Source organism: Chiroxiphia lanceolata, chromosome 19 (assembly GCF_009829145.1).
Source record: "Chiroxiphia lanceolata isolate bChiLan1 chromosome 19, bChiLan1.pri, whole genome shotgun sequence".
NCBI lineage: Eukaryota > Metazoa > Chordata > Aves > Passeriformes > Pipridae > Chiroxiphia > Chiroxiphia lanceolata.
This window is the reverse complement of record NC_045655.1, coordinates 7,975,576-8,263,933: the sequence shown is the minus strand read 5'-3', so window position 1 is coordinate 8,263,933 and position 288,358 is coordinate 7,975,576. Positions and strand designations below refer to the sequence as shown.

Genomic DNA, 288,358 nt, shown 5'->3' with positions numbered 1-288,358 from the left:
TGCTCAGAAGAATAAATGACTAACCAGATTTTATCAGTACACAAGCTAAATTCAATGATTTATGAAGAAATCTTGGTCCCGTCTAATGGAATTTTCCCAAAATAAATTCATGTAAACAACTTGCCACAAAGAGGCAGTCAGTGCTGGTTGGTATGTGTAAACAGCTTTAACAGTTGAGAATATAATCTCCTTGACTGCTGGGCAGTCTGGGGAGATTCAGGCAGAGTCTCCGTTCAGAAAACCACCTTTGGCTCTGATCCTCCTGACATCATAATGCCACCCATTTCATTAGTTTTTAGTAGATGTTAATATCATCACAGATGGGTAGAATCGTTTTGCCTCTCAAAGCCAACACATGAATTTTTACAGTCCTCATCAGAGTGCCAGGATGAGAGTCACAGGTAGGACGAGTGGGAGGAGGTAAGAGAGACAGAAATGAAAAAAATCCAGCTCCTGAGTAAATGTATCACAGTGTATTCAGTTCCAGCAGTGGATTTTCCAACACCTTTTTACATGTTCCTAGAATCCATCTGAAAGTACAGTGGGGCTGTAATAACGTGTGCCACAGTCGTTCTTAATGTTTCCACGGTAACTCTTATTTACGTGGTCTCTAACTGCAAAGTGGAGTCAAATGTTTAATAAATTATCTCTCTGATGTTAATTAGTCCTGTTAGGAGGTGACACTGGGAGCAATGTGTGTAAACTGATCCGTGCGAGTGGCTCGAGCCCATTTGGGTTGGTTCCCAACCAACCTAGAGTACAGTTCTAAAGCGAACCAAGCCCTTTTCAGTTTGCATCATTATCAGAAATATTTCCCCTCTCTGCCTTAATTCATCCTCAAGAGCAGCACAGCACAGTCAGCAGCAGTTCTAGTAGAATAAGGGCAAGTGGGCTGGCTGGCTGAGTACCAAAGCTGCAAAGACAGTTCTCTTTCTCTAATGACTATTCATAAATACAGCATAGGAGCAGTTTCGTGGGGATGAGGGCTAAGTACAGCATGTTCTACTGCTTGGTGGAAGAAGAAATCCTGCACTATGCACACAGATTTTACAGGCACTAATAAGTACCTTTTTTAGATCTGTAGAACTTTCAAGGCTTTTCACAGTTAATATTTCTACATTAGCCTGATTTTCCAATCTGCCTGCTGGGCAGATGAAGACTGATGTTTTTTAAAAGGGACTAGTGATTTTGCATGCCTGTTCTGGGGTGCCTAACTTGAGCCAGCCCTGAGAACAGCCTGATAGTTTGAGGATTTCCAAAAATCAGTTCCTTTAGGTGTCTCAGCATAACACCTCATCAGTCTCTGCTCAACTCTAGTCAGTGACAAAAAAAAAATTCCCCAACACTCCTTGCTCCTGAAGTCCCTGCTGCAGTTGGACAGGGTGCTTCTCACAGAGATGTGAGATTTCATTTGCAGCCGTGGCCAAATGCTGCTGTTCCACAGCTGATTATGATCTCACTCTGGAGCTGAGCTTCCTATGGCTTTTATCATGTAACTCAGTTTAGATCAGTGTGAATAAGATCAGTATTTACTTCCACTGTCTCAGACATCTGTCTGATTAGCTCTCTGTAACCTGTGAGCTGTTCTGGACTACAGTTTCTCGACTGTCCAACTTTCGTTTCAATTTTTAGGTTGATTTGTTTAAAACAAAAGGAAGTGTCTTTGGATGGTTGAATTAAAGGATATGATCCGTCCATGGCTTTCACATTAGAATGGTTTCATTTTGAAATAAGAACAGAACAGTTTAATTCAATCATTGGCACAAAAATAATACCAGTATCCGATAATAGAGACTTCCTAGGAAAGATATACCTGATGTCAGACAGCCTCATAAGCAGGCTGGCAGCCAGTTCTAATGGAAAAACAGTCTGTGAAGAATTCCCAGCATATTATATTCCCAGGCTTTTTAGAAGCTATTTTCTGGCTAATCAAAAACCAGAAGCTATGTCTTCAGCAGATATAGAATAACATCCTTGCTGAAATACAGCAGCTCAAGATCTATCCCCCAGCATGAATTTAAGATGTTTAGCTGCACTTGAACCCAAATGGTTTTTTCCCCACCTAGTTGTAATTGGGTGTGACAGCATTCCAAGTTAGGGTGTCCAGGGCAGAGTGGATGAAATGGGAAATCAAGCCAGAGCAGAATGATGGTGACTTACAATGACTTTGCAGAAATGGAGCTCTCAGAAATGAGGCATCAGAGAAGTCACACCACTGTCCCTTGCTCAGACCCACGTGAATGTACCCACTGGCCAGAGCACATCCTATGCCTCCCAGAACAGCTAGAGAAGTGAGATCATCCAGCCCTCACCTGCAAGGCACGTGGTGAATCCAAGGGATCAGTGCAGACAGGCTTAAGGCATTCTGTGCAAACATGGATTAATCTACAAAAGAAGTTAACGAAGCGTGAGATGTGAGTGGTGTTTGTGCAGCATCTGGGCTATATTGAGCTACAGCTGTGATACCTTGGCACCCCTTCTCAGAAAGCTCCTTTCCAGTCTCCTCTTCATAAAACATTAGTTGAGCTCATCTACCTGGAGGCACTGGGTGCTGTTGAGAGCTGCTGCTGGTGTGCAGTGGATTACTTTACCAATACAGCCATTTCAGGCCTCTTATGGCCTATCTGGTTTACCAGTCTTAATACAATCCTGGAAGATGAAAATTATAACTAACTTTATGCACAAGGTATACACAGAAATAGCATCAGTCTGTCAATCATATGGGATGCTGCTTCCACAAGTAATGGATTTTCAGTGTTTGGCAGTACTGTGGTCACTGCATTCCTGCAAAGGAAAGCAGGATGTATTCCTGCTTTTCCTTCTGCTTTCACTCACGCTGTCAATCCAGACAAATTGTTTAATCTCCTTACACCTCATTCTGGTAATCTGTAAAGTGGCTATTCTGAAGCTTAATTACTATTTGTGAAGCATACAAGAACTTCAAATGAAGACTGACATGGAAACAAAGTATTGTTGCCTGTTCCTTTGAAACTTTGGGGCTCTTCATCACTCATCAAGCAGGTCCAATTCTCCTTTTAATTACCTCCACTTTATATCACTACAAGTCTCTAAAGTAATTATTTACATTGTTGTAATAGAACAGATTTAAGATGAACTTTCCTCATTTCAGAACCAACTGAAGATCTTTATGAAGGTAGTGCAATTTTAGCTCAAACATCCAGGGTGTTTCCCCAGCTGGTTATTCCACACACCCACCCCACTTCCCTTCCTTCCCATATTTTTGCTCTGCTCCCTTTTCCATCCAGCAGCAGCTTATTGCAACAGTTCACCTTCCCATAGTGTATGTCAGGCTTTTACACTCTGAGTTTATACCACTTTCAAAAAAAGCAGTAACATTTCTCACATCTGGAAATGGTCAGTAGCAGGGGATACAATTCTTAGCAAAGTATAAACTTAAATTTTGTATAGCATAGTTTATAGCATATAGCATAAAAGTTTGAAACCTAGTTCCAACATTCATCTGTGAATTGGATCCTTGCAATCTACATTCCATGGTGGTAGAGGACTTCATGATATTTAACACCTCTATGGGGCAAGTTCAGATTTTTGTATTTTCCACTCAACTACCATTCAGATGTGCCTGGAATTTAGGTGCCCAGCTCCCTGAGATTTTTTGACATCTCCAGCATAAGCACAAGTGGCATCTCCACATCCTACAGTGCAGTCAGCTTGAAAACCTGACAGCCTTTGGCCACTGGTGTCCCTTGCCACAGTGCAGGAATAACTTTCAGAGTGAAACCTCTCTAGACACAAATCCCTTTATTCTTGCTCTTTCCATCAGAACTTAGCCTGCAGCTATATTAGTAAATATCGTCAATATTTACTGATCATCAATATCCTCCTACGGAATTTTTTTGGGAGAAATCCTCCTGTGCTCACTTCCAAGGGGCCACTCCTGCCTCAGGAGTCCTGCTGGCTGGTGAACAGGCTGCAGAACTGCACCCTTTTTGGATGTGGTGCTGGTTTTGGAATAAGCTGACAGCTCTGTGCAGCTCAGTGCTTGGTGTGTTAACCCGATTATGTTTGACATCTGAGGTCAACAAGATCACTGGACATGTCCCATTGCTGATCTTCTGAGGAGCCCCAGAATCTTCTCCCTGACAGCTGCTGAACTGCCCATCCCAGATGCACCAGAGAGGAGAGAAATATCTTCCTGAAAATGTGATCCCTGGGGCTGCTACTTTGTGTAATTGCTCCTTACATGCACACATGAAATGTTTTGGTTGTCTAATTATTGGGATGGCACCAAAAACTATCAATAGCTATAAATTCACAGACCTGGACTCTCTCTGAGCTAATGAGACCAAAGCTGCTGTGTTTTACATAATTAGTTGGATATATTAACATCACTGAGAAGGGGGAAAATGGTCTGAAAAGGGAAGATTAGTAGGATAGCACATGCAGCTTTTAGTACCATGTCCTTCTCTAATAAGAAAGAAGAATTTATTGCCACACCCATACTATTATATTAAGGAAATTTAGGTCAAATCCTAAGACACTGCAAATTGTTTAATTTCATTTCAATCCAGCAGAGGAGCCACGAGGCTCTCCAGAATAATGAGGCTATTTTGAAAGTTTGAAAGTGTAGCAGAGAACTCATGCTGGATTCCCCCCCCCCTTTTTATTATTTTTAAAATTTTTTTTATTTATTTTCCATTTGCCTCCAGATATTTAAGTCCTTACAGAGTACTTGGGTCACATTATCAAACTTTCCCTCCCCACAGTACAAGACCTTTTGAAAATGAAAGCTGAGATTCTTATGCATCCATGTGAGATAGGACTTGGGACTCTAAGCAATGCACTGAACACTGCCAGACTTCCAGGAGCATGACAAGATTTACCAACACTGTATTGATTTCATCTGGGTGATGGTGATTTACACCAGGCCAGACAGTGGTCCCTGCTTTGTCCGTGAAGCCTTAAATTCGATTTTGCTCTGCACCTCTGCAGGGCAGACACTGTTCACAGCTGCACTATATAAACATGCTCACAGCATCACAGAATATGTTGAGTTGGAAGGGACCCACAAAGATCATTGATTCCAACTGAGCCCTGCACAGGACCATCCCCAAGAGTCACATCCTGTGCCTGAAAGTATCACCCTCCTGGAGCTCTGGCAGCCTTGGTGCTGTGCCCACTGCCCTGGGGAGCCTGGTCAGTGCCCGACCATGCTCTGGGGGAAGAAGTTTTTCTAATATCCAACCTAAACCTCCCCTGACACAGCTCCAGTCCATTCCCTGGGGTCCTGTCCCTGTCCCCACAGAGCAGAGCTCAGTGCCTGCCCCTCCTCTTCCCTCATGAGGAAGTTATAACTGCAGTGAGGTCTCCCCTTGGTCTCTGTTGTGGCACAGTGCTTGAGACTCACTCTCCTGACCTCCTCAGGCCCTCACTGCCCACCTGAGCCTTGGGCATCCCACCTGTGCCAGCTTGGTGATCCCCCACATCACACACAGCCCTGTACTCCGAGGTGCAAGGCTGCAGTGTAACTGAGACACACTGGCACTTCACAATAACTTGGGAATCCTCTGTCCCAGGCACAGCAGGAGCTCTTGGGGATGCCATGAATCAGAGGTTGGTGTGAGCAACACACAGGACCACACCGGTGCTCCTCGGAGCGCAGGCTGGCCCGGCACATCTCTACATCTCAAATAGGTACAAGCCAGAGAACTGTCACCTATCCCCTACAAAAGCCACCGGGGCCAAGGGCAGCCAGGCAGCCATAGCTGGCCACAGAGTGTCGCTGTTACCCCAAATTTTGGAGCTGGTCACTCGCCTTCAGTTACAGCACGATGCTGATGAGAACACAAAACAACTGCCTCTTTAAATAGCAAAAGAAAAAAAAAAAAGTAGTTATCTGGTATCATCTCTTTCTCTCTCATTTAAAATGCCCAGCTTCTTCTCCCCTGTCCTCCCCTCCTCTTTTCTCCTGGGAACAGGGATTCCTAAGCTCTGCTTGGAACCAAAGTTCAGATTTTTTGGCAGCGCAAAGGGACTCAAATGAGAGCTAAATTAAACCTTTTCAAAACCTCCCAAGCCAGCCGGGTAGCAGACAAGAGGCACATTCCAGGACCGTGTGGGAGATCTGAGAGCAGAGGCAGACGGCAAAGGCAAAGGTGATGCTTTTGCAGAGGTGCCAACCCGTCTGCACTGGCCCCGGCGCCGCCCGCACCAGGGTCACGGCTACTGTCCTCACAAAAATAAAAACCCCTCCCAGATGCTCTCCTGGCCAGGCTAAACACTTGTTCTCGGTCCCAAAGAGGACGGGACAGCAGTGGAGCAGCAGGCTGGGATTATGGTGTGGATTTACAGTAGTTTGGGACAGAGGATGATGCGTGGAGGCAGCAGTGCCTCTGGCTCAGGCTGCAGTCTGTGTTTGGGGATAACAAGGCCACACAGGAGAACCCAGGAGAATTAGGCAGCCCTAATCCTTCTCAGGTTTTCTGTTGAGGTCTGCTACAGAGCCAACAGAAGGCAAAGGGAAAGTTTCCTGATGGCTTCACAGACAATGACACTCACTCATTGTTTCTTTCCTTGTCCTTCTAAAGTAGCTCTGAAGCATGAAAGAGAAGCACATCCAACAGGACAGGGTTGGGCAGGGAAAAAGTATAAAATTCCATTTCTAGCACCGTGCTGACCTTCTGCTAGGAATGCTTGGAAAACTTCAGTTTTGAGGAATTTCACATTTTGTCACAATTTCATAACAGTGGGACATTTCTTTGGAAAAACAAGAAAGCACTGATTTTTCTAAGGTTTAAATCAAGATTTTTCCCAAGATAAAGGAAATGGGCTCATTGCAATCATTTTTCACCCCCATCGTTTTGCATAAACCGTGTCACTGAAGTGTTTTTGAACAGTGAAATGGAAACATTTAACACAAGAAAGATCCGGTTTCACTGTGCATGGGCCACGTAACTCTGATTGCCACTGAGATATACCTGGGTGTACCAAAGGAGCTGGCCTGTGGAATTTTAATTTTGGGTGTTTTTCTATGAACATCTAGGGAGAATCATCATTACTGGTCTCTAAAACAGGCCAGAGAAGTATCTGATCAGAAGGCATTTAGGTGGGGTTCATTCTGTATAGAGCAGGCACAGGGACTGAACTAGACTCTTTAGGTCTATGATTCTATGGCAACACCACAATCTCTGCAAAACTGTATGGTTTGTTCCCAGAACCATAAATCTAGCCTGGCATCACTGGAAACTCAGTGTTGGAAAGCTCGGTTTAATTTCAGATTTATTGCAGTAATCAAAACTGAACGAAATCAGCCCAAGACCAAGCCTCCTACCTGAACCTGTGACTTGTGGAATGAAAGTTGCTTGAATTTTCTGGTACTTACAAATTCCTACTGGATCAGAAATGTCACAATCATTTTATGTCTTGGCTTTTGGTAGAACTGCAGTCAGAGTGGTTGCCCTAGACAAACAAAATAAACTCCTGCGTCTCAGTCTGTTGGCTGCTGATGAAGGCAGAGTGGAGTATACTTAATTTTTGTTGAATTATCTAATGTCCCCATGCAAATGAAAAATTGCAATGGCAGGCAGTGACTGAGCCATCCCCTCTGTCAACATTAATTTCTGCTCTATGGGTCAGTGTTTTCCTTGATGGTCCCTACTGAAGCCAGGGAGGGGAAAACCAGATGGAATTTAGTGATTGACCTCCAACACCATGGAACTGCTGTCCTTCATTTGTAAGGACAGCCATTCTGTTGACTAGCAGGGGCCTCAAGTGAATAAAAATAGATTTACTTATTTTACTCAAATTCATTGATCTCTCTGTAGCTCACATCACAATCAAGTCCACACACGATCACTGAAATTTTTACTGGTGGGGCACCCAAACACTAAAAAGATACTGGATCCCTGATCAGTAATTCCAAACTAAGGAATGCTAGAACACTGGCTAGTCAAAACTAACATATCACTGTTTTGTCTTAAGGCCATTTAAATTTTTAAATTACATTTTAAAATCTAGATGTTTGAATTTTACTGCACTTAAAGCAGACAATTGAACCATTCGCTGTAAAATACACCCAAAGAGTTTATACCTTTCACTGAAAAACTACTGGCCAACCTCTTAGCAAGATAAGAATCTAATTATATACTTTTTAAAGTGACATTTAGAGGCCTCAGTACTTTTCATATTTCATCTCAGATCTTAGAACTGGCATCTGTTTCTCCTTTTAGTTAAGAAACGGAAAGACTATTTACATATTCTTAGGAGTATATCTCCAATTAAATCTTTTTCAGAACTGCACTCTCAACATTTCATATTAGGTTTCTTGGCAGACAACTATCTTTTTCTTTAAGAGATTTATTTATTCAGTTGGATACTTTTTTTCATCCTTTGCCTGGGCACTGGAGTCTTCAGCCTCACCATCCTATAATTAGAAAAATGACCCTACTTAGAAGTTTTACAGCTCTGCTCCAAAACATCATCTTCCCTGTTCATTTATTTATCCACTTTTTACTGATGCAGCTTCATCTAGTAACCGCCTTTCCAATGCAATGTGCAGCAGTAGAGTGGAGTAAATTTAATCAGGCACTTGGAAACTTGTTAACAAAAAACAACATCCAAAACAAGAAAGCATTGAATGATAAAATATTTCTACATTCAATGAGAAGAGATGGGTGAGGAAGAGAAACACAGGGAAAACAAACCGTGATGGTCCTTTTATAAACAATTCCTCTTTCCCAAGTGTAAGAATTGTTCCTACCCCGAACTGCAGGTAGAATTCCCTATTGCCTAGTTTCCCTAATCAAATCTGTATATATTTGCTATTTAGCTTTCAGGTAATGAAGTTGCTGGTGTTTCAGCATAAATATATATAAAATAACCAGACATCAGCACTTCAACCCCCCTCCCAGGGCAGAGGAGCAGAGCCACGTCCTCGTTTTCTCCACATATCTGACAATGGATGTCTTTTGCAACATGCCTGGAAAGTCACCAAATCTGGGCTCCTTTGGACTAGGGTAGGGAGGAGATTCCAGAATATTTCAAACTCCTCATAAAAGATACCCTGTCAGCACCCTGTGAGTAATGGAGCAGGGTGGTTCCTCCCCCCGGCACTGCTGTTGACACCAGGACCTGTCCCTTCGTGGCACCACTGTGAATCTCACTGACCTCTCAGTTATTCTTCTTCTGCTCCACACTGGAATTCAGTTTACCAGAAATAGATATTCAGGATTTAGTATCCAAATATAAGAATAGTAAACAGAAGGAGCTTTGGCCTGTTAGATCTAAACGGTGTTTCCTTACTAGTTATAGTAAAACATTAGATCTAAGGCTAGTATGATAAAGCTTAACTGGTACCTAGCCCAGTTATCTACAGAACACACAAGTGATATCACCTGCACTGTCTGGTACAGAAATAGGTGGGCTGTATGATTTTTCAGAAGCATTTTGTGGGACCATGTTCAGGTGTGCATCCTACACAGCTATACCCCTGATGGGGCCACCAGAGCTGCAGAGAAACCTCTCCAAGCCTGCACCAGGGACACAGGAGTCAGTGGTGTCTACCTGTTCAACCTGCAACTGTACAGCCTGAGTATCTCATCTGTATTTTACTCAACTTTTGCTCTGAATCCTTCTCTTCAGGAGCCTCTCTCTGCTCACAGTACAGTAAAATAACCATTTAAACCCTAGAATTAGACAAAGTGGTTACTTCCAGCCACTCCCCAGCTCCCACTCCACGCAAGCAATGCAATCCTTGTGGTGATCAGGGACAATCCTGACCCACAAAATCAGCATAAGCAAGACCTTTATCTGTAAAAATCAGATGGAGACCTTAAAAACGAAGTGTTAATTTGCTACAGTTTATAATTTGTTTGAAATAATCTCTGATCCACGGAAAGGACTTGGAAACTCTTGCTGTGATAAAGCACAAAAGCAGGAGGCCTGGAAATTGGGAATTGTGAGCCCTCAGTGCTGTAACTCTTCACCAGTGTCAGTCCAGACCAACTCCACTGACTTCAGGGCAGTTCCCTCTGCATGAAGAACCAGATGAGACTCTGGTCTCCAGCGTAAGATGGAAAGATGGAGGCTGTAATTCCATCCAGGGGATGGGGTGTGGTTTGCAGACATCAATAAGCCACGGCACGTCCCCTCTTGTGGTTCCTGATGTCATTGGAATGACTCAATAGAATTACAGCCTTCTGTCGAGCTGGGTGTATATTATTCTACTGAAATTAAAGCTTTTGAAATAGGAGCTTATTGTTTTTAATAACTTCAGTTGTATAATTCCTTTCTCATGTCAGTGCTTCAATAAACATTTCTTATGTTAAATTTTACTCCAGATCCATCCTTGCCAGTTTTAGGCTCAGAACTGATATATTGGAATAATCCTCTTCGTTTTAAGTCCCACAGACACTGTGCTGTTCACATGATGTCATTCTGTGTGTATTCCTTCATTTACTACTGGTGAGTCATTATTATCGTAGCTAATAGAAAGAGGATTATCTCTTTATTAAATCAAAGGCATGGCATTTTGTTGGTGGTGCTTTGCCTCCTTGATTTTTAACCCTTTAGATTACATGAGTCAGGATTTTTCAGCACAGGCTGTCACTGGTGGGAGGCACAGAGCTGCTGCAAGAAAGTCTCAAACCATGACAACCACAAAGTGCTCAGGGAAATTAGGACTGTTAATTCCTCACCTAAGATCATAGATCATATGATGGAACGAGTCATTCAGAGCCAAAGCAGTATCAGAACCTGAATATTAGTGTCTCTGTCACCTTTTTTAATTCATAAAATAAAACTAATTATAATATGTTGCAAAGACAGCAGTAGCAGCCATGAGGTATTAATATAAGTGAAATAATCAGTATTGTGAGAAAAGACCAGTAGGAAACAGGGCTACCTTTCTGAGAAGATGAAGAAATGCTACTCCATAGTTTAGAAAGGCAAATATTTATCACAACCTTTTCTAGGGAACTTCTCTCATGCAATACATGTTTTTTTCAGAAGGCTGCAGAGCTATGAAGAACTACAAGATCACAGTCACGTAGAAATAATGAAATGTACTGATGCAATTATATGGTATCCAGTATCTATCTTTGTAACATCAGTATAAAATTAAAATCTAAACATTAATTAAAATTATGGAGTCAAACCAAAATACTTCAACTTCATAAAATTCCTCTCCACAAAGCCAAGATGCTTTTTAATTTTCCCCACGGAAAATGTTGCCAAAGTTGATACCCTCCCTGAAGAAGCATTTCAATTTTAGTGAAATTGCATTTATCAATAGAAAACTGCTCTGTCCAAAAAAAAAAAAAAATCAAAGAGCTCTATTTAATTTAAACAGTGATCATTGCTGTGATAGAAACAAAAGCTGCCCATTTGCACTACTGCAAGAAGAATGATTCCAGAAAGGGGCTCCCAGACCTGTGATATCTCTGCAGGAATGTTAAAGTCTCCAGGAGAGAGGCACTAAAGAGCCTGCCATCAATCCCGGTCTCCTCTGCTTCAAAGCAGAAGATGCCAAGTCAGGCATCACCTCAGAGGAAACAGCAGCTGTGGGCAGAGTGCACAAGACTGAATGAAACCTTCCTGGCACGTTTCCTTCCCTTATCTCCCCTGTCACCCATTATCAGACAGCGGATTATAATAAAGAACACAAGGTTGAAACACAATTATCCATGGACGTGTTTGAGGACTCACAAATCTGCTAATGTTACTAACAAGCCAAGTTCCCTGGTGCAGAACACATCAGCACTCCAGACGAAGGCTTAACTCTTAATGAAACCTAAATCTCAGCGCCAGAGATAAATTTCAAGCTTCTTGTGGCTTAACCCTGGAAGGCAACACAGCACGGAAACTTTTCAGAATTATCTAGAGAACAAGCAATGTTGGGAAGTTGCCATAATTAAATCTCTGCTGATTTCACATCTGAGGGATGTGAGCAGCAAGACGTTGTCATTGAAATGATGTTGTACGTTTCTGTTACAGCACGTCAAGATACACCATTAAAATACTAAAACAACAGGATGAGAACCAGGGAATTAAGGCCTTTAACAGGATGGAAAAAGCTTCTGGATTCACCATCCTAACAGTACCTCAACACAGTGTCAGTCTGGTGCTAAGAAAGTCAACAGCTTTACAGACACGGGTCCTTAATATAATGCCACTTACGTAACCAGGAGCACAGAAATCCAGATTTACTGCTCACTTTGGTAACAGATTTCCTTTCTGACTACGGAAAGACCTTTTCTTTTAAATAAATCTTACCTCTGATAAGTACATTGCAAAGTTATGCTGTTACAGTATTCTTTACTGTTAATGACGCTATTTGGAAAGCGATGCTTATCTTGGATTAAGAATGCCCTTTTCCTTCAAGTAGGTACCTACCATTTTCAGAGGAGCATAAGCTAAACAGGGAAAGAGTGGGGGAAATAAGGCATTCTTATTCCAAAATAATTATCCAGGCACAGATCTGAAACAGGATAACAGTGGTACAGACAAGCTTTAAGACAATCACAGACGAGCTTTACGAGACACCTTGGGCCCAGGCCACAAAATACCTCAAGGATTAGGGTCCAGACCTTGAACTTGACTTGATACTCTTAGAAAAGACAATTTGGAATTCTCATTGTAGCAATTACTGAGGAAGTACATTACAGACAATGCAGTCAACAACCAAACCTCTGTCCTTCAGCACTCCAGCTGTACAACAGGATCCACAATGGGGATAATACACATTTTACATATCCCCACGTTATAAAAGCTTCTTGTCAGTCATTTCTATTTAGGTTGGAAATACAGAAAGATTAATAGGAATCTCTTTGTATTGCAGAACCACTTACAAAGAGATCTTGATAGAAATATAGTGATAGTAAACTAATAGATGCTTTGTTTTCATCAACAAATCAACTGCACTGAAAGAAATCACAAACCCACCATGCTTGCATTAATTAATCATTAGGAGCTATTTTTCCCAATCTCCTTATTTTATATATAAACGTAAAGATTTGTAAGGATGTCTACAAAATGTACAGGTAGACACTACTTCCACAGACCCAAGCTGCTCCCCACTAGAGGGGGGAGAAGAGCAGTTGCTTTGGCTAAATGCATGAAACATAACAAAATCAAAACCACAGTCAGGAGAGTAACATACAATTCTAAATGGAACTTGAAAACTTGAGAAGTCATTTAAGGGAACCACATTAAATGCTAAAATGTTTAATGGGACCCATGTGTCCCAGGCAGAGAAAGAGAGTGAGAGAAATGTAACAGAGGAAATCAAGGAGACAATATGTCTGTGCGACTTGTTCTAATTAGGGGCACAGTGCTGGTGAGGATCATTCATTATAATTTAGTTAAATCTTTAGCATGGCAAAGGCACCTCTGTATGGTGGTATAAAACAAAAGACCCCTAGTCGTAAACCAAGTTAAGGTCCATAGAAGAGGGGTTAATTCCAGTCATTTGTGCCTGCTAAAGGCAGTACATCCCGGGGAATACCAGCCCTTCTTTACTGCCGCAGCGCTGGGCTCCAGCTCGCAGATGTCTGCAAATTTGGCACGTGGGGGGTGGTACCGGGAGGGCAGTGGCGCGTTGTCTCCAACTTGTCTGTCGCTGAACTGAGTGGATCTGTCTGTTTCTTTTAGCAGGGGTGGGAAAGGAGTTCAAAGAAAGAATCAAAACAATCCATCCATCCAAGCTTTGGAATATCTGAGCTGAGCCCAAATATCACCAGGCACTTCCCAATCTCTGCTTTGAAACAAGAGAGCGGGCGATGACTTGCAGCAGTTTGGGATGATTTACACACATGCAGCATGTGTAACGCTGCAGTGTTAGTTTAAAACTTACAAAGCATCAGGAGAGCGAATGGGGGTCAGGTTCAGGTTTGTGACACCAGTTTGGGTTGTTGTACAGCAGAGCTGCAGAACCAGCTTCAGCTGTGCTTCCCCTGAGCAAATCAGGGGCACAGTGGACCTAATTCACATTGCATTTGCTATTGTGTGTTTTAGGAGTAATTCTATTTAAATATGGGTCAGATTCTTAGCTGGTGTAAAGCAGCTGAGCTGCCTGCATTCCAGTGCAGATAAACTAATTCACACCAGCTGAAGGCTGGGCCAGTGGAATTACATTGCTGTAAATCCAGTGCGAGATCAGAACGGTGTTAACCTGTGTTAGCACTGGTGGAACTGAGAACAGAATTTAACCCACAACATTTTGACACCATTCCAAATATTTGTAAAACCCGTAATAATTTTGAGTGTAAATGTGCCAAATTCACCCTGGTGTCATTCAGAGTCCAAAAAAACTACACCCTAGGGATAAATTTGGCTCTGCATATTTAATCTAAGTAAACTGCATCATCCCAGCAAGGAAAGCAAATGAGCAATAAACATAAGTTTGCTGTTAGATGTTGTCTCCTTGCTCCTCAACTTTCTAGCACATTTTGTTTTTGGAGCTTATTTAAACGAGCAGTTTATGGTTTGATCAAGTCCTAAACAGGAAACCTAAAGGATTTATAAAACATTGAGTGTTCTCATTACAACTGACCTAAAAGAACTGCAGCATGGCAACCCTAATTTCTATTATACCTGCTGTTCCTGTGATGGGAATGCTTTCTAGTGGTTAACACAGACATCAGGGAGTTGGGAATCTCAAGGTCCAGCTCTCAGCTTTGCCACTGACTTGTTGTGTGGGCTTGGGGGAATCATTTAAGTTCTCTGTGCTTGAGTTTTACTTATATGGTGTGGGACAATTAATGATCACCAAAGGGCTTTGGGTTCCTCAGATGAAAACAGAAGGGGTAGTGTTCAGAAGTATGACAGGAATGCCCTCCCCTTTTCTATGTGATATTAGGGTAACACACTAATCAAATTACACTATAAAATAGCCATAATAAACATTACAGTACCATAAAAATAACAATACCAGCACTAAGACATAAAGATAATAATGCAGAGTTATTTATAAAGCTACTCATTACCATGTTGCCAGGCACCTCAAACACAAATCAGAGTGCATCTCCAACCAACACTGCTTTTGATGCGAGTGGAGCTCCACTGAATTCCAGAGAGACCATGCCTAGGCTGTGCCAATCAATGTGACACTGCTCAAGTTACACGGAATTTCAGCAGTTTTAACCAGAAAAAAGTTCTGGCCACCTCTGTAGCTCCCTTTTAGACCTCAGCAATAATAAATTATGATAAAGCATGCTTGAAAAAAAGGACATTGAAAACCTGGATGAACATCCTTTTCCCGACTCCGGAGCTCCAACACTCACAAAACTTTCAAAGCAATGTTTTGGGGCAGTGCTCCTCATTGCCCTCTCCCTCAAATACACCAAATATCATTTTCCTTCCATTTGTGGTGGTGTGAGATGGCAAGACCCATTTTTTCAGGGATTGAAGAAATCATATGTCAAAAATGGAAACAATCTAGGTCATCAGTTCACAAGTTAGGTCTTTTTCCCAGTTCCCCCCAGTATGGAGGCTCCCAGCTCAAGCTGGCAGCACAGGACAGAGTCATTGTGCCAGAGGGGGAACTGGGTGCATAGTAACAAGACTGAAGAGCCTGGGTTCACGTTGCATCTGCCACTGACTTAATACAGGCTCTTGGACACGGCACAGCATAGGCTATTTTAAACTAATTCTGTCTCTGTGTGTCTTTGAAACAGGGATTATGAGGGCTAATATTTGTGGAGTATTTCAGTGATGGACACCAGTACATGACATGCTCTTTTCCCCTAAGAGCCACCAACTCACCACTTCACGCTGCTGTGACTCCAAGTGCCTCTGTTTCCTTAGTTTGAGGCCAGTCCCAGGTTCATCTACAGGTGTATCCAGACCAAAATGTTCACCTGCTGTCTGAGTAGCAAAAGAGATAAATTTTAACTGGAGATAAATAATAAAAGTAATAATTGATAATAAAAATATTGATAATAAAAGTAATTTCAGTAGAATCACACTAACCTCTCACATGAAGGGCGAAGGGTCACCAACATGAGTTCTCTGATTCAAAACAGCAGAAATACCAAGGGCTAAGAGGAGCCAATTTATCTGGCTACTCCTCAACAGAGTAGAGGAGGGCCACAAAAACTGAATTACTCAAAGCTCCCTCTTCCAAGTGAGGCAAATGTGCATTAAAAAAGGGAAAACAGCCTTCAAGGCAAGCCCAGATTTCTGGGAGCCACAGTCAAACAGAGCCAAGATAGAGCTGCAAAAAGGTGCTTCAACAGCCTTGAGTACAAAAGAGCTCACAGCCCAGAGCTGAGCTTAAATAGGGCTCCTGGAGCCATGGGTGGAGTGTGGGGAGGCCACAGGTGAGGGAAGTTAAGGCTCTTTAGTGCCCACAGGGCCCCAAAACAAGGAACACTCCTCATTTTTTGCCGGGGAAGAAACAGAAATTTGAGTTAAAAGAAAAGCAAGATTGGAAGTTTTGTGAGGGGGGAAAAAAGATATGGGTTTTTTTCCCTCCTAAAATTTAGAATATTCAGTGATATTATCAACTCCACAACTGGCCAAGGAACAGCAAAAAAAAAAATCTGAAGGTACTCATAAAAAAACTGCTGGTGTTTAGGTTGTAAGGGCTCCTTAATCAATTATTCTGCATTAAAAATAAATCACTAACATTTCTGGAACTGGATTTTTAAAACAATCATTTCTGAAGTGGAAAAGGAGAAGAATCATACTGGATCCTGTGATAAAAGGAATTCTCTGGTCAGTGGTCTCTGAACTGGATATGAGGCTTCTTGAGCAGCTCCTGCAAGATTGTGAATTCTCCTGAACTTATAGTCAAATTCCTTGACCTGGTTCATCATGACATTGGTTCAGAATAAAAGAAAAATGCCAAGGGAAAAAGTAACAAGACCTAAAAGAGAGAAATTGTGAATGAAGGTAATAAAACTTCAATGTAAAAATATTAACACACACACACACACAGCTGCTTGAGTGAGAAGATCTGAACCGCCCAGGAACAAATGTTGTGCTTTCCAGTGTACAAAAGAATCTAAGTAAGATTTTCCATCCTGGCTCTTCTCAGTGAAACACTCAGTCAATATACAAAGTGATTCAGTTTTCAAAATATCTGAGAAGAGACACATGTTAGTGGAAATCACTAAAAACTAAGCCACTTCAGATTATGATGCCTCACCACAGTGGGAACCTCACTTTAGGTGTCAGGCTCTGCAGCTACATGTGCACACTTTGAGCACAGGTGGGAGGCAATCTCACCTCTCCTAATTATGGAGAACACACATAACCCCCAGCATGGTTGACCTAAGCTTCTGCCCAGCTAAATACCATTCCTTTTAGCAAGATCTTGCTCCCTTGTAAGGTTTGGAAACACCGTATAAGCACATACGAAAACTGAGGTATAAGGAAAACATAGATGGTTTTGGGTTGGAATGCTATGATTTAACCGTTTTTATGAAAGTACCAAAACTGGAAATACAGCTTAGGCACTTTAGCTCATGGGCTCTAACCAAGAGAAGACTGACATGACACCTTCAATCACCTTGTCAGCCTACTTAAGTCTTTAATTTCCTCCCAGTGGCTGACCATCACATTTTGGGGCTGTGGTATCATCACTCAGTGAGACTCAGCAGTTCCAGTTTTCAATTCTGGATATCAACTAGATTTCAGATCCAGGACAAACACCACTGTCCATGGAACAGCCACACTGTTCCATCTTAGGACATAAGATTCATCCAGGTGGGTCAGAGGAAAATGTCAGTTTTCCGTTCGATGAGCCACGTTGTGTGATGTGTCGTGCACAGGACCAGGAGTCAACAGGCCTCACTCAGTTCTGCTGAGGACACGCTGTGTGAGCTGAGGCAAGGCCACTCCATCACTCTTTTTGTTCTCCATAGACTGGCTGATTCTCCCGCTGAAATCCAAGGGAGTCTGAAAGCATTTAACTGCCTCACAAAGATATGTCATGCGATCTAACATTCTGAGCACAGAACTGGGAGCCAGGAGCTTTTAATGGTGCCTGTAGGGACTGGAGCCAAATCACTTAACCTCTTTGCTTCTCGGCTTCTCATCCATAAAAAGAAAACTATGCTCGAGCTGCTGGCTGGGGTTTTATGAGAGTTAATTCATAGACCTGTATGGAAAATGACTCCTCCTCTGCTGCAGAAGTGCAAACTTCGTATTTAAAAAAAAGTTAAAATATTAATAATTTCAACACAAACTAAGAGTAGAGAGAAGTTTAAAATTTTGATTGAATTGTGCTCAAGGGAAACACATTTTTCCTGCAAAACCACATCTCCACTGTGAAAAGGATGGGGGGCTTTCAGCAATTCAGTTTCCTACTGAAAAACAGTTTTGGCAAAACATTTGTGACCAGCCCTACCAATAACGAGCCATTCTGCCCTTCCAAAGAGCTGCGCTCGCACATTGCCCAGCGATCCCCGCGGACAGCCCCGGCACTCGGGGCCGCTGTGTGAACAGCCGGGGCCACTTTGTGAACAAACAGGGCCACTGAATGAACAGCCGGGGCCACTGTGTGAACAGCCGGGGCCACAGCGTGTGCAGATCCTCGGCCGGAGGCACCGGGAGCGGCTCCGCTCCAGCCGGGAGCGGGTGCGCGGGGCCGGCACCGCTAGAGGGCACCGGCGGCCCGGCCCATGGCAGCGGCTCGGCTCGGCTCAGCTAAGCTCGGCTTAGCTAAGCTCGGCTCAGTTCGGCTCGACCCAGCTGGGCTCGGCCCGGCCCGTCTCGGACCCGGGGCCGCCGCCGCCGCCCCATCCCCTCCCTCCCGCGGAGCCTGGACACCCCCGTCAGAGGGTTTCCCGATGCTCCGGGGATTGGAGCCCACGGAGCTGCGGGAACACCGCGCGTCCTTCTCCCGCCCCGCTCCCGGCTCAGCTCCCGCTGCGGTCGGGACGCCGGCACGGTCCCAGCTCCTCCTTCCAAGCCTGTGAGCTCCGCTGATGAAAGCGCAGTGCTTGGGTCGCTGCTGAGCTCCGAAGGAATCGCGGCACACTCGGGCTGGCTCGCCCTGGTTACTCACACACGCCGATTCCCACCGAAGTTAACAGGGAGAGCATTAGCCCGGCACCAACGTAAGTGGGATGACTGAGGTCATGAGCCGCTGATGTGAATAAGGCATTCACGATCCAGCTTTGAATTATAAGATGCTTGGCTACTTGGGAAGAAAAGGAACAAGATCTGTCAGGTCAGGAAAGAAAGTCTGCTTAGTTCCAGGGTGTTTTCTGCGATTCTTCACGGAGTAGCTACGAAGATAAAGATTTTGCTGAAGGCTTCCCTAAGTAGGGACATTGACTCAGCTGATAGCCATGGGAAAAGAAAAACAAACCCCAAACTGTCTGATACTAAATGCAGTGTTTTAGATACATATATTCACAAATGCATATTCAAGTTCAGGGAAGCCAACCAGAGCATGGTGGGGTGTTCCAAACTTGGCTGCCCAGCTGAATGGCAAACTGGAGCCTGGGCTGTGCACTTCAGGCAAGCAGAACCTGAGCCCTCAGCCCAAGCACAAGGCCCACAGACTTTACCTGATGGCCATTCACCTTCAGTGCCACAACCTCCCAGGCACTGCCCAGGGAGCTGGACTGTATCTCTGCAGTGGCCCATGTTCTGTCCTAGTGCTGATCCACCAAATTCAATTTATAACAGCATTGATTTGCTTCACTGGAAGTAACACAGTGAAAGCTCCAGCATGGGCTTCAGTTGGCCAGGAAGTGCCTGTTTCCCCCTAGGCTGGATGAGGGGCTCAATAGTTGTAAGAATGGATGTGACTGACCTCCCCTTGCCTGGCAAATGGCATATTGCTCCGGTAGCTCAACATTATCCTGCCAAACTCAACCCAGCAACAACATCCCTTGCCTCCCTCCCTCCCACAGATGGGGCACTGTGAAGCACTGAGATCCTGGGATAGACGAGTCCATACACATGCAAAATATACTTGACATGAAATAGGTGGAGTTTCGTTCCACCAGGCCTGTTGGCCACCACTGGCAAACCCAGCGAGAAGAAGATGACTGGAATGTGGATGTGGTGCACAAGACTGTGGCATGTACACAGGGTGGTGGCTGTCACTCCTCCTTACCACTTCAGGAGCCTGGCACAAGGCAACTACCACTAAGGCTCATTTGAATAATTCCCACATACATTCCAGATGTTGACCACATGGCCTGCCTTTGTAAGGTTTCAAAATAAGGGGGGGTTGGAGGAAAAAGGGTGAAGTGTTTTTTTCCTTCAGTGTCCATATTTATTTTCTACACAGATGTTTGTAGTTGTACAGAATAAATAAGCATAAATCAGCCCTCCTTTTTTTTTTTTTTAAGTGCACTATATGATTCATATTTATGGAACGTGCACAGAACTCAGTGGAGCTGACAGAGTTAAGCTGCAGGCTGTTGACATAAAATAAAGGTCTATGTACTGATTTTAGGGACATGAAAATCTTAAAATAACCCCATTGATCAAAAGCACAAAGATCAGTGTTGCTGCTCTACTCACCCCCTTTTCACACAGTGGGCCTGAGCTCTCCTCCAGCACTCCAGGCAAGGCGTCTGTCCTTCCCGGGGTGGGACTGTGCTTTGTGTCGGGTGTTGGGGCACCAGGAGCAGCCCTGCAGGGACAGGGGGTAGAGGTGTGAGGGCTGGAACCCCTCCCTGTGCACAGCTCCTGCTCCAGGAGCTGGGCCCAGGCTGGATGTGGTGCTGCAGGACCGTGCAGCAAGTGCTGGAGATGAGGTGGGTGTGGGTGGGCGAGTTCCTGTTCTCCCCAGGAGCTGGACAGGTCTTTAGTGCTGCTGGGAAAGATTGGCTGTTAACAGAGTAATTAAGATTAGCTCAAAGAGTTTCTTTTCTCCTATGAGCTCCCTTTATTCCGAGTTCTCTCTTTTCCTGCCTAATTCAGGATTTTTTTAAAGTCAAACATGCAAGCCCAGATGAAAAGTTTAAGACTGTGGAGGGGAAATAATTTCCTTCCAGACTGCAATTCTGCATCTTAACCTGGAGAGGGTGGAGTGGAATATGACAATATCACCGAATGTCACCTCCCCAGAAGTACTGGCCCTTCAACATTTATAGTACAGGAACCCCTACATGGTCTTCTCAGCAATGTTCAAATACTATTTGCTGTGTGTCTGTCTTTCACATACCAGCAGTGTCACAAAAACGTTTTGGCTTTGGGAGAAGCTGCTTTCAGGGAAATCCTTTTTCTCTGCAGCAGTGACTGAGCCAGTGGCAGCTGACAGAGGAAGGGACAGGGACCTACATGAACACAACACTGGAGCTGGTATCTGGCTTCCTCCTGACGTTGCTAATGCAACTTTTATGCTGAGCTGTAGCTGCTGAGGTCAGAGAATGGATTAGGTAACTGTACCATGAAGGTGAAAGCTGGAGGCAAGCAGTTCCAGCTACACCATTTCAGCCCCTACACCATGGGCAAATCAGCTATGTTACCACAGTCCATGGCCAGATTGCCACTTCCATTCCTTTAGGGATCCCTGAGGCTCCAACACTAAGAGCTAGAACACAATACTATCAGCAAGAACACAGTATTTTGACTAAAAAAATCTCTCTCTTTTTTTTTAAGTACAACATGATGTTGATCAGCTAGAGAAGACTTTAAGCTCTCACCCCATTACTCTCTGATACTTAATTAATTTGCTTTGCAAGCACTAAAAAAGGTTGAGGAGATACTACTGAGACTTGGATTGCTTGTCCTAAGTAGCCTTAGAAAAGCCAATGCTTGTGTTGCTAATGCAGCCCATCGGTCCTGCTGAGTCCAGCAAATTAACTACACTCTTCATCATTCTAACTCTGAGAGTCCTTTTTTACATAACAACACCAACCACAACTTTCTCTCAAGACATTTTAATAGGGGAAAACTACAAAGCACAACCAAGACCACAACTTCTGTCAGCACATTAGGAAATAAAGGTCATAACACTGGTGATTTTTAAAATACGTGAATCACAGACTCGAGGTCTTTCCATGAATCATAACAGAAATGTGAAGAGTGGTATAGCATAGTGAAAAAAAAAGAAGAGGTATATAAAAGAAGAGGTATATTCTTAGTTACTGCTGGTTTATATGATGAGCAAGCTGTAGAAGGTCCCAGATGTCTCAAGTCAGGACTAACACCTAAAGGCAAAAGGGGTCAGAAAGAGCTCCCGAGGTGCTCAGTGTGGTGCATGGAGCAGTAGGACCAAGGGGAGGGATGGCCAGACAGGCCTTTCTCTAGACTACAACTGTTCTCTCCCATTTTCCATACATACAGGCTGGAGAGATGCACTCAGACCAGGAAAACACTTCAGTGTCCATGTAAGGCTGATACACTGAACAAACCACTGCTGATAAATGGATGGCACTAAACATAGTTCTTCATTCACACATTGGGTGTTTCTGCTATAACTAACAGCTGTATCCAGATCAGCCTATTCCAAGCTCCTCAGCCTGGGTTTGAAGTGTGTCTGACAAGAGTTAAAAAAAATATGAGTTAAGCCTCTTCCACAGAAAGTTTCAGGTATTCTCATTTCTCGAAAGCATCCTCTGCTAGAGGCTGACTTGTACAACTTCCAGACTTTGGGATTAGCATTTACATTACTCAATACAACAGCAGTCCCAACTCAGATCAATGTTCATCACATATTTCACCTTCAGGCACAGCCTCTAATAAGAGGATGTCTTGAAGATAATCCCCAGGGTGTCTGTGACTCACAGACACTCTGTGACTCTGAGTCACTCTTCTTTCATTACTTTCTCTTGGTCCTCTGGGGTAGAAACTTACTGTTGCTTTACACCAGCAGCAAATTACAGCATCTTCCTGCTATGCTGACCTTGCTTTTTGGCTACTGACTCTGAATGTGGAGCCAACATTCCTTCTTCACTTTACCTACTGGAATAAGGAAATCACTTGATGAGTGAATCCTCTTCACTCCATCACACCCAGATCTGAAGCTGAAGGGTAAATTTTCTGAGTAGCCCAATTCATTGCAATGGAATTATCTGCTGAGTGATGCAATACTCGGTCTGAGGCAGGATGGTGAAACACAGTTTATAGCTTGAGATCGTAGGATGAGATGACAGGAAAAGCACTTTAGTGTTGTGAGACAGAATGAAGACCTATCATAGAAAAAGTCCTAGGAAAAGTTGGGGAATAAAACATTGAACTCCTTGGTTTGCAACTCACATTGGCTATAGGAAGAACTATCAAGCATTACATCAACTGAAACTAAGCTGCTTGCTGTCATTCCCTCCTGAAACAGCTGAAATCCAGAGTAGCTCCAAATTACATGAATTCTCACTATACCTGAGATCAGATCTCCATCATGTACCAGTCTCTTGGTACCCAGGGTTTAGTCTTATTTAGCCAGGACTAAGAATGAAAAAATATCTTTCTGTGTCACAGAATATCACCACTCAAGCAGATGCCACTGAATCTACTTCCTTCAAAGTAATGAAGTGAGATTGTTTATGTGAATGTTTTCAAAGAGCTGAACCTGCAAGGTCCTGCTCACAGCTCAGGAAATAGCAGAATATAAATCTGTCCAAATCAGCCAAGCTCCTACAAAATTCAATACTGAAACCCAGAGACACCAGCAACATCTTGTTCTTCTGGTGTAATGACTGTTGATGCTGGGATTTAGGAGGATTATGTCGATCTAGGAAAAAGTGGGGAATATTAATATACAAAATTGTTAAATGTCAAATCAAATCCTTTAATAACGTGTGTGTCTGGTTGAGGATGGGAGTGCTTTCAAAACTAGCTACAAATATTCAAGAAATCCATTTGGCAAGTTCAAACAAATAGCCCAAATCAATTACACACACAATATTCTGAAGGGGGGACATTTTCAGCATAGTATGTGGAGAATTAAGCTCTCTGCTCCCATTATTGTTAATGGGATTGGCACACCCAATTCCTCATGCACATGGTTGTGAGTTTAAAGCCAACAGATAAAAATATGACTTTGAAAGAATAAGAATGTTTATATATTGTCTAGTCTTTCCTGTACAGCGTAACGTCTCTGTTTGCTGAGAAATCTCAGTGCATAGGGGTTCCCTGGTCTTACGTGTACTCAAAGCTGAAACTGGAATGGAAGAAGGCAGCAGCTCTTCCTGACAGCTATGTGACAGCTTCAGAGAGAAATCCAGGCTAGGAAATAAGAACTGGACTTTGTAGGAGTTGCTAAATATTAGCACTTGCTCTCAAGCCTTTCTTTGAAGAACAAAAATCAGTCCGTCTGAATTTTCATCCACAAAAATCAGAGAAGAAACCAAAAAGGTAACAATTCCAGAGTAACAATTAGTGTAAAGCTGCTGGATAGGCTTTAAATCTCTGAATCGGAGGGATTAGAAGCCAGTTATCTCATGTTCCAAGTAACTGTCTCAGTTACCACCTTACTGACTATTTTGAAATGGGTGGAGGGAACAGTTTCTTTCACTCTTTTTTTTTTTCTCTGATTTTGACCCAAAGTTCCTTCCTAAGCATCAGAATATTGAATTAAAATTCAAAATGGCATTTTTCTATGACAAAATAACAGCACAGTTGCAGTTAGTGCTGGTCATTGCCTTTTCTCAAAGCACCTGAGTCACATGCTGAGTCAGGAACCCCTGAAATCTTTCACTGACTGCAGATCACTCTGTGATGTGTCCTTTTTTAAACCCACACAGTGCAAACTGATGGCCTTAGATGCAGCTAGAGATTCTTATCATAGCAATATGGGCAAAATTAAGAGTGGAAGTCTTGAAATTTGGTTCCATTTTTAAAATGAGTAGATTTGGAATGCTCTCTACTGTGATTACTTGTAAGAAAACACATTACATTCTCCTGACCTGAATCTGATGACTTTCTGCAACAAGGTCAGCAACGCAGTGCTCTCTGGCACTTCCAGTTGCTGTGTGTTGGACAGCTGCAGTTCTTTGCACTAATATCCATGTATTTCTCCAGAGTTTTCCCCTGTAGGTAGGTGTAGGATTGCTCAAGGGATGAAAGGGAATTGTCTGTTAGTGTCTAGAGGTTGGAGCCAGCCTCACAGTCAAGTGCTCTACACGCAGAGTACTCCAGAAGTGCTCTGTGAACTTGGCAAAAGAGCCCTTCAAATTCCAACAACCAAGTTTTGTTCCTGATATTCTGGCTGGCTCTTCTCTGCTGAGTTCCCATGGATTTAGTTTACAACTTAATTCAGCCCCCTAATCACACTTGTGTAGTCCAGTGGGCAGGGTACTCAGAGAATGTCAGAAAACATAAGTGCTATTTCTGGCTTTATAGTTTACTTGCTCTGTGCTGATGTATTCCTCATTCCCTCCTCTTTCTTCCTTAGGTGAGGTCTTTAGAAAAGACTCATTTTTTTCCAGCCAGGTGTGTGACACTCCTGATTTTCACCTGTGTTAACCAGCAGCAGAGTAGGCCTTGACAAAAAATGCTGTGTGTAGACAGGAATTACTGCAACAGCAATGACTGCCTTTCTGAGGCACGAACTGTTGTGCTGAAGACATCTTCTGATGCTCATAGAGCAGGGAAGGGGACAAGCTAACTTGAATATGGATGCAAAAGCGCACCCAGAAATCATTTAAATTCTGTGAATCCTCGTACTTTTGGTTTTGACTCGGAATGTTTAAGAACAGGGTGTAAAACTAAGGGGAGGTTCCACAGCTGGTGTAAATTGGCATATATCCATTTACTTCAATCTGAAATATGCTTCTTAAAGGTCACAATACTTGGAGAGTGTAAATAATTAGGTCTGCGGGTCAACAAAAGCTGCCGACTTGAATCAGGTGTTGGGCCACTTGAGTTTAAGCCAAACATTGACTATTCATTGGAAAATGCTCTTCACAGTTACTGAGACATCAGTGCTGGTGCAGGTAAATATTTTCTCTGCCAAGTCCTATCTGATGATCACTCTTTACGCTTTCCCAAGGAGTGAATGTTAAATCCTTTTGTGAAGATCCTTCTTCATTTATCAGGTTTTAGAGTGGATTTACAGCAGTGAAAGCCAGGAGGAGAAGGGAGGGACTTCTTTATGGAGTTCTGCAACAAGTGTACTTGCAATTCAGTGCAGACAGCACGATTTTCACCAGGAAACAAACCCTATTACCTTATCAATCAGGTTTTTTTACTTAATCAGTTTTCCATAACACAGTCAATTGTCATTTCATCTGCCTAGTGGAACATTGTTCATAAGCAATTTCCATTATGACAGTCTTGCAGAACATGGTATAAATAAATTATAGACAATGTGTGATAAAGTGGGTTATACTTTCATTGGTATGAGAGAGATATATTTCAAGCAGTACGGGAAAGTAATTTATGTAAGACCCTAGAAATAAAAATCCTATCTGGTAACATGGATAGGATGTTACCAGATTATAAGGCTAAATTTTTAAAAGGGAGAAGAAAATGTGGGTGCAATATTTATTTATTTATTTATTTATTTATTTACTTACTTATTTGTAAAGTATGCACTTATGGCAGCCACTTTGCTAGTTTTTGTAGATGTCTACTTTGCCTAATATTAAATATTCCTTGGAAATCCTGTTTGTGGTCAGGAAGACATTGCTGCATTTTCCACATGGAAGTAGCCACTTTCCTATGAAGTGGCCTAAAATCTGTGGTGAAAATAATGCAGTAAATACATCCCAGAATGTACCAGGGGTCCAATGATGTCCTGCAAGGGTCTCTGTTCAGTTTTAGCAGTGCAGGTGTGGTCCATACTTCAAATCCCATTGCAGACTATCACCCTGCAGAAGCTGATTCCATGGTACAACCTACAGCTGTACCAGCGCTGACTCTGGTGTCCAGGAACACCTTATCCATTATTCCAGTGTTATTGGATCAGCTACTGTTTGCTAAAAACCTCTCAGCAACCATCCGTGGTCTCACCCCACAGTATTAACCAGCCTTACATTAAATAATCTATTGACTGTCATTAGTCTTCACATTAGACTTTTCATTAGACTCTTCTGGAGCACCAGAACTCTCTCTGGGAGAAAAATTAAACCCACAAATAGCATTATCAGATGAGTTGTGTGAGGCTTGGCTAATTCTGGTCAAGCAGCACAGGCATTATTTACACACTGCAGTTAATTACTCTTCATATAACTGTAGCATCATTTCATTCTGTCCAGAGCCCTTTTTGCCTCCTGATGGTAATTTATATCTATTACAACATTACAAAGTGTTTGAAGAAATGATGTAGCAGACTCAGAATTACGTTTTTTTAGAAAACAAATAAAGTCTTATGACAGTTTGTAAATATTTGTTGACCTCTGTTTGCCTTCTTGTTCTGAGAAACTTGTCCAAACTTCATAACCACAGTACTGAGAAATGTATTTTTAGATACAAAACTTGAAAATTACTATTCTAATGTCTTCATGCAGATCCCAAAGCCCAGCCTTTGTGTATAAACAGTGAGTAGTAAGAGGGCTGGAAACACTGTTAATAGAAAGTATGTGGTGAAGAGAGGGCCTATTCTATAAAAATGTAACAGGCATGTAAAGGAAATAAGCTAAAGATTGTCACAGTTTAAGGTGTATTTGAAAAACATGTTTAAAGTGCTGGGGCTAAGCTCTTGCTGCTGAAAATTTACCTTTACTAACAGTGCTACTTGTGATTGTATCAGCTGAGGGATGTGCCCACTGTCTAAATATAGGAAGGAAGAGAAGGACTGGAACAGCTGTCACAGGGAATTCTGCTTTCTAGAAATGCTCTATTGTGAAAGTCATTGTAAAGATAAGATTCCTTTCCAGATAAATAAAAGGATTGCTGTGAGACAGAAAATGTCAAAGTGATACTCAAGATTATATTTTCAAAAATCACCCTGAGTAAAGCTCAGAACTGTATCTTTCAGAGCTGGTATAACTTCATATATTTGGTATCAAAAAGATTTCTGAAGATGCTGAAGTGTCAACTCAGAATCGTATTACAGCCTTGAAAATCAATGCACATTTCAGGACTGGGAAGGATTCACTGGGAGACACACTGGGCATTATAAACTTTTGGAAATGGAGCTATTCCTACAGTTACTTCAGGTCCCATTGTCATAAATGGCCCAGTGTTTGCCATGAGTTGCAAAAAATAAGGAATTCTCAAGGAACAGCAGGAAAGTACTAACAAGGGGATCTTGTTTATTACTTGCCTTTCTAAGGTATGCTTTGATACAGATAGATCAGTGATACGCTGATTTCTAGTTTGTAATTACTTATTTCAAGCCTTTGTCTTTCTCACCTCCCCTGTCTCACTGCTCCTGCTGGTTTTGGATTTTCACAGGCAAGAAATGACTTCAGCACATACTTGACTTGAAGAAGATGACTCTCCTCTTAAAGGCAGTAAGATTATTTACATCCTTGAAGTCATTCAGGTACTGAAGTTTCAGCCCCTCTCCAAGGGACAGGAATGTTAGTCCTCCTCTTTGCTTCCATGGGAGCCAAGTGCAAAGCTCCCAGTCAGGTTTCCCTGCTGTTACTGGTGCCAGCACCACGGATGTCAGCAGCAGAAACAACAGAACCAAGCCAGCCACTGATATCCCAAGGGAAAATTCTTCCTTGGTGGCATGTGATGCAAAAGTCACGCCATGTGCCACGACTGTCACACGACTGGGCAGCCCTCTCTCCAGGGTAAAATTGGTCAAGACTGAGATGCTCTGGCAGAGCCACACAGGGAAGTTTGCACAATGCCCACCCCACCACTTCTGACCCCAGCCAGTGTTATTAATCATTCGCTTTCATGAGCAGTAAATTCACCCGTAAAATTTAATTAGAAAGAAATCTGTAAATGCATTTTTAAAAATAAAGCATAAAATAGAAATGCCCATTAAAGGAGTGACAGAAACACCCACTTGGAGCTTTACTGGGGAGCCAAGGAGGGTTTCTCTGTTGTTGTTCTGTAGGACGTTTTAAAATACTATAAAAAAATAAGCATCAAGAAGCATTGTTTTGAAGGGGTAAATTATACACCCTCTGAAAGAGATCTCTGTCAGCTCAGTACCCAAAACTGCACATGCTATTAGCAGACTAAACAGCAGCACAACACAACTCTGTATCACTGGAGACCTCCCATATATTTGCCTGTTGACAAAGCCTTTTTCCTTCTGTGTTAAACAATAATTATACTTCTAGAAGAATTCAGCCTCAAATATTAAGCATTCCAGCCAGTCTTTCCAAAGGCAGAGGGAGCAGTTGTTATTCTATAATATAACCTATAAATGCTGCATCCAGGGGAGAGGTGAGTGTTGCAGGAGTGACTCTGCATTGACACCGACCCTCTGCACATCCCTGCTGGGCAGAAAGGAGGGAATTTGGGATTGTGTCTGCGTGGTGTAATGGACTGTTGGTGTGACAAGGATGAAGCACGTCAAGAGACCTTTTTGGCCAACTTGCCCCCCACCCCCAAATCACTGAACTTTGTGTTGCTTGTCTGTGCTGCTCAAGACGTTTGCAAAATAAACTTTTTCATAGATGATTTATATGCAGAGAAGTTAAAAAACAAACTGACCTTTCTCACCCACCAAATAGTCCAAGCTTGTCCTTGTATCCGATTGCCTACTTGAACCATCTGAGAGTGCTCTTTGCAACGCATGGCTATGCTTTTGTGTGTGTCCCCTTGCAGGAGTTCTGGGAGGGAAGGCAGTGAGGGGGTTTTGCAAGATGTGAGTCCATTTAGCAGATGGAACTGCGGAGAAAAATCACCACCTATTTTTTTCTGGAAAAAACCAACGTTACATAAGTGCTTCTGTAACTTTTTCTGTTTCATAAGTAACCTGGCATGTTGAGTAATTCGCATTCTGGGTATCATTCTAAAGAAATATTTCTAATAATCCTCTCTGTGTACAAAGCGGTATTGCCTCATCCCGGTTTGGCATTTAATCTACTAGTTACTATTTTCAGAAAGGCTATTTCCAAATTCAAATAAAAACAACAATCTCACACTTACACAGCGCCTTTCATCCTAGAAGATTCCAAAGAGCTCTGCAGAATTAAAACAAAACAGACATGTTGGACACAGGGTGGCTTCATTCATCACTGAAATGCAGCCAGCCCTGGGGTGAAGTGTGTTCAGAGGCAGCAGCCCAGAGCAATATGATAGAGCAGCTTCCAGTAGGGAGCATGCAGTGCCTGAATCTCTTCTTCCATATCTTACTGCAGCTACACGGAATTCTGTGCTGTTATTTGTGATTTACACATGATGTTAAACATGCCAGGCTGTAGCTCCACAGGGAAAGGAAGGAAAACTCAGCCACCTCCACTGCAGTGTCCTGCTCCCTTTGCCAACCAGAGAGCCACCAGGGTTGTGACTGTGTTCAAAAACTAAAAGGTGGAAGAGAGGGAGAGCAGCAGAGACTCAAAGAGCTCCCAAAGAAAAGGATGAAATGTGGATATCATTCCCATAAAAGTCCCATGCAAAATAAAAATTCACCCAGCCTGCATTCGCCTTTTTCACACACAGCTTTGCCCAAACATCTGAAGGCCAGAACTGGGAAAGGTCTGCTGAGCCCAGAGCCAATATAACAACTGCACAGCCACATCTTCAGCTGAATCGGAAATCTCTGGGATAGTCCTTGAAAGCATTCCAGCAGGGACAAACTCTGCTGCTACGGGAGCAGTGTGGGAGTGTTTGGGAGGCAGCCACCTCCATTTCTCATGGCAGGTTTAGTGCAGCCTGCTATTATTTACCTTCAGCACCTGCACAGACAGCTGCCAGCACCAGGAATCCCAGCTCTGGGGCAGCAGGAAAAAGTCCATTTTCTCTCCTGCCCCTCCCCACACACACACTCTCTCTCTCACCAACTTGATATGAAATATTTTGTGAACTTTTTTGCCAGGCTATTTTTCTGCTGCCTCCAAGTGTCACAGCATAACTCAGTCAGCCTGTACCAGGATCCAGAGCTGGCCATATTATAATCTCATTTAAAGATACGAAGCCATAATTAGTGAACTCTGAATAAGCATTCTGTATTATGATGTCTAATACTTGTCTTGGCTAATGCAAATACATGAGAAAGGGTATAATCTTATTTATATGTATCAATGTACTGAATATATGTCTTTACAAAACCCTTGTAGTACTTTTGCCTGCACAATTTAATCTGTGGCACCAAAACTGCACATTAACTGCTTATACTAAGTTGTGCCTTGATTTAAAAAAAAAGAAAGGAAGGGAAGCAAAGCACCAACCTTGTTAACCCTCTTACCAGGCTAATACTTCATTGAAAATCCCCTTGGTTGTAATGGGTTTTTCTTTTTATATGTACTTTATACAGCACTGTATTAAAGTGGCTTTTTATAAACACAACACATGAGGTTAATAGCTGCAGCCTCAGTTAGGGGGTTTTTGTACCCTAAATCTCTACCAAGACTGTTATATAAATGCTACTATTCTAAAAATAAAAAACCAAACAATCAGGGAAATGTTACATTATCACTCCCCATCTTAGGCTACTACTGAAGGCAAACCAGGGCGTGCTACTCGTGGGTGAAATAAAACTCCTTACAGAAAGAATCCATCTTCACCTGGTCAGAACTACCTTACCACAGCTTCCAGCCCTAGGAACCATGAATACCTTTGAAGGGCATCTTTAATGGTAGCATCAACAGGTCTTAAAGGTTATGCATTTAAAGAAATTCAGTGACTAAATGGGTTATCTGCTGATTGGATGATGCTTACAATAATGCCTGCACTAAACTGTTTCCAACAAAGGAAGCAAAGAGAGATCAGTATTTTTTTTTCCAGATTTTTAGGCCAGAGGAGTTTTTAAAATCTCATCTACTTTAAACCACAGCCCAAATAACTCAAAAGGCATTCGCAGCAGCTTGCAGCAGCTTCAAGGATATTTTACTGTTTCTGATGCAAAACTTCAGGTGTATCCTTCAACAGAAGCTGCTGACCCCCCCTCATTCTGTGGAAATTCACTTGGGCACTGTTTTGTCAAGGAGGGAAAAAAAAGGTATAATTAATCTAGAACTATAAAATCAAACCATAAATTAGCACACCTTGATCAGCTACTGCACTTCATTACTTGAAATGACTGCATTTTCCCCAGGCTTTGACCTTCAGGGAGTGCAAAGGAGCAGCCAACAGCTCCTTTTCTCTCTTCTCTTCCTTTTCTGTCTTCTCTTTATTGATGGAGGGTGGAGTGAGCTGATCTGGGCCAGGATGCTTTGCTGTCCTCTGACCTGGCACTGCTTTGCAGACTCTGTGCAACTGCAGTGATGCTTGTGCAGTCATGGGCATGAGGTGTGACATGGTGACAACGGCACAGGAACCACGACGGTCCCCACCTCCACCCTGGTGGGCACTGCTCTGACACCAGGGTGTGAGTGCACCCCTATAAACTGTGTCCTGGTTGCTTTCGAGTAAAACAAGGACATGATTTCAATCCTTATGCATGATTTAATCTTTAGCACTTCTGGACTGGCACCTCACTCAGAGCACTTGTAAATAAAGACTACAGCAGTACACAAGCTCGTCTGAGTTTTGGAGACTGTGAAGAGTTCTGGTTTGTGTTGTTGGTATCTGTCACAAGCTACTTCACAATCCCCTTCAGCACAGTGAGGGGATGTTTTCACTCCAGAGTGAGATGTGTCTCAATGGGAAGAGCTTCTATTCTGGCTTCTATTCCGGCTTCTATTCCGGCTTCTATTCCTTGCTCTGTGACCACTGACTAACAATGGCCTTTGGTACCTTAGTGGATCCTCTGCAAATGTCTAGAACCATGTCTGGTTTATAAGGAGTTTAAAAAGTACTTCAAAACCTCCACGCAGCTTCAACCAAAGATTTTCGGAGCTTTTCCCTACTACTTGATTTTGCAACTCTACCACTCAACAGGCAAAAAGCATTGAGAACACTGCATTCCATGGACATCATTTAATCCTATCAGTTTGAGATCATCAGGATTTGTGTTCAGCCCCACCAAAGACTTGACAGTCCCATTTGACCGGGCACTTTATGAAAACACAGCACCAGGCCTGACCATTTCATGCTGTCAGATGAAAGGAGAAGCTTGTGGCAGAGATGAAAATTTAACTGAGCCCTCCCCAAAGCCCAGTCTACTATTTCTGATGGAAAACCACGTGCCTTCCCATCAGTGCCGACTCTGATGGCACAGACCCATCTGCAGTGAGACCTGAGTGTCAGCTCCTAACTGCTCTGGGAACTGATAGACCACAGCTGGTGACTTTCTAATTTATGGGAAATAAGAAATATTTTCAGTGCTTGTGGATCTTTCCACAGGCTGAGATATTCTAACTAGACAGTTTTTATCCTAGCAGAAAATACTCTAGGCATTTTCTTAATAATTTTAGCATTGCTCACTCATTTTTCTTTTTTTCTCCCTTCAACTCCTCTCTGTCATGAGAATAAAAAAAAAAATTCCATTTGAAATGGAACGTTTTCCTTAATCCTATAAAGAAAGAGTATAATTGATTCAACTATAAAATTTATAGGCATGGAATCAATGCTTATTATAGTCAAAACATGCCAGGTCACTCCTTTGCGGCTGGTTTAAAGCTGTTCCGCTAAGTGTAACGTTAAATGAAAATGCTTTAGTCTAAACATGAAAAGGTTAGATTGTGTTACATCTGCACCACTCTGCGTGCCTGTTAGGATCTGATTTCAGGGTTTCACACAGAAGACCTTCCATTGTTTCCTTTGTACCTTCTCCCTGGGGTAAAACTAACTTTTGACAGTCACAGTAAGTAGCTGCTGTAACGTAGATATTAATTTAATCTGGAGTTGCATCAGTCCTTAACCAGCTCAGACGTTGCCTGTATGTTCTGGTGGTCTGGAAAACGCTGAAAAATTGAGTATGAATGGGGCTTAATCATGGCAATGATGGCAAATCTTTTCAGTCTCTCAATTTTTCTGTTCTCAGACGTCTTCCTTCAGGGCTAATTGAACAGACTTGAGTGCTACACAGACACAGTCACTCCTACTCTTCCATTAAACATTTCTACACACTTTGCAATTAAGCTACTAAACTTTTCAGCAGATGTTTTTTCTAAGCAGCAAAGTGTTTATAACTTCTCTGTTGGCACAGAGCAATGCCATCACATAGATCTAATGGTGGAACGTTTAGTGGGTATATTTATTAGAGCTGGATCCAGGCAAACTGATGGGAGAACCTCAGATTGAGCACATTGCCCATTTTTTTACTACTCTGTTATTTCATCCTCATGCTGTGCCTGGTGTAGGTGTAGCACTTCTGGGACAAGAGGCTGTGATTGCTCGGTGTGACTGTGCTCTGATGCAGCAGCATCTTTAGATTTCAATCCCTGGGCCAAAGTTTGCCTTTGGCTGAACAGGTGTAATTCCTGTCGAACCAAGCGGGAATTCCAGAGTTTTAAATAAAAACAGCTCTTGGCCCATTATCCACTTACATGCACTGTGCCCAGGGGCCAAGATACACAGAATTGACAAGTGATTGGGGGTTCCTCAAGAGCTTGAAGCTTTACTGCACAGGGCTCAAATAAAGCAGTGTTTCAGACAGCAGGGAGCACACGCCAGTTTCATTTGTCTGACTTTCGTCACTCAGAATAAAGGCCCTTAAAATCACCAGCCGCTTTCCAAAAAAACCAACCCACTCCAAATTATGAATCCTAGCAGTGTCAAAGCCTAAATAAATACATACGTCAGCTGCCGGGATCCTGGATGTCAGTTTTGAAGGCAGATATTGCCCCAGACTAGTCTGTAAATAATTTTTATTTTTATTCATGACTTTAAAACCACATCACTAGTGGGCTGGACTTGTGGTTCTTCATTTGCATATTATGTTTTGACCTAAACTGAGTTAGATGCAGAGGGAGAAGAAATGAGGGTCAGATTTCATTAACAAAATAAAGCAGCTTGTGTGAAATCAACGCCTAGTGATGGAAAAATATGCAACTGAACTGAGCCCTTCACTGGTTATTTAACTAAAACAAGGTCTCTGTAATGACAAACACTCCCATCTTCAACTGCATCACAGACACTAACAGAAAAACTTGGCATCTCTCATTGTATGGGAATATGAGGCAGAACTGGTGAGGACTTTTTCCTGCCATCCCCTTGCCAACTGTACATTCCATCTGACTGAGGATTACTGATAATTTTTGGCAACTTCGTGGCTACAGAGGACTCTTCTGTACAACTATTTATTTATCCAGGGCTTCAGGAATTTATTTTTAACAGAACTTTTAAAAATGCTGTAAACACAGAATATGTTAATTGTATTAACAAAAGGATTCCTACACCAAGCTTGCTTTTCCCCCCCCCAAGCACACTTTGAGTCCAAGCTCTTCAGTTGGTGGAAGTTGGTAGAGCTGCTCTCACTCTGGTGGATGCCTGCCAAATTTACAATAGTTGAGGATCTTTCCCAGTAAAGCAAAATGCTCATAAAAATCTGAATAAAAGGGAGTATTTAGACATATATTCTTTCCTCAGCAGTAGTACCAGGAACCTTTAACAGCCATGTCTCTGCAGCTACAAACGGGACCTCATTTGCCAAGAGACACAGACCCTGTCAGAGAGCACCGACAAGCTGAAGAGAGAAAACAGGTCAAGGATATTATTCCAGTTTTAAAGAAGAAAAACTGAGACAGAAAAGCATTAACTGACTATTTTCTACCAAACCAGACAGAACTGACTCCAGCAGAGCCCTGGGCCACCTCTATCAAGGCATGAAGACATACCCAATGAAATTATGTATCTTGTCAAAAAACTCTAACAAAGTGAGAACTGGCGTCCTGTGTCCCCATCCAGAGCACAGCCTATTCCCTAAATGTCCTGGAAAATCTCAGAACTAGATTAGAAACTATTACTTCCACCACAAAAAATTCAATGACAACTTTTTGGTTTTCAGCGACAGAAAGCTGAAATGTTTTAGTTTTGAACAAAGTTCTTCCCCTCCGCTTTTGGGGACTGAAATCCAAAGAATTTTTACAAGCAAACCTGATTTTTCCTTCGTTTTAACAGAAACTTTGCTACCCAATCAAAGCCTCACATTTTTTTCAGAACCTGAACTTGGACATTTTCAGACGCATTCGTAAAAGAAAAAAAAAGCAATTTTTTTGACAAGATCGACTTTCCCTTAAAAATCACAGCTCAAAGGGCAATTTTCTCCATTTTCTTCCTCTTCTTCATCAAAATTGTGAGTGGTGGGAAGGAAGGAAGTAAAGGGCTGTCTCCCAGCAGCACCACTCTAGGGCCAGCTGTAGGAGGCAGTCCTGTAGATCAGCACTAGTCACAGCCCCTTCCCAGTCCTCTCCTTGTACAGAGCAGGGAGCAGAAACTGCTCTTGATCTACATCTGCACTAAAATGTCCTGCACTCCAGGACCTCACCAGCCATGGCTTTCCCATCCTTAGCACTTCCCCACCACTTGTCCCACAGGGACAGTGCCCATGCACTGGAGATGGAGAGTCTGCTTCAGGCAGGATCCAGGCCCTTACTCCCTGCACCTCAGAAGGGTTAGGGGTGGGTTTAGTGGGCAGGTGGCACTCCTTTGTCTTTCATGGAGTCCTGAACTGCTTTTGCTGTTATTATAATGTCTGTGTGAAAATTCTGATCACGATTTAGAGCAATAAGGCAGTAAAGAGGCTGAGAACTGTGCTCTGCCTCTCCGAACGCTCCACTGGAACCAGGGACACTAAGCTCCCAACTTAGGAATCCAATGTGTGTACCTGACACAACTAAAGCTGGGCAGTGCAGCTGGCTTTGGATTAAACCTCCTGTGTTTGGTTTTCTGGCTAGTCAGCATTACCTTGCCTTGAATGAAGTGTCTGCACAGATCCTGCACAAAGCCGTGCACAGTAACTGGCTGCACGAGCTCAGGCCTCAGGGCTGAGCAGCACCAAGGATGGCTCACATGGGGCTGTGGAGCTCTGAAGCAGGAAAGGCATTATTTGATCAAAAAAAAAAAAATTAAAAAGAGAAAATTTCTGCTTTAAAAGATTTAATTATTTCTAAATGTAAAATAAAATATCCATAAAGTAACGCAAAGAAGTTAAACGTTCCCTTCGAGGGAAATTCTCTCTTTTTAAAATTATCCCTTTTTCTAATAAACTAGTAATTTATGTAATCCATATAAAACCACTAACACTCATTCTTCTATTTTTAAATAACACTGGAGAGCTTTCCCAAGGCTTATTTTATTTTTATGAGAAGGATTAAAAATTGTGATGGTCCAGATTCTTCCACACTTCTTCTATCTGCTGACAAGTAACATATTCCTGCCATAACCCCAGTGAGCAGCAGCTGGGGATGTGTCCTGTGGAATTTGCAGCACTCCACTGGCTGCAGTGGAGTAATGCCAGGCTGACAGATTCACTGCTCTGAATGCAACACCATCTGATTTGGAGCTTGCTGAACAAGTCATAAATCAAGAGATCTTTATGTTTCTAGACAAACATTTCAAGAAAAACAAGGATAAAGGATCTCTATATAGAGCTATTTGTTCTATCCAGCCTCTTACCCAGCTTAGTATTTTTATTGCTTCACAATGAGCATATTGTGATTTGTCTAGACTGCATGGGAGGATGCTTTACCCTTTCAAAGTAACTCAAGGCTGTATCCCTGTTTTCCCCCCAGAAGAGGATCAGGGGAAGAAACTACAGCTGAGACACCACCCTTCCTTGGGCTCGCTCTGCCAGGGATGCTGCTGTGCTCCAAACCATACCTAAAACATGCAGAAAGAATCATCTACTTTGAAATAACTCACAGTGCTCTAGTTTTGGATCCAGTTTTGTGCTCAAGTGAGGCAAGACTGAGAGACTGAACCACGGCACAGTGTCTCAGATGGCACTGCAGACACACACTGAGGGGACACACACCACCTTCACCACTCAAAGGAACAGGGGGCCAAGTCTGCTCAGAGAAGAAAATCCCTCCTGCTCCCTCACACCTCCCCTCTGCCCCTTATTTCTCTCTCAAATAATTCAGATGTTTTAGCCCTTCCAGACAAAAACTGGAGCTTTAAATTAAAATGTCATCTGTTAGTAAAGAAACTAAGCTATGTTTTTCATTCCTGAGAAAGGACTCACTTATGCTTATAACTATAAGTTGCTAGTGATTAAGCAACTGGTATATTTTCACACTCATTAAAAGAAACACGGTGTGTTCGCCTTTCTAAGAAAAGGCATCTTGTTTGTAATACTGTAATACATTGGGAACACCTTCTAATTGGCTTCTAGTGCCCCTTGCCAAAATTCAGACACAAGTTTGTTTATTTACACAAGGAAAAAAATAAAACATTGTATAATTAGTCGAGTAATGGACTCCTAAATTCAGCAACTCAGAGGTATGCAAAACTGACAAACTTTTTAAGATTCCATTTTGGTTTATGAAATATCTCAATAGGTAGCCCAGACTGCATCATGGCTATTGTAGCAATGTGCTGCTCAATGTGGTGTTTGTGTCGAGATGGAAAACTTTGACATGTTTGATTTTTATGCAAGTCAATTAACTTGTTTTTTAAAACTGTAAGGGCATGCTTTGCAAATAAGATTACTTACTATAAATTATGAGAACATAGGGCTCCATTCAGACAAAAATGTTACACACCCCTTACACATGCATAAGTCTGCAGAATATAGTTCTGCACCCTGACAACTTATTCAGCTAGGGGTAGGAGCTTATTTTGGTCTATTCCATGGGGGCTTTCCTAAAAAGATATGAACAAAAGGGGATAGAGACTTAATTAGAATGTCTCTCTACACCCCACCTTCCTTTGCACCACCCAGGCAATTCCAACAGGCCAAAACCTCTCCTTATGTGGTGAGGGAAGAATTTCTTTTTTCAGTTAAGTCAGCCCAGAGCAGAATTAGCAATGGTATGTCCCCCTAACCACAGCACAGACAGACATTTGGCCATTCCCACCTGTGAGTTCTGCTCTCAGCACTCACACTCAGGCACGGTCTGTTGACTGCAGGCATGTCCATCTGTTAACACAACCTTCATTGTGCTTGGCCCCAGCTCAGGTGGGACCCTCACACCAAGACTTCAGGGGGAAGCTGTCCCTGGAAGAGAGACACTGAAAAGCAGAAATGACACAACACCACCAGCAGCACAAATGAACACGGCAAGGGTGTTGCAGTCAGCACAGATAATTTTCATTTCATGTGATAGACATTTGGAGAAGGTTTCTTGCTTCCAAAAACGCAGATTCTTCGATGGGTGCATGAGAAATGCAGGATGACTGTTTGGCACTCAAAACACAACCTAAAGAACTGCAGAGATGTACTTGGGGCTTGGACGCAACGACAGTGCCAATACATACACAAAGCAAATCCAGAGACAAGTATGAGTCACAGAAAGAAAAACTCTGGAATTTTGTCCAGGTCCTTTCCACTTTTACACATGCAGAGAAACTCTACCTAAGCAAACCATCCCATTGATTACATATGTAGGCAAGAATTGCTCGCATGAAGAAAGGTCACTGGATCTGGTCCCTGCTTTATGCACGTTGTGATAGAAAGCCAACTCTTACTAAGTCCAAGACTTGTTCCCATTAGTTGTGAATAGTAGGTTAAGGCACAGGAGAGCACTTTGTCTTCCTTGCCAGCTTCAGTCTAGGTAATGAAGTCATTCTTATTTGAGCTTGATGTTAAATTGTTGGTTCTGATCTAAAGTCTGCAGCAGAGAGAGTCCATGCAGATTACTCATTTCTTGAGACGTCTTTTACCTAGACAAAAGCTTAAAGCAGGCATGCTGATTGAGAAGATTAAGGGACAAGTGGCTTCCCTTGTCCTCTGGCTACATTCTGGACAATCTCTTCCACACACTCTTTGCTATCAGAACTAACTTTCAGCTTAGAGCAGCAAACTGGTAGAAACAGTCACACACAAGCAGAGGAACACGTGTGCACAGACACATTCAGGAAAGGCATTTCAGGCAAAAGACCTTCCAGAGTTAGATTCCCAACACTACACATATGTTCAGAATAAGGAGGAGGCTGCTCTGATCAGAAATCAGCCATGGCATTTACAAGAACTGACCTGCCACATATGGAAAGACACCTCTCGTTCCCGAGGAGAACCAGCTACGTGCCTCCCAGCAGCCTCCCAATGTCGGGTCAACTGTTGTTACTGGCAGGACACTGCTGTGGAAAGGCTGCAACAGAATCAGGGACTCATCACCACCAGCATGTGTTGCTATGGACACCATTGAAGAAAAGCAAAATCATTTGAGAAGGAAATAAAAGACTCTTTTCCACCAATAGTGACAGACACTCTAATAGGTTAGTGATCCTGGTGGAATGCTAATCAACAGCACATAGAAAGACTTGGAAGTCATGCAACTTTTAATATTCCTAAAGAAGGAGTGGAGAAGTGAATTCATGTAGTAGTGGCCACGCACACAGGCTTTACACTAACACTTAGCACTCAAACACAGGCATCGCACCTTAATGCCATGGATAAGTCAGGTAATACTTTTGTCTTACAAATCCTTCCTCTCAAGGATCTCAGCTCCAAGCCACAGTCACCTGGAGGGCCCATCCACACCTTCCCACTGTACCAAACACCGAAATGCAGTTGGATTCCTTGCTGGCATAAAACTGAACAGCTCATCTGACACCAGCAGAGCTGTGCTGATTTACTGCAGCCGTGGATCTGGTGGCTGATTTGAGCTCAGAGACAATCTAATTTTTCCATTCCTCACAGCTCTGGTGAATAATTTAAATATATGCTCTGAGCTCACCAAAAATAACACATTTTCAAAATTTTTGGTGAGCTGAAAAATAAGAAATGCTGGCTCAGAATTACACGAAATGCTCTGTTCAATCTTACGGAGTGTAATTTTGATTGAAATGGGATTTTGGCTTACACAGGTTAAAAAGGAATGAATTTTTGTCCCAGAATTGAGTGAGGACTTTCAAAAGGAAAAAACCCCACTGTTTTAAGTTAAAAAATCAACAGAAGTTAAAAAAACATCAGAACAAAATACTTTATTTAAAAAAAATTATTTAACGTTTTCAAAGCTGGAAATTGGCCACATTTTTTCAGCTGATGTGAATCTGTAAAATGTTACACTGCCACTGAGTCACCATTTTTGCCCCAGAAAAGCTGCTAAAATATTTTTCTCAGCTGTACCAGTAGACAAATCTATTGACCTTAGGAAGACAATTTGCACAAGTAGAGCCAGGGGCATTAAATTTACTGTTTTAACAGAAACCATTCTGAGCAATTTACACCAGAAATATAGAAACAGGGACTCAAAGAAACTTTCAATCTTGTTTCACTTATTGTACTATGAAATTAATCCAAAATACAAGGTCAATACAGAACAAATTATAGAATTGCTCAGTAAGGCTGGAAGGCAGCAAAATACTCTGAAATAAATAACATATTTCAGTTGATGTCACCTGAGCTGCAGTGCAGAGGCACAACGAAGCTCTCCAGAAATGGGAGGGTCACTGGAGGTGACAGCAGTAGCTGTCCCCAACTTGAACACAGAATATACCTGCACTCTTGTGAAACACAGAGATTGTGTTCTTTTCTGAAGGTAAGTCTGCACAGACACCAAAGATCCTGCAATACATTGACAGGGATTATTATACCAGATATTCTGCCTAAAAGGGAAATAATATTTTTGCTCAGCCCCTCAACAGTACTTCTTCACACTATAAAGTGACCAAAGTCACTTTAATTGCAGATTTTCACCTTAACTGTAGCAAAATGGCAAAGGCTACACTGGAAGTTACTCATGAGCTCCTCAAGATTTGGCAGCACAGCTCTAGAATCCATATATTTTACAGAATAGAAAAGAGGTGATAAAGAAGTCCAGGGTTTGTTTTGTTTTTATGGAATGCTAAGGAAATTTCACAAAGCTAAACTTGCAAGACAAAGTGTGTAATTTCACCGAACATCTACTGTTTGGTCAAAAAATATTTTAATGAAAATATTATGACCACCTTCAGGGAAAATGTAACAGGCAAAGAGAAACTTTGGTGACAGGTAATTACTGTGCCAAAGGCAGGAAGATTTTAGGCAACAGGAAACAGAAAAAGAGGCTTCTGAAAATACTTCATACTTTTAAAAGCAGATTAAGATCTTCGAGTGGCATAAAATAACTGTATTGACGTCAACATGTTCCTCCATCACATCTGCAGGGGCTGATGTAGAACTGAAAGGAAGGAGGGAGGGGACTCCTTCAGCATGTGACAACAACAACCATCCTGATGGGAGGCAGGAGGAGGGAAAAGAGTGAAGAGAGGGTAACCTTTCCACAGCTCTTGCTCCCCCATTCTCCCTTTTCCCCTACAAATCCAGTCTGGCAGGAGATACGGCTTAGAATCCAATTGTTTTGCTTTAGGATTTCTCTGCTCTGTGAGAAACTTTAAGTCTTTTCTTTTTCTCATTATTTCAGAGTGAGATTTGGAAATGGGATTTTTTGTAGCTCATAGGAAAGTTATATACCTAAATCCCAGATTTTTTTTTAAATGTACATCTATTAGCTCTTCTTGGAAAAAAACCCCCAAACCTTACTATAATCAGTTACAAAATGCACCATATCAGACAGAACTTGTATGTAGCAGTAAAGCTACATCTGCTGTTTTCACAGTGTTGTGTATTATCATTGTCTCCTACTGAGAGCTGTGAATTTCTGCATCCAAAAACTCAAACCATAGGTTTTGTTCCCCCACAGGTGTCTGCTTGTTGAACAAGATGCCTAATCTCAGGCACCCAGGACTGAAAATGTTAACCTTAAAATCTGTTGGCATCTCTCAGAAGCTTAGGAGTAAGAGGAACCTAGTCTGGCTGTCTGAAAAGTTTCATTCAGATTGCTTTAAATATTTGGTGGATGATTACAGTCTGAACATTTGACTACATGCCACTTCATTAGATTTACTCATTTTTTTTGTTCGTACCATGGATGGGAAATTAAAAATGATCTCTGATATTTGATTTCCCATAAGATATGAGAGATATTCAAGGCAGTGTCTGGAAAAAAATTAGGATAATAAGGTGTATAAATCTCTGCTTCATTTGAAACAACGCATAAAAGCCAACCCCACATTAATTTTTTTGCTGAAAGAACTTCAATAAGTTTTAAAGTAAGTGTTTCATTTACTGCCACATGCCACACATACATGGCAAACAGTTTATACAAACCACAACACTCAGCTGTTCCTGGTTAGGTAGAACAGCCCTCCCCTGAACACCCAAGCTGCTCTTGGTTCCCTCGGGACTCTGGGACAGGGTGCTGAGCGTTTTGGTCCAAGGGAGAACCTACAGGCACGTGGGATGAGCAGTCAGTCCTTCTGGGGAGCTGCTTGTGAAGCCTGGGTTGAGTGTGTGCTTGAAACTTTGTTGGCTCAGCCCAGAATGCTCTGCACTTTTGGAGGCAGCTTAAGTGCAGTGTAACTACCCCTGACCTGGTGGTCCAGCCTTAATGCCTTCTTCATGTAGTGCTCAGGGAACTTTATTAGACTTTCCAGTTAACTGGAATACTCCACTGTGTATACACACAATGGTGCTGGGGGTGTGTGGTGAGGTTTGGGGACTGGGGGGGCTACGGGGTGGCTTCTGTGGGAAGCTTCCCCCATGTCCAACAGGGCCAATTCCAGCCAGCTCCAAGATGGACCTGCCACTGGCCAAGGCTGAGCCCATCAGTGATAACAGAGCACCTCTGGGATAAGAATGGGAAACAAAAACCCCCAGCTACTTCAGCCAGAGAGAAGAGTGAGAACATGTGAGAGGAACAGCTCTGCAGACATCCAGGTCAGGGCAGAAGGAGGGGAGAAGGTGCTCTGGGCACCTCTGGGAGCAGAGATTGCCCTGCAGCCCATGGTGAGGTGGCTGTCCCAGGGAACACGGTGGGGCAGAGATCCACCTGCAGCCCCTGGAGGAACCCACACCAGGGCAGGTGTGTCCAAAGGAGGCTGTGACCCCATGGGAAGCCCATGCTGGAGCAGGGTCCTGGCAGTACCTGTGGTCCCACGGAGAGAGGAACCCACACTAGAGCAGAGTGTGAGAATGCTGTGGCTGAGGTGGAAGGAGCAGCAGAGACAGTGTGTGATGAACTGAGTCCAGTCCCCACTCCCACCCACCCCCCTGTGCTGCTGCTGGGGAGGAGGTAGAGAAAATCAGGAGTGCATTTATGCCTGGAAAGAAGGGAGGGGTGGGAGGGAGGTGTTTTAAGATTTGATTTTATTTCTCAGTACCCTACTCTGACTTGATTGGTAATAAATGAATTTCCCCAGGTTGAGTCTGTTTTGCTTGTTATGGTAATTGGTGAGTGATCCCTCCCTGCCCAAGAGCCTCTTATCGTATTTTCTCTCCCGCTCCAGCTGAGGAGAGGAGTGATGGAGCAGCTCTGGTGGGCACTGGCGTCCAGCCAAGGTCAACCCACCACAACAACATAAGATCCAGACCCAGCAAACTGCTTGGTGAAAAGGGGCTCTTCACACCCTCCTGGAGCCAAGAGCAGACACAACGAGACAGAGACACCTGAGTGTTTCTAAGGCCATGAGAAAGACTTCTAATGTAGCACTGAGACTTAATTTGGGAAGTGATTCTAACTGAGGCTTATTTACAAGAGCTTCAAGGTTCAAGTCAATGACCTCATTTATTGTGCAAGTATTACCTACAAAACAAAATTTTATCCACCTATTCCAAAAGGACATGATGAACCCTGAAGTTCACTCAGTTTTAAAAGACAGTATTTCAGCTTGTCTCACCAGGTTATAAAGTCCCTCTGCTAATTTATGTACATTTACAATAATATTTATGCAGTATTTCTCAACATTCTGTTGCTGCATGAAAGAAATAGCGTGCTCTTGGAGGAACAATTCATGCAAAGGGCAAATTAAACCTGCCTAGATATGCAGTATCTCTAAATGGCCAAGCAAACTAGGAGATGGTGTGAGGAAAAACTATTTTCTGTCCATTCTTTACTCACAGACAGTATTATGAAGTGCTTGGAACACCAGAAGGTTCATTTTGAAACAGAGGAGTGATGTTTACACTTGTCCTTATATAAATATGTATTGGTTTTATGTACTTCTTTTTCCTCAGTTCAACTCAGCTTATTTATAGCTCAGAAAAAGGGATGGATTTTTTATTGCACAGGTACAATGCAGCAGCTTGGCAAGAATATTCTGAATCACAGCCTGTTCATCCTTTGTTCAGAGAAATGTGTGTTCAGAGCTGCCTGACTGGGGATCCCATGGAAGGGTAACCTCTAATCTGAGCTCTGGAAAGTTGCACTGCTGTAACCAAGGTATTTGTACTGGTAGGCATAAGATGCATTTACTGTGTAGTTATTTGCACCATCCAGTGCAGCAGGAACTTCAATTAATATGGCAGAGCCTGGCTCTTGTGTTTGCTGCATCTTCCTCTGGACCATGGTTGTGCATCCAAGCCAGTAGTAAGTTGTCAGCTGTACGCCAAAAATAAAGATATTGCTATGCCAGAAGGAAAATAGCATAAGGGTTGTATCAATACAAGGCACTATGCTGGTTATATTCTCCTATATTAATCGCTCCCCCACAAAACAAACAAAAAAACCCCAACCTTATTGCTCCTAAATCCCAAACACAGATCAAACATCCCCATTCCTGTTTCATTCTGCACTTTGGATTGAGAATCCTTGCAAGCATGTCAGTTCTGGTGGTGGCTTTGTGATCTGGATCCTGCTTGGTAGGATCTATGCAGAGACCAACAACTCATTCTACAGAGCCCACTCTGCAGGCATCAGATGACTGTGGCTTTCAGTTACTACCTCTGGATCAGAGCCAGAAGCCTAGTGGTGAAAAGCTCTTTATACCATTACCAATCCCTCGAGCCACCCAGTCCTTCTCCATTGCATACAGGTTTTTAGTGTTGTGCCTTAAGATCTGTTCTGGTTCTGAGTAACGTTCTTTGTGATGGCAGTCTTGCCACTCCCCCTCTCATGAGGGAAAAAAAACAACGAGGAGGGAGTGTGAAACTTATTTTCAAACTGTGTTATGATTATCTGATGCAGTGACTACTCTGGGATTCTCCAAGGGAGAGACCTGAGTCCTGGGGAATGTCTGCCTTATGTGAAGGGAAGGCTCCAGGCTGGTCAGTGCTAGGATGTGTGTGCTGCTGCCTTCACTTGGGCGGCAGCTCTTGGACAGCAGCACCCACCCACTGCCAGAGCTCCTCACAGGGATGGCTCCAAAGCATTCCAGGACATCCCCAGGCTGACCAGGCCTGAGTGCACATGCAGGTTGGTCTGGCCTTGAGTGCTGACACAGAAAGATGCTCGATGGCAGCATAAATACACCCCTGGAGAGGGCAGAACGTACAACCAGTGAACCCCCAGAGCATCTGTTCTCAGCTGGTCCCCATCTGAGCTATCCCCTAACAGAGCCAGAGGCTAAACTGTGCCATCTCTGCACTCCTGTCCTCCAGTTCAGCAGGGAGAAGTGTCTCACTGTGATGTTATACCCGTGCAGATTTCTCTTCCAGACTTCTCTTCCAGCAGCTTTTCTCCCAGACTCTTCAAAAGCACATCACACACAGCAGCTGCTTTCCCCACAGGGAACAAGCTGCAGGGGACTTAACAGTAATACACTGGTACCCAGCCTTCACGAAGAGGGTTGTAAGCTGCTGATCCTGCAATAACACCTCCGAGGATTTAGAGTCTTTAATGTTGATTGCTGAATATTTCTGTTCCCCTCTGAACCATTCCAACAGTTGTTTCAAGCGAATGTATTCATTCCCTTCCTTTTAACCATTGGAGCTTCTCGCTTGGTCTGGGAGCAGGGAAGAGGGAATGAAAGGGTCTCTTCAAATTTGCTGTAGCTGCTCTCTTAAAAGAGAGCATTGACACAGGTTCTGCAGCTCTCTGGTGCAGCGAGGCTCCCGCAGGACCTGCAGGCACAGAGAGACTGCACGATCCGTGTGGGCACTCCAGGAAGAGCGTGGCTGGTTCTCCTCCCCTCTGGATGGGAGTATCATATCTATTCCTAGCATGGATCTACCAGGTGGCAGCACTCCCCTGCCAACATACCTTTGGTTTGGCTTACCTTGAAGGCTGTGATGTTATAATATAGGATGACGCCATTATATTTATTTCAACTTTCATTGAAGATTCCTGGCAAATCTCCGAGCTGGAATATCTTCTTTTTAATGGGTCCAAGATCCAGCCAACGTGGTGTGCAGATTACATTTACACAACACAGCCCAAGCAAGGTGAAGTGTTGATGTTACTAAATTAAGATTACTTCTCTGTTAAAACTATGAGAGAGCAAAAACTCGTCCAGTATTTATACAAATATTATTGCTGTAATTTCTGGCTGTGGTTGTTTTGGTGATGACTCCATCGTGCACTCATGCAATCTTAAGAATTCATCTTTGTGGCAGTATTTTGAAAATGATAAAATGAATCAAGTATATTTTTTTCAGTTAAGTACATATGTGAGAACACAGCGCTCTAATGGTGTGTCTAATGTTTTCTAGATGGTTCATTTTCATCACACTACCTGCACTAATTTTGAATGAGCTTATTACAAACCTCTGGCCAACTTCTTCTAGTCTACTCTTTTATGCTTTTATCAACTGTGTTACTCTTAGGCCTTAACTTTAGTGAATTTTGAATAAACACATGGTGTGAGAGAACGAATTATTCTGGATAAAGACTAACTACAGTGATGAAGATGATGACATCCTGCACTCCTCATCAGGAACTACAGCACATAGGTTAAATACCCAAGTGAGGTTGCACAGTCTATGGCTGAAGCAGAAATTAATTTAAATTCCCAGTATTACGCTTTAAGACCCTAAAATTGCAAAAGAAGAAACTGAAGATTAACTAAAAGGAAACTTTCAACCTTTCCCTTCTTATTTCTTCCCCACAGTGATCTCTGTGAGGTCTTACGATGCCACTACAAAGATCAGCAAACAGAAATTGTCTGTGTTATGAATTGATTTCTATTTAAAAGAGCTATAATTCAATTTTGCTTTAAAAACATATTACAAAATCCAATATTAAACAGATTTGCATAGAAACATTCATCAGAAAGATATTTTATTTGTTTGGCTTGAAACACTTCCACTACAAGCCAAACATTTCAACACCAGGGCAAGAGGACCAGAAAGTGGACCTGACCAGAAACAACAGTGAAAACTACTAGTTTATTTTTGCTCTACCAGCTGACAAAATTTAGCTATTTATTTAAATGAAAAAATCATGGGCCTTGTGGATGGTGAAACTTGACTTTTTTAAAACCCAAAATATTCTTGTAAATTTATTATTAACGGGGTGTTATTGGTTGAGAAAGCACACATGTACACATGACTCTCTGATTACAATGACTCTTGGATTAAAAATAAGGCAGATCCGGTGATAGATACTTAGACTACATTACCAGCACACTTCTCTTGCACTCACACAACACTCACCAACGCACACCCAGCTCTGCACACAGGAACATTTTAAATCTTGAAGCAAGCAGTCAGAGGTGGTTTCCAGATGAAGTCTCTCTTTGCCCCATTGCTGGGATCACCGACAGATAAATCACTGCGTGAGCCCCCTCACTAAGTAGTGGGAATATTACTTTAGTAAAGTTTGCTAATGGGGCAAAGGACCTTGTATTGTAATCCAGTGACATTTTCAACCTTCGGAGAACTTTTGTTGACATTCCCGAGTCCCTGGCTGCCATCCCAGCATGAAATAGTTTCTGTTCACATAATTCTCGTGTTTACCAGTCATGAAAAACTCTTGCTTTTTTTTTTTAAATAAACTTTTTTTTTTTTTGCAAGTGAAACTCTGTCTAAAAAAATATTGGCCCCAGGCATACAAGGTTTTGCATAAATTCATATGTGATGAATGGCTGATTTTAATGTTATTTGGGTATTTGTCAGAACCTAACAAATATACATGGTAATGGTGGTTCATAAACTTAAACATCTCAATATACCCTTTCTTCTGGAAATAAATTACGTTTGTTTGCCCTGCCTGGAGTCCTAAGGTAGCCGACATTAGGAATATTTTAAATGTGATCATCCATCCAGCATGTCTTTCAGGCGCCACGAAGATTAAATGAAAGAATCATAAGATGAAGGTCTTTAACTTTTAATCCTTTTACAATGAACCCTTAGATAGACATGGGGGCAGGGTGCCTTCTATGTGAGTAATAATGCCTCTGTTCCTCTTCACTAGGTTAATGAATACCCTAAATGTCCCAAGATCTGATTTTTCCCCCCTCCCCTCAAACTATTGAAATTAGAAGCAAAGAGACGGGCGGTAAAACGCACCGAAAGAGGGAGAGAGGGAATGAATATGCATTCGGAGATACCGAACTAAGCGTCACAGAAAAGCAGGGCTGGGTTGTCTCAATGAAAGACCCACGGGTTTAAAATGATTAGCATTGATTCCCTCCGAGTTTTGGGGAAAGGAAAAAAAAAAGTTTTTTGATTCCAAGATAAATAAGGAAAAGGCTTTTTGCACTGTCAGGGAGCCTTTGAAGAGCACGTGGAGAGTTTGTTTTCGCAGTTGGTATCTATGAGATACGAACCGTCGGGTCTCCGGGCACGTACAAGTCAAGCACTGGGGGGACTGGGCCGGGTCCCCGCGGAGCCCCGCGGGCCGGGCCGGTCCCAGCGCTGCGGGGGCGGGCGGGGGCGGCCCCGGGAGGCGGGACGGGAGCGGGGCACCCGCACCCCGCGGCGGCACAGCCCGGCGCTCCCCGGGGAAGGGGGGCCAGCCCGGCAGGGGAGCGATCGCCCGGCGCTGGCGGGAGCCCAAAGAGTTAAAAGCGGGCCGGGCCGGGCGGTGTGCGGGGCTGTCACAGGATCAGCCTAATAACGTGTCTGCGCTGAAAACCCCCAAAGCCCAGGGGTCAAGTTTCAGCAGTGTCCCACCACAATGGTAGGTGTGAAAGACACGTGTCCCGTTGTAAATGAAATGTCAAGCAGTTAAAAAAAAAAAAAAAAAGGAGAGAGAGGAAAAAAAAAAAAAAAATCCCCGAGCAGCTGCCGCCGAGCGCGCCGGGGCTGCGCGGCCGCGGGAGCGGCTCCGCGGGGGGACAGCGCAGCGCCGGGACCCCCCCCCCCGGGGCCGGACCCCCCGGCACCCCGGCCGGGTAGGTGCCGCACAGTCCCTCCTAACAGAGTCGTGAGCAGGTTCCCACCTCCCCCTGCCACCACGAAACGTCCTGCTGAGCGTGGAGAACGAGGAGGAGAGAGAAGAAAGCCCCCCCGACGGCGGCCAAACCAAAAAGCAAACAGAATCCAAACGGCTCGTGTTTTAGTGGTTGACTTTAATTCTGCACTGCACTTTTACTACAAGGATATAAAGAATAAATAGCAGATACTCTTCATTTACATAGGATTAAGTCATTCAAACTGTTCTCTCTATTTACAATAACATTGTGCTCTAGGCGTTTATTCACTTTTATTTTAAATCTAAAGTCCGTAAGGAAATAAAAACAACAAAAAAACTCACACACGCGCTTTCCGAATAATGGAAAATAGCTTTAACCGTTTTCTTATCAAAAAGTTTGGTTTGTATTTTTTAATCCTTTTATTAAAAAAAACACACACCCAACAAAAAACCTACTTCGCCAAAGCGAAGCAACTTCTCTCTGGAATATAAATACCAAAAAAAAAAAAAAAAAAAGATACATTAGCAACGATCAGGGTAATAGTCTTAGAAATACAGTAGACGCTGATTATTTCACGTATAATACTGACCTTTTAATAGTATATTAAACCGGTGCCATATATACACACAATATACATTCTCCTACACGTTACAGTGCATTACAACGTTAACCAGAAAGCAAATGTCTTTTATTTCTGTTGCAGCAAAGGTCCACGTGAGTCCGCTGGAGAAGGGGCGAGAAGGTAAGTGCCAGCCCTAGCAGGAGCACTTGCACTCCGAAATGATGGGGTACTGGATGGGTATCCATGTGCACCTCTGCCCTCCCCGGCGCTGGCACCTCCACCTCAGGATCGTTAAATGCACGGACTTGGCAGGTTTGCAAACCATGCCTTCGGGGACTGAACAAGACCTTTTACTGTAGCAGCTGCCCACTTTGACATACCGGGGCCAAAAGCGGCTGCCGAGATCGTTCCACGTGTATAGGACCGGGCAGAAGGTCTGGGACCAAAGCCACATCTGCAGCTTCCTGCGCAGCTTCTTGCTCAGCCTGTGCTTCTTGCCCGGCTGCAGCCCGTCGTAGAACTCCAGCCCTTTGATTTCGCTGGGCATCGCTCCCGAGGGTCTCTGCCTGAGCAGCAAGTCCAGCTCAGCTAGATCGTCCACTCCGAGCCGGTCCTCGGGCAAGGAAATAGCCATAAAGTTAGGGTCGAAGTGACCGCCCATGAGGTTCCTTAGCAAGGTCTCGTTAAGATCCTTCTCCTTGGGGTCAAAGATAGGGTCCGGGTGCTCGATTAGATCCACCAAGGGCAAGTTGTCGCTGGGAGCCGGTCGGATGTGCAGATAGTGCTGGCAGGCGCCCTGCTCTAGCCGGAGACCCAGCAGAACCACCAAGGCGTATATAGTCACAAGGCACTGGGAATGATCCATCCTTGGGAGACCGGTGGGGGGGGGAAAGGGGGGCTGGGTTCACCAAAGAGCAGGGGAAGAAGGTGCAAGCAAAGACATCAGAAAACTTGTACGGGGATATCCAAAATAACTCGTCTTTGAGGGGGATCACCTCCACTCGCCGCACCACCAGCAAAGACAGCCCCCTGATAAGCCCGGAAAACAAGCCCCCTGCAAACACTCTCTTGTAGCCTTCTCTATAAAAATTTCTCCTGGTGGAGCCGCTCCAAAATTCTGCTGCTGTTGCTGCTTCTTCTCGCCCTTCCCGGGAACGGGAGATGCCTCTTTTTGTTGCGAATTCTGCTTGCTGCTGCCGCTCCTCGTTGTCTGCCCGTGCGTGTGGAAGAAGTTGCTGCCGATTCTTCCTCCCCGCTCCTCTCCGCCGTTTGCAAAGCAGCCTCCTCAGCAGCAACAGCAGCCACGCACGTTGGCACCAGTTTGTCTGCTTTGCAAGGACCCAAAGCCTTTAAATTTCCTGCACTTTCAGCTTCATCTCCATGGAAACCACAGACTCTCTCCTAACCCACCCCACCCCCCTTAAAAAAAAAAAAAACACCACACCACCACACACACAACACAACCCCCACTCCCACAAAAGTCCAGGAGAGCGCGGCTTCCCCCTTCCCACCGGCAGGCACCCTCTGCTGGGGAAGGCTGAGGCGGGAGCCGCCGCCTCCCCCCGCCCTCCGCACGCCGCCGCTCACGCGAGCGGCCGCCGCGCCCCGGGAGGGAGATGCTGCTCTGCCCGGGGCACCGCCCGGCCCGGCGCCCGCTCCGCCGGCGGCTCCGGGCGCGGCCCCGCCGCTCTCACCCCGCGGGCGCGGAGCGGGGAGCGCGGCCCCTCCCGCCCGCCCGGCGCGGCCCGGCCCGGCCCGCGGAGGGGGATCCGCGCCGGGGGCCCCGCGGACCCCCCGCGCCCTCCCCGCGCTGCGCGGCCGCGGGGGCCGCCCGGCCGGCCCCGCACATGGCGCGGGGTGCGCTGCCCGCCCGCGGCGCCGCTGCGGACGCGGTGCCCGCGGTGCCCGGGCCGAGCGGGCCCTCTGCTGGCGGCGCCGCGCCGGGCCGGGGGTGCCCGCGGGGCAGCGCGGAGCGAGGGACCCCCGCGGCAGCGCAGGGACCCCGGGGAGCGCGGGCGGGGGCGGCGGCGGGCACGGCCCCCGCGCTGCTGCGGGAGGGGGACGGGGCTGGCACCGCCGGGACCCCGGTACGGACCCGCGGTCCCACGGCGGATGCTCCGGCAGCCTGCGCGGCCCCGCTCGGAGCCCTCCTCGGAGCACTTGCTCTGCGATTTTCTAGGGAGTTCTCCAAGACTTCTCCATCAGAAACGCAATTTCCAGTTATGCCCCCAGTCCATACAGGAAAAGATGGAAAATACCTCAATGGCAAATACATAAAACAATTTAAAAATTGATAGTAAATGCTGTTCCGTGGCACAGTTACTGTCTCGCAGAGAGCACTTACTGGGCACTGCGGGCAGTTTGCTGTAAGGGTCTATTACCGTTTGAGTAAAATTTCCTCAAGTGCTTGAATCCCATTCCTGCAGGCTATTTAGGCACTTAGGAGCCTAACTTTAATGGGACTGAAGTTCAGCCATTTCACCTAAATTATTTATGCATTTGTTTCAATCTTAACCTTCATATTTAGGTTCATTATAAAAGTAATAAACAGATTGTATTACCAAGGTTGTATGTTTTTTATAAAATTTTTTTCAACTATTTTCACTCCTAATTTTCAATTTAAAATAACTCTTATTTTGCTTTATTCCTGAGCATATAGGGTATTTTATAAATAATACATAAAAAAATTACATGAAAAAGATGGAAAACTGACCCTAACTCGACACTGTGAAAGAGCCTCACAGTGACACTTGCTGCTACAATGTCAGTCAAAGATCTGCTGGAGCATTATTAGAGTTTTTTACATCTGGAAGTTGAGGTCTCTATGTTCATCAAGAACCTCATAAACTTTCATTGAAAGTTTGGTATAAAAGTTGTCCTTGGATACAAGTGAGAAGCCACACCTCAGAAACAGAACAGAAAGCAAAAATTTGGAAGTTACACCTAATGGCTTGTATTTTTCCTTTAATAATAAATTCAGTTTTTCTCAGCTGGTATTTGAAACCAATTCTTCAACTACCAGTCTCTAAGTCTGAAAAGCAAAGCCTGTAAGGACTGAGTTCCACTGTTTCAAGCCAAATGTGTGTTACAGATTCTACGTTCAAGACTGTGACCATAAGCAAGGATTGGAAGACCTTTCCCTCCCGAACTGAGTTACCTGTAGGAGGAAGTTTCTGGAATGAGGCTCTTCAAGCCTCATTAAGGTACAGATCTGTTGTGAGCAGAGCAGGCTCAGAAGGTCAACAGTTCCTCAAACACGTGTGTGTGTCCACCTGACCTCGGGTGCACTGGGCTCCTGGCGAGGCCGGGAAAGCTCGAGGGATGCAGAAGTGACAGAAGTCACTTGTGGCCCAAGAATTTCTCGGTGGAATGGCTTGATAGCAGGACTGGGAAGAGCTGCCAGTGACCCTGCCAGAGGCCTCCGGATCAGACGGAAAAGAAACTGGTTTATTTCAGGGTTTGCTGAAAACAGCAGTAAATGAAACCTGGAGGTAAAAGGGTGTGATCCAGGCACTGTGTATGATGCCAGCCCTTCCTGGGATAGGGAGAGAGGCCAGTAGCTCACAGAGGCCTTAGCTGGTCATTCTACTGGCAATGGTGCATGAAGCAGAGTAGAAAACAACTCCCTTCGCCTCAGCTTTATTGGTTCTGGAGTGCTGTCAGTAGTAAAAATGTGTTTTTTCAGTAGACAAAGCAAATACAACCTTCAAGGCACACAGGAAGCCAATGTGGGCAAGAGTAAGATGCCACTTGTGCAGGGTCACATCGCTGATGAGGAGAGAAGAGGTATGCAGCCTGCACGGCCCTGCTGACGCTCCGCAGGCACAGCGCTGAAAACACATTATGTAAGCAGCTGACTTCAGGCCACAGCAGCGAGGATGCACAGCAAGAACTCAGGAGAGATTTGTTTCCCATTAAATCTACTAAGAGAAAATGGCCTGGCCTACTTCACCCAAACCAGTGCTTGGGGACATCCCTCTGAACTCAGCCCATGGTGTGGAATCAGTCTGCTCCAGGAGCAATGGTCTCAGGCACGATGCACGAACCGCTGAAACACGGAGGGAATCTCCCAGAAAGTAATAAACCACTGTAGAACTGGGAGGAAGAACTATGCCAGGTGTGCTTGGAAAAGATGTGCCTTCCTTAGGAGTAGAGGCTTCCTTGAAACTATTCTTGCTTCCCTTACACTTACGGATTATTTAAATCATGACCTCATTGCCTTTTGCTTCTTGTTTTTAAAAATACATTGGTACTAAACAATGATAGTTTGTTAAGGAAAGAAAACCAAAACCATAACCAAATGAGTCCTCTGCCCAACTCTCATGCAAATTTCTCATATGGCTTTAGGCAACACATTTCACAGCTCTGCCTTTCCTTATTTGTAGAGCAGGAATACTAATCCTTGCCTCTTCCATGGAGATGATGGAGAGTTTGATTAGATGCTACCAGTATCAATGGATCAATGCAGAGGGAAGAGTCAAGTGTTTTACCAAAATTATAGAGGAAACCTGTACTTGATAGAGCAGACAACTGAATTAAAATCACTTAAATTTTAGTCTTAGGTCCTAGCAAGCTGCTAGAGCAGTTCCCTCTGCTAGACTCGTTCCCTCTTCCTTGGTCATAGTGTTATAAATTTTGTAAAGAACTCCTTACAGATTAATTTTCTACCTTTTTTTTTAAACTGTGAATCCCTAAAAAAATTCTAAAGGACATGCACAGCTGTCAGCCATTTTACATCACTCAAATGTACCAGATGACAATCTGCATTATGAGCTATCACGGGTCATGTATGACCTTGACCAGGAATTCACACACCACCGGTAGAAAATCACTTTTCTACAACTTTCAAGCTATATTCTTTAGTCTGGAAAGACTCAGGGAGATCTTGCTGGACCTTTGAAATGCGGTGCTGAGTCTCAAGGTAGCTCATCCATTTCCCTGCCCCGTTCCTGATGCACAGAAGGGGCCACAGAATGAAGACTTGTGTTAAGGATGACCCAGTGTCAGCAGGTGATCAGCTGCTCTGAAGGAGAACAGTTATGAATCACATACTTTGGAAGGTAAAACATGTTTTGACAGGGAAAAGTTCTACCTTGAAATCCCAACAGAATGGAGACAGGGCAGGATACATTTGGCCAAGAATCTTTATCTGCAATGATAAATGATGTATAAATAATATATTTTGAAACTCAGCTATGGGATGAATGTTTTATAGTGGAGTAAATCCTAAAATGACTAATGCATTAAAGCAATGAAGAATAAAACCACAAAAAAAAGAAGACCCCAGAAATAAAACAAGTTATTTCTTAGTCTTTAAGTACAGCTATACATGGAGATGTATCCATTGCCTTAAAAGACTCCTTACAGAATTGCTCTATTTTTCTCATTTCATGTCATTCTTCCTCCTGAAATACTGTGCTTGATTCTCAGCCCACTCTCCTCTTGCCTCTGCATTTTTCCTAAGGTATAGACTTTTGTCTTTAGAACAGAGCTTGTGCATTCATCTGCTGATAAACTGTTTATCTTAGCTTTTATGAGGGCGCCTTGCTGCAAGGCAGCCAGAGACAGGATCCTGGGTGTTTGTCTTTTTTTTTAAAAGAGGGTCCGGGAAGTGACGGGTATTTATACCTCCCTTGGCTCTATATATCATGGGAGGTGGAACTCCACTGTCTCTGTTTCTCGCTCTTTCTCTCAGCAGTGTCTTCTGCCGTAAATCTGAACCTCTCAGAACAGTTTTCTTGGCTGCAGCCCCACTTGGAGGAATTAGTTTTATTTATTTATTTACGGAAAAGGCTTGCAACAGAGGAAACCCAAAGTTCTTCTAAATCCTTCCCCTCCTCTACCCCACCTAACCATCCCACTTTTTGTGCCAAATATTAACATCCCGGCAGATGAGAGAAGATTCCAGCGTCTCACGGTGCGCAGACCAATTCATTATGGAGAGAGAGGCCAGTGGGAGAATTGGCAAAGATGAAACAGAAACCAAGGCATTTTTTATGTTAAAAAATGACACTTATATTTACAAGCAGTGGCTCCTGATGGGGATTTGAATTTCCACACAGGCAACATTGTTTATCCAAACAAACTCCCCGTGGCAGCATATATTACATATATACACACATGACAAGTAGGAATGTATTTATCCTTTTTAGCCAGCCTGGTGATTAAGATAAACATCTTTTGAGATAAACCAAGTTTTTACTATTCCTTTTTTATAAAACACTAAAGACAACTGAGTGACAGAGATTCAATGAAGCGAAAAATACAGCAACCCCCCCAATCAAGCCCTGTGTGCCTGGGAGTGATTCATTGGTGCCAGCTACTGAATAACCCTGATACATAACATTTCTCACCTCTGATATTTAAAAGGACCCCCTCGCCCTTTTAGCACCAATGGAGCCCTTCAAATGTTTTATTGCTAATTGTCTAATGCTCCGTGATGAATGGCTGCCTCACTGAAAATGACAACCCCTTTTCTCTCAACTACTTCATTTTCCTGGCTCCAGTGGGGGTGAAGAGGAAAAAATAAATCCGATTACATCATACTTAGCCTGTTGGTTATGAATGAAGGAAAATGCAACTTTATTTTAAAAGTACTTCTATCAGCTAAGTCCTGAGCCCCCAGGTCCCCTGCACTCAGTAAATGCGGCCTCAGATCCTCGTGTAAAATGTTCCAAGAGACTCACGGGTTTTGTGGAAGTACAAAGTCCCAGAGGCAGCTTCTAATCCTGATCAGAGAGCCAGGAACTGGATCACAAATATATACAACTCAGAAATCCTGAACTAAATCTAGAAGGGGTGCACTTTATGCTCAGAAGAAATATCTTGCCTACAGTATAATAAAAGAGCAGAATTTAGCCCGTTATATAAAACAATTCCCGGCTATAATTTTGCCTCAAGAATTAGAGCAGCAGAGGAAGGTCCCACAAATTCAGAACTGCTGCTTTATTTGACATTCTTTAAATTTGGTCTGGCTAGAAAATGTGCAAGGATGAAGGAGCTTTAATACCTAGAAAAAGATTAAAGTATGCATCGTTCCCCTGCATTTTGAATTATCACTTCTTTCCAGCTTCTTATGCTTTATCCCTTTAGGGAATTTGATCTCTTCAAAAAGAAGTGGATCACAATGATCAGCCAGAGTTGTGTGCATAGCATTATCTCTGCAGCCACTATGAACTGTCACGAGATACACACTCCCAGTGACTGGGCTGGCTGTGAAAAGCTGGATGTTCAATAGGACACTTTTCAAAGAAACTTGTACCTTTAGTGGCACATGGAATGATTTCCCCTTTCTCTCACAAATGATGAAACAGGCACACTCATGGGGGTATGGGATTAATTCAGATATAGAAACAGACACAAAGGAGACTGATTCCAAACCTGCTCATGTTCAGTAGGAATCTCTGGGATGTGTTTCTTTGACTTGGGAGTTTCAAGTCTTTGCCTCTGAAGGCAAAGGGACCCAGGCGAGTAAAATAATGAATCTAGGCTTCCCAGACACAGATCTGACATTTGCTCTCTCCCTCTGACTCAGGCTTTGACTGGGTTCAGGGATTAATTAGGCCATGCAAACGAGTTAGGTTCTCTCTTCTGGCAACCTGGTCACGTAGGGAACCCCCACCCCTCCCCTTCCCCACACTCTCCTTCCCCATAATGAAGCATGACTGTAGTAAAACAAGTCTTTTGATGGTGCCTCTTCTCATCACTTTCAAGACAAACAATGTCTCAGAAGCCCCCCAGCTGCTTTTATTTTTCTTATATCTACAGTTACATCTTGGGTGTGTTTACTCATCCTCATTAAATATGTTGTTCCCCCCACCTCCTTTTTTATTTTTTTTTCAAATATCCTTCCTTTACTGCAGTTTACACTAAACATCAATTACAGGATAGAGTTAAAAGCTTTTGGAGCCATTCTTGGGTATAGAGCAAGATCCCACAACGCCACGGTCTCTAAAAGAGAATTGACACAGGGTACAGGGGGCTACAGCAGGAATATGAGATAAACAGCACTGAAAGAAGTGGTCACAAATTACTACTTTGCTCTCAGCACAGCATTGCTTATGTGCAGTCCACTTCCTCTGATAAGTAAGGACTTTGAGGTTTTCTTTTACATAATAACAAGTGACTGTTCTCCTCCTTTTAACAGAGATATTTGGAAAGTCTAAGATGGAATGGTAAGAAGAAACAAGCCATCACAGGACTAACAGTCAGCTAGACTTTCCAGCACAGACCTTGGTCAGCATCATTTTCTTTGAAGCGACACTTCAGCTGAGTGTCCTTGCTGCCTAGCAAGGCTTCCCCTGAAGCCTCATCACCTTTTGAAGTACTTATTGTCATAACAACAGCAGTTCAATCAGATGCCAGCCACAATGGCATATATGTCAATTATTATTTGGATTTGTTCTCTCTCTCTCTCTCTGTGTATGCATTTACAATTGTTCCTATGTAGGAACAGCCTTTCCATTACTCTCATTCTTGATGAAATAGTGTTCCAAAGACACATGATCCTGTTCTGATTTAAAGAAAGATCAAAACCAAACATAAAAGAGCACTGCCCTGGCCACTCTGGAAGTGCCACAAGAGTTCTCTATACTTTGAACATGAAGTTTAACTTTTGTAAGCAAACTGAGCATTTCAACTCAAATATGAGGTATTGGAACAAGCTCAGACAAGGGATTCAAAGAAAAGAGATGCCTTTGTAACAGAAAAAGAAACAAGAGGAAGAGTGCTGCATTTAAAGTGTCTCATGGCAGGGATGGCTTTTTATGCCACTTTCATTTAAAATCTCCCCAGTTTTCTTATCAAAAAAGAAGACAGGAGTAACCTCGCTCTGCAGACCCTCACCTAAGCTCTCCCTGGGGGGACAGTTCAGATCCAGACCCCAGAGCCTGCCTGTCACTATTCTTGTGTGAGTTGTCTTAAATAAATGAACAAATAAATAAATAAATAGCAGCCTTCCCCCACGAGCTGAAGAGGGCCCTGGTGTCCCTAGGCTTGGTTCTTGCCCGGTGCTCACTGCTGCAGGATCTGAAGGGAGCAGGGGGGGCCGAGGTGGGGGCAATCACCCTCCAACACTGGGAACTGTTTGGAAATTACCCTAAGCTTCCCTTAGTCATTATTCCATTAACTGCCTCTTGGTAGATCTGTCAGTAACTAAGCTGGGACTTATTTGTAGAGAATCAGAGGCTATTTGCTGTACTAAGTGAGCCATGAGAGCGAAAGGGTTTGGGATTTATTTGTAATTACAGTCGGGATTTTTTTCTTCTCCTTCTTGCCTGGACCCCACTGGTACTTTCATTCACATTCCCTAAGCTGAAGCTGGCGCCAGGATCACAGGCTGGCCCTGTGTTTATGTCATTGAGACTAGGACAATATTTCAGTGTGGAGCCAGACCGCAGGGATCCACTCTATAAAACCCTCACTAAAAATAGACAGCCGCCCTGCCCCCAGGCCCGCGGGCCGCCGGCACCCTGCGTGGAGCTCAGCCCTGAGCCGAGCCCAGCTCAGCCCCCGGCCCACCCTGCGTGGAGCTCAGCCCTGAGCCGAGCCCAGCTCAGCCCCCGGCCCACCCTGCGTGGAGCTCAGCCCTGAGCCGAGCCCAGCTCAGCCCCCGGCCCACCCTGCGTGGAGCTCAGCCCTGAGCCGAGCCCAGCTCAGCCCCCGGCCCACCCTGCGTGGAGCTCAGCCGTGAGCCGAGCCCAGCTCAGCCCCCGGCCCACCCGCTGTTCCCCCAGCGAGGGTCCCTGAGAGCTGCCCCTGGAGCTGATGGAGTTGCTCAGGCAGCAGCATCCTGAGGGTCCTCTGCCCCCTGACTGCTCCTTGTAAGTGGATTTGGCTCCCCTTGCCCCAAGCCCTGCTCTGCAGCAATCCCTGACCAGCCCTGCAGCACCTCAGCTCAGCCTGCAGCACAGACCCACGAGTTACCCTAAAACCCCACTGGCTGTAGCTGGGAGAGTAAGAGATACCTGAAAATATCAGTGCTTGGGACCCTTCCTTTCCCTCTGCAGCTTGTACAGAGAGACCCCAGCAGGACAAAACTGGGTCAAAGACTTCACCTCTGCCTGATAAATCTTTTCTGCAGCAAATTAAAACATGAGCTGAACATTTCCATCTCATAGCTGTCAATTTTATTCAGAAGCATTAACTGGGGCAAATCATTCAGCCTTTTCAATGCCAGTGGTGCGTGATCCCTCAGCTTGGGAGGATAAATGTAGCTAGTAGAGGGTTTATTGATTAGTTCAATAGCTATATAGATAAGATACAAGGCACTTAATGCATAGATTTTCAAGGTAAGAGCCTGATCCCACAGCTTAGATCCTGCCATTGGAGAGGCTTTAATTCAAGAAGCCCGTGGAGTGACAGAAAAACCTCACATGCATTTTAATGGGCAACAGAGCCTTCCAAAAGACAGCAACAAAGAGCAATCGAGTCTCTTGATGCCCTTAGATCCCTGCTGGCTTAGCTGCTGAATAAGCCATGTTTATTGAGTCAGTAGGACCTGGACTTGCTCAAACCAGTGGTGAAACTACGGTGGGAAGAGCCAGGTTTGGTTTGCTAGAGGACCCCATCTCACCCTCTCTCCCAAGGCCCAGGGCAGCCTGACTGTTCCCCATGTGGGCTGCATGGCTCATTCCTCCTACAGGTACAGCCAGTCACCACCACCAGAACAGAGATGGTTGCACAAATCTGTGACACAACTGAAAACTGAGCTCTGAAACCCCAGTTAGTGCTTTAAAATCCTGCTGTGCCACTTGACGCTGCTTATAATGAAAATTGACTTTGATTTGATTGGCTTAAATTACATCATTCACTGGGCAAAGAAGCCATTTCATACAAGGAGATTCGTACAAGACTGTTGTATCATGGACTGAGAATGTTGGAAAATAATGGCTCCTTGTTGAAAGGCTGCTTTGAAAATTTTCAAACCATCAAGCACACGTATGCAGTAGCACACAAGGACAGCCGTGGGGTTGTAAAGAGATTTATCAGAGACATTGCTAAGAGAATCCAACAGATTTCATACAGACCAGTGTGTTTTCTGCACCATGCTGTGGGTACTCAGTGCTTGCTCAGTGATTATCCTATTGAGTTCATGTCCTTCAGGTCCCTGTGTCACTTTGGTTTTTCAGTGAAGTGTATCAGGTAGATATCAGGGCACTGTACTCAGGATCCCTTTGCAGTAGGCATTGGGCATGTGTTGAATGGCAGGTCAGGGTCTGAATTCTTGATCATCTCAACAGATAATCAAAGACAAAAGTTGCGAAGATAAAAGCACATGAAGTGCAGACCAGCTTGCCCAAGCTCACAAACCAGCAAAACTGAGAAAAGGTTTCCATTTTCCTTGCTTAGGACTGGTTCCTATCTTTATTATAGAGTATCTTGTTGGCAAGGATAGATCAGAGAGCCTCATGGATTTTATAGCATGTTCTGATTTCATTACAGAATTCATGTACAGATTTCATTACTCATCAGCTTATCTGAATAGTCACTGTTTTGCAAATACCCACCCTGGGGACAGAGGATCTTCTACCACCTTCAGTCAAGAGTGTGATATATTAAGGAATGAAGCTGAAGTGCCTTGGTGTGTAGGAAGCACATTTTTGATAATGCACCATGTTCTGTCATGTGCCACCAGTGTCTGAGAAACAGCCCTGAATTGCTCTCACACTTTATATTTGAGCAAATGCCATTTGTTCCCTGTACTTCTTTCTACAGTCAGCATGTGGACTTCCTTTTTGACCTCTGAGCTGGCTGCTGGTGCACCTGACAATGGATATACAGTGAAAGGAAAATGCTGCAGAAACAGGTCTGCCTGATTTGTTACAGTAATTCCTGACCCAAGCAGAAGATTGCAGGAAGACAAGGCAACGCCTGCAGGAACTGAACATCATCCCAGAAAAATGAATTCTCTCCCATGGGTTCTGCCAGGAATCCCAGTGCAGTAGCACGTAAGCAACTGAAAACTTTTCACAGGTGGCCACTTAAAGTCTATGTCTCATTTTCAACAACACTCAAGCTATGCAGCCTCACTTGGGCTCCTTTCATAGCAGGGCTTGCATTCACAACAGCTGCAATTCAAGCCAACTGGAACTGGGCTTTGAACACATAAAGTCCTGGTATGAAATAGCAGCTCTTAGGTGGTTTGAATAAGCACAGCCACAATTAGGGGATACTCGATAACTTTGACTGTAGACCATCCATGTCTTGGTTTTCCAGCCACAAAATGACATCACACCCATGATGATAATAGAAATATATAAAAAAAAATATATCCTTTCAAAGATTTATTGTTTATTTTATCACAGTACCTAAAAGCTTGGATGTGGACCGACTATTTTTGGTATTGTATAAATGTGTAAAAAAAAAAAAAAAAAAAGGCATCTTTGCTCCCTCAAAAGTTTATAGCCTAAGTTAAACCCAGGAGGTAACAGATGGTAGGACAGAAGACAGAGAATGAAACAGAACTGTCTGCTGGTTTGCCTCAGCACACTTGTGCTCATTTTTTAAAAAATCAGATAAAACAGAAAAAAAGGCTTTTAAAAAAGGCTTAGAAAACTTAAGATACTGTGGTATGACCCAGAAAAAAAACTTCTGCACAGCCTCTGCATGAGGTTATACAGCCTGTGCTCCCTACATTTTGATGAACACAGTCTCTTTCAAAAAGTCAGTGCTCTGAACTGCCAGGGAATCTAAAAGTTTTAAATAAAGCTGAGTGCTGGAGAGGTTGTCTCCACGCAGAAATGATCACACAGTAAGAGCTAAAAAACCTGTCTACATATATTAGAGAAAGGCACAGTGATTTGAGTTTTCCACATAAACCAAAACAAAGTCACTATTATAGTTATTTGTTTATTCTTTGTACTGCTGCCTGGCCACCCCAGTCAGATGTTAGAGCCCACTATCTCTCTGGCCCAAGGCACAGGGATTCCTCTCACCACAAGTACTTTATTATGTGATGGCTTTCCCAGCTAATTTGAAAGGCAATCATTTATCTTAGTCTTAAAAGAAAGGTTGTTCTGAATCTGCAGATCTCTGCAAAGGGAACAGGCAGACCTGAGAATCTGGCAATCAGCTGGATTTTATACATATTTTCAAAGTACTGCAGGTATCTGTTGTGGAAGCAATCTGTGGATTCCCTTGGAAAGTTTATGGAAATGTATTCTTTCAAATCACTACCTAGCCTTTCTCCCTACCCTCTACCATTTCAGGACAGGAGTACATATACAGTTCTCTCTTTTCCTTGGCATCTGGACAACTCTTCTACTGTCACTGCCCTGTAGTCCTCTGCTGGCATAAGAATTCCAAAATAAATGAGCGTGTTGTAATCAGGAGAAAAATATTGTGTCCTTGTGGTGTTGATGTTTTTGCAGCTCAGCTTCTCAATGGCCACCACAAGTTGAGCTGCATATTTCTTTACAAAAATATGCCTGCACTGGTAACTTGGCAGACCAGTCTTTGAATAGACATTTAGCTACTTAAATGCTCACTGTTGCCAACAAGGTTCAGTTGATGAACCAGGGGGGGAAGAAGAGGCACCTTGACAAGCAGCTCACGGTTAGAGAGCAGAAGGTTGGGCTTTACTGTAGATCTGCTGGTCAAGAGGCTTTAAGAGTGTCTGTGAAGCCAAAAAACTAATATAAGAGCAACGTATTATAGCAGAATGTCTTGAAAGAGGCAAAGGTACTGACTAAGTATCTCCTAAGTTTAAGCATGTTTCAAGAAACCACATAAGCAAAATGAGCCTCAGCAGATAATTTATAAACCTGCCCACAGGCAAGTGGAGAAGAGCAGGAGCCAATACTCCAGCCCAGCAAGGAAGTACTTAAAGGTGTGTTGCTGTGTACAGTCACACAGCCCGAGGGGATGGATTACCCAGGGAACTAAAAGGGCAAGGATGGGATTTTTAAAGGACTCGCTGTTGGCTCAGCTCTGCCAACGTTCACTCCTGCCAAACTGCATCCAAAAATGCAGGTCTTACCTGTGCTCATCTCCCAGAACCAACACTCTTATTGGGCCCATTCGACTTTCAGTATCCTTCACTTCTTTCAGAAAGTGAAGTTCTGTCTCAACCCAGTAAAACTGGGTGCACAAAGTCCAACTTTATTTATTCTGTAGCCTCAGTGTTCCTACCGTGTGTTTTTACCTGCCCCCCATCACTTCACACCAAAACAATCTGCAAAGTGTGCTAATTTGCACTTTCAGTCTGTGCCTTCCTGCCAGCCTAGAGGGCACAGGGTAGAACCAGAGCTGTTTATGTGCCAGGCTGGAAGATTTAAGTCAAGATCACTCACACTGCCAACAGCTTTCCAATGTCCTTTCCAGAGGTCTCGGTGCATTGATAAATCCTCTGGCTGTGGACTGGGGCAGTCAGCACTGAGGGCTGGGGGAGATGCTCCCACACTTGGGTGGGCACTGCACAGACAACATTTCCTGCTGAGACACGACAATCCCCCCCATCCAACAACCTGCTCCTGCCCCAAACTGGGGAAGCAGCACAAAGGTACTGGTGCAGCACAGCTCTGGGCTCTCTGCATCCTCCAGCAGGGCTCAGGGGTCAGCACAGGGACAGAAAGGCCACAGAGGAAGAGGTACAGCCCGACTGCACCATGTTTTTCCATAGCTGTTGATTTTTATTACAAAAGGGCAGTGACTGTGTGTTATGAAAGTCCACAAAATACAAAGCTAAGCATCACATGGAGGCTGAAGCTATGCCTCACTTCAGTCGTTGCTAACATGCAGGATGTTTAGGCTAGTTAACAACGTAGACCGAAATAATTCCTGTATGAATTAAAGCACAGGAGACATTAACTGTTACACCAGCAGGACCAGCTAAATTATGCTGAAAATACCTTCACCAAATGCATTTGGTGGTGAAGTTTTGCAGGGAATAGGGACAGTTGGTTCTTTTCACACAAATTTTACATTAAAGAGGGGAATTGCTATCTTGTATGAAAACTATTGCTATCTTGTATGCCATCCAGTATGAAAAACTATTCAACAGATTATTTTAAAAATTAGAGAATGCCCCAATACAAGAAATACGTTCCAGAAGCAAAGTTCAACTTCTTCTTCATTTTTGTCTTACAACTTTGCAAATAGCCTTAAAAAACCTCGAAGCCAAAACAGACCTTAAGCACACAAATTGGGATGAAGTGTGACCACCTGAATTGATTTTACTTTTAAAGTCTTCATTTATTTCCTTCACCTCTCACAGAAATTATGTGTGTCCATGAATAACGCATACACAGGGCCAGAGACAAACTCTTTTGGGAGCACAGCTCCTCCTAATATTGTTCATGGGAATACATGCTGTGGTATAGTATTTTTCTTTTCACATCCAATAAGAAATATGAATTTAGAGAAGCACTTCAATGCAAAGGGCAAATCAATCTCCAGCAAGTTTCTCCAAAAGTTAATTGTACTCCTTATTCTTACCCCAAACTGCTCCAGTGCCCTGACACTGGGTCTCACAAGGCAGTTTCTTGCCCATGTTAGGACACCTTTATGATCCAAAACCTCCTTCTCATGAACACACAAACTGAACAGGATGTGAACTAATAGCTCTTAGTCACCTCTTGGTTAAGTGAAGTAGAAAGAGTTGCCTTGGTATCTTGCTCTAAGGTATGTTTTCCAATCCCTGAATCATTCTTATAAATCTCTACTGATCCTTCTGAACCTTTCTGAAGTCTGACTTCCAGAACAGGATGAAATACTTTACTGCTTGCATTAATGTGCATTAATATGGATCTGTATGTGGTAAATCTGGTCATTTGGCAAAGAATTAAAGTTAAAATAATTGGTTAAACCACAAATAGAGGAGACATTTAGCAAGAATACCAGCAAAAGACATTAGTTTCTCACTTCAAATGAAATTTTTAACATGAAAGCTGAAAACTAGACTATTGTCTACTTGGACTGTGATCAGGTAGCTGAGGCCCAGTACAGCTGCACACTCTCACTGAAATGAAGCTTCAGTTTGCTTTTAAAATTAATTGCTGAAACTAAAATATTTTTTTCTCAGCCTTGGTTGAAGTGATTTTTCTGTAAATTGATTTAGCACATAATGTAGAACATGTGGAAAATGGAATAATCAAGCTATCTGTGACAGAAACAGTGGCTCTCTCCCCAGCCTGCACATTAATGGGCCCAGCGGCACAGATGTCATTTACTGCACACCTCCGAAGTGAAGGCTATCATCATGTGTGTAAGGGATATTCTATTCATAAATGGGAACTGTGGTCCCTTAAATACTATTGCATTCAATGGGTTTTAACAATGCAATAGTGGACACTGGATGCAATCTCTGCAGAATGTACGAGACCAGTGCATGAGATAATTTCCTCCTGAGTTGCCCCTTTTTCTGACATTATGGGAGTTTGCGGATTTACTTTTAGGAAAAATATTACCATAAAAACTCCCGCTGAGTAACTGTGCTTTTAAAAGCTTGTTGCATTAAGCCTTTTATTCTACCTCCATTGTTACCCAAATCCTACCTTGACAGATGCAGATCTAAGAACTGTGGTCTTTGAGTAAGTCCAGAACTGTATATATTGATCCCATATTTATATTTGAACAAGCAATACAGTTTCAGTAGCCTCATCCTTTGAAAACCTTGGGACCCAAAGCCAGCACGAAGCTCAAAGAGAAATCGTTACCATCTGAGCTTAAATAGGAGAGAAAGTCCCGTCTCTTTTCAAGCACCATGGATTAATGCTGGGGGCAAGTCAGTAGCACTAAATTCACCCTGAATGTTAAAACCATGGATTGCAATGGCACTAAGGGCCAGAGATGAGCTTGGCTTGCTGTGGCCGTGGCTATCTAATTCAATTAACATTTACGTTCTAAAAATCTCCCCCCCCCCCTTTTGCAAGTCCTAAGTAATATGGTAAATATGGAACAAATTATCAGCAACAGCAGGGGAGATTTAAAATATGCATCTCAAGTTTGGAGTCACTCAGAAACCTGCGGTGATGCAATCACTCAAACAGAGTGATCTTTATGAGTTTAGCTTTGCCAAGAATCCCTGTGCAAACTGTCTTCCCAAGGCTCCTCAGCCCCGGGTGACACAGCTGCCGAAATACCTCCTCCATGGAGACCAAGGCCTGGAAGTTTTCCCACATCAGGTGTTTCCCAGTGACTTAGCACGGCGCTTTCCAACCTCTTTCGATTGAAAAGCTGTAAAGGTTTTCCAAAGGCACGACACAGAGCCCTGCACGGTGAGTTAAAGGCTGGCGGTGGTGGCTGCAGGTTCTGGAAGGTTCGGGTCGTGTTTGACGCCATGTGGAGCCAAAGGCTGCCCGCCCCACCCCAGAATGTAGGGGACCAGTGCATGAGAGAATTCCCTTCTGAGCTGCCCCTTTTTCTCATATTGTGTGAGTTCACAGATTTATCTTAAGGAAAAGTATTACCTGTGTCATCTGCGTCACCTCAGAGCTCTGAGCACGTTCATCATTCGGGTGGTGTCGGTCGCCATCGACGGGCATGATCCACGTGGGATGAGCTTCAGCAACGCGGATGCCATACCTGCCATACCTCGTCCAGGGCTGCGGGAAGCACCCACGGAACTCACTTTTTTATGGTTTTTGGATGGCTTCGCCGAAGCCCGGGCGCACACGAGGGCGTTACATCGTCCCGCCCGGCGGCCGCCATTGCCGCGGGCTGCCAGGAGGGGGCGCGGCGGCGCCCGCGGGACGCCATGTTGGGCGTGAGGGGCACCGGGGGGCAGCGAGCCCGCGGCACTGGGGACAGCCGGGCAGCGACCCACGGGCTGTCCCCGCACCGAGTATGGGACAGGCAGCGACCCCCGGGCTGTCCTCACGCCGGTCGCAGAGCACACCCCGGGCTGTCCCCGCACCGGGCACAGTCACCGACCCCCGCGCTGTCCCACACTGGGCACGGGCAGCCTTAGCCCGTGTCTGGTGCCGAGCTCAACGTGAGCCTCCTCAGGACGAAGCTCTATCCCGCTGTCCCGGGCTCGGTCACCGCTGCAGCATCAGAGGCTCCGCGCTGCCGAGGTGTAAATCTGGTGTAAAGCTGTGTGTAACTCTGGCACTGACCCGACGGGCGTCAGGGAAGTTAATAGGGACAGACTGACATGGGCTGGCAAAAATACATTTCCCTTTCAGTGAAAAAGAACAGCGTTGCAAGGGGTGTCAGGATGGCGTGGAGTGTAGCATGTAGTGGTTTAGGTAATGCCCGGATGGGCTCGCACTGCTGTCCCAGGGCTTTGAGCAAACTTACAGATGAGTCGGGAGGACACTGAGCAAACCAGGAGTAAGTCAGGAGGACACTGCTGTGCTTGCTGCCTGTGTTGGAGGAGAGCTCTGCAGAGCTGAGCAGCAAAACCGGGCATGACTGAGCTGAACTGCTCACCTCTGTGAGGGCTTTGTGTAAAATTCACCTCTCTGAGTACCCAGGAGAGGGTAAGACATGCTCTGCTTCACTGTTGTGTTCGGGTTTCTCCCCGAGGCCTGTGGCACAGCCAGGTCTCACTTACTCATTACTGCCCATGGGGACGGGCTGTGGAGCCGATGCCACTCAGGACAGGAGCGTGGATCTGAAGCTGAGCTGCAGGGCACACATTCAGGCCAGAACCACAAACACACCTGAAATGCTGGTTAAACACACTTCCCCAAATTAAAAAGATAAGAAGCGGCTAAAAACCTTGGGGAGGGATGCGTCCAGCTCTGTAAGACTGGACGAGGAGTCGGTGTCGCTTCATGGCTGCTTAACAACGTACCTGAAACAGCCTCTCCAGCTGAGCCTGCGGCGCGAGAATTTACACTGGGAGCATCTTACATCTGGAGACAGGCAGCGTGCGGCTCGTGTGCTGGACCCGTGCCAGGGTTAAGCCCCCAGTAGTCGGAGCTGGATCCCTGGTAGCACTCGTGATGGGAGGTCAGGCGCAATGAAAGAGCCCTAGTAGTTAGAGAAGGAACACACCAGCACCTCTCCTGATGGGAGGTCAGGCGCAGTGAGCAGGAGGGCCCCCCTCGTGCTGGCAGCTCCGTTCCAGTGTTTGGCCGGGCTCCAGAAGATTAAAATAGAGCCTTAGACTGTCCCCTCGGCAGCACTGCCAGCCAGAGCCCTGACAATCCTGGGGTTGTACTCAAACGTGAGTCCCCCGGGAGCGTGGGCTTTACCCTAACAGCTGAGGCACTGAGTAGGTCGGAGCAGGCAGGGTTGTTGCTCTTGTGACTCAGACTCGAGGAAAAGAGGGATCAGGATGGAGCCACGAGAGAGCAGGGGATCAGGATGAACCCACAAGGCACAGAAGGGGAAAGGAGCAAGTGTGCCCCAGAAGAAAGCCTGAAAAAATCCCTGTTCTGCTGGGATGGGGCTCAAAGCACGTGTAGCCATGAGAATGGGGCGTTACACTGTCCGAGCCCGAGTTCTGATTTAGCTCCTTTCTGTGACCATTTCAGGAGAAGAGGAGACAAACAAAAAAAAAAGCAACACTTTCCTTTCTCAAAAATTTTGCAAAGCAATATGGGAAAAGGCAAAGGCCATGCAGGTTCTTGTGAAGAACCCCCATGTAGGTGGAAGCATCTTACTGTGCTCAGAAATGCTCACAGCTGAGGGGAACCAGAGCCACGTTCTCATACCTGTGTGACAAAGGGCTTCAGCAAAACAAGGCCCGATTTTCAGAAGTGAGGAGCACTCCCAGTACCACTAAAATCAGCAGCAGTGGCAGATGTTGGTGTTTCTTTCTGAAGGCGTTTCAACTCTTACAGAATTGTTTATCATCACTTAATGAAAGTATCCACACTTGTAGTGTTTTGCTTCAGGATTTTCACAAAGTGATTACAAATAGTTCCAGACAAAATATTTTGGCATTGGCTTTTCCCTCCTGAAAAATCAAATGTAGTTGAAATTTCAAAATTATCTATTTTGAAAATATCACATTGATTCAGTAAAAAAAAAAAAAAAAATGACATCACCAAATACGGTGATTTTATTTTTCTATTTCCAAAAGAAAGCATTGATATTTATTGGTATAAAAGGCTCTTTTATCTTTAAATTGACTTTAATATTAGTTTGTAAGGTTTAAAAGTTGCTGCTCAGTTTATTATTTTGTTTTTGTAACTGTGTTTGTGAGCAGAGAGCAGAGGATTCTACCTGTTTTTTTTTTTGTATAATAAAGATGAATGAGACAATCAGAATAATTAGATGTTATTCACACAGGTAAGGAGCAGAAGTCCTACTGATTAATTAGGACCAATTAATTAATATTTATGAATTGCAAACTTGAAGAAAATAGAAACATTTTAATAATTCTTTTCTAAATGAACATATATTTGTTTGAAAAGAGAGACTGAAAACAGCAGCTTGGGGAAGAGAGCAGCAAAGCTTATTAATAGAGATTTTTTGTGTGTTTGCAAAAACAAACAAAAAACCCAACTCAAACCCAAAGCTTTTATTTAAAGACATAATTAAAAAATAAGTTAATAGTTTTCTCAGAGAGATGAGAGTTTATATAGGTGAATATATTGGAGAGGAACAGTGAAATGGGTATCTTTTACTGTCAGAAGAGCAAGTCAGAAACATGCCTAGAAGAGTTTGTAACTTTTTTCCAATTGGTTTAAAAGCATTTCAGTAAAACAGCAGAGAACACAGAGGCAGGCAGAGAACAGCACTGTCCTTCATGGCAGATGTGTGAGAAAGGTCTGTAAGAATTGCACTGCTCTCTTACTGCTCTTCCTAGAGAGAGAAGAAATCTCAGCTTGGGGCAAGCAAAACATACAGACAAGCAGGCTCTAAAAATGCATGGGACATGCAAAATGCACCAGAGTGACTGAAGTACATGCACACAAAAATCCTGCTTTGTCTTGGCCTGTTTTTCCCGGGTAATTTCTTAGGTTGCTGTCCATGACTAATTATTTGCATTTGGTTTCTTTTTTTTCTTGTACTAACTTAGTAAATGTCATGACAGTTTTCATGTCCTGAAATTAAAAATCGAGGAAGCAGAAATGACAGTCACGTTTTATCCTGTATTTTAAGACTTGTTTTGCTCTGCTGATTAACTCCACTTTGGCTGTGTTTTGGCTAAAACATTTTCCATGTGTGAAAATATCCACAGATACTCCAGTAAGATGCTGTTGTTCTGAAGCTTGCATTGAGTTGGCACATCCTGCCTGGAATACAGACACTGGTCAGGGTGTACTTTACCATGTGAGCCCATGCACAAGCCATGGATAATCACCTGATAATGGGTGCTGACCAGGGAATTATGTCCCTGCTCTGCCACAAGCTCTCTGTGACCTTGGAATGTCACTCATTCCAGTTATGGCATCATCTCATTGCTAAAATACATTTAGCAACCTGTCTGTCTTTGAAACCAGGTAAACAGTGACCCAGAGCAGAACCCTTCCAGTTCACTTCAGCATTCAAAATGAGTTGTTCTTATTTCTCTTGCTTACACACAGTAGCCCAATCCCATACTCCATGAGAGGTGTTACCTTGCTTTGCTTTTCTTTGTACAAGAATATGTGAAAAAATTTAAATTTCTGTTGCCTTTGGTGGGAGGGTATCTTCACCCACAAACATTGGAAGCCATGCCTATTTCATTCAGGTGTCTGAATTAAAATCAAAATTTAGAGACCAGATTTGAAAGCTTGGCCTTAGAAAAAGTCACTTTCTAATAAAATAAAGGGAATTCAGGGAAAAACACAAACCATGGTCAGATTTGCATGGATTGTAAAGCTCACATACAGGGGAACTCGATGATGGTCGAATAAAACATGTTTCAAAAAACACCATTTAAGGATTGTGCACGAGTACACGTGGTATTTGGGATCATGTGAGTGTACACACCAGTATTTTTGTGTTAATGAAGGAGGAGACTTGAAGTCCGTAATTTTAGAAGATCACAGGAGTTGTAAGAATGCAAGAGCAATTCAACTCTTCTAAATCTTAAAAGAGCTGAGTTTCTACGATATTAGATCAAACAAAAAAAAATCTATGTTAAGAACGTTTTTATGACAATGATTCACTCGAATAAACTTAAGATTTCTTTTACCAACCAACCTTTTTTTTTTCTAAAATAGTATTTAATATCTGAAGTTATAAAAAATATTTGTAGTCTTGAAAATTATTTTTATTGTCTATTTTATGTACTATACATGCCTCTTTCAGGAATTATTAAAGAAGCATGAGTCATACGGCACTCATTTACTCTTGGCTCGTGGCCATCCTCAATATATATTTTGCTATTTTCAAACCATTTGCAGGTACATACGCATGAAAATATTGTTGTGTCAAGTCCCAGGCTCACAGTTAGCACAGCAGACATCGTTCATCGAGATGTTTACAAAGTTTTAAAGCACATAAAATTGTGCATTATTGTGTGGCAAAGTTTAAACTTTAGCATACGCTTGGTTGCATATATAGCAACAAGTTACAATAAAAATCTGAACAAAGACAACCAATAAACAGCCAAATTGCTATGTACAAACAAGGCAGGAAGCAATTAAACACCGCCTCGCACATTTCACTTAAATTACTTTTTCTCTGAGGGGGAAAAACAAACAACTCCTCTTCCCCTCCCCCAAGTCCCCAATAACCCTATTAAGTCTTCGTTTTTATCAGCAAAATAACTGGGACTCCCATTGCATTCAGTCGGGGTTCATTTGCATAACACGGGAGAGGGGTTTGGTCCCTGTCCTGAGCAGGAGCAGCGTTTCAGTTTGGTCCCTGTCCTAAGGAGGAGCAGCGTTTCATGCAGGGTGGGCTTCCCCCACTGGGAACGCAGCAGCTGCTGGGCTCGTTCTCCCAGTCTGGATCCAGCGGTCCCTGGAATATCCAGGGTGATATTCCATGAGATAAGCCCCTTCTATCTTCCTGACACGTATCATTTTTTACACCAGCATAAATGTGCTGTTCTCATGGTGACTCCACTGGTGCAGGGCCTCAGCTGACCCCGAGCCAGCCCTGCGAGCGAGTCAGGGTGTGCTGACCTGTACAGGGGAACACCTGACTCAGCTCGGGTGGAGCTACTCTGGATCTACACTGGTGCAAAAGAACCTGGAGTGAGGTCCAAGGACAGCAGGATTGGGCCCAAACAGACCTTTATAGAACACATAAAGTCTGTGCTTTTAGCTTAAAGTCTGCTTAATAAATTACTACAATTCACAGTAATAAGGTAGATTAGTGCTACACCAATCCTTTCCTCCGACGTCAGCTCAGTTTCACGTAGCTTTTCCAAGAAAGAAAATTAAATAACAATAAACATAAAAAATCTGTTGTTATTATTTGACAAGCCAAATAGAGGGGTTTCCGTTGCCTGGTGACAGCCAAGCTTAGTAACACATTGCCTGTTATGGGATGACTGATTTAAAGGCTGAATCTTGCCCGAGGTGCTGTGGTATGAAACGATTGAGGAAGGTGTTCCAGTCTGGCTCTTACTCACCCCAAAATTCCAGACTGAGAACCAGCTGGCAGGGTCAGAGCTCACAGACACCGGGAGCGAGGAGAGGTGATCTCTGAGCTGGTGGGATCTGTAGGGTGTCCAACAATGATGGGGCTGCTCCAGAGCCCAATCAGATCAACCAAACAACTCCCGATGGCTTTGCAGACTCTTCCTCAGCCCGAGGGAGGCTGTGGGGGTGCCTGCACTGAGGAGGGTGCCTGGGTGGGTGACCAGTCTGTGCTGCCACCTCAGGGAACGCTGCCCTTGCTTTTTGCAAAGAATATACAGGGCCAAAAGCTCTACCTCTCACTTCTGGGTGTGATTTAGCCTTGTGAATTCTACTTCGTGGAGTCAGAGGATAAATTATACTTACAAATAAAGTATTCTAGTTATTTAATGTGTTTCTGTAGTGGAAAAATGAGAGACCCAACCTGATGAAATCTCTGTTGTCTGAAAATTAGAGGCCTGTTTCCTAAAAACACTTTTTGCTGATGGCAAAGTTCAACACCTCAGAGAAATTCAGAGTAAGTTTCCAAGCTGTATATCTTATTTTCAGATACACTATACCCTTGTTGTTTGTAAGGCTGTATTGAAGTTTTACATAACAGTCATGAGCCATGCATTTAATCACCTTGGAGGAGTTGACCAGCAACTTAATGCATTTCTTTATACCATAGAGAATTTGAAGATGCACCATCTCTTTCCAAAACACTTTAAATTCTCAGGATAAAATATTTTGTCTCCCCTTTCCCCCTTTAAAGTCTATTTTTAAAAACATTATTTTGTAGAATTCTCTGTGTCTTACAGCGTAGAAAATCCAGTTGTTAATTAGTATTTAAAGGGAAAAAAAAAACACAAACAAGAAGCATGGGAAATAAATGCTTGAGCCACAGGTGTCTTGAGGCAAACTGTCCATGGGCAGACAGCCTTCTTTTGAGTGCAAGAAGTTTTGAGTGTAAACCTTTGCAGTTTGTCTCACTTCCTAGCAGCAGAAGCAGGAAAGTTTTAGACCACGAAATGGGGAGATTTGGTCCACATTTTTTTTCCTTTCTGCGGAGTCATAATATTAAAGCATCATACGCTTTTCTAGCCAGTCAATGTCATGTCTAGAAATAGGAGGGACTGAGTTCAGCCCAGGAGAAAAATACACTCCCTGGAAAATGCAGGACAAAGGTTTTGTGGCAAGATAGATGAGTAAGAGAGAGAGATCCAGAAGTTACAAGCCCAAGTACCCTCTTGAGAGCAGAGCTTCAGCTGATACCAAGTGGGCACAGGCTGAATGAACTGTCTGCTGGCTGAGGAAACTCTGGTGTGCTGTGGGCTCTGAGCCACAGCACTGCCCAGCTCTGGGCAAGAGTCCTTGGAGGGGCACTCGAGCTCACGTGGAGAAAGGGTTCCCAGTAATTGAAGCAAAGGTCTGAGTTCCTAATTTTAATTTGATTCCTTACCTTGAGGTGAGACAGATTAGGGGAGCCTGGACAAGAGGCTGGGCACTAGAAAACCGTGTAAATTATTTTGGCTCTGCATATGAGCATCACATTGTTTGTCTCCCCGGTGCAAAGCCTTCTGCTAATGAACAGAATCTAAAGCAACCAGCTGGGAGTGCCTTCAGTGACAGTCAGACATCTCTGCTTGGCTCTGGAGGGTGAGTGGGGCCTTCCCCAGTCCCAGCTCCACACAATGTGTGTCCTTCTAACTGCAAATGGGCACTGACACTTCTGCTCCCCCCCCGCCTGCTCTCACCCACAGGAATTTTCAGTGTGGGTCTCATCCAAACCCTGTGGGAGTGAATGGAAGTCTTTCCATCCTCACTGGGCTTTGGATCAGGTAATGAATGAATATTTTTGGTGCAAAAAGGTTAACTTCCCGCTCCCAAAAAGAGAAGTTACAAATGTAAATCCCTTGTGAGAAAGTTTTTGCCTTTCCTATCACACTGCAAAGACTCTTCTTGGCTTCCACATACTGACCAAGCATAAAATAGTGAATAACATTTATTTTTGAATTTATGGATTGAGTTCACAGGGATTTTAATAGCACTGGGGTTATGGAAGTGCTATTTTAATAAGGACCACAGATCATGGGCCCAAATCCTTACCTTTACCTCAAGGACTTGTAAACTCAACTATTTAACTCAAATCTCTTTATTGGGGGCCTTAGAATGTATCCACCTGGAGGCTGGAAAACCGAAAGGTAGAAGGCTGCGCAAACATGGAGTGAGGGAATTTAACCAGCAGGAATGTGGCCTATAAAATTAAACTTCAAGAACTGTTTAAGAAAAATTAAAGCTTGTGCAACAGCTGGGGTTTCTCTCCACATTAGTTCGTTTCTTAGTGACTCCAGTGTTATGGTTCTCATTAATACAGATTTCATTTTTGAGATCATCTTCTGTAGTTCTCTTAAGTCTTACTGTGGTTGCAAAGGACAAAATCCTGACTCAGTGTGATCTGCCTTTAAACAATACAAGATGATAACTCACCACCTCCCACCCTCCTTATGATATGAGTATTTATTGGGGGCCCAAAGATAAAATCTTAGATTCAAACTGCACCCCAGAGTTCCCTAATCTGAATTGCCAGAATATCCCAATTACAGTGAATATTCAGGAACGAGAATAGGGGCATTTCTTTCCAAGGGATGTATAAAAGTTATTCCAACATAATGAAATGTGCTCTTGTGTGGTGGCAGAAGACAGATCAAACTTTGCTTCCATCTCATGCAGACCCTGCCTATTTTTCCTCTAGAACCTGGCCTCACTCTGCCTGCTCTTGACCTCAAAGGTTCACCTCCTAAGGTCTTAAAATAACTTGCTACATAAATAATTTGAAATCTAAGCTCCTGAAAAAACCCCATTGTGCTAATTATGTCAGGCTCTGACGGCAGTCAGAGATGGTGTTGACTGCATTTTGTAGATACTGAAAGAATTTTCATTTCTTTAAATGCCCAGAAACTCTGGGTTATTTGTGTTACTAGACCAGTTAGCACTCCAGTTATATCCAACCTAAATCCACTCGAGAAGGCTGAGAAGTAGAAAAATTTACAGGAAACAGCGGAAAACAGGTAAATAGAAGTTTAGGACACAGCCCTAAGATGAGGACACCAAGTTGCTGCTAACTTGCAGGCAGAACCACTCATGCTTAAAATTTTGCATGCTCAGAGAAACATGGACATCAAGAGACCTGCTGTTACTGGATTTGCAGCCACAGATTGTTCTGTTATGTGGTGATTGTTGGGACTCTACCTGCAAACCTGCAGATGCCAATAATAACAATAATGCTCACACCCTGACAGATGATACCTCTGTGAGACCAGAAACCTGATGAGGAAGTCAAAAGATCAGGATTCTTCTGGGTGGCGTGAGCTGCCGTTTCAGGAGCTGGAATTTTACAAGTGGTTTTGAAAGTATGGCCTTATGTGCATAATGCTCATATCTCATGGGAAGCCGTGCAGGATTCTGGGGCTAAAGGGTGCTGCTGAAGACTTCTGGGACAGCAGAACCCAGCTGCTCATCTGGACCCGTGGTCTGTTGCATAGCACTGTGCACATCTGTGTGTCCTGCAGACTGCGTGCTCATTGCCCAGGGCTTGCCCTCCTCATCCCCAAATGTCGTTTCATAAGGCTCCACGTGTATCCTGTGGACATTCTGCCTCGGTTCCTCATACTTGCCTTGCTCATCTTCTGGGAGGCTGGATGCGTGAGGTACGAAAGTGCTCCGGGACCCATCGCTGGGGCTCTTTAACTGCTCGCTGGAGGGAGGCTCTTGGGACAGATCTGGAGATCTCATGAGATGCTGGGTGTAGACCCCCTCGGACAGGGAGCCCGCCTGTGTCTCGCTGTGCACGCGCAGCCAGCGGTGCTGCCGGCCGAAATAGTTGTAGTGTTGGTGCTTCCCGAGCTTCCTTTTCCCTAAAAAGCCCAGTGGCTGCTTGGAGCTGGAGGACTTGTCCGTGCTTTTCGATGTGAGCCCCGACAGGGTCAGATTGCTCATGGACTCTGTGCAACATTCAGCGTGAGGATCGAAGGCACCACACTCTGTTGGGCCTTCTTGGAGAGTCAGGCAGGGCTTCATGTCGTGGGCTTGGAGGACATCAGGAGCACTCCCTCCCAGACCACTGCTGGCCTGCTGGGAGATGTCCTGGGACGAGGAGTAAATCAGGTCCAGTTCCCTGGGGCTCAGCGCGTCGCTGGAGTCGTAGTCGCTGTCAGTGGGCAGGAACACTTCAGAGCAGCCTTCCTCGTCTGAGCAGGGCTGGGAGTCTGCAGGGAGAACTGGTTAACACTGAGGACAAGCATGGGAGAGAAGCTGCTGAGCTGTCGTTTATGGGGTTTTTTTTGTCTTAATTTAGAATCAAATCTACAATTCTGAAAATGTGCACGTGGTGCCTCTGTGGAATTGCCATGGGCTGAGGTCACAGCAAAGACAGGAGTTGGGGAGGATTTATCAGGGAGGATTTACGGATGTGTTATAGTGGTGCTGTAGAATTAGGAAAGGCAGAAAGGATTAATTTATATTAAGTACAGGGAAAAAATTTGAATTTGAATTGGAACTAAGTTCTGAAAGGATCTGTTTTCTTTTTTCTTGCTTTCACTAAATTTCATAGAGATGGAGATTTGGGGGAGTGAAAATCTCTAATCCGGGTTCTGTTTTTATTAAAGATATCAGTTGAGTTATCTGGATTTATACCTCTGTAACTGTGAGCAGGGTGTGACTGCATGTGTGCTGAGAGGCTCGAGGCACATCGTGGAGGCTGCTGAACAAAACCCACACTTTTGCCCATCAGGTGCATGATGTGTGTTCAAATCCAAAGCAGACACAAATAGTTCAAATGTGAATTTGTGGAGCAAATCTCACACTGGCACTGAAATCACTGCTGTCTTTTGGCTTCAGAAGGATCAGTAATGTAATAAGTAGTGGCACGTGTGATAGAATGGATTGATGTTCCATTGCTCTGGATAGTTTATGTTAGATCCAAGGAATAAACGTAGATTTTATATTGACTGTTCCCTTGGAGCTGGTGTAAGTTGCCACACAGCCCAGCAATAATGAATCCAGCACATGCAGGACAAGATAAATGCTCCAGTTTGCACAATGCCAGACCTGAGGATTATTCTGCATTCATGGTCTGTAATACAGGGGAAAAATAGCTCAGGGAGGGGTGGTGAGAATGAACACCACTGTGTAATGGAGCAGATCAAAGCAACAGCCTCTTCAGGTTTCTTTTCTTTTAACCTAATGAAATCTAATCAGAATAGATTGATTCATTTTTCTTAACTGTATAAAACTGCCAAATGAAAAAAACCAAACCCCAAATTATAATTACCAAAATGGTTATGGCAGTTGTTTAATGCAGTTTCTGTTGCTTTTGTTTCTGTTTCATTTACTTGTTGCTCAGGAGAATGATGGTTTATTTTTCTTCTCCAAAGTCCTAATTCTGTTAGCAAAATGGGTGTTACTGTTTCATTTGCTTCATCTTTATTTGCTGTGATCCCTTTCTTTCATCAGTTTAATTTTCTGGCTATACAGAAAAGCAATAATTGTCAGTGAGGTGGGTACTTATTTGTGTAATTCTGTGCTTTAAAATGCTTGTCTAAACCACTGAGAACACTGAGGTATGTGAAAACAGGTGTTAAATTGGACTATTGGCACTAAAATTTGCTCTTTCAGAACAAAACAAGGGCATAAGAAACAGTCAAAGTCTGGAAAGAAAATGGCTGTAATATCAGAGAAACAGAAGGTGGCAAATGGGAACTATGGAAAAATCTGAGATTCTGTCAAATTAATAGAAACTGTGGGGAAGAATAATAGATACATGAGTGATGAGAAAGGGTCAGTAGCTTTTGCTTAGCAACTCATGCCTCATCAGTGTACTAAAACTCTGGACATGTGCTCAGTTAATGCACAGCCATCCTCAGAGCTCTGAAGAGCTTTTGACAAGGTTCTTCACCACAGGTTCTGCAGCAAGGAGGCTGTAATTAGGATGAAGAGAAAGCTCCCTCCATATAATAATAGCAGATTTTTGGTGTAGGCAACAAATGAAGCAGTCAGCTTTCACCATGGATGGATTTTGCTGGAATTCTGAGGAGTTGAAAGCAAAAAATGATTGTAAAGCTTGTATGAGGATCTCAGGATATTGAGTGGCAAATGATTGTTAAAATACCTTGGCAGGTATGGGAAAAAATTTACTCCTTTTATCAAAAGACGTGCAAGAACTGTTATAATTGAGTGAGTTCAAAGATTGCACTTGGTGAACACAGGAAAATTCTCTTACCACTCACAGCTTTTCTCCTCTGGATTCTGGCCTCAGGGGAAGGGGGAGGTGAAGGAAGACAGTCTAGGTGTGAAGAGGTGGAGCTCATTTTCTTTTGAGGGTGTTCTTCTGAAAGATCCACAAACTTCTTTATGGGCAGGCCAGCTGCTGGCTGCTTGTACCTTGCATACTGCAGTGCTTCTGTGATCCATCTCATTTCCCTCCAGATCTCATCGATTTGCTGTGGGGAAAAAAATGGTGAAAAAATACAGTTGAGTATTAATTCTGCCTAAGAGTGTGCTTTCTTCAAGTGCCCGAGTAGGTGTGTGGTCACTGCCAACAGAGAGCAGCAGAATCCCCTGACAGGACTCTTCAGGTTGAGGTGGTCTGAAGTGATTTTGATTAAGTGCTTGTTCTCTTCCACCACTGCAGGGGCCACCAGACTCTCAAGTTATGTACCTCAGGCCTAAAATCGGACATGGAAAGAAAATGAAAATTGTCTTTTGATCGATTTGTAGCACACTTGAAACTTGCTTTCATTCTGTACTGGAGTGAAAGTGAGACTTTCACCATTGCAAACCCGGGGTGTCAAAACCAGCTCAGTTTAAATGTAGTTTTTAACAGATAAAGAACACACACAGGTGTGGAAGAATATACCTGTGTGAAGGGCTGAGGCACAGCTGAGTCAAACTGCAGGTTTCTCCCTTATCATTTTGGTCTGCATACATTTTAAAAGTATAAAGCTACACAAAACCAGTTCTAACACATGCCTGAGAGAGAAAAAGACACAAGTGCCTAAATCAATAGCAGGATGTAGCTTTAAGCATCTCTGCAGAGAGGAAAGATGCTGTTTAATGTGGGTCTGAAGTCTTTTGATAATGGAACACTTTTAACATCTTCAGGCCATTCAGGATCATTGATGACTGGGCAAATGTTGTTGCAACCATGAAATGACAGTAGCTGTGGGTTATAATATCCTCCTGCTGCAGTGTCCTTCTAGAACATCCCTTGTACTTCTACAGAAGATTCTGCATTTAAAGTGAGCCTTCATATTAATATTGCAGCGTTTGAGGGAAACTGCTTTGTAGTTACACAAGAAACATTCTGCAAGAATGCAGAGAGCCCTGGGTCAGTAAATGGAGAGGCAAAAGTGAGGGGTACTTTGTGCAGTGGGAATTGTCAGATAGGGGAGTGACAGAGGGATCAGTGAGAAGGAGACTGAGACTGATGTTCTGAGTTCTCCAGCAGTTACTCTTAGCAGGAGATACTTCACAAAATGCATATTCAAAGTGTGGAATTTATTCCCAGGGGATACTGTAGATGCCAGATTAGCCGTGTTGGAGACAGGATAGCTGGCGAGATGGATCTTTGCTTTGACCTAGTATGGCCATTTTTATGTAAAGGTGAAATCCCGACTCCAATGATGTCAGTGCAAGCCTTGCCACTGAGTTAATTTGAGCTAAGAATATACACTGATAAGAATAGCAAATGGTTCAGGGATTAATTCATAATCCTGCATCATTTCAAGACTCCAGTGCAGCTCCATGAAGAGAATGCCAGTTAGCAAACATCTCACCTATTCGATTGTAGAGATTTTATACTTCCTTTCTGTGATCCTCCCTCAACCCCAATCAAGAATCATACTGCATGCAGTTTAATAAAATGCAAATCCTGTTGGTTTTCCCCCTGATGCCATTCTGCAGGTCATTTTAATGAACTGTGGTTCTTTTAAAATTTAGTAACATTAGAAGCATTACAGGATATAAATTACAGCTTAATTTCAGTTTTAGTCTCAGTGTCTGTAGATTTCTTTCCTCGCTGTGTAACATTCCGGTAAAGACTTCAAGCACCTTATCTGCTGGTTGGTTTTGGGTTTTCTTTTTTCTTTTTAATAATTTTTACTTTTCAGTTGCCCTCTGACTCCTTTTCAGACCTGCATTTATATAGACTCCCTTGCTCTTTACAATGTTTGGTTTGTGTAGTGACTTCAACACTGTCTTAGATCTCAGATCACACAAATGCTCTTGCGGTTTCGTGGTCACCACTGAAGATTGTGGTATGTGGTGGGCTGAGAGATTTTTGCCAATAGGTGGAATACAGCTGGTTTTCATTTTTTGAGAGGAAACCTGACAAGCCCAATACACTGTCACAATAATTCAGCACGAAGCACTGAAGTTTAAAATGTTCTCCCACGTTTTTCCCAGCCTATAGATGTGACTCAGACACTTTGGAGAAGAGGGACACAGAGCCGTCTATGCAGTACATGCATATTAATGTACATATGCTTATTTTTGATGTGAAGGATAAAAATCTTCCAAGTTCTCCTGCATACTGGGGAAAAGCTAGATTTTCTGAGTGTGAGAATGGAAAGGTGAAAAGGAGGGAGATGATTGAGAGGTGAAAGTACAATGGAACATTCCTCTCTGCCCCTCTGGAGGTTGCCAAAAGCTCCAAGTGAATAAGGCAAAGGGGGTCTGAATGCAGAACAAAGGAATAGGAATATTATCATCTTGTTCATAATTATGGAGGGCCAAACATATTGTCAATGGGACAAATGGTTGTCTCAGCCCCCGTTCCAGCAGAAGATTCCTTGAATATTAAGAATAGAGAGCTGAAAACTTATCTGCATCTCTCTTGTAGAAAGGCAGCTCATCCATGTCCACAAACACACTCTGCAAAGGTTATGAGCTTTGTCTAGAAATGGTTTACAGAAGGACAGGCTTTGCTATGCTGGACAGTGGGGTGGAGTTCAAAGAGCCCTGAGTTGAGTTGGTAAAGTCTTGATTTGGGAACAGTCCAGGAAAATCAGTGTGAGAGACAGAGAATAAGCAAATTAGATGAGGATGGTAACATTAGTGGTCCTTCTGCACTGGAGGACTGAAGCAGTGCCACTGCATGGTGCTGGCCAGACTCACAGACCTTTCTGGGGCCAGCTTGCCATCTGAAATGCAGAGCTGCATTCTTGAGTGTGATACTGTTGATGCAGATTGTCTCCACAACCCAGTCTGAATATTCATTTTAATCTTTTTAATTGCCACCTTATCGTGGTGGAAAATGTCCTCAATTCATCCAGACAAAGAAAAACTCTTACACAACTGAATGCCCAGACATGGTGCTAACTTACCTCACGTTAGATGGGAGGGAGTTTTACAAGCAGACTGACACATTTCTTTATAACAGTCTAGTATAACTGTCATTTGATTTTGCCCATAAAAATCCTTCTATAAAAGCAACAACTAAGGAAAGCATGTTCTGGGTTTGAATTTCATAAAAACAGAATTGCACTTTTGATACAACTGCTCTTTTTATGATGTCTGTGAATAATTCTCCATTTAGATTTCAAGTTACAGCCCTATGCAATTTTTAAGAAAGCCACCTTAAAATCTCCTTGGAATAGTCAGAAACAGACTGTTACCTGTATGTAGTCTATAACTTGCTGGTGTCTTTGTTTGGCTGCAGCGACTTCACTGTCTGAAATTGCTTCCCTCAGGGATTGCTGGGTTTTCAGAGAGTCCAGCTCTATGACAGCAGAAAGGCGGCAATACAGGCTTATAAATTTTTCCTTGTAACAGCAAAAATGAACTGTGAAAAGACCAAGCGCAAAGGAAAATTGTTATATTCTGGTTATGAAATATGAAATCCTTAGGTTTCAGAACACAAATTTTATTAAATATAGTAACCAGCTCTGGATGGGTTACTTTAAGCTGGAAATAAATAATACAGGCTCTAATTCTCTTCTCGTTTACACTGGATTTACTCTGTAACTTCACTGATTTCAAAAGAGTCATTTCTAATTTATATCTAAGTGCAGGGATAATCAGGCCCTTAGTATGCAGCTCCAGAGGCTGTCTTGCCCTTGATAGCTTCAATCAGAAAGGCTGTTTCTGAGGCTTTTATAGCTCATCATTTCTTTTATCAAGAAAGTAGTGACATGACTGGAAAATTAAACTCATCTTTTATTTCTTTTAATTGAGTGTTTCAGAATGAAAGGATCATTTTGAAGGCCAGTAACTTTCTGTTGGGCTGTGCTGCCTTAAATCAGGAACTTCGGGGTAAATGACTCAGCAGGAAAAGCATTGCAGTGATAGCAGAGTTTGGGGGAAACAAAGCCCTTTTAGGTGTTGCCACACACCATCCTCCAAACTCTCTTGCAGAAGGGTGACACAGAAAGTTCAGACGTGACCCTTTGCTTTGTGTAATTTGACTTAGGAGCAGCCCAGAGCTCTTGGAGCTCCATCAGAGGTAGCAGAGACAGAACAGCTTCAGTGCCACAGAGCTTCTCAAATGCTGATTTACCTGCTTTCTTAAAGCTTATTGTTCCAGAACCTGTAACTGCTCAGGCAAAACTTAGCAGTTACCTCTACAAATGGCAGTGCAGACTTACTGGAACTTCTGAGGGAGAACAAGTTTTCAGAAATACTTCCCCATTCATTGGTGCTTCAGTAAATGCAAATATACAGCATAATCTTGTTAGAGCAGCAAATGCCTGTCCGTTTACTGGGTTCTGGATTGGGGCATGGTATTTTTCAGGGTGTTTCAAGTGTAAATTGCATACATTCTTATCATAAATATTAAAAAGAGAAACGAACACAGTGTCACGTGTCTGCTTGTCCCTTGCAAACAACATGATAAGAATCATTGAGAAGAATTTCTCAAACGAAGGAATCCAGTCACAAACACTGTGACAATAAAGGCCTAATCTGAACATAGAAATCTCACAAAAAAAGAGTGAAAGGAAGAATTCTACCTTCTGGTTTCAGCCATGCCTAGATATAGCAGGGATCAGTGTGAATAGTGTGTGGTCTTACAGTACATGTGCCATATGTGGTGGACTCTTGAGTGAATTACAGCCGCGGTTTCGGCTCCAGTGCTGAAGTTTCGAGCCTTTGTGGTTTTAAGTCAGACCCTTTAATGTTACTTTAACAAATGTTACTTCAACATAGTCTTTTGTGGTTATGCAATTATATAGTTGGTAGCCACCAGCTAATGGGGAATGGAAGCTTCTAATATTTGAGATGTGAATCACAGTCACTTTATAGAACATCAGGGATACATATATAATAAGTCATATAGAAATGTCGTCTGCCTTTGGCCAGAGGATTGCTTACTGAAAAAAAACACTCAAAAGTAAAATTTGGATTTCCATACTGTTTTCTCCACCATGAACTACTTTCCCACTGTAGCAACACTGCTGAACAGAGAGGGCTGCACCTGGAATTCCTTTTGAGAGGTGATGTCTCTGTTGAGTGTTTACCTGCACCACATCACCCCAGGCAGTGCCTGTTGCTTTGCCAGCCCGATGCAGACTGTGCTCCAGAATTGAGAGTGGCTCCTGCCTGTGGCCTCTGTGCCACATAACGAGAGTTAAATAGTCTGCACAACCTCTAGAGTGGAGATTAATTTCATCAGAGATTAATATGCTTCATGCATTAATTTGCACAGTGACACAGACATCCCCTCTCACCAGGAGAAATGATGTGCTCCCAACACAGAGGCCAACAGGCCTCAGGGTGGCAGGGCAGGAGACAAAAGTCTGGCTTTAGGGCACTGCAGCCATGGGATGTGACCCAAAGCACTGAACTAATGCTTCATGTTCAATTACATTAGTTTTCCTTTGAAGGGGTAACTTTTCCTTGGCAGACTACACCATGTATTGTGTGGCTGTACCCCTCAGAATTTTGTGGCAGCTCAGCTGGCATCTGTCCTCCCACAGCCACCACAAAAACCCCAGGGTTGTCACAGGCACCACTTTGTGTGCTGTGGCTGATGTGGCATGAATACAGTCGTGTATTCCTGCCTGATCCAAGTGAAATTTGTGTTGCTGGGTGATGGTGGGTCATGGATCTGTTGTGACTGCAGAAACATAGGCATGGTAAGACCCTCCATTAATATCTAAATATAGCACTGATATATAGAGACAGGAAGATAATGGTGTCACATAACATCTGAGAGAGACATCACTGAGGACACAGTTGCTGCAAGAGGCCTGTTCTATAGTGGCTCCTGGTGTACCAACTCCATCACTTTTGGTTCATATCTTTCTTCTCGAAGGCAAATGAAGGAAAGATACCCAGTTTTACAGGCCAGAAGGAAACAGAGCAGACTGATGTGAAAGGCTCAGCAGTCCCCATACTTAAATATAATATTCTTTCTAAAAAGAACTATTAAGTCTTTATGAGCTGCTTTTATGTGGAACCTTTCTTTTCTCTGTGGACCAAAGAAGAAGAAATGAGAAATAGAGGACCTTGTAGCTAAAGCATCTTATGCCTTCTGTGAAACAGCTGGAAAACTCTGTTTTGGGGAATTCTTACCCAGTCAGCAAAGCAGTGGAACAAGAGGGCTGAATCTGCTACAGTGCAGGATGTGCTCCCTAAGGAAAGAGATTCAAATCCAGTGCTTTGGCATTTTTCACAACGGGCTTTTCTTTCACCACAGCAATAGGACAGTCTCCTGCATTTTTCCAGGAATCAAAAGGAGAAAGATGACCCTCACATGGGCAAATCTATTAAGACCTTTCACGGTGTTGTGAGGGAGCCAGACCTTGAGTGGGACCATCTGCAATCAGGAACTGCAAATATTCTCATTACAGAACCGGTGGTTATCCTCTTGACAACTCAGAGGGATGTTTTTTTGTCCTTTCAGACTCCAACCTTGCTGTGTTGTGTGCAATTTTTTTCTGGTTCTGTTTTTTTTTAAAGAACATCATCTTCCAAATAAGCTTATAGACACATACTGGATAACTGTGGGCTTTGCTCTCTGCTTTGCATTTCAATAACGATGGCTACAGTATATGCTTTAACCGCTCTGCTCCCTCTGTAACTTGTACACAGTTATAGGTAGTGTTGTTGCCAAAGCCATCATGTGATTTATTGACTCTCCACTGGGACAAGGGGGAAAACAGATACAACTTTGTGATTTTATTATAAGGAGACTGGGTTAATATTTCTGGGTGAAGCAAGCTACTATACCGAGTTCAAACATCTGAAGAGGGAGGTTAAGAAATCCTGAGTGTGGGGTGTAAGGATTATTCTGTCCTGGGGCAGTGCAGACGTCGTCTGAGGCGGGGAGCAGGAGAAGAAAGGAGACATTGTGACCCAGTTCCAACACCTCCTGTGTGTACAGACGGAAGTGCTTTGCCTGTACAGGGACACGCGCGGGGGAAGAAATAGGAGAGAATTACAACATGGCACTTATATAAACAACACCCCAAATGATATAAAACATTAAAGAAAATTTGCACAACATCAAGCTCGGAATTTTTATAAAACATAAATATTTGGGGCGGGGGGGGGGGAGTCGGGTCTAAATGTGGGTTCATGTCACTACATAAAATAAAGATTTAAAGCTGCAATGTTCCACATTAAAACAACACACGCAGGCACAACCCCCCTGAAAACAACATTTATGTTTCTTATTAGGCAGAAAATGATCACATGCCATGTGCTTTTCAAGATTATGATTGCATAATTATGTGAAAACATGAAAATGGATTCAATTAAAAACCTTTAAGATTCAATTTAGGGTTGGTTAAGAGAAATATGCAGCTCTCCCTCAACACAGCACTGAAAAGGTTTAACAAGTGCTGCAGCAGGAGAAAATGGCACAGGCAGGAGCTGGGCTGAGGCTGCTCAGAGCCACTGTGTGCAGCACTGCTTTGCACCCTGGGTGTGCACCAGTGTCACTGCCCCTGCTCCTGTTCACCACAAAAATAATAAAAACACATCAACAAATCTGTTGAATTTAAAAATTCAATTCATTAACATAAAAGTTTGGTCCTGAGCCATCAAACCATTTGCAACTGTGTTGAACTGCAAGGTCATGTTGATGTCTGTCTCTCATGCACGATAGATGAGCTCAAAAGCTTGGCTGAGCTGCAGCCTCAGGAACATATTGCACAGTGATTTAAATGTTTTAGTCCCTAACTCTGAAAGAAAAAGAAAAAAGATGCACAAAAGCTATAACCTCCCAGCAAATACAGTAACATAGCGACCTGTACAGAGCCCTATTGAATTAGAGTGACTGACCACAAGGCAGCACACCATCTGTCTTAATTTTGGATTTACTTGAGTCTTACTTGGCTCTTCCCAGGCTAGAAGGTACAGCACTGATGGATTCCTTTTTAAAAGTAAAGCCTAAACCTTTCAAAATCAAGAAATGTAGAACCAGATTAATTTATTTTAAGGCCACATCTTTCTAGCTGCACAGACTGACCTCGAAGTGAATATAAAGATGATTGACTTCTACTTTAAGACCTCTTTACCCTTGTAGACCAAAATAAAATGGACTTCATGTAAACAAGAAACAAACTTCTTATCTTATTTTTTCACAGATCTTTCACATCATAGATTCTCCTCCCTGATTTTATTTATTCACATATGCATTTCTTGTACCTAAATGTAAAGCCAGAAGCCAGATACCTCTCCTCACCCACAGCAATCTGGAGGTCTGGAGATATGTGTTTTAAAAGTGCTACATTTATCTGGGTGTAAAAGAACAGCAAAATGCTGTGTCATTAGCAGGCCTTTCATACAGCCTCACTCTGAAGCTCCCAAACAACAGTCAGTTGCCCTGCTTGCCTGGAAAAATAACTATATTTTTCTTTGTCAGCTGGGTAAAGATGCTCAGAACTACCAATTTCATGCAGGAGTGCTTATTTGCACCTGCCTGAAGTGTCACAAATATGCTAAAAGATGCAAAAATAGGAGCTAGTTGAAGTTTGTCTCTTAATCCCTATATGTTCAAATATCCAGGAAGCTGTTTGTCAGAGATGTCCCCCCCTCCACACACATAAAATAACAGAATACAAAACTGCTCTGCTTTACTTGCCTTGTAACCCTGACACTGAATCCCTAATTGCAAGTTACAGGTTTTGTAGCTCTTAGTTGTGTTCTTAAGAATCAGTTTTTTAAAAAGGTGATAAATACCACAAAGGCAAATACCTGATGCAGAGGTAGATTGATCTGTTTGAGGAGAGCTTTCACTGCTGTCTGGAGCTCATACAAGAACAATTGAGTAGGGCAGTCTGAAGTATGATCCATACTTTCCACAGATTCTGAGCCAGAAAGTGTTTGGATCCATTCCCACTCATCTCTGTATGTTGAGTCAAGTTAAAATTAGAAATATAACAAAAGTTCAGTGCCCAAGTAGGAATTCAGTGTATGTGCATTTGGGATCTGTTGATCATTTAATCCTCATATACCCAAACGTTCTAAACCTGTGCAATCTCAACTGTTTGGGGCTAAAAATCTAACTTTGAAAAGTTTAATTTTTCTAGCACATGTACACCAGGCTGAACATGCCTTGCAAGCCTCTGAAAGTCCGACTGCCTTTGAAATATTTCACTGAGGCTTCTCACTCTAGGTTTTCTCTTTCATATTCTTTGTTCCCTATTTACCACAGTGCTTTTAAAAAACATGCCTTGAAAATGACAACAATTAGTGGACAGTTTAATCTTTGTGATGCACTCTCTTCTACTCACTGCAGCCAAAGAACTTCCTGCTTTGCTCAATATATATCCATTTGAGACCTGATAAACATTGGAATCATCTCTCTGGATCAAATCCTTAATTCACCCTGCCCAGTATTCAGTCTTGAAAAGCAGCCAGAATCAGACATTCAAGGAAAAAAAAACTGTACAGGAAATCCCACTACAAGACAAGTAATAGATGTGGTACAGTCTGCTCCTAAATAAAGATCTGGTCTTAAACTTCAAGAGTCAGGGATTGTTATAAACTCTGAAGCATTAGGCTTTATATTCCTTCCAACATTGTTGTTAGTATTAACTATTACATTCTGGATATCCTTGTTATCCATGTAGATATCCAGTTCCTTTTTCCTCATGCAAAATTCTCAGCTGGTTTCTGAAATTACATGGGATTAAAAAGCTCCAGAAAAAAAAGCCACTTAAATATGTTGCCCACTAGGCAAGGACCAGGCAGTACAAACAGTGCACTTGCCAGTGGATAAGGGAAGGAGTGGACAAAGGGAAAATGGCTTTCCCAGAGCACAGCAGTTCATTGGGTGGTCACATTTGTAAATATGGTTTTCAATTGCTGTGTGTTTGCTGTGGTTTAGAGTGACAAATCAGGTATGACACAAGAGAATAAACAGGAAAATCACCCACACCAGCAGCCTGTGGTCAGTGAAAATCCACAGGAAGGGTGGCACTGAATCCACTGGAGGCCAAATCAGGGCTGCAGGCTGTGATCTTATGAACAGGTCAATACCACTGTGCAGAATTTGAATGACCATGGAATACCGTCCTTAGAAACCAGTAGGATCGTGTGCACATGTTCTGGGCTGGCCTTCAGACTGCTGGGAAAACACAGGTGCAGCTGTTTAGCTCAGAGCCAGTCTCTGGGATGGCCCACACCTGAGCCAAGCCTTCGTGCCACACACCTGAGCCAAACCTTGGTGCCACCTGCAACTCTGCAATGGCAGAATTGCCTTGGTGTTTACATTTCATCAGTTGTTTCAAACCCAAATTTTCTCTCTCTCTCTTCTGTATGTGTGTGTGTGTAAATACATATATCTATTTACTTACTTGGAGACATTGCTGTTGTCCCGGATTTTAACATGACACAGGACATTGGGCAACTTCTGCAGCACCAGCACTTTGATTTGATCCACAGAACTGCAGAGTTTAAGGTAACCCAGATACAGGCCGGGAGGGAGGCGTTGCTGACTTCGTTTGTGATAGGAAAGTATGTCCTGTTTTAAGGGAAACAGTCCTACATAAAAATCTCATATATTTTTTTCCACATAAGCAGAAGAGTTTGAGATCAAAAAGCAACAAATGTTTTTACAGCCGTCTTTTTGTTTCAAGTGTGTTCCCAATTCGCAAAGCATTTAAGCACATGCTTAAGCATAAGAATAATCCCTGGTAGCTTGGATGCACTTGGACAACTTCTTACTTAAAGCCATACACAGGGTCCCTAAGCTCTCCATGTTATGCAGGAATTGGCTCTAACAACCTGGGCTTTCAATCTTCTACAACTGTGGTGTTTAAACTGGCTTAAATAACCCCCACCTCCGCCTCCTGTCTGATCATTTCAGCAGTGAGCTGGGTCAGGGAACTGTCTCCTCTGAAAAACAACTTGGGAAGAGGAGCAGTTGTTTTTCAGGCAGAACAGTTCCCTGGTTCAGCTTTGGTGCAAGGCTGCACAGACAGAGCACCTGGGGCAGGTGGGAGAGAGCAGCTGCTTGAGCCAGGATTGCCCCCAAAGAAATGCCAGCCTACAGCTCTCCAAAACCTGTTCTGTATCACCTGCTGTCACCAAGAAGTTCCCTGCGAGCCTAGGGCTTGGTTTTTCTACAGAATTTAATTAGTGGCAACGTTTTCTGAGCAAATATCCTTACCAACAAATGGAGCATAGGAGAAACGAGTATTGATGTTGTATTTGCTGAGGCCAGGAGACATTTTTAAGGCTATGTATAGCAGTCCCCCAGAACTACCCAAAAAGTGATGTCTGCTGCCATCCTGAGAAATGTGTGCTTCTGCAGTGGGTGAGGATTAAGACACCTGGCCTTATGCCTTTGCTCTTGGAACCATCAAATTATCTGCCAGTGCTATGCTTGGCTCTGACCAGTGCAATTAGACCCTCATTTTCACAAGCACTTCATGAACAAAATACCCATTCGATGATTAAACAAGTAATAGAAGAAAGGGTGGGCATTAGATAGGAATGTGTAAACCATTAGGGGAACATTTTTTCCACTAGGATCTCTGTGGAAATCTGATCGGGCCTGTATTTTGCTTTTCCTAATATAAAACTTTTGCCCAGATTGACGTTTTTCTACACCTTTAACGCACTTGAATACATTAAATCTAACATAGATCAGGTAAGTTTTATTGTCTTTTGGAAATTTTTTAATGTTCCTAAAACCTGGTAACATATATTTTGATTGCCTGTCACTTCCCGGTATGAAAAGCAGAGTCTCTGCCTGAGAAAGTGCCTCTAATTCAAAAATTAACCACAGCAAGTCATCATCTTGTTGAGGGTGCTAAAGAAGGGACTAAGATGACAATTTGTCTTGTGTTTTGGGTAACTGTGCAACTGATTTTTAGAGAGATTGGCTACTGATATATTATGAGAAGTAGGTCACTGTTACCTACAGAAAACATGTATTAATCTTAACATAAACTGTTTAATTTGAATTTACAGATACCCCAGTTCTTGAAGGGCTGAACCCCCCTGTCTCTCAGTCTTGGTAACTGAACTGACTTTGCCAAATAACTTCCAAGGTCAATCCTTACCTTGGTATTTTCCTAATTGTAAGTCTAGGAGCACGTTATGCAGAAATTAAAGGTGGGTTATGGTTAGTAAAGAATTCTTTAGCAACTATACCAGGCTCCAAGGAACCCTGAACCCCACAGAACAAGTTTATTAAGTAGAACAGTAAAGTTTAAAACGTTGATTTGGTTTTCAAGGTTGGATGGAAAAATCTTATGGAGTGTAGAAATTCTAAGTGTCTGTATAGGTGCTTAAGAACATCCCAGAGAATTTTATAAGCTTTTTATATCCCTTGCTACAGAATTCCATAGCGTGGTTTCCCGGAACTGATAGAAACTGCTATTCTCTGCGAGGACTTTGAAATAATTTCTTTCGAATCTCTTGGATATTTTGCATATTAAGGATCTGATTCCAGACCCACTGGAAGTAATATAAGTCTTTGCTTTCAGTGGGAGCCTTGCCATTAATTTTATTGGGCACTGGACTTTGGCCTAAAATTCTACAAGACGCTTCCAAAAGTCAGGGCTCTGGCACAGGCTTTACAAAAGCAAATAACACACAGTAAGAGAAGCAAAGCACTACCTGGATTGTTATAAGCAAGATGTCTAATGCTGTTGGCTCCTCTGGAGTTGAAAGGGATTTCCTCTGGCTTTGTAGTTTGGATACCTGCATCCATTTGCCATTAAAAAATGAATACAGACTCTCCACTTCTCTTACAGTAACTATCAGCATATTGCCATGTCGGTCCTTGATTGGTTCATAAAAAACTCTGCCTAAGTTGTGAGTTCCCAGCAAATTCTAGAAAACAAGCAAATTATAAAATAGAAGTTATTTATCACATAGCAGGCGAGTATTTTTTTAAACTTAGCTTTGTGCTCGCTGACATCAGTCCTGTTGACTTCAATAAAAACTGGACACACAGTGTTTCTCAAACCCTTGCCCTGAAGTCGGATCAATTACTGGCAAAAGGAAAAGTTTTTCCCTAGGTTGTGTTTGTGGATTGAGCTGTGGGTCCTCCAGTGTATTTGGTCCAGCAGGGTTTAGTCCAATGTTTAATGGAGAACAGCAGAAAGACTATTGCGACCCAATGCCTTTGTAAAGGAAATGCTGCAAAGTAATTCACTTATTTGGGCTGAACTTCCTATTTTTGGTCAGTCATGTAAAGATGAAGGATGCAATTTTCAGAAGCACTCAATGTTAGTCCAATTGTGACTCCTTTAATTTGAACTTACTGAAGAGCTTGGTGTTTATCTGAACCTCCCCAGAACCAAATGTCAGAGATTATGCAAAATTCTTCCTCTTTCCCCAAATCACTCATAACGGACACTTCAAATGTTTTCTCCATTAACTGTAATCTCAATCTTCTGTTCCCTGTTTTAAAATTATTCAGACTATTTTCAGGAACAAAAGCAAGAGATATTTGTGTTGAATGTAAATAATTCTGTAGCTTAACTGTGGAGTGTGTTTGTGAAGAAACACAGGATTCAAAAAGACACGGACCCTTTTGCTTTTACTTCAGATACCAAGAATGTGCTAGACAAAACAGGCAGAAACTAACAAAACTACCAGGGCAAAGCTCTCCAGGAAAATATGTGAGGATTAAAGAAAAGTAATTTTAAAAGGCTCCACATAAAATACATATTTTGGTCAAAATCCCTTTCCTCACACAGTAAGGCATCTGCTTATAGGTGCAAACACACTCAATCCAGTGACCAGCCACTGAAGAGATTCCCAGATGTCTTAAAGAAAAATGCCTAACATTTAAAATATGCTCATTACTTTGTGATTTTTCAAGAGATCTACAGTGAGCTGGATAAGGGAGAGGGATAGTTTAAAATGAGAACTCGAATTCACAATGAAGCACTTTGTATGTTTAGGGAAGTGCTGTACATTAACCTAATGACATTGTACACTGGGAGATTACCCTGAAATTATTTATCTGTACTTAGCAGGCAATATGTATTTATAAGCTGTATTATTAAATTGTTTATAAGCTCTAGGTAGTCAGCACAGTGACTGCCCTTTATGTGGCATAATAATTTTAGCTTTATTCATCCCTCTCCAGGGCAGACTGTTGGTGTCTATACAGCACCTCCCCTCTGCCTTTTTTAACTGTTGTGCCTTTTGAGGTTTGCCTCCATCTCTGATTAACACTGGCTGTCTTGAGTGTACATTTTGTATTAATCCATGTGTCTCCAGCTGGGATAAGTCACTGCAGCAGACGTAGCCATCTAGTTGTCATATTAATCACTGCAACACGTGAATGTGCCGAGATGAAAACAAACAGCTCTTTACTGTCACTGAGTGTGTGTTGTGAATGGATTCCAGCATAGAGAACAGGGGACCTACTAATATCAATGTGGGACTGATTAATATACTAAAAAAGTTTTGTGTCTGCTCAGCTTGGCACCCCATCACTTGTGTTTTGTTTGCTTTAGCTGTCTGGTGGTAACAACAGGCAAAGTTGCAGTCCCTGTTGTCTCTGAATCTCCTGATCTAGTCCCTTAGCAGCTGTGTTGTCACTGATCTTTTCCATTCTGTCCTAAATTCCTGTGGAGTCAGTCTATTAACTTCCTCAATAAAATGTATTCAACCATATAAACTTTATTGAGATCCTTCCGCTGGTGGATCCCATTAGGCCACACACCGTTCGAGGTTGGCAGATTGGTGACAATCCCTGTGTTCATCAGGGGACCAAGCTAAAAGAACAGACATTAAGGGCAATAGATTTCCCAGAAATTCAGCAGAGCAATACACCACATGGGCACATTTGCTGTATCTCAGGGCTTTGCATCCCTGGTAACAAATAATAACATGATGTACTGGGAATGCTGGTTATCCCTGAGTGCAGTCCATGCAGGCTGGCAGTGCTCTGCTGAAGGGAATCTGCACAGGGGGAATGGAGCTGAGCTAACCCCAGGAATATGTGCTACCTGAGCTGAGCCAACCACACCAGAGGGAATATTCGGCAGATATAGTTAAAACTTTCTCTGGTGACAGCTCCAGGGACTGACAGGCAGCTGCTGCTTCACACAGGTGGTCCTCCAATAAAGGTGCAGCAGGCTGGCATTCCATATATTTCGGGGCACTTTGGGGAAATCAGTCAAGACAGGTGGTTGCCCAGGAAGGCTGCTCTCCTGTGCAGCGTGCCTTGCCAAAAGATGTAAAACAAAACCCCACATGGATATTCCTAATACTGGCCCCAAAGTGTGTGGCTCTCAGAGCTGCTGTAAAGCAGGTTATTGCGGGATGACGTGTGGCCAACACGTGCCCAGCGATGAGGATCTTCATTAACTCCATGGCTGTGCCACAGACTTCTGGGAAGCTTTGGTGCCTCCACTTGAGCAAAAGGTAGCAGAAAGTGAGGCCTGGATATACTTTTTTCCTGTAAGGGTTGTGCACGCAGTTTTTTGAAAATGTATTTTCCCATAAAAGCAAATATTTTAATGAAAATATCTGCCTTCCAGCTAGAGATTTTATGGTATCGTGAAAGCACCTTCAAAGCTTTGCAATAAATGTCAGAATGTTCTTCTGGAGATAATTTCTATTTGCATAACGAGTAGTGGACACAGACAGAAGGTTTAAGTGACTCAGGTTGTATCTGTAGCAGAGGCTGGAATAGAACAATCCTGAGAGTCACTGCTATGCCTTTAGCACATGGCATGAATTGTGCACGTAGTGTCCTTACCACTGGCAAGATCTGTGCACCACTTAATCTCTCTTAGGCTCTGTTTTTAAGGGTCTAAATAGGTATCTGACTTGTTCTGTGCACAAAGGTACATTTGAACCTAAAAATTTTGGCAGCTCCATGGAGAACTTAATGAAAGATTTGATTTTATTTCCCCACTGACAATCCACACCACCAGGGCCATCCTGTTTGTCAGGCAGTGTAACTCTGCCCTAGAAGCTGTACTTGAGTAGTTTGTGAGCCATGGGTGAATAAAGAGCATGTTTTGGCAACTTCAGCAGTGTGTTTGTCCTTCCTGTCAGGGACAGAAGCTGCCTACTGCTGCAAGTTCCCATACAGCACAAGGGAGTGCTGAATCTTACCCAGAGTTTAAATGCTTCATTAATAGATTAATAATTAATAACAAATAGGCCTATAAGAGGCTTAAGCGCAGCAGATATTAGGATTATAACTCTTGAATTCCCAACCTGCAAACTCACAGGCTTGCCTGTGATCATTATTTACTGGTTCATATCTGTTTGTTTCTTCATCTGCCACTGTTGTTTCTTTTCTTTGTATTTCCTCCTCCTCACTTTTAATGTAACTCTTTGCTCCCAGGTGGCAGGAGGGGCTCAGTGCTTCAGTTCTCTATAGATGATAATGCTGCTCCAAAAAACAGGCTGGAGGGACAGCTGGCAGCACTGTCCCTTGGAGATCAGAAAGTCACTGAGTTAGTAGCCAAGTATATGCCACGGAACCCACCTGTAGCTGTGCTGCTGCTGAAAGCATCTTCTGCCTGGCCTGAAGGGCTGTGGATGAGGACACGGACACAGCCATGTTCTGCCTCAGCCACCTGATGTCATCCCACATGCAAGACAACTGCAAAAACATATCCAGTTCAATCAGGTTTTGTTCTCAGCACTTACAAAAGCAGAAATGAAGCTAAACAGCATTTTGGACTTGGAAAAATCAGTGGGTATTGCTCGTTTTGAGTTTCTGTGGCTGGCAAAGAGCTGCTTGGATAAACGAGACACAGATACGGACTCAGACAGAGAAGGTGTTCTGTAAACATCAGGCACCTGTTTCAATTGATTTTGGACTATTGCACAAAATTGATTTACTGTTTTTGGGGTATAGAAAGAATAGCATGAAGACAACTTGAGTGATGGCACAGCCACAATAGCAAATTTAAACCTTCTAGTTATTTCTTTAGGCTCTTTCTCTAAACGTTCATAAAACCTCTATGTACCCACATAGCAATCACTCGGGTAGGATTGTACATTGGAGAGTTAATTGTGCTGCTGTCAGTGACCCAGTCAGAATTTAGTCCACATAAATGGTTTGTGAAAATTGCATTTAACATGAGTGATAAAGCACTTCATCATTTCGCTCATTAATTATATCATTTCATGTATTCAGAATGATGAGCTGAGGCCTAGGCACTGCTAGCAACAGATTTGCAGAAGCAATATATGAAATTAGACTCGCGTTACCTTTGTGAACCACAGGAAATCCTGCATAACTGAACTACTGTGAGAGTCATCGATTTCCACAATTGGGATTTGATCTTCGTTGGTTACTAACAAATTGTCTTTGTAAAAAAGTATAACACATAAGTAGAGTCCCCTAAAGAGAGAAGGAAACACTATCAAACACCTTTCATGTCTATTCACATCCATGCCAAATTTAGTCAAAGAATCATAGATGTTAAATTCTGAGGAGAGAGATTGAATCATCTGGTCTTAAATTCTGTGTTCTATAGATCATGCAGCTTCAGCCAGTGAATTCTAAATAATATTTAGGAAGCTTATCACTTTAGATGATGTGAGACTATGTGAATCTAAGAAATTATGAATCTGTGCAAGCCATTGATATTTAGTTTCAGTGAGAATTTTGCCAGAGTACACAGTACATAATGGGGGCTTTATGCCCTTTGGAAATCAGAAATTTTACTAAAACTTACCATTAATGTGCTTAGTTCTGCCCTTGTTTACTTCAGAGCAAATCTGAGGTAACTCAATTGAAATCAGGTGGGTTATTATGGATTTACATTAGTGTAATTGAGTGTAATTTGGCCAACATATCTTCAAAACTGTTTATAGAGATCATTCCCCTCAATATTTACCCTTGCAATTAGTTACATAGGTTAAGTAGTGGCCGTAGGGAATTTAAAGACTCTGGAGAGCTCTTCTGAAAGAATCAAACTCTTTTCAAAATACAAAAGGAGAAAAAGCAAACTGAACACTCCTGGCAATGAAAGAAGAAATAATTCCAGCATAAGCAACTTCCAATTGCTAAATTATCACGGCTGAGGGTTGGGTCACACTGGACTGCAAACCTGTTAGAGAATTCCGCATGTGTAGCTTGTTGCCAGTGGAGTATTCAAACGTGTTATCTGAGCTCTGCACTTTATGTTATGAATGAAATAAATGTCACAATTTCATTACTGAGCAGCAGCAGAGGCAGTGCTTCCCAAGTACCTCAGCAGCTGCACTTTGCACAGAATATTTCACTCTGTTACAGTTTGACTCCATTTCCAAGAGTAACAGTGAACAGATTCTATTGATTTCAGTTGGGGCTGGAGCTTTATTTCCCTGTCAGCCTCACACGGGTGTGCTTTTAGCAGGTTCATTCTGTCTGATTGCTCTTGCACTGGTAGTGGCATCTTCATACAGATTTCTAAGGTGCTTTTTGCTATTACAATAACAACAGCTAAAACTCAGAATGTCTGGGAGATGAAATGAATGACAAACCGTTTCAGGGTCTTCACAAACTTGTTTGATGAATGGAAAAGGTGCTTCAGGCTCCTGGAAACCGATTGCTTGCGACCAGCATTTTGTAATTTAGAACTTTCTGAAATGGAAAAAAGAAGTAAACCAAGCCCAGCTCTTAAATTTCAGTTAGTGCCTCATAAAGAACCTTTGTTTCTCGAACCACAATACTATATTTCAGTTCAGTGTCCTCTTTATTCCTTTCAAAAACCAACATTTAGAAATTGCTCAAACGCAACCCTTTGTGTTTCCATTAACTTAGTGATACACACCAGCAAACAATTTCCTTACTTGCAGCAAACTCAGACTAGATAAAAATGTTTTGCTCCTAGGCAAAGCATAGCTTGAACCAGCACTATGTACTAGTCTTAATGGTATAGATTTTGCAAGGGAGCTCAAAAACCCCAGAAGAGATTTGAACCATCAGTCAACATTTTAGATGTTGTAATTCTTCAGTTTCTCTCCACTTATAGCTTAAGCTTCTAAGAACTGACCTGGCATCACCAGTCTAACCTAAGGAAGAGCTTTAAGGAGACAATGAGGTCGACCTTCATCTTTCTCTGTATCACATTAAATCCATCTGCTTTTGCTTGGGTTTTTTTTCCCCATCACAACTTCCACTCACCTGAATTGCCTCAGAGCTTTCACAGTTACCTTTGCTCCCTACTAATCTGGAATCCAAGGAAGATGAGACCTGCTCTGTGCCTGCCAGGACCTCTGGACCAGCTTTCTCAATTAGAAGGATTTTATAATTCATATATTGTCCCAGTATTCTAAAAAAAAAAATGCTGTTAAATTTTTATAACACTGTGTTCTTTTTCACTTCGGTGAATTTGACCCAATGTCTTTCCTTCTCTCGTGCATGGCCTTGTAAGGCAAAGAAGTACATTCTCATGGGAGTGGAACCTCACAAGCTGAGAACACCTGTGTACCTGAGAGCAGGGTTGGAGGGGATGCCAATAGATGGCAGTCAGGGACATGCAGGATTGTATAATGCACTGTCAGTTGTCCACACATGGCATTTTAAAGGCACTTAACACTGTTTGATTTTTTTTTTTCATTGTTTTTTTGCAATGCCTTTCCTGTTTAATGCTGCTGTAAGAGAAACAGCAGAAATATTTAATATTAAAAAAAAATAGAGTTCATTCTTCAGCTATTTACTGTGACGGGAAAAGAAAGGCAAAAAGAAAAACACAGCTGTGGAAGTGCATCTCAGTTTTCCAGGATCTGACTTGTTTATTTGGATGAATCACGGATCCCCATCCAGATGGAAGCGTGAAACATTTTGAGGGACACCCTTCTCCAGTGGGAAAAAAACATGACTCATGAAGAAGCATTTGCTGAGAGCTGCTGATCATCTGCTTAGGTGTTCTCGGAGGAGCTTATTTGCCACTTACCTCCAGAATGGGAGGTGTCTGTCTGTGTCTCCCTGCTGAGTTCTAAGTTTGAACATTTAAAGAACATCTAAATTTGCTGCTGTCACAACCCCATCTGTGGGAGCGCTCAGCGTATTTTTAAATGCTGAATAAATTTGCACCATAATTCGCACGTTGAAAACCCCAGAAAGCAGACACACTGTTAGCAATAATTACTGCTCTGTGGAACAGCGAGTACAAAGAGAGCAAGGTTCTGTTGGGGGTGAAATCATATAATTCAGATGTATGAGACTTATTAGATCATCAAATCCCTTGTCTTTCCAGTGCAAACTTGTTCTCCGTGGCATATTCTCCAGTGCACTCTTCAGCTTAGTTTTAACAGACTCATCCAAATCCATGACTGCTCCTTTGAAGCAACTGACCTTTGTTTTCCTTTCCTTTTAAAAATACTGATTTGCATTTCTACCCATAGCTCCTCAGATAACTGTTATTTTACTGAGAACATTTGCAGTGTATTGCAGTAATGTAAACCAAATGCTACATGAAAACTCCTGTCTTCCTGTTTCCTTCTTCCAAGGTTAAGACCAATTTAGGAATATAAATTTCATTTTAATTATTTTCTTCTATATTCCCTCCATCTATAAGGAGGGAGTGGAGGAGGAAATTGCTGAAGGCAAAGCAACATAATTCTGTATAAAACTCCCAGAGGCTGCAGCATTAAAATAAGAGGGCACATTACAAGTGAAATATATGTTATTGGGCTATTCAGTGGTTTGGGTTTAGTCCACAGCTTTGCAGAAGCCAACAGCAAAAGAAATAATGTAAAACTAGATGGAGACTGTAAACTCTCCTACGTTGCTGTTTGCTTTTGTTTTACAGTAACATGTGTGTAGGAGCCAGAAAACATGGAGCTGAGATTAGAGGATAATTTGGATCTGCAGGAAATGGAACCTTGGCCGTTACTTAATTAACTAATAAATAACATAGAGTAACTTCATAGAAAAGCACCAGTAGCAACACAGTAAGTTTATATCAATAAATGATACAGCAATAGAGCCGTGAGCTCTTTTAATAGAAGCCTAGGAATGAACACACAGATGAGATGAGAGAATTCCCAGTGATTTGATTTAGATCAGAACCATTCAAACCTGGATTGAAATGGGCAATTAAATAAAAGATGCATTTATGACATTGGCAGCCTTTCTCTTCAAAGGTAGGGTGTACAAATGTTTCTTTGCAGTTTTTTATGTAAATACAACTAATACTTAAGAGCAACCTCATGGAAGAACAGGAACAATGCCCACTCATGCTTGTTTGTATCTGGGGTCTCTATGGAATGTGTGTTGTGCTGTGCCATGTCCCTGAGGAGGAAGATCATCTGGAATTCTTTGTCCTGTCACTAGACAAGTGGGTGCCTCTTCTCAAGTGGGGCAGATGTGAAGTAAATGGAATTACTTCAGTGCAAAATTATCTGAGATCTTGGCCCCACAAGCCAGGCAGTCTGTGGAACAGCTAAATATCTGTTGGAGTCACCCTGGATAGGGAAGCAAAGTAGCACAAGATGAGCTAGATCCCACTGAAATCCTAGTGGAGGGCATAAAAGGGGGTTTAGAGTTTTCACTTACTGTGTAACCTTATGAAAAAGCATTGAATGGCTGGAAACTTCCAGATGAATTCAAACTCAATTTAAAGCTGCACATTTTTAGCAGTGCAGACAGCTGACACTGGGATAATGTGCATGGAGACATCATTCCACGCTGAAATTAAAGTGGCCAGACACCTCAATAGCTTGAGACCATGGCAGATTCTGTATTAACTCACTTCAAGGTGGGATGTCTTTCAAAAGAAAATTCTGTATCTCATGAAGAAGCCTGACAGTCTCCTACCACTGTGTGGTATGTTTTGGATGACAAAGTCAGGCTCAAAAGCTAAAATTGTAACTTCTTAAATTCCCTACCTAAACTCAGTTTATGGCTTGGTTCTCAAGTCTGCTTGTATATATTCTCACAAACAATTATAATCTAAACATTTTAAATGTCCTGGGGAATCAGAGATCCTTCTCTTTGTTAAAGGCAATTAAAACTATGTGCTCTGCTTGTGAATCAAGTTACAATTAGAACATATTTATTTCACTTGTCCGGTAAAATACATTTCAATTAAACTTCAAAAAGAAAATATCTGGTAAGAATTTTACTGAAGAGTTGGGTTCCTTTCTTAATGAAGCATCACACAATTGCTTAATCCACTCAGAATTGTTTAGAAAAAATGAGCTACAAGAAAAAAAAATACTTAAAAATATATTTGAAGTGTTGCCAGGACATACAATTGTAGTAACTCAGTTATGATAGTCTGTAGCATGGTATTATGAAGACAAATGGATGACTGTTGTTTGTAATCATCAGGGTTTTCCAGAAGATTAAACATATGAAAGCAAAGCTTCCTAAGTAATTCCCTAGGAGATTTCATCATATCACAGAGCAGGTTCAAAAGCAACAGCTGATCTAATTCCAAAAGCTCTTAAACTCACTGTACATTCCAATGTATTCTTCCTGGTATTTTTGTAAGCTTGTTTTCCCCAGCCCCTGCAATGCAAAGCACAGGGCAAAAGGCAGAGCCTGAATGAACAGACCTGGGCAAAGGATCTGCCTGGAATCTGGGCAATGTCCCCTCCCAGATCCCACTGGAGCACCAGCACACAGCCTGGCCCTTCCAGCTCCTCTGTCTTCTGAGGCTTTTGCCCGTGCTATCCAAGCAATCTCAGACCTTCTAGATTGATTACCTTCAGTTTTTCCACCTCCCTTGCACTCATCCTCCACTCTCCTTCAGCCAACCTGAGCAGCATGAATGGGATATCCCAACAGGAGTCACCCTGGGAACAGCCAAGGTGCCTGGACACCAGGTTGGAGTTCCATCCGTCCTCACAGAGCTTTAATTCACTCAGAGTTTTATTCTGCTCTCATTAATAAACCACAGACAAATCAGTGGCTGTTGGCAGATCCAGGGATACTCCTCAAACAATGTCCAGCTGTTCACTGACAGCTTTAAACCAAATGGGGCAAACAGAGATCACAGTATTGATATCCAACCAGAGTCAGATGAAGGAGTTAGTAGAGGGAAGCAGGGTAAAGATAAAGGATAAATGCCTGGGCAGGTCCTCAGTCTGTGTATAACAGCATGGCCATGCTGATTTCTATCCCTGTCAGTTGAACTATGCAAATTTTACATTAATTAAGAATATAGATCAGGCCTTTGTATTATATGAAATGAAAGCCATTATTTGGGCTTATCAGTCTTACACAGCAGCTTATCTCAGATCCTTGACCAAACTCCTCAGATTCCACCAAGGCTGATAAATACCAGAATCAAATTTCAGAGTCAAAGTGATGGCATAATTCTTACTTTTCCTGCAAACTTTGTCTTGATGCCTTACCAAATCAGTGAAATACAAGGGATTGACGTCAGTCATACATTTAAAGCAAGTTCCAGAGGTTCTCCTATGATGTTGCCATCCTGATTTATCCAAAATACACTACTGTGTAATGCTAGCACTAGAAGCAATTATGAGATTTTTATTTGGTTGTAGGCATGGGTGTTGCTCAGGCTGACTCCACATGTGGTGCTGTCCCGTGGGAGCTCCCGCAGCCTTTCAGGCACAGAAGGAACTGTTTGGAGCTAAACGGATTTTTTGTATTGTTGTTATTTATTATTTAAGGAAAAGGAGTTAGGAAATCAACAACAGAGTTGTCTGTGCTGTGCTTCGAGGCTGGGGTTAATTTCTGGAGTGGTGGAATTTTATAAGAACCAGGCCCTGGTGTCAGATTCTCAAAAGGAGGGATTTTCTGCATGTTGTTTATACCTGCTCCTGTTCTGGGCTGGTATGTCAGTAAAACAATCTATACTGAGAATAGTTTCAGATGGTCCATCACTTACTCCCTGTTCACCAGGAAGGTGGCAGGAAAGACCTGAGATAGGCACTAACTCCAGAAAGGAAAAACTGTACTGTGGAAAAATGGTACATGCATTATATTCTTTAATAGCCTGAAAAAGCTATGCAAGAGATAGAATACATCATCTGTATTTTCAGTACCAAGACCACCTGCAAGTGATAATGCTTGCATGAATTTTAATTAGGGAAACAACATTTTCTTGCAATATCTTCTTTCCCTTTCCAAGCACCATAGATGAATAGGTTAAGTTGCTATGGTTACAATGGGTTGTGGCAGACTGTGGATCACCGTGATGGTGACATATTTGCACGTAAAGAACAAAGGCTGCATCTTTTCATTTCAGCCAGATGATTTTAGCCCTAAGTATTTCTGTGATTTTAAATCAATTGATGCAGCTTGACATAGCAGTCGTACTAGGTGAAGAAAAATGAAAACTTCATGGTAGTTTAACTTTTCAGTTTGAAATAAGTTCCCTTTGCAATGAAGCATTATTCCAGTTAGAAGTTTATTTTAAGAAAATAAATAGTACTTTTCAACAACCCGTATAGAACAGGAGTTTTTATATATGCTTTAAAAAGAATGCCAAGCTGTTGCCTTGGCTCTTGAGCTATTAAAGGCACAGTCTGTTTCTCATGAATGAAGTTTGGCTGAGGTTCGAACTCTCCCCTAGTTTTGATCCATTCTATTTTGAAATGTAGCAATCTTATCTTCCCACTGCATTGTGCAAGTATTTTTCATTATGGATTGGCAATGGCATCCACTGGAGTACTTAGTGTCTTCCATTTGGAGTCAGCCAATTCCCCTCTTTTGATCCAAACCAGTTGTTAACTTTCTAAAGTATTTCCTTATAGAAAAAAATAAAAGAGACATCCTTGAAACATTTTAGTGGAATCCTGTGCGAAACTAATTTGTAGGAAAAACCAAATCCATAGGTGTGTAGGGTACAGGGGGGGAAAGGGTGTGCCTGTGTGTGTGCATTCGAGCTTTCACATGTTTTCATCCAACTAATTTCAAGGGTTAAGAGCAAGATAGTGTGCTAAAGTGATTCCAGATGGGCCAATATTAATATCTTTCTTTTCCTGATGAATGAGAAGGTATGACCTAGTTAGAAAACTGCTAAAATTACAGGCGCCACAGAGGCTTCAGCTGGTGCCCTACCACAGAGATATTTATCCTTACCTCTGCAATTATAGTGCTGATGAGCTGCTCGAACCTGCTGAAGGAGGCGTTCCAGGGCCTCAGTGTGTCCCCTGTGCCGAGGTTCTCTTCCACTGCAGTCTTTCCAGTCTATTGAACAAAGGAAATAAACAGAAATGAAACACAAAGGTGCGGGAGAAGGTCTAAAAATATTTTCTTGCCTCTGGTCCTCCTTGGCTTCAGAGGAGTTTTACATCTCGGCAGGCAGGAGGAGTTGTTTTCAACTCTGCTGTTGTTACTCATACACCGAGTTTTCTTTGCCTTGTGCCAGCTGGGTAATGAATCATAATGATTATTAACAAAGAGCTCCCAACCAGCTCTGAGAAGCTCCTGTAGAGCCTGACTAGACAATGACTATTTCTCTTCAGTACATGAATGGGCTCTGTTGCTGCAGCCAGAGCTGCTCCCAGCCTGTCCCAACACTCAGCCCCTCACTAAGATCACACTTCTGCTGCTTCTGCCTCTTTTTCAGATACTGGGAGGCTTCAGACACTCAACTCCAGTTTATAGGAAACTGCAAAGCAGGGAATGAACATTCTCCCACACCCAGGGCTTGCTCTGTAGCCAGAGACACATGTTCCATGTAAAATCAGTTCAGGAGATCTGCTCCCGGCAGCGGCCTGAAGGAACGCTGGCAATTCCTGCCCTGGAGCCCTCGGGCTGCTCAGCACTGCACTCCTGAGGCAAAAAGCTGCGGTTTCTGTCCCACAAACCTCCACCTCCAACAGACTTTGTTTTCACTCCTTTGCTCCTAGTGACAGTCTCAATCTTGATTTTAAAAACCGAACTTATCACAAATAAGAGGAAAAAATTGTGTGTGTCAGAGAGGAGCTTTTTAATTCCAGACTTGACTGTTTTCATACTTTGATTGTAAAGAGATAAGAGTATTGCACTCATTTCCTGACCCAAAGTAATGGTGAATCAGGGTATTAAGAGATCTGTCTGCACAGGAGACACGCTTCCATCTTGCTGGCACAGAGGCCACGTACGTACTCGCAGCCACCAACAGTTTGCTCACTCACTAAATATACAGATCTAGTTTCTAGTGCAAGTTTGGAGTCAAACATTCCTTCCAATGGGCTCACTATGCCAGGGATATAAATACCTATTTATTTACATTTAGTAGCAGCTAGAGTAAGCCCCTGAAAGGCTGGAAAGAGAAGACATTTGGTATCCCGATAGCCTGTGGGCAGTGTGACAGCTGCAGGGGGGCTGTCCCCTGTGTTGGGGGCTATTGCAGAGATCCAGGGCCAGCTGCATTTGTTGCTCTGTGTGGGGATAATGTCCTTGGATCTCCTGTGAGCAGCCAAGAGGGACCAACTGGAACTCACCAATCTCAAAGTGCTTTGGTGTCACCAAACTGGGATTTCTTATGATTTCTCTATCCCAGTGCTTTTTGAACCTCCAGATTGCTGACTACCTTAAAAATGACTTGGAAACCAGTTTCCCTCGTTGTCCATCTCTCACCTGCTAATGAATAAGCCTAGAAATCTGCTATCATTTCATAGAGCAGCTGCACAACATTGGCCACCACCTTCCAGGCTGCTCCTGTGTGTGGGGGAACCAGGAGGACAGTGGCAAGTGTTCACTGATACTCAGACAATCTCCAAGGATGTCACAAACCTTTGATGCTCTGGGATGGATCAGCATTAGGCCCTGAAGCTTTCATTTCCCTTGCACAAACTTCTGGCTGCTGTTACAGATAACTCTGCAGAGTATTAATGTATTCACATTTCAATTTTAGCTTAGGGTCATATTTTGTTATTCAACAGTGGCATAATGTCAGATTACTGCCTTCTTGCCAAGCACAAATCTGCTGGTTTTCAAAACCAGTGGTGGAGGCAGTCACATGGGTAAGGAAGTTCTGAAGTTACTCCAGTGACTGCAGTGGTAAATAACATCTTGTCTCTCTGATGCAAAATTCACATCATACAAAGCTGCAGTCCTAAATGCAGCCTGTTTTGCCAGGAGTGTCCCTTCTTTGGGGATATTTAGCTGGATAACTTGCAGCTACTGTAAGAGAGTCTGTCCCCCAGCTGATGTAAACCTGTGGGTTTTGGGGCCAGTCCTGTGTGGTTATACCTGGCTATAGTCAAGGTAATTGCACATCCCTGAGCTGTTCAGTTGTTCCCATGATTGCAGCACATTTTTGTTCTCCAACAGAGTATTTCTTTAGCCTAATTCTGGTATTATTCTGCAGCAAACAAGAGCAAACTTGAAGCAAAATGGGCCAATGGTACTGCAAGAGCCTTGTTTATCCAACCCTCTCCATTAGGACGACTGAGAGTAGGTACAGCTTGCTGTGTTTTCTCACATTAGCATGCAAGGTTATTAAATTGCTACATTAGCCTAATAAACACTAGTGTTAATGCAATAAAAGGAAAAGTCTCACTTTACTGCATTAATCAATACAAGGGGAGCTGTAATACACTGAGCCAGTTTGGCAGGAAACACCAAGTCTGCAAAAGCAACTAACAATACAATGGGATTATAATAGATTAAAAAATTACAAATGACAAATCACAGTCCTAATGGAGTCTGAGAAAACCTGTCAGAGGTTGGAAGGGGAAAAAAGGCTTTTGGACATTTCTGGAACATTTCAGTGCTTACAGGCTAGATCCTGTCAACGTGTGTGTCCACACTAGAGTATTTGACATACAGGATGCTGTAAGAATGGTCCAGTGAATGGGATCTGTAATGCTACAAGGCAGAATACAAAATTACATGAGATACATGTAAGTGTTTTGCTTTCAGCAGCTCAGATTCAGTTTTTGATCCATTCCTGTACTGAAAAATGAACTTCCATATATCAGAACTCTGTTAAGAGAAGTAAAGGTCAAAATATTTCTCATTTTTTTAAAGTGTTAATGACTAGACAACAATGTTCTGTCAAAGGACTGGAGAAGAATACAAGCTAAGACATAAATATCAATATCACATAAATATATTATTATTTTGCTCATTTTTGGGGGAGTTTTTATTTATTTATTTCACTCCTAGAGGACATGACAATTACATCATGAACTCCAGGATATTTTTCTTTTTCTGTTCTTTGAAGAGGAAGGAATTCTTGCAAAGCAACATCACCAATCAAACTAGGAGGGCAGACAAACTCAACCTACTTGAAGGAGAAGCATATTCAGGAGTAGATTTCCTTGGAGGTCCCCATCCTCTCATGTTGTACGCTGAAACATGGACATAATACCTCTGGCCCTGCAAATGGAAACAGCTGGAGTCAAAACTACCACTGCATTCAAAATCTTGGCTGTAATAAGTGCAGAGAAGCTCATCACAAAGGTGTTTTCTTTGAGAGGCTTAAATAGCTTTAATAACTTAAATGCACCGTGACAGATCGAAACAGCGAAGATCTGAGGGCAGATGAGCTCCTCAGGGTTATCAGAACACACCGATTCCAGCTGACAAACCACAGCCTCTTCTGCCAAATCTGACAGTTTGGGAACTCTGACAATCAGACTGCAGAGCAGGAACTCCCCTTTTCCCTCTTGTATTTGACAGAGCCTCTCTACCAGCACAACAATGGGAGAAGCTTCATTTGGGTGCCACTAAAATCGGTCAGACTTTCATCACTGATTTTGATGCATAAATCTAGGCATAAATCTAGGAGAGCACTCCTGGAGGCTTAACTTTCAATTTAATTGTGTTACATACTTTGGAGAGTATAGACAAGCACATGGTAAGCACTGATCTTAACATGTACCTATGGAAGTGGCTGTGCAGACTGGCTTCATTTTAAGTACAATTACTCCTTTTTTTGCTAGAAAATGAGAAACAGAGAGTAAATGCATATTGTGACTCAGCTCCCTGGAAGACTGTGCTTCAAATCACAGATTTCTTCAGATAAAAGGCTAGAAAAAAATATCAATAAAGGGTTTTTTTCTATTGTATTGTATTGTATTGTATTGTATTGTATTGTATTGTATTGTATTCTATTCTATTCTATTCTATTCTATTCTATTCTATTCTATTCTATTCTATTCTATTCTATTCTCTTCTCTCATTTTGAGAGCCTCTGTTTTGGGACACTGCCCAAGGGCCACATCCACACCTGCCCCTACTCTGACTTTGTAGGCCTGATTCAGTGTGCAGTGGATTCAGTGGAAAGGCTCCAGCTCAGTGGCTGCTGGGTTGGCCCCTCTGATGCTGTTTCTGATGGGAATATTTGTATTTTGAGAGGCTTTGTTTTCATCAAATATTTTGTGAATCAAAATTCATTTGTACAAATGGCACTGAATGTAGGAAAAAGACTTTCAGACACATGGTGAAAATGATTCTGCTTAAGAATCCGTATCAATATTCATCAATTTTCTCCATTGCTGACCCAGTTCTGATCAGTGTAAAACAGATAGACAAAGATAAATAACAAAAATTAAAATTATTTCCACCAACATGTATGTTCCCTGAAAGGGAGAAGAGAAAGAGTTGTTATTTTAGGTATTGGTTATCAGAGTCAGGACTAGATCTCTTGAGAGCTTTTGATCTGCACTCAGGTTATCCCATGATCCACAAAACAGCACCTTTCACTCCGGTCTTTTCCAATCTCCCCTCTGAATGATAACTCATGGAATGGTTCGTGCTGAATTGTCTATTCCTTTGTCACTTTTGGATTATGGATACCAGACATATTGTGCTCAATCATTGGAACATGTTGCTCCAAGAAAGGCACTGCAGTGATTACCAACGGGCAGGGGTGCAAATTATCCATCTTTGTATCACTGGGGTCATCAAGGTCTAAAGAGTCCTCTGGCACTTACTGTTCTGAGACCCGTGATGGAGCACCTCAAAGACTGAAGATTATCCATAATTATTTCACCAGCCAAAGGAGAAAAGTCTTCTGAAGAGCTCCATTCCACTAGGAAACAAATGGCAGGAGAAAATCAAATCAGATACCAGTCCAAGCAAAGAAGTCAAAGGACTTGAGTCACTCCCAGGTTAGCTTTTCTCCTAGCACTTTCCCAGTCTGTGTGGATACTAAAAGTCATGTTAAACAGTAATGTTTAGCAAAGCTTTACACAGTAATTAAATTATATCTCTGTGTATAGGAGACAAAAGCAAAATATTCTTCAAAAGCTTTTCAGGAAAGAATTCTTAGAAATAGACTGCAATACAAATTACCTTCAGCCAACATTTGCCCTCATTTAAACAATTTCCTTTTAAAGAAAGAGAAGTAGTGGAAAAGAGAAGGTAGAGGAATTGGGCCTGTTAATGCCATTTGGCAGTTTTTACACCCAAACCAACAAAAAGCACTGTTTTGCATTGGATCTGCATGGGCAGAGAATTCTTTTTGCTCCACAGGTCCACAAAACTTTCACCACCTGCCCTTGGCTAATTTGGGTAGAAATATCCTCCTTGGACTAGACCTGACACTCACTGGAGCCTCAGCATTGGTTTCAGTGGGTTCTGGCTCTGCTGTCCAGGCCTGATGTTCCTGTGGTCACTGAAATGACACAGCTCCACAAGGACCTATTAAGCTGTGTCCACTTTTGGAGGGAATGAAGAGGTGCTGGGCTGACAGATCCCTCCCATCTGCCCTGCAGCCTGAAGTACAATGGGCACCTTCACCAAAGTGCTCCTGTCACTCATATTCCTGCTTCAGGGCTAGTGGAATTAGTGGTCCTGCTGTCTGGGCTCTTCCTCAGTACTTGCAAAAATTAATGTGCACATAAAACAGTATCAGACCATGAGAAACTACTGGGTGATTTGAATAAAGAAAGAATATATGCAAGTGGGGAACTGATGGCTGCAGGTAGAAAACCAGCCTTTTTTCTTAAATTATTCTTTATTAATGGCAGACGCCATGATTAGAGGAAAGGCTGATCCTGGAGTGATACCTCTGGGATTTAGTGACTTGTACCTTCAGACCCAAACTTCCAGGAAAACCTATCAAAACCATTATGAAATGAATCTTTTAAATTATTCTACAGTGGAAATTGGGAGAGCTCATTAATATCCTGGATTTACACCAAAGCAGAGATTTCAACACAAAGCTTTCCTTTTAAATTTACAGAATAGTTCTTAGATACTCTATTTGCATATTCATTAGTACTGGAGTCAATAATTTAGAATAGATCAGAGCATATAGGTGTTCTAATTTCAGCATGGGGAATTTTCATCTTCTGGCAGTGTCATACTGGTATTTTCATATTAAAAGAAAACTGCTTCAGAGAATTTTCTGCTCAGCATATACAACATTTAACTGCCAACACATTCTTTCCAAAATAGCCAAGTATCAATAGCACAACTCATTTTCCCCTTCTCCCCTAGTAGCTCCTTGTCTATGATTGCAGTTTGTGAATGCCCAGCATGATCTGCAACATTTTTGTGTTTGCTGCAATGAAAAGAATATTGGTTTTGTCTATTAACTTTTTTCACTGCGTATTTCTTTAGTTTTCCACGGGTTTTAAATAGCTAATTGCTGCCACCTTTAATGGCAGCTATCTCTGTACATTAGAATGAAAATATAGAGACTGCTATGGTACCATACTGTAGGGTTTTGTTGACAACCTAATTATAGGAATACTTGTAAGTAACATTGAACTTGATGGCCTGTCAGAGTTTCCATTGTAAACCGTGATTTTCGAGGTTTCTAACTCCACTTGCATTAAATCATTGCAGACACTCTACACATGCTGCAAACTTAGACATGTTTTCTGTTTTCCAGAAGGAGAAACCAGAAGGAGAAATCCTGTTCAGACTGCTGAACAGGTTGTCAACAGCTTGGAGTCACTTCCCTCACCATTTTTCTTAACAAAGATTCATGTTCAGCAAGACAGAGTCACTTGAGACAGATTCTGCCAGCAAATCCTGCCTTCATTGGAATCTCCAGGCACACCTGAGTGTCCCACTCCATGTGAGGGGCAGTGGGAGGGTCACACCTCAGGCAGCACAAAACAAAAGCCAAGGGTGGAAGAAGTGGCTTTAAGCAGCTTCTGAGCTTCCCAGGTTTTTAACTGTTCTCTGGACTGGAGACTGCTGGTAGTTCAAGAGGCATATTTAAATTTGGGTGGCTTTCACAGATAAACATTGCAGCCCTGTTCTTGATGTGGGGCTCCTTCTCAACCCTTCCTCTTGTATTAGGCATTTAACAGAGGGCTCCAGTGTTTGAGATCCTGACACTGCCTGAAGAGGAGTTAACTTATCTAGGATAAGTTATCTTCTCTAAGTTACATCACAGGATTGCAGGCATGTGACCAGCAGGAACACCAGGATACTGGTGTTGGGACTACCAACAGCGTGGCAGCTTGTTCTCAGAAATAATCAAGGACCACTGAGTTCAGAGGGAGAAGCTGAGTTTCCAAGGGGAGAACAGGCAGACTCGGCCTTTAAAGCCCTCTCAGGAACAGCAGGGAATGGGTTTTGTGACGGTAAATCCCAGCTCTGCTCTCATGTTCTAGGCCAAACTCCTGTTGTTAGTGAACCCCCACGTGCAGGGCCCTCGTCCCCTTGCTGGGTGCCACCGATCTCCCGGTCCCTTGAAGGAAAACTACCCCCTGCTTGTCCTGTCCCGGGTGCTGAGGTGCCACCCCTGTGGGTGCCCCCCGACCCCCTCACCCAGCCCAGCCTTCCCTGGCTGCCCAGCTGTGCTTTTCATTACACAGCCAGGATTGCCAGCATTTTGCACTCACTTTATTTTAGCTTGCCCTGTGGTGGCTGAGACCCATGGAATTGAAAACATAGGAATATTAGCCTGTGGATCAGGTTATGGTTATCATTATGACTGAGAAACCTCCCCCCCTTTTAAAGGATATTTACCCAACAAGATGGTGTATCCAAAGTTACTCAAAACTTAATTTTTAAATATATTTATTTAAAAACCTCACTTTTGGAAAAAAACCCGTCCCCCAGTTTCAATAAAAATTTCCATAACTGAAAAATAAATATTTTTTCAACAGCTGTGTTGGAATAGTGCCTTCTTTTTCCCCTCGTTTCAAAGTATATCTGTTGTAAAGAAACTCATAACAAATTCTGGAATTTTTTTGCTTACTTTTGATTTTAACAAACTTTTTTCCCCCCTGTGATTTTTAATGATTCAAGTGAGAAGAAGATGACATGCTTTAGCTTTAAAGAAATGCAAATCAACTGAAGTAATTTATCACTTAAGTTTATATCTCCTGCTATACATTGACAGATTTCAGCTTTCTGCCATAATGGCCACCTAAAAATAATGCATAATATTCTGCTGTACTCGTTCACTGGGTTATAAACCTCTTAGAAGGATGTGGATACCAGTGTTCCTATTTCCTAGATGGGAAAATGAAGGAAGGAGAGGTAGAGCATCTTGTAGGCCCCAAAACAAGGGACAAAATCCCATGAGCTCTGTTACACTTTTTAGGCCAGTGTTGCCCCTACTCCCACTCTGGCTCTGTACAGATCTTCCTGGTGCCAATACACAGCTACACATAAATGGTCTTATCCTTGTGATTAACCTACATCTAAAAATTGGGTAATTTGTGCACAGCAACCCATCAGGAAGATTTAGCTGCTTCTTTGCCCTCTTTGTGGGAGTGCTGGGAGACAGCTCTGGCAGTAAACAGAAATTACCAACCATTTGTGTCACGCTGAAGTACTTGGGACTTTAAGAGAGAACAAAAGGCTGCCTCACCTCAGCACGTAAATGCTGAATATAAACACGCTGGAGTATAGAAACCCGAGGATGAAGAGGGTCCTTTATAAGAGCCCAGGAACAGGAGCTGGTCTTGTAGACTGCACCGACTGTGCTGTAAAGGCCCTGAAAGCTGTTGGGTGAATTAAGGATGGAGCATGTTCCAGTCCTGTTCTGAACACCCCAAAGGGCTGCTTTGTTGTGAACGCTGAATGTCTTTGCTGTTGCGGCTTTCCATCTGACACTTCATGTTATGTCAGAGCAGGGGTTTTTTGTGTGTTTAATATATTGGTGACTATGTGTTTTAATGAAGGTGCCCTGTATTCCAGAGCTAGCGAATGCACGATGTGTTGCTGCGGTCGCCAAGATAAGTAGTAATTTTTAAATAAACAGCAGTATAAACAGTTACATAAAACTCATGTAAATTGCTGGCACATAATTTTAGACTGGCTTAAGTTATGTAACTTACTTGTGGCCAAGTTTTTTTTTTTCCTCTTTTTTTTTTTTTTTTTTAATACTCAATTCAAGCTCTTTAAAATAAAGGGAGAAGTTTATTTTCACCTGTTTCTTTCCCACTCACTACCTTTCTGCTGTGCTGAGCACGTCATAAACAGCTTAACAGAGGGATGGATGGACAGACAAAAGGCAAAGGGAAGGCACAAAACACCTCCTGACCCTATTGTAGATTTATTCAGGAAAGCACCTTCTCCTGAGTCAAGTAAATAGCCTGAGCCACAGTAGAATTTGTCACTTCTCTTGATGTTTGTTTTTGCTTGCACTTAAATCACTCATTGAATTGCTGAGTAGATTAATTAGACCAGGGGACAAGAGCTCTGTTGCTGCTTGTTGGGGGTGTACAGAACACTGTATCGACCTGGGATTCTGGTTTTTATTCTTGCATTCTGACTTGCTGTGTGACCTTGAGCAAAGAATTATGCCACTGTGGCTTTTAACAGAGGTTAAAACAGTAAAGATTCTGGCTCCTTCCTCTCCTCCCCATACCCAGGACCTGGGCTGAAGGATGAGGTGATCTTGGCTTGTGTTTCCAAGGGCCTCCAAACATAATCCTGTTGTTCATTAGCTGCCTTTGAAATGTAAAACTGAAAGAAGGCACCACCAGAAACCACTTCACACCAACTTTTTCTGCCTGCTGATCTTTAAGAAATAATTTTAGTAGTTTACACCCATGATGTCTTAGCATCTGGATTTAAGGACATTAAACACTGGCATTTGTGTGAATAAAATGAGGGTGAAGGAACCTCAACAAATATTTAGAAGTGTAAAACAAGTGAAGAGAATTGAACACCAGTGAAGAGCAGGAACTTGGTGTAGAGCATCAGCAGCTCAGATGGAGAACATTGCAGTATTTGGTCAGCTCCTCCCTGGTGCCTTCAACTGTTCTTTCCAGCCTGATTTCAGAAAGAAGTCCAGTTTTTTCAGACTTGAGTTCAGGCTCTGTTCATGCCTCTCTCATGTTTGGAAATCCTCCAAAGAATGACAGGAGAAAGACAAGTCATACCAGGGAGTAGTGACAAGGATCCCAGCACAATGCTTCCATTAGGAAAAAACAAATGTTTGGCACTGAGGAGTTTGTGCAAACACAGAAGTTAAAAGAGAGTAGTCATGGCCTGGGACTCGGATTTCTAGGTACTGTTTAAATTAAAACCTGAGCTTCTAACTGCTTTCAATACTAGTGTTCATTATTTTGGATTTTATCTATTATTTCAGTTATTCCCGTACACTTATTCAAGGCTCTTTTTACTGGGTCAGTAGCAGCATCAGTAAGGCTGAAGAGGAGTGAAAAAAGATGCAAACAAACAGATCTGTGCCCACCTGAGGTAAACAAATCACTGCTGGGGTGTAGTGGGAAAGAGCTACGGGCAGGTTTAAGGGCATCTCATCAGAACAACAGTCAGAGCAGTGCCAGGCAGAGCACCAAGAAAAGCATTCCTAGACTATTCCTAGAGAGCACATCTTCATTTGAAACTTCCATGGCTATAAATCTTCGTGAGACTTGTTTCAGAGATTTTTATTTTTTTTTTTAATAATCAAATACTTTATTTGCAGTAAATCTTCTTCCCAACAGCTGTGGGCTCCTTTAGGTTTTACGCCCGCTAATAATAATCCCTGATGTAAAATAACCTTTCTTGTGGCCCTGTTTCTGGATGTTCCTTTGACCTGGGCCAGAACACTCTATTTTATGTCTTGACGTTTATGGGAACCATTCTGACAGCAGGCTGGGTGCCAAAGACACATCTTTGCTTGATCACAGTTCCACTAGTTCATCTTAGAGCAAATCTACATTATATAAATGATTTATAAGATACTATTTTTATTGCTTTTTAATAAAATTCTCACCAAGGGAAAATTAAAAAGAATTATTGACCTTTTTTTCTCAAGTATTTGATCAGTGTTTTCTAAATCCTAGCAATTCTTTATCTGTTTGCAATAAGGTCAGCTATTCCAGTACAAAAAGAAGGAACTTTTTTTCCCTCTCTGCTAGTGAAAATGACATTTCTTCCTAGCATTTTATAAATAACTAAGAAAATGTGCCATGTGGGTGCACATTGCCTTCCAGTGTGGGCCAGTGGTTAAAAAGCTACAATGGATTATCGTAACAGCCAAGATTTGTTTCTCAGCCCTGCAATGACAAACATATCCCACTCTGGCTGTGGAGAGGAAAGTGGGAGAAAATATGTTTTAGAAGAGGGATTGGAGAATAAATGAGGTTCTTATGCAAAGGCTTCACATCCTAGAAAAGCTTGGCTTGGATTCTGCAAATTTCCCCTCCCAGCGGGTGCATTTGACTCCCGTAATCTGGGCAGCCAAAGCCAGTGGGGAAGTTTATGGACCTGAGGGCTACTTGTTTGTGAGAGGCTCGCATGGGTTAGGCCCAGCTTCTTCCCAAAACATAACATTAAAATCTAATTAATAGTGAGCAGTTGGGAAAATGCAAACAAAAAGAGTAATCGATCACAATGTAGGAGGCAAACCAGAGCAGTGCACAGCACGGTGAGCAGAGGAAGGAAACACAGACACTAATTCAAGTAATCGGTGTAATGGGATTCCACTCCTTTTCCTCTAGTTCTCCTGTGATAGAAAGAGGGACTTTGCTGCATGGATGTTAATTAATCATATTTAAGGCTTTTATTTCTTTATAAACTAATCCCTGCAGTAACTTACAGAGCTTTCACCTTTCCCTAGCAATGCAGCCAGTTGTTGCAGGCAAAACAGTCCTGATTTGGGGATATTTTACTTAATTTAATTTAGTGCCAATTAACACAAACTTCTAATCATTCATTCAGAATGAGAAGAAAGAAAACATAATTAAACAAACATTCAAGTGAACACCTTTCCACCACCTTTCCCAGGCTAAACTGAAGCCAAACACCTCTCCTCCTCCTTTTCTGCCGTCAGCCTCCCTTGTCTCCACACTGGGGTTACACTCAGTGATGGAGTTTTCCATCACATTTAAACGTAGCCAGGCCAGTTGTGACCAGCACCTGGCATCTCCTGACCTCCTCCCAGCCCTGTGGCCCCTGCCTACTGGAATCTGCCATATATGCCCAGAGCTCAGGAGTGAGCCAAGGGGGTGCTCAGGCGTGAACTCCTCGTGTGCTCAGACATGAGCTGAGAGGGACCTCGTGTGTGAACCAGCTGGGTGTTCATTAGTCAATTAAATGGGTGCTCATGCAGGGGCTGATTGGGTGCTCATGCATGAACTCACTGGGCACTCGTGCAGGAAAGCAAGAAACCCTGCAATTTATGCTCAATACACAAGGTAAGAGCTTGAAGCAGATCCAAAGGCCTGATTCCAAATTTACATTCATGTATCAGTTCTGTGGGTCAGATCTAATTACTAGAACAGTATCAGGTTTTGGAGGCAAGCTGACTAAGATTTAGACATTTTATGCTTTTAAATGGTCCAGAAAAGCCCATGATGGACCAGAGAAGACTTAAGACAAAGCAGTGAGCAGGGAAACTGCCTCAAACCCTTTGAAGAGATTCTGGTTTTGTTTAAGCCTTCAGTGAGGAAACATTCCCAAATCCACGAATCAAAAGACCTGCTGTATCAGGAACCTCCTTCAAGACAGAAGCTGAAGGTCTTGAGTCCCAGTGCTGCCATAAGGAATTCCCCTCTCCTGTGCTGTACCTATGGACTGGGAGCTGTAACACTCAGCCACATGCAAACAATTTTAAAAAATACTTATTAATTTTGGTAAGTCGAAGCAAATGTAAAAGGCAAAGCAATGTCTACAATTTAAAAACATTATGATATGAGCCTTTTTCCTTAGACACCAAGGCAGACAAAAGCAGAGCCTGTATGTCTGGGTTTTCTCAGGGTCATTTATCCTGAGCTGCTGTTCAAAATCCTTATAAAACACAAAGCAGGAGGAAAGAATGATTCAACCGAGTAACCAGAGTCTGATTAAGTACATTAGTTAATTACACCATCATTTAATATGTGATCTGTGTCCAAAGGTGATTTTAAATATGTAGCAAACATAAAAAATGGGAGTTTTTAAGTTTTATGTTAAATCCAGCACATACTACAGACATTGAGAGGAGCTAGAAATAGAAAGGTTTGTTTTAACTTTTATACATTTCTGTACTTGCTAGGCATAAAAATAGAAGTCAAATTGCACAGTCCTGTTAGCTACCAAAATGTAACGTGCAAATAAAGTGCCCAGGAGACCTAATAAAATGCCATAAATGAACTACTGTAAAAAATATCAGACCACACCTATTCAGCAGGATAAATTCAAATGTCTTACAAAGAAATGTATTCTCTTCTCTTTTTATGGAGCAAGAACTGTTTTGAGGAAAGAAAGAATGAGTTTCAAAATATAGAAAGGAACTTTGAATAATAAGTGAAAAGGGTTTGAAGACTAAGTTGAGTGCAGAATGATGCTCAGTTCCACCACAGACTGGAACAGGATCAGGCAGTGACACAGCATCTGCTTAGAGAGACACAGAAAAAAACCCACCATGTTTTCCAAACATGAAATGTCAGCTTTTGATGGATAAATCAAATGCATAATTACAAAACACGTGGTATGTGCTGTTTTTAGGTGCTCACAGGAACAAGCAGAAGCCCATGGGAAATGATTGGTTGGGAAAGGATTACCCCTGAGAACAAAACACGCAGAATCACACAAAATTTGTAGATAGGTTTTGTAAAATCTTTGAGGTTTTTCAATGGAAATTTTCCATTTACAGGGTGAGAAGTCAACTGAGAATCTCAAATACAGGTTTGTTTGGAGCTGCAGAGCAGATCTCAAACAGGCCCAGCCTGGTCAGGCTCCCTCACCCCTGGTCCCAGGTGCTGATCCTGAGTGCAAAGGCAGCTCCTTTAGCTGAGAATTCCACTGACAACACCAAACTGCACCAGCCTGTTCTGCACTATAACCAACCCATTTCATGCATCCACGTGAGAGCAACATCCTTTGGCTACTGCACATCTAGCCAGGACTGAACTAGTAATTTAAAGACAATCTAAATTATTCTCCTGCAAAAAAAAAATCTGAAGTGAACCAGAAATTGTCCTGGAAGAATGGAGGCAGGGAATGACCTTTTCTCAAAATTTAAGCAAGACATAACTCCTTCTTTCCTGATCTAAGCCAGTGTCATTTTTTTTCTAGGAGCTACATTGACTGAAAATAAAAACTCTTCATCCAAAAGCAATCCTAGAGGGAAGCTGGGCAGTCTTGACAAACATGAAATATTCTGCTAAAATACCAAACTAAACAAAAAGGTAACATGGGCTAAATTGGCCTAGACAGCTTAGCATCATTATCTGGAAAAAACCTTGGCATCCAAGTCCGCAGCTACATCCAAACAGAGAGAAGATTAGCTCTGTTTGCTACATCAAACATGTGTCTCTTCCTCTCTCTTCAAACATAAATAGTTCCAGGCTCTTAAATAAATTAGCTCAACTTGGGTTATACAAGCTGTTTCATTTTTTTCTCCAAAGGGGAATATAGATGTTTGTTTAAAAATTGTAAATAAAATATAAACAGAGATTTTTCCATTTCATAGTGATCCTTTCCAGTAGGTAATGATCAGCACTATGTCTGTTTTTCTCCCTTATCTTATACTTTGGGATCACAGCATTATTATGACTACTTCTGATGGGAAGTGGATGAAAAAAATTTATGCAATAAGGGGAGGTTTATCTGTGCTTATTCACCATAAAAGCAAAATAATAACCTTGTTTAAAATGCACAGAAAATAAGTGCAACAAAATTGCTTAAAATTATTTATAATTTTGCTCTCTAAAAAGAGGTGCTGCTTTGTGTGGAACATGTGAACCCTAGAAAGGCTGATTAGTGAAAGACAAGAGTTCTCAAAAGCCCTACAAGCACTTGCCACTGGGCTCGAGTGGGACTGTTCCCAGGAGTCGAGTGGTGTCTGTCTGGATTATGTTGCTGTGGGATTGTTTTTTCATGGAGCTGGTTCCAGTGGTGTAGCTCTGGGATAACAACAGCTCCTGCAGTAACCATATGATGATGTAAACAGAAAGCTCACAGAAAGCTTCAAACTGTGGCAAAGTTCTTTTGTATGTTGGCCTGGGACGTTTTGATTGTGTTTTCAAAGATGTAAAACCAAAGCCGGCCGTAAGTACCTCCAGGATGGGATGTGAAGTTTGGCTCCAGGGCACCATTAGCCAAGGGCAGGGGTTTTTCTTCTCAGTGTTACAGTGATGCTTCACATCCTCTCTAAAACTGGCTGGGCTGAGGTGTCCCTGGCTTTGAGTCTTTCTCCAGCATGGAGCAGATTATTACTGTTATTATTGATTTATGTCGGGCCTGTCTGCTTCCAGCCTCAAAACACTTTACTAAGTTACAATATACTTAGGAATCATTTCACATCAGCCACCACCACGCTGGAGCTTTCTCCTGAGGGAAGCTGAAGGGAGCCATTAGGATGGTGCCTGCAACATTAAACAACAATCCAGGAGAGGAAGTAAAGAATATTCTGGCTCCTTAAAGCAATGGCTGAGCAGAATGCAGTCACTGAGCTGCCATCCAGCTGGGACACCAAAGTCAATACCCATTCACCGTGTGTGGTTAAAATTAAATCTCCTAATGAAGTGAGATGGTTTTAGTGGTTAGAGAGTGAGTGCAAAGTATTATTCTCCTGTATTATTATTTGTAAGTTATACAGCTAACAAGGGAAAAGATCACACACAGGAAAACAGCAGACAGTTAGATAACGTTCCAAGCCCAGTTTCTAAATGACATTTGGGCAAATACAGCTTTGGAAAAAATATATTAAAAAAAAAAAAAAAGATGACACAGAAAAAAACAAAATTGGCAGTTTCTCACTGTTTTCAGGGAACTAAACTAAACTGAATTGATGTCAGTTTTTATCCCCTATAGTTCAGGTCCAGAGAAAAGAACATTATTAGCTTCTGTTAATGAGCAGGTATTCCCTAAACGCTGCTGCAAATGCTCCTGAATGTTAATTTGCTTAGAAGAAGAAATGGTAAAGTATTGAGAGGAAAAAACCCTTAAAAGCCTTTTTTTTTATTTTTTTTCCCCTGAACTAGCAAAATGCTTCGATGGTTTTCTGGACAGGAGGTTTATATATCTGACTAAAAAGATCCTCCTAAAAAGATGTTATCAAGCTCTCCTTTCAGGGCTAGTAATTGCTAACTGGTTCTAATCATTCTTGCAAATGATCATTTGAAAGGTTCATTTTATGACCCCTCAAACTAAGCACAAAGAATCTCACTCCATAATGTAATAAACAATTCCACAACCAGTGCTTAATTAATTCCCGAAAGTCACCAAAAGGAGCTATTAATGATCTTTCCTTTTTATCTAACCATAAATATGCGAGTCTCCTGGGATAATGGATTTAAAAAGAACATTCTGGCAAGACTAACTGTCAACCTGATAAAGCATAAAATGATCACCAGTGAGGGTAATTCAAAATACAGGGCAGTGCTACCTGGTCTGATTAGAAAGTTAGGTCAAGTTGGATTAAATTTCTCTGAATGTGGTGCTGACCAAAAAGAGGTCAGCACTGACATGGTACAAACCAGACTCAACTCAAATGAATAACGGAGAGAAAAATACTACAGCCCTTAGACAGTTATTTTAAAAATTAGCTCTATTTGGAAATTTGCTTTCCTGTGACAATATCAACAACCACTATAAATGGAGGGTGGGCAGTATTTCAAGGTTGTTTACAATACATGTATTACAAAAAGCAGACTGATATTTTCAAGAGAACTTTGGTGTTTCAGGAGCCCAAGTATTGTTTTCACAAGTAAATCAGGCAGTAGGAAGCCCTTAAATGAAATTTAGTTTCCTGGCAACCCAAGCCATTGCTGAAAATTAGATTTAGGCTTCTAAAGGGCTTTGATGTTTTTGAAAATCACACTTCCTGCAGCATTGCCCAGCTGACTAGGTGTAATACAGTAATTTACCTTCTACTGAAGAATAGAATCACTTTGATGGCTTCAGTGGTGTCTGGGTGGTTGGGTTTGTTTCATAGAATGTAGAAAATTATTTTGCTGGGCATAGGCAGGGATGACTGGAATTGCTGACCAGAAACAGGAGGAGGAAAGAAAGAGAATATGCCTTTTCCAAGATAAGTCCTTTGGGTGCTTTGTGCTTGATGCCAGTGGAGCCTGTGCACTGGCATGTCCCACCTTTGGAAGAGCTCCAGGAGCTTTTGGACCTCGATGCACTGGGTCTTTCTGAATTTCTCCTGCTGAAACAATCCCTGGGACATCCCCCCATGGAAACATGGAACAAACTCCCCAATCACACCCACCACACAGCCAAGGAGGGTTCTTGCTGTGGCTGTGGAAATCTGAGGTTCAAGTACCTCTGAAATGAGTTTTTCATTATTAATATGAAGAAACAAACACAAGAGGAAACATTAAGAGAGAAACTGGGGGGGAAATAACTAAGAGGACTTTTAGGGGCCTCATTCCTGACTCCCCTGGGCAGAGCAAAGAAGGCCTCAGATCCTCAGCCTCTTGACTCAGGCTCCCACTTGGAGGATAGAGGCTGTGGGTTGCTGTGCTTAGCACTGAAGAACTCACTGTTCCAAACATTTGAGAAAACCTGGAAGTTCCTTTAAACAGGAAATTTTAAAATTTCTCATTTTTGTTCTAATCTTCAATGAGACTTTTTTTCTTTTTCCTTAATGTTGGAATTTCCTGTGGAACAGAAATTCTGTTTGAAAACCATTTCTATTCAACAGGGCTATTCAGATGGAAGCATTTTCTTATTCATTCCACTTTGCAACTAACTGGTGCCACCCCAAATGTATTGCTCTTCCAAGAATGATGTGGCAGCCCTGGAATAGCTAATTAGTTGGGCTGTATGAAGCCTCTGCCAAAAGTTTCAGCTTCCAGAGGCATTCCTTTAAGGAATGGTGGTGTGGGTTTGGCTTTTGCAAGGATACACATGATTTCAGGAGCCCACAGGCACCAAAAGTTAGTTTGTGTTTTGTAACTGCTCATCTCAACCCAGTCGTTGAGCTGATGTCCTAACCACAGTGAGTCAAGCAAACTCCTTCAAAGCACTCCTGGAGAAAGCTTTTGGTTAATTTATTTTTCTTTTTTTTTTTTTCCTTAATAAAAAATCTTGTCTTTGGGGAATCTTGTAAGAAAATTCCACTTCTATGGCTATTTACTGGGAAAATAAATTCAAGCACTACTTGCATTGTAATATAATCCCTTGTAGATAAATACTTAACCCTCCAATTTTTGTACATTGTTAAGGGAAATGAAAGATGTCTAAATCCAGTACCTTTATACTTGGTCACCACAGCTGAGTTGACACTCAGAGGTTCTTGGAAGGTGACAGTGAGTGATGTACTGCTTGTTACCATGAGACAGACATTGGTTGGCGCCTCAGGGGCTCCTGGGAGAGAAGAGAAAACATCAGCTCTTCAGCACAACAAATCCTATTCAAACAATGTTTCTGGGTCTTCAAAGAACCCACTGAAAATCACCCTGCAATTGTGAGCTTCGGGTTGTAGGTGTTTGTGCTCTCTGCCTTTTGAGCATTTTAATTAGTGCCCCTGCTAACAATATCCTGCAGACACCATTTGTTTCTATCATGGTTTTTTTGGCTCCTTTCAGTTAAAAATATCTTCCTGCATATATGTAACCCAATAAAACAGATTCATGCTAATTATGTCAATGAAAAGCCCCTATAAATCTCTTGGGGTGGATAGGAGGAGAGAGAAAGGACAAAACCACAAAGAGCTAATTAAACCTTTATGGTTTCACTAGCAAACACAAATTTATCAAATAGCAGAAAACATTTTTACATTATTGTGATTCAAAAATTGCAAATTCCACAAGTGTTTCTGTGTAATAGTTCCAAAATACTGTTGTCAATTGAGGCCTAACATTTTGATTTAAAAAAAGAAAAAAAAAGCTTAATTCACAGAATATCAATCAGACTCAATTCAGAAATCAAATACATAATGTCATGACTTACTGCTGGGATTGATTTAAAAAATCAGTATATTACCTTTCACTACTGCTGCATTTCCTGTATTTAGTATCTAATAGAGGGAGCACTACATCTGTCTTGAGGAAGTAACCTTAGAATACAATAAATTTGGGGAAATTATTTGTAAGTACATTTATATAAAGATGGTTGTAAAAATGTTAATGGCAATGATTGTATTTCATCAAATAGGATACAGCTAAAAGATCTGCATGTGAAACAATTCAGTCCTGTTTAGTCCTTCCCATGGGCCCAAATTTCCATTTACTTTGGGTACACACTCGTACGAGTGTTTAAAGTGACTCAGTTTGTGACTGTGCTGATGAAGTGGATACCAAGTGGTTTTCAAAATTAAGACTAAATTTTTGCAATATTTATATGCAAAATGAAATTTCATTGTTTGACCAAATGTTTAGAACAATTCTGTTACAAAACAGGAAAAGTGTTTGTGAAAATAATGAAATTATAGCTGAGAAAAGGACAACATCCTCATCCCTCTTCCTGCCTATTCATGTGTCCTTTTATAGTCATCTGGTTTTAAACTCTGAAGATGTTAAATGAGATCCAGGAGTAAATGTGAAGTAAGGACAGCATCATTACACCCCAAACCAGGAGTCTGGAGGTCTCATCAGTTTATGCAGCCCACTCTTGAGGAGATAAGTGCTTGTTGCCCTCAGATATTTGGTCCTTTACTGTTCTAACATCAATTCCCTTCCCAGTCTTGGAAAGGCCTCAGTTTTCCCTCCCTGACATTTTCAGTGCTGTGAGGATCAGTCAGTGAGAGCACCTTTGGGGGGGTCAGTCAGTGAGAGAACCTTTGGGGGGTCAATCAGTGAGAGCACCTTTGGAAGGGTCAGTCAATGAAGCACCTTTGGGGGGGTCAGTCAGTGAGGACACCTTTGGGGGGGTCAGTCAGTGAAAGCACCTTTGGAAGGGTCAGTCAATGAAGCACCTTTGGGGGGGTCAGTCAGTGAGAGCACCTTTGGGAGGGTCAGTCAGTGAGAGCACCTTTGCAGGATGTTCTCAGCTGTAGGGTTTAGGTGGAGAATTTTGGCCCCCTCTCTCACTCACGGGCGTGTTCGTAGCCGGCCTTCATGCGCTGGTAGAGCCTGGACCTCCACTCCCAGGCCTTCAGCTGCTTCTCCCTCTCCGAGGTGTCGGTGCCCAGCCCTTCGCTCCCCACCTGTGCAGACAGTTCAGTCACTCTCTGCTGGGCCTCCTGGACCAACGTGCTCAGATGCACCGACCTGCTTTCCATGTCAACAACTGCCAAGAAAAGGGGGGGGGGGGAAAGTATTTTCTTGGTGGCGACAAAATTCTGCAAAGCACATATAAGGGCAAATCCTTGAACGCTCTGCTTTCCAGTAGTTATCTTGTCATCAAGTGGATTAGAGCCAATTTATACCACTTAAAGATCTGGCCCCTTAAGTGGAATTAGCAACATGAATAAATTTAGCACATTTTTTTTCTGCTGGTATTTCTCATATGCTTAAAAATGTCTTAATTAGACTGAAATTGCATATGTGTTTTAACTTGGTGGGATATGAAAACCAAACTAAAGTAATAACCTCTCTCTCTCCAACCCCTGCTTTGCCATAATATCATAAGCTTTCACAAAATAAAAAAAAAAAAAATTGTACTGGTTATAGACACATACAATATACAAACCTCTACAAGCAGAGAGCTAATTGACAAAATTAAGAATGAGAGTTTTGTGCCTGAGGGCCACAGCTGGCCGAGAATGGATCCCTTTCCAGGATTTCGTTGTGCCAGTTTTGCCCAGGTAATACCTAATTAGTCCTCTGAACAGGCAGTGAGCAGCATGAGACACGGAGATTTTTTTTTCTCCAGTGCTCAGGGTAATTTTAATTTAATGTTTAGCAGTTCAGATTGCCTGTATGAACTGCTGTGGGCTACATAAAGGTGAAAATGAAGATCACATAGGTTACAAAATAAAATAGGATTGATTTTATCCCAAGTCCACAAGACTGCCCTAAACCAGATTATAAAACCTCCCTGATTATACAGTGAAGTGTGGTGAATCAAGTCATATTTTCGGAGCCGCTCTTTGCCTAAAATTGTTCAAACAATTTGCAGTTTGGAAAATAGGACTTGCAACATTGTTTAATCTCAAAAGAAATGCAAGTACTGATCAGATGTTCAATATGCAGGAAATTGTGTACAGGAGAAGAAATACTGAAATCACAGGAAGTAATTGGTGTCTGGTGTTTTTGCAGAAGAGCTCTGAGACAGTCTTAATTTAAAAGGCCTCTGTTTACCAAAACCAGTGCCCTACCACATGCAGCTTCTCTTAGCAGTGGTGGGGGCTTGCTGTGTAGGGACAGCTCTTGTTTCCCCAAGGATTTCACAGGAACAGCAGGAATCTTGCACAGGCTGCACTGAGCACTCGCACAAGTCAGACATTTCTGAAAACATCAAATTGTACCAGATAAAGCACCGAGGCTCTGACAGGTTTTTGACATCAAAACACCACAGGAGCAAATATGTCTGCAGATATGAATGTGCTATTTCCAAACTGGGATCATATGGGACAAATCAGATTGGAAAGGACCTCCTCTAGTCCAACCATCTTGTTCAAAATAGGCTCAGCCAAGAGGTCAGACCAAGTTACTGAAGGCATTATCCAGTCTGGTCTTGAAAACTTTCCAGGATGGATGAAAGCTTTACATCAACTCTAGGCAACCTGTTCTAGTGCTTCCCCATCCTTATGGTGAAAAGAGTGTTTGTTTTATCCAATCTGAACTTCTTATTTTAACTTTTCCCTCTGTCTCTCATAATTGACAGTCAAAGTTTAGCAGAGTCTGAGAAAAACCCTATGGACTGCTGTGAAAACTGCTCCGGGATCTCTAAAGCCACAGGAGGAGAGCAAAGAATTACTGACACCTCTGACATCCAAAGGGTTGTTTTTGAAGAATGTTTGTCTCTAAGACTTTGCTTTCAGAAGCTGGCTTGCAGCCATCCTTCTTAAGTTGGATCATTCTTCATCTGGACATCAGGGACATATGGGCAGGCTCCCTGGAATCTGCTGCTATCCTCAGAACTGCTGGTTTACTGGGAGGCCAAAGGTGATAGGATTTCCTGGATCCATGCCTACAATAAGTGTGCAACACATCTGACAGCACAACAGGACTGGGGAAGGAGATTTTATGTGCCAGAACTTCAGGTGATTGAGAATTGGCAGTGGCTCAAGTTCTCACCAAGGATCTGGCTCTATCTGTTTAATCAAGATTCACATTTGTCAGGTCTTGGAAACGTGTCCAATCAGCCAGTGGGAATTTTAATCTTATTTTTCATTTGGGTTCACATGAACAAGCGAAACCATGAGTATATGATGAATAAGAGTAACTGAAAAGGTAACACAGTGGACTTTGCCTCCTCTCCAGCTAAATTAGTGTTTTAAATGCTGTACTCTCTGACTTCAGTGACTTTGTGTTTAAAAGATGTTGGGTTCCTGTTAAGATTTGTACAATCTGAGATCCATGTGGAGATGAAGATCACAGTTTTACTTTCTGTTGCTTTATCTGCTGCTGTTCCTGTTCCAGGCAGAAATCCAGGGGATACAGATGGAATTTATCTGTCCTCCAGATCCTCTTTTCTACAGCATTAGGTTGGGGGCTATAATGAGATTTCAGCTGGATCACTACACCTAACATAGTGGCAGAGCAAGAGTTTTCTCTGTAGGAAGCATTTGGAATGGGGAGTTCCTCTGTCTTGCAGCCTCCCAGCTCTGTGCATCTGTCCTGTACAGTTCTAATCAGATCAAGAGATGCTTGTGTGCAGTCCCAAAATTGGGTGAGTCAGGATTTTACCCTCCCATTGAGCTCAACTGCCCACCACAGAGAAATGGAAATGCTCCTGCTGGGTGCTGGGTCATGTTCTTGCAGCCCTGAGATGAGACAAACAGAACAGATTTCATTTGAGCAGGGTTGGTTAAGTACAGAAAGCAGATACAAAGTGACTGGGATCAGTTCCACAAGAATGAAGCCACGTACAAAGGTGCTGTGACCCCTTGTTTTGAGGGCTGAAAATAACTTTGTGCATTTTGCTCTCAAGTAGCAACTGCAAACCCTTCAGGTAAGAAACCCAAACCAAACAATCGTTTGCTTTTTATTGAGAATGCTTCATCCATTATTTCAATCAGAAAAACTAAAAATCAAGATAAGTGAAGTGGAAATTTGGTGGGTATATTTTGAAATGGAAATGAGGTGGTTATATATTCATATTCTCTGTGTTCATAGGCATGTTTGCATTAATTACAGGAAATGAATACTAATTTATGATTGCCCCTGCTCGCCATCAGACTGCATTTATTTACAGATGAGGTCAATGAAAAATTAGTTTAGTCTTTTTTACTGCTGTTTAGAACACTCAAGACTGTGTTTTCCTCTAGATTTGTCATGGTTAATGAATGTTGCTTCAGCAGTCAATCATGTACTCTAAATGCTGTCACACTTTTTTTTAAAGCCTCAGTCATGAACCATGACAGAAAAATAAACAAATAAATATAAAACTAAAAAACTCTTTTCACTGAGCAGCTACACTATGCAAAAATCTCCAGGGAAGGTTAAAGGAGGCCAGAATAAATGATAATATAAGTGCTGTGGATATAGAAAAGCAATAAAGGTGTACCAACACTGAGGGTCTGGCAAAAAAACTCAACATGCACATGCACACACACTCTGCAGTGAAAAAACTGGCAATGTTAGTAGCCTCAAGGTGCAATTTCCTGGAGCACTGAGATTGACATGCCAGCACTAAATGTTGTTAATTTAACTAACTTCAAATTAATGGCAGAGTCTGCAGTGGCCGAACCCCTCAAACACAGTCTCATTATAGCCTTGCTGGGAATGTCCTAAATATAGGCATTGACAGTTTAAACAAATTCTCATACATCGGGGTATTTTTAGACCCAAGTAAGGCGTCAGAGTTTGTGTCATGGTATAGGGTTGATTAATTGGGTTGGTAAGTCACCCTCCAACCCGCAAATTGGGCATAAAAGGGCCCACGAAGGAATACAAAGAAGTTTTATAAGTACAATATGTAGTTATGAGCAATATCGGTATTCCAGTGAAGTGAGAAGGTTTGCTTTGTGTTTAGGTTTTCTCTGGTTCGGTAGAACTTTGAGAGACTCATTTAAGTGGGATTTTAGGCCATTTGAAGATGAGGAGTGAGGATTCTTTGGGTAATGGAAATGATAGATTTCAACGCAGCCGGTCTCCTGAAGGCAGCACAGCCAAAATCAAAAGCATAATCAAAATAAACCAAAGTCTAGACAACCCATCGTCCTTTCATTTTTGATAACAAACTCTTCATTGCAGGCCATGATCTTTGAGTCACTCAGTCCCTGTTTCTGTACTTTTAAAGATTTTTTTTCTCAGTGTTGGTATTAACTCAGCTGGCCAGTGTTAATCACATTAGAAGCTCAACCTGATTCATCACTTGGTGTATCTGAGATAGAGAACAAAAATATCTCCTGAGCGTGCATTCAACAAGCAGATATTGCTGTAAACATCCCCCAGAACTGTGGTACTGTGCTGGTATAATCACCTTTATCATAAAACCAGGCAATTTTGGTGTGTCATGTAATTACTTTCCCCAAACCACAGCAAACTTGATCTCTTACAGGCAATTATCTAAGTCAATTTGTGTTCTTTACTTACAGTGTGGGCTTTCCTTTGCCCCAACGTGCAGAAGGGTCTTAGCAATAGGGACATTATTTGTCAAAATGGCAATATCCAGAGGAGTCAGTCCCTCACTGTTTGGTGTGTTCAGGTCCAGTTCCTCCAGTGTGTATTGATAAAGAAGAATCTGAACAGCATCCAGATCCTGCTGTTCCACGGCCTCAAACATTGCTTCATTGCACTGGAAATTCTGTGTAGCAATGAGAACAGAAATTCAGTAAAATTCTTTAACTGTTAGTGCCTTAAAAATAAATGGAGAAGATTTGTGTTTTGTGAGATTGCTATAAAATATTGATCCTCCAGCCCCAACTTAGGTTCAGCTAGAAGAATGGCAATTGTTTGCTGCAGAATTGGGCTTGGCCTACTTGACCTTGCTTCAGCTCTATAGGAAGATTCAAGTGAGGTTCAAACCCATATGAAACAAACCCATGCTTGTTTAGACATCTGTCCTGTAATCAAATTATATGAGCAACATCATGTGTTTTCAGCGTGAAAACAAGATTTCGTGTGAAATGGTTTTGGCAGAGTCTTGGACTACTGAGTTTTCAAACTGAAAATTTAAAGTAAAAATCTACAAACTCAGGTGATCAAAATCTGAATCAAACAAGCTATTCTGGAGGAAAATCTTCCCAGTTCCAGTGTGAGCCAGCAATAGGTATTGACCATTTTACCACCTCAATCATTTATAGGTGTTTGTATTATTGTGTTTAAGTTGTAACCAGAAGAAGCTTTGAAATACATAAAAGGATGTAGAAATGAGACTGAAAAAATTGACTGCCCCTCAAGCAGGGAGAACCACTGAACCTTTTCCTTAGCAACATCAAGGAGATAAAAGAATGGTGTAACACAAAGGCACCTGTTGTTCCTTAATTGAGCTGGGGAGAAGCAGGTGCAGGAGAGTAGCATGGCCTGCAGGTTTCTGTTATGAGAACATCCTTCTGGAGCTACAGTAATGACATGTTATTTGCCAAGATTCTTTACATTCTCTCCCAGTGTCCCATTGCCATAATTAGCCAATAGGGTTTTTTCCCCTCTTTGGAATGAATTAGTAGGAGCAAGAGGCCCAGCCAGGCAAGGAGGGCTCAGCATGCAGAGGAACTGAGATCTCTGTAGGTGTGTTGTGCTCCTGGGCAGAGCTAAAGAAATGCAAGGATCAGAGAGCAACTCATCCAGATACGTGATGTGAACCAGCTCCCTGTGTCCTGAAACCACATGGAGGGATCACAGAGAAAATCCTTATCACAGAATGTATTCTTTATTTTATAAAATAAATATGAAATAGAAACCATCTTCTAGTGTGATTAGAAATCAACATTTCAACCACATGAAAACTTCGTTTTCTTTTTTGAATTGATGTAGTTTTGTTTGGCAGATCCCTGTCTGAGTTTTGCTCTCAGTGAAATGGCACTTTTTGAAAGAGCACTGACCTGCTGGAATATGTTTTGTCTCCTAAAATTCATGGGCTAATGGTTTGCAAGCAGTTCTGGGAACTACAGTCCACAGCTACACCCTGGAATTTGATGGTTCTAGAGTGTTTTTTTCAGTTGTGCTTGAAGTTGAAAGTGTCTTCAGATGTTCCTAGGCCTCACAGAGATCTCCTGGTCAACTGTTTGGTATGTGAAGTATTGGTGCCACACTCAGAAATTGCAAAGATCACGTTATCTGAAAGTTTTAATATGGACCCCACCTGTGCAGGATATTGGGGATCAGCAGAACAGGAGGACAGACGTACATTAAATGACCTTTACCCAAAATTGCCAGTATAGAGAAATGAGATTCCCATGTTAAATGGCTGTCTAAGGATGAGAGGAACTATGCAGTAATAAAGCAATTCTGGGACAGTAGTGCTGACTTGGGAATCTCCCTTTTAGACACTGAAGTACAAGGCAGCTCATGCTGGAGAAATATTTTTTCCGTAGATTTCCACGCAGAATAAAAAGATACTGCCTAAAACATCAGTGCTAATCCCGGGGCTCTGTCAAATTCTTGGGGTTGAGATTCTTCTCTGCATTGTAAGATTCTGATTTAATTTTATTATCAAATATTTAGACCACATTTCAGTGTTAGGTGTAAGATAAAAACCTCAGGAAAAGGGGGAGTTGAATGGTGAGCAGCTCGATTTATCACTCTTTATCCACCACTGTTCAAGAAAAAAGATCTTCTCTGAGGACATGCAGTGTCATTAGTGAGAGCACATGTCCAGAAAATGTTAGCAAAGAAGACAGCACGTATCTCTTTTATTATAAAGTGAAACTTAAAAAATGACAGAACTTTTTACTGCAATGCAGCAATATTTCTTTGCCTTCCAGTAGCTCCACACATCTGATGTCTTGCTTATACAACATCTTATAATCTTGATATCAGAGAACCTTCCTCTTATTCTGGTGTTTTGCCCCTACTCTGAAACATGAAGTGATCTGGCTAGAGGTTAAAAGAATTTTAAGTAATTTTAATTATAGTTAAAAAATATTTTAATTAATGGTATGATTCTGATACTTGCTGTATATCATCAGCTCCTATTACTGATATTGGAAGTTCTTCTCTGCTGTTGTTTATGGAAATACAGGATAATTTTGCTTCAGAATAATTTGCATTTTGATCCAATCAGAAAACCAGCAAAATCATATTACTCTTGTAACTGATCCCAGCAAGGAAAATCTACTTATTTAGCAGTAAATTAATCAAGAGCTTATTACAAAGGGAATTTGTTGAAGGAAACTAAATTACTGCATTAGTCTGCATTTCTTTTAGTTAAGTTCATTTTTGGAAACCGTCTGAGAGCAGAGCAAAAAGGTAAAGCTGGTGATATTACTGAGTGACAGGAAAGTAGTTACTTCTCTGTTCACATTTTCCTTTCTGTGGCAATGGGTACACACATGGTTTCTCCCTTTTTTTATTTTTTAATAAAAAACCAGAATAGTAATTCTCTTTTAATTGGCTTTACATATGTGCACAAAAGTTAAATGAGTTAACATTTGTGGAGTGCTACCCTAAGTGCTCAGTACCATTATTTGGCTCTAATTCTAACTTGGTGTGAAACTCAGAAAATCTTGTGCTACATCTCAGGAGTTTCTTGCATTATATAAAACAAAAATTCCCTGCTACATAATAAAAAAATAAGAGATGGTTAACTTTGGTATTACAGCTGACATTAACTCAAATTATGGCTTTCAAAAGCATTTGGTCCTTTTCAAATATATATATACCCACTTTAACAACAGATATTACCTATCTGACTGATTATTGTAGAATTATTTTAAAAACTTTGATTTAAATTTTTTTTAATTCAGTTATCAAGATTTAGACCTGCCTAGATGCCTTTCAAAATGCATCTTTTGGATTTTTGCTTGCCAAGTGAAATACTTGAAGTATTTGTGAAATTTTGGCCCTAAGTAAGTTGCTGAACAGAATCTAAGCACATGTTTAAGTTAATTTGTCATAAACACTCTTGCCAACTAACCTGTTGGCAAGACTGCTTCACCAAAAGAGAAAAAAATAAAAGCAAATTTCTATTTCTTCATTTCATTAGAAATCTGATTGAAAAAGCTGCCCTGATTTAAATGAGAAGCAGAGCATGAGTATTATAAGCTACTTTATCCAGTTCAAACAATTATGAGACCAAATTGCAAATATCAGCTTTTCCAAATGAACAATTCAGACACAAGCAATAGGCTGAAATATGTTGGCAAGTCTTGTGACTCCAAAGAGTGTAAAAACTTGGGAACTGTGAGATGGCCTTTCTAGCCCCCATGTGTGCACCCCTCATGCTCAGAGCAGTGCACATCTGACCCTGCTGGAGCTTTTTCACTCAAAAACATCCTGGAGAGGCAGCAAAATATCTGCTACATCTTCAGCCTTGCCAGGGAACTGCCCCATTTGGAAGTTTGCATCTGCCAAGTCCAGAAAAATACTCTACACACCTGACCAACTTTTCCCCAACTATTTGCTTTCACACAGAAAACAGAAATGTATTTGAAGATTATATGGTTTTCTGCAAAAAGCTGATCATATTCTATGTAAAAGGCTCTCCAGTGTTGCAGTGTTTTTCAGACTTCTGCAGCCCAAGGATAAGAAATCCAAACAGGGGTAAGGGGCAATATCTTCAAACCCAAGTGCTCAATTTTAGTCCAGCTGGTATTGTCACAAATACCAGCAAAAGCCTTCTGATTTCTGCCTCCATTTACATTTACTAGATAACTTTCTTCTGCTCTGAAAGGACAAAAGCACTGAATTCAAAGAGAAACTGAATCACAGTTACAAGTGATTGGGAGAAATTTAGGGGCAGTTTTTACATTGCTTTTTCCTTGACTCAGCCCTGCAGCCTCTAATCATTAGCTGGACAGCTGTGCTATGTGATTAATTTATTTAGGTGTTACTCTGATGCACAAATGTATATACTGAAAAGAACTACAGTATTGCTTTGCAGTAAGTAATAACCATGTTCCAGTAAGTGATTCAGTGCCAGAGTGTTTAGAAATGCAATCTTATGTAGCTTAATTAAAATGAAGTGCCCCTTTCAAGCTATTTGCTCTAGGTTTGACTGAAAAAGTCCACTATGTGCTACTGGAGTTGGAAAAAGTGGTAAAGTAGTTTCTGCAAAGACTTGTTTTGATAAACATGAGTTCAAGAATAAAGCTATTTTGGGACATTGCTATGTCTGCAGCAAGACAACAATTTACTGAATGGAAAGTGTTGCACAGCAAGAGAGAGTGGAAAGAAAACTCTTCACTAGCCAAACCTGAAAGAAAACAAATTCTAACAAATGTTGTTCACTTGTCTGGAGACATGATTTTACTCATCGACTTCGCTCTGGGGCACAGAAACTCAGTGATCAGAAAATACATCAGTCAGCAACTTGACCTGGAATATTTCCACCCCTCGATATTTATTTCTATAGAAAACTGGGAAAACAACAAGCAGGGTGGATAGAATGGGATCCCAAACCTCTTGAGTTGAGTGGGAATGTGTTCACTGAGTGTTGTGGACACCAGCTCAGCCCCCGGACTGGCAGGACCTACAGGTACCTCTGCTCGCTGTGGGTCAGCAGTGATAAAGGCTGTGACACCCCCAGGACAGTGGGGTGGGCTGGGGAAACAAGGTGAGCACAAGTAAGTCTGTATCTCATTATACACCACCCACCTCACCAGGTGAGATCGAGTGTCACAGCCAGGACTGACTGAACAGGCACTCCCAGCATGTGACGGATCTGGAGCGAGGAGGGACAGAAGTGAGACTGTGAGTAGTTGGCTTGGTTGGCAAAGGACTCAACCCTCAGCAGCAGTGCCCTGCTCCTCAATCTTCTGGCTGGGCTCATTGACAATTTCTCTTCTCATTAGTTAAGTATGACAGAAGATCCCATATTTGAAGGAATATGTAATTTGAAGTGTGTATTTGGAGAAACACTGGTCAGAAGATATGCTGACAGACTGGCATTCATTCAGTCTGCATGTCACTCTGCTCTGGCACGGTCCCCAGCTCTACTTTATCCTCCTCTTTCACTCACTTAGTCACACTTAAGCTTGCAATTAAAAAAAAAAACAGGCAGGAAAAGATAGTGGCTAAAAAAATTCATCTAAAGAATCTTTTCCCACAGTTCATACTTTGAGACCCCAATTCAAATCATCCCTACAAACTGAAAAGCATCTGGAAACCCATGGCCTCAAAAGCACAGCTGTTGGCTCCCATGCAAAGGCTCCTTTCCAGCTCTCAAGCCCTGTTTGAGTTTCAGGCTTCTCCTGTAAAACAAGAATCTATTGGCTCAGGCAGAGCTGAGGGAAGCAGTGACCATCCCCTGCTCCCTTCAGGTCCTGGTCTTTCTTCACAGGAGACAGACAACAGTCTCCATGGGTCCTCTAACTTCAAGAAAGGCAGGATCCTGGGGGATAGCATCTGCCACTTGATTTTAAAATCATTTTCAGTTCCTGCATTGATTCATACAATTTGTCTCATACATAACAAAGATTCGTGAGTGTTAAAGGAGTCTAGAGTGGGCTTTTTCCTTCTGGCAATTTTTGTTGTCTGGCCCAGACACACTCAGAGTTTACTCCTGCATTGTGTTGAGCATCTGCTCTAGTGCAGCACAGAAGTGGTTCCAAGAGGCGTCTGCTGGTGCATTCACAGACACTCCATTAGTCACTGCTCTTCAGAAGAGGAGAGGAGCTCTCTCCTTCAAAATAATTCAGAGGAGAAGTTGAAGGGTGTTCTTCCTACTTATGGAAAAGAGGAATTTATTTTGTTTTGGCAATATCAACAGCAGTATCTTCCTCCAGCAAAAAGTTCTGCTGTGCACTGAACCTCCGTTGTGGTGTTATTTCAGGGACACAGGCCATTCTTCAAAATTTGTGCACTGGCAGAAACAGGAGCCCTTGTGAGGGTTAAGTCCAGCATGTGCTGTGCAGTGCTGGCAGCAGAGTGCTTGGCTGGGATTTGGATGGGGTACTCAGGCCAGACTGCCCCATGTGTGATCTCCTTCTTCCATGGTCTTACCTAGTGACCATCACCACAGTCTCTGAACAACCTTGCATTTATCTGTCAGGCTTGCAAGTTCCACTTGATGTGTTGTTTGGAAAAATGGGAACTTCTATCTAAGCCACCTTCAGTTTTCTCAAAATACTTTTTTATTCATTTCTTGTAAGAGAAGCAGTTGCATGTATAGATTTAATTCACATTTGGTCACATTAGTGCCAAGTTAAAACCTTACTCCTAAAATAAAGCATCATCACTTGCATAAGGCAGCCTGTCTTCAGCCTTCAAGAAGGGCAGGCTTATATTTTCAAATAAAAGTCTTACAAATGACTTACAAATACTCCCCAAGGGTAAGGCTGTGAGGAACACACAGCGCCGGTCAGGGAACAAAAGCCAGATGATGAAAACTGCGCAGATTAAAAGCAAACTGATTGAGGAGATTAACAGGACAGTAAATTGGCAAGTTGATAGAGATCAGGTAATTACCATGGAGGTCTTACGGAGGCTGAGGCGGTCGGAGCGCGCTCGGAAATAGGCCTCGTCGAAGGACGTGTGGCTGCCCTTCAGCTTCTCCGACAGGTTCCGATAGAGCCGCTTGGCAGCGTTGGGAGAGGAGGGCATGCTGTGCTTCTTGGTCTGCAGGAGACTCAGGTTGTGCATTTGCTGGGTCATTTTCAGCTGGAAGTTTCTAGAAGAGAAGCAGCAGCTGTTTAACGAGGTTTTGCTGCACCGCTGGTCAGGACTGTACCAGTGACAGGCACAGCGCAAGGCTGCTGGGGCTGAGATCTCACCTACAGTCTATGAACAATTAGAACCCACTTTTTTGGGCTTTTCCAATGGCAAATTGCTCTTTATAGAATATGTACAGGGAGGGGGAACCAAGGATGGCAAAAATAAAACAGACCACTTCAAAATTATTCACTGATTTGTCTAAGAAGGGGTTTCAATTAGTGAGGAAAACAGCCTTTTGACAGAGTGAGTTCTGGTGTGCAGGCGTCAGAAAAAATGACACCCAAATTAAATATTGCTGTTTAGAGTTTCATACTGAGTGGTTTCTTCTTCAGTTAGTGGACAGGCACTGGTTTTGTCTGTATATTATATCACTTCATCCTGCTCTGTGTTTGTCCTGTCCATTCAGACCACAAGCCCTTCCAAGAGGGACTACTGCCTCTGACTGCCTACCCTGATGAGATTTCCATATTATCTTATAATTAAACAATACTTTCTATGTTCTATGATTGCAGTAATTTTTCCATATTAGGAAAAGTTGAATTAATATTTGACTCTGGAAGTACCTTATGTGGGAATAATTTTGCCTAAGAATCAGATTTGACCCAATTTCAAGCATAGGAAACTATCCCCTCGAAGTGAACGGTGACAAAAATGCACCATTTCTTCACATTTCCTTCTTTCCTGTCTACATCTTTCTTTCTCACTTGTGCACTGTAGTGAGCAGACACTCTGAGCACAAAAGTATCTGATTCTGTGTAATCTCACATATTCTCCACACACACAGGGTACTGAAGGGAGACCAGGTCTCTGAATGAGGAGAGACAGAGTCAACACAATTGTCATATGTGATGAGAGGACTTTGCTAAATTAGAACAACAGCGTGTGCAATCAGAAGGGAATTATGTGAGCTGCATCCCTGAAACTAATGTGCAAGTGTGGATATGATGAGAAACAAGCTCTCTGAGACTCAATACTGCAAAGATTTTAGACTGATTTTCTCTGAGCTTATGGAATAAAATGATTACCTGCCTTCCACTTTTTCTATGTTATTAATATTTTAAAGAAACTCAGCAATTTATCAAATTTAATAATGTAATTCTCAGTTACTTAGAGTAACACATCCAGTTTCTATTTTTATATAGTGCTACAAACTATCCCACATAAATTTCTCCTCTTAACATCTGTTTTCAAGAATTTCTCCCTACCAACAGTGGAGTGTGGGTCGAGACACAGTCCCAAATTGTGGATAAAAATAGGCCAATAATTGCCATAGGCATGTTTGCAAAGGAAGTTTCAATTTCCCAAAACCATTTGATTTCAAGAGTACAGTCATTGAATACCAAATACCACACAGTCAGTAGTAAACTCAGGAGAGACAGAACAGTTTGCATTCACTGTGCAAACTTAAACACCCTCAAGACTGTCCATGTTACACATGGAAGCTTTGTCAGTAGATGGCCAGAGCAGACCCCCAAGCCTGAAACACGTGGAAGAAGATAATGGAATCACTTATAATCTCATCAAAGTTTCTATTAAGTCTAGAGCAGGTGAGTCTGCACCTTAAAAATGGCAGCTATTCACCAATAAAAAGGGTGGCACCTTTGCTCTCCACACAGAATTGGGGCATCACAAATGACTTGAAACACAGAAATGTTTCCTGTATACTCACCATCAGTATCCTGGACTAGTGCAGGGAATAAACACAGAACAATAAAGCAATAGCTGGAACAACATAATGCAAATGAAATGCATTTTTTCACCACTGTATTGAAACAGTAAGATGCAAAATGCTGCTTGCACATTATCATACTGAGCATGTTTTCTAGTCACATACAAGGTATGAAATGAAAGAAGAAAGGTAGGTTGCATATTCTGGAAAACTTTCTGGAAATGTGGTCTTATTATGCTGCAGAAACAACTCCCAGGAGAGCAATGTGAATGAGATAGGACAAAATCATGGGTAAAAACATAATAAGAAATAAGGAAACAAACAGCTTGATTTACATGATTCTGTCTGGGTAAGCAGAGGGGGGGTTTTGGATGTTGTCATTTTGTTTTTACAGACAAAGTATTTCATGAGAGCAGTTTTAGGCTCCATTTAAAGTTACTAATTTTGGAATTTTTTTCAACCTAATCCTTGCCTCAACAATCAGGTGAAGTCCTGAAATGTGCATTGGCTTGACTAAAATAACAAATCCCCCAGCTGAAATGCACTTAGCCTCAGGATAAATCATTGTCACAATGAAAATTGTTACAGCACATCAAAGACTAATTTAGAAACAGGAGATGTCCAGAACTGATCCATTTGATTTTTCACCTATGGAAGCCTCTGCACAAAGCTGACACAGGTCAGGATGAAATAAAGACATTTCCTTATGGTTTGGAGATGTGTGATCCAACTTGCACTCCCACAGCAAGTGGAGAACTGCAGCAAACAGCACAGCCCAAGGTTTCTCAGTAAAAGGCAGAACTGGATAGAAAGACAACAGCAGCTCCCCTTGTAACTGTCCATAACTAGCAGCAGTTTGCATTTCCAAGAATTAAACCCCACAAAAGTCTTAGGGCAGCTCTCTGGGGAAACAGTTACTGCACAGCCCTGGGAACACCCACCAGCCCAGTCTGGTCTGTGTGACTGTCACCCTGCCTGTACCAAACCAGGGACCGAGGGCTCCCCACACACATTTCGTGCTGCACATCCTGTACCTCAGTCTCAGTGATCGGATTTCTACTTGCCCTTCTAAGCACTAAAGTAATCATTTTATTCCCCCAAATCAGGATGCTTTAAAATTCAAATTCAAATACAAATGAATATGAAATAGTTGCCCTTATAAAAGCTTTTTTTTTTAATTGCCAAATACTGACCTAATGTTCACGTTCTTTAAAAAAAATATTACAGAGAGAGAAAAACAACCAAACCTAAATTATAGCTCACTCTCTGTTGTCTGTGGCACGTAAATGCAAAACTGTACAGACAGGTGCATTGGTAGGGCACAGCATAGCTGTAAAAGCATTAACTTCACATTTTAGGAAAACACAACAGCTGAGAAACCACTCCACACTGTATGTTTATGAAATCATCTTATAGTTGAAACTAATAATGAGGAATATATGCATTAAAGAGTTAAATTTGACTTACCAGCTTAGGCTATCCAAGGCAAAAACGTGACCAAGTTGCTGGTAATTGTCCACTGTCTTCCTTCAATGGATCACATTAGCTTTGCTGTCTCTGCTGGCTCAGCCTCTGGGCAGAATGAGTAAACCTCTTCCTTATACTGCATGAATGATCAGATATGGAAAAGCTTATTACTAGTAATTACACAAGTCCAAGACTGCTGATAAAATCTCAGAGCAGAACAGTATTGAAAGCAAATAGTGTTGTAACACAGGTAAAATGTTTGGTGCCTTAACTGTACTCGAGTTACCTGTGCAGCTCTAGGAGTGACTGATATGGGAAGCTCTTGTTTCCATGTCAAAGATGCCATGGGTCCTGTGTGCTTTTAGCTTGTTGTAGCCTCCAAAACTGATCAGCAGCACAGCGTGCAAGGAGAAAAAAGAATTACTGCCAGGGTAAACCAAACTGCCATTGTAATTAATTTGCCATGAAATATGAGCAAAAAGACATTAATGCAGCCATCTTCAAGCAGTTGGCTTTGTGTTAAAACAATCAAAAGGGGAAGAAAAAAAATCACAGTGCAGTAATGCTTGTTGCATGTGATGTATTGTTTCTTCTTTCTTGAAGCACGCTGCCACTACAGCTGTCTGCAATCATAGCAACAAAAGCAGCAACCAGAGCCATAGCTGTGGGACATCTGCAGGATCACTGGAAAGCTCCCAGCCTGAGCAGGTTATACTTAAAAAAAAGATTGTTAAATGAATAAGAAAAACAAACCCTACTGAAACAGATCCTGTAATGTCTGCATTAGCAGCTTCCAAAATAGTAGAATGGTGGTATTTCAAAATCTGATTTTTTTTTTTTTTTATTATAGGGCAAAAAATGCAAATGCAGGATCCCACGGAAAGCCACAAAAATGTTGCTAAGTCAAATATGGAATAGCTGTACTTAGAATTCTAAAAATAGTGTAGGTGACAATCAAAGAGAAACAACAATCTAGAAAATTGTTATCCTTCTGGACAGCCCACTGGGTTAAATTTGTGTAACCAGAACACTCCTGTGTAACATCTGGCAATAGAAAAGAATTAAAACACACTAATTCCTGGGTCTGTCATAGCCAATGATCAATAATATCTACACAAAAGTTATTTTTTATTGTTTTTAAAGGGATATCAGAGCTAGAGTTACAGCCTGCTGAAAAAATTTCCTTGGTTTTATTCAGACGTGATGCTTGATCTTTTGGAAAATGTTGGAAACCTCCCAAAATCTGGTGATCAGCCTGATTCTCCCACCTTTCAGGACTCAGTTAAGGATGCTGTGCCTCCTACCAAATAGCAGCCTTTTGCCCAAGCAGCTGAACCTAAAAGGTAGTCCCAGGCCTGATGTTTATACATAATGGAACTTGAACTTAGGCTGTATTTTTTAATCAATCTGGATATGGACCAAACCCTTCTTTGAGGGTTTTTCTATGTGCACATGTGCATCCATATACACATGTGTGTTAACATGCACACGGATGTATCTCAAGGACATAACAAGAATATCAAATGCAATTACTTACGTGTTTTACTGCAGCAGAGAATTGCAAAGTGCTGTGACAACATACTATGAACAACATTCCTTCTCCTCTACTGTGAAAATCACAGTGTATAGGGTTCCCTCTTTTGTTCTGCCCCTCCTAAGGATCATCAGTCAGAAGGCAGCAGGACAGCTGACTGAGGTCACTGCTCCTTGCCAACAGGAGGAAACTGGAAATCTTTTAAAAACCACCAAATACCTCTCTAACACTGAGATACTATCTGGAAAAAAAGCATGCTGAAAATCTGAGAGGTCTACATCAGTTCAAATTAAATGTAAGCCTAAAAAATCCATTTTAAGTGCTGTGCTAAATAGGGATGATTCTTCTGAGTCCAAATCCCTGGTTAAGGTTTTTTTGGTCTGTATGGACCCCACCTATGGAGCTCACTTGGGAAGGAATTCTCAATTTCTAGCTGCTTTCAGGGATAAATCTTAAGTGAGTTTACTGAAACTAGTCTATTCTGGACCATTTTCTAGAAGTTTCTCATTGTGGGTCAATACTCCTTCTCTCCTTTGCTTTCTCCCTTCAGACTGGTGGAAAGTAGCCCTTGTACAGTTGCCATTTCAATTTTTATAATGCTTAGTACTTCTCTATTGCTACCTAAGCAATATTTGGTACAATAGCAAAAGTCAGGAGGTTTTCTTGCCCAAGCTAGTTCTGTGAAAGACAACTAGGATTTTTTTAATATAACCCCCCCCATATTTATGATCTCCCTGACCTATGAATATAAGTTCATTATTAAGCTGTTCAAAAGCCAGAAGACACAAAAGAGCACTCAGCAAGGTAAGAGGAGTAATAATAAACTTATCAAATCATAAAATCATGAAATTGATTATTAAAAATTATTAATGCATGTGTATAAGTGGGTGCAAGAGGCACTTACATCTAGTTGTGGAAATGGAGAAGAGTATAAGACCTTCAGAAAACAAACACCTGGGTTTCTGATAAACACAGGGAAGCAGATCTGTTAGTCTGATCTTGTACTGAAATTTGTTTGTTCTCAAGCCTTTGGTGCTCCCATGAGATGACTTGGAGATGTCAGCCATTTATTACTGCACTTGCTGATAGTCCACACTTATTAGTCAAACAGAGTATTTTGGTGGCTGTACTCACGCTGCTGAACTTACTGAGATTTTCATTCCATGACTGATGACTCTAAAAATTCACTACCTGCAGTGCACACCGTGAGCTCATTCCACAAGTTGTGTTATTATTACTATTGCTAGAGCCCCACATTTTTGTGAAGATGTTTGTTTAATGGGACATTTCATTCAGAGAGGCCACCCAAGTTGGCTGATTCACCGACACTGTCACCAAAACGTTCCCCCTCTGTTGATCTCAGCTTTATACCCCGCAGATATTTTTGTTGTTGTATTGGCCGTCAGCTCCATTTAGCAAATGCTGTTTGTTTCTTCACTGGGGCGTTTCTGGGATGAGGGAGGCGAGGGATGAGGAGCTCTCAGCGCTGCTCCGTGTCCCAGGTTTTCGCGTCCTCCATCGATAGGTGGCAGCGTTCGCCCAGTTCTCCAAAATCCTGGAGTGGTCCCTGGAGCAGCGGCCACACAGGGACCGCCTTGTCCCCAGCACACGATGTCCAACTCTTCTTTGCAGATGGCATCCCACGTCCTCCATCCCCAGAAACGTTCCCATGTTTTATATCGCATAGACTGAGTTTGGGAAAAACATTTGGTAGACCAATAGTCTGGAAACCGGGTGGGAAGTTTGGAGCAAAGAATCTCACGTGGAGCCTGACTTTTCTTCCAAATCAGTCCATAACAAAGCTCTCATCATCATAAGAGACAAAGCTGTATTTTAGGCTGTTCATAATCCCCCTCAAAGAACAAATAGTGCTCAATTGTCAGATCTGATATCAGGCAACGGAGCCAGGCAGGTTGGATACCTGGGAATGGAATCTTCAGCCCCTCTCCCAAAGTAGCATGGTCAGAATAACTCTGTCTGGCATTTGTATGCTCTCTCATTTTGAAAATCCATGACTAGAAAGGTGGATAAAGTGACTCTGTTCCTTGAAACAAAGTATCGGGGTGTTTTTTCATTACAGTCAAAAGTATTCAGTGGGAAAGGTAAAATAAAAACAAAACTCCCCCAAGCCTATAAAAGTATATCTTTCTTTGCCCCCCCCCCCCCCATTATTTCTTGCAAACATTTATACATATAAGGTACTGCAGTAAATTCCAACTCTGGTTTTGGCAATTCCTGCCTCTCTGGCTCCTTGTTTACCTATCATCTTTCACACATACCCCTTTGCCAATTTGTTAATTCTCTGTCCTATTCCCTGATTTCTTGTGTTTCCTCAAGGACATTGATCTGAGTCTTACCATTTCACTAGTTCCTTTAGGCAGTGTTCTTGATCCAAATCCACAGCAAATAACCTATTATCCACAGAGACACAGCAGTATTCAGTGTGCTCGCAAAAAAAAGACAAATATTTCCCAGTTCATCAGTCACAGACGTGATCAAACTCAAGAAATTCTGAAATTGTAAGTGAAGAAAAAAAAATTGCGTTTGGACTAAGTTTAGAAAATTTCCCAATGAAATAATTTTCCCGAGTGTTTTGAAATATTTAAGATGCCTGTGATGCAAAGTGACTAAATGGAACTGAGCTTGGCAGCCCCGGCTCCTCCAGGCTCCCTGCTGGATCCAGGGCTCCCAACCTGTGCTCCTCTCAGCACAACCTGGATTTCAGCACACCCAGGCTCTGCTGCAGGGCTGAGGGTGGCAGATGCAGCAGCACCTTGGGCTCACAGGCTCCCACTTGCACAGGAAGGGCTGTGGAGACCAGGAGTTCTCCAGCTTTGGGGCAGCCTGGAGGGCAGTGGTGCCTCGGAGCTGTGGGCTTGCTGCTTGTACCTCTGAGCCTGGTTTTAGATGAACTAGCAGAAAACCAGGGCTGTTTGCTCAGAATTCCATAAAGATGGCATGGTTTTTTGTACAGCACAGTGTCTTCCCTCCTCTGCCCCCCCCCCCCCCCCAGTCTTTTTAATTGGAAAATTCCTGAACATAATAATTCCTGGCTGCAGTGGAATAGAATCAGGCCTGGAGTGTCTGAGCTGCAAAACACTACTTAGTCATTTGGGATCATTTGGAGTGTATGTTAAGGCAGACAGAAATACCTTGGTAGAAGAAGTCCACCACCTTCCTGTTTGAACCAAAGAATCAAAGAGCAGCTGCTGTTCCCTTAGGGATCCACATACCAACCAAGAGATGTGCACCAGCCTTGCTTGATGGGAACGCTGTCCTACTTCAGAACCAACAGAGAGCAGAACACTCTTTGCTGATGGTTCCTGCAATTGTTCTCCAGATTGGGAAAACCCCCTAAATTTGTGCAAACACATCTGTCTTCAGAAAGCATGTCAAAGTACATAAGACCACTGGACATATCCGAAGATATTCATTCCCCAAGATCCTTATCCTCCTATAAGATAATTTGCTCATCAGAAACAAATTACTCAGCTGAACATCACAGAAATAATGAAGTTGTCAGCAACAGCAGCACAACTGTGATGTTTTGTCAGCCTCCTGTTGATTATGCTATCTAGTCAGATGCTCCAGATAGAGATAATTTATGCCATGTATTGTTTGGCCATGACTACTCCCAGCTGCACTGCATTTAATTCAAGTTACAGCAGAATATATTACAAACAGAAATTAAGAGGCTTTTCACAGCTGGCAATTTCTAGATTAGGGAAGAATGAAGAAAAACCAGAATTTACCAATGTTGAGCATGGAACAAAGCTGAACAGAGGCAGACATACAATTCCAGAGAAGCACTTTTTTTTAAGCTACATTTTTAGGGTTGTGACACAGTCATTAAAAAAACCCAAAAAGAACATATAAATATAGAGATAGGTGTCATTGCAATTTTTGTGTGATTGCAGCAATTAGCAGTGTACTTACTAACATAAGACCTATTTCTAAAGATTGATCTCCCTTTTCTTCAAAACTTGTTGTATAAGAGCATCTGTTATAAAGCACTACACAAGTGTCATCATTTTTCATACTGAATAGAGACAACTTTGATAACAAAAGAACAACTTCCTACTGTTCTGTGAACACCAAGCACTGTTTGTTTCATTAATCAGGTACTCCTTAAAGAGCACCTTGTTTGCCCTGATAAAAGCAGAGATCTGTTTGCAAGCAATGATTTCTCTTTAACAAATTAAAATCAGGCATTTGAAAAGAAACACAAAAAACCAACCAACCAACAAACAAAAAAATGCAAACCAAACCAAAAAACACCGGAAGAAGGTACCATTGCAGGAAAACTTTGCTGCTGAGGACAAGGAGCAAGGAGTAGGAAGAGATGGGCTCTTTTCAAAGGCTAACATTTACCTGGGGAGAATAATTTGTCCAGATCCTGATGGAGACAGATTATTCTAGATAACAACAATTCCAACCCAGAGCCTATTTGTCTGCATTAGCAGAGGAAGAACCAAAGGAGATCTGTCTCACTGGAGCAGCTTTTGTGAGTAGCCCCGTAGGCCATCTCTGTTACAGAGGAGCATCAGGATTCTGGCTGTCAGAGTTTTCCACAGGCTGGAATTCATACTGCAATCGTTTGGTCTGATGTGGCTGTTCATTTACATTTGAGTTAAAATGAAAATAACTCTGAGGAATTCCAAACCAGCGTCTCACAGGAGCGATACAAAAACCTAAACAGAATAGAAGCAATTGCTGTGAAGTAATTCCAGATTTTCCAATGCCATTCTGTTTCACATGGAGTTCAAGAGCACATTTAAACCTTCATTTGTTACAGAGCATTTATGAGAGCTTTCAAATCACGAAGATCCAAGGTTTACAGCAGAGGCAATGTACAGGGACACAACAAATTTTGTTAAAAGCTTTTTGTATTTTACAGAGACAAGGACATATCACTGTGTGTACTTTTCAAGGGGCACAGCAAAATCAGTGGCAAAACCCAAAATACGGGATTGTTCTTTCCTCAAGTGCAACATTTCAATAAAAGTGAAATTAAAATGCAGGAGATGCAACCAAATCTTTCCTGTGTAGAGCAGAAAAGATCTGTAACATACTTTGCCAAAAATCATTACTTTTTTATTGCAGTGGAGGCTTTTACAATACGAAGCAGCGAGAACAGCAGCTCATGAAAATATCTTCTCATCACTTTCCTTAAGCTCTAAAACTGATGAATCTGTTCCCTTTCAATTAGTCATGTCAGTAAGCAATAAACCCCAGTACTCAGCCTCCCTGTGTTCCGAGCCCTCCCCACCACCATAAAGGAGATCAGACCAGGAAGGGATCATTGCTCCCTGCAGCACACCCTGTTTGGATGGATGTGGTTCACAGCTTCTCTTCCCATTCCTCTGTCTTCTTCCCATCCTCACTAATGCATCAACCAACTCCAAAGATGAGAAAAGAAGCTGAAATAAACTCCTACTTTTCAAGGTAGCTTGCAGCAGGCCTTACTCTGGTTTCCAAAAAGTCAAAGAGAATCTGATTCAGACCATGAGATTCTTGGTTTTATTTCCCATATTCAGGTTCTGACTTAGCAAAATCCACGGCATGCAGCCTTCAAGCCACCTATTACTCCTTTCAGGACTGAAAGGAACCCAGTCCCTCTTCAGGAGGGATTGTGGTAAAGGCCAAATCCTGAGGTCTATGAACTTCCCTCCTGTTCATAGGCCCACTGGGATGTCTTTACACAGTCTCCTAATCCTCACATCAGAAAGAACAATGCTGGTTAATCTTGGCACTTCCAGCACACAACAGGACTCTGGCAAGTGCTGGGATCCACTGTGGACAGGACAACTCCTGCCCTGCTCCAAGTCACGCTCTGAGCTGGTTCACTCCAACAGAATATTATAAATAACTACTACTTATATTCTTATAAATGAAGAACTTCAAAAGTGTTGTACATCATCAGCCAGATATTACATTCATTAGAGCTGTCACGGGAGACAGATGGGGAATATAATTTGCTACTGTGTTAAAAGATGGAATATTGATTTGGAAACAAGGACTCATGGTCCAATGAAACAACACCCTCTGCAGCTAGAAGTGCTAATCTGACTTCATCTGAATAGCCTTAAAAAATATTTGCAAACCCAGGCAGCTTAGGTGGCTTAATTAAGAAAACACTTGCTTTTCACCTTTAGGAATTAATTTCCTTCGGGGTCAGTGTTTGGTGGTCTTACAGCTATCACAAGAACTTCTACACACTTTGGAATGATTAATGATCCCTGTTCCGAAAAATTATGAGGTGCTATAAGGAAAAATTAACTGAATTCACACAATGTGAAACCTCTCACTGAGTAGCTTTTCTCTGCGTATTTTCTTTTAAAAAGGGGCACGATCTGTGTGTGTGTGTGTGTGTGTCAGAGATAACTCGTTCATGAGTGCCCCCAAACCTGCACAGAATTCTCTCATGTGCTGATGCAGTGACTCTCTCCCAGAGGCAACACTGAGCCCAAGTGAAGTTTTACAGATATTAAGTGCTGACAAGAGAATTATCCTTCAAATAACACCGGTCAGTATGACACCTGAGTGTTTGTACAGAAAAAACCAAATGACTCCCGAGGTTTTAATTCAGGTGCTCTTCTTGATTGTAAAATCACCCCTTCCCCCCAGGGCACAAACCCAAAAATGTGCAGTTTTATCACACCAGTTTGAATCCCTGTTTTGTGACTTTTTTTAAATAATATGCTTTAGGTCATATTCTGCAGTGTTTCACTCAATGCAGGTCTTTTGAATGGTTGCAACTGAGAATATAATTTGCCTCTTGAAGGCACAATTCTGGGAGAATTCCTGCATCTGGGCCTCTGTCCCCTTTCCCAAACAGACACTACTGCAACAGATTCCAGACAACATCCAGTGTTGCTACTCAGCCAGCAATAAAGCCATGGATTTGCAATGACATGGATGATAATTTATCATACACAATTCTCTTACCAGAAAATCTTGTGCTGCAATACTTTGGAAGCACCTGATCTTTTCTCTTGCCTGTACTTTCTGATAAAACTATGTAGTTTGGTTTTAATTAGGGGCCCTAATTAGAAAGAACTTGAGCATTAGCAACTGTCGGTATGCAGGATGAATTTGTTGCCTTGCTTCATCTTTTACATAAATTTGCTGAATAACAGAAGGTCGATTTGGTGATTCCAGCTGCACTTGGGAAGACTCAGTGTTAAACATGAATCACAGGGCTCTTTCTTAGAATTGCTGGTGCAGATGGCTCTGTTGCCTGCTGTTCAATACAAATAAGGTGACTGTTCTTGAGAGAAATATTGAGCTACAGACAGGGGGGGAAAAGTCAAGCTGGCACAAACAACTTCAGCATTAAATCATAGATAAGGAGCAACCATGAAAAAAAATTTAACAAAGGAGTTCAATGACAGAGCAATCCCTTTTACAGTGTTCTATCAGAAAACTGAGATACATTTTCACACTGTCTTCAGCACAGAGATGGGTGTTTTGTATTGGAATTACTGCTGTAAGTACAACACTTGAAAGATCCATGGATTGCAAACAGGTGGAACAGGAAAAGGAAAGTAGCAAGAGAGGTTTGTCCAATGGTTACTAAGTGTAGCTGTGGCAGAGCTAGAATTGGACATTTATATTGTTCCAGTATTTAAACCTCATTATATGGCTTAACAGAAATGCTGGAATTCTGTCCAATCTTTTGATTTTTACTCCCCTCCCCTGATTTTTACTCCCCCATTCAAGAAGCTGTCATGGCACTGAATTTTCCCATGACTGACATGCTACATTGATACTTGTATTAGGAAAACCCACAGATTAGATTACATAAAGTTAGAACAGGAGAAAGCTAGTGATCAACTAATAATTCATCATTTTTCTTTAAATGAGGCTGTTTAAATGAGGCTACTTTAAAAATCAGCACTAAGAAATAAATCTGTACTTCAGCAAAAGTCAAAGTATTGGTATTTTAATATCATAGAAAAGTTTGATTACTGAACTCATTATTATATCACAGTCTCACAGTTTAAATACAACTGTGAGACTGATATCATATTGCTATACTACAGTTCTTCTTATTTTCTGAAGGACATGCAGACACTCAGAAAAGCATGTTCAAACAGATCCAATCTTTAAAGAATGATTTTTTAGAAGGCTGAGAAATCCAAGACTAAGTACCAGCCTCCTGAAAACAGGCAATCTAAAAATGGAATGCGCTGATATATCAGCACACAAACTGTGCTGGGAGAATACAAAATTGGGGGACACACAAAAAGGCAAGTGAAGCACAGTTCTGTTTTCTAACTCTGGAAGAAGCACAAGATATAAGCTTAATAGTACCAGTCCACCACCACAAAGATTGCCTGGACTTCCTTCTATTTGTACCAGAATTTAGCTTGTAAATATAAGTAATAGAAAAAACCTGATTCAGAGAATTCCAAATAGCTCTAATATGAGTTTAAAGAAATAATGCAATCATAGTTATACACCATTAAACCCAGAAATTTTGGACAGAGTTTTTCCACGAACTTATCCATGAGTGTTATTCTAATATGCATCATCATGTTCAATAGGCTTTTGAGAATAATAAGGAGAATAATACAACTGGTACTTTCAGACAGAATCATTTATACAGCCCTTATGAAAAATAAAGATTTCAGGCTTTAAAGGGAAATGAATCTTCTCTAATTTTCTGTGATCTTCCTTCCATAATGGAGGCTTTTATTTTGTTAGCAAATAATAACCACCCCTCTAAATTACTGCCTTTTGGATATCTCCTAAAGAGCTGATGGTTTCTCAGCTTCCTCAGCTCTTAGGTTTGGATAGGGAGAATCTCTCCATAGGTTACAAATACAGAACCTCGCTGCACACCAGAAATATTCACTTTCCTCAGCTTCTTCAACCCTAAATTCAACAACCACAAACAGCAAATCCCAGCACAAACAGCAGCCCTAACAAACCTTGGCAGGACCGAGCTGCTGCTGCTCAGTGTTGTCAGTGAGTTGTCAAAATGCAGCAGCAAAGTGGTTCTGAGTTCAGGCAGGATTTCCAGCCGTGCACATGGTGCTCACAGGAGATGACAGGGGAAGAATTAAATGTCACTCACATGCCAGAAATACTTTTAAAAGTGGGAAATAAATGAGTGATCACAAGTGTACAGGAAAATCCAACAGGATTGTAGTGATAAGTTTGGAACTTGCAGGAAAAGCTGTGGGCCTGCAAGGTGTGTTTTTTCCAGGGCTTGCTCCCAAGCAGTGTAAGTTCCTTTTGATTTCCTTTGTGTGTCTGGACAAAGCAGCATCTCAACTGTATTTCCAAGCAAAGAATTATATAAAACTAGAGGTCTTCTCAGAGATAACTCATGAACTTTTCCTTTCCTTGAAAAGCAATGCAGAAAATTAAGGAATTACTGTACTGAAAATTAATACATCCATACGTGTCTATCTACAAAAAGGCAACCAACAGAGTTAGAATATATTAAAAAAGAAAATGAGATACACATAATGAGTTTTTTAGGCATAATTAGAGAGCAATTTCATTTTCTCAAGTATAACTACCAGGTAAATAATTTTCTGTAAATAGCACTTTTGAGAAAACTGCTTGCTGATGATTTCCAAATAAAAAGAGAGGTAAAATTCACGACAGCATTTGCTTCAAATTATACAACCAACTAATTATCAAGTAGTGTCTTTCAATGTGGAATAATTAATACAACTGATTAGCATACACAGATGGGTAAGAAAATTAGGCTTATGAGTGAAATACAAAAGTAAGAAAAGTCTGAAAGTAATTACAGTGGAATTTTATTCCATTTTCTCTATGTAAAGGGTACTTTATATTAGTTCAATATAAACTCATTTTCATGTCTGTCTCTGAGAAGACAAGCAGAATATTGTTACACAATGTCACCTATTTCAAATAACACAGGATTTTACACTTTTCTTAATCCAGAAGCAAATGGATAAGGAAAAAAAAACCCCAAACCCAAATTGCCTTTCTTTACGACTGACAGGTCATGATTAAAAAAGGTCAAAAGATGAAATTCGAATTATCTGTCCTGTTCTGAAAATAATACTCTATTCAGAATGAATGAAGCAGAAATATCTTCAAAAACCCTCAACAAATGAGAAATGAAGACAATCAGTGGAGGAGCAGAAATTACCATTGAAGGTTACCAACCATGTTATCTGCAACAGGCTCTGAGCCAGTCATTGCTCCAAGAGAAGGTTTTGGCTGTTTAATTCGTTGATGGGCAGCACAGAAGAAGTGGAAGCCTTTTCTTAACCACAGGTTGAACATTCTGCAACATGTTCCTATTACCCACAACTCATCTGTCTTTGTTCTTTGTTGGCACCTCGTGTGGACTCTGAACACCCAAGAAGGAGCTTCTTTAACTTCCACTGATTTCATCCCAGCAGCAGCAGCAGCTGTCAGGGAATCCAGATGTGCAGCACCCACCTATTGCTAGTTTGGAGATCGACTTTTTGAAAGTCCTGAAATGTATTTTATTTAAAAATTGCAAAGGCCTAGAAATCCCAAAGGAAATTAGCATTGCCTCCACAACATTCCTCCAAGATAATGTTTAAGGCAGGAAGACATGCTGAAAATTAATTCAGTACCAAGGGGGAGAGAAAGGATAGATTATACTGAAACCAAAATAGATGGAAGGTTAATTTCAGTGGTGGAATAAGCCCTTGTCTTAAAAGTAGTTGTACTCTTAGAGAAATAATTCTTATCTGTTTACACTGATACAATTTTAATAAGTAGAAGAAAAGAGCTGCTATTTGCTAAATTATTTTGAAAGTCCCAGTAGATGTGTGTCTGGATCATTCAGTGTGAGAACTTTAAAAGAAACAGTCCAGGATGTGTTAAGACTTCTCTTTAGAATGGAATTGTGACAGGCTCTGGGAAAGGAGAACATACAGGGGGCTTCCAAGAGCAACTTGTGATCACAGTTCTTCCACTACAACAGCACTTTGTAAACAGCTGAAAAAATAAGACACCTCCTGTATCAGGTGTATTCTGTGCCAGAGGAAATAGGAATTTCCTTTTCCAAAATCTAAGTGAAGCACAACTACACTGACCCTATGTAACAATGAAAGCAACACCCTAATTCATTGGATCTTGAAAGTATAAACAAACAACTTAAGGATCTCTGCTTGAGTATATCTATATATATCTATATATCTCTACATATATCTATATATCTATATATCTCAAGCATTTCATCTTTCTAGAAAGCCTCCACAATCTCAGTCTTTTGTACGCAGGGGAATAGAAATGATATGAGCTTATTGAAGAGAGTAGTAGTTTTTAAGTAATAAAAAGGTAATTTATAATAAGAAATCTGTGCAACTGCTCAACTTGCAGTTTTCTGTTGCAGTTCAGCAACTGTTTCTTACAGTCTGAAGATGCTCCAGTTGTGCCCCTCTGTGCTGTCTGGTTATAAGGTCAGAGAGATCTCTTTTTAAAAAAAATTGCAGCAGATTTCCTGGAGCAAATATTTAGATAACTGTGAGATTATTTCACTCTTCAAAAATGGAGATCTTGATCTTCTCACTGCTTTGCTGGTCATCTACGCAACAACAATCCCGGGAAATACAGTGCTTCAGAGAGGGATTGGGGATAAACTGCTCTCATAGCAGTTCTATTTATTTATTTATGCTTTATATTGAAAGATCAGAAGCGTGGTGCATTCAGCAAGAGTTGTCAGTGCCTTCAAACTCATGCAAACTATTATTCAGCAGAGCTGGCTGTTACCCAGGAAGATGTTGTACTGTGGATTTGCAACAAGCTGGTTACTGCAAAACAATTTAATGGCAACTCATTATATCCAGAAATTCATTGCAATGGTGAAATTGCTTTCTTGTAGTTGGAATTATAACAAAGCATTTTTAAAATTTACAGGAAAACATTAAAATGTCTTCTCTCACACTAACACTCTACTATAAAAGTGGGAATTTGGAGGACTTGCAAAATAGTGGAATGATAGCTTTGATCAAGCTGTAAAGTGCTGGTTAATATCTCATTAACTTTGCTACTGCAGGAATAAACCCTTCCTGATCCATGTCTTAATTATGTCATAAACAAACCATAACATGGTAATTTCATAAGCACTGGTACATTCCCATTCCCTCACAGAAGCAAAGAAAAACTGCTCTCTTGTCTCTATTCATCACTCTTTAAATTAAAAGGGAAAAGATACTTGTTTGATGAATGTAAGAGCCACATTGATGATAAAATATACAGTTATCTCATCAGAAAGATGTTACACATAAATGGTGTCCTCAAGCAACCTCCTGTAAAGCTCCCTGAGTAAGTGTGTGACACAGTACTACTTCAAAGACGAGGCAACTGAACGTATTTTTACATAAATTTTAAAAAAAAGTAATGCAATTCCAAGCAAGTCTGCTAGATTTTTAAGCACTGAATTTACTAGTTAAAAGACACTCCTTTAAGTTTCCAATGTAGCTGAAATAGCTTCCATTCTAGAAAATAAAATTAATAGAATGAATCCAGCTTTAATCTACATTTTCAGGATTTTATTAAAGCTGCTTCTTTAATACATCTTTAAACGGCCTCAAGTGTGCAATGGCAAGTCACAGACCTACAAGCAGGCCCAGCACCACTGAAATAGTGAGGGGCCTTGCACACACTGAGGCTCACTGATTCCTAAAGCTAAATTGTAATAAAGCACTTCCACAGCCATTAAACCTGACGTTCCTTCCCCACAGCCCCTTCAGTAATGGCTGGAGGAAGAAACTGTTCTTTGATGACTTCCCTGGTGAATGAATCATTTTAGACTTTCCTTTATGATTACTCTTGTTTTGCCCACCCACTTACACCACCAACTATAATAAGGCTAATTATGGTAACTACTACAAGATGAATTAAACCCATATTTTTGATATGCACGTGCAAACCCAGTGCTCCAATTAACAGAGCAAACCACCTCTGAGCTCTGACTGACGTGGGACTGAGCTGTGCAGGTCTGCCACCTGGATATGCTCCTCTCCAACCTCTTGTTGGGATTCTTGTGCCACCCAGCACGTGGCATTAAACAGCCACATCGTGCCACACAGCTGGTCCTTGGCATCAAGATCCATGAGCCTGCCAAAATAATCAAAGATGCCTCTTTGGTCCTGCAAAACGCTGTGATTTCCAGGCATGAGGATGACACTGGGAGTCCCAGTGCTGTCCCTGGTGTCCTGGAGATGTCCTGGAGCTTGGCACAACTCCAGCTACATCTATAGCAGACTTTCCACTGAATTTCATACAAAAATATGTGCCAGTTCGTTCAGGCCTTCATTCAACACTGGATTTATAAGGATGTGTTTTTATAAATATTGAGAAAAACTAGTTTGAGGTTACAAGCAGTACCTCAGAAAATTCTTCTCTTAGTTGATAAGCAGTTGTTCAAACCAAAAGGAGCAGTTCTGACAGGTTGGACTGACTCCACACTGTTGCAATCAGATCACTGACCTGGTAAGAGAGAAGCTCATTCTCTCCTCTTCACACCAGGCTGCAGCCTGTGAGTTTTTGATTGGTCCTTGATCTGCCTTTTGCAGATAAGAAATGTAAATATGGACTGGAAGATCACAAATCCAATGTAAAATGGCCAAAGTTTCCAGTTCTTGCATCCCTTAGTCAGAAATTCATTCCTAAGTCTGAGAAAATTATTCAAGTGTTGATGTCATTGCATTTTGAGAAAAGCTTCAATTTTTATAAAGAGATTTCCAGTGAAAACAGTACAGTAAGAAAGCCTAATTAGCTCCTATTTAGTGCGGTGTGAACACATCATAATGACCACCCTCTGTTTTGTGCATGAAACCAGCTGAAAGAAACTCAATATATGAAATACAGAAGCTTGGAACATTCTGCAGAGTGCACAGTAGTTTGAAGCAGGAAAGGAATGCTGCTGAAATCTTTACAGTATGAAGATATGAGTAACAAAGGTAAACATATACTACATGGTGAGTAACAAGCATAAAGCTTTCATCTCTCTTCGTGGGAAATCCTATGGAAGGTGAATAAACCCATAGAGACCATTGTAGGAACTCATAGCCTACCATTTGAGAAAGCTTTCTTTTATCCCAGTAGCTGACAATGTATATGCATTTACATCAGATTTCTTTTTTTTTCCTGTAAATCTGCAGCTAACTGCAACTTTAAAGCCCCTCATTTGTTTAACTACCAGGCTTAACAAGGAAAGTTGGCATTTAGAGAAAGAAAATAAATCAAAATTCCGTTAGATTTGGCACCTTCCTTGTTCATTCTTCCCCAATAGTCCTAACTTAGGAGTGGTTATTCTCCCTTCTCTTCAGATCCTTCTCTAAGCTCTCTCATCAGGATTTCAAAGTTAGATGATCAAATGTGCAGAGAGGCACCTAATTTCTCACAGGCACTTCTGAAAGCTCCTGACTGGGTCTACAGTGAACAATTTTCTTTCTCTCCCCCCCTGCCCCCACCTTTTTTTCCCCCTGGCCTTTGATCTTTAGAAAGCACAAATGCCATTACAGTGAATAAAGTCATAGCCCACAGAGTCAATCCCCTACTATTTACCTCTTCCCTCCCTGCCCCCCTTCCCAGCCCCAGCCCAGCCAGGCCGGTTCAGTTGGGCTCAGATGCAGCAGCAGGTCTCATCAGCACTGTGACAAATGAGAATGTGTGTCAGGGGAGACTGTTCAAACAAACAGTTGGATGCTTGGGAACACAGACAGAAGACCTAAGATCTTGCTCTTTTTCTTTTTTTTTTTTTTCCTTTTTCTTTCTCCCTCCGTCTTCAAAACAGAAGATTAAGTTTGCTGTGAACATGAGCTGATGAAAAGAATTCAAATAGTGCTTTGAATAGTGCCACTGGGAGCGTCACAGGAGAATTACAAATTGCTGTTGGAGACACCAGTCTCCCTTTACAGAAAGTTAACATAAAAGTACACATATCTTCTTTCTATAAGGTACTAACTTGTAAATTAACCTTTAATGGAGTATAAATGATGTCCTGAAAGAACTGCTTATGCAGCTATATTTATGATCTAGAAAATTGCAAATATTTACAAGATTATAGGTGTTAATGGTCTGTCAAAAATGTTTGTATATTGTACATACATTAAACCTCAGTTTAAGACCACCCTGCTATAAAGACCACCCCATTTCTTGTCCCATATAGAATTTCACTTTGATTCCATATATTCCATTCCTTTATAACGAGGTTAGGCCCCACCATACACTCTCACCATTCTAGACAAGGAATGGTGTCTAGAATCCTCTATAGGATCCACTATGGAAGAGAATCTATTTTCCCCTCTGTTCCCAGATTGCCTGTGCAGCTCTTTCCAGCAGCCAGTGTTATCTCTGTCATTCCCTCTCAGTGAGAGCTGAAGAACTGCTCCTGACTCCAAAGGCAAAGCAGAGCTGCAGGGGGGGGGGACTCAGACCCAGGCTCAGGAGAACCGACAGAAACAACACCCCTGCCAACATTCCTGCCTCAGTTTCCCCCCGGGATAGGAGCCAGGCACACTTTTAGAGCATCCTCAGCGTCACCGCGTTCCCCCTCTCAGGGCTGGATTTGGTGCTCCCGCCCGGGTCAGAGCAAAGCAAACAGCCCCTGCCCAGCCTGCCCTGGGGTGTCTCGGCAGCGCTGCGTGCCCGGGGGCTGCTGCTCTGTCCCCGCAGCAGGTGGACCCAGCCCGGCCTTTCATCTGCCGGGTAGAGCAGCCCCTTTCCCTGACCCGGCACTTCCCTATTCCCGCAGCTCTCCGCGCTCTCTCAGCCAAGCTGCTTGTTGTTCTTTTATCTCGCCACCGGGGTGCAGCTAATTAATCACATGTGGCGCTGCACACCCGACGCCTTCCGACAAAGTTCTCCCGCCCCGGCTCAGGAAAATTCAAGTTTTTCATTTTCTACCTTCAGATCTCAAGTCTGAGATTTCTTTTTTTTTCCCACTAAGCTCGTTACTTAAACTGTAATTTTTCTTTAAAAGTATTTTTAATTTATTTTTTATTTTATGGATGTTTTATACCAGTGCTGCAGCGAAATACAACGAAAACACCTCCTTGTTAACATCAAATTCTATATTGTCTCTGAGTCAACTTTGTTTTGGAAATAATTATTAATATATCTTTTCTGGGCACAAGTTCTAGCGACAATAATTTCAATACAAACTAATCAATGTATTTGCTGCTCAAGGTGAGAGACCAACTTGTTCTCTGATCTATTACAGTTTCTTTCCTGGGCAACTGAATAACTTTTTCTGTCAGAAATTTGATTCAAATTTCTGAATTGAAATTTCTTTTTCTGCAGACATTTTCCAGCAAAACCAGTCGGAACTTGTCAGTTGTGATAGGGAAATTTCAGAAAGGTCAAAGTTTGAATTTTCAAAAAGGAAAAGCTTTTTTTGGGGGGGAACGTGCATAACTCAAAATGTTACATTTTTTCAATACTTGTTTTACAAACATCACCGTATTCACGCATAAATACAGCTGGGGAAAAATAAATATTTTAGGAACAAATACTTGGGCCTCTGCCCAGGTTTTATTGCAACAGATCATTTTCTTTTGTAATTTATCATTTGCTGTACATTACCTTGCTCAATGACTGGAAAAAAAAAAAAAGATCTTCTTTAGGATAAAAAAGTCAAAGGAAAACTTGAAAAGGCTCTGTCCTCCCTGACCTCGTGCACATTTTTATTGATATCAAATTGCTCATATTTTTTTTGCCTTGCCATTTTCATTTTTATACCTGCTGGGTCAGATCTTCAAATGATGTAAACTGGCATCGACCTAATGGTTTCCATGAAACTATCAGAGCTGAGGATCTGGCATTAATTATTGGGGATTTTCTGTTATCCAGTGAGATAATGGAAAGGCAGTTCCTCCCCGAACTTTGAAACAGAGCAATCTGTAAGTTAACTGTGGAGATATGGCTCCAGTGAACTGATCTGAGGCAAAATGAACTTCTGAGATTTTACATAGATCTTCTAATTATCTGATTATTTTATGCCATAATATGTGTCAAGAAAAGGACAAAAGTTAAGCTTCTCACAAATTATGAAACATTTAGTTTCCTTAAAAATAGAGCTTTTGCTCAGGGAAATGATGCCATTTGAAATTTAGTGTTTTATACAGAATGAGCTGGTTTACATCAGTTTGGCTGCTATTGAGTGGCAGAGCAGGCAATGAAGCTTATATATATAATTTTTGGTTTTCAAGCCTTGTATTTGGTTTTTTTGGGTGGCATAACCAGACACATTCCTCTCATTTTGAGTGCATAGTTTAAGGGAGCCTTCTCTTAGTCTTCCTCTAAAATTATTCAATCTAAAGGGCTTTTTATACAAGTCCCTAGAAAAACATCACAATTTTAGTTTTATCAGGTTGTCTGATCTCTCACAGGTCAGAGAGAGGTTCTGTTGCAGGAAAACATTGCACGTGTCAGACAACTTCTGTGCTTCCAAAGGGTGTTTCCCCTGTTAAATAAAAGCATTACAAACTATGTATTTCTAACTCTGCTGCAGAACAACCAAAACCACCACACCATGATGACTGGGGGGCAGTGAACATTGGAGTCTCTACCAGCAGCTTTCCAGCACAAACACAGAACTCCAAGGCCTCTCTGACCAGATCCCTGAGACACCTCTTAATTTCTCTGATCCTCAGAGCACTGAACTACAGATTTCCATGGATGTAATTGGGTTTCTTGCTGTCAAGATTCATCCTGGAAGAGTGTTTTCCACCAATATCCTGATTTACCATATGATTCACTATGTATTTGGGGGTAGTTTATATGATGTTAATTTTTCCCAGTATTTTTATTTGGACATGTGGATCTAACTTGGGTGTCTTCCCTCTTGTTAATTATACAGAGAGAGATTGTGGACCTTGAATCAATTAATTGATTTCAATGGCAGTGAAATGTCTTTAAGTCATTCAAGTTTTTCCTCTGTAAAAGGAGAATAAAAGACTCTTCCTTTCCTCTCCTCTCTATGTTCATTTTCAAACAGTAAATTCTTCAGGGCAAGAATTCTCTTAATCAGTGTTGGTTTAGTGCCTACTACAATGGAAATCTGCTCACAGTGGGGTATTACTATGCCACAAAAAGAAAAAAAAAGGTAAATATTACTGATGGTAAAAATACAGCTCGTCGACTAAAAGTGCATGAAAAGAATTTTGTCCTGTAGGACATCAAAGTTCTTAAAAATTCATATGTCAAGTATTTCCATCTGAACTAAATTAGTTTTGTAGAACTAAGATTTCATGGCAAATAAAAATAGTATATCATCTTAATAAAAGCATCATGTGCAAAGGGAAAATAAAAGCAAGAAAGATATAATTTTATAGTACTTGCACAGTTCTTCTTACTCTGCACTGAAATTCAAAACTACCAAAGAAGCAGCCATCAACAGCCACATAATCAATCTCCTGCAAAGCTGGTGCAGTTCTTCAACTTATTTGATACAAAGGACAGTGGAAACAATAGGAAAGTTTGCAGGAGTGTAGTAAATAACTCTAATGCTTTGAATTGCAGAGGGGAAGCAGCCTACCAGAAGTATTTATCAAAGTCATATTGGGGGAAAGAAACATCACCAAACAGAACAGTGCAAGCCAGATGCTTGGAGATTAAATGGGGTCAAAAATGCAACCCTAATTTTCATAACATCCTCATAAAAACGCACAGGAAACTGCTTTCTGAACCTGTTTTGGAAGAGATTTTTTTTGAACGTTAAAGGGGAGTTGCAGATTGAGATTCTACTGAATCAGGTCAGAATTACAGAGGAAGGGAAAAATAACCTGTTCATTAAATAAAACTAAGAACATAAAAATCAATACAGACCAATGGCTAAAAGCAGTTGACAGTTATGTCTAGACTTGTGAGATCAGATTTACATCTTTCAATCTGCACTTGTATTGAAGGTTCAGATCAGAGTCAGATCTTTAACCCCTTCAATGAAGGAACCAGAATTATTACATATGGGAGAATTAACATACATGAGTTTTGTGAACTTCCCAGACTTGCCCCTAAATATAAATATAAAACAAAATAAAGAAAATAAAGTGGAAACAAAAAAGCTTTTCTAATATTTCAACCCAGGTGTGTCTCCTCTTTGTATGTACTTATTGTGCTTCTGCCTCATCCTTCAGTTCTTTAATCTAAACCAAGGTGTAAAGAGTAGGAGCAATACACACACTCTACAACATTGCACTTTTTAATATATATAAACTCAAGCCTAAAGAACATTGAATATAATGGAAGGAGACAACTTTATTTTCATTAAAAAATTAAGATGGAATTCCCCACCCCCTCCATGTGCAAAGACCAAGGTACCAGAAGCCTCAAAAAAAAAAAGTAGATCAAGTCCATGTTATTCAGTATCCCTTGAATATAATGAATGATGAAGCCCATTAAAATGAAACACATTTTTCAGTCCTCATGATGCCCTTTAGCTGCCATTCTAAAAGCCATCTGGCATTTTCTCTCACCACTAACAGTTCCTGTGCCAGCAGCACCAGGACAATGCCCAGAGCAATGACAGGCATTTAATTTTCAGGCTCTGATATTGCGAAACGATGCAGCAAAGAGAAATTAAAACTTAACAAATTGATTGACAATTTTCTTTTAAACTCTTCCCTTTCATTTCTACCATACCAATTTACCTCCTGCTGACTTGCAAAAGAAACACAGTGTAATTAATTTGCTTTAGTGGATAGTGAAGGAATACAGAATGCAAACATGAGAGCCATGACTTTGGTGTATTTTAGCTGTAATTATTATCTGACAACAACTTGCATGCAAGTGTAATTTCTAAAGCAAATAAATTTTCAGAAGAGCAGACAATGGAGTTTGAAACAAGTAAAAGCCAGCCACATCTGAATATATTGGCCATATTCTTTTAGTAAACAGAGAATTTAGTATGTTGATAGGACATGTGGTCCAAATAAACTGTGAATAGAAGTGAATAAATGCAATTTATTTCCATCAGTGATTAAAATAATCCCCCATACTTATAAAGGTTGTCTTTCTTCTTCTATGGAAATTCAAGAATAAATTTTCTTCTGTATTTCAGAGGAAAAGTAATTCCTAAATAACACTGCAAGTGAAGCACGAGTTGCAATTCTCTCCTAAGCGTTCAGATCCCCCGTGTGTGGATCAGGGCTGTGTTTGGTGTTGCTGCAGCCTGAGTGTGTCCTCAGGGCTGCCCTGTGCAAATCTGAACCCCTTGACTTGAGGTGTTCCTTCTCTCCCTCGTCTCCAATCCGTCCATACAATAACAACTCGGTGCTTTTTCTGATTGCAGCTGCTTCAGCCAAACATAAGCCACAGCTTTTGGGGTTGCTGTAGGAAAGCCAGACTGAAATACTTACACGTGTGCTGGGCAACACCTGTGCAGTCCCAACTCAGCACCTTGGAAATGTCACGTCAGACCTGCTCTAGGGGGGATCATTGTTGGGCACACGAGGAACAAAACAGGGGAAAAAATATACAGAGCTTGTGGAGCAGCTCAGATGCTTCCTGAAAGACTTGACTTACTGAGGGGGTGCACCCAGAATTGAAAGCACGTGTGAGGTAGGGCAGGTGTGTCCAAAACTTCTGGGAAGCGTCAGCAGACAACAACTGAGCAGGGCAGGTACTCAAAGGCTTCTTGTAAGAACCATCTCACTACAACTGTGTGTGGACTCAGTCACTGATGCTCCAGGTGGCCTCCCGTGCTACCAGAGAGCCTGGATAAATGAACAGGTCAAAATCTTGGCAGGTAAAGTTTTTATCCAGAAAGGAAAATCTGGAGGTGTGACATCCAGTGTTTCTTCGCAGTAAATGCCAGTGGGAAGAATTGTTCCCCAAGAAATTCCCGAGTCATTGTAATGACTATAATGTTAAAACATGACTCAAGTATAACAGCTAAACATTCCCCTACTGGAATTGTGAGATAATGTACATGTATAGAACATGGAGAAGGTTTCTTGTAGCTGTGGGATACTTCATCTCTCTCCCTGAATCCTTTGCTACGCTCACACTGCACCATAAAGGAAGCAATCTCACTGCTCCACCTCTCACTACAGAAGGGAATCAGCTTGCCATAAAATTATGTGTTTGATTCAGAACAACAGGATTTACTTTCTTTTTTCTTTTTTTTTTTTTTTAACAAAATAACTGATTTTAAGATGAACAGGGTGTACCAGGGAAAAGAGTCTGCAGCATTTATGACTTTAGCTTAAAAGCTGGTGCAAGTTAATTATTTCTCTTGAAGCTGAAACAGTTTGAAAAAAAAGGTTTCCTTTGACAACCATCCCTAAATCTAAAAATTTGGCTGCAGACACCACTAGTTTACAGGCCTTCCCACACACTACACTTTTGTCTGTGGAGCAACTAGAAATGCAACTTTGAACCTCTCACATGTACAGAGGAAACACAGAGATGATAAACTCACTATTTCTGCCACATTCATTTTGCCTGATGTGCTATTTCGGTGTTAAAATGCAACAGGAATGATGGTCTCTGCAGACTAAATTAGAAACCTGATATTACACTTGCTAAAAAATATGCTAAACCTGCCCATTCAACTTACCTACTGAAAACTTTGGTGGTGCTTATTGTCACATCCAGGGGAGGTGGGCTCAGATTTCAAGCAGTGGTTGAGCTTAAGAAATAAGTGAGCACAGAGAGGGAGCAGCAGTGTGGAATGCTGGATACCACACTGGATACCACACTGGGGTTGGGAGCGAGGAGACTTCGTTTCTATTCTTGTTATATGACTGTGACCAAGTCGCTTCCTGTTTCTCTGACCCCTTCCACCCTCATCCATCATCTGTCTGCACAGCAAGCTCCCCTTCTTGTGGGGAAAACCTAATAAAATAGGGTCTGTGGGTGATCCTGCAGCACAAATAATGTCTGTATAATGCTTCTTGCCTGTTTATTAAGGCATATTAGCTCCATGATGTTCTGTGTTTATGATTCAAGAGATGGCACCATATTACTGTCAAACTCACAGAAAACATTATTATTATCCTAATTCCCAGTGGCAAACCAGTCTTGCAAATATGTGAGCCATTAATGATGCCAGAGGCTTTTCAGTTCCTTTGTACACTGTAAACCTTCTAGTACATATGAAATACAAATACATTTTCAGGCACCAATTAATGTATTTTATCTTACTTATTAAATATGTGAAAAAGCTGGTCTTTGGCAATGTATCTCACTACCATATCTACTATTGTTTATTGTTTACCCATTTAAAAACCCACAATTTCATATATTATTCTTCTATTTCACATAGGGTTTGATTTTTATGGAAAAGGCCATCAGGAATTACTGGTTACTTGGGAGTTTCATTTCCTCAAACGATTTGTGACTTCCATCAAAAATGCAAAGAGGGAACCGAAGTTATGTTTGAAGTGAGAAAAAGTTACTAAAGATTGCTCTAAAGGTTGTTTTACCACTTCCTAAAAATCTGAACAGTGAGACAAATGGTGAAAAGAGTATGATAAAGAAAACTGGAGCCTTTTTAGCATTATCTGAAGAGCAGAATTACAATTTTTATTACACACCTACTCAGCTGCCACATAGTCTCCTTGGAGCCACCTGCCAGCTCGGATCAAGCCTTGGAGCACCGTGGATAACAGCTGGCAACTGTAACACACACTCCCTGGTTAAAGTTCATGTCATCAGCAGAGTAAAATGCATAGTGCTAAACCCTAAAATGTGTTCAGCATTCTGCTCCTAACCCTGGAAAGCATTATAGGCACATGATTTTCTTTAACGCCTCAGAAGTCTCAGTAGTTCCACTGAAAACAAGGAGACCACTTAAGTACTTAAATATTAAGTGGAAGCTCAGGTGGGCTCCTGGATTGGGACCAACAGTCCCTGCAGATCCAACCACTAATTCACATCCTTGTCCTTGAGACAGCAACCTACAGGGAATGCAGAAGCACTGGTGCTGGGAAGGGGAAATAATGTCACTGTGAGTAAACTGGATAAATTCACATCACAGAGATTAAACTTCAGTTAGTGAGAGTTATGTCAGTCGTGCCTACATCCCTGATATTATAAATATGTAATATTAAGAAGTGCCTGACATGTCAACATTAAACAATTTGCAAACCAAATGTTTTTGGGAGCAGAACTCAGTTGCTTGAAATACACTGCTTTTAATGGAAATGAGAAGAACAATTATCTGAAAACAGACATGACAATAAAAGGATACAAACCTAAACCTAAACTAATGAAAAAATCTATGCTGAGGAGTAGGGTGAGTAGTTCATACACTTTAAGTACCCCAAAATACACAAAGGGTTACAGTGTAATAAATAATGATGAAACATCCATCTTGAAGATGGAATGCCTACACCAAAATTACTGCTGAACACTGAGAGGAAATGGGTTGTTTTAAACAGCAAATGTCTGTGCTTTGCCATGTTAGTGCCAAGGCTTCCTGGGCAGAGCTCTGTGTGTGGGTGTCCCCACTCCAAGTCTCACATCCTTGGAGCATCAATCACTGTGTCTGTGCTGGTGCATCGATCTGTGTGTGTGCAGCACCTTCTCTGCAGAGCACTAAAGTTCAGAAATCCTTCAAACAATTGTTCAAGCTCTGCTCCAATAGACTCCCAAGTGAAAATAGACTTACTTGTCATAGTTTTATGTGCTTTCTATAGTGCTTCATGATTTTTGTTTGATAAATACACTCTATCTCTCACTAATCTCATACCTGAAATTGAAAATAAAAGTTAAAAAACATACTATAACCTAAAATTTACCAGCTAATACTCCACTCAAACAAATGACATGCCTGGAAAACTCGTAACAAATTCTCTTTTTAAAACAGGCTCTTTAGAACATAAGACTATTTTACGTGTTTGGATTTAAGAAGTAGAAAATAAAGCTCAGCCCAGCCATTTAATGGGAACAATCTTAAGGCTTGTCCACACAGGAAGTTAAGCTAAATTAGCTGAAAGGTGTGAATTTAAAGTGCATTAAGGTAAAGTGAACTACAGTCACTTTATTTCTGAATGAGAACATTCACACCAAGCTTTAATGCACTTTAACTAATATACTTTCAAATCATATCTTTAGTTAATTTGTCTTAACTTCCTGTGCAAATAACTCCTCTCTAGCACTTACTGAGAGCCACAATATGGATTGATGTGGTTATATTTATAAATATGCCTATTAACCTTAAGACTCTGAGTCAACAAAATTTGGGATGTTAAATAAAAATAAGAAATATGTCCTTGCATGAACTTCCTAGTGCTGTGAGAGTGCAAACAGCCCTAGTGTTCCTCGTGCAAACATATCATTAATTTAGCCCTAATTTGTATAAAAGTATATTAACTACTCAGAGCCAGATTTTAAAAAAAAATACACTTGCATATTGTCATTGACTATAGTAGGAATTTATTTCTGAAATAAATGAAATGTAAATAAATAGAGAAGAAAGTTATGCTTCATTTAAATACAGCACATGCACTGAGATTCAGCAAGACTGGCTAAATGGAAAGGACTTATATCTGAATTCACTTTAAAAAAAAGGCTCCAGAATTCTTTCCTTTCTGAGGGGTGTCTGAAAGTTGTGGTTATAAAGGATGCCTCGAATTATCTAGAAAACACGAAACAAGATTTTGCCTTGGATGAGCTGAGGAATCAATACTAACTGTGCTTTCCCTGCCACTGCTCCAGTTAAAAGAACCTTTTCAGAAGCAGCTCTTGTAGGGAGAGAACAGGGATAAACAGAACACCCCACGCTGACAGAGTGACTGAGTGCTCTGACAAACCAAGGGACAATGGTCTGGCACAGCCACCACTGTTGTGTCCTACAGAGCAGCACTTTAAGCTCAGTTACCAGGAGTCCAATGGAGAAAAGAAGAAAAAGATGTTCTCTGCAAGAGCAGCAAAATAATCTGTTTTTCCAAATAATCTGTTTTTCCAACCAAGCTGGAGGAGTGTCACTGTGCATCCTGGTACACAGATAGCCCTGGATGCAGCCCCACATGTTCTCAAAGTTACCAGATGCCTCTGATTCCCTCCCAGATCAACTCTAAGTTCTTTCTCTCTCTTTGAAAGCTGATGAATAGCACAGGTTTAGCTCGAGAGGAAAATGCCTTAGTGTTGAGACCTTTTAATTCTCATTACTGATGACAGAGAGAGGGGGATAGTGGACCATGAAAAACATTCTCTTTCAAAAGAGGACTGCTAAAATAACAGAACTTGTGGTTTTAAAGCATAAAATTTTTAAGAAAAAAAATCTGCTTCTCAGCATACAGCACTTTTTTCAGTTTATCAGTTCACAAAAACCTTTACATGATTCAAGCAGACGTGCTGATCGACCAGGCTACAACAGAAGAGAGATAAAAAGATATTTATAAATAAATAAATATTTCCATCAGCCTTTATAAATATTTTGAAATATTAGATGTTCCCAAACAAGTTCTTTTAGTTAGCTAGCAGAACTCCATCAGTTAAAAAGCTTCCTTGAGTGCACTGGTAATTTTCTCTTACAATTTTCCCCAGCAACACCACCTCGAAGTGCTGCATTAACACAGGTGTCAAAGCTACAGCCATTTACAGTTCAACACCATGTAAGAGACTGTCCCTGCGTGGGCACCCTGGTGCTTTGTACTGAACATTGCAAACCACACACGGTGAGTTGAGCAAACCCAGCTCTGTTTGACAGCTTTTTCTGGGTGCAGACTGTTGCTTAGACAACACACAGCCTTGTGCTTTGAATCCCAGTTAGAGCCACAATCCCTTTTTTAGTCCCTCATGTTTTTCTGTTTTCACCCAGCTGGGCAGCCCGTGCACTGTTTCTGAGCACTCAGGCTAATGCAGCCTTTGGGCAGGCTTTCCACAGCTCAATATTCTGCGTTTTGTGCTGCTGGAGCTTTTAAATCATGCTTCATTTTCATGATGAAAGCCAGTCACAAACTTAAACTCTCCTGTATAAACCAGAAAGGCCAACCATTAGGTTAAGAGACCCAGGCAAAGGCAACAAGCACATGTGTGGCAAAACTGAGCTACTTGTCCCATAGCCCCTGTTTGTGCAGCATCTTATTCCTGTCACACTTCGCTTGGTACCGTTCATTGCCAGCGTGTTCTCTTTGGAGCCCTTAATTCTGGATTATGTCAGAGAGTAAATCCAGGAGAAGCAGCAGTTGTTGCTTTTGCCAAGACCACAGCAAATGTAGGATCCCTTCAGGGATGGGCTCTCAGTGCTGTCCCTGAGCAGTGGGCACTCACTGAGCTGAGATAACCAGGCAGGTCAAGCTGTAAGCGAGAACATCTGGTCATTCTCTGTTCCTGCAACAACTTAAACTATCCTAAATTTTTTAGGTCCCCTCATCTTTCTTCCAGTTTCCCCTAAATCAGATTGTTAATATGCTGATTTGAAGTTTGGGGGTTTTGTACTCAGCCCTATAGAACTGTGCTCATCACAACAGCCCCTCAAGATGCTTTTCCCTGGCGTGATAAGTGAGACACAGCTCCCACCTCTGATGCTGCCTGCTGTGTCCTTCTCTGCCCTGCCTTTGTAGCTTATGGAGTGAGGAAATCTGCATTTCACTTTTTAATTACTCCTCCCTCTCTGAAGTTAATACCAGAACACTGCTATCCTTTGAGGACTGAAAAGTGGGAGCTGCATTCCCAGGAGATCCAGACCCTGCTTGGACTGGGTGTGACTCAGTGAAAGAGAAACAGTTTTCTCTTTTGCTCAGTGATATAAGGTGGGGACATTCTGTAATCTACAGAAAGCTGTGCATCAATCTTGCTCACCCCAGATATCACTTCCTAGAAATACAAAACCCCCATTTAAACAGCAAAAACATTAAGAGCAAATGCACCTGAGACAGGCAGACGTGTCTAATTCACACCATCAAGCACTTTACGAGCTAAAACTTGAACTCCAGTGATTATGCCTGAGACATTTAAATGGCTTTAAATTATAAGTCTAGCAGAAGTATTTTTCTAATAATAAGCCATTAATTCTGGCAGTTGCAGACTGTCTGAATCTAGGTGTATAAACCGTAGCTGCATCAATCAGTGCTGTGTGTCTGACTATTTCAGGCATTCCTTGTTAGTGTAAAGAAAGAACAGTTTGTCCACCAAGCACAACAGCAGCTGAGATTCCTGTTGATTGATAACTAAATGTGCCGTAGAGAAAATATATTCGGATGGAGCTGGAGGAGCAGGAACGGCAAAGACGTAATGGGGGCGGAGGGAGGAGAGATGGAATTGGCCACAACAGGAAATTCCTTCTCACGAGTCTTCCAACGGGCTGGCAAGATGGATTTCATTCCTGCAGGTAACAGTGCCTTTATATTTCATCTTCTACAACATCTGTAACCATGCAAATTCTTCACTACTCCATACTCAAGCTCAATTACTGAAAAATTGTTCTTGCTGCTCAAGCCATTACTCCACTGGATGTTAGTCCTGGTTCACATACAGAATCCACTGATGTCAACAAAATTGGTGTGTAGAGAAACCACATATAAATAGAGAAGTTATTCTGCCAGCTGAAGAAGCCTTTATTGATCACAATTAGGAATTTGGACATTTCTGAATTCTAAAGCGCTTTCTCAAGAGGCTTGTAGGATTTATTTCCAGGGAACCAATGATTCTGCTGATAAAAACTGGCAGAAGTTCACAGATGTCACCATCTTTAAGTTGAAGAAGCTTATTTTAAAAGATTTACAGTTCTAGCAAGGACAGGAATATTTTCTGCTGTAAATGTCAGTATCATTATACACCATGACAAGAAAACCTCAACTCATTTTCCAGTTAGGTGAAAATTTTGGGGTTTGGGTTCTCAGTCAGTTTTTGGGTTCTCAGCCAGTTTTTGGGTTCCCTCTGAGCTTTGACAGCCTGAAGACAAGCTAAAATTTTCAGAGCAACAGATTTCCATTTGCAAACTGTGAAATTCTAGGCCATAAAACACTGAGAAAATTTGGCCCAGATCCTGATTTGTTAGATCAAGTAGGTGAGCATCACTACAGCAGTGAGTAACACAACACTGGAATCTCCTACTGCACGAGTCTCTTTTCTAAAATTCTTCTCAGTCAATATGGTTGAAGATTTTAGAAGCATTTAAAAAGGATACTTGAAAGCACGAGACCTTCTTTTTTGGAGTAGAAATTCACACAGCCACTTCAGCACAATTAAACAATCTGCTTATATTTAGGAATAAGCTGAAATATCTTGGTCAGCTGATACTTGGAAAGGGAAGGGCTTTAAATACGACATCAGGAATGTGATTTTTAAATGTTTTTTTGTGGTAATAGCCAGGTTCAGAGCTCAACTTTTCAAGGGAAAAATCTAGCAAAATATCTATATTGAGTTAGTTTTCAGTCTGAAAGAGAAAATGCCAGTAGGCAGGCTCCTTTATCAAGGCAGTGTATTTACAGATGACAGTCAAGATTCCATTCTTATTCCTGTTTATGGCTTTGTATTTTTCTCATTTTCTTCTTTAAAATTCTCCAGAATTATCTTCCCTAATCAGTTGTGAAAAGCACAAAATAAAATCATGTGGCAGAGGTTTATGCTCTTGAGAAATCAGCCTCCTGGAGTGACTTCTAAATGAGGAAAATACAATTTTTCTTTTGTCTTTTTCTTGGCAATTTCCATGTAAACTCAGAAGACACCATTCCCTGCCCCATGAAGCCACATCATTCTTGGAAAAAGAACCACAACATTCATTTACACAAAAGAACTTTTCTGGAACAAAATAGGAATGAAAATCAGATTTATTTTTATTGTTTTATGAGTTTGTTGTGTGACCTAGTGAAGGGGCACTACTCCATTCATGGCAAACAGAATTAACTCCACGTTGGCTTCTCTTCTTCCACAAGAAGTGCTGCAAAGAGATTTCCAAGGAGATGGAGCTGGGGTGGCACAGGAAGGCTCAGGCTGGCACATTATGTAGCTATTATTAGCACTAAATGTGGTAGCAGAGCCATGGATTGCTGTCCCCTGATGATACTGGACCCACCTATGAACTGTTTTTCCCTTTCATGTCCCTTTGGAATTCTTTTAGATAACAACCTCTGAAAAAATCAGATTGTAACAGTTAAAGATGTGCTCAGGTGCCTGGCCCATGTGAGCCATTTCTAATGTTTTTATTTCTAGCTACAATGGTGCATTTAACCAAGGGAGAAAAGGTGGCTGTGGAACCTTTAAGTCTCACTCCTACATCCACAGCATTTTGTGAGGGACAAATGTTTGAGCACACTGAGACAGAATTACATAAGAAGATCCTTTCTCATAGATGGGGATGCATTTAATTTTCATAGTGGTTAGCAAATAATTTATTTTTACCACTTCTTCTTAACCAACCTAGCATCTGACCAAATACGCCAAATAAAAGCCCTCCTGACAAACTATCAACTGGGAGATCTAGGAGAAACTAGGGCAAAACTGTATTTCATTTTTAAGCCTCCAGTGCAGATTAGTCAGATGCAAACTGGGGTGGTCTGTCTGCCACCAGTGATTGCAGAACATGAAAACAAAACCACAAAGTTGCTGACAGGCTATTTTTATATTTCTTCCCATACAAGTTTGGTCATGGCTTCTCTAAGGATGCAGAGCTGTCCTCGTTTGAACCTGTAGGAGATCTCAATATCCCCTTTTATGGGTCGTGTTTCCTTTATGTTCAGCCAGATGGAAACTGTTTTTTTCTTCCAGCTTCACAGTCTGGATTGCAAACTGGGCTTTGCTTGGCTTCTGCCTGTTCCTCTACTTCTGTTTCATTTTCTGTTGCATTTGTCTATCCAGGAAGTTACTTCAAATTACACTGGGATATAAAGTTACAGAAGTAATTCCCTGTGTTAATCTGCTCACTATACCCCAAATCTTTAGAAAGTGGAATAAATTGTCTGGTTCTGAGTGTTCAAAGTGACCACACAGAGTTGCTGCATGTGCTAGCACACAGAATCTGACACCCCAGCTTCCTCTGCAGAGTTTTTCTATTAGCTATTAACCACTTTAGGTGGCATTTCAAAAATACCTTGAGACAGGTATATTATGTGTCTGCTGGTGCCTAGTTTTGCATGTTAATAATCCAGTTCTTCCTGTACAAATCTCTGAGTCCAACTTTTAAATCAAAAAATGAAGTGATTCCCAAGAAAGACAGATTTCTGAAAGCCACTGTTTTAAAATACTCTTTGTTCAGAAGAACAGGGTCTTATTTTATGAAATGCCCTCTGAGCTGCCTCACACACAAGGAAGGTTGTCCCAGGGATGGTGGAAGCCCTTCTCAGTGGTCACAGTGAGACACTATGAGTGAGAACTTTCGGAAGCTCTGCATTCCTGTTTCAGATTTAACCAAAGAACAGGAAACCATTAATGATGAATTTCACCTGTAGAATCTTGTACAAACTATTCATGTTTCTTAGGGGAAGGAAATAATTTATCTGATTTACTCTACACTTCTAACCCTGAGTGTGTTTTTTTATTGTCTGCAAGAATTTCCTTGGTCTCAGCAGAAAGAAAGGCACAGCAGAGGATTCCAGTAAATCTTTGGACAAACCCAAGGTGTTTCTCTCCAGCCTTCCACCTTTACCAAACATGGGGCACATTTTGTGTTGTAGCACTGAACTACTGAAAATTAACAACACGAATTTAGTAAAAATCATGGAACCTTAGAATGGTTTGAGTTGGAAGGTACCTTAAAGTTCCTCTTGTTCCAACCCCCTGCCATGTGCAGGGACACCTTCCACTAGACCGGGTTGCTCGGAGCTCCATCCAGCCTGACCCTAAAAACTTTCACCCATTGCAAATCAGAACTTTACAAATGACCAGCTGTGAACAATTTTTTTTTCTCAACTCTACAAAGCGGAGAACTATGAACATAAATCAGAACTTCCAGAAATGAGAAAAATTCTGGATCTTAAGGAAATTGCTCTTAATCTTGCGATACGGAAGCATGAAGAAAATGATAGAGAATGTGTTGAGAACCAGGACTGAATTATGATCTGTGGAGATCCCTAATGTAATAGATTTTGCTGGGGGTTTTTTCAGAATAAAACCATTTAGTAATGCATGGACACATGGCTTGCATTTTTGTTCTGTTTGTTACCACACTGGTATTGCATTTCAGTTCAGGGGGAATAAAGGTTAATAACTCCAGTTCAAAAGACTCTTGTTGGCAAGCTTAAGGACACAAACCAGTTATTCTGTCCCCTGTACAGCAGCCAGCATGGCACATTTCTACCATAATCAGAAGTTGGTCAGCTCTAAACCATCTAATTAAAGCAATTATTCTGGGTGTTAATTGTTTATTTTTATTACTACAGTATCAAGAGGCCCCTACTGAAAGTGGGGCTGCGTGCTCTACAAACACTTAGCAAGAGAGAATACTTTCCTTTTCAAGTTTTCACTATAAATAAATAAGACACAGAGGAAACAGAAGGGATGATAGTTATCTCTGGGTTTAGCTACAAAGTGTTAGAGGCATGATTAGCAGCTGACCCTCCTTAGTCCCATTCCCATGTTTGACCACTTGGGTGTCTTGGGTTTTATAAATAATTTCAATCTCTAAGAGCAAAAAAAAAAAGAGTAAAATGCAGTAGGAGCTACTATTTCAGCTCCATTACTGGGTACTGAATATTTCAGGATTCTGATCCTGAAGACCATGTGGTTTTTAGCAAGACAGAAAAACTTATTATCAGTTTCATAAATGTGGTTTCTATTTAAATAAGCTAATTAATTCTCTGAACCATCCTTTGACAGTTAAATTCAAAGCTCATTGAAATCAGCTAAATACTTCCATTAATTTTAGAGGCTTTGGGATTATGTTCCCTTTCTGTCCCAACAAAACCCTTTTATAATATTAATTTGAAATTCTAAGATAAATCTAAGAACCCTCTTTAAGAAATGTAAGGGCCTAACTAACATGAATTAAACAATCCAGCCACTTGTTGAGAAGTCTATCAGTGTTGAAACCTGGTCCTGTAAGGCAAACTTTGTGAGCAGGATAAAAGCCCCAATAAAGCTGGCTGGGCACTTTGAAAGGCCTGGGGTACCTTACGTATTTTATTGGTAACATGAATAAATCCATCAGTGTCCTGAAAGCAGGAGTCTTTCTACCTCATTGGTAGAAAGCAAGAAAAGCCAATCAACACATTTATATGCATAAATAGCTGGTTTTGATGAGGTAAGAGCCGTGAGTAGGTGTTTGAAAGAGTAAGGACTGAGACGTGGTTTACAGAGAGTTTGCTCAGTTTACAACTAAATAGTGTGTGTTTAGTCAACATATTTCAGTCAACAACTGAAATACGAAGTCTAAAACATCACCTTTCTCAGCAGCAATATTAAGCTCAGTAAAACTTTTCAAATGAAATAAAATAAAATCCCCTGCAACAATGACCACAGTTACTCTCAACATGCAGCTTCTGGCTCCCACTAAAGCAGTGCATTGCTGTCACCTCTCTGCTCTCCACACGTTCCTGCAGGGCACTTAGTGTTTAATTCATTTAAAAGTCCACTATTAGTCAACCTAATGAAAAGCAGGCTAGAAAGTGGACAGAGGTTCATAACAAAATAGCAGAGACAGGGAGTTAATTAATACCTATAACTGATGTTTAGCTACATGTTATGAAGTTTGTTTAAACTTCACTTGGCCACCTCTGCCTGCAAGAGCCAGGTAGACTAGAGGATAACAGGCTAAAATATTTCACTTTTCCCACTACCATCCTCCCATAGCATCTCTCCTCTCTCTATCCCAGTTCTTTGCCTCTCAAATGATGAATCTGAATCTAATCCTAACTGGCACTATAATCAGGCTGTGAGGGCTGACAGTGCTCCGTGGAAATAACAGCCCTTTCACAGCTTAACTAAGGCATACTGTGAGTTTGAATAAAGAGCCCTATGAACACGACAGCAGATATTAACTGGAGAAATGCTTTTGCCATCCTGTTTCATTCCCTTAAATAGAAAATAGCAAGGAGCTACTGTTGGTCGATAGGGACAATAACAAGACGGGATGGGAGCTGTCTGGAGCAATGGCTGTCCCCAAACTGCAGATAAGCAGTGACAAAATGAAAGAAATTTCAAATCCTTGCACCAATCTTTCCCTCCATCCTGTTTTTCTCCTACGTTTCTCAGAATCTGGTGTGTTCTCCAAAGCTTCATCTTCCCATCATCCTACAGAATTTAAAAATGCTTTAAAAAATCGTGTCCGTGGCGTGGCGTGAAGTAAAAATACAGGCTTAGCTGTAAGACATCAAGTGTTGCAATTTTCAGCTTCCTATTGTTATCCAGATGAAATCAAGTTATTTTGTAATGTACTGCTACAAGGAACCATTCCTTAGCTGATATAAACTGCAGGAGTTCAACTGGATTTGGTAGTGCTGAAACATGTCAGAGCTGAGGCTCATTCCTTGCCCCTCTGAACACTCAGGCAGCCACTTGCTGTCCCAAATGCTTGAAATAGATGCAGATAATGATAAAAAATATACTTTATATAAGATGATATGGCTGTTATGGCATTTGTTTTTAATCCCAAACTGACCACAACGGTCAAGTTCAGGCAGCATCAGTCCAAGTCATGTAACATTGTGTCAGAAATCTGAAGAACACTGTAAATAAACAACATAGAGACATTCAGGTGCCCAGTGATGTCTTGGGGTTTCTTTGTACACAGTTCCAGCAGTGGAAAGCAGTCAGGTTATACAGAAGGATTTACACAAGAGAGGTAATTTCTAAAATAATCAACGTTAACTAATTAGATGTGGGCTATTTTATACTGTATTAACCCTTTTAGTTCTCAAAAGTCCCTAACAACCATCATCTGGTTGAAATTCCAACTCAAACAAAGTAAAATGCTATGTTGATTATTTTAAAGAATAACTTTCTGGCTATATATTAAATAAAAATTGAATGATTACTTCCACTTGTGAGCCAAAAAGTATTGTCACACCAGACAGAATCCAATAAAACTGGCCAGTTATTTTCCATATCCTTTTGCAATGACCATAGATCAAATTTTCCATATATAAAATGCCTAGTGATATATATATATTTAAGAGGAACAAATGGCTAAATGGGAACTCTAACTCAACATTAACTTCTGAACAAATTTGATACACTTCATTATAACAATTTTTGAAATATAGTCATCATTTTAAATAGTCTTACATAAACTTCCCCAAGCACTATAATCATACATTCAGCGAAATATTTCAAACTTTCCCTTTGCTTTTCAAAAGTGCACTGGCTGCACATGTCAACTGCTACAACATATAACTTTGGTCATTAAAATGTTGGACCTGAAATTTCTGTTTCAAGTGACAGTTTGACTGATCTGAAACTTAGTTTGGCTACGAAAAAACATTGTGTTTCAGTCTGAGTATCCACTCTCCCTTTCCAAAAGAATTTGTTACTCCCCTGGTGATGCATGATGGCTATTGTACAATTTTGCACTGCCCAAAAAGAGAGGCTATAGAATCCAGCCTATACAAGCAGAGATTTATGAAGTGGCAAATATTTGCTTGAGACAATTGCTGACCTCAAAGGAACATCTTCAGGAGCCCAGGCCTGCTGAGCGTTGCCATATGATTCACACAAGGATTAGCTCGGAACAAAAGCTGCAGCAACTCTGTGTTTAGAAGGAACTTGGATTCAGGTACATCATCTCAGCTTGACTCCATGTGAAATTTAAATCCAAAGATCATTAATTTCAGCATTGTCAGGAGGCAAAAGGCAAAGGAGACATTAGCCCTAAAATATTTAGCAAAGAGTGTTTTAGGATCCCTCTGCAGATTTGCATCTTTCCCAGCGCACCCTCTGCCTTAGGGCAGGACACTAACCCTGACCTCAGAGCTGCTCTAGATGCATTTCTGATATGTCTCTGGGGAAGGCAAGTTTAGACATCAACTTCAAGCTCATACTGAATTTCCAGGACCTTCCTCCAAAATGCACACCAAACTCTCAAGGTTTACTAGTACAGAAAAATCCCAATCCAAATAATCTATGAGATGATCCTTTGCACAGGCTCCAAGATGACACAAAAGCAGGCCACAAAATCAATGATGGACTTGTTTCAGATAAAAGAAAAAGTAAAACCAGCTTGTCATAGGAAGAAGAGATAACAGCTCCACAAATCCCATGGCTAGAGAATTAATAAAAGCAGGGCATAAGGAAGTAATACTGATTCTCCATAGGGTGATCCATTAAAACTGTATTGATAACATTCAGGAGGAGAGAAGAAACATTAATCCAAGACTTCTTGTATGTGTGATGTTTGTGAGTTTGAAAAGGCTTTGAGGTGAGGTTTTTTTATCCAAACTCCTTGCTGAACACTTTCAGATGTCCCACCTACTCTTGCACTTCAGAAGTGTGCTGCTCATTGCCTTTACGTTTTTCAGCACATCACATTGTTAGTTTTACATCTTAATTGCTGGGGAATATGCTTTTTTCAGTAAAATAAATCTTTGGGCTCCAACACTTTCCAGTTGTTTTTTCAGTGTGCCTGAGTGCCTACACATCAAGCCAACATAATGTGATTACAGCAAATTTTGTCATAAATGAGGTAGCAAGGGCGACACCAGCAATGAAGATGTGAAAGGACTGGATTTAGTACACCTTAGAAACCAGAGCACTCTCAGGGGGCTTTGGAGAGTTTGCCTTCTCATCAACCTGGAACAAGCTAAGCCCACTGCTGCAGTGTTTTCACAGCTGCTGTTCCCTCTGTCAGTCAGAGCACACTGCTCTTACATGTGCTGCAGCAGGAACTGTGGTTGGCTCAGCGGTACAACATGACTGAGTGGGATGTTGGGGCAAGGAAAGATTTGGGGTGATTTGTCTGCTTTCAGAGCCTCCATCTAACAAGCAAGTAGCTGGGCCATTAGTCCCACAGATTAATCAGTATTTGATCCACATACATCTCTCTGGCCACAACACAAAGTCTGCAAAGTAGACAATCCCCAATCAGGACTTATATGACATGAGCATGAAGCCTGCAGCTCCAGCCACACACTATTGGTGGTGACTAGTCCTGGCTTCTCAAATCCTTTAAGGCTCTCTGAAAAAGCCAGACCAGTTCTAGGGTTGGAAACACCTGTGTAAGGACCATACACAATTCCTAGGTTTTCTGGCTCTTCCAGCAAAAGATGCTGAAAAGCTTTTAGTGAAGAGGATGCCCACTGCCTACCTTCATGGAATAGTGATGGATTTTAGGGAGGAATCAGACAAGTGAAAGCAGGTTGCAAGGGGCAGCACCACACCAGACCATCACACGAGTCCTCTTTTCAGGGCTACCATATAAAAAGCCATGAGCCATGCACAAGCTGATATATGATCTGTCTTTTATCTAGAGGTGTCTTGGAGGACTTATACCTGCTGATCTTTTAATGAGTAAATCAGATTGATCAAAGAATTACTCACATTATAAGCCTTGTCTTTTACTTGGTGTTGAAAAACCATATACTATATAAAAATGGTAAGATCCTGATATTTGATCTGTATGAGATTATCCCTCTTGCTAAAAGCATGAAACTTTGCCAACTCCTTGGCTGCCAGCCACATAAATCAGCTTCTCATAACTCTTCCTATAGGTCAATCATCATTCATTTCTTTAATCTTTAAGACTAACTTCCACTTTTTCTCCTGTTTCAGCTTAGTGTATATATATGTGTCCTATGTGTAAAGCATTAAGAAATTGAAATAGCTGTTGCCATCAATCTGATCTGCTTATTCTACATTAGATCTTTGCTGCCTTTTCTAAGACATGCAGCACTTCTCTATATTATTATAATTCTTGTTATTTACTTAGTTTCTGGATGAAGTGATCCCTTGGTGTTACTTCCTTGTCTCCAAATTTCTGGGAAGGCTTCATTTACGTGTGCAGTGCACTTCAAATGCTTGGATGAAAGGCAGGCTATAACTAATGCTGATAACAGGACAGACTCAGTAAATGTGAGGTAACTAAAAGTGCTCTCAGGGGTTTATTCATACAAAATCTCTAACAGCAGGCCTGGCAAAAGTACTGACATTTTTGTTCATCTGAATGAAAATTGAAAATAAACTCTACCCAAAAATGTAAATGTCAAACAAGGAAAAACTACAGAACTGCAGAACTAGACACCAAATGGGGACGGGGGAAGAAATTAAGAAGATCAATCTGCGATGACTTAAAATCCTTGGTTAAACCCCCCCCCACACGATAAATCCAGGATTTTCTTCACATATTGCAAAATGTACATGCCAAATTGTAATTAGGAACTCAAACACCGTTTACTAAATGTACAGTATTTTAATCCTGTACCTTAGCTGGTGTCACTGATTCAAGCAGTAATATTGTTTGAAGTAGGGCATAACAAGATGGAAATATAAGCACAGACAGAAAAGGGAAACAATTAGAGTGACTCATTATTGCCTTCATCTTTATTCAAGCACAAAAGCTAATATTATTCATAAAGGTGCAAACGTGGCAATTTTTCTTGATTTAAATTGGAGCTCAGAGACAAATTGTCAATCCCCACGCAAAAGGGGGTGTTGTGACTGTTGGAACCTGTGATCACCCAGGAAAAGCTCAGCAGTACAAGCACATAGCAAGTGATCTGCAGGTTAGTGTTGTGTGGGGAATAGGAAAAGTAAGGACAGTACGTTATTATTGACAGCACACACCAGGAGAGGTGGTGTGTGACACTTGTGCAGCTGCTCTGTGCGTGCAGGCACCAACAACTCCTTTTTCCTGCAGTGTCACAGCTGAAAGACGAACAACTAAGTTGCCTGTGGTGGGAAATGCACCCACTGCGACACCGGGAGACTCGTCTGGGAGTGTGCAGTCAGAGGGAGCCTGCACCCAAATGGTCAGTGTGCTGCATCATCTGGCAAAAGATGGACTTGGGTGCCCGAATTTTAATTCAAATATGATGAAAAATTGTGACTGCAGGAACTTTGTACATTAAAGTAGGAAGAACTGAGAGACTAATTCATCCCCCACAAAATAAACTGACTTAAAACTGGAATAATTCAGATGTCTCTTTTTAGATTAAATGACTACAAACTTATGGAGTTTATGTATTAGGCTTTTCTAACTGAGACTGGCAAGAGCTCTGGTAATACATAACACTTTAGGTTCAGCAGATGAAGTGTTTATTTCAATACACACAAAAATTAAATTTTATTATTTTATAGTATGCTGGATTTCACTGAATCACAGCTACTACTTTATCAATGCTGTAGCTATTTTGGGGGAAATAAACTGCTCTATTTCTCTTATTTATACATCAGCACAGACAAATTTTTCTACATATAAACATACATGTACAAACACTACATGTACACACCTCTTGTGCACTATGAAGAAAAGCAAGGAGATCTATCTACAGAAAAGTTAATTCGGTTAAATCTGCAATAGAAGATCAATACTTTATCTCAGGTTCTGCACACCTTGCCATCAACTTCAAAAGCAAACATGATTTTCACAAGCAGTCTGGTCTATTCCTACAGTACTTTACAGCCCTTTCCAGGTCCTCCTGGCATATCATATCCTTTTGGTGGATGAGGAAGGAAAACAGAGAGGTGAGATGTCCAGGGCTAGAAAAGAAGTCAGCAGCATGCTAAGGACCAGAACCCAGTTGTGCTAATGTTTCCAAACCCCTGAAATGCTAAAAGCAGACGTGCAACCCTCCCAGTAAACAAGGCAAGCATCACACCAGCACCCCTGTTTCAAACATACATGCCCTACTGGGAAGTGCTGGCCACTTGTGGTTGCCAGCCAGTAAACTTTCCCCCTCCTCAGCGTGAACTCTGATTGTGTGCCAGTTCACTTACCCATGGTTATCATTTTTTCAGTCTGATGAGCGTGGAACAATTGCCCTCCGAGCACTGCTTAGCCAGAGCAGGAAGAACTGTTTGCCTCCAGCCCAGCTGTCGGAGTCTCCATGCAAGATGCTGTGCAAAATGTTGAGTTAAAAGAAAACACGAGTAGGGGGAAAAGAGAGCTCTCTGAGAACCTCCACATGGTTCCTGTTGCTAAGGGAACCACTCCCTTTGTCTGCATAGGTTAGGAATGGCTGCTTCGTTTGGAGTCTGTCTCTTAAGTACCGAAAACAGCACAACAATTTCAGAAAGAAAGAAAAAAAAACCCCTCCAGAATATCTTACGACCAAAGGAAAACTGAACCGCCTTGGAATTCTTACATGAAAAGCAGCTATTAATAGTTGATTTGGGTGACTCCAAGGAGGCTGTAGAACTCATCTGTGCCATCTGATGGGACAATACACCACTGCACACAGTTTAATTTACTTATTGTAATCAGCTTTCAGGGGGCAAGGTAGATGGTTACAGAGAGATAGATCAAGAAATCAGGTCCAGTTTATGGCAGCGAATGGAGAGAGATGGATAGCAGGAAATAAAACTTATAGTAGGTATCCATGATGGACTAGAAGAGAGATGCCCTTACTTACACAGGCTCCTATAAAAATCCAAGCCTGAATCCATAGCTCTGATTTCTGTAGCTGCTCTGCTCTGCTGCCTCTCAGTCCCCAGGCCCAGCACTGACTGTGTTCCTGAACCCCCAAATATCTGAGAATCTACCTTCTACACAGGCCCATTGGGCTCAGCCCAATTCAGCATATGGAGTTAGGAATCCCTGTTTCTTGTCTTTGTCCATCCCTGGTTTTAAAGAATACACCAGGATGTGTACTTCTGAATAAGGGTGATTTCCCTGTTAATCTGAGGTCCTACAATTTGAGGAGCTAATAGAAATTGTCAGGAAGACTGGTACAATGGGAACAGAAACACCTTGAGTGTGACCTCAAACTTTTTGTTTGTATTAAGAAAATCAGCCTCCTTATGAAAACAAATAGCACAACATGCACTGCACAACACAATTGTATCTTTCTCTCAGCTGACCCAAAACCAGCACCCTGAAATACTGTGAGGGCAATTTTTTTCCGTGGACTTACTTGTTTCAGTACCTCAATATTATGGGGAGAGAAATGGTCAAAGACTTGGATTCAGATAGAAATTTTCAAGCACAGCCTTCTCTGAGGCTCTTACCACATCCAGAGATCAGTCAGAGAAATGTGTTACACTATGTCTGAATGAACGGACAAAAGTTCAAAACCTTAGATGATGCACTTCTATATGAAAAACAGAATTTTCTTGTTCTGCCAGAGAGCAGCTGTGAGAGCCTGGAATAGTGGAGGGAGGCCAGTTTGGTGTTGTGGTAAAGAGCTGAGCTTCACTTATTGCAAGGTAGAGAGGAGTCAGGGCCAATGTTCTATTTTCCAGAGAGCTGAGCTGACTTTCCCCCCCTCAGTGAGACTGTTGCTCTTAGAGAACTCCAGTCAGAAACGAGTATGAGATGTCTTTGCTTACACACCACAGTCCAGCACTGACTCTGTGACATAAAGACCTGAAGAATTCAGCTGTCACTTCACTGCACATGTTGAATTGTATTTGCAGTGTGATATGTGCTGCGACCCCCTCCCTTCTTCCTCTCACCCCAATGAGTCAAATAAAGCAGGATTGCTTTGTGGAGAGGCCCTTCTGCTCTCCTTTGCAAAAAGATTGGGAGGTTAGAGAGGGGCAACTGAGAGCTCAGTTTGGGGGCATTAGAAAGCAAGGGAACATACAGGTTGCCATTGCATCATTTCTAGCAAGGAACATTTAATTGGAAACCAATTAAAAAGTTTGTGATTGTATTTATTATTTTCCCTTCACAGGTTTGCTTTGAATTGCTCAGTCCTGCTGGGTATACACACACACACTCATCCCCATTTCTCCTTCTCAGGGATAGACTGATGCCAAGGCTGATGCCAGGGAGGGATCCTGGGATTCTGTGCAGCCACAGCCAGGGAGACAACAGTTTTTAGGACTGAACTAAAGTTTCTGCCAATAAATTCTTTACCCACTTTCTTCTGCTGCTTGCAAGCCATGGAATCTTCTTCAGTGTAAGTACAAGAAGGGCAAACCCGTGCACATTTAGAGGATTCAAAGTTAACTCCCAGCACAATAAAATTCTTCAACACCTCGAATTAATGTTTAGTGAGTCTAATAGTGTGCTTTGTCTAAGCCTTTTACAAATATTTGGATGTACAATGCTATCATTAATTCAGGAACATTCTGATGATCATTCACACTTTATCACTTCTGAATAAAAAGACAGAGGGAGCAACATCAGATCACATTTGTGAAAGTGCAGCCTCCTGCACTACTACACAATTATCCCCTCAAAAGAAAAAAAGTTCAATGTTTTTTCCCCTTTTTTTAACAAACTCAGGAATTTTCTCTGTTTAATAGAAATTTTAGCATCTTATACAGGACATTACCAGTTTCCCATTATTACGAGAACAACACTTCTTTCACAGACTGGCAGTGAGGCTCAGATTTGATGATGAAAAAGTGATTTTACACAGAAGTGGAATTCTACTCAGGAACCTTTCCTCGGTGAAGCAGTAAGAACTGTATCTATTACTATAAATCCCATCTTCTCAATTTAAAAATAAACTGCATTGACTACTGATGTCCTAAAGAGTCTTTGTTATGCTAATCCAAGGTACTAAGAATGGTCAGAAAAGGAATTCATTAATGGCTACTTGAATCAAGTACTTTTTGTCCCAGATGTGAACACATCCCCCCAGTCAGAAACTACCTAACACAGTGTGATTGAAGTTTATTTATTTACTTACATATAATAAGCAACTGAGCAGCTTGCAGTGCATGAAGTGAGGCTATGGAAAAGTACATTACAGTGCCCCTGCTTCAGGGCCCTCTCAGTCAGAATTTCAGTATATGTGCCTATTTTCTCTTTATTATTCAGCCAAAAACATTGAAACTCTCTATCCCCTCAGTCCACTTAGTGACCAAGAAAAGATTGCCTGCCTTATATAAGGTGGCTTAAGAGGAATTTTTAAAATAAATATTTACAAAAGCTCTAAAAATATTATCTTGTTTTGTTAAGGCTAAGTGTGTAAACACCGTACCTGTTACAAATATAGATCTCGTTATGCAATGAAAAAGAGAAGCAGATGGAGCTGTTGATAGCCTCAGTGACAATAGTGCAACATGCAGTTGCACAGGAACCAGTATTCCCCTTATAAGGAAGATTTTTCATATTCCCCAATTTTTTTTTTTTTCTTTCTCAGTCGCGAGTTGGAATTAAAATTCCGACATGAGAAATTTTCCATAGGAGGGTCATATTTAAAAGACCCTCTATGTAAAAAAAAAACCCCAAACACAACCCTTTAGTTTGAATGAACTGACATGGATTTAAATGACCTGTGAGAGTAAGTGTAGGGTTGTATGTGCATGTATAAGGTTTCTTGTCCACTTTCGGGAGCCCAGACTCCCATCCCTCCTGGCAGTCTGCCAAGCAGGCCAGGAACGGGGAGAAACTTGACTTTCTGGCACCGTTCCAGGTGAGATGCCGGGGAGCTGAGAGCTGGGAAAAGCGGGCGAGCTGGCAGGAGACCAAGAACATTTCCATCAAAAATTTCATTGGAATAGACATTTTCATGCAACGTGTTAGGTTTTGGTGAACCGGCGTTAGCTGAGGGAAAAATGTTCCACTGGAAAGTTTCCAGTTTGTCCCAGTGCTAAAGATCTTGACACTTGGGCTTCGTATTTTTCGTTCAGCTGAAGAATGGATTTTTATTTCCCGGTGTCATGCACAGAGACAGAAGGTAGTTTACTGTACTGCTGATTGTATAAAATTATTTCTCCTGACACTGTAAAAAGAAGCTTTATTTTGCCATTTGCAGCAAGTGCTGCTGTCTCATACCTCCATGCTTTTTTGGCATCTCCTCACCCCTCAGTGTCTTTCCTCTAAATGGATCACAAGGACTGTCAGCAGAGTGGTGAGACCACTAGTTTGTATTCAGAGACAGATTTTAATCTCTCTCTCTGGAACTCAGTTTCTGTCTTATTGTATTAGTTCAGTAGGGAAAACAGTACACCTTGCAGTGTTTTTAAAATTAATATGTATGGATTATAACAATAAACCTGTAACAGTTCTGACAAGTGTAGAAAACGCATTAGCTTCAACTACTGAACTTCATAAATCTCTTAAAAATGAAGTATTTAACACTATCTTGAGGAAAGACATCACAAAGTTGTGGCACAAAACTGAGGTAGAGAAGGTACAGCACTGGATGAATAGTCAACTGTACATTGAATGCAAACACAACACACCCACACACACATCAAATATTTGATTCCACAGATTCTTCAGGACAAAAATGTATATGCAATATATAGAATTTAGCTCATCTTATTCAAGCTGCATATGTGACAGTTCTGAGCGTATTGGAAAACCTTAACCAAGTTCAGCTCTGTCAGTGATGGGACACTGCAAAACTGGACCGTTCCTCTACACTTAGCTCTTGACCTGCCTTCAGAACACTCATTCATTATGCCCCATTCAGGAAGTGATCTCACTGGAAAATCTGAACAAAACATAGGACAGAAGTTCCAGACTCAAAAAGCTAAGGAATGTTCTTTCCTCCCTCCTACCTTGTCTTCTTTTAAATGAATTTAGACTTTGTGAAAAGCATCAGATGGACAGTCCAAGGCCCGAGGGCTGTTGTGGGTGCCCAACGTACAGACATTTTCAGTGTCCTCCTTTCACACTCGTGTGCCTTCACACTGAGCTGCAAGTTAAACTTCCCATCTTGGGCATCATAGAACTTCACTCAAAACTAGTGCAGAGATATTCACCCTTAAGCCTGAGGGTAAATATCTTTATAATCACAAAGACACTTTTTTAATGCAATAATTCATCCCTAAGCTTTTGAGTTCTCATAGCAGAAAAAAACCTGAACAACCCATTCTCACCTGAGCACTGATATGGAATTCCCATTACTGGTACTGTAGTATTATCCTTCAGTCATGAGCTCTCTCAACCTTGAGCATGGGCACCAAATTTGAACTAAAATCAGCATTAAACCTGTGCCTATAGGATTGCTGCCTTACTTTTGGTAATGAAATAAGCATTAATGCAGTAACAAAATGTCAGCCAAACTTGAGCTGTATAGAGTAGACTAAATCCCAATCCTTAAGCAAGTCTTAAGGAAGCCTGTGGACATTCCTGTGTGGCAGAGTTGATTCAGCTTCATATCTCCATTTTACTCCCTAGAATTCTTGTTCTCTGTGGAAGAGAAACTCATCTCATTTTCAAGAGTATGAAACTTCTTCATCTCCATTTCAATATTTCTGGGCTGTGTGACTACTTTCCTCAAGTACAATTTACAAAATTTGCCCCAATAAAGAATTAATTTTTCCACAGGAGAAAATAGGAGGTTTTCCAAGCCTGCTGAAATTGGTGTGAAACTATGAAAGAAAGTACTTGTAGAGAGCTAGCAGAGAACAAGTCAGACCTGTGGATACACGTTGTTCAATATCTCAAAACAGCTAAATAACTTCAGCTGGTGTTCTCTCCTCTACTTGACAATGACATCTTACACTTCCCCTGACGAGCTGAATTCAGATTTATCTCTGCTGTTGATTGCTGTTCTTTATAAGACGTAGATTTAGAAAGCTTTGCCACCCACTTGCAGCAAATTTAAATTTCTAAACAACAGCAAAGTTCAGCAACAGCGTCGTGAGTGAGGCTGCTGAAGGATAATTATTCTCTTTACAAAGAGCACGTTTCTCAAGCTATGTTTAACTTTACATGTAGATATAGACACATACATATATTCAGATTAAATTTACTGTACTATGCTTGATTTCTCTTCACTATAACTATTTTCTGTGCCACCACTGAGAGCATTTCCAATGTACATATTTGCTCTGACACCTCTGGATATCATCATCATGTTCTCTCATGCCCTTGAGTGAGATTGACTCATTTCCATCTCTTCTGTTGCTATGAAAAAGTAAACAGTAGCTACAAAGCTGTCAATGAATTGGATTTTTTTTTTCTGTCTTCAGTTAATCCTTTTATCTTTATACCTGAGATAGCTTGTTCTATAATCCAAGTCATATTCATATTTTACAAAAACTCTTGGTTAATCTTTTGCAGAAATATGTACCTGGCTCTTGTGTTATTTTCACTTTGATCAAGCCAGACAAGCTACCAAATAAAAGAAGCTGACTGCATTTAGTGCAACAACTATGACAAATAATTCCTCAGAAGTAAGATTTTCAGAGAAGCAGGTCTTCTGAGGGTGCTCCCATCATCGAGCACACACAGGTAATACTCCTTCCTGTGTCTCATAAAGTGAAAAGAACTCCTAAAATTGAACTTCACCCACTCCAATCAAAATGCCACTCAACTGCTGATTGAAATATCCTTCATTCAAATCAGAGTGAGTGCCTTTAATGGCTACCCAAAAGGCTGTCAAATTAAATAAGAAACAAAATGCAAATAAATTAGCATTCCTAGCTACTGATACACTATAAATATTTATGAGGAAAAAAAGATGCTGTAATTTCAAATGATACCACAGGCCTATTTTGTACAAACAGTTAAAACAGTTACACATGCAATACCGTACTTTGCAATTTTTTTCCATTTCACATCACCATAATCACCTAATAAATATTTAAATGGACCCATTTGCTGTAACTATAAAAGAACCGTGTAAACTTGTTGTCATCTAGACACATAAGCCGCAGTGGAGTCAATGAATTTCAACAGTCACTTAATATTGCAAGCCACAAGCTACCTTAAACCTGCCAGCAACTGTCTGCCAGGAAGCTACTGTAGCACCACGGCTACCTCCTCCAACCCAGGACACGAGATTCATTATGAATGCGAGCATTGCTACTCTAATTAGGCCTGGGAGAGGTTTAACAACCATGCTACAGTCTTGCTGCTGACAAATATAAAAATAAAGCCTTGTTCAAATTAGCAATGTGAAGTGAGAAGGCCTAGAAGCAGCAACTGTCTGACCAGTAGTGAAACAGTTCTAATCTATAGTGAGGTTATTTTGCTTCATAAACTGCTAGTATGTTACCTGCAGGAGGTCTCCCTGTAAAATGAATTATAGTAAGCTATATGTGATAATTAACCGTGCATTAGCAAATATCTTGAAACAGGGGGGCTCTGTTTTCTCTGTATTTTGACTAATAAAAGCATGAATTTGTTCAACAAATGATCATTTAGGTTGTGGAATGCTAAGCATATTGGAAGAACACAGTAAGCAATAGAATATTGTAGGTGGACTAACAGTTTCCTTACAAAAACAGGCTGTTTAATAGGCTGGCTCCATACTACGTTATTCACAGTACTAAAAACCACAGTGTTGGGAAGACAAATACAATATACATTTAAAATAATATAAACCTTGTACTCATATTTACTTTAAAAATGCCATGGATGTGACAATAAAAAAAAATCCATAAGCAAACGTTTATTTCAGAAAGAGAAAATCCCAAATGACTCTTTCCAGAATGTAAACAGATAGTGAGGCAATTGGTATGGTCATCTTCTGCAGAGGGGAAAAAACCTCAGCTGGGTTTAAAATAGTCTACATCATATGAATGTGAAGCAAGGCAAAAAAAAAAAATTAATTTATTATGTATACTGCTTAACACAATAAAAATAAAGTGGTGCCATAATTTATTTTAGCTTCATTTACATCTTATGAAAACATATTTAACCATAACGCTTTATGGAGCTGTGACTGGACCAGCCTCACTCTTGGCTGTGAATCAGGGGTCAGAGCCACTGCAGCATACACAGGTTGACAGTCTGTACCTCTTTATTCATACTATATGGACTGGAGCCCAAGCTTCCAAACATCACAAACTGAAACTCATTTAACTACAAGTAATCTGCCAGCTTTAGCCAGACTCCATGCAGGAATGAGTCATTGTAGGATTTGCCCTTATCAGGGGGAATTTGCAGCCCCAGCATTGTGGGGATCAGCCTCAGGTGAAAAGAGAAATTCTGAACAATGATGTTTCAGTTCATAAATATCAGCATTCAGATGGCTCCCAAAAATTTGAATATCTTTAAAACATCAGAAGTGTTCTCTAAATTTAAGATAAAGCCAAGATCAGAAGATACCCTCAGCTGTATGTGTCCACCTCCTTCCACCCAGCTCAGCTCTCACCTGCCCTATGACAAACACCACACCTCCTTCAGCTGCCAGGTCTATTCTAGTTGAGGTGAGGGGTGAGATCCTCCCCGATTTCCAAGGCAGGGAGTTATCAGTGAGATGCCAGAATTATGAACATGTGGCAGACATTCAGTCTTAGAGTAAGACAGGATGCTCAGGGAGTTGGTGTCTGGAGAAAAGTGCGAGGCTGTGACTGCAGCATCCTGTGCCACACAGTCCAGAGCAGGAATGGTCCTCATCAGAGTCCTGCAGCCTTCCTTTGGAACATCCATTTGGTTCAACCAAAGGATATTGGCTTAGTATCAGCTTTTTAATATCTTTATTTGGTGGGGTGTGTGTGTGCAGTAGATGCATATATATCATACACATGAAATATTTTCATTTTGCAGAGTTCAATTATTGTTGCCATCAAATTACAAAAGATGGGTCGACAACACATTGCTGGGAAAGCAAACACAAAGGAAATAAGCATTCTCCTTACAGAAAACGTTCTATATAGTTAAAAAGGTACTAAAAATTAGTGGTAAGCACATGGCTACAGGTTATTTTTCCTGCTTCACTACAGGAAGATAAGAAATTACAAAGGCATATTTACATTCCTCCAAGTGTGTACACAGTTTTTGTCTCAAATTAATAAGCATCAATCAGCTGGTAAAGGAGGGTGAATCTCAGATTCTATTTTTCTCTAAATTTCTATCACAAGCATGTTTGACTTATGTCCAAGAGAAATTTCAGTGTATAATTTTTTTTAATGTCTCTCTCTCTCAAAAACACGATTTTTCACTATGAGGGCATCAGATGATTTTAACCATCACAATCTGAAAGTGACCACAGGTATTCATACTACTGCAGTTAATAAAGTTGAAAATCCAGTGTCACTTTTAAAATTTGCTTTTCAGAAACAAACCCAAGCCCTTAAAAGTTGCTTTTACCATTGTGCTAACCTTCAGTTTTCTAAGGTAAATGAGAACTTAGAAAGTAGTGTGCTGTATTTTCTCAGTTGAATTATATTTATAGACTTCCAGGCAGAGGGTAAGATTGCCCCCTTTTGGAATTTTTCAGAGTAACAGTCCAAATAAAGAATCGGGTGCAAAGCATTCCTAATCCCTACTCAAGATATGCATCTCATCAGGGATTATTTGTGCTTCATACTGTTGTGTTCTCGTGTTACTATGTATGTGGCTCCACATTCCTTATTAAAGCAACAGGCATGAAAGAATTCAACTGCTCTTGCCAGCAACCACAACGGCACAAAATCTAAAGTCAGATAAAGGTAAACATCTGGAACCTTCCAAGGAATGCAGTAGTAAAGATGGAACATATAACTGCATTCTCCCCTTCTCTGCTCTGGGGGACAAACTTCAGAGACAGTAATCTGTAACTACAGACCCCATAAAGCAGCATTCTCTGATAAAATTTAAAGAGAGCTTAGTATTTTAAATAAGAAATGAGAGTACTGAAGTGCTGAAAACAACCAGGACAGTTCTTCTGATTCCAGGTTTAATTTAATAGCAACCTCACCCTTGGTATACTGATCTGGTGGTTGGGCTTTTTTTTTTAAATTTGTCATCTTTAATACATAAATGATGGTCATTCATCAAGTGTACTAGTCCTTTAAAGAGATGTTCATGACCACAGGCAGAACATGCACAGTAACCAGAAGTCTGGATGGAGATATGTATTTTCATTAAAATCTTATTTTTTTAATTACATTGCCATCATACTAGATATATCAATAATAATTTTTTACTGAAAACAATGCAATTTTGTCCTTTAAAGTAGTCAAAAATTAGCATTATTTGCAAATAAAGCATCATTGTTCTGTTACTTGACCCGTATCTTCTAATTTTAGAAAGCTTATCATTTTACAGTGTACAATCAATTGCAATACACAGCACATTCCTACTTTTGTTTCAAAACTTATCTTTCAATTACCAAATCCCATTTATTTTCATATCAACCTGGGAGCTCAAAATCAGTAAAGAGTTTAATCTAAAGAATTGTCTCAGTGTATGTCTTCAGCTAGAAGTGGTTCAATGACCGTCTGAAAAGGGGAAACATGGAGAGATCTCCAAATGGAGACAGATCAATAAACTGACAGAAGCCAGCAATAAAATGGAAATCAGAGTATTAGTGGGAGCTACACTGATGTATCTCATCACAGCTAAAGAAGACATCTGTTCAAGCAAAGGAAGAAGAGCAGTTCAGCACATCAGACACAGAGGAAAACAGAATGTTTAAGCCGTGCAATTCTGCTGAAGAGCTCCTCACCTAAACTCTGTGGGCAGTATTAGATGACACCCTCTCACTGAACTGTTTCAGTCCCAGACTCTAAGGATTATAACATTTGGGTTTCCATCTTACTACAATCAAAATTATGTCACCAAAGGCTGTTGTCTTCCAATAATATACCTGTGGTTCAATCAGCTAAACTGAGATTAGACTAATTTATAGGGAACAGCAAAGCTGAGCATCTTATACCCTGAGCACAATCCTATGGAGCAGCGTTCATGTGGGTGCTGTGAAAACACCACTGTGCCAATTAACTCCAATGCAAGTGCATCAGCAATAGGTCATGTCACTTATATCTCAGTTTTTAAAAATTTTAAAAGTCATCAGTAAAGCTTTTGTTACTGTTTGATATTGTATCATTCTTAACCTCTTAAATATCAAACTTTTAAGAGTGTGATGAGAGTGATCCTTGTCACTTACAGAGGCTTCATCTTTGCTTCAGGGCGAGGAGATTATCACAATAAAGAAGATTAGGTATTGCAAATTTTCGTGTTTTCATAAAGAAGCTCAAGTCCCTGCTTTACTGAGTGGAACTCAGAGTAGAAACCACCATTACACATAAAGCACCAAGTGTAACAAGATGAACCGCAATGTAACTTTCCAGACTGTTTGCCCAAGCTGTTTAATGCCCTGTGTATTTCTGCTGAGGGAAAGTGAGAGCTTAACTTGAATTATGTCCTCGCTGCTTTCAAAATACTTTAAACAGTTATTCAAAACTGTAGCCAGTGTGTCATGCATTCCAATACAGAATATAAGAATCTATGTATTTAGTGTCACTCTAAGACTTTTACCTAGAGTTTTCCTTTCGGAGCCATGAAGTTAATCATAAGGAAAGAATGCACACTCTGATCATGCTAATTAGCTTACTGAATATGACTTCTAAAGAGATCACTTAATGTGTCCTCAAGGATGCTGAAAACCATTTTATGAAGAGAAATGCTTGGTTTCCTTTACTGACACATTCATTGGACCAGGAGGCTGTCATGAAGTAATCTGTAGCTGTCTTGATATCTATATATGGACAAGAAATACCACTGCAGAAGATACATTCTAGGTTTAATAACCACATTTTATAGCCACTGAAAATTACTCTATAAGGGTAAGGATAAGAGCAGGAGGAAATTCACTCATGCTTTCAGAAAATTTAAATATGAACTTTCCAGGGCATACTTTTTTACATATAAAGGGCATGAATCAGTGCTCTGGATCTCTCCACTTAATTCCATGCTTTTATTTTACCTCTTTGTCATTACTGAAGGACACCAAGGAGCGCTGCCAATTGATACATAGCTTTGCTAATGATTGTAAAAGTGCTTTAAAAAAAAAGTGTTATATGCAATCAACTTTTTAACTGCTTCCTTAGCTAAGAAAAGAGCAGCTCGTGGGTTTTACCATGGCTCAGAAATTTTTAGAATGTTCTCATCCTTGCCATGTTTTGATATAATTTCTTCCCATTTTGTCACCAAGGTCCTTATTATGGACTGGGGCCTCAAGATAGCCAAGGTCTTAATTCAGTCAGTCTGCTAGTGGAATGTTGGCCAAATATCCCCACCTGCTGCTCCCATCAGGCTTTGTCTGCTCATTCCTCAACAGAACATGAGAAACAGGTTCTGCCTCTTGTGCATAAGTCCTAATGAGTGTGCTCTTCTCTCTTTTTCTGTGCTCTAAGGAAGGATGGAAGGTGTCACACATGGAGCAAACCCAGCACCACTGCAGAGCAGTTGTCACCAGGACAGTGGTACTTGTAGGACAGGCAGGAATTCTGCTTGTTTATTCGTGTAGAAGGAAAAAAATCACTTCATCCTTAGGAGTCTGTTTTGGAGCCTGACTGGAGCATGTGAAGGGGCTGATACAGTGCAATAGAATCTGAGTATTTGTAGCACAGAGTGATTTGAAAATAAAACTCTTTGTGAGTGTAGGAGAGAATGCTTATTATGTGCTTCCATAATCACATATTTCATCCAAAATTAGAATCTGTTGAGTAAATCCCCAAACAATTTATGACTTCTCTAAAGCAATTCCCCAATTGTTCTTCAGGCAACTCAAAGGCCATGGAGCACAGAAACTGCTGTAGGCTGCAGAATGTTTTCATCTGACTTCTTGGGGACTTTCACTCTGCTTTTCCAATATCATGAATACAGCTAACAGACAAAGATTAACACTATTTTATATAGGAGCTTTTTTCAGTCATAAATCTATGGGGAAATAAGTTTTCATTGAAACAAAAATCTATCTTCTTTTGGGGGGAAGACCAAGTTTGTCCTAAAACCTCCTAAAAAGAGCAGCTGTAGTTTTCATAGTAACTTTACTAAAACTGGTTTGATTTTAGGGGAAGGGATTTCTAGTCAGCTCTAATGACAGGGAGAATTACCTGTCATCATTTAATTTGGCTGAACAAGGACTCCTCACTTTATTCTATAAATGCAGAAAATACTTGTAAAAGCCTAGATTTATAACATCCAATAGCATCATCCACTAACTCTACACCAGGGAAGCTGTAGGAACAATAAAGGCAAGAAGTGCAAGAGAGGGCCTGTTGAGATTAGCAGTAAAGACTCAGAGTAATTGGACATGCCATCACTGAAAACAAAGGAAATGGGCATTAACTCCTCAGTGAATTACTGGCTGCCCTTCTGTCATTGCCTGTATTGAGCTCAGAATGAAGTTTTAGGTAAGTTCTTTGGAGACTTTCTTTATCATGAGCTTAAAACCATTAAACAGTCTTTTAAAAAAGAAATCAGTACCACTTCATGCAGTATGTGGAAAGAGTACAGACAAGAATGTCATGCTACTTCCAAGGCAGTCAATTAAACTGTAACATGCATGTGCAGGCCAAGTTTCTTCCATCAGCAGGAGCAGTCTCCAGGAGACTATTTAGTTACATGAATCACTATTTATCTGGAGCCTCTGACAAGATAGAGCCAAATCGATTTCTCCCAGAGAAGACAGACTCAGGCTAAGTTATATCCCTGTTTTTCACTTCAAAAAGACGTAATCAGTTTATGAAACCTGAAAAAAATGCAGCCTGTTGCAGTGTTCCCCATAAATGTTCTGAAAACCAGAAGGGCTGTTGCTACAGCAGGAACATGAGCTTTGAATTCGTTGCTAATGAGTAGTGCTTGGAAAACATACTGAGAAATAATTGCAGGTTAATAACCAGGTTTCAGAAAATCCAAATGATCCCTTTTTTATTCCATGTGTCATAGCAGTCTGAGTCTGGTAGCACAATGCTACCTAATCTTAACTAGGTTCCTTCATCTTCCATTGGCTGGAGTTGATTTGTTCCAGTCAAAACTGATCCCCTAAAGCTTTTGGTAACTCCCAAATTTGGTTATTCTTTAGTTATCACAACCAAACATGCACCTTTTTGGGAAGAATCAAAGGAAAGAAGAACTTTTCATTAAAAAAACACAGTTTGTCTCAGACTGTCATAAAACTCTCTGCATACTCGTTCCAGTTCACCAATTTTTAGTACTGAGTTTGCTCACGTGTAAATGCAGGTAAGTTATCACTATTAACACCCTCCCTTAAACTGACTCTTGAAGAAAACAGTAGAAATATAAACAGTTCTGTAAACGGAAATTACTGAGTCTTAAATATGACCACTACTTGTTTATAAGTATGTCCTGTGAAAAGGTATTGACCACACATCAAAGTTTCAGTATATACTTGGTTTAAAATATCAGCATATACTTGAAAGGCAAAACAAAAGTGTTTTCTCCCCTACAAATATTTCAAATTCCATTCTTCGTATAAAATATTTTAAGTATTCAGAGAAGAGTGAAGAAATAATCTGCCTGTGCATCACAGCAAAGAAAATGCAATTTTCATTCTTCAAAGATGAAAAATTGCGTCCAGAAACACAGACAGTAACCTGCTCATCAGATAAGTGAACTATGTAAGGAATTATTCGAAAATACTTACGTACAGTGACTCCACTTCGCTTTCCCCCTCTCCAGGCTACTCTGTTTTTCACTTGTGCTGTTATTCAAGCCTCAGCTGAAACAAACTGTCTTTGACGGGGATGCATTTCATCAGAGCTGCTTTGTCTGCCTGCAATTCCCTGGATGAACACTCTTCCAATAATTCATGTCACCACTGGAGTTCTCTTGCTCCCCGAGCACGGGCAGTGTGGCTGCTCTGTCATCTCCCACTCCCGGAGCTTCTGCGGGCAAGAAACAATAGATGGGCAGCTGACAACGGATAGTGTGCAACTGCTCGGGGAAAGGCAACCTGAGAGCACAGAGCAACACTTTAGATGGTAAGGGGACACTACAGTGTGGCATCTGTGCTCCACTGGCATTTTGAACCCACAGAAAAACTGTAAAATAGTGGTAATAAACACTGGAAAAGGATTTTAAAATAATCGGTGTCATGAATATCATGGTGTCCAAGAGGTAGATGTTCCTTTAAAATGAAATTATGTTTTAATAAGAGGACAAACCCCTCAATTTTTCTTTACCAAGAGAACAGCAAAGGCTGAAATACTCCTGACAGATACGATATTCCCTTCAATAAATTAAATGACACTATTGATGTTAGCACTGTCATGCTGACAATGAGGATCAGAAGCAGTGTAACTGTCTAAATAATAAAGGAATAGCAAGAAATAATTCTAATATTCTGTTGAAGGGCCATCTTTCTAACACAGCTTCCTAAATTTATTCTAGTGTATGAGATACCTTAATTACAGCAACTTCTGTGGCAAAACAAGTGAACAGATGAATTGTGACATGAATTTTCAAGGGAAGGTCTCCATCAAAAAGAGAAGACTTCTCAAGATTCAGTTGTATGAATCAATAATCATTCCCACAAGCCTACTAATTTATTTTGATTCTATATAGAGGAGTTCACAGAAGTTTTACCAGATAGCTAAGGTTAGGTAACTATTCAATTTGGATAGAGAGTTCAGATAAGAATTTATATGTCCATTGGAAAATAATTAACTCACTAACATCTATTAATAACCACAAAAACTGCTGGAAGAGGTAGTTCTGTTACTAATTTTTTAGAGTTCAGTAAAACTCATTTTTATAGACAGGACTAAACATTTTTAACACTTACTTTACAGCCTCCTCTGGGATGGTGTATACTGCTGCCAACTCAGCACCACTTCCTGACACTTCAGAGAAAAAAAGAAAGAAATGTTAAACTCAGTGGCAGAAGAAAAGTTTAAGTGCCTTGATTCATTTTTCCGCATTGGGATCTGAGATAACACAACTTTTATAAGAGGGCATTACCTTTTTGAATTGAAATCAACAATTTGATTTCTGCCCCCCACTCTCCTTGCAGAATCAGTATCAGAATCTTGACATTCAAAGTGTTTGTATTATAGGGAAGAAATAATCACTTAAAGACAAAAGCACGTAAGGATATAATTCCAACAATGTCACTAAGTTCTCAAGGAAAGATTCCTGTCTAATAGTCCCCCAACACAGGGCTCAGATCCCAGAGGTATTTAGGACACAAAGTGAAGGTATTATGGAGCCAGGCTAGAATCCCTTAATGCCATGACCTCATTCACATGGCAGTGTTGGACAGTAAGAAGACAAAATAATCACAGTCACAAGGGTTTAAGATCAACCTTCTATGGACAAGTCCAGCCAGTGAGGGGCTGTTCTCGTCCCCTGGATAGGTAATAAGCTGAAGGAAAAGGGAGGAGAGGGGAATCCAGTGGAAATTTCATTGTACCCCATAGTTTGAATGAAAGATCTTCCAATGCACTCCAAAAAAACCCCTATTTTGCTGTAAATCTTTGTTTCTTTTAACTTCACACAAAGAACTGGTAGAAGACAAACCATTTCACAACTTAAGTAAAGAAAAGTCTCTCACAGCTGAGCTATTTACAACTATTAACAGACCTTGCCCTGCTGGAGATGCAGCAGGTGTAGCTGGAAGGAGCAAAGGAGTGAAGTATCTCTTCTATTTCAGGTGGAAAGCAAAAAGCAAAGAGGAGACTGAGGAGACCCTTTTATAGTGGAGAAAGAAGGAAGGTTTTAAGGCTCACACCAAACTGTACTCAAAGTAAAGGTCTTGGCCAGCAGAGCTCACAGGAATAACGGCAGAAAGTGCAATAAATGAAGCCTTGAGAGCCCCAGTTGAAGCCTTTTCCATCAACACACTCTTTGACAGAAAATTCCTGAGATTTCCCAAAACTAAGGGCGAGCCATACTGATGTCATCGTATGGGGGGGCAGTCAATAAGTATTTTTACACTTAGATAGAATGAAATTATTAATTTAGAAGTTTACAAGGTTCTTGAGACCTTCAGCCAAAGAAGAGGAAAACTATTATATCCTGATTCATTTTAGCAGTAGCCCACAGATAAAACTTTCATGAATGGCAGGTCTAACTTTCAGGAGTGAATCAGTCAGATCAGGCTTCTAAATCACCTTAGGTGCATCTGAAACTTGTGCTTGAGATGAAGCCAATCTAAGGAAAGAATGTACAACCAAGGTTTTCTTAAACAAGCACCAAGTAATGTAACTAGGCTAGAAAATAACTGAGATGTGAATATTGCTTGTTGAAAAATTAGCAGGGACAGCTATTGCAGGATTTCCTACAACTTTATGCAATTGTCAGAAGCAAAGGAATGAGGCTATTTTAAAATCAGCTGCTGTTTATAAAGTTCCCTTTCAGATTTCTGCTTCTAAATCTGAGCCCAAACTGCAGCAGGGACCCTCTGCTGACACGAGAAAATACTTGAGTCGGTGTTTTCCTTCCCAATCTTTCAGCTGACCTAAGCAGCTCCTAACACTTTCCAGGCTCAGATGACTCAGCACTACAGTTAGATAACACTTTTTTCATTCCTTCCTGAAGTTCAAATAACACACCAACAGTCTTTCACTTCTTTCAAGCTCAGACTTCAGCAGAGATCTTTCAGCTCCCTGGTTCTCTGAAGCACCAACTGCAGCTTTACCAAGGCTCAGAGAAGAATGAGTCAGACATTACCATCCAAAGAAAGCCATGTCCTGCTGTGTCTGTCATTATATAGGAAGACTCTGACAGAGAATTCAGGCTGCCATGCCTTGTTATCCAACTATATTCCTAACCAAAGTTGAGTTTTCCCTTTTCTGACCCCTCCTGGAAGTCTACCAGCTGCAGCAGGCAATCCAGAGCTGCTTCACTGGGTACCAGACCAGACCCATTTATTGTTTCCATTAACCCTGGAAGCACAACTTCTAGGGGCTCACTCAAAACCTCATTTTCTCAAAACAGTTATCAGAATTAGGGAGACACTAAACCTACTGAGATAAAGCCAAAATGGACATTCTCAATTTTCTGAGTTGCCGTACACGTCCAAATGTCCAAGCCAAGGAAAAAGTTGTGCCAGAGTTTTGGCAGGTGTCCAATATTCTGGGCCTGATCAACACCCACAGAGATGCTTTCAGAGATTCGAAAGGGAGTTACTGAAATGTATACAAAGCACATCTATATAAACAATTTCAACAGTCCCACATAAACCTAATTTGTGCAAAGGTGAACATCATCCACTGAACACCTGCAGCACCACCTATTCAGAAGTGTATTACTGACATCATGAAATCCCAAATCGATCCAAGTGGGATATTTTCCCTATCAATATTAGCAATAATGGCTTTTTCTTGGAATATCCAATCTTGCCATTTCATGAGCAGCACCCTTCTACTTCAGACAGGGAAATCAAATCACAAGAAAGGTACTGGCTAAGTAAAAGTACCCAGTACTCCACAGCTAAAGGCTGGATTAAAACCTGAATATTTGAAGTTACCACCCAGATCCTCAGTAACCAGCCTGCCCAGAGAGCTGACAGAGCTCCATAGCCCCTGCCAGTCACAACTCCATCTCCAGTGGAGAAGTTCAAGCCCCAGCAGCCAATAGCTGTGTGTACCTTCTGCAGGCACTTTCTGAGGGCTGGGGCTTCTGCTCAGGGCTGGCTATTTTTGGCTGGTATTCACAGCTCCAGTTGAGCAGCCTCTGGCGAGTACACCTGGCAACAGTGGCTCAGAACAAGGCTGACACAGACACACAACACAAACAGGAAGAAATGGAGAGAGAGCCTGGGTGTTATTGATATAGGATTGTATTTTTACTAGGCTAATAAATACAGTGTCTGCTCATTCCTGTAGGTGTGTGGAAATCTCATTTCACAATGTCACATTCCTGAAGAGCACAGTTGGCATAATGCAGATAATGTACTTTAAATACAACACTCATTACCTTCTCATTTTATAAATTGGACTGCAGCAGACTTAAGATAGGGGAAAGGTAATCCAGAAAGCTGCTGTCTTCACTTCTTATGCCAGGTTAGCCACCATCATTCCTATCAAGCCAGCCTAATTGCTTTGTTTTTGTGGGCTCTCAGGGAATAACATTATTACAACTTTGGAAAAAATAACAACATTGACTGTGCTGACTTTTGATCAATCACCACCTAGCCAGGAACGTCAGACCTATTAAGTGTCCCTTCTTTGCCAAAAATTAATGAATCAAAAATAAGTACCAGAGGTTGGAACCAGCTCTGTCTCAATGCCACAGTCACACTGGAAAATGAGGAAAGGCAAAAAGGAGTGAAAGAAGAAAGCAAAGGTCAGTAATAATTGCAGCATGATTTTTTTTTCTTCATTATTACATATGAGCAACTACTAGAACCTGTGGTAGGCAAAGTGAAGACAGGTCATTTTAGATTTTATCAATCAAAGTTTCAAGCAGACTCAAAATAAGGAATGAACAATAAATACTCTTCTTGTCCATCAGTTCATATACACATGCAGTTGAACAGAAAAACAGTCAGCCAAATGAACCAGCCTTCAATAAAAGAGAGTTCCAAACCCAAACTTATGAAACAGAATGAACTAACTCATAGTTTTCCTTTGAGCCTTTCATTTTGTAGATCTTCGTGAATTTTCATGAGACTGTCCCAAAGTCTTTGATAAACTATTTCATGCTGAAAACACATTAAACACGCTTTTTTTTTTTAAAGTTTGAAACAAACAGTCTAATGTCTAAAAATATAACCAAGAATTTTAAAGTAATCCAAAGAAGCATGGCTTTTTAAATTCTGCAGAATTTACAAAATGTCAATAGGAACATACACCATTTTTATTTTATTTAGTACTATTGCAGCCTCTTTTCTTTTTTTCCCCCCAAGATCTTTTGGCAACAATAAACTTATTTGTTTTCCTTTTATAAAATGGTCAGATTCTCTCAAGACAATTAAAAGGAACCATGCTGTTTGAAGTAACACTGCCATTATCCTGCCAATGAGCCCTTGTAATCCTGAGGTTATGGTAGGAGCAAAAGAATTTTAGTACAAGCAGTGACAGCCAGTCCCACAACTTTTGAATGTGCCATGTCAGAAGAAAATTGCAAGAGGAAATTGCATCCATTAGGATTATATTCTTGAATCATTTGAAGGTTAATACTTTCAAAATAAATAAAAGGTCAAAAGCAGGTTTGCATTTCTCAGGTAAAAGACTCAGACCGTGATCTCAGCCAAAATGGCTTAGGGTTCAATCAAAGGCTCAAAACACAAATTTACAAAAGAAAAAAAATAATTTTGACTTATCTAATTTTTTTTTAGGAAGAAATTAAATCTGAAAAATATCAGAATGCCAATTTTGCACCCACTTTCCACATGAAGCGTCTTACCTTTTTCTGTTTGAAAGCACCATTAGATTTCCACATTTCTTTATAAATCTGCAACTTAGCAAATCTCAAAATATATTCTCATGTGTTCTCTTTCAGTATTGGAATCAGGGGAGGGATTGGCTGGGCACTGTCTCAAACCGCAGCTAGTCCTTTCACAGATTGTGTGAAACAATATTTACATTATTATATTTCTATAATATTAGTATTTCTATTTTTATGTTATTTTGTTGTGTACAAGCATAAACAGGCAGTGATACATGTATTCCAAGCCTCTGGGCAGTCACATCCCAGCTGCAGTGTGAGCTGAGGCTCCAGGATCCAAGGTGCCAAAGAGCCACCACATCCCAGGCCACGGGACCGGAGCATTAAATTGGAAATACCACTTCAACTGTAAAACATTTGCCTCTCCCCCACGTTACGTTATATATTTGTTTCAGAGAGGTATTGAAATAAATATTTACACAATCAAAATGGCCACGTGCGCAAACATGCTCCCGTGTGGGGTCGTCTAGAGGATGTTCTGACCACGCAAATTTTGGGCTCATTATCTCCGAGACTACAGCACTGGCATTGTTTGAACCTAAATTTTTAAATGTAGCCATCACGTGGCTGAAGTTCAAAACTGCGTCTTGAAATTCAAGCAGAGGTTTTGTGGGGGCTGAACGACTGCCCGTGAGGCCTCAGGAGCCCCCGGCTCACCTGCCCACACAGCTCGGCCTCCGCCAACCCTTCCACCAACACCCAAAAACCAAACGAGCTCTACAGTAGATCCCATCCCACCCTCCAGCCCCAGGGACTGTGGAGCTGTGGGGAACGAGTGTAGCCGTGTCTGAAATCTGGCTCTATCACCACTAACCTTTAGCAGGAGAGAAACTTTCCCTCAGGTGAGAGAAGCTTTCCCTGAGGTGTCCAGAGAGACGCTTTCCCTCAGGTGAGCAGGAGAGGGGTTTTCCTCCTGACAGGAGAGCAGCTTTCCCTCAGGTGGCAGTACTTTCGCCTCAGATGAGAGGAGAGGATTTTTCTCTTGGGTGACCCGAGAGTAGTTTTCCCTCATGTAGCAGGACAGGAGTCTTCCCTTAGGTGACAGCAGTTTTGCCTCAGGTGACAGTAGTTTTGCCTCAGGTGACAGTAGTTTTCCCTCAGGTGATAGTAGTTTTCCCTCAGGTGACGACATTTTTCCCTCAGGTGGCAGGAGAGAAGCTTTTCCTGAGGTGTCAAGAGAGATGCTTTCCCTCAGGTGACAGTAGTTTTCCCTCAGGTGACAGTAGTTTTCCCTCAGGTGACAATAGTTTTCTCTCAGTGCTGAGCTAATGTGAGATGGGACACAAAACCCCACTCTTCAGGCAGGTTATATATATAGGTTTGATATATATAGGTTATGTATAGGTTTGATTATAAACTCTTCTGCTTCATGTCCCTCAGCCATTGTGCTGAAGAGGAGGGTCGTTTTCTTGCCATCTCACTGATCTAATGGTCCTTGGTCAGAAAATTCCTGAGGGCTTTAATGCTAAAGGGCTGGTCCAGTCACAGGTCCAGGAGCTCTTTTGGGACCTGGGTTATATTTTACTGCCATGTTGCTGTTTATTTTGTTGTCATTTTTCCCCTTGTTCAGAGCAAAACATGTTCACAGAGGAAGGAATCCGTCAGAGAGGGACAGAGGACGGGTGTTATTCATGTGATATTCTGTGTGTATCAGCAGATTAAGGGAAAGTACCCTTTTCTGCTTTGATAGATATTTTCTTTTGGTTTTTGTATTTTGTGCTGTTGTTGAGAGATGAGTGAACTCCACCTTTTATTCCTGAGTTTTCTGGAGTTTGTAAAGGGTTAAGGGAGATGCTGCATTCAATGTATCGTCGTCTTGGGCACTGGCTTTTTCCATGTGGCAAATAAAAAGTGATTTAGCATAAACAACTAAAAAGGGGGAGGAAGGGGCTGCAGTGTGAGACATGCAGTCATTGTCAAAGATTTCCTTTGCTGACTGTTACTTTGCAGATTTAGCAGCCAACATTACACGGAAAATGTTGGAGAGGAAGGAAATTATCCCATTCGGTTTCTTCCATTGCTTTTATCTTGATTCCCTGGGGCTTTATGGGGGCAAATTGTAGTGCAGGCAAGAAGAGCTGGGAAGCTGTGGAGTCTATCTGGCGTTAGGCAGCGAAGCTGAGGAAGATATTTTTAGTGAATTTACTCAATACTGTGATCAGTGGTAGTTTATAGCTCAGGTATCAGGCTCTGGGTCCCTGCCCAATGTTGCTTTACTTTCACTCTTACTTATAAACACATCTACATCCAGATAAAAGCTTCTTTGTAAATTTTATTTATTTGGAGGTTTCTGCATGTGATGGAAAAGCATTAAATGATAGATGCAGAACTAGCTTTGGATCTAGACAAATTTTGCACTCACCAAAACAAATTTGAGCCAAATTTAGAAGTAGTGCCATATGACATGCTCTTGGGGAGTGAGAGGTTGGCTGTAGGCCCAGATCTGACAAAGATCTTTTGCACATTTTTATCTTCATACTCTGTGAATAGTCTCACTGATTGTTCTGTCAACCTGAAGTACTAAAACATCAGCAGGCTGGCCTTTAAGTTCTTTAAGATTGATCTGTGAATCAAAGAACTTTTTAAAAAGGTGTTTTTTAATTTGCTTTCTGTTTACTGAGCCTTAAGGAAACATCTGTGTCATGTTTTCCAGTCTTTTTCTTTGCAATGTCAGAAACTCTATTTTTTTCCCCAAAATGAATCTGGAGGTTCTCATGCAGATTTATGACTTTCAGAAATGAGATTTAGGCAGATATCATTGTAAGATTCTTGGTAGGAACTGAGAGAGTTGGCAACACAGACAACACAACAGTGAGCATCGAAGCCCTTGTTTAAAGCTTGCAGAAAGCCTTGGATCACAATTTCTTTGGAGCAAGAGCCTTAATTGTATTGTGGCTGAGAGGTGCACATGCAGTTACGTGTTAGACTGTGTAGCTTCACTCTTCTGCTGCTGTGAGAATCTGCTGCAGTCTTTTCATTGCACCAGTTTCAGTCTGTCATGCAGCTGGTCCAAGGAATTAAAGATAATTACAGGCCAATGACTGATGCTCTCACCCTATGGAAATCATGGGGAGTGAGTAAGATGGCAAAGATTTTGATTTACCATTGAAGCAGGTGTCTTTTGGAGAAAGCCAGCATAACCACAGCAGCAACAACAACAAAAAAGCTTGAGAAAATACCCTGGAAATTCTCCGGATAACAACCAGAAAATTAAATGTTGTATTAACAAGGACAACAAAATTAGCGTGTAGCTGGAAACAACAGAGAAGTGAGCATTCAAAGGGTATTATTTGTGTATTTTAATTAAAAATTAAAGCAGCTTAGGGGCTGACCTAAAGTGCTGGCAGTGAAATCAAACCAAATCCAAGAATATTCTTTTTTTTTTTAACGACCACTCAGCAGCCCCAGCTGCCATCAGCCAGTGCTACTACAAGGTTCTACAAAAAGTGTAATTACACAGTCTCTGTCTTGGTGTAGTGTGACAAAGGGGGAGTTTTACACATGGAGAAATACAGCATAGAAAAGGTGGGGTTTTTCTCTGTGAAACAGAAAATATTTCTGGGAGGAGCTGAATACAGATCTCAAATCTGAAGGGAATATTTTACCTATAAGAGTATTTTTGCTGGTCACTTTTTTGACAATCCACACCGTTACTTTATTATGTAATGGAATATTTTTATTGCAGTTTAATTAAAGGGGTCAGTTAAATACATATTTACCACATATTTTTATCACAATATATCTCTGCCATGTCTTCTATGTCTAGATGTCCACTGTAATCATCGTAGATTCCCACGGAAGGATGAGACATGGATTGCTACAAGGAAAAACAATGCTGTATCTGCCCAGGTTGGTGCACATTTGAACACAGATAGCAAAAGCTGCATGCAGTTTGAGTTGCACAAATTAACATTTATTAAAATAGTTGGGCTATTAAAATCTATTTTCATAGCAGGCAAGTGGACAAAGGGAAATGAAAGCAGCTTTGCTTGACCTGCAGGACACAGATAAACAGTGAAGCAAAACTCAGCCAAAAATCCCTGTGTCCATGGTCAGGGCTTGCAGACAAAGTTAATGAACTGTCAAAAATATATTGTGACAGTACCTATGTCTTTCCAAACTGCAGAAAATGTGTTTTCTCTTGCAAGATACTATCTTTAACCAACCTTCCTCTAAGCTTAATTGTCTACAGATTGTAATTACTGATTTTCTCAGACTGAGCCTTCCTTAAGTACATCCTTCTTTTGGAGGGGACTGTGGGCAAAAGTGTTGCAGCCTCTTCAAGTGTCCTGTGTTGGTACAACCCTGGCATTGTGTAGGACTGGAAAGGCCTTGGTATAAAAGTGATTCTGCAAAATATTTCTTCCAAAGATCCTGATTTTTTAAAACTTATTCAGGAAAAGGTAACTTCTCCAAAATTCCTTGGGAAGTTTTCTCACGTCTAGACTACTCCAGAAAAAACTTTCAGAATGAAAAATACCTGTGGGCTGCAAGGCTTGTTCCAGAGCTCATCAAACACAAAGACTTCCTTTGACTTTAGGAACACTATGTTAGATTGTTGAAGGCATCATAAATGACCTTGGAACCGTTTGGGAAAGGCACCTGCTGTGTTAGACAAGTGGCATAGGACTCAAAATTCTAAAAGTTTGACCCAGTAGATTTTTGGCTTCATCAGGTCACTTGTGAGAGACCCATACCAGGTTCTTTACAGCCATTGAAGAGAAAGCCTAAATCATGTTTTGAAATGCAAGCCACGGTCTCTTGTATAGTCTGCTCTGTGCAGACAGAGCAGTAATAAATGGTTTTGGGGACAGCATATTTAGTTTAATTGCTACTTCACTCAACAAAACCCTGATAAAATCCATAATAAGCAAAGCAACACTCCATAAGCTTTTTAATGGTTGCAATATAAAGGGATTCTCATTCGTCTTGCTGGCATTATTTATAAGAAACCTACTACTACATATAGGTTGGGGCTTAATTTCAGCATTTTATGGCCAATCCTGACTAAACAATGCCCTATATTGTAGCCACTTTATTAAAACAATTGGAATATGATCCTATTGTAATTGTATATAATAATATTCTTGAGAAATAGTTTTTTAATGTTACTGTGATGGTGGCAATTGATTTTCAGTTGCTCAGCATTCTGGCACCTGCGTACTTAGTATATATATATTTATATATATTTTTATACATATATGTGTGTGTGTGTGTGTGTGTATGTATGAGTGTTTTTAATGAGGGACTGGCTACTTGCCAGATTAAGGACCATAATAAAGGGGATACATTTCAGTCCAATAATATAATCTAGTCAAACATTGTAATCAACTCTTTGCAGACTGTTGGTTTTTTTTTTCTCTAAAGAGGTGTGATTTTCATTAAGATCTATCTTACATATAAATCACCAAAACAAGTAATTTCTTAGGCTACAATATCTAGAAGCACCAAGAGCACAGTGAACATTTTCTAAAGTATTTAGAAGTTTGATTTTTTTCTTCCCTTACTTAGATACTGCAAATTTTGAAACCTTTCATATATAACTTTGAAGAAAGCACTTAATACTGAATATGTTATACTTTAAATTAATATATTAAGATTTTTTTCATCCAAAACTGAGGCCGAGTGGGAAAATCATCAGAAAATAAACATTTTTTTAAAGAAGATGAAATCTGGTTTAATTTTGTTTTCTGTTTGAATTTAGCTTGAGATTTTGTAATCCTTCTATAAAACTAACATATTGCAGAGGAGGACTGATATTTTAATTTAAACTTCATCTCCTTATAAACCACTTCTTTATCGTTACCTATGAAGTCTGAACTGTATTTCTTCAGATGTTGCTTTCATATATTTGGTGGCTTGTCTGTGTAAAAAATATTAGTAAATAATTTAAGGTTTATTTTTAACAAGACATTTCAGAGGAATCTTGTATGACTTGGTAGACAATCTCAGTGGCATTACCATGCTGCCCTCTGGAGTACACTGACAAAGCACCACATGCTAAAAGTTTTATAGGCATCTGCTCTTCCTCATGGCATCCAAGAAAATTATCACTGGAAAAAGGAAAGCCTTGGCTAAGCTCTTTGAAAAGAAGGATGAGTATGGAGTGTTTCACTTCACTTAGCCCAGAATCTTCTGGGCATGTATCATGTTTTCACTGGTTCTATATTACTATGTAGGATTTCATCCCTGGCTAGACCCCAAAGTGCTTGATTAAAATATAAGTAATTATTGCAGGATCACCTCAGTGCTTGTGTTCTAATTCTTCAGTGTAGATTTCAATGCTTGGTTTAGAATCACCAGACTGAGGTTTCTCAGCAGAACTGAACTGTGTCATCCAGAGGTGCAAGAGCAGTGTCAGACTGTCTCATTCAATCCAGCTTCCGTGGCTCCTGTGGAACCTAAGTATCAGAAATCCTGGGATTCTACCAGGAGAAAGTGGGAGGTATCAAAGACAATAATAAAACACATCATTTTTCTTCACAAGCTCAAAAATCCCTGAGACATTTGGAAAACATATGCATCTGTTGCTTCCTAAATTAGTTCATCTTTCTCCAAGATGTGTCTTGTGGAAAAATTAGAAACTCCCCCTCACTCCTCCCTCTTCCCCCTGCCTTCCCCAGATTGCTTTAAATCCATATAAGAATGAAAACAAAGGTCAGGTATTTATGTTCTTGCTAAGTTCTGGAAAAAATACCCAAATAAAGCAACAACCTCGACAAAAAAAAGAGTGAATTTTAGGCTCAGTTTGAATTACTTTAATATCTTTTGAGGAATCTTTTACTTAATGTAGATGTTTAATAGAAAGATTGCCAGTTGCAGCTTGTGTACAGCTGGAAGTGGGGTTAAAAAACAGCACAAGCAGAAAGTACAACAAACACCTCCTTTATCCTGCTTCTCCAAATACAGAGATAGATAGATAGATATATAATGTATATAATTTATGTTCATTTCTGCATCCTTTCTCTGCTTCCACAATAGGAAACAATGCACAAATTAAAAGGAAAGGTTGTTATCTTCGAAAGTGGTTTTGGGGACTTTACAACACCTGGGAGCAGCTAATTAAACTGCTAGGACTCATTAAATATTTTAAGCACTTTTCCATTGGCAGTCAACAGGAATTAGGTACCTTATTTCTTTAAGTCCCTTTTTAATGCAACAAAGTGCCTTTCTTTAGGTGCCTAAAGACTTCTGAAAATCTAATTTTCTCAAGTCCAGAGTTCCACATCAGGCTAAAAGAAGATGTAAGCCAAGTGACAGGAATTGCAGGTCAGATACAGACTGGCAAGTCAGGAACAATTTAGATCACTGACAGGAGTCTGCAACACTCACTGTGGTGAGAACATTAAACTGCATTTCAGTATAACCAGGTAAAACACCATATATGTGGGAAAAGCTGCCTGTGGAAATTTAGGGAGTCTGTAGGGAAACCGGAGAAGTCCCCAAGATAATGGCAGTGATGGAGACATCAAAGCATTAAGCTGGTAGGGCATGAAGAGAGAGGTAGTAGGGCTGAGATGGACTCCAATTACCATGAAAAACCTGGGTAAGGGGGCATTCCTGGACATGGAGGAAGTCGGATTTGAATTGTCACTGGAGGAGTGGGGGGAGAGAAGTATGACTGGACACACAGCTGTTTTTTTCTAAAGGATATCACACCCTCTTACAAACATTAAACTAAATAGTTAATTAGTTCACAGCCATATTGCATAAGCAGCAGTGTAAGTACAGGTGCTTCAAATGTGGAATCAGAAGTGTCCTGAACACTGCAGCTGTTCGGTTTGGGGTTGGATCTTCGCTGCCCGAATTTTACTTGGATAGCAGCTCAGTTGGGAAATGAGTGATGATCTGGTTTTGATGATTGATTGTTGATGGAAAGGGAAGGGAAGTAAGCTCAGGTGTCCTGCTGTTTAAATCCTAAGTAGACAGTACAGCCTCCTTTATGTTGTAGTTTGTCCTAGTAAAAACTCACTCTGACTTTTTAGAAGGCTTAAGATTCTAGCTCCCTCTGGCCATTTTAGAAATACCACCTTCCATTAATAATCACTAATGGGGGAAAGTTTAATATTACTAAATAATTGTTTGGGGAATATATTCCCCATACAAGTGAGGACTTTTTTTGTGTGTGTATGACCTGCATAGTGAAAAACCCCCACACTATTAGTATGTCTTAACTTTTTCTTTTCTTTTTTCTTTTTTTTTTTTTTTGAGAAAAGATGGCATCAGCAAATAAATCCACAATATCCTGGTAAATATTTTTAAAGAGAATCCAAAAACAGATCAGAGCATAAAAGTAGCTTTACTAACAGCTTCTACTAAGATTAAATATATATAAATATATGTATATATCTCCCAAGACAAAATACACAGCTTCATATAATCTGCTAAAGAGAAAAGTAAATATTTTGCAACCACAAATGAAGTCAAAGCATAACATTGTGGTGAGACTTAAGAGGAGTTAACAGACCAAAATGTCTCATTATTTCACAAATTATAGCAGCATGAAAAAATACTCCTTTAGTTTCAGGATACTTAGCTCTGTTTCATGAAATAAAAATATGTGGTTAAAACAAAGCAGCGTTTCAAGCCCAGCTCGGGGACCTGGCTGAGCTCGGTGTGGTCGGTGGGCCGGCGTGAGTGGCACCCAGGCCACACTTCAGGGATGACAAATGTGCTGCTTTCACACTCCCTGGCACGTGGACAGAGCTCCAGGCACGTGATCCTGCGCCCAAATGGAGGAGCAGGACTTTCTGGGTGACACAGTTAAAGGCTTTTGGTTCCTTTAGCTGAGGGTGTGGATTAAAGCATTAAGGGCAGAATTGCCTTTGGTGGCCCTGACCTGGTTTGTAGTGGGTGCCCAGAGCCAAGTCCTGCCCTCAGTTCCACCCTGGAGCTCCCCTGAAGTCCATGGCGGTGCCAAGTGTAACTGAGGGAAGAATTCAGCTGTTCAAATACTCCCTGGTTACCAAGCCAACTGGCAGCAATTGCGAGGGAATAATAGGAGTGTTGAGGGCAAGAACTGAGGAGCCTTCGCAGGGCGGTCTGGAGATCTGCACAGTGCTTGTCTGCAGACTGTCTGGCCTCCTGAAGTCAAAGCTATTAGTTTTTCCTACTTGCTCAAATGCTCTGTAGACAAAAAGAGCCTTTCACTGGTGAACACTGATAAATGCCCACCAGCCAGGGCTCCTGCATCTCTCAGTGCATTGTGGCAGCGACCTTTTGTTTGTGCCAGACCTAATCTTGAAGCTTCCCGGGGCAGAGAGCAGATCTGAATGCATTTCAAATTTCTAACACAGTCAATCATTGCTGTTATTAATGAAGTAGAGCTGAGTAGCTTCCAGGCTACTTATGACACAGACAAACCCATCTTCTTGCAGCACAAATTACTTATTTAGTGCTTCATATTACTGGAATAGGGGACAGGATTTCTGGCTCATACAGCGATTCCCATCTGAGGGAACCAGAGACTTTTTTTCCCCATTTCACAGATGAGGAATCAAGATCTGAAAGTATTTGTCTGAACTCATATCAGAAGAAAGGAACCGAAACTCTGGTATCCTTAGCTGTAGTGCCCCTGTATGTCACACATCAAAGGGACACTTCACATGTAATATATAAAGACCAAACTCATGCATCCAGTTATTTCTGGATATACAAGAAAATATACAAGCAGTTTTCTACAAGGAACTATATACTTCAGTATTTAGAATTTGAAGCCAGAAATTATTCAATATTTCAAATCTGCAGGGAATGTGAACCAGGAAGAATGTTAATCTCTTAAGCAAGGATTTGTCCATTTGATTCATAAATAAATTTTGCTTATCTAAAGCACTTTCTTTCCAAAGATACAGAGCTACAAATGGTTCAAATGGGAAAGACTGATATATGCAATGTCTCAAACTTGGCCTCAGTGTTTTCAGCATGTTGAAAGCCAACACCCGAAGGTGGGAGGGCAGAGACACAAGGTACTCAGCTGTAAAATGAGCCCATTTTAATTATGCTAAAAGATCCTATGTCTTCAAATGGATGAATGTCATTTATTGAATCACTCCTCATTGAAGAAATTGCTTTCTAATTATATATTTTCTCTGGAGAGAAGGCCATCTTCAATAACCTTTTTCTATTTTCATTGAAAAAGAACATTATCTTTCAATTAAAAAAAAAAAAGGATGGAAATTAAAACTGCCTTTACAATTCCTTTTTTTCTTCTTGCACAGGAAGAGAGGATTGAAGGAAAAAACCTTATTTAAAAGAAAGGAAACAGTCCATTCCTTCCTCACTGTCCTTTTAAAAACGGAGCAGGGCAGTCAAAATGAGAATTGCTGGTTTTTTAGAGCTGTTTTTTAAGCAGGATACTCTCCACATTCCAGCACGAGGAGGACCAGTCTCAGGTGGCTGATATGGTCAGAATTACATGGGAGTCAGAGGAGGAATGATGATTTACACCAGCCATAGGATTGACTCAGAGACTGTAATGTTGGGAGTTGGTTTGTTTGTTTTTATTGTTTTGTTTTGTGGGGATTTAGCTGTTTCAGTACCCATCAGGATTATATTTTAGAACCTCAGTGCTGAACAGTCCACAGTTTCATAACTCTCTGCATCTGTTCCTGCAGAGTGGCCAGAGGTCAATAGGAATTATTAAAAATGTGAAGGGATGGAAAGAGGGAGAATTCCCTTTTTTTCTGTGCCTGTTTTTGTGCAGTGCTCTGTGCCCAGAGAAATGAAACAGCATAAAGACCAAGTCACCCAGAAAGGTGAAAGGGTTCATGTAGAAACAACATTCATAGGCATAAAACCCCTAAACAAAACTCTACTTTATACCCAGCACAGATTCTAAGACAACTGAGCAGCTTTTCTGTGGCCACTGGAAGTGTCATCATTTCATCCTCACTTTGCAGAGTTGGCTGAGAAACAACTCGAAAGCGAATCCTCCCACACTCCCACTGTAACAGAAGCTGCATCCATATGATCTGAGCCCAGAAAACACTTTGCCCACAGCTCTTATGGCTCCTGACAACCTTTAGAAGCCTCTGGATTCATAAAGTGGACATGGGACACTGTGAGGCTGGAGATAAAAAGCACGTGTGGGATATGATAGAACAGTTCACCTCCAACAGGGAGATGAACACTTCTCTTTGGGGAGGAGAATATCAGAGGTCCAGAGGAGAGTCAGCATGATCTGAAGAGCAGTTTGGAAGATGAGCAAGGACAGGATCTATCAGTATAGCCCTCTAAGCACGTGTCCTGAAGTTTTAATGGTATGTGATTGATTCTTTTTAGTTTAATCTGAATTTTAAATCATTTAATCATCATCTTGAAGTGGCCTAGGATTTCTTAAATAAAGACATTCTTAGATTGATATGGTTTTAAAGGTTGATTTAAAAGAGCCTTTTCTATCACTGAAAGTGTGAACATGGGATACTTTAATCAAACAAGGAAGGTGTTATTTTCCTTAGAGTCACTAATGAGATATCTAGAGGAATAAAAAACTCCAGAGAATGGAAACTTGTATTATAATCATGCTGAGTATATTAGAACTGCTAACAGTGTATAAGACTGTGTGGTACACTAATCCTGGTAAAATACAGTACTGGTAATCAGCCACTGTGAAAAAGCCAGTTCTGCAAGTACAATAAAACAGAAGCAGCAACCAGTTTCCCATGAAAAACATCCTTCCTGGCAGATACAACTCAGGAAATATCTTAAATATGCAGACAGCTCACGAATGTTCTGATCTGGTTGGAGAGAAATTAATTACACCGTAGATAACAAATACATACACTCTGTGATGTGGATGATTCACTTTAAAGCACCCCATTTATTCCAGTACATCGAGCTGATTAGCAGGGAAAGCACAAAACATTTTGGACAAATATTAGTAATTTTCTGATTGCTGAAGTTACTTACAGTGATGGTGAGTTTAGTGAGCTGCTGCCAGAATTTTTCTGCAAAGGACACCTTGCCATGCTTCATTCATGTGGAGCATCTGAAATGAATAACGAGGAACGGGTGGAATTTTCAAGAGAAAAAGAAAATCATAAAACGCCCACCGTAAAAGCTAATTCTCTATAAATAATCTCAATCAGGAAAACCTTTGCCCCTGAGACAATCCAAGGCTGCCTTTTTAGTAGCTCTTTCCCTTGTGACAAGAGCAAACTTTCCCATGCCACAAATCATTCCCGTCTATCTTTTTGATACAATCTGAAGAAAAGTCATCCTACCGTCAGAATGTGCTCCCTTTTTTCCAGGCTCAGACAGAGTCATATCTGCATATTTGGTTGGTAAGACCTACTGAGCTTAGAATCAACAGTTATGATCTTTCTGGTTTGTTTTTGCACTTCAGACCAGCGATTTTATTTTTGTAGTTAAGTCTTTGCTTAATTGTCTTCAGTTCTGCTGATGTTCTTTTGGATGGGCTTCTTTAGTTACCATTGTGTTGCCTAGTCTGTGTGACATCAGTTGCATTGTAGAAGAAAGGTGTTGGTCTTTGCCAAGAGGGTGTAGGAATGAGTTGCATGGATTTAGTATAGTAGTGCTGTTTATTCAGGAATTGAATATTTGTTTTCTATTTCCTTGCCTTTCCTTTAATTTTGGGAAGCAGTCTGGCTAAATCTCTTCAAGAAGCTGATTTTAACTAAGTCTGATTTGTGAATGGGGCTGTTTCCCACACACTTCATCAACCTCTCTTCCTGTCTCATACCTGTCATTAAGGTCACAGAACAAACCCAGCTCCAGATCCATCATTAACAGCTTCCAGGATTGCTACTTCTGTTACTCAGTTTCTTATTCCATCTCTGTGATTACAACAATAGGAAAATGTCTGACTTGAAAGCAATATTCTTGTACTAAAGCATACCAAGCTTGTTTTGAAACTGCTTAGAAAAAGCAAATAGTTTTTCTTCGGTGGGAAATAACTACATTTGCTGTTGCTCTGCCCTTATGTACATTGCAAAGAAAACAACCACCTAATGGCCAGGTTTTTAGGTGCTTTTTTCACTCTTCAGTAGCCTGAGGGGAGATGAATTCTTTGCCCAGCCAGGAGACTTGTGTGCCTGGTTTGAGTTACTGACTGTGTGGGTTTGCACTGCACAAGGAATTCCAGTAATAAAAAGCTCATTCCAAGCCTACATTATTGGTCATCCGTCCTGGGCAGATGCTGGAAGATGTGAACTGACATTGGTACTAGGAAGTAGAGTGTGGTATCAGAAGATCCTGAATGATGACTTGAATAAACATGGAGATGGGAAAGGGACCAGAAAGGGGAGGAAGAGCCCAGCCTTGCAGGGTTTTGCTGGAGGAGATCATTTATAGAAACATCACTGCTGCATCTTATGATAACACAGAGGCCATGATCAGCTCCTGCAATCACTGCAGCACTGAGGATGACTTGCAGGTTCAATGGTAAATCCAAGACAGGATTGATTCTGGGTTGTTCTTACACAAAACAGTGCAAAATGACAACATTCCACTGGGTTTTTTTGTTTTATAAAGGTCATAAAACGTTGGTCCAATGCAGGGCAAAAGGAAATGAAGATATGATCTGTAATCTGCTTCTTATAACACCAGAGGGCTGTTGCAGATCTCACCAGCACTCCTGGTTGGTATTTTTATTAAATTCAAGAAACAAATGTTACAAATTTGACTTGGATTTTACCATTTTCAGCATTCCATTTGCTATGGGGTGAAGTTGGACTGAAGTGTATTTTGCTGGATGTTATTGTAGGGTTCTTGCACGTTGCAAGAAAGAAATGTATAGAAATAGTAAAAGATTCACTTTGATCTATAACAGTGGGTTGCTTTTCTCTGTGCTCTCCTAGAAATTACTCTGAAGTACTATTCCTACTCTAGTTGCAAGCTATGGGATTCAATTAACTGGAAAAGAATGACAAGAAGAATAACTTCTTGTAGTGTACTTTCACCAAATGGGGAAACGCAGAGAGCTGCCTAACTTATGTAAAGTTTTTTATACTGCCACAAACTTCTTATGAAAACATGAATGGCTGCATCAGCTGGTGTGACATTTCATCCTCTGTCAATACAAAAAGACAATGTTACAATATCACATTTTGATATGATATAGAATTTATCAAACTACTTAATCTCGGTGGGACAAACCATGAAGATACTATTCACTTGCTTCAGTAAAAAGGAAAGCATAAAAAAAACCTTACAGGTTTGATCCAAAAAAAAGTCCTGAGAGAGAAAGTTATGTGTTTCATTTTTACCTTGAGCCATGTTTGAAAACCAACAATCTTTGGATCCTTTAAAAAATGTAAATTTCAATTTAGACTTCTAATTTTACTCTTAGGGCTTAATCAGCTGGCTACTTAAGTAAGAAAAGGACTTTTGAAGATTTCAGTGGATACTGAACGAATCTCATATTTACTGCATCCATTCATACATATTCCATATATTCTTGTGTATATTCTTATATATTACATTCATTATGTCCCATCTTGCTGTGGAATATACTATAAAAAAGAAGAGGGACTTTTCCCAATACTGTTTGAAGCGAGTGAATGATTATCCTGACCTTTCCAGTTCCTGAGCAGCACCTCTATTCTGAGAAATAATCATGAGTTTAAAATGAGAGAAATGCAGAAAAGACTTTTTCATGAGCCTTGCCCTGCAAATATTTTAACTGCACTGTTCATTCTGGTTACAAGCCATGCTTGAAGTTCTCTTAGCACATTCTGAAGTACTGGCCCAAAATTCAAACCAAGAGTTTAATGGACTCTGGTAGGTTTTGGATCAAGTTTTGAACTATTCTGGGATGAATATTTTTTTGAATTTCAACTTTCCTCCTACTGCACCACTAACAATTACAGTTGTCAATAAACATGAGATCCTCTGTGCTGACAGCCAAAGTTATTTTAGTCACATCCTACCTAACAGTGCTCAGAGTCCTTACAGTTAAAATATGTTTTTCCTTTGGCAGCCTTTTTTTGTGGTTCAGCATCATTTCCCTCCCAGTGTTTTATCAGCATCCAGAAGTTGGCCTCATAAACCAAAACTTTAATTATCATTCTTTTCATTATGAGTCAAGGGGCTAAATATTGACCAAGAAATTGCCTTATTCTTGAATGTTGACAAATTTTTCCCATATGATCTCAGGAAAACCTTGATGGGAAACCATCTGTAGGCCACCTGAGAGTTCTGGGTGTTTTATTTAATAGAAGGAGAGACAACCCAATCCTGGCTGGGGATTATTGGCTCATTGAGCAACTCCACTCGTCTGATGTTGTCTCTGAAGATAATAGTCTTCACTTTTCTAACACAATTTCCAGCATGCCATTTGTTTGACTTTGGAGCTTTTTCATTGTTGCAATCTTATTTTACTCCATATATATAGTGAGCAGATCACAGAGCCTGACCCAAAGTCTTCATGTCACTCAAAGTCTTCGTGTCACTGAACAGAATCCTAAACTTCATAGATCAATGGATAGGAAATGTGATCTTTTTGACTAATGCTGCCATGTGTAGTATGAAAACATTATATTTGAGTTGTGTGGCAGAGGCTGAGCCTGCTGCACAGCACTAGATGGCAGTACCATATTGCACTTCCAGGGAAATCATCCCCTCACTGCCATTACTCATCCGGGCTGGGAAATGTAAACTGAGTGCAAAATAGAACCACATTTCTTCCCTGAGTTTGTTTTGGTCCACAGTCCGAAGTTGATCTAAGCTGCCCACAAGCCCCATTTCTCATGCTGCACGCAGCACACTCCCCTGCAAGGGACAGCTAATTTTATGTATCTGCCAAGAAAACTGTGGATACTGTGAGTTCAGACACCAGTAAAATCAAACAGCTTTATGCATATCACATTTAGGCAAATCTACCATCATGCAACTATGTTGAATGTTAGATAAATGTGAGTAATATCAGGGACATTCCTAGATTCCATTAATTTATTATTATGAATAATATCCTCAAATAGGAACAAATGTCTCTTCCCAATTTGATGTACATCAGTAATGTTTTCCAATGGGGCATTTCAGTGTTTGTTCCTTGAAATCATCAATCTTCTGCACAGTAATTAGACCCATATGAAAGATGGTGTGAAAAGAAGCACACGAATATTAAGTGACCCTGACATGGACACAGTAAACTATTAATAGAATTGAGTGAATAATCCCATTCAGCCCTGCTGAATCTAAAGGCTGGATTTCTAACCCTAAATGGGATTAGCAAAATTTCCAGGCTTTTAATCCATCTATTGCTATTCTTTTAAAGATTTGTCTTTAGAACTCCAGACACTTTGAAAGATTTCTGTCATTAAACGTCCATGACCTAAACAGATTTGGTTTGGACATTAATGGTAATAAAATATTTTTAATTTAAAAACCTTAGATCACAATGAATTATATGCAAGTTGAATGTACATTATAATCTGCCTTTGTAAATGAAAGCAGAGGGCAGCCAACTGCAGATGCAGTGCTGGGGATTTTGCACTTTCTTAATTTGTTTTAGAATGGGCCCCTCTGAAACTGCCTGATGTTCAGCTGCACATTATGAGATTGCAAAGCAGAGTGTTCAGGAGGGAGAAAAAATATTTTAGGATGTCACCCGTTGCAGCACTGCAGGGAAAAGTCAGGCATTTAACAGTTTATTTGTCATCCAGGGAAGTTTCTTGAAGAAGGAACAAAATACCTGCAGAACTTTTTTCAAGAAGGATACTTGTCACTGTGCACAATCTGTGGGAGGTCTCACAGCCTCACACAAGCCTTACTTGTAATTTTATAAGCAAGAAGCAAACGCTATTGCTAAATTCGGAGAAGAATGGCCCCAGCCTGCTCGGTGATGGCACAGCCCGTAATTTCCATGTTCCAGGGAGCCTGTTTTATACAATAGTCACCACTGGGTGTCACCAACCAAAGCCGGGAACTCTTCACAGGCTGTTCTAAATCAGTGATGAGTGCAGGACTTCACCCTGGGTTTCCAAGTGGCAGCTGCAGACTGTAATTAATATATCTAAGAACAAGGTTGGCAGCTCATCATTTTGCTGAGTTTCATTATTTGGGGAGGACTTAAAACTTCCAGTTTCCAGCTCTCAGTATGCACTTGGTTTTGCAGCAGTTCTGCAGTGTTCAAGGTTACAGAGCCAGCCAACAGACTTTCAAAGCTGCCTGAGGGACATGTTTTGGGTGTGCACGTGTCTGTTCGAGTAAGGAGGGAATTAATGCTATTTTGAAGGATTTGTGCTGAGGTTTCTGATTCACTGAGACAGTGAAACTGCAGGGTAAGATTCCTGTATAATATCTGCACCAGAACTGACCTCTGTGTGTGATTCTCTCATAGACCTGAGGGTCCTTCCTAGGAACTGATACTCCCAACTCAGAATTTGCCTCAGTATTTTCTTCAGTAATGGCCACATCCTACATTTTTTTCAGATACAGAAATATTAGAGATGTACTTTAGTCTCTGAATGGCAAGAATTAGCAAAATAATTATGTTTTCTTAAGCCAAGTAATTGTGGTTTTTCGATTTTTTTCTGGTGTTTTTCCAACCTGACGTGAAACATCAGGAAAGTACCAGGAAAAAGGAAACCAAATGCTGATGTGACTTCTCAGATTAAAAAAAAAAAAAGATGCTGTGTCTCCATTGCTCCCGTTTCCCAAATCCCTGCACAGCCCATGAGCAGTGTGTGCCCGCTGGTGCCCTTGTTTGTTCCACGGTACCTGTGGCCCTTTCCAAAGGCTTTGATGCTCCTTCCTGGCTCTCCTGTGTTTGGGTATCCAGTTTCCTGTAGTCTTTCCTCACTCCTAAGCCCTATTTACTGCCCTTTTCCAGGTGCTGCTTTGCCCTCAGTTGCTTCCCATGTAACTGTACCATGCCTCTGTGTGCGGAGGTATTTGTGCTTTCCTTCCCCTCTGCCACATTCCAGGCGGTGATCCTGCTGCCAGCTGACTCACCAGGCTGGGGACACAAGGTCACGCTGTAAGACAACGAGGCTGCCAATTTAGCAACATCATCCCCTGGATCAGAACACAGAGGTTTTGTTTGTCAGCATCCTCAAATTATCAGGATCTGCTGCCTCAAGCCCATTAAGCAACGATCGCCTTTCCTGTGGGTGTGTGGTTTGCTCTCAAGGTAACTCTGCTGAAGCCAAAGTTAGGATCATACTAAATATATTTATTTCTATTCTAAGGTTCCCAAAATTTGGTTCCAAATGAGATAAAGTAGTACTTGAAGCAATCTGGTGACTGGGCTGTGCTCCTTTGAGATCACTGTCTGCAGGGAGGGTTTAGTCCATTGCCGGGCCTTGAAGAGATGAACATTTTTGCACCTGGACTGTGCTGTCTTGGGCAGCAAATCCTCAGCACAGGCAGAACCAACCCAGACCCATGAGGAAAAGAGGCAGGATTCTCCTAAAGGCTCTGCTGAGAGGGAAGTAGTGCTATGGAGCAAATTCAATGTTAAAATTCTTAAACAGTGTGAGAGAGCACCCAGCTGTGAGTGGAGGAAGGAGTTATTTGCTTCTGCAGATTTAATGCTTTGTCTCTGTTTTGTCCACAGTATTAACTGCTTTCCAGCAGTGGAAAATGCTGCTAGTAGTTGAAAAAATTTTAAATTGTTTCACAAAAGTAAAAATACTACTTTCCTTATTTTTCAATGACAGTTGGAACATTGTCCCCATTTTCCCCCCAAACCTGAGGATTTATTTTCCTCATTGCTGTACCTTTCTTTGCATCTTTCTCTAGCCCATAATAATTAATAATTGAAAAGTGGGAGGAAAATGAGGTGGGAAAAGCTTAAATGTTTTGTGTTTGCACTTGAAACAAATCCATTAACTGTTATTTAATGTATGTTTTAAAACCAAGTGAAAAATCCGAACTAATTTGCTGCTTATTTATATACTTTACTCCATGACATTTCACCAGTACTTGAAAAAAAAATTGTTGTTTGAGGGACAATGTAGGTGATGTAGACAAAACCACAACTTTACTTGATAAACAGCAACTGACAGGGAGGAATCCAAAGAGAAAGGCTCAGTATTTGTCCTTTTAACCCCCCGAAAAGCACATGACATCAGAATAGCCTTCTAGAGTATTTGCAGTTTCCTCTCATGTCCCCAGTGAACCAGAGGAGCTCTGTGGATGCTTCACTACCAAAAATAATCCTCACTGTCACTGGGCTTTCACTCTTGGTCTCTGCTGTGGAAACCACTGATGGTGTGTTACTGAAACTGCCATTCTGAGGGGTGAAAAAAAGGAATCTTTTTTGTTTTCCTCCTTGTTTGCCACTGTAGGGCAGTGAACTTACAATTACTCACAAAGAAAACAGTGTTGGAGTTGGAGCCTCTGTGCAAGGCAAGGCTGGAGCAGTGCAGTTTTGGGGGTTTTTTTACCTTTCAAATATGAGGAGAAAACATGCAAAAGTTGATGCTTTCTTATCTAGAATTCTCTAAGAGCTCGGTGTTTCCATCAGTGCAACAGTGCTAAACCAACACAGGTTTGCAGTTCTACAAGTCAGAGACAGTCCCTTTTAATGGGACTCTGTCAAACATTTTTGTTCATTGATTAGTTGGCCCAGCAAACCAAAATATGTAATTTGCATATTTCAAAATATGTCCCTGCTTAATGAAAAGAAAGACAAACGTACCTGAAAAAAAACCTACCCTGTTGTTTAAATGGAAATTTAAGCAAAGATTTGATTACAAAATATAGTGAATATACTTTATTACATCATTTTAAACCAAAATCATATTCTGTTTTCAGAATGCTGCTTAATGCTGACCAACATAATTTCATATTTTGTACTGTCTTTTCAGTCCAGTTGTTATTCTTCCCCCTCATTTATCTTATTTCAACAGTTACAAATTCCAAAAGACATAATTCTTATTCCCACAGAAAATACGTACCGAGAGATCCACGTCCATGTTCTGGGGACACAACCAAGAATACATGCAAGACCTTTATACCACAGTAAAATGCACAAGTAGCAACAGGCATGAAAAGAATTGATGGGCAGAAGGAGATCCTTGGGAGAGATGTTTGTGCTCCCACTCCAGAGCAGGAAGCACAGCCAGGTTGGTAGCTCACGGGGCTACGGTGTCAGAAGGTCAGATCACACATTAGGATTTGGGCTCATCCCAAATGTTGACACAGTATTGAAGGGGGAAGGGAAAGGGAAAGGCATGTGACAGTAAAGGACATTGTATTCAGCAGTAAATGTTGATTGGAAACATCCATCATTGGACCTGGGAGAGGAAGGGCCTCTATAGAATCAACACAAAGGTTCTTCTTCTTCTGTTCCTAAATATTGAAATTAGGCTGGTAACAAGCACCAGATCTGGTGTAGAAGACTCTACTTATTAACACTAAACATCCTTTAATAATAATTTAATATTAATTAAATGTGATTGAACATATATTCCCCTCTGACCAAAAGAGAATCCCACCATGCATAAGGCTGATATTTAGTGAGTGCCCCTTGGCTCAGCATGCTGGCCTCAAAAATACTGCGCCTTGACAGTTCAGGTAAAGCCAGAGGATCATCTTGGAATGCTTAGATATCCTAAACCTGCATTTCATCTTCTCTTTTTATTACATCTCAGCCTTGCCTGGTTGACCCTTTCCCAGCTTTTAACCTTTCAGATCCGATCTGCAGCTGCTGGATGCAACAGGAAATGAACAGGAACAACTGGCACCAGCAACATTTCTGTGACTGTGCAGCACAGCCTCAGTTTGCCTGCTGCTGCTGTCCTTTCCCAAACACAGTCATCATGTTTTCACTCAATAATGTAATCATTGTGACACTAACCTTCACTAGCAAAAATTCAGAAAGTCTGCTTTCATTTAATTTGAATTTCCCAGATTTCTCACCAATTCCCTACCAATAATTTTAGTTAAAATAATAAACTAAAGCAATAATGAAGCCCACAAGAAGCATCTTGCCAGAAATGTGTATGTACCTGTTTCTAATACAGATCTTGATTATAGGTTTTTCATCCACTTGTGCATCTCATTGTATCTCAGTTCAAGTCCATCTGTTAAATAACAGCATTTGGGAAGAAAATAATGCTGCCTTCTGAGAAGGATTCACACTGTAATCTCCTGGATTTATTAATATTAAAATTCTTATAATAATTCAGCTTGGAAGGGATATATGGGATCATCTGCCCAGTGCAGCACCAAATTTGAAGTTCGCTTTAATTTCAAGGTCAGATAAATTGCCCAGGGCCTTGTGTCCCCAAAACTGGAGATTTCAGAGTCTCTCAAAGCAACTTGGTTCATTACTGATGATGATGACTTTGGAAAAAACTTCCCTTATTGGGAAGTTGGCATAAAATATTGGCATAAAATATTCTGAAATCTACCGACTATAAAAAAAAGGCAAAGAACAAAATATTAGTTCCCTACTCAGGTCATATTTTCACAACAAACTTTCTAGCAAAGATATTGAGCATACAGTTACTAGTCTGAAAGGATCCTCAGATTACTTGTTTGTTCTTAATCTCTAAGTTGTTCCAAATGGATTTTAAAGTGATTTTTCTAAATTACTGACGTGCCTGCCTGCCACTGTAGTGAATTAATCAAGCTCATTATTCAGTGATAAAGCTCTGAATTTCATGGTTCCTAGAACCACACCTCAAGTGTTATCAAGGGTCAGTGTATTCCCATGTTAAAAGAAAAAAATGAGTGGAAGGCAATGTACTCTCTCACATACCCACCTCACACTCTGAGACAAAAGGCCCTTCCAGTGTCACAGTAATTTCCTGCTGGAGGAATGTTCCTACTGCTTGGTTTAATTTGAATATTTGAACAGCATCATGAGCCTTTCATGGGGTAAATGGCTTGGCCAGGCAATTTGGGCTTTTTGCAGGATCCACTCAAATGTACAAATCAATTATATGACTTCCATGCTGAGAAAACACATTAACTTTAAAATGCACAGCAGTAGCCTGCTCTCAATAAAAATATTTAAAACCTACTCTTAAACTACAACTCCAAGTTGCTGTTGAATATGAAATATCTATTTCCAGGCAATTACACCCAATTTCTATCCTGCTTTGGAAGATGTATATGCACTAGGAATATTAAAAGCCAAACCCCCCACAGCTCAAAGTGAAGCAGGGAAAGACTTAAGACCTTTCCAGATATGCTCAGGCAGAAATGCAATGAGCCTTGTGACTTCCCAGCAGGCATCTATTCAAAGTATGTGCAGCACATAGGTAACCCCTGGCCTTACATATTGCACAACTGCAAAACCCCCAAACTTGTCATTCTAGGAACAACACAATCTATTAAAATGATTAATTCTCAGGCGTTTCTTCCATAGATTAAGAAGAATAAAACAACTAAGCTTGGGGCAAAAACTGACTCTTCCAGTGTCACGAGGTCCACCAGAGAACCTCTTGTGCCTCCAGTGGTGAAATAGGCCTTAGAAAAATATAAAAATATGCATGAAATCTAGTGAGGACAGATAAAGGCAAACTCACTTAAATCTTAGTATTACAGGTACTTGTGTTTACACTGCAGGAACAGCTTTCAGTTTAACATGTTGCACAGCAGGGAGGCAGGAAATTTTTCACAAGGCTAAAATTATTACGTATATTCAAGGCCTTTCAGCATAATTGGTTATTATGACAGATTCCACTGAAACACTCACAGGATGCAGTTCTTACTCTGGAAATGAAGGTTTCCAGTGGAGAGTTGTTCCCATGTAAAATGTTCCTGTCTCACAGCAGGATTCCAGGATACATTCATAATTCAGATTCCAGATGAGAATAATTGTTTATGGTCAAGTTCTCAACATACAGGGAATACTGAACTACAGAGAAAGATGACGTTCTCTTTATATGTGCATATATATAATCCCAATTAATATGCTCATTGGCAGGTGCAGAGAATAATTATTAGGATGCTTAAACACCAACTTTATTTATCTTACTGATCAGGATTCCTCCTAAGTCTGCAGTTATAAGCCAGACTGGTAGAAAAAAAAATCAGCAAAACTAATCTTGCTATAAAGATTTGTCATTTTTTTATTGCTCCTCAAAAAGCAGTTATCTTCCTTACAGTCCATCTGGATATATAGCAACTCTCCTCCTGCTGTAAGCCTTCCTTTCTCTTTTTGTATGGAAGTTTTCAGTGTCTTTTAACTGAGATGAGTGAAAACAAAGTTTTTTGTGTGAAAGTCTAGTAGTTTCCTCTGATCAGAGGACTACAAATTTGGTTATGAACTACCCTCCTATTTAGAGGAAGGCAAATCTATGTTCAAGCAGGAATTACTCTCAGCTAAGTGAAATTTAAGTATCATTAGATCCCTTTTGAAAATGTTCTTTATACATAGAAAACTAACATATTGGGAAACAAAAGTGTTGGTGGGAAGATACATCATCTACTACTATGCACTAATATCAGAAGTCTATGTTCCTGTCTTCCCACATTTTTTGTTCCATTAAATTATAAAAACAGCCAGTGACCTGCTTGAGAAATGAAACATCAACCATATGTTTCCTGAGCAAAGAAGACTCGTGTTTCCCCTTACACACCATCTTCTGAGGGGCAGCACCAGTGACTGGGAACCTGACGTCATTCACTGTGTTGACTTTGGGTTACTGAGAATCTTTCCTTTACTTACCTTCCAACTCAAATACATTAGTTTTACAGAGAGATTGTATGGAAAGAATGGATTGGAATGACTAGAACACAACGTGGAAGAATGTTTTACATTCACTTTGTTACAATATCATTCCCTATGGAAATAGGGGATGGGGGACCCAAAAAACCACCACTTCTTTTTGAGAAGAACAACATGTAAAAACATGTTTCTGTACAGGCTGGTAATTTAAAACCAGAAGTTCTATATGAGAATATATCATTATGATTTAGGGAAACTCTGATATTGTACTTTGGAGCAGATGCCTGTTTATTGCCAGAAACTACAGCATTTTTCTAGTTCTTTTGGGCTACTGAGAAAACTTCATTAGTCCCCATTAACCTGTAGTGTGATCCCTACCAATCTGTGAATTGGGGCAGGATATAGAAGATGAGAGGTTCAATCATCATCCAACAAAAATACCTCATTCTTTTTATTCAAACAACCCAACAACACTTGGTTTACAACAGATCCCTCTAAAAGGACAAACTGCACACCATTTTTAGGCAAGTTGGTGGAAACAAAGCTGAGTTCCAGGTGCTACATAACAAACAGCATGGGAAGGGGGTTTCATGTTTCTTAACGCTGTGCACCAGAACTTGAAATGAGTGATGACTTTAAACTTTCACAGTAGGGAAATTCCTGTTCAAGCTATCCAGAAAGGTTCACATGATGCATGTATAATTTATACAAGATCAATATTTAATCAGTCATTAAAAAAGCTCTCAAATGCTTTAAGAATGTCTTTACATCCAAAGATTGTCACAATCTCCCATTTAGACAAGAAACCACATCACACAAAGCTGGAACTTCCCTAGTAATACAAGATAGGAGCAGTAATCCAGACTTAAACTGGTGTCACTGCATACTTTTCTCACAGTGAAAGCCCACAGGTTTTGTACTGCTGTGGCACAGAGGTCATTTTTGTTCAGAAAGAACTAGAAATTAATTAGTTTGCATCATTGTTCCAGGAAGATTCATCCTCAGCTAGTCAGTCCCCTTTTAAAATTTTGTTGAATCATGTTGTGTGACACTGTAATGCTCAATCCAGTAATGGTCTCCAAGCCAAAGACACTTGAAAAATGCCTAAACTGCTGGCAGAAAGCTCTTCAGAACACATCGAATCCTGCTTGGTTCTAATCCAACTTATTCTTTCAAAACCCTTTAAAAAAAATGCAGCCCATGATATCAGCCTGTCACTTGTGACCTGCCCAGCAGGGCCACTCTTAAACAAGAGACAGAACAAGAACATGGATAAAATAAGGATTTATTGGAAGCAAATATTCACACAAAGTAAAAAGGCAATCATTTCAATCATTTGTTTTTTAACAAGACAAAGCTACCCCATTACAAGATTTATTCAGAAAGAGGATTAGATTTAGGAACAATGCAGAATATTTTAAATCCCTGAGATTGAGGTCCTCTCATCTTTTATGCACTCCCTGCCCCACCCCCCACAAAGGTGCTGGAAATTTGATTTTCTGATCAGTTGAGCTTTTAGTGGATTACCATCCAAAATTACAGTTTCGGTCTTTAGATCAGCAGGAAATTTAAAAATGCAAGCAAGCCCAAGCTTCACATCAAGTTCATTCACATTCAGTGGCAGGCATCCAGTTCAAAATTACTTCCAATTTCAAGCTGGTATCCAAGCTGCTTTACAGAAAAGGCTACTGACTCTGAAGATAAAACTTGTTCCCCTTAAATCAGACATGGAAGAAGCCAACTCCTCCTTTTTCTTCTTGGTGGGTTTTAGGTTTCATATAGAGGTACAGAGCTGGGAATGCAAGGCTTTAGGCTCCAGTCCTTTTTACATCTGGACTTAAAACCATCACAAGGAAGCTTAGTGACACAGACTTCCAGTTCCTACTGCAGACTTCTTATGATTTACCTCCATGCCCTCAGCATTTTTTAGGTTTACAGCAGGCAGGGAGTTTAAGAATGACAAACTTGGGTAGCAAAAGTGTTTCTCCTACAATGCAATGCAAGTTCATCACTGAGTTTCAGCAGGAAGCCACCCTGCAAGGCAACAAACATGCAATTTGCAGTCCAAGTTCAGACATTTTTCCTAGCTAAATCTTTGTCTCTTGTGCAAGGACATAACATATCCATCAGAGAGCTCCAGTTGACATGACAGTCAGGATAAGCAAAGCTTATCCTTGAGTACTTTCAGAAGCTGCAGCTGATGTTGGTGTTACCTTGACAGTGCCCAGCTCTTCAGTTGGAGATGGAAAAAGAATCTAATAAAGGTCAAGGCATAACCCAACTAAAACAAAATTCTTTCCAATATTAGAGGTAGATTTCATCCAGTGTAATATATAACAGCCATTCCTGTAAGTGCAGAGCTCTTGGAACTAAAGAATCAAGATAAATTTTGAGCTATGTTCTCTTAGAATAATTAAGGCAAGCTTTTTGTATATCCTTCAAGAAAGCAGGCACACCACTCTGCAAAGAGAAAAGTGGAAAAGTCATTCTTGCATAATGCACTCAATAACAACTATAAGCAAGATGAGAATTCCCATTGTATAGATCAAGGCCTCCAAACAGATACAGTTCTAAGATACAATTGTCTAAAATACAATTCTAAGATCTGGTACAAAGCAGCAAACCATTCCTTTAATACCTTGGGAACAGACTGCATTATTGAAGTTTGCTTGTCTTTAGGCTATTCATGTATGCTCTGGAACACGAATTTTTGGGGCTGGCTGCAGAAATTCACCTGCCTGGTTGACGAACCAGAGGAATTTGACAGGAATTAAAAAAAGAATAAATTAGTACTACTGTCATGAGAGCAGACAATAGTGAGACTCTAAAAACAGGACTGTGCAAGAGTCAGAGAGGTGGATACATCCATTTCAGAAAAAATAACTCTACCCAGCATGCAGAAGATGGGTATGGATGCAGTGAATCCCTTGTTTGAAATGGATTAGCAAATATCACTGTATGTTAACTTTCCCTTACCTTGGCAGCCCAGTTGACCAGCCACGATGGAATCATGCCACCAGGATTATCAAAGTAGTACATATAGACTGGAGAGGAAAGAGAAGTTATCAGAAAGTTCTCTGAGTACCAGCTCTAACAGCCCACAACAGAAGCTGCCAGTGTGCAGGACTGAGGCACCAAGTACAACAGCTCTGCTCTTAATTCTTCACAAAAAAATTACCTTGTCCTGAAGTGGAATGTGAAGTAACTATAGGCATTGCCAGTGAAGCTGACAGAGCCATAACATTAATTTAGATTACTGCAAACCATTTGAGGCACCCTGCTTACAAAATACCATTGTCTTTAAAGGACTAATCTCAGACAGGAGACAAACTCTACACAAATCCTTTCATCTCTACATCTGTCAAACATGATACTCAAATCATTGCTGAGTTAAGCAGATTGCAGCAGACTTTCTCCTACTGTACTGGCTGGCAGGAAAAGAAGTGCACGCTGAGGGTGGGGTGGGATGGGGGGCAGAATGGTCAGTAAACTATTCTTAACTACCCAGCCCAACTGTTAAATGAAAGATTCTTCACAGTGGCACACTGCACTGGACATTCTCAAAAATTTCATTTATTTTAAAGTGGTCCCAAGGCTCAGTGCATTCACTTTATAGTAACTGTTTCTAGCTTAAAATTTCCAGTCCCCCTCTTTATGCATTTTGCTAATCCACACATTCTCTGCCTACAGGACTTGTGACACATTTTCTTGGCCTCTTACCTTTAGATCCAGCCTTGCCATCACTTTCAATTGCCACACTTTGTTTATAGCTTTTAACTCTGATAACACCAGGCTTTTCAGGGCACTGAGGAACAGACACACTTTGAGCCAACACAACCCAGATCTTCCTCCCATCCACATCCATCTCCCGACGTTCCCGAACATAGACATACTGTGCTCAGAGTTGAGGAGGAACGTCAAAACACTGTCAGTTTGATGTGTGAAAAATTGACAAGTGAATTCCCTTACAAACAGCAGCTCCCTCAAGTTACTCCCCATGCTTCTACAGGATTCAATCCCGCAGAGTAATAACTCAGCTATGTGAGTTCTGGCTGTGTGTGGGAAGAGGCACCCACGCTCTCCTTCATGCTGTACATGTTCATGTAACGTGAGGACTGCAGGATCTTAGATCAAGTGCAGCAGAGCAGTGGAGTCAGCTCATTGTTGGGATTCCTGGATGACCAGGAGACAAAAACTGCCAGAGGAACAAAAGCTTGAAAGGATACATCTCTGTTTGAGAGAGGGAAAGGGTACTTCACTTCCCAGTAGATTACTTTTTCACCATCATATGTTTTCTCACACAGTTCTACAGTTGAAAGAAGAAGACTGTGAGATATTTTTAATTTCTACTGCAACAGGACTATAGATGACATCAAGAACTGCTCAGATTTCTGACATGAGCATATTTTACACACAACCCTGAAGTCAAAATTGATATGTATGTAAAGTAGCAGTAGAAGACATTAAAAAGTTCTGTAGCAGGGTTGTTCAGGAACCAAATATGCATAAATAGGAGGTGTGTTTTCCTGTGGCTACTGGATTCCCTGGTGGAAAAAAAACAACAACAAAAGGACAAAAGTAGAACAATTCTGAAAGAGGCAGAGTGAAATTCCTTTTCAGACAGTTTGCTCATTCAAAGCTTTGCCATCTCAAAGCTTTTTTCTTGCATGTTCTGCACAATTCACATGTCATTATCCTTGTAAATTATTCTGAGTTAACATGGAACTAGGATCAGTGCAGCTTTCTAACACCTGAAGAGGTCTTAAATGAGGGATTAATGAAGTTTCCAAAAGCTATCAGGAATTTCACAGCAGTATATACAGGTAACTGAGGGGTTCTATATCCTCCTGAGGGGCTCTATATCCTCCAGAGCTAAAACACCCACAGCCAGCCACAGCCTTTCAGTGCTTTTGAAAACGAGGCCAGAACAGACTGATAGTCTCATTGCCACAGTGCCACAGATGGGAGATTCTTTCCCTATATAACATGTTCCAAACCAGGCTTCTGTTAGTATGTCCTGAAATCAGCTGTCACCCACGAAAACACCTTCTCCTCTTCTCCAGGCTGGAGCAGCACTGGAAGCACCCGGTGTTGTCACAACCCACAGCATTATGCTTTCCACCAGAGGTCACTGGAGCACTGGATTATTCACTTTGCTTTCATTTCTAACCACAGAACTTTCCTTTTTCAAAGGCATTAAAACACTTTTAAAGACCCTGATACAACTATTATTACCTAACTCATCTACCTTTGTATCTTCACAATTACAGGAAAAGCATACAGTAGGTAAGGCAAGTCCCACCTGCATTCACTTTACTCTGTCAGTACTAGTGCACAGCTTCTGATAAAAGCAGAATACAGTGCATTTTAATCAATAACCAGATTTGTAGCATCACTACAAAAGATCACAAATCCACTCTATTATAACAGGCACAGCAGCACTTGCTGCTTCAACAGCCAGTTACTACTGTTAAGTTATTGAGAAGTATGATCTCAATCAGGACAGTGTTGCAATCAGGAGTAGCAAGTTTCAGTATTGCTCAGACCCCCCCATTTTGTATCATGCCACAGAAGCATTTGGTTCCTCAATCACAACTCTGCAGTTCAGCCACGGCTTCCCTGCTGAATTGGCAGCTGCAGCACAAGCCAGAGCTCAGATGGCCACATCCTGTAGATATTCTGGACCACGCAGGAGCAGTTGCCTTTTCAATAAAGAGGCAGCTACTTCTACTCTGGTCAGGTTTTTATTTCAATGCCAGCCAGCAGTTCAGCAGAGAGCTCTCCTTTGGACTGCCACTATTGCACAGCTGTAAGAGCACCAAGGAATACAAATAGTAACACAAAACATGAAGGCTCTCAGTGGAAGTTTTCTGGGGTTTCTCCCTAAAGGTGAAAGTAGAAAAAACATGCTTAAATGGGCTACATTGAAAATGTTGGCTGGTACTGTTTCATCATGTGTACAGCTAAAGAATAGTTGGGCTTGTGGCAATTTTGAAGCTGGAAGGAAAGCTTTGCTGTTATGTTTATGCCCTTCACAGATGTTAACTCTTGAGGCGCTGGACTTAAAGGCACCAGCACAAGTACAAATTCACAGATGAACAAACCACAGTCAGCAAGGATATAAATGCCAGCTCTGCAACATTATCTAGTTTTTAGTTTAAGGGTGTAGCTTCCCCCAACTGCTTCCTTTCTTATCTCTAAGAAGGTATTAAAAAAAAAAAAAAGTGTTTGGTTAAGAAAGATTCAGTTCTCCTAAATGCACTTAAGGACTACTAAAGTAACTCAACATAATACTTTACATCCAATACAACAATGTTCAGTCCCAGTCTGGCTCTTTCTGCTTCATTAATGGCAAAGAGGCGTTTGCTACAAGAAAGCTACTGACCATTTTGACAAATAAGACTTATTGATGAAGACATCACACTTTAAACTTGACCAAGTACTGGCACGAGTCAAATGTGGTTCTCTGTATCAATACAGCCACAGGCATTACCAGTAAAGGTTCTCCATGGAACTGTCCTAAACCTAACAAGCAAAATATTTAACAATCCTTTGGGTTTTAGCACGCTCTTTGTTCGGCAAAACACTTTGACCATGTTTTAGTTTTATTGGCTTGAAGTGATTCCAAGCACAGGCTTAAAAAGGAAAGGCTCCCCATCTTTAAAATAAATGGATTACTGGATGCTTGCATCAGCTGAATCCTTACCTTGTAACTGCTGACTTAAGATGTTTTAACATCATATGGATATCCAGGTTCAATGCCCTTTTTCAAAGACAACATTAAATAAACACAACTAAATTAGTTATTCCTTTCTCTGTAAAAGCCAAAGCCACCACCTATTCTCTCGATACACCCACTCCTGATGGTAAAAGGTGCCAAGAACAACCAATGCTTTCAGGAAAGTCATTCCATCACACATCAAACTGATGCACAGTGAGAACAATCAGGCATTGAAATAATCACCCCAGGAAAGTGGTGGATTCCCCAAAACTGGACATTTTTAAGACTCAGCTGGGCAGGGTGCTGGGCCATCTTGTCTTTTATCAAGGAAGGTGGGACCAGATGATCCCAGAGGTCCCTTCTCCACCCCCTGGTATTCTGTGCTCACTGCTCTGCTCCAATGCTCAAAAGGTATCATCTCCATTTCTTCCTGGAACATCTGCTAAAATTTAACCCAGGAATTGCAACAACTAGAACCTACAAGGTGCTCCAGCATAACCAGTGATGCCAATTATATGCTTTAACCAACATGGAAAGAATTCATTCCAGAGGAAGGACATATGCTGTTGAGACATTAGCTGTTCCATATCAGTGTTTACTTGTATATTTGCAGAGGGCAACCTTATCCCAAAGAGATATTTAAGTCTGGCCCAAAGTCTTTGGATGCAGCAACTTCAAAATACCTCTGAGGAAAGCTTTAGTGGGAAGAATCCATGGGGACTAAAGCTTGCTCTTACACTGCCTAGATGAGCTTACCTTTAACATACTGATCCCACTGTTTTCTGAAATCCAAGTCCATGTAGACATCTGCACACAGTTTTGGGGGACAATCAGCAAGACCACCGAAGATTTTATACTCATAAAGTCCTGATTGCTGTGGAAACAGAATGGGGAGAGGAAAAGTCACACAGGAAAGGGAAGCACTCTGCATCAGGGAGAACAGCTGAAGGAAGTTAGGTGGGGCACAAACTACAAATACGCTCAAGAGCTGTGAAAGCAAATCTTCAAAAAACAATGCAAGATTCAGTCTTTAACCTCTCGACTTTTTGATCTATACATGAAAGTTTAAACCCAGCCAGCCTGACCTGCCCTGCACAATGGCTGTTCCTTCCCTTACACTAGTACCCTTTTACTTCATCAGTACTTCCAAAGGGAGCATGTTTCTATACACATACATTCCTTTTCAAAGAACAACTAAAAAAAAGGCAAAAAAAAAAAAAAAAGACAGACACCTCTAAATGCTTTTTAGCTTCAAATAGTCTTTTTAGTTTAAGTCTTTCTACATAAAAGCACAAGAAGAAGCCTGAGCTACTTTCCATCTTGCCAGCTGCCATTTACACAGCAGCAGCAAAGCCACTGCAGAAACACAAGGTACCCCAAGCACAAACCTGGTCCCTTTTGTGAGGCTAAATCCAGCCTCCAGCTTCCCAAAGTTACTTTGCCTTCATCCACCACAAGATGCCTTTACAGCTCCGTGATGAGTTCCAGTCCTAAAGCCTCTACTTCATCCACTCCAGAAGCAACACTCCCAGCACCCTGAATTCCACCAGCACATTTAATTCCTGCATGGATACCTGGCAGACACCCCAGCCTTGCCTGTGCTGTGTGCACTCATTGATAAGCTTGTCTTGCTACTGCCAGTTACCACATCCACACTGTAAACAGGGACTATTTATCACCAAAAAAATTCCAAGGTGTATCATGTGTTTTTAAAGAGCCTTTCCCTGCCCTGTTTTGTCTTTTGCACAGACCTGCATGTTTGCTGTTTTTGCTACACATGACCATGTCTGAAATGATTTTTCAGAATACAAATACAAAGTTGTCATGCAAAGAACAGCAGGAAATCCAGGTTTGTAAGGAGCTGAGAGGAAACTATGATCACTGAGCTAAAGAAATAGGGTACTTATATATGGATTTAAAATATATATAGTATAAATATATATTATAAATATATATTCTATATATATAATACGTATTGTATAAATATAATATTATACATAATATATAAATATAATATTATATATTATTATATATAATATACTTATATAATATATATTATATATATTATATACTATAGAAATAATGTGTAATAATATACATAATATATACTATATATTATAATATATAGTATATATAATAATGTGTAATATACTATTATAAATTTATTTAATCCATTTATATATGGATTTAAAAGTCATTGATAAATCATAAATCTGCATCAGAAGGCAAACATTCACTGTCAACCACTCACAAGTCAGTCCCAGAAGCCTAAACTATTGAACTTCTTTAAAGAAGTTAGTCCCCCAAAAAGGAGTGGAATTTCATTTCAACCCTTTCTGAACTACTTCCCGATTTTAGAGGGAGAATGGTGGGAAATCAGTGCGAAGGGAGTTTTGGAGAGAGGCAGGAAGGGAGGCGGAACGCTGGAGACCAGGAGGATGCTCTGGCACGGGAGATGCTCGGGAGCAGGCGAACGGGGACAGAGCTCCCCTCACCACACACACCCCTCAGAGAGGGCTCGGCAGAGCACAGCAAACTCCCGACAGGCCCAAGGCTGCTCCCACCGCCGAGAGCACCTTCCCCGGGAATTCCTCCAGCCACCAGCTGTTCACACCCCTGCAAAGCCTCGGGTTCCCCGGCAGTCTGCGCGGGCGGAGGGGTCACCGCGGCCGAGCAGCTTTTCCCATCAGCAGTTAATGGCATTACCCATAAAGCTGCTTTCTGGGAGCCCGGTGTAAACCGAGCCCGGGCCGGCAGCGCCAGCCTGGCCTGTGCGGGGAACCGGGGACTCGCCGGGGCCCCCATCGCGGGCATCCACCGCCCCCCGCCCCGGCCGGGAGCCCGCCCGCCCACCTCGTGGTACAGGCGGTAGATCCTCACGCCCATGGTCTCCACCAGGAGCTGCCACGGCCCCTCCGCGCCCGGCGCAGGCTGGTCCAGCTCCCGGCAGGCGGCACGGAACTGCTCCTCCGAGAAGGGCCAGAACCCCTCCGCCTCCATCCCCGGCGGCCCCTCCATCCCCGGCGGCCCCTCCATCCCCGGCGGCCCCTCCATCCCCGGCGGGCGGGCGGGCACAGCCCACGGCCGGAGCGCCCCGCCCCGCGCCCGCCCCGGAGAGCCCGCGGGGCCGAGGGATGCGAGTTTGCAGCATCGCTGCCCCACAGGGGTGCTCCGTGCGCTCCCGGTCCTTGTGGGGTCTCAGTCGCTCGGTGGTGCCTTTAAATGTGCGTCTCATCAGCCTGGTGCGGGAACGGGTTTCGTGAGGGTGATGGTCAGGGCCTTTCCTTTCGGGTGTTCCCTAAGGATAGAGACTGAACACTGTGGGTATGTGTATTTTTGTGTATTTTTGGTATTTTTTTAGGTTTTTTTTTTATTTTTGTACGTTTTCACTATCTAAAAAGCAGTTCTCCTTATGGAGTGTAGGAATGAGAACATATAAAGAACCCATAAATGCTGTACAGCTGATTGGTACGGGTGACCCTGGCATACCCCAAGGAGGCTCAGCCACCCTGGCAAAGAGGAGGGGGCAGCAGGCTCTGCCCTATGGCAATCTGGGATGCACTGGGTGGACAGGATGGAAGGGGACAGAAAACTCTCACTGGGCTGAGCTCCCTGGCAGGAGGAATTCACTGACAGGGACACGCTTCACATCTTGCTTGGGCTCCTGCTGTATGACACCACCTATAACAGTGTGAGGCTGCCACACACAGACAAAGCATCAGGCCCTCAAAATGTAACTGGCTAAAGCCGGTTTTCTCCTGGGATTGTAAATCTGTTTTCATTACAGCTTTATTCTTCTAATTCCCGTGAGATTTTCCTGCTGAACACTGTGTCTTTGGAATAAAACAGAAGGCAGCTCTGAGCCGTGGGACGTCATCAAACCTACTGACTGGCAGCACTAGCCCAGTGTACTTGGTGGTAACCTCTGTGCAAGGCTGGAATAATGTAGTGTTTTCCAGCTTCCCTGCCAAGGGGCCGAGCTCTTTGACAAAGGGTTCACTTATGTCAGCTGTCCTTTCCAGTTCCAGTCAATTGGTTTGCAAGCAGTGCATGGGGATTTCTGGCTGACTGCTTTGGACATACAGGCTGACCATCATCCCTGCACAGTCCAGAAAACTTTTGGAGAGTTTTGGCAGAAGGCAAGATGGTATCTATCAAACTTCCCCCCAGAATGTAAATTTGATGCCAGAACTTGACCTGTAGCACCTTTATACATTAATATAACTAAGGGTGATCAATATCTGCTCAACCTCATCTGCTCTCACCTCCCCAGTGAAACTGCTAGGCAAACATTTCAGTTCTTTTATGTTTTGTAGTAGGCTTACATGTGTTATGACCTTTTATTACTAATATTTATATAATACATATAAATATTTTGGCTCTTTTGTGCTCTTTGTAAATTACAATTGCTCTCAGTCAGCCCAGCTGGCCCTCTAAATATCATGGCAATACATTTCTTATGGCTGAAGCCTTATGAGTAAATTCTTGGCTAAGTTGCCTTCAGGGGAGCTGTGCTGCCCACCCAGCTGAGAAGCTGGTCTTCAAAATGCAGTATGAGACAATGGCCTGTATGTGAGACTGGTTTAGTTTATCTTGCAGAAATATTTCTTTATTTTTGCAAAGATTTTGTCAGATTGCTGTCTCACTTTTAAATCCCGTTCCTGCTCTGCAACAGGACTCAGTGAAACTGGAAGAGCTTGGGGCTCTTGTTTGCTCAGAGGTGACTTTGACCCGGTGTGAAACAGGAGGAGTTGTGAGTTGAGCTGATATTTAACATGCAGCAAGGAAACGTGCCTGTGAGATTGCAGGATCCCTTAAGGAGCCTTGTTTGTGCAAAAGGACTGAAGTGATCACAGCTCAACATTGCTGACTGTTTTAGGGTCAATGTTTTGCATTATATGGTTGTCAACATGGCATCAGTCAGTTGGCACAGCTGCCTGGCCACTCCCTCCTCCCCCAGCACTTTCATGGAAAAAAAGATTTATGTCACAAGGCTACTCCAGGGACCAAAGCTTTCAAAAAAAGGCATTACTATGTGACCTTTTTTCTTGGTAAATAAGGAGTGGTGATTACTAAGAAAGCACAAACAGTTCTGAAAAGAGAGTTTATTTTGTATTTTCATGTACCTTTATGTAAGTGTTGTTATTTATCACTTGTATGTCCATGTGTTGCCCTTAGCTTAGGGACAGAAGCTAAAGTTTGAACCCAAGACCTTTGGTGTCTGCATTACTGGGTAGTGTGGCTTGTAGGCTGGGGTGAGCTCAGAGACTGACTTCCTAGAGCTCTGCCCCAACACAATGGGATAGCAACTGTTTTGGGGCAGCTGGGTCTGGGAACACAAACCCAAGCTCCAGCACAGCTACCAAAGGCAGCCTAAGATACAGCACAACCCAGTCCCACATGTGGATCAGAGACCTAAATACTAACTGAATGAAAACAGAGGGTTACTATTCTGGGGCCAGAAGTGGGAGTTTCAAAAGTGCTCACAACTTGACCCCCATATTACTATTTCTCAGGCTTTAGGATAGTCTCCCATATGGTCTGGCAGTTCAGATACCTGGTTTTCATCCAGGTGGTCCAGGTTGAACTCCCGGTATGGGAAGCTTTTGATTTTTTTCCCCGGAAGTGTTCAAAGCCAGGTTGGATGGGGCTCTGAGCAACCTGGTCTAGTGGAAAGTGTCCCTGCCCATGTCAGGGCATTGGAATGAGAAGGAGTTTTAAGGTCCCTTCTAGCTCAAACCATTCTGTGATTTTATGATTCTCTTTAGCTGCTGCTGCTCTCAGTGGGAAATGATACCTCAAGGAAACTTGCTGATCTGGCCTATCAGTGGAATTAATGCACCTAAATCACCCACCTGTTTTTTAGAATGGAAACAATCTGTATTAATTCTACCCTAACACCTAACCTTCCTGCTACTGAAATCAATGCTGAGTAATCCATTGAGTTCTATGGTGGGGAACCAAACCAGTAAACTGGACAATTCCCTCATCAGCAAATCCTACAGGGCCAGAAGTGAAAACAGCAATGAACACTCCACTGGTGATTCAGGCCCCAGATGATTTTCAGTGTGTGCTTTGGCTATGGGTTTGGTGTATAGAAGCGTGCTGTATTGTGTTTTCCTGCATCTGTCTCTGTGTGGCACTGGTGCACTTTGAGAAATTCTTGAAGACGAACTAAAGATGTGGGATTTTGATGGATTCAACTGCTGTGCAGACATTTATATATTGTTGTCATTCCATTTTACTCAGTGCCTTCCAAAAACTTTGCAAAAGTGCTGAACAGTCCTGACACACCATTTATACAGTGTGCACATTCATGTTTCTACTATAGACAGCCAGAGCAATTATAAACTTCTGCTACTGTTGTTTTATCAGCTGCATTATGTAAAAGCCTTTCTTACAAATTGTTTCATGACTTTTGCAGTTTTCAAGAAGAAAATTCTAAATCTGGAAAGCTGAGAAGTAACAACAGCATCTCCCATCACAGCCACGCGTGTGGAAGCCAATCTATATTCTCCTCTCTTCTATGAGTCAAAGGGAAATCTGTTTTTTCAACATTTTTAGAATATGCAGAAAATCCAGCCTGTCTGCCACACCAAAAATCTTTATATATTTTATATATTTTTTTATTCCTAAGTATTTAGACAGGAAGGGGCATCCAGAGTGACAATCACCTCTTTTGCAAAGAACTGGCACAAGACATGAGACATGCACTGCTTGAGCTGTCAAAAGGTGTCTTAAGTGGCCATTAAACACTGGTTTATAATGGTCTTCTTCACAGAGTTGAACTGAACCCCAAACTACAACTGTATCTGTATTGAGTATCTCATTTCAACAGAATTCCACCCAAATAGAAGAAGATTCAGAAAATAACTGGAGTTCCACTGGTTTCCTGCCTTCTGATGCTAAATATTTTTTATCTTTGGTAGATAGTTTATTATGCTGGACTCCTCGTGTCAGGACCCATCTCATTCATTTTGATTTAGACCTTTTAGCCACAGCTTTTCTGGAAAGTAATGCACTCTCAGTGCAAATAAACTGCAGGTGGTGAGATGTAACCTATTTGCCTGGCCTTGAGGAAAGAGGGGTAGTTTTAAGACTTCACTGTAGGAAAGGTGGGATTTCACCATTACCTGCATGACCTAAAATGACTCATTCAAAAGATAAGCAAGGCTATTTAGATCTTGACTTGATTTGGAAAATGGTTGTCACCCCACCACACCCTCTACTTTCCTAACTTGTTTACATGGATGTAGAAATACTTCTAAACATTTCCTTTAGCATGTAATGCTAAAGCAGATGATATTAGGAATAGCTCTCTTTTGTGGGAACTGTGAGAACTGGTCTCACTGCAATAATTCTTTTTTTTGTTGTTCTTTCTTAATTACCCTTTAGGTCAGACACTTGACTTACTGTTAATTTCCCAGAAGTCATCTACTATGTAGGAGAAAATCTGTGTATTTTACCTACATGCAGTATTTTAGATAGATCTTGTACATAAATTGTAGTGGACTAGGACAGAGGAAGACTCATCAGTCAGGCAGTAATTCAGCCAGTGGCCTGTAGGTTAGCTTAAAGCTCATAATTTTCTTTCTACTGCTGGAGAGTCCATAAAAAGTGGCTGAAATGCTCCATGTTCATTAGACTGCCCATGTTCAGAGGGAACAGTGTGTGCTCTTTGTGCCCTACCTACTGGCAGAGCAGGGAAGCAAAATACAAAATGTCTCTTGACACCATCCTCTAGCTTGGACAAGTTACTTTTTCAGCTCTTTGTCTGCATTTCCCTTCATGTCTTTGTGCCCTGTAAGTTCGTTGGGGTACTCAGTGCAGGTGGCAAAACAAGAAAAGCCCCCTCTGTAGAGCTGTGGGAGGAGATCATTCCCACCCTGACTTAAATCTCAGCTGAATCTGCTGGATCCTACTGCAATAGTCTCTAACACAAATCCTGGTTATGGTGAAATTCCAGGGCCTGGAGTTTGCTCCCAGGCTTCCCCCTGGCTTGGCCAAAAAGCTGCCAAGGTGGCTAAAGATTCAGAGGTTCTGTAACCAACTTCTGCAAGATTGAGGATTTGGCTTCTGGTGGTGTGGTGTATCCCTCTGCTAATTAAAAGCACACTGTCCACATAAGGAATGCAGCTCTTCAAATGGGAACGTCATGTAATTATGAAAGCAGTAGGAGATAAGAATAATTGTTTTCAGTTCCAGATGTCCTGTCTTCTTCAGCACCGCGGGGAGATTAAGTGAAAGTCGAGCAGGGCAATAACAAAGTTCACATGCACAGCAGGATAACTGCTGTTGACCAAAGTACTGGTAGGACCTAATGGAGTTCAAAGAAAATTCCTTTCCATATTCTTGGTCACCAGAAAGGTTTCTCACAGTCGTTGTAAGCACATCCATTTCATGAGCCTGATTACCCCCGGAGTGGGTGGTTTACATAGCCATCAACCAACCAGGCTGAACTCCCTTGTGCTGTGAACTGTGTTAATGAGAGGGGAACTACAGCCTTTCATGTGGAATGATTTGGTTCTCTGGTTTAACTGGCTTTGGGCTCCTTTTGGACTCCATTCCTCGTCGCAAAACACATGTGCTGCATGACATGGTAAGGATAATTTACAACATATTAAACATGTTGAAAGAGTGCTTTCTGAGAGTTTCAGTAGATGCAGTAAACTGGCATGTTGTGTCCGTGTGTGGGCTTAGGAATGAAATAAAGGAAAATTCAGTGGAGGGTTAGGGAAAAGGCAAGAAAAACTAATTGAATAGGGAGCCCACAATAGTTGTACTTTGCCAGATTAATGAGTCACTGTTTGCTGTGCTGTCAAGGCCCAGGAGACTGTTAGAAACTCAAAGGAAGCCATGAAGTATTGCAAGTGTGTTTGAGCCGGCAGAGCAACAGCATTGCTCAATTTAGGAGCAGAACTCTGCTCTCTCAGTGGGCTGCGTGGGTTCCAGAATCACACAGGCTTCTTGCTTATCATCCCAGCTTTGGGGCTGCACCTCCCTCTAAGCAGCTGTGCTAAGGCCCCAGGGAGGAGATTTTGTCATTTAGGGCAGGTCCTAAAGGGGAACTATGTATCATGGAAGCAGGGCGGTCCAAAACTGTGAACCTGTAACCCCTCACTGCAGCTGTTGCTCAGCCCTGAAGTTTCCTCAGCTGTTTGCACTGAATTTCTACAGGTGCCAAACGTGCTGCTTGGGGTATGGCTGGTCCTTCTTTCCTTACATCCTCGGAGAGCTGTGCTCAGAACACAGCAGGACCTTAAAAGGCAGAGGAAGTCACTCATCCCTTTCAAAAAAGGCCAGAGCTGTGGTGCCCAAGTTGTGTGTGACCCTTCAGTGCCTGAGTGCTACAAACCCACCCTTCTAGGGGATCTTCTAGTGCTTATCTCCCAGCACTGAGGAGGCCTCATTCCCATCACTTTTCATGGCAACTTTCGTGTTTCACAACAAGGAGTTACAATTGCAGGACAGAGTCTGACTTTCTAGCCTTTCTAGGACATCTATTTGTGCAGAAATGTGAATTCTAAGCCCAGCTTAGCATTCAGTGCTTGTTTATGTGTACTTCAGATTAGTTCCTCAAAAAAATCAGTATTGGGAGTTATTTTATGTAATACTTTCAGTGTTTTATGTAATACTTTCAGTAATAAAGTTGGCATAGAAAAGTGAGAATGTACTAGGGGAGCTGTGGATGGTGTAAGCATGGGGGAACCAAACACTGCACTGGAAGGACTAGAGAGGAATTGATGTAATAGGAATGGGGTGAAATTTAGGTCATGCACACATGTGCTAACAGCAAGAATTTCTGATATAAAGTGAAAAATGAAACTGATACTGGAGAAAAATCCAGACATGCTGAACAATTAGAGGAAAATTATGAAATGTTAGTATTTCTGGCAGGACAGGAAAATACTTGAACTTCCATGCAGAATTGGTAAGGCCACATGTGAAAAAATTATTGAAAATAAGCCTGAGATACTCTCATTTATCCCTCTTAGGACAGTAGAGACTTAATTGCCAAAATCTACTTCAGCCAAAGGCTTACTTGTCCATGTATAATTGCCTATGAATCCATGCAACTAGAAACAAGACAGAGGTTCCTAGATACCAACAGAATAAGTCTCATAGCATTCCAACAGGAGGAGTAGGAAACCCAATTGGTTTGAGGTGGAACTCAGCAAGTTTAATAAAGCTATTACTGACACTGCTGCCTGCATTAGGAAGGACTGGACTTAATGGCCTAATGAAGTTCCCCTCAGATCCAGTTTGCTTGTCATTTCTGCTCAAATGCTGATGTATTTGAAGGGAGCACCAGCAAATGGGGAAAAAAAATGCCAGTTTCTTGTATAAAGCTGTGGAGCTTTTCCAGAACCTCCTGGTTTATTTGTCTGGAGCAGATGAACCCTTGGCAGGATCTCCATCACTGGGCAGTTCTTAACACACAGGGTGAAATCCTGGCCCACATGAAGTTGGTGGAAGTTTCACTATTAATTTCTGTGAGGCCAGGATTTCACCCTGGAAAGGGAGTCAAAAGTACATGCATGCTTTCAGAGACAGAGTGGCTGATTAAATACATCTGCTGCACTGCTCTTTTATCAATCATTGATAAAATAGTGCCTTTTAAATATAAACTTCGGGTAAACTTAACCGCAAAATTCAAACACGTCCTTTACGAGACTTGAAAGCATAATTTGTCTGCTTTTTATCTGAAATAACAGGAATCATGGTAAAAAAAAAATAACACCCACCCACATCCATCCACTCCAAACCCCTGCAGTATTTGATGTGCCGCAGAAACGAGCGATTAAAGCTTAGAAAAGCCAGTTAAAATATTTCTAAATGATACACAAAACTTTATCCCCTAAGAATGTAACCCAAAACTATGCTCCTCCTCATGTAATTCCTGAGCAGTCGAACTGGGAGTTCATCTGGAATTCGCTATGGCCCGTGCTTTCAAGTGACCCGGCGCGGCTCAGCACGGGCGGTGACCCTCACCCGCACCGCTCCAGCGGGGATGTGGCCGCACCCCCCGCGTGGTGGTGGGTGTGCGGGGGGACAGGGAGGGCAGGGGACGGCTGGGGAGCTCTGGGGAACGCTGTCCCACGCCCCGCGTGTGTGACCTGTCGCGGCCGGGGCGCGATGCGGAGCCTCCCCGCGGTGCCGAGCGGGAGCCAGGCGCGTCCCCGCCGTGCGCATCCCTGAGCCGGGCGTGTGAGCCGAGCAGGGAGGAGGGAGGAGGGCCGGCTCCGTGCCCTGCCCAGCCCCGGACAGCCTTCCCCAGCCTTCCCGGCCCCCCCGCACCCGGGAGAACGTCCCGCTGCCGCCCCGCCCGCGGCTGAGTTTGCTCCGGTCCCTTAATTGTTTCGCTCTCACCGAGAACTTTGTTTACAGTCCCTTGTGCAGCGAGCGAGCTGCATCCCCTCTTACGCTGCCTGCGGGCTGGCGGCCGCCGCAGTCCCGCCCGGCGGCCAGGAGGTAAGGTACGGCTCGGCAAGGCTCGGCTCGGCAAGGCTCGGCTCGGCAAGGCACGGCATGCTCGGCACACTGTGGCACGCTAGCCTGTACTATGGCATGGACTGGCACGGCTCAGCTTGGCTTGGCACGGCTCGGCTCGGCTCGGCTCGCAGCCGCTGGACCCGCTCGCCCGGCGGCCGCGCCCCCGCCGGCTCCCGGTGCCCGCGGGGCTCCGGCTCCCGGTTCTCCGGGGCAGCTGAGGCTGCTCGGACACTGCGGGACCCGCTCCGGCCGTGGCAAAGGGCTCTCCCGGTTGTTCGCAGCCGGAGCCGCTGCCCCGGTGGCAGGTCGGGGGTTCCCGGTGCCGCTCGGTGCCCGGAGGGGTTACGGGCAGACAGGGTGCACAAGGCTCTCCCCGCCTGTTCCCGTCCCTGCTCTCTCGCAGAGGTGCTCGGGGACAGGCGTGACACGCAGGGTTTTACCCCAGGTGTGTGTGCGTGTTGGGTGTTATGGGAGCGTTTGAAAGTTTTGCGGTTTGCAGATGACAAAGTCCGTTTGTGGAGGGGTTTGGTTGGCTCCCATCCTACCCCTCAGCTGTGTCGGAAAGACGAAAAAGGTGTGAGCTTAAATCTGGTCATTATTTTACGTAAAAGCTCGGTGAGAGAATTTTACTGCATCCTGCGGCTCAGGCAGCGGGTGTGGAGGTGGTATGTTCTCCTTCTGCCCCTGTAGCTTAGACCCTGATCCTCGAGTCCGGTAAATACAAATTCTAGTTGTGTGTTTCCAGGAATGTTCACCTGGAGAAGAGCTTAGGGACTGTGTTGGGGGTTACTATAGTCTGTTGGATTCCAAATGAACTCTGGCTCTTCTCTCGGTACGGGAGGACTCCTTACACTGTTTTCCATAGTCACTTTAATGCATAACCAACTGTGAAGTGTAAGCATTATGATTTATTGGAATTTTACATAAGCAAAAAGGGTGTCTGAAGTATTGTGTAAAATAAACAGAATCAGGTCCAGAGCCTGGAGGCAGAAAACTCAAATGTGACCTGCTGGTTCTGAGTAAAATGCAAAAAAAGGAGGAAAGGGTTGTAGTGGCTGAACAATGTCATCTCTTTGCTCTTGCACAGAGATATTCCTTATGTGGGAAGCTCCTGAGAGAGCACCACATTGAAATGATTCTGAGTTAAAATATTGGAAGCTTCGTGTGTAGGTTTCATGTGTTTCTGATTCTCAGGTTTATGGTGAGGGAGGGAAGTGGAAAAGAAGAAATCTCATATCTGAAAAGTTGCTCTGTCAGTCAGGATTTTTGATAAAGACATTAATTTAAGAAAATTTCCTAAACTGTGTGTAGTCAAGAATAAATGCAAATAAAGAACTGACAGAGCAATTAATCTTTTCAAAGCAAGATGCTGGCAGAGTGGCTTAGGGGGCACAATTGCTCTAGGAAGAGCTTTTCAAACAAACGTAACCTTTCTGTGATCTGAGTGGAAGTTGGCTGCAAGTACATTTCCGAGGTGTGTGTTTGTTTTAATGTAATTTAGATTTTTTATTTAAAGTGGGTTTTTTTCCTGCATTGCCCTCCAAACTTTTCAGAAAGTTAAACTAATTGCTAGGTGGTGTGTACAGGAATATAGTCAAGGAGACAAGCAAGGAGACTTCCTTATTATTAGCTAAGTTCAATAATCAGCTAAATATACTTTAGCTATGTCACAGGTTTATTCCAAGGATCCCCTGAGAACAGCAGCAGTTTGTGCCTGTAAATGTTTGTGTTAGTGAAATGTTAGTATGGTCTAAATAACTTAAAAAGAGAAAAGCCCTTAAAGTTTATCATTATACAGTCTTATTCTCTTGAATTTGCTCTCGTTATCACTTGGAACTCCTGTTTGAGGGTGGAAATGATCTTCCATAATCATGCACATATAGAAAGGGAATGTCAAATAAGATTAGCAACATAAATCTCTGCTGCTTGGTCAGTTTTGCCCAGCTGCCTGCTGGTTTCACAGCTGTTTCTGCAGTTGATAACAATTTCCATCGCTCTGCTCTCTGCAGTCCTCACACTGCCCTGCTGCAGATTCCACCTTGTCCCTCTTTGAGTTATGAATCTTGTGTTAAAAAAATCCAATAATAACAGAAATGAACAATGATAAATATTACGGAGTTACATTTCTTACAGTGGGGTCTTGGACTCTGTTAGTTTGCCTTTTTTTTTCTGAGAAGAGTTTTTGGAATTATATTACTTAGGTTTTGTTATAGTAGGATAGTTTTAAAAGGGTTCTTTTTAGTGGGAAGTGTGTTGTCATGGTCAGTTCATGGAGTCAGGAGATGGAGTGATTTGCTCAAAGAAACTGGGCACATGGAAGACACCAACCCCCAGGTATTCTGAGCTGTTATTCACAGAGGTGAAGTGAGCAATAGAAATGAGGTTAAATGAGATTTTTATCTGCAGAAGTTCATGTGCATTACCTTTTCCTGCCTAGCTCTTTCTGGGGGACTTGCCTGGGCTATGATACTCATTATCGAGACGTCACATCATCAAAGGAAAATGTTACTTAGGGCCAGACACAGGTTGCTGCTGCCAAGAAAAGAGGAGAGGCAGAGGGAGAACATCTCCTGCTGCTGTTAGTTTGGGAGCAGGAGTCAGCATACAGTGGGAGCTTTTCCAAGCAGGAGTCTTATTCTTAAGAAGCTGACAAAAATCCAACAACTTTTCTTGTAGGAGGAAACTTCCATGCTAGAATATTGTCATCTCCAATTCATCATTCAGCAAAATCTGACACTTCAAAGCCTGGAGCAGTCCTTTCTGCTGCCTGACTCTGCCTTGAACTGACACAAAGAGATCTTCAGCAGTGTCCCTCTGCTTTTGAGACGAGGATTTGTTCCCATGGATTTCTCATGGACCTGGTAGGTGTGCATGCTGATGGATTTCACATCTTTTCAGTAAATCTCAACCTACAATTATTAGTGGCTAAAAATTTCCTCTCCCCATTACCCAGTGTTGGCCACAGATTGCCACAGAAGCACATTCTTCCTTCAACCCCAAGTAGCTCCTTAAGACAGTACTTGTGGTATGATTAGTGAGAGGATGCTGGTGCTGCCGGGTATCTTTGCCTAAATTTCTTACCCTGAAACTTGAACCAAATCACCTGTTGGCGTAAGTCAGAACTGACTTTGCTGGCAATGAGGATCCAGTGCCCTTTTTTCTAGGGCTGAATACCTTTACTCACACTTCAAATAGGTTCTGTTGTTTATTTAACTTAATTGGATTTCAATAGAGGCTTGTTTGTTTGTTTTGTGTGAATGCCCATCTGCTTGCATCCTATTTCAAGAGCAACAACTGTGCTCCTCAGAAGTCAACAGGTATTTTGCCATTGACTTAATTTTGGTAGTTTAGAGGATTTTTTTTCTAATTCCTGTTAGTTTTAACTGTATAAACATATCTTCTTTCTTCATAAATGTCTGTACAAGACATCTAAGAGATTTAAATGCTCATTGGGGATGTATCTGAAGCAGAGGGACAATGACTTTAGAGACAGGAGTAAATATACTTTGAATGAATGTTGCAGTTTTTCAGAATAATAATGTTTATTATGAGCCTAATCCAAAGCCTTTTCAAGTTATTAAGAAGTGTCCCTCTTTCTGTGACTGTTAGAATATCTGAACTTTTGAAGTTATACAGTATATTGGTACCAGTAGATCTTTTATATGGAAAATCGTTATTTTTACTACCTCAACTTTAAATGATGGCACCAGTGTAAGTCCCACTGCCACGTAAGTCATTATTGAAAATGCAGAACTTGGGCTCAGATCCCTGTGGGAAGAGATCAATGGCACTCTAGAGCAAACCCATGGCTTTCCTGGGCTCTTCCTCTCTGATATAAAAGGTACTTAATCATGTTATGATTCAAAGAACAAAGCAACAGAACCTAGGAGAATTTAGGATATCTAAGGTGTCAGCACAGATATATTTGCTTTTCTGATAAGCACTGAACAAGTCTCCTTCCTGCCCCTGGAGGCAGCAAGTGCTCTGACAGAAACTCATGGAATCATGGAATGGTTGTGGTTGGAAGGGGACTCTGGAGACTGTCTGGTCCACCCCCATCCTGCTCGAGCAGGGTCACCTAAGGAAGGATGCCCAGGACTGTCCAGGTGGCTTTGGAATACTTCCAAGGATGGAGGCTCCAAAACCTCTCTGGGCCACCTGCTCAGTCACCACCCCCACTTGGAAAAGCCTTTCCTGGTGTTCCGAGTGTTCCGGTGTGTGCCCGTGGCCTCTGGTGCTGACAGTGTGTGCTCAGGGTTGTGTGGCTGTGTGCTGAGCACTCCTCCATAGAGCACTAGAACAGCTTTGGCAAACCAGATCTGAACTGTCCTTCTCTCATGAGGGCTTGAGACTCAGATACAAACTTTCTGAGTAGCAACAGCATAAAACCTGTTTGTGCCTGTGCTTAAAAACAGTGAAATCCTCTTTCTCTCAAAACCCACGGTCAGTTATAGGAGGTGCTGAGATATAAAACCAAGGGCTCTCCACAATGAACGAATATATCTTAGCAACAAGGGTGGAGTGGTGGGAAAGGAAAAGGAGAATACAAGTATCTGGCAATTAACTTCCTAGTCACAGATGTGAAGGTGATAAAAGTGATAAAAGCATTACGGCATTGCCAACGCTCTTCCTTGTTCTCTGAGCTGCATATCATGCTGCTCATGAAAGCAAAAGCTACACAGCCCACACCAGAGTGGTGGAGGGAGCTATTTGCAGCAGGAGAATTAGTGGTTCCTCAGCGTTCCAGCCTCTGTTGCACATGTTGGGGTGCACTGGGCACACAGCCTGCTCTAAACCAGCACAGCAGTGGCAGCCTTGGCGTTGTCAGAGGTCACTGCAGACCCCAGGGTGGCCCCACACCATGAGAGCCCCAGTGAGAGGGCCAAGGGCTGTGAAGGCAGCCTGCAGCAGTGCAGAGCCGTGGGCTCATCCTCCCCTGATCAGGTGGACTCCAGTTACACACTGGCTCCATGGAGCCAGAAGGTATTTGCCTCATGATGCAGATGCAGTCCAACTGTGCTTGCTGTGTGTAGGACTGAGAGTGTGTTTACACTATGGAGACAGGAGGAAAACAACATGCTGTAACTGAGAGGAGTGAATATGAATATAAAACTCCCTCCCACACGGTTACAGGGATGTGGTTTCATGGTTTCATTGCTTTTGCATGAAGCCAGTGTATATGGCAAGCTGTCAGGCTGGCACTGAAGTTGCTGTAATGGGAGGTTCACCAGCTTTGAGCTGAGCTCAGTGCAGAAAACTTTCTGCATCCCCACTCTCCCCAACATCCACACTTTGTCATGGCCATTTGAATTGTTTCCCTAAGTAGCACTTGTGTTGGGAAAAGGCTCACTGTTCATCCTGGTTTTTGCTGGGCCCGTGCTTGCCCACAGTACTGTGATGTGCACTGGAGTAAATCCATGTAACGTGTGTGTTTAGGTGTATATATAAACAGTGTGAAAAGGCAAAAAACCAAAACAGACTGTGAACTTCACCTCTGTGTGAGAAGATATAATGCCATTGAAATCTAAATTACATCCAGAAATGCTGACTTCAGGATGTAACCTAAAATAGGATTTGGCTCACAACACTTCAAGATTGGTGTCTGTCTTGGTCTGTGACTCTGTTCTTTCTAGAACTTAGGCACCTATTGATGACTACTTGATTCTAATCCTCCACAACCTGTAGTGTCACTACTGATCTTGTGCATAAATCCTTGTGGGTTCTGAGTGTCTGGTTGTTTGTGATCCCAGATGGGATCACAGTTCTTGGGATCACCCGTGTGTCACAGAGCAGTAATTGGTGATTATTGGTTGAACTCGTGCTCTTCTCTCCGCAGCGCCGCCCGAGCTCAGCAGAGCCTGCTCTAGCCTAGGAACTGCCCGACTCAAGGCAACCAAGATGACAAACGAACCTATTAAAGAGATCCTGGGCTCCCCAAAGCATCCTGATTCTGTAGCCACGGAGAAGAGCAACAACAATGACTGTGTGGTCACCACCATCCCCCTGGTCAGTGAGTGCCAGCTGACAGCAGCCACGGGGGGAGCAGAGCTCTCCTGCTACCGCTGCACGGTGCCCTTCGGAGTGGTCATCCTCATAGCCGGCATCGTGGTCACCGCCGTGGCATACAGCTTCAACTCCCATGGATCCATCATCTCCGTGTTTGGGTTGGTCCTCCTGTCATCAGGACTCCTTTTGCTGGCTTCCAGTGCAGTGTGCTGGAAAATCAGGCAGCAAAACAAGAAAGCCAAGAGGCGGGAGAGCCAGACGGCGCTCGTGGCAAATCAGCGAACCTTGTTTGGTTAAAGACAACCAGGAGAAGGCTGGACAGAAGGCAGAGCCTTTGTAAGTCAGCTTGGCTATTTATCAGTGGGAGAGATTGCAGGTTTTAATTTAACTGTGGAAATGAGTGGAAATGGAAATGGAATGGATTAAGAAATACCCTTAACTCTGCAAGTGCTCTTGATATTCTCTTACTGCAGACTTGGTAGTGATTCTTTCCAAGACGGAGGAAAAACCACTTTTCCTTCACAGAAAACTTTGTCATCATAACTGCAACCGTCCTAACTGCGTTCTCCAACATGCTGATCGTGTTGGAAAGGGAACCTGTGGGAACTGAGAAAATAATTTGAACTGACTTGACATGCCAGAGATCTCCTTAAACACACACTGTGACATTTGACCAAGGGAGAAGTCACAGCATTTGAAGTGACTACAAGCTTATGGTCAGAGTACCTGGGACTTAAACTGTAGCTCAGAAACAAACAAACAAACAAACAAACAAAACCAAAAAAAGAAGGCAATAAGAACACACTACAGTTTGCTCAATAAGCTGATTCTTATATTTTATGTAACTTTCCCTTCGCAATATCTGTGGTACTTTCCCCCTTTTTTAAACCAACTAATATTAATTTTGTTTTCCTATTGAATAGAAATAAGTAGAAATGTGTAATTATATTGTCTAACCTGAATAACGAGGTATGATTATAGCTTAAAACATGAGACTTTTTTTGTAAATTAAAATGGTCAGGTTTAGCACTTTTGATTATTTTGCTATAAAATTAAAAAGTAAATTTCATTAAAATAATATTCAGTGCTGCTAGACCTTTAGAAAAATCTTTATTGCTATCAAGATAGCCTGTATCTTCAACTCTGACTGCTCTATGATTCTATTTTTGTAGAACAACCCCTGTGACAATAACTGTGAACACATGCACTGCTGATCTCTTCCAAAAATCTCTGTAGCCTGTGGACTTTGGTTTGATAGCCCATCCCTCTGCATACCAGCTCGGTTATTGAAAAATCATAGCAGTCAGTTCTGCAGACACTGGCACAGTCAGTTTGAAACACAACTATTAATAATTACTCATGAAAGCAAAGCCATGTGTGTGGTGGTTGCTGACCGAGCTTTGGGATGACGAATCTTTATGAAAAGCAGGTGCCAGGTGTCCCTGGTATGTGTCTGAGATGCTCATTCTGTAACTCTAGTTTCTAGAGGTCTTCTGGCTTTTCTCAGCTAATGAATTATTGAGGGGCTGGTCCCAAATTGAAGCAAACCAGAACGTTATTTCTTTGTCTGTATCTTAAAGGACAAGTGAGCTGAGTCACAGATTTCCACCCTGGCCTTTGTGAGAGTGTCAGAAGCCAGAGGAGCTGCACAAAGTCCTCTTCCCCCTTACTTTCTCCAGACTCCAAAGGGCTGGATGTGATTTTTGCTTTCCACTGCCACAGTGAGCAAGGCCTGTGCTAACGTGCCTCCTCTTTGCCCTCCAGAGGCTCTGGCAGCCACGAGGGCTGTGGTGATGCCCCCGCAGAGCACACCTGCCAAGCAGGTGCCGCAGGGGGTTCCTCCTGCAGGTCGTCCCGGATCCGCGCGCTCCTCCTGCCGAAACCACCCAGGCATCCTGGCTCAGGTGCCGCCATTTCCTCTGCCCTCCGCGCTTTAAGCTCGTTACATCCATAACTTATCCCCGGATTTGCAAAGTGCACTCCGTGTTTTTAAATAGAGCAGGCCTATATGTGCGGGGAGGGGATGTTTGGGGTCAGTATTTGCGTTGCCACACTCCGTGGTTACCAGACGCTATAATAAAATCACTTGCATCAGAGGAAAGCTGACAACACATTTTAGCACTTCCATAGCCCCAAACTTAATCACGGCAGGAAGCTTTCCTGCTGCTAGGAGAACATGTTGCGTCACCAGAACATCTGACACCGGTGTCTAGTGTCAATCACTTTGCTTAAGGTCATTAAAAATATTAGGGTGTCCCCTTACGATGTACAGGTTTTGCATGAGTGACAATTCATGGGAAATGCATAGCATGATAAATAATGGAACAGGTGGACTAAAGTGGTGTCTTTCCTGTTTAAAATGAGAAAAGTGATTGACATTAGCAAAGCTGGATAAGTTAAATAGGGCTGTTTATTTTTTTTTCCCCTCCCTGGGAACACAATAGTTTTTCTGACTCCTTCTTCCCCTTCCCCATTTCTTTTTTTTCCTCAGTGGAATTTTGGGGGGCTGCCGAGGAGAGAATTGCAAGGGCTATAGAGATGCAATGATTTCCACTACATGTGTGGCAGCTCAGGCCCACAATTCCCAGGCTGAGCCCAGAGCAGGAGCAGCCCATTGCTCCCTCAAGCCTTTCCCATCTCCCTTCTCCACTGCTGTGATACAGCTGAGCTTGCTGTGGCAGGAAGGTAGAGGAACAAGGTGAGGCTCAGCTCCAAGTCAAAAGATAAAGCCAGACTCAGTGGAACAGAGGCAATGGGGTTTGGGGAGCAGTTTTTTTCGGGAAGGGTAAATAAGAGTGAGTAAGAGTCACTCTGCTACTACTACAGAAGTTTTCCTTTCCCTTATCTCTGCTCTCTTTTATATTTGCAGCACACATACAAGGACACAGCAGAGTTCCTGCTCCACCCTCTGCCGTGCTAATTGTGGGGCACCCAGGCACTAAGAAACGTGTGAGCAGTGACAGGCAGCATTGCATGACCCTAGACATGATCCCCGGGCACAGCAAAGCTTCAGGTACAACGTGGTGTCCCATAATACCCTCTAACTGACAGGTTGGGAGGCCTCCAGGTGATATGGGGCTGCCAGAGCACACACTGCTGAGCTCAGTAGCATTGGCTGTATCCCAGAGAGAGAAGGTACATGCACAGGCATCTTCATATCAAGCACTGAGTGAAAGTCTGTGCAGGAATTCAGTCTTGTTTGGCCTTTATTCAGAGAAGCAAAACAGTAACTTTACTGGGGAGAATCCCAGCACTTGTTTCTGGTGTCCTGCAGGAGCAAGGTGTTGTGAGCAGTTTAGTCAGAGACCTTATGCTGTTGAAGATGTTTTCAGATGTTTCATCACCTGAATGGTCACATGGTCTTAGAAACTGGCACAGACTTCTCCACCATTATTTGTGTGCATCGATTTTGGGACAGTCTGAAGCAGTAGTAGCATCTTTTCTGAACGACCAAGAATAAATCCAACACAAGTCTCACAAAGTCTTGCAAATCTACATATTTCAGAGACTTCCATTATCATCCTCTCTCCCTGTACCCCTTGTCCTGGTTCCAACACAGGAACAACAAATCCTTTTTGGCCCCTAAAGCCCAGCCATTCTGGGAGGTGCTGTGTGAGGACAGTGTGCAGGCTCAGCACCTCCTTTTTCCCAGAGTCTGGTGATATTGTTAGATCTGAGAAGTTTTTTTGACAGGAGCACACTGACAGTGCTTTTACAAGGGTCAGCCCCCTCGAACTGGATACAACCAGCAAAATTTCTGCTTCAAATTTTGAACCCCGTGACCTAATCTGGATTGATTTGGGGTTTCATGCCTGTGTGCCAAGTCCACCAAGTCTTTGATACAAAGCCATTGGAACTCCACAGTTGCTGTTTGGTGTTTCCCATGGGAATCTGGGAGGCAGAAGGATGCAGCCCTGTGGAGATCACAGTGACTTTCCAGTTCAGAAGCACCTTCCCTTCTGGTGTGAGAAGGCTTTGAATGCGACAAATGATATTTCTGGGAGAGGCTGGGTGGGAGCTGATGCAAATTTTATTGTCGCAGTTCTTGTCTCTCCCTTCCTGAAAGCCCTGGCAGGACTGTGCAAGCAAAATTGCCCTCACAAGGATAGAAAATTATCTAATGGAGGAATTGCGCTGGTGCGCCGGGCAAACGTTGCCGCGATCTTAAATAATAATTTCAAAACCCAAGCACAGGAAATTGTGTCTGTAACTACACCCTGTATTGCTATTGTACACAAAGACAGTTATAGCCTGGGACAGTATTTTAAAATAATAATCGGTTTGGTATGACAATGCTTAAGGATTTTGCTCAAGTCAAAACGCCCAATTTACGATTCCCCAGTCACTTCACGTGTCGTGTTTTGTACGTGACTGTGGCTCCAACACCGTAATTTGCCAGGTTTAGAAAAAAAAAAAGGAGAGAGAGAGAGATAAAGGTTAGTTTCATGGACTTGTGTCAAGAATTAAGTTTCTCTGCCTGGGACACTTGGGAGAGCTCCTGTTACCAAACACCGAATGTACAGTATTACTGCAGCTCTTCAGAGCAGGAACCAGGCTCAGAGTGTGGAACCAAGACAGGCCTGAGAGTCTCATCAGGATCCGGAAGGGTCAGGCCAGGAACAGGCCCTCTGGAGTATCCCCTATTCTTGTCTCAGCTTTGCTTATCCAGAGTCAAATCCAGGGCCACCACTCCTTTAATACCTGAGATGGAAGTTGTTGTATGTTATTAGCAGGTTCCACCTAATTTCTAAAATGTTTTTAAATGTTTTAAATGTTTTTAAAATGGGCTCCAAAATAAGAAGAGCAGAACAATATTGGGAGCCATCATTTTGCATATATATTTCCAGCACCTCTAAGTATTAGCAGCTGTCATTTTGCATTTATATTTCCAGTACCTCTGATGCCTTTAGCTTGTAGGACATTTTAGCTACATCACTATAAATATTTGCCAATTACTAAGGGCTTCTGTATATAAAATTACATTACATATCAAGAGTTGCACTGTATGATGCAAAAAAATATAAATCCTGGCAGAAATCTGTGTTTAGACTAAATCTTACAGGCTAAACCATATGGGACAACAATGGTCTTAAACTGCAGAATCGACTTGAATTTTTGGCTTTTATTCAGGTTGTTGATGTCACTATTAACATGACACAGGACCTAATCCTTCCTCTTCTGAGCAGCCAGTTGGAGTCCTATTGTCCTGATTCTGTGCATCTTAAAATTTGCATTTGTGGCAAACATGGCATTTTTGAAAAATGCCTTTTTTTTTTTTGATTGATTGCTTTTTTTCTTAACTCTTCTTCCGTGCTTTCTAGACTAAGAGAAAAAGAGTATTAAACTTTAAAAACAGGGACAAAAAGGAGGAAAGCAAGTGAAGATCACACAACTGCAGATGTTGGACTATGCATAAAGACGTGGAGGGATAGTAAAGCTTTACATAAGTGCCTTGTTGAAAGACAGAGACTTTAAAAAATATGTAAGTCTTGTTTCTGCAACATCCTTGGCTATATCCTCACTCTCATTCTTATAATATGCCTGAAGTCCCCGGGTTAACCTCAGCCTTAGATCTCACCTCGTGTTTATTTTCTGTTTCCCAGGAACCATTTAGCTCAGCAAAAGGCAGAATCTCTTACCATCTTTTGCAGTCTGACTGAAATCAAATAGTCGTTTGGGATTTGCAAATGCAGTGCCCCCCTGGTTTTGTGAGTTATGAGGCATTCAGCCACACTCTGCTCTTCCAGAGGTAGGTGCTGTGTAGAGGTAAAGATTTCTGAACTGCAGAGAGAGATGTCAGCGAATTATCTATGAAAAAGGGTAAATAACTGCAGGGCAGCCCTTCTCAGCCACATTCCCTTTCAATCTGAAGGCCCGAGTTTGTGAATAGAGTTAACAGCTTTCCTGGAAAACTGGCCCATGACATTATTTCCTTGTGAACTCCATCCACCTGTCATGTTAGGGCTTGGTGCGACGCCAGCGCTGGCAGGAAATAATAGGCAGCAGGATGCTGGTGTGTGTCGATGGCCCTGACCCTCCCATTCCTGAACATGAATAAGCTCCGAGCTCACCAGGCGTCACAGCAGAGCGGCTCCCGGGCCCTCGGCAGCGCATGGGTGGGATGCACAGCCACTAAAATAACATCCAGCCGGCGGAGCTGCGGCAGGAGCCGCATGGGAAGGGACGGTGTCACATTCTCGCCGCCTGCTGCTCTTTGTTCTCGCCCTGCGCGGTCTCGCTGTGCTGCAGAGAGCACGAGGGCTGCCTCACAAAGCGAAAAAGTGCAAAGCAGGCAGGTATGTGAATTTGCTGAGACCCCCCCAAAAGAACACAAAAGGGTCATTGAACAACTTTTACCGCTTCGGGAGGGAAATGCACTGGTGGGGGAACACGAGTTATGAGCCTGAAGTGGTTTGCAGATGGCTTTCTCCTCTTGTGCCTGGGAACAGTACCTCAGTTCGGTGTTTTGCAGGACAAACTCTTGGGATGTTAGGTGGTGAGACAAGGGAGCCCAAATCACCCTAAAATCAGGCTTGGGCTCAGTGTCTGACACAGTGCACACTGAAATGTGTATTCTCTGAGACCACCCCAGCCACCCCTTGTCCATCTGGTTAGTTGGCATCCCCAAATACTGCATAGGCATTGGGCAGAATGCAGAGAGTACAGAAAGACTTCTTATTCCCATTTTTCCCTCTACCAGACCACGTGTGACAAATCTGCTTAGGTTCTCATATGGCAAACATTCTCTGAGGTACTCAGATTATTAATCTGGAATATAAATCCTCTTGTTCATCATCTCAAAGGTAAAGGAGATAGCTGTGCTCTCCTGAAGGACATACCATTTTTAAACCCAAAGTCACTAGTCCATTTTATTGTATCTTAAAAATTTCTGTATTGGTAAAAATAAATATAAAAAGATAAAAGATCATACACACACACACACACACACTCTTTGACTACACGTAGGGGCAAATAGCCCCTAATTTTCTAATTATTTCTAGTGCTTGCAACATAAAAATGCACTCCCCCAAAGGAAGCTCCTTCCCAGGACTGATGGCTGAGAGCCAGGATAATTGCTGGAAGGGCCAGGCACGTTGGGACTGCAGCCGAAATGGAAGTTTATTTGCAAGCCAGGGCTCACCAGCTCCCCACTGCCTTGACAGTCTAGTGGTTAAGAAATGTCTGATCACAAGAAGCTCTGGCTTCCTGTGGTGAGATGTCTTCTCCTCTAGATCAAGCCATGACCATTTTCCCCTCATCTTACATGTAATGGAAGAGCTGAAATCCCACTGTACTTCACATCATGTAACTCAAGAGCTCCTCAGCTAAGAAAGCTGGGGTCAGATACACAATCTGTGAACAGGCTTATTTCTGGACTCCATGGGGTATGTTATGTATGACCATCTGTGTTGCCGCTTCTGATTTGCTTTTAGCTAGATAGAGACAAAGATAATTTCACCTTTGCCTACCAACTGATGGTGTTTCAAAGAATGACCTCTGCTATCACACAAGCAAAGGGCTTTTCAGCCTTCACTCTGGCTTGTAAAATAAATTTGTAAAGAAACATCCTGATCTCTTAACCATTTCCCTATAAATATTTTCCTCAAGAAAGTCAAATGACTGGATCTGGAGCAAAACTGTTGCCTGATCTGGAGCAGAAGCGGTACAGCAGAAGTTTAATGAAATGCAGGCTGGAAGCAAAGCTTCCTGTCACCCCTTTTCCTTTTTGCCCAAAGGCAAAACTGCTGAAGTCAATAATGTAACTCCTGCAAAAGATCATAGAGGTGGTCAAGTTATTGCTCATGTTTTAACTTTTGCAAGGTGAGTGACTTAGTGTAATAGGACCAACACCTTCATTTGTCTTTCACAATAAAAACCCCAACAAGCCAGAGAACGAGCTGTTCTTCCCTTGGCAGAGCATTTCAGCTCCTCACCACAGCAGCTGGGGCACAACAGATGTCATAGCCTCAATTGCCACCAGCACCAAGTGTTATGAAAGATGTAAACCATCAGTGTTGGGCACAGCATTCACAGTCACTGACTTGCTGAGGTTCTGCCCCACTGCGTGCTGACAGCAGGAGGTCTAAAGTGGCTTATCTGAGCAGCCACCTCTTCCTCACTGTAGCCTGGAGGAACTTACCTCCAGACATGGAAAAGCACAGTTGGTCTGTAAAGCGACCAGAAGTGAAAGCATGGAGCCTGGAGCTCAGGGTGGGACAAAAAAGCCCAAGGCAGAATCCATGTGCCCACATGTGCTTGGCTCACACTGATGCTACAGCAGAGGTTAAGTACTGCAGGCAGGACTGAAGCATGTTGGCAACCAGCTCAGGAAGGCTTTCACCACTGCTGCTGTGACATGTCTGATCCCTGGCTGGGTGAAGGGCTTTGTTTTCCTTCACATAAAGCAATGACAGCCAGCTCTGGGCTCCACAGAGAGTGTTGCTGGACACCCCGGAGCAGGGGATGAATCACAGCGTGGTGTTTCTGATGCACTTCTGGCAGTGGCTTTGTGGGACTTCAGGGGAACTGGCCATTAGATCATTTCCCAGGACCACCAACCGGGGACTCAATCAGATGGCATCAACTTTCACTTGGATTTTTGGCCTAAATGGTCAATAAAAAACATTCCCCTGGTGGTGGTGAAACCATTTGTGCTTCTGTGCAAGAATTACTGTTCAATTGCCTTTGGAATACAACAAGCTTGTTCCAGTCAGAACTACGAAATTTAAAGCTGCCACCTGAAGTGGCCATTACTGAACAACAGGACTGCACAGGAATGGGCAGCCAGACACTCCCCTGCCTGGCAGGTCATGTTCTACAACTGCCCTGGGTCTCAGCACTTCTCCAAAACTCCACTGTGTTTTTATAGGACCCAGATCTCTTAATCCACTTGCTTTAGGTGTATTTTCTGTTTAGTCTCACAGCGAGCCAGGCCACAGCCAGTAAGGACAACTGATGGCAGTGCAAGACAGAGCAGGGTGCTGAGGGAAACTGGGGGAACTGGGACACACACAACCCCATTTCCTTTTGCATGGGTGAGCAGCAGCTGCCTGTCACTGCTGAACCCACCTTTGTGTGCAAGTCCTGCAGTTCTGAGCATCCCCAGTGTCCCAGAATCATTGCCAGCCCAGCCCAGCGCCTTGTCCTGAGTCCTCAGAAGCTCAGGGCTGCACAGAGCTGCCTGCACCAAGCCCTTTGCACAGCACTGAGGTTCTGGACACAAATTTGGGATATTTTTGAGCGCCATCTACTGGAGTTTTATCTGGTTCCTAATTGTTTGCACACTTGGTGTGCTGCTTATATATTCTTACGTCTGTAATAGTCAGTGTTCAGAGGTATGAAGGATTTAAAATTGAGAAGGATGAGAAAGTAAGATTTCAGCACCACAGTGCTCCATGACTGAGGCATCTCCCAACGTCACAACAAGCACTTTGTCACGCTCCTGTGGTTCAGACAGTCTTTCATTTCCTAGGGTGACAGATTTCCCAATACAAGAGCTACAGCTGGTCAGAAACTCCCAAGAGAACAGTCTTCCACTGAGAAATGATGATCTGATTAAGTCAAAACATTTCATAGAAATGTAACAATTTATTGCTTATTCATTTTTACAGGAAATCGTAATCATTGGATTACCACATTTAATTTTCAGCTGCATTGTTTTTAAAAAAATCAGAAAGGGAAGGATAGCACAAAAGATTTTCATCTTGCTGAAACGGAATATGTACATGTGGGAAAGCTCTATACCTAAATCCATGCATAGATAAACTCCTGAGGCTGAGATATTCATCCTTATTTGGGAAAGCAACAAAATGAGAACGACCCTGGAGGTTTTCATGGAATGAAATTCCAGACTGTGAAGAGCTCTGATCCCTGAATTTTTATTTCTCCATTTTATGTTGTTTTGAGAGAAAATAGCCTGGCTTGGGAAATTCTTTCTCCCTGTGTCTGTCCCGCTGCAGATACCTTGCTAAACTCTAATTCTGCCGACGTACTCAGTTCAGCAAGACTGCTGGCAGTTCCAGTTTCCTGTAGCAGAGGCAAACCTTTTGTACTTTCTCCCTTTGGGCAATTTTCTTTTTTCCCAGTAATAGAAGTGTGCGAGGTCTTTCCAGCTGGGAAATGCACGTTGCAGGCGGCGGGGCCAAGTGTACAAAGAGAAAGGAGGCTCGGTACGAGTTACGACACCGACATCTGGCAGATAGATTTGGTGTCTCTGTCACCTCCTTTGCTGGACAATGCTCTTGTCCCCAGAGTGAAGTCTTTGTTAAATGCTGGAACTCTGAGAATGTGACTGGCATCAGCTCTGCAGAGCACTTTGAGAGTTCTCATCTGCACAGATCTGGCTTTGAAAGAAGAAAAATCTCCCCTGGTTTCTCCCCGGCATTGTACCCTGAATGAACATCAGGTTTTGGGGAGTTTTTTGCAGAAAGCTGCAGTCTGGACACAGGGCAGCAGACTGAGGAGCAATTTGGAGAAAGAGAAGCAGAGAAATGTTTGGGACAGAAGCAGCAGTCACAGCAAAATGATTGTTGCAATAAACAGCCAGTTTTGACCAGTGTTAGAGGGCTGCTGTTCAGACTCCAGCACTTTTAGCCCCTGATGGTAGCACTCCATCTGTGGAGGACAACTGCTATTTCCATCTCATTCAGCCACTCTTTTTAGCTTCTTTGGGATGGGCTGAGCAGAGGGATCATTTAATCACCGGGACAAGTCTGAGCAGGAGCCATGTGAAGGACACCCTGAAAAGTCACTCTTCACTTTCTTTCCAGCTCCAAAGTGGTAGTGGGAGGGTTGACCTATTGGTATGACAGTGCTTGGGGATTTGTACTTAGTTTCTAGATCTTCCAGTCTTTGTGGGGTGTGAGGAACATACCCCAGATGGTGCTTTTTGATCTGCCTTGCTGGTGAGACTGCAAGTTCCCCAGAGCAGGGCTGTCAGTCCCATGTGGGTGTGTAGGGCACAGCACAGCACTGGGCAGCTCTCTCCAGTGGTCCAACACCTGGGCAGCTCCAGTAGACCAGCAAGGTTTTGAGGGGGCCTAGAAGCTCCTGGATATGGGAAGGAGAGAAGCAACCCTCATTTCCAGCAGAGAGAGGCTGTGTGCTGCTCCTTGGTAGGGGCGAGGCGGGCAGAGCTGTTCTGCATCCCCTGCACGTCACACACAGAAGGATCAACAGTGTAAATTATATTAAACAGTCTAATCAGATTCTTTTTTTCCAGCAGAGTTAAAATCCACCTTGAAACAAAGTTTCCCCTATGGGTTCGTGCAGCAGTTCAGCTGAACAGAAAAGATGTTATTGAAGCAATTTTTGACATGGAAGAGATTAAGCACCATGAAGTCAGAACTAAAATCCTGCAGTTCAGCATGAAATTACATTCCTGGACATGTGAGTTATATCATGGTCAGAACCCAGGGCCATCTGACAACTGCCTTGGGAAGTTTTATATTAAAGTCCCATCAAGCATTACAAGTGTCCTAAAGTGATGATGGAATGACTGATTAGAGAGGGGCAGCTGCTAATGAATGGCCTTGAGCTGCAGAGAGACGCTCCAGGCTCCCGACGGAGGAGGGACGTGCACTAAAACATCAGCTCAGTTTAGAGGATTTTGAAGCCTATTTGTAGATGAACATGTCCATGCATGAAGTGGCCTCCTCCCCTGTGAGCAGAGAGCAAACCTGGATGCCAGAGAGGGGAAAAAATGAAAAGCAGTGTTGCTTTTTGAATGGAGACCTTGGTAGTGGGCCCGAGAAGAGAACTCAACTCCCATCTTTAAGTTTGTGGAGAATGGAAAGAGAAGTTTTTATGTTTTAACAGCATCTCTTGAATACTGGAATGTTTCCATCATCTTATTTGATCTATGAAGCATAAATAGGCAACTTTCTCATGCATGTCCTGTGTTTATATAACACAGTCTTATCATATGATGTTGGAACATTTTGACAGTGTTTGCCAAACACAGGCTTGTTGCTCAAGTTTCTGGATATATTTAAAAATTTCCAAGATGGGCTCATTAGTTACACTTTCCATCAGACACTTGTTCCTAATTGATGAAAATAATTGTGATCTGGTTTTCTCAAAGTTGTTTTTTTTTCCAGACATTATTTGTTTTGTTGTTTGTTTGCCTTTAACATCTGCTCAATTAAGAAGTGTATTATCCTTGTGCATAAAAACAATCATCCTGTTATGCCTTACTCTTTTCACTAAACAGTAATTCTGCAAATTCAGAAATGTGCCCTGAGCAATGCACCTATAAAAGTCATACAATATAAAGAAACTAGAGCACCTCCTTTATTCTGAATCCCCAAAATGAGATAATAACCCAACTTTCAGATTTCTATGAACCCAAAAGATTTTACCCACAGTTGTCTATCTGTTGGCAACAACTTTTTCATTCTAGAAGGAGTTTCGTTTTCATGATAATTTTATAGAACCGAGGAAAGAAATTTATACTATCTCTAAATGAAAATAGAAAACCAATTCTCTCAACCAAATTGGAGGAACTTTTTAGTTACAGATGTCACCTGGACCGAGGTCCAGAATCTGTCAGTGGATCTTTCCACGCTTTCTGTTGGTTTTATCCGAAGTATATAAGGAAAGAAGGTTCATTTGCCACAAGCATGAGACAGCACTAGAATACTTTAAACCTATTCAATGTCATGGAATTCAAGTTTCAAGGGGTTTTCTCATAGTGAAAGTCATTTGGTTTGGGGCCATCAATTAAGCAATCCAAAAATCCAGCAGAGCCACAGTCTGATTACAGTCTAATCACGTTGCAGTGAAACTGCACAGAAATCACAGTTGTCATTGCCACACAAAAGGTTGCTCTTAGCTGTCAATCTTTCTATCACCAACAGGAAAATCAACTTCCACACTGTTTACAAGCCTCGCCTGGGGACCCTTGGGCCTAAATCCTAAACAAACTTCCTCTGCAGTAATTGCTAACAGAACAGCACAGCATGGAGACTTTGTCACTAGAGGTCCATTATTCTTTAAATTACCGTATCACAGAGCCAGTTCCCTTCTCTTCAACACTCCTTTCGTTTGTTCCCATGCCAGAGGTTCTTGGTAGTATCACAATGAGCTGTGAAAGCAGCCTTTCCAAAAACTGTGTTTGAATGCATCCAAAGAACAGCAGTTAAACCCAGGATCAAATCCCCTTATTCCCTGGCCTACGTATTTTATTTGGAAACCACTGGCTACATTTGTTCAGATGAAAGTCACAGCGAGGGCTGCACTTTGGGACGACTTTCTGCTGTTGTTGTGAACCAAGCAAAGAATACAGAGATGCTTAAGGTTTAAACTGGGGTTCTGATGCTCTGCTGAACCAAGTCTGAGCTAAAGCCTGTGGCTCCTGAGCCAAACCCTGGGTGACTTCTTGTACTTCTGCCCTTCAGTGACAGCTGAAAGGGGTCAAGCAGAAAGGTGCAGTGAGGTGTCTGTCAAATCACACATTGTGGTTGGTACACTGAAGGTTTCGCTCTGACGTATTTTTGCCGTAGACCAGGGAAGGAATTTGCATACAATGAAAATATTTTTTTCTAAGTTGAACCAAAACACAACCTTATTTCAAGGAAAGTTTGGAGGGTAGCCATATACATTTTGAAATCCCTGGACCAGGATTAAGCCATAAAAACAGATTTTGCAAGATGTGGGGCTTTTTACAATAAAGGCACAAGAGTGGATCTCTTGTTCGTTTTGGATCCTAAGAGTAATATTTCGTTACTCTCTTTCCAAAATATAAGTAGAACAAATTGATTTTTTTGAGTTCCTTATTCAGGAACATTCCAATAACATCACACCTTACGCTTTGGCTTCTGTAATAGCTTTTCCCTCAGCTCTTGACAGCAGAGTTCTGACTTTTGCTGAGTTAACAGCAGGTTCTCCAGAGTATTGATCCTGGAGGCAATAAGGAAACTGTAAAAGAGAATCTGGATACAAGACACAATGTATTTGAGACCTCAGCCAGACTGCTGGGTATTTTGCAAGGTCAGTCTTGGATTTCATGTTTAAGACTACAGAAGCAGCACTCAGAGCATTGTGCCCCTTGTAAAGGTCCTTCTACAATCCTCCATGAAACAAATTCTCTTGGGCTTTTATATACATATATAAACCCCCCAACCTCTAATATTCTTCCTTTAAGAAATTATGCAATCTTTAGAAGTAATTTCCAATAAGAAGCATTACTTTCATTGCACTTTAGAGCTAGCAACTGATTAACTGAATTATCTACAGCTGCCACTGTTCTTAATTGGTTTCTAATGAACCACAATGCATTATAAATGTAATTGCAAGCCAGCCTGAGCTCCCAGCAAGCTGAAAGCTCTTACTGATCCCCGTGGGATATGCAGGTTTGTAAGATTGTGGTATCTTTTCTTCCTTTTTGTCTGAAAGAGCTACTTCTGCAATTGTTTAGTGTACTGAACAAAATATGGGTTTCATTACAAATTAAGAAGGAAAGTCACTAAAACAAAGATGGGTTCTGTGGGTGGCCTGGTGTGTGTATCAAGTTTGCATATTAATAGAGCTGGAACAGAGCCACTGAATATCTGCTTGCCTGGCCTAAGCAATTATCAGTTTTGGTGGTATTTATTGAGCCTCTTGGTGCACTTGGAGCTTGATTTCTAGTTCAATTATCTGCTGAAGCACAGAAAAGCTGATTAGAAGATGTGCTTTCCCTACAATGTGATGTTTCTTATATAAAGACAAGCATACAGGGTAGTTAGCTTTGATGCTACATAATGTTTCCTATGGGATCCCTTATTTTCATAACAGGATTTAGTTTTGCTGTTTGAGTACCAGAAAGCCCAAATTCTTCTGGCTTTCCCAGGGAATTGGTACCTGTAATGCACTGTGCTCTGGGCTGATGAAGCCAATTTGATCCTTCTAAAATCTCCAAATTATTCTGTATCTTTAAAGTGTTCTGACAGGATTACATCCTCCACAGCAATACCTATACGTGGGAAAGAGAAATGTAACCAATTCCCCTGCTGACCTTTATCTTATTGTGTCTATTTAAAACAGGAAAAGCATGCCCATTGGCTCAGCTAATACCTTAAATAACTAAGAGACACCCTGCTATTCCCAATTCCTGACTACTTCCTTGTTTGCTTCCCTCCTGGCTAGCAGCAGCTCGCATATATATTTATATATGTATGCAAATTTTTGACTCCAGGCAGGTCTTACACAAGAAAATGAACCATTTTGTGTAGCTCTTCCCAGTCACTGGCTGAAACTCATCACCTGGGCTCTATTAGATACTTTTAGGTACCTTGTTGAGTTATTATCTTTTAATAAGACATTTACTGTCTTGTTGCCATTAATTTTAAGCTGAAGAGAAAAAATGGTTTGAGTGTGTTGGTTTTTTTTTATTTAAATGTATATAGATAATCACATATGGATCTTTCCACCATTATATACAGAACTTGGTTAATAAATCTGAGTTTACATGGATCTCAGTGTAAGGAAACTGGAAAGCAAATGCAGCTAATGGAGCTCTTGAGGGAGAATGTTGATGTTTTAGGTCTGTCCACTTGAAGCTAAGGCCTTTAGTGCCTTAATTGCTTACATCAACATACCTCCCACTTTCAAAGGTCCCTGAAAATAAAAGGCTTTTAAGGTTTTACAAATGCAAAGAAAGATTTTTTATTTTTTTTTTAAACCACTTAGGATCCTGGTGCTGCTTTGAGCATCTGGATCCTTAAGCACTTCTGTGAAATCTGCAATTTGCAGATAGCCTGAGGGATCTGGGCAAGATGGAAAATGGACTGAGCCTGGAACAGCTGAACATCCTGGTATATGTCTGGAGTTTACTCCAAAATGCTGAAATCAACTGTTCTTTTATCAATTCCTGGTACTCCAGGGAGTAAATATGGTCACCTGAACCTACAGGACCTGAACTGATAAGAGTCAATAGATTTGGGAATCACTGTCACAACTTCTCAAACCAAAAAATCTGGGGCAGATCCTGAGTGCAGGCTCAGGGAGACCATTCCCTGTGCTTCTTTAGCCGCGTTTGCTGTGTGTCCGTTTGGTGCCTGTGGAGATCCAGCTGCTCTCCAGGGGTGAGCAGCTGACTGGTGAGACAGAGTGGCAGATACACTACAGCAGCATGTGCAGATGGTTGTTCTTGCAGATGGAAATGTTTGTTTTCTATTTGTCAAGTATGTTCCCAAGCAGACAAAAGGACAACTCTCTGTCGCTGTTTGCAGTGAGGCTTGAGCGCTGTTTGCTGAAGGAAGGCTGAGAGTGGAATTGGTTATCACGTAGAGCAGGGCAGGAGGAGTGACTGGAGTGTTAGTTTTCACCTTTACTGGTATTTCTGGAACTGTGCTGAGACTCCACAGACTGCTGTTGTACCTGTGCCCATCTGCCTCAGTGTATGGGGAGCAGTGTTGCTTCCTCTGCGTGGACGTGTGGGGGGTGGCTGGGGAAGGTGAGGAGCTGGTCAAAAGCAAAGTTCTCTCCAGCTTTCCCCTGTGAACAAGGTGAACCCCAGCCCTTTGTCTTGTTGTGTCACTGCAGCCTGACATGTCCTCTCTCATTACCCTCTTACAAGACTTGTCAACATCCCTTTAACAACAGAGGCCGTGGAGGTGTTGGCCATTGCCAACCCCTGAGCCTTCTGAGCTGCTGGTTCACACAGCCCCAGGGAAGGGTCCAGAGGTGCATTTTGGGCATGTGCCACAGAGTCTGGACCTCTCCTCAAGATGGTAGCCAACAATTCTTGTGGCTTGCTGGACATATATATGGTAGAAATGTCATTATGAAACATTTAATTTTGGGAAAGGAACTCACTTGCAAGAGTGACTATTTGGGAGTGAGTCAGTATATCCAAGTCAGCCCAGATGTGAGGTAAAAGGGAATGAGAATCCTTCCAGTTTTGTGTAAAATCTCAGCTCAATTTGTATTAGAAATACCAAAAACTTGTGAAGATATTCACAGAGAGACAGTCCCTGCATTTTAAGGAACGGTGGCAGTCACTGTAGAGTTAAAAATCATTTACCACCTTTATTACATGGAGGAAACATGGCACAGGATGAAAGGGAGAGCTTAATTTGCTGTTGAAGATGTTAGATTCCATGTGGTAGACAACATCCAAAAATATGAAGTCACTTCCAAAAAACACAGCTGCTGTGTGAGAGCTATGATTTCCATATGACTGGGCTGTATGAGAACATCTTGGTGGCAGTCTCAGGACAGGAATGTCGTCATGAACACTGCTGAACTTTAGAGACGACTGGATTGTTTTCCTGGTAGTGTTTAGTGACACTATTTTGTAATGCTAGCCTTTAGGAAAGATATTCCCCTGAATTAGCACATTACGAGCTCGTTTAATGAATGCTCTGCCTCTCATGCGTGAGATTAAGCAAGTGGCTTATTGCTCTAAACTTTTAAGAGAAATCAGATCTAGAGAAGTTTATGTTCTAGTTTAAGCAAATTAAAGAAATTACTGGAGGAAACCCTGGGAATGGTGTTTTGCTCAGGCTCAGCTTAGAAGGGTGTGATGCCCTCCCGAGAGATCACTGCTGTATCTGTGTGTACTTCAGCACTGACTGCGAGTCATTAGGGCTTGGCATTGACTTTACCTTCCCCAGCGTGTTTTTATAGCTGCACAGTGGAATCTCAGTCTGAGGTAGAAAGCACTGTCCTCTTCCACGCTAAATTCTCTAATCATAACATTTATGTTTTCTGCCATTTGAAGCAGGCCTGCTAGTCAGGTTTCACTGTAGGAAAAACAAGTTTTCTTTCCCTCCTTAACTCTTGCAGTAAAAGAGCAATAGGATTTTTTTGTTTAGAAACTTGGGTTAAAACAAATTTTTCAGCTGCTGCTCTGAAAGGTTGATCAGTGGCTGAGAGAACTGAGCCCAGCTGCCTGTGAGGTCTGAGAAACCCCAAAAGAGCCCAAACACACTCTGTGTGTGGGAGAGGAGCCCCGGCTGCCGTGCAATCCCTGGTGTCAGCAGGCATGGGATATTCCAGCACTGGGCAAATAAATACACCAAAAATGAGTAACCCAGTGAGAGAAGGTGACAGCCTTGGTGAAGGTGGTGAACCTGTTTGAATGTAATGTACACCCCAGTGGCTGGGGGAGGAGGACTGGTGTGGGCTCTCTGGTTTCAGTAACATGTTGGGTTGGGAAGTGTTTGAAAAGAATGGCCACAGTGTTCTCGTGGGGATGGAGTCAGCCCAATTAAGTCTGGTTTCTTAAACTGCTGGATAAACAGGTCTGGATAAACAAAGCTGGCATGAGCGGGCCTGAAGCTCACAGGAGGTGGTTGACTTTAAATCAAGGTTCAGCAGAAGTAAAATCTGAGCTAGAGGTATTTGAAAGGTGGAAAGCTGGATGCTCCCAGCCTGGGTGGATATTTGGATTCTGCAGCTTTCCCTGCATGCAGTGTCCATCAGAACACAGCCCACACTGGTAAGTCTGGGCTCTGTGTACCGGGATAACACCTTCTCCTGGAGTTATATGGGTAGGCAGGTAACACAGAAAATAACACTGTCCAGTAAATTTACAACCACTGCTTGAGTGACTTTGATAACATCACTTCTGAGGATGGTGCCTCAGAAGGCATTTTGGAGACAATGTGAGATGCTCTTTGATTTACAATTTACATATAAGCAACTGAAGTGCTGCAGGCTTAGACCAGAGCCATAGATAGCAGTTGTAAACGCTCTTTCTGTGGACCGTGCCAGTTTTCTGGTCATACTTTATATCTCTCTGTCCTCCCTTGTCCAGATTCAGTGTTTGTTAGCAAGGCCTTCAAGTTGTATCAATATTCAGATTTTTCTCCTCATGCAAACAATAGAGAACTTGAGCAAAAGCCCATCCAGGATCCTGGGAATTTCCTACAGAGCTCAAAGGACTTTGGAGCTAGCTTATAAGTGATCAAAGTGTTTCAATTAGTGAGGTTATGTTATGAATGTAATCTGTGCAGGGCAGGGAACAGCCTGCTGCACACACATCCCTGAGCTGCTTCCTTCTGTCTTCTTGCCTCTTCTTCGAGCTGCTAGAAAACTTTCCAGCACAGGATTAATTTCTCAGAGAACAGTTTGTATCTTAATATTTTTTATTTTTTTAATTGTGGACCAACACCCTCTGATTTGCCTCATCAGATGTAGGGATTGCAGTGATTCAGGGAGGTGTGGACACGGACTCACTGGGCACTGGTGTTCAGCAGCCCCGAGTGCTGCCTGTTCAGTAGCAGGGCTTGGCTCGCAAACTTTCCCAGCAGGAAGCTTATAATGAAAGGGTTATTGAGCAAGAAACAGAAAGATTTAAACTAAAGTCACTCCCGACTGAACAGCTGCCTTTGTTTTTAATCTGTGCTATCAAGAAGGGATGGGGGTAGCGGGGAGGAAGTTTTTCCTCCTTCATGTAGAGGCCATCCATGACCTTCAGGTGCTTTATCACAGCGTTTTACTGCTCTCACTTCTAACACTTCCTCATCTGTAACATCTCTCTTCTGAAAAGTAGTGGAGTGCTTTAAAATTGTGATTAATTGTGAGTTTAATTGCCGCCCCCTCCCCAAAGGAAGCTACCACAGCCAAAGCAGAGAGAATAAATGACTGGCCCTGGGAATGCTGAATATTGGAGCTCAGTGTTGGAGGCATAGCTGGAGCCCAGAACACAGCACTCCTCCTCACTTTCTTTCCTGATGAGAATATATTTTTTGGAGGCCGAATGTGCGTGTCAGGATGGAGGGGAAGGGTGGAAATCTGGTCCTGGAGTTGTACTTGCCAGCTTTTACCATGAATTAATTGCACTTGGCTTGCCCAACAAGTATTCATTGCCTTGAGAGAATACAAACAGAATTTTGCAAGGCTGAACTATCCCAGCTCCAGCTGTGATGCTTCCTACCCCAGGACTGCAGCAAAAATCTGTGTTCTACCCCCCCCTTTTTTTTTTTTTTTTTTTTGAAAGGACATTATGAAAGCACTAATGATTTTGCATTTGATAGATGCCTGGTGCCACTGTATCCATCCCTGACTTCTCTCCTCTGTCTGCAGCCTGTCTGGTGCTGGCTGGTTAACTCCTTCCCCTCCAGGTGGGGCTGCATTTCATGCCAGGTCTGCAAGTGGTGTGAAGTTCCTTAAAAAAGCATGGAGCTCTTTAACAGAAAAGTCTCTCTGTCAGTGTTAGGTGTATCATTAATGTGGCATCTCCTACCAAGGGCTGCTGCACTTCTCATATTCAAAGCATTGCCATGAATTCCTGCCCTGCAGAAAGGTCAGCACTTCCCCAGCAAATGTATCCCCACTGCTCGGGTGGGCAAAGGGTCAAAATCTCCAGGCAGAGTGGGAGCTCTCCTGCCTTCCTGCCCTCCCCGGGGTGGAAAGGGGATTCTGGCTCTTCTGCCCCTTTGCAGATGATGACAGTTCAAAGAGAAAAACAAAGTACATTATTTCTAACATTCTATATTTCTACTGCACCTGGATGCTGTCTTCTTCCCTCTGTGTCCTGTAATACAAGCAGCTTCAGAATAAAAAAATTAAAAATCCCACCAAAAACCCAGCAGAGGGTTCTCAGAGGGTTTTTCATGTTAAAAAAGGGAGAGGAAACTGTTCAGGCTTCAGGCTGGTAGAAATCCTTTGTTTATCAAAAGAATAAGAGAAGCTGTTGCTCCCCTTTGGGATTCCTGCGTACCTGGGAATTGCTGTAGGCTCAAAGCTTCCCCTGGTACTGCACTTGCATCACTGCCCCATAACAGCTCACCTGGGCAGGGGTTTGCTTTTGGCAGCTCTCAGCTGGAAGCAGAATTCCTCAGTCCTCCTTATAGCCATGTGGCTTTTGGAAAACTTGTTTGAGTGAGCATCTTCTCCTAAGGACCAAGTGCTGTCTTGCTTCTCTTATCCCCTCTTTTTGTAGGAATGGTGTTAAAGATGTGCCTGCTCTGTTCACAAAGGTTCTTCTGCTTCTTTCCTCTCTCAGCCCCCCCATGTGGTGCCCTGACCACAGAAATGCATGCTTGGCTTGTAGCACCTGGTCTTCAATTCCTTAATGCATGGGGCAGTCCAATTCCTATGGGATGCAGCATGCACACAGAGTTTTACACCTGGGAAATGTGGAATATAATTGTAAGTCAGACCCGATAAGAGCAAAGTGTCTGTTCCCTGTTGTGCCACCCATATCTGGTACAGAACTGTTTGTTGGCAGCTCCTGTGTCCCTGAGGATGTCTTCCACAGAGGGCAGAGCTGGTTTTGGCTACTGCAAACCTGAGCCCAGGGATCTCCAGGAGCTCAGAGACTTTATTGGTGGGCAGGCAGTGCTGTATGAGGGGAACAGCCAAGGCTGTGCTGTGTGGGACTCCTAACACTGGTACCTGCAGGAAACCTGTGCTGCTCCTGTGATCTGGATGACTTTTGGTGTCTAGATTGGAGGGTAGATGCTATACCTTTGTCTCTTCAGGTCTGACAGCCTTCTCAGGCAGGTTTGTCCCCTCTTGGTTTCCATGCTCACATCCAGAGCCTCAAACCCTCTCTCTTGCCTCCCCTGGCCCCTCTAGAGCCCAGCCTGCTTCTATATAATAAATAAATCTGTTTTCTTTTGCCTTGAAAGGAAAAGGGCTGAGGGCTTCCTAAAACCAATTGGGTAAATTGTTTATTGTGCAAATTTCAATAAGGGTTTTAGAAAGGAAGTGGTCTGTAAGCCCTGATAAACACTGTGCAGTAGATAGCAGCAGGGAAGGGTTGTGGTTCCATCTGGATGTATACACAGACCACGGTCTCTCTTGGGCTCGTGAGAACAATGAATTATATATCATGAGCTGCAGGGCTGGCTCCTGGGCTGCTGATGTCCTCTCCCAAAGCCACGGGTACCAGTGGCTGTTGGGGACAGGTACTGGGCTGGCAGCACCCACATCTGACCTGGGACAGCGAGGACACAAGTTCCTGCTCATTAGGTGATACAGTGATGTTAATTGCTGTGACCAACTGTCCACCAGAGACTCCTTAACTGTGTGAAAAGAGCACTGAATAAGGAATAAATACAGGCACACACATCCCCAGTCCAAACTGGGTCTCCCGTGTGTGTTTCTTGCCTTGTTGCCCGTGGAGGCTCACAGAGCCCAGACAGATTGGGAGTCTTGGCTCACAGCTTACAAATCCTGAAGACAATTTCTCCTGCCTGGCCAAGAGCTACTTACATAATTATGTGCTTGAAGAGATGGATTCTAAATAAAGACATGATTTCGGCTATAAACAAGCATTATCTTCTAAGCGTTAAAAATTTCCACAAAGTAAATTTCTAACTCTAATATCTTGGGTTACTGTGTGTTTAGAGAACTATAAATCAGTGGAGGAAAGGTGGCTAAAGTGAAGTTACAGCAGGAAAAGTTCAATATTAAAGTTAAATATAAAATTGATGTTATCCACGAAAAATTACCCATTTTTGTCTTCTTAAGAAGGATCCTGGTATTTAGACTGGTGGTTATATTCTAGGACTTGCAGATGTTTATTTCAGCAATTGGCTTTCTACTACAACTATTTGTTTCTCATTAAGATGTAGATAATCCTTTCCTGAAACTATTATCTTAAAAGGAAAGAAACCCCAAACTGGAACTGGCGTGGCCAGAGCAGAATCTCACTTGGGGGATATATGAGAACCTCGTAGCATGTTGGCTTGTATTGGCTCTGAAATCCTTTATGTAATAGTTTCACTCTCATACTGAAAATTATACACCATCTGTAGCTCAGGGCTTTTTTTCCCAGTGTTGCTGAGAAATCTCTGGATATTGGTCAAGTTCTCTTGACAGATGTAGAGAAAATGGTGTGCTAAGATCTTGCTGGAGTGGCTTAAACCATTAAGTGCCTGCTCCCGTGAACCCATATTAAAGCACTGCCCTTCACCATGTGCAGCCCCACTAATCCTGGTGAAACAGTGTGAACTCACACTGAGAAATTACTCCTGTGAGTAAAGCTGTGCAGAGTTGGGCACAAGTGTTGCTTTTGGAAAAGGATGAAGGTGTGTCTGGTGCAGCTGCAGAGGGTCACAGTGTGGATCACAATGAGCTAATAGGAAGCTCTGTAGTTTCTCTTGGTCCACATGAGAAGTGTTTGTTTAGGAGTGTCCTCCCCAGAGCTGGGGAGCAGTGGAGTTGTAAGGCTTAACTTGCATTTTGGAGGTAGAGCTACAGCTCTCCTGGGGTAAGGGTGGGAGCATTGCAATCAAGGCTCCTGCCCTCAGCGTGATAGGAGAGGTGGAGGGGAAATGACTTTCCAAATCACTCCTAGGAGCTCTGTATTTCCATGCTGAAAAGGCAGGCTTGGCAGGTCACGCTGCCAGAGCGTGGGCTGGGATAGAAACCCCTCCTTAGCCTGTTGTGCAGACAGGAGGTACTGGGCAGCTGCAGTGGCTGCTTTGGGGTGTGACTTTTTCTGCTTTACAAATCCAGGGTTCTGAGGAGGCCTTTGTGCATCAGTGGAGCCCCACAGAAACAGTGACAATCCAGAGACAGGGCAGCACAATGGCCCAGCCACCGCAGTGAGCAACACCCTGCTAAATGTGACTGTGAACACCCTCTTGTTCGAGGAGTTTGGAGGTCAGTGAAAAGGTTGGGGAGAAGGTTTTGCTGTCACAAGTGAAAAACCAGGACCAAGAGACTGAACAACCTGTCAGGGGGCAACGGTTATTATGGCCAAGTGGGTGTTTCCATGTCACCTGCACCCCAGTGCAGCAGTGTGGCCACGAGGCAGCAGGAAGATGGAGCAGCCAAGAGGTGCCATCTCCCTTCCACTCCCTGAGCGCTGGCAGGATTACGTCCTAAACCCTGGAGGGTGACTGCAAGCCCTGGACAGTGTTTGTTGTGGGGTTGCTACTGGAGTCTGTGGTATAAGGGAGTTTCTCAGGCATGTTGGTGAGTCATCTGATACAGGAGGAGTCTGAGACAGGAGCTCCACGTTGCCTCCTCGCCCAGCAGCCGATCCTGGCCGGTGGCTGCTATTTAAATCGACAGCAGAAGTGTCAATGTATCTGTGACATTTTTTTCAAGATGGCTGAGGAGACCACGAGCTGACAAATGATTCTTCCACTTCTCCTGGCTAATTTTGGATTAGCTGCGTTTACAGACAGGTGTTGACACGTCCACAGGTCCCAAAATTCCTCAGTGTGTCTCTTTAGGGTTTCCAACACTCAAACCTGTGGAGAGCAGTGAGCTCAGGTCTGTTGGTGTTCCACCCTTTGCCATGTATGCAGGTGTGTCACGTCATTGGGTTTGGTTTTAAGTGCCACCTTGGCTGGCCTTTTAGAAGGAGGCAAAGCCCAGTGTACCTTGGGGCTTGACCCAGCAGGGAATTGTGCTGGTTGCAGCAGTACAGCTCACAGCAGAGCCTGGGGGACAGAGAAATGACACTGAAATGGCTTTTACCATGAAGAGGCAGGTCCAGGAGCAGGGAATCTTCTAGTACAGACTCACAGGAGTCCATTGGTCCCCACTGAGGTTTTCATGCCAGGAGTGAGGGAGTCAGCACCCACCGAGGGTTGGGATGCCCTCTCGGATAAAGACTGTTTCAGCTGTGCTCGGGGTGCTGAGGCTTTGCCCCAGGATGGAGCAGGAGCAGGGTGGTGCTTAGGGACATTCAGCTCGCTCAGACCTCCCCTGCTGCCGAGGTGTGTGCGAATGGTGCCGTATCTGCAGACCTTTCTGAGAGTGTGTTTATCTCTGAGGCATTTCCAAAGAAAATACTCGATTTCCCCAGCTTTGTGCTGGCACAACTTCTGTGGAAAGGGAAAATGAAAAACAAACAGAACTTCTTTTCAGAGAGCTTGGTGCAAACCACAGCACTCTCCCATGCAGCTCACAGGGCTCAGGGCTCACGGGGGCTGTCACTGCTGGTGGGAATCAGGCAGGTTTTACTGATGGTTACAATTAAACTTAGTTTCTTTTTTTCCCCGCTGACTCTGTGCCAGTGCTTTCAGTCCCTACCTGATTGAAGGAAGAGGAAATCGAGGCTATCAGATATCCCTGAACCTTACCCTGTATCACTGAGTGAGAAGGAGCACCATCATCTCAGGGGCAAGCAGTCTGATAATTTTTTTGGCTTTTACCATGATTCTCATGGACCACCTTCTTATTATTTTTTTTTTTAAATTTTTTTTTAAGTCCCTATAGATCCACAGCACCTGCAGGTTTGTCAGCTCTTTCTCATCAGGGTAAGAGCCCTGAATTCCATCTCTCCCACAGCATCCTCTCCAGGCTCCTGATGCTCCTCTTTCCCTCAGCAAGAATTCAGTCTGAGTTCAGCACAGGGATGTAACCAATGTAAATGGCAGGGAAAAAAATTCCTCAGTGGCTTTTCTAAAGAAACATAATCTGCAAAATTAGACACTGTGAGGGTTTATACTTGACAGCATGTGGTACTGAAGAGTGGCTATTTGTCAGCCTGACTTCCTGCAGTCTTCACCTCAACAGAAGTCTTGGTGCAAGGCCAGAAGTACAAACTACTTTTTAATCAGCTCTAGCTTCAAGTGCAGATCTAATGTTAAAGGTGAGGGTGTCAAAAAGAATTCAGAATTTGGGGAGAATACGATGTCTTTGACAAGCCTGTTTTCCATTTTCCTTTGCTGGATATTGATTGAAGGACTCTGAAGAAAAACAGTGCCTTAAATCAACATGCTGTCAAGTAACAACACCAGAGAGAACAGAGCTCCTCAGAGCTGCTGCAAGCCTGAGCTGCCCTGGGAACTGTACAAGCCTAAGAAGTCAAAACTACTGACCTGAATAAGAATGAGACCATTTTGGGCAGCTGAAATTTAATGTAGACCCTGAATAAAAGACCTTCCAGTTCACTGGGAGTAAATGTGAATAACTTAGTGTTTCTTGGCTGAAATTGTGGTGTTAAGAGCAGGCAGCAGCATTACACAGCACGCTTTTCATTGCTGATTTCAATTTTGATACAGTCCCAGTGGGACTATAGAAAACTCTGCCCCATTATGTTTCAGAACAATGGGATCACTGCAAAAGAAAGACACCAAGTGTGAACGTGCCAAGCTAATTCCTTTCCAACCTCAGCTTGAGCAAAAACAGTCAGGAGTGAACACCCTCAGATCCTGACGTGCACAGAACCAATATCCAGGTCTGTGTGGTGCCACTTTTTATGGCCTTTCTCTACGTTTGTATCCTAATTTTTGCAAGGATGACCCATCACTTTCTGCCATCACACGTGTGTGTCTGAGCCGAGGACCTGCAGCACCTCAGGAAGGGTGTTGTGGGCTGTGATGCTGATCCATCAGCTCCTGTCTCCAGTCCTGGTCACTGGCATGAAGGTATAAGATTGATTTTAAGGATGTTTGGCTGAAGCTGTGCATTTATACACACATGTCCAGGGACTGTTTCTAGGATGGCACAGTTGTTAAGGAAGCGCTGGTGTCTCACTGCCCTGACTTCCAACAGCCAGGCTGTCACTAACTTAATGATTAAAAGTCAGATTCTTCTTCCTGCATCCATTTTCAGAGAATTTAACAGTGAATGAACAGGACACTAAAAGAAGATGTTTAATAACTCTTTGTGGTTAGTTGATCTTGAATAGCCAGTTGTTGCCAAGCTTGACAGCCACCAGGTGCAGTGAGCCCTGGGACAGGCACTTAAAATCTCTGAGAGTAAGAAAGAAAACAAGGTATAAAAGCTTCTGAACACAAGCCATTCTCACTGAACTATATCATGAATGTAATATGTGCATCAGAAGGGTAAGGACCAGGGAGAAAGAAGAGCTATTTATAAAGGCAATGATTGCACAAGAACAGATGAGTGTAGGCTGGCCATAAATCCATTTGCTGGAATTTGGAAGAAGGTCTCTAGCCATCAGGAAGTATTTCTTGCACTTCAAGGAGTGTGGGAGACAAACAATTGGTTGGTTCCCCTCCACCCAAGATGAAGTTTAGTAGATGTATATGAACAATTACCTGTTCTGAGGATCCCTTCCTGACCTGTGCTCCGATTTCAAAGGATAAATGCAGATTTTTTGCCACCCCACTTCAGTTAATTTCTGTAAAGAAGGACCTCCTGTGCAGTTTCTTGAAAACACAAGTGATAGTAATTCCAGCTTTAGACAAAAGACTTCAGATTTCCAATGATTTTTTGAGTCTATTCAGGAGAACAGAGAGCAGCAGTGAGGGAGTGATGTGCAGCACAGCTAACAGTCACTGCCATCCTTCTGCATTTTGCTTTCCCAGTGCTAAAGCCAGCAAGGTACTGGAAACTGGAATTTGCAAAGAAAACCATGTCCATAGATAATAATCTGCAGGGAGAAGGTAGTAAATCTATCGTGTCTCATCTCCATAAACCAAATTATGAAATCCTCATCAGAGGGCAGCAAGTGTGGTTTATACTCAGAGCTGCTATGCCTCTGCCTTTCCTGAAATGTGAAACTTTATCACGTGATGGGACACAACTCAAAGGCAAGTCTGTGGCCTCCCATCTCTTGTGTGGCACTGCAGTGACTCACCAGGGGACACACTGTGCCCTGTCTGCTCCTCTACATCCTTGGTGTTTGCACTGGCTCCTCTCAGCATCATCCAGGATCTCCCTTTCCCCCAGGAACAGGACGGACCAAACTCAGAAGCTCTTGACTGGATATCTCTGGTTCATCTTGGATGTGGTATCCTCCTGTTCAGGCCCAGGGATGGGTCCACACCTCCCTGGGAACCAGCCACCTCCTTTTCTGGTTCTTTGCCCCCCACAGTTTGCTTCCAGGCTTTTGGCAGCCTTATTGCTAAAGGGGTTCCCCAAAGTCCCCTCTGTGCCTTGCCCTGTCAGGCCAGATAACAGTCCCAACATGATTTTCCTCCTAAAGATGCCTTTGGACTTAACTTAGTCTAGAACAGACCAGGAATTTGACAAAACTGGCCTTTCATGCAGAGGGCAAAAGTTTTCCATCTGCTGAAGCTGAACTTCTGTGCAGGAAAATGCTGTTTCCAACTAAACTTTCACTGGAGCTCTTTGATCCAGAGTGGAATTTCTGGACAAAATTAAAGTTTGTGTGAGGCCAGTTCTTTTGTTTTCTTTCCTCAAGATGTTTGGCTCCTTTGAATCCTTTGTTGCATCCTAAAGGCACAACTGTGTGCCTGTGGATCACCCTTTCAACCTGCTCACAGCTGCTTTTTCCCTTTCCCTGGATGGCAATTCTCATTCTTATAATTGGGAGGAGCTTCCCTTAGTCTTAAATTAACATTTCTCAGTTTTAGGAGGTATCTGCTTGAAGATAGGGTGGATAAATGATGTAGAACAGAGGATATGGAAGCTAAAAGGTCTGCCTCTTAAGGTAAAAGCATTGATTTTCACCCCAAAACCCTCTCTGCTCCATCCTAAACAACTGAGGTTTTCTTCTTCCTTATCCTAACAACATATTTGAAATTTCTATTAAAATTCATAGTTACTCTGAATGTACTGTAGCAGCATAACTATAATAAGTTACCCAACTATCTATACTGATAATGTCACAAGTAAACAAGCAATTATAAACAGGCAGGTTTAAATTAATTTAAGCAGGATTGGATGTACAAGCCATTGTAAGCTATTAGGAAAGCTGATACATTAGAAGATATTTTGGTGTACCTTTACAATCAGATTTCTTCCCACGATATAACCTCATTTTACTTCAACTCCTGCCTCTTTGTATAATTTCTTGTAATGATGAATTTCCCAGCCTTGGAGATGTTTATGGTTCTCAGTTCACTGAGGGTGGAACAGATGGCAGCACTCACATCTTCCATTTGTGCTCTCAAAATGCTGTTACTGGCCGTTGTCAGGAGGTGATCTGTGCTTATAAATATTTGTAGGAGCCCCTGAGATGGATTTTAATGAATTTTTGTAGCCAGGTTTCCCCCTCCCTCGGTCCTTTTTCTCTTTTCTTGTTTCTTTCTTTTTTTTTTTTTTTCCCCAAATGTGCTGAAAGAATAAACCAAAAAGCCCTGTATAATTTATACACCCACAAAGGAATGAGCAGAAAGTGATAGGGTAAGGCTGAGTTATTAAAATCGGGTCATACCCTGAAGGAGATTACAGCAAGACAAGCCAACATAAATATACACTGTATTTCTGTCATATGTCTCTGTTACCCTGGGTGGCCTGCAGTCAACTAACAGGGCAAGGGGAGAGAAGTAGAATACATGAGTGTTGCAGGATCCTAATCCAGCTGGTTGGAATCCAGTTCTCATTAACCAACTAATTTATACTTCTTCTCTGAACCAGAATTTGACGTTAGTCTGGTGTAAATCTGGCAAAACAACTATAATTCCGTGTTTTACTGAATTCAAGCCCTACAGCCCCTTCTCCTTTGCTGTTGTTGAATGTTCCTAATCCCCTGAATAACAAATGGAGGTTTTCAGTGAAACGAGACTGCCTAGTGATAAGAAAAGCCATGCTAAATTAAATGCAAATCTTGCACAGACAGTGTGTTTTATGGATTTTCAGATCTTGATCCCTGGAAAACCCATAAAGGAAGGCTTACAAGGGGTTTGGAGGAAGATGGACGATGCTGGAAGTCATTAATATATTGGCCACGAGTACAGAGAGTGTTATCTGTTAAGATGTAGAGCCAAATTCTGGTTTTCATTAAGCTGGTGAAAATCTGGAAAACACTGTTTGCAGTGCCATCATTCAAGGTTTGCTCTTGTAATAAAAAACAGAATTTGGTTCAAACATTACACCATCAGCCCACACAGAGTTAAGCTCTGCTGTTAGTCTGGGTATATGCAGATGTAAACCTGATTTTTGCTTGGAGCAAAAATGAGGGCTTAACTTGAGCTCCTCTGTGCCAAAAACCCCCAAGATTTCCCCCTAATGTGACACCTTAAAGCATCTTGTGGGAAAACATGGCCCTGGCAAGGATGTTCCAGCACAGGAATTAACCACCCTCTGCCACAGGGCTTGTGTTCTACCAGCAGCTCAAGGCCAGGTTGTGTGAAATGGCTCCTGGGGATGGCTGCCAGACCTTCTCCAGGAGGGACACTGCTCATCCCAGGGCACTCTGGGGCAGCTCAAATTCAGGAGTGACTTCTCGCTTTGGATGATTTAGGAGTTTCATGCCTGATGGCAGCTTGTAGTGAGTGTGGGCTGAGGTGGAGGTTGGATGCTGATACAAACCAGTGCCAAAAGGGAGCAAAGTCTGGCGTGGGGGGCATTTTAACTCAGCTTGTAAGTGCTGGAGAGACCCATGTGGGACGGGGCTGGGAGCTGCAGCACACAGGGCACCCCTTGGATGAGCAGGAATTACACCTTTGATGGGAGGTGAAGGATTCTTTCATACTCTGCTGAAAGTCCTCCTGTGTTGGTACCACAGTTTCCTTCTTGAATCCTGGCAGATCTGGGAAAGGCTGTTTTAATGAGCTCAGCAAAAGCACTCTATGAGTTTTGGGCCACAACAAGCCTCGTGCACAAGGTGCAGTGCTGTCCTGCTTCCTCATCCTTCCCAGCGCTGGTGGCTGGCTCTGGGCAGGAGCAGGACAGGGCAGGGTGGGCAAGGGGAGGCTCCACACTCACCCTGCTCCATCCTGTGCCTATAAAAATAAACAAACTCCTGGGGTTGGGGGGGAACCCTCCAAAAACATCGCTCCTTTGTTTTCCTTTGCCTATCGAAAATCTAAACACAATATTTTCTCATTCTCGGGCCCGTATGAATTTCTGACAGTACAATTGGAGGCCAGTGCCTGGAGTGCATTGTCTGGAGGAGCTTACCAAGGAAATCGAGAGTTTGGTCAGCAATTGTAAATATCCTCCTGTAATTGAGTTTGTTTGTTCTGCAGGGCCCTCCGGCGTCACGGGCTGTGGGACACCCTGGCACCAGGTTGCTGGTGGGAAAGATCCACTGCTCAGATAAGGATGGGAATAAACTCCACCCACAGAAATGCCACAGAAAAATCCCTGATTTATCCATTAATTGCTTTAAGGGGTGGTGAGTGCGAGTACAACAATGGGGTATTGACAATAATATGCCTTGTTGGCAGGAAAAGGGCTTTCCCCTTGCTCTGAGGCTTTAATGTGCTTGTTCTTGGAATTATGAAATGTTTGCAAATCCTGCACTGGCTCGGGGATGCGGAATGAAAGACAAGAACCCAGCAAAGACACTGAATGCTGGAATGGCTGTTTCCTGCTTGGGATGAAGCAAAATGCTGTTCTTGCTGTGAAATGCACTCAGCACCACAGGCTGCGAGTCTGCTTGTCATGGCGTTGGTCACAAAGGGTTATTTGGGGGTTTTTAAGGTTCTTTTTGGAACCTGCTCCTTATTTGTGATTCACAGTGTAGGTGGGTGTCCTGGGTCCTCAGCAGGCACAAAGAAATCTGTTTGTAGGAGATGAACCATTTACAAAACCTAGCCATTTTCTAAAAGGCTGCACATAAAGATTAGCAGAAATTGGGTTTCAGACTCAGGGAATGTCCGAGACACAGGGACTCCTGGGGCTCAAATGAGAATGAGTGTTAAAAAAATGGCTCAAGCCTCTTTTAAGCCTTTTGAGAGAGATGGTGCGAGGTCCCAGGACTTTCACTCCCCATCTGTGCTCACATGCTGACATGATGTGGGACACTGTCTGCTGCAGAGGCTGGTAAACTGAGGCATGGCTCATTGCTGAGCCCTCTTCAAAGATAACAGAGATCCCAAAGGATCAAAGTCCTCAGCAATAGCCAGCCCTTGGCATATAAGTGATAGTGGGACAGTTAGTGCTGTATAGTTGAAAACCACAGCCAGGGCATTCCCAGCAGCACCTCCTGCTTGTGGTAACAGCAGGGGATTGCTTTGCCCATGTGAGAAAAGGAGCTCTTTTCTGTGCTGTTTGCCTTCGTGTGCTTGTGAAAGATGTGAGTGGTGCAGGGCACACCAGGGGCCACTGTCAGCCAGAAAGGGGCCACCTGGCCCCACACAGGGTAGCACATTCCTCCATTAGGGGTTTTCCCAGTATAAACAGTCTCCTCTCTGATGAATACATTAATAAATCAAGCCCAGCTTCAGCGCAGTTACAAGGGAGGAACTAGATATGATCCATGCACAAGAAATATCCCCGGGGCTCCTGAGATCCATCTCTGTGTGCAGCCAGAGCTGTGCCATCTCTTTGGACTCATCTGCTCCCTCAAGGCTGCTCAGGCTCCATGTGCTCCCAGGGGCAGGATTTCAGGGCTTTGCATAAGTCTGAGATGGCTTTTAAGGCGACTTTCTCCATTTCACTCTGTCAAGCAGAAGAAGATCTTTTCAGTGCTACAGAAGTTGCTCGTTGCAGGCAGTGGGTATCAGGCTGCAGCTCAGCAGTAAGTCAAGCTGTTTCCACAACCAGGGCAAGAAAAAATTGTGCTCAAGGGATGTTTATCTACTGGGAGCTTAATTTCAGTCTACGTTTCCTTGCTAATGAGTCAGAGGTTCAAGTCTGTTCTCTATCAGACAACACGAACCTAGAAAGCACAACAGATTCTGCTCTCCAGTAAATCAGGTTATGGCATGAAAGCCAGTGGAGTTGTTCCAAATTTGCATTGATGTAATTGAGGGCAGAATGAGCCCTGGCATCCCAGCTGGCAGCAGTTGAGTCAGTGCAACTTAACCAAGCAGACTGTGAGCAACTGGCTGGGTGTTTTACAACCAACCTGGACCACTGTAAATGTTCTCCACCGGGTGCATAAGGTGACTGGAAGATGCTTTAGTCTGGAAGTTTCTGTAAAGCCCTCGTGGAAGGCTTTGGTGTGATGAACATGTGCTTGATCCCAGAGCATGGATGGGTAGCTATGGAAGTGGAGTTGCAGGGAGGCCCTGTAGCCATTGCCATGGGAAGGACCAGCCAGGTGGACAAGCCCTGGTGGGCTTGTTGTGCCATCGAGTACTGGGAGCAGAGCTGCCTGTCCCAGCTCAGTGTGCAAACAATCAGATACCTGAGCTGTCCAAACCCACAGCATCTGAAGGAATGGGCAGAGATGCAGGACCAGAGCCTGTTCTGCTCCCTTTGGCAGTGGTGGGACTCGCTCACAAATAGCAGGAAATAGATGTGGATGTAGATCTGATAGCACGGTGCTCCCTGCTGTGCTCAGAGCAGATATCTGAGCTCTGGGGGGAGAAGAGGCTGGGCACGTTGTGTATCCATGGGTCCAAAGGCAGGGCTCTATTGTTCTGTGCTGTGCAGAGGCTGTTCCCTGGAGGATATCCTGTCTGAGACAACCCTGTGCCAGTCTGCTCCATGGCTGTGGAGGGGTTGGGTGGTCACAGTGAAAAGAATTCAATAATGCCTTGTAAAAGCAGTGATTTGTCTGCAGAGGTGAAGTGAGCAAGCAAAGTTTGAGATTTTGCCCCTCTTGCTGAGTTTTTAGCAGCATATCCACGATCCCACTCCTTGGGACATGCCTACAGGCTGCTGGGCACTCAGAGTGCCCTGTGGGTATGCAAGGATGTTTCCATGTCAGTGTTTGTCTGTTCCTGTGGGGAACGCGGCCACAGAGAGAAGCACCCAACTGCACCAGCATGAGGAGCCCCAGCAAGGGGTCTCTGTGCTGTGGTGCTGTTTGGTAAATGCTCTGGGAAAAGCTGTTTATTCCAATGGGACTGCCTTGTGGAATATCCCAGTTTGCTGTGCTGGATACAAAAAAAAAATAAAATGAATACATAATTTAAACTAAATAACACACTAAGTATTTTTGGACATGGAATTCACCCAAGACAGGATGGTTTTGCTCCTTCCAGCAGTGGTTTAAGGGATGTGCTCTGCTGTGAGCTGGTGTGGTCTTCAGAGGGACAGATGCCTTCAGAGAGAGCTGGTGAGGATCTGGGCAGTTTGGACTCTTTGCTGGTCCTGTAACTTGTCCCTTCAGTGCTGGTGCTGCCAGTTGCACCATCAGTTGCATGTGGGGATTTTAGGTTCCCAGTTTGCAGGGGATGACTGGGAGGTTGAGATGGGATGGGAACAGGCCCTGGTGAGGTATCAACAGCTGGTCTGTTCCCATTGGCTCTCTGTAAACACATCCTTTTCCAGTGAAAAGTACAGATTTGGTGACATCAGGATGTTTTCTGAGCCTGTGCTGTGTTTTCTGAAGCTTTTCTTTAGATTTTTAGGTTTTTCTCTAAAAATTACTTCAACGTCCTCTTCTAACGTCCTCGAAACTAAGGTGGTGCCCCATCTTGGAATAGAGGTGGAAATAGTTTCAGCATTTCTTCCAACTCAGTACTAAATAAAGAAAAAAAAAAAAAAGGAAAAATTGGAAACCCAAAAAATTGAAATAAAAATTCTGGATTTGTTGAGCTATTTTTTCAGTGAATCCAAATTGAAATTTCAGTCTTGTCACCTCCTCACAAGTGTGGCACTGGCACGTGCCAGGACAGAGCTGCACACGGGAATTGGTCCCAGTGGTCCCTCCGGAGGTGAGGGCTGAGCCCTTCCATTCCCAGTTTAAGCCTCATTTTGTGAGTAAGGCCACCAGGACATGCAGTGCCCATCAGTCCATCCTGTGGAGCTGCATCCCACAGGGATTTAACTTGGACCAAGGGCAGCAATTTATCTGCCTTTCCTCGCTTTTCCAGTCAAGTTGGTCATCGTTAAACTCGAGTGACCTGAGCTTGCTCTGTGGGCTGGATGCTGGTTCCTGAGCAACGCCAGGGCAGTTGGAGAGGATTTGTTGTATTTACAGTTGTAAATCACAGCCTGGAGCTCAGCTGCCCCACCAGAACTTTCCTGGTGGCTCTTTCCCTCTCCCATCCAGAAAAACAGATGGTCACTGTCCTCCCCTCCCCTGCAGAACCGCATCACAAATTACACGGGTGTGTGTTCGGGTGTGTGTTTGTGAAAGTCAGGCTTGCTCAGCTTTCAGATTTTACAAGAATCATCAAGAATTCAGCTTAGACTTTCCACAGAAAGGGAAAAAAGAAAAAAAAATCCATTATTTGCTGCTGTTTGGCAAGTGTGGGAAGGGAAGTGGCACATGAGCCAGGGCTGTGATCCTCCCCTTGGGCTGCACCAGCAAGGATATTGCTCCTGCAGAAGTTTTAAGAGCAATGGCTTGTTTCAGCACTTCATTTGGCTTCAAGTTCCTTTGCAGTTGGCTTGTCTGGCTTTTAATGAGCTGAGAAGACTTGAGGTCTTCTGCACCCAGGCTTGATATTCACCAGAAATTCAGCCCTTACTTGCTATACACTTTAAGGACGTGAGCAAGGCAAGAGTTTAAGTTCCCCGTTGGGGAGTCTGTTTGATGATGCAGAGCTGCAGGTCCCACAGGACACTGTCCTGGGGATGGGCCACTGCTGTGTGCTGTTGTCTGGGGTATGATAGGACATCTGGGGCTCATCTCCTTCTACTTGGCATGGACGTGGTACCACAGGTCCTTAAATTTGGCGGGTGGACTATGCTGAGGTTGCTGTGAGTGCTGACTCATCTGGCAGCTGGACACAGCCTGTGAGTCACCGTGAATCACATCCGTTGCATCTTGGGGTACATCACTGCTCTTGAAGTCTTTGATCTGAGCTATATGTATGATTCCTTGGAAACAGCTTCCCTTAATTAAATCAAAGGAAAAGCATCACTGGACTTCAGAGCCTCAATTAGCAGGAAAAGCAAACTCCAGTCACAAGAATTTAAACCTGTTTCTGGCAGGACACAGTGAGCTCTGCTTCGTGCAGGAGTTTCCAAATGGCACTGAGTGTTGCAAATGGCATGAGAAAACTGATCCCTAAAATTGCCTCAGTATAGCTGAGAGATGACCAGAGATGATCAGCCAAGCTCAGCTTTTCCTCACGCAGGGCAGAGCTGCCACAGGCTGTGGAGGCGTGACAGGGGAAGGCAACTTGGTACCTGTGGTCTGTCCCAGAGGCCATCAAAGGCATTCAGCAAAATCCCAGGGCTTTCAGTTGGCTTTTGCAGACACTGCAGGCAAGTAAATATGCTAATTCTCTAATTCAGCAAAGCACTTAAGCACATACTTGAAGCAGACAGCTTTTTAAGTGCCTTTATGAGTGGGAGCCAAGATGAGGAGGGAACACAGCAGATCATTCTTCCCTGGCCTAAAATCAACAGAGACTTCAGCACATCCAATGCAACAGCCTTCTTCAAGTCCTGTCTGCTCCTTCCCCTCTCATGTGAGCAGGAGAGCTCAGTCCAGAGTCACCAAACTCACTGCAGCTGTCACTTTGAGCAGGAGAGCTCAGTCCAGAGTCACCAAACTCACTGCAGTTGTCACTTTGCTGGAGCTGGTGGCACCTTCGTGCCAACCTGGCCCTGTCACCTTACTTTTATCCATGCTATTGACCCACTCTTTCTTTCCCCCCCTCCCCAAGTCTCTCTGATTGCTGGAGGCTGCAGTTTTTGGGCAGGTGGGATCACTGCCTGTTGGGATGGAGCAGGGTCTGCACATCCTGTGTGGGGCCCAGTTAAACCTGGGTACATCTGAGGCTGCAACCTGGTGAGAAAGGCCAGAATATTCTTTGTGGCTCCCACTCTTTGACTTTTGATAAACAACCTCTTCCCATTTTTCATGCATATTTTTCTTAGTTTATTCCTCTGGTTCAGTCCTAGCTGGAGTGTGAGAGCTGGATAAAGCCTTTAGCAAAACCCTGGACAAGCATCAGGGTGTTTCTCTGGAGTGTGCATGCACTCATGAATACAAGAAAGAGGGAGTGACACATCTCATCTCAACGAGAAGATGACAAATATGTTTTCCTCATGGATATTTTATTATCAATGAATAGTTTCATCAGGAAGATCCTGCACTTTTCCCTCTCAGGCTCTTGACTTGGTGATTTTGGTTTGGATGAAGGTCTATTTTGCACAACAGCTGCTGGGAGGCAGCAAAGCTGTAAACTCAGCCCTAAATCCAGACTGTCAGTCCATGGTGCCCAGTTGTAAAAACAGAAAAAAAAAATTCATATGCTGTCTGCTTTGTTGGCTCCACCTGCCTTCACTTGAGACAATTTCCTTTTGCAGTTGAGTGAACCCTTCCAGGGAGATGGTTGCTGCAAAAGGAGCTGGGCATTAACTGGGATCAGCACTGCTCAGATCTTGACACGTTGTGTGTTACAGGTTGTTGCTTTTAGTGCTTCTTTAACCAGCAGGAAAAAAATACATAAACTGGGTAAGGTTGATTGGTCTCCAAACAACACCCACTCGATGATACCGAATTATTTTCTCCAACCCATGTGTCAGACCATGGCACAGCTTATTTTGAAAGAGGAGTTTCTCAGGGACAAAGAGGGTGGGCTGGAATGGAGAGCTGAAGTTGAGGTTTAAGAAGGGTGTCTAAAGAAGCTGCTTGCCTCATGTCAACTTTGCTGTGTGATCTGGAGAGCCCAGACAGGGTCTTTTACCACTCCTGTCGCAACAAACGAGCAAACAAAAAAACCCACAGTATAAAGTGTTTGGTAAGCAAGAAAAATGGAACAATTCACTGCCAGTAAGTAAAGGAAAATAAAATCAAATAGGCTTAAGCAGAAAAACAACCCTCCACATGCTTCTTCCCGGAGAGACAGACACATTGTGGGACACTGTGGCATGTGATTCCTGCCAGAGCTGGTGTGGGTTGTGTGGCTGTCTCCTGGCTGGCTGTAAAAGTCACTTCCAATATGTCTGTGGGGACGTGTAAATTATGGCAGGGAAGGCAGCCCGGGTGCATTCTCAGCCCCGATCCAAATGAAGATGATGTTATTTCCTACTCTGCTTGAATCCCTCTCATTGCCACTGGTAAAATACTCTTAACTGTTGGTGCTCAGGTTGTATTTGCTGTGACTCTGGGAACTCAGAGGAGGCCTCTGCCCAGCCTGGGGGTAAGAGGGGCCCTAACTGCTGTTTTTATAGGATTGCAATTCCATGAACGTCTCGATGGTTGAATTTAGGATTTCCTGCTAATAAAGGGTGGTGTGCTGAGGGTCTGTGATTGGGAGATGGAGTCTGATTTACTATATAATTCCCACTTCTTTTTGCAACTTCTGGGAAGACAGCCCCAGGCTGGTGGTGCTGTGGGACAGTCACTGCCAGTGCTGGCAGTGCTGCAGGGGCATCATGTTTTGTCCTGTGTCACATGAGCAGGGAAGGGCTCATCCTTCATGAGCATCCCTTCATCCTCGGGCCACACCAGCCAGGAGGGACATTTCCTTTGCAATAGGATGAGGCTGAGAAGCAGGTGAGACTTTCAAGAACATAAACAACATTTGAGAGTTACCTGCCCGTGGATATGGCTTTGGGTTACAGCGAGGTGTGTGCTGGAGGCAGGGGAGCTGGACTGGGCTGGGCTGGCTCCATACATGGCTGCTTTTATCCTGGGGTCAGGAGAACCTTGGATCCACTTTGGTTCAATCCACTGAACCCTCTTGCAGGATCAATGTCAAAGAGCAGGGCTGAGGTTGCCACGCTAACAGCCATCTGCTCAGGGAAAAGTGCTTGGCCACAGAATACATAGTTTTTATGTGTGTGCATGGAATTACTGAAAACAAAACCATCGTTTTTTTCTTTTTTAACGTTTCCAAACATTTTTGCTGTCTAATCTGCTGCAAAGTGCTGGTGCTGCAGGTTTGTTCTCTCCTGGGTTAGAAGGAATGAGTGCCTCACTTGGGCTTTCGGAGGCTCCTTCGCTCAGTTTGTGGTTGTTGAGTTCAGCATTTTTGGTTGTGAGTGTTTTAAGGAGTGATTCACTTATTTTTGCTCAGGGCTAGCTGAGTTTGAGCCAGGAGCAGGCCAAGGAGGATATGGGTTTGGTTTTGCAAAACCTCATCTGTGACTTTCAATTTGCTAATCCAAAGCCAGAACTAAAGGGTGGCTGGGGTCCAGCTTCCAATTTATCTAAAATGATTGAAAACCAAAGCTGAAGTTTGGGAACGTGGATCTCCTTTTAACCCTCTCTTGCTCCATCTTTTTATCTTCTCTTTGAAGAAAGAATGAGCAAGAGACTTTCTAAATGAGCATCAAATGCCAGAAAGCTTTTGATAGCATCTTTTTTGATGGCATGCCCTTTTCCTGGTTGTGACTTATTTCCAGCTGGTTTTGCTCTTTGCACATCTCAGGGACACTCTGCTCTGGAGATGTACCTGCCTGGGGGTCTCAGTGTGGAGCAGATTTGCATCCAGACCAACACAGGGATGGTGGGTCTGTGGAGCTGGTACCTGTTTGTTCCCACCCCAGGAACAGCCCGGGCTGTCCCAGGGGACAGGAGGGAGCCCTCAAAGGCCCAGTCCAGCCCAGCCCTGCCCCTGATAAACCCAGGATGTAACTGGGCAAAGGGACATTGTCCTGTTTTATGGCTGGGGAACAAGGCTGAGAGGCAGGAACACCGTGCCCAAGGGGATGTGGCAGGGCCAAATCCTGAATTCAGGGTTCCTGGCTCTTTTTCTGGTCTCAGGGTCACATTTTGGGGGAGGGGATGAGAGGCTGAGCTGTACTTTCAGCCCTGTTAAGTGGCAGGGGAGCAGCACTGTATCCTTTACACTCCCAGACAGGCAGGCAATGCACAATATAACCCTTCTGGCCCTTTTTCCCCTCTCTCCTGGGTACAATCCCATGTAAGCTGAGCAAAGCCCTCCACACAGCCCATCCCCATGGAGGGGAGCAGCTCAAACAAAAGAGTCCGTGTCAGAGGGTTTTCTTTCCACTTCAGCATTTCAGAT

General features: G+C 42.1%; 4 protein-coding genes and 1 long non-coding RNA gene across 13 annotated transcripts; 2 read left to right on the top strand and 3 right to left on the bottom strand.

The window, feature by feature from the left end:
* Nucleotides 1-50,134: 50,134 nt before the first annotated feature.
* On the bottom strand, nt 50,135-52,075 carry NOG (noggin). The gene has a single exon (XM_032706709.1). The coding sequence runs from the start codon at nt 51,423-51,425 to the stop codon at nt 50,754-50,756; it is 672 nt and encodes a 223-aa protein (XP_032562600.1). The 5' UTR covers nt 51,426-52,075; the 3' UTR covers nt 50,135-50,753.
* A 24,480-nt stretch (nt 52,076-76,555) lies between these two features.
* ANKFN1 (ankyrin repeat and fibronectin type III domain containing 1) lies at nt 76,556-201,950 on the bottom strand. Of its 5 annotated transcripts, XM_032706776.1 has the most exons (22): nt 201,818-201,950; nt 196,397-196,454; nt 195,257-195,497; nt 140,829-140,926; nt 140,543-140,678; nt 137,161-137,362; nt 130,189-130,399; nt 125,579-125,773; nt 123,797-123,910; nt 110,176-110,273; nt 108,526-108,616; nt 105,386-105,493; nt 98,866-98,965; nt 97,606-97,738; nt 96,875-96,991; nt 93,028-93,243; nt 90,756-90,922; nt 89,152-89,302; nt 87,181-87,349; nt 83,628-83,794; nt 80,234-80,453; nt 76,556-78,221 (listed from the first exon to the last, which is right to left on the bottom strand). In XM_032706776.1, the coding sequence occupies exons 6-22, from the start codon at nt 137,344-137,346 to the stop codon at nt 77,425-77,427; spliced, it is 3,240 nt and encodes a 1,079-aa protein (XP_032562667.1). In that variant the 5' UTR covers nt 137,347-137,362; nt 140,543-140,678; nt 140,829-140,926; nt 195,257-195,497; nt 196,397-196,454; nt 201,818-201,950; the 3' UTR covers nt 76,556-77,424. The 5 variants fall into 5 exon arrangements, with proteins under 5 accessions (XP_032562667.1, XP_032562668.1, XP_032562669.1 ...); XM_032706777.1 differs by lacking the exon at nt 140,829-140,926; XM_032706778.1 differs by lacking the exons at nt 140,829-140,926; nt 195,257-195,497; nt 196,397-196,454; nt 201,818-201,950 and adding an exon at nt 180,801-180,995.
* Nucleotides 201,951-202,131: 181 nt separating this feature from the next.
* On the top strand, nt 202,132-204,846 carry LOC116796281. Its single transcript, XR_004360305.1, has 3 exons — nt 202,132-202,219; nt 202,262-202,273; nt 204,770-204,846. It is a non-coding gene; the product is annotated as an uncharacterized LOC116796281 (long non-coding RNA).
* Nucleotides 204,847-225,859: 21,013 nt separating this feature from the next.
* PCTP (phosphatidylcholine transfer protein) lies at nt 225,860-234,364 on the bottom strand. 3 transcript variants are annotated; one of them, XM_032706856.1, is made up of 6 exons: nt 234,165-234,364; nt 232,068-232,185; nt 228,817-228,896; nt 228,311-228,482; nt 227,567-227,634; nt 225,860-227,050 (listed from the first exon to the last, which is right to left on the bottom strand). In XM_032706856.1, the coding sequence occupies exons 1-6, from the start codon at nt 234,345-234,347 to the stop codon at nt 226,985-226,987; spliced, it is 687 nt and encodes a 228-aa protein (XP_032562747.1). In that variant the 5' UTR covers nt 234,348-234,364; the 3' UTR covers nt 225,860-226,984. The 3 variants fall into 3 exon arrangements, with proteins under 3 accessions (XP_032562747.1, XP_032562748.1, XP_032562749.1); XM_032706857.1 differs by having other exon boundaries at nt 232,068-232,182; nt 234,165-234,321; XM_032706858.1 differs by lacking the exon at nt 234,165-234,364 and adding an exon at nt 234,018-234,094.
* A 7,964-nt stretch (nt 234,365-242,328) lies between these two features.
* TMEM100 (transmembrane protein 100) lies at nt 242,329-249,903 on the top strand. Of its 3 annotated transcripts, none has more exons than XM_032706861.1 (3): nt 242,329-242,347; nt 245,481-245,665; nt 248,641-249,903. In XM_032706861.1, exon 3 carries the CDS (start codon nt 248,703-248,705, stop codon nt 249,105-249,107), a length of 405 nt encoding a protein of 134 aa, XP_032562752.1. In that variant the 5' UTR covers nt 242,329-242,347; nt 245,481-245,665; nt 248,641-248,702; the 3' UTR covers nt 249,108-249,903. The 3 variants fall into 3 exon arrangements, with proteins under 3 accessions (XP_032562752.1, XP_032562750.1, XP_032562751.1); XM_032706859.1 differs by lacking the exon at nt 242,329-242,347 and adding an exon at nt 242,610-242,783; XM_032706860.1 differs by lacking the exon at nt 242,329-242,347 and adding an exon at nt 242,610-242,788.
* The last annotated feature ends 38,455 nt before the right edge of the window (nt 249,904-288,358 follow it).

Bases quoted from the DNA above. Each gene is read 5' to 3' on its own strand.
- PCTP (XM_032706856.1), bottom strand. From the start codon at position 234,347: ATGGAGGGGCCGCCGGGGATGGAGGGGCCGCCGGGGATGGAGGCGGAG. The intron at 232,186-234,164 runs GTGGGCGGGCGG...CTGTTTCCACAG, and splicing joins TCTACCGCCTGTACCACGAG to CAATCAGGACTTTATGAGTA. The intron at 228,897-232,067 runs GTAAGCTCATCT...TTTCAACTGTAG, and splicing joins GTGGGATCAGTATGTTAAAG to AACTGTGTGAGAAAACATAT.
- NOG (XM_032706709.1), bottom strand. From the start codon at position 51,425: ATGGATCATTCCCAGTGCCTTGTGACTATATACGCCTTGGTGGTTCTG.
- TMEM100 (XM_032706861.1), top strand. From the start codon at position 248,703: ATGACAAACGAACCTATTAAAGAGATCCTGGGCTCCCCAAAGCATCCT.
- ANKFN1 (XM_032706776.1), bottom strand. From the start codon at position 137,346: ATGACCCAGCAAATGCACAACCTGAGTCTCCTGCAGACCAAGAAGCAC. The intron at 108,617-110,175 runs GTAAGTGCCAGA...TTCCATTTGCAG, and splicing joins CCATCACGGGTCTCAGAACA to GGCCAGAGGTATTATGTCCA. The intron at 98,966-105,385 runs GTAAGGATAAAT...TTTCCATTTCAG, and splicing joins TCAGCACTATAATTGCAGAG to AAAGTTCTAAATTACAAAAT.